The sequence below is a fragment of the Bactrocera dorsalis genome, chromosome 1, assembly GCF_023373825.1.
Source record: "Bactrocera dorsalis isolate Fly_Bdor chromosome 1, ASM2337382v1, whole genome shotgun sequence".
Taxonomy (NCBI): Eukaryota; Metazoa; Arthropoda; class Insecta; order Diptera; family Tephritidae; genus Bactrocera; species Bactrocera dorsalis.
This window is the reverse complement of record NC_064303.1, coordinates 57,396,260-57,684,617: the sequence shown is the minus strand read 5'-3', so window position 1 is coordinate 57,684,617 and position 288,358 is coordinate 57,396,260. Positions and strand designations below refer to the sequence as shown.

Below are 288,358 nucleotides of genomic sequence, written 5' to 3'. Positions count from 1 at the left end.
AGAAAAGCTTTCAAAACGTCATTCAACATCAACACTTACCAGAAAAGTATCAGCTAGAACACGTGACCATTCAGATCAGCCAGACTCTCATACAGACGACAAACATGTAGGCGCGTCGCACATTGATTCTTCGAAAAACGATGGTGATGATGAATTTTCTCTTCCATCCTCTAAAACCAAACAAAATACACTAGTATTACAACACACTGCTTTAGCTGCCCAAAGATTTGGAGTAAGTGATAGAGCAGCGGCCTTGATTGTTTCATCGGCTTTTCTGGATGCCAAAAAAGCAGGTTTGATAACAGAGGATCAGGCTAGCTTTGTCACTGGCAAATGCAAGATTAGTCGGGCAAAAAAAAAGTGTTGGTGTTAAGCTCCAGAACACCGAAAGTATTGACTCCGTATATGGGCTGTATTTTGACGGCCGCAAAGACAATACACTTATACAAGTCAGCGAAGGTGAAAAGTACTACCGCGACACTGTCAAAGAGGAACATATTTCTCTTATAGCGGAACCTGGTTGTCATTACTTTGGCCACGTCACTTCTCCTTCCGGGTCAGCTGAGGATGAGACGCAAGCTATATGGCAACATTTACAAGACAATTCAGTTGATGTGGAACATCTAGAAGTTGTCGGTGCTGATGGCACCAACACGAACACAGGTTGGAAAGGTGGAATCATTCGGAAACTAGAAGAAAGAATACGTAGGCCATTACAGTGGGTTGTTTGTCTTCTACATTTCAACGAACTTCCATTCCGTGCTCTTTTCGAACACATAGATGGTGTCTCAAAGAGTCCAAATACATTCTCTGGCGACATAGGTAAACTGCTCCCTTATTGTGAGAAGTTGCCTGTTGTCAAATTTGAAAGTTTTCTATACTGCCAATTACCTTCTGAGGTTATTAATCCGACCCAACTTAGCACAGACCAAGCTTATCTCTATAAAATATCAGAAGCTGTTATTTACGGTCAATGTTCCTCAGATTTAGCGTCGATGCATCCAGGTAACATGTGCAAATCTCGCTGGCTCACCTGTGCAAATAGAATTCTGAGATTATACATTTCTACTGACAAACCAACAAAGGAAATAAAGATTTTGGTCAAGTACGTACTTACAGTTTACTCACCTTTGTGGTTCTCAATAAGATTCAACAGTTCAATCAAAGATGGCTCGCGCCATCTCTATGCTGCAATTCAAAGGTCGAGATACTTACCCGCTAAACTGCGCAAGGTTGTCGATTCATCCATTCAACAGAATGCTTTCTTTGCTCTTCCAGAAAACATTCTCCTTAGTATGATGACTGACGAACGGATAGAAGTCAGAAAGTTGGCCCTTGACCGTCTTCTGGCAGCCAGAGAAGCAGAGTTTGACACCATAAATGGAAGAGTTAGATGTAATAAAGTGCCAAAGCTGAATTTCAAAGCTAATACTTATTACGATATGATTAACTGGAAGACTATTACCTTGACTGTTCCACCAGTTCTTTGTTCAGTTTCTAACGAAGAACTCATAAAAGGGCTGTCGGGAGACACTGCAGAGGTATGGAAATTTAGTGAATTCCCCTCTCACACCGTGGCAGTCGAGAGAATCGTCAAACTGGTGACAGAGGCATCTTCTAAAGTTATTGGCCCCCAATCTCGTGATCTTTTTATACGCTCTACACTGAAATCTAGGCAACAAGTGCCAAAGTTTAGTACAAAATCTGATTTTATCAATAAATTTGACACAGATTCAGACTAAAACAAGCCTGACATATGGTTGGTTGGTTGGGTTGGGCTTGGGTGGAACCCGAAGAGCAGCTACCTCCACGCGGTGGGTTCTGGGTGACCAATACAGGTTAGCTGAGAGCTGCAACAATTTTGACCTTGCGCTGTGGCGCGCCGCCTTTTCGCTCGTATCTCGGGAACGGTTCGTCCTACGGCCATGATCACATATACCATTTCGGTAGCAAATGACGTGACAAATAACTTTTGTTTTATACATTTTGCCATGAGATGCGTATTTCAGGTGCTAGGTAGACAATTTCACGATTTTAGGCGAATTTCCGAAATTTCAAGGCCGAGGTTCGGGTTGAAGATGCAATCCTATCTCAAAACAAAAAGTTGCATTGGAATCAGGAAGAACTAAGGCAACTTTTCCGCACTATTAGAAATACCGAATCGAAAAAATTCCGGAATCGACCCACCCTAGTATGCACGTATGTATATATGTACGTATATATGAATATGCGTATTCGCAATATTCCTAACGTGAGATCCAAAGAAAGCGTATATGTATATATATTTTTTTTTAATATACTCGTATATGTTATAAATATGTACGTGTATATAAGTAAATGCAATTGGAAATATAATATATGGGCGCGATTTCGATTACTTTGGCGGAGGGGTAAAAAAACCGATTTTCCGTATAAATGGGGTATGTACGGATAGGGGAGCTTCTCCAGAGGAGGAATATCCAAAAATAATATAAAAATAACTAATATTTTTTAAAATATTCACGTTTAAAAATTCAAAAATTTTTTCAGCGTTTCACAGCGTTTTTATTGTTTCGAGTGATTCTTTTTTTTTATTAACTATAAAAAAACTATAAAGAAGATTTTTCAAGCCAAAATTGAATATGTGAACACTTTTCCATATACATATTATACATATATATATGAATATGTGATTTACATTTAATAAACACAGATAAGTAAAATTGTGTGATAATATTATAATATTACGAGCGAATACCCGGGGTGACTGAAGTATTTTCATGTAGTTCTCCTTTCTGCATTAAAAATAAAAAAAATATTGACTTTTTGTTATAAAGTGGTTAAAGTTTAATTTTATGTTATCATGCACTCATATTGAAACAAAATTTGAGTTTTCGTACTGTACTGTATACTTTTCACTTTATTACGTAACATTATTATACAATATTACTTATACATTTGTATATATGTACATATAATATTATTATATAACATTACTAATACAGGCATATAATATTACTTATTTGCTTAATAAATTTAAAAAAGAAAATATCCATATGCATGAATAGAAGAATTTTTGCGAAAAAGAGGAATTTCAGCGAATTGCCTTATCATCACATGGCAGCGCTCCATTTCGTCGTAATTTTTGGTAAACAAATGAGATTCAAACGAGTGTAAAATGTAATTTTTAAAATAAAGATTTTTTAGGTAAAAACCCTACTAAAAGTGTAAAATGTGGATTTATTTAAAAGATTATAGTGTAATTTTTCTTAATTTGGAGAAAAAAATGTGAATAAAGTGTGTTTATCGTGGTGAAATAGCTTCTTGAAATGTTCGAATTTTGCGAATTTTTGAATTTTAAGGTCGGATATCTCGTAAACTAAGCGTTTGCGGACCCTATAACTCTATACATTTTTTAATCAGGAAGACTTCCTCTTTCCAACGGTACCTTCAAATCGCGGTGCCAAAGAAATCGGAATTGTGCCAATATACTCGTTGTATTAAGGTGGGCTAAAAATAGTTTTTATTTTTTTTTTTCTTAGTTACCATGAAAATCTCATCCGACATGACTAAAAATAAGTTCTGGTAAGGCCTGAACTCTTAATATTAATAAAGGGTGATTTTTTAAGAGCTTGATAACTTTTTTAAAAAAAAAACGCATAAAATTTGCAAAATCTCATCGGTTCTTTATTTGAAACGTTAGATTGGTTCATGACATTTACTTTTTGAAGATAATTTCATTTAAATGTTGACCGCGGCTGCGTCTTAGGTGGTCCATTCGGAAAGTCCAATTTTGGGCAACTTTTTCGAGCATTTCGGCCGGAATAGCCCGAATTTCTTCGGAAATGTTGTCTTCCAAAGCTGGAATAGTTGCTGGCTTATTTCTGTAGACTTTAGACTTGACGTAGCCCCACAAAAAATAGTCTAAAGGCGTTAAATCGCATGATCTTGGTGGCCAACTTACGGGTCCATTTCTTGAGATGAATTGTTGTCCGAAGTTTTCCCTCAAAATGGCCATAGAATCGCGAGCTGTGTGGCATGTAGCGCCATCTTGTTGAAACCACATGTCAACCAAGTTCAGTTCTTCCATTTTTGGCAACAAAAAGTTTGTTAGCATCGAACGATAGCGATCGCCATTCACCGTAACGTTGCGTCCAACAGCATCTTTGAAAAAATACGGTCCAATGATTCCACCAGCGTACAAACCACACCAAACAGTGCATTTTTCGGGATGCATGGGCAGTTCTTGAACGGCTTCTGGTTGCTCTTCACCCCAAATGCGGCAATTTTGCTTATTTACGTAGCCATTCAACCAGAAATGAGCCTCATCGCTGAACAAAATTTGTCGATAAAACACATTTCGAACCGAACACTGATTTTGGTAATAAAATTCAATGATTTGCAAGCGTTGCTCGTTAGTAAGTCTATTCATGATGAAATGTCAAAGCATACTGAGCATCTTTCTCTTTGACACCATGTCTGAAATCCCACGTGATCTGTCAAATACTAATGCATGAAAATCCTAACCTCAAAAAATCACCCGTTATTAAGAGGTGCTTCATCGACATTTTCGAATTCCCATATAAATAACACAGGGAATTCTGTTTTTTTTTTTTGTTTGGATTTTTAATGTACAGAAACAAATAATTGGTAAGCGAGAATCAATACTTATTCTTATAGGAATTTTACCGATCTACAAGAAGGTCTACAAAATTTTTTGGCTGAGTCAACTCATTCAAAGTTATTCGTAGTTAAAGTCCAACAGAAAATTATAAAAAATTATTTCCACAATTTTTCATCTTATACTACAAATTGATGGCTAATAAACATAACAATTCATATTTTTCGTAAAATTTATCCACGATTGTAGTTCTATGGAAAATTTTTACAGGCCTTGGTCCACTTCTAATAGTTCAACTAAAAAAACATCCTAATATACATATGTATATAACATACTATCATAATATATTAAAAAAATTTAATATTGGCTTGTCAAAAAAGTCTTGCGGTATTTTTATTGAATTTTTTTTTTTATTGAAATTGAAATGAATTTTTGATGACTCATGCCCAGCTCTTGACCGATGCTACGGCTGCTACTATGCCGATCTCTTTCGACCAATTCAGCGATTTTATCGCAATTTTCGACGACAGGCCTTCCGGTGCGTGGCGCATCTTCGACCACCTCTACACCAGAACGAAAACGTTGAAACCATCGTTGTGCGGTGGAAATAGAAACTGTATCGGGTCCATAAACTGCACAAATTTTATTGGCGGCTTGAGATGCATTTTTGCCTTAATCGTAGTAGTGCTGTAAAATATGCCGTATTTTCTCTTTATTTTGCTCCATGTTTGCGACGCTATAACTCGCGAACGACATAAAACAAACGACAATCAATCAAACACGTGTTAGCGCGTGAAATGAGCTTTCCAAAAAGGTATACCCGATGCGACGAATAAAACTAGAACTACGCGCTTTTAGCGGCAACTAGCGAAAATACCCCAAGACTTTTTTGACAACCCAATATATTACAATAGGGAAAAACACACAACAACAATTTTTTCACTCATGAACGCAAGCGCACTTTCAACCGGCAAACTCGCTTCATTCATAAAAGCCGAGCATGCCTTTGCCTGCAAGCGTCTTTTCGTGACGATGGCAAAAGCTAAAAATCATAAATTGAACAATTTCTGATTTTTGTATAAGAAGGAAAAAGTGACAACCTCGCAAATATACAAGTATGTATTCAAATATATTAGAATAAAATTGGCAACATAGTTTAATTGTCGATATTCAGGTCAAGAAATGTATAAAAAAAAAATATTTAATATTCCTCTGATTTATGTGTACAGTGATTCCCGGTTAAGTAGTACGCCGCTTAAATGAAAATCATCCCTCTTAACTGCCTATATCTTGCTGCATCTCACGGTTTGTTTTTTGAAATACATAGAAATTATCGTTTTAAGTACCACTCGCTTAAGTATCCGCATTATATTATATTTTTATTTTTAACAAACCACAAAAAGCTGTATCTTTGATTGTGGCACATAACCGGGATTGACTGTATTTGTCAAGGAATGTAAAAAATATTTTTACGCGGCTTGCAAAAGTCTCCGTCGATATGTATGCAAGCTCATACATATGCATACATATTTATGCTGATTTGTTGGATAAGCTGTTAGAACGTCAAGGGAAGCGATGACAATCGGCGCTCGTTCGCTTCTTTTTTTGGCATAGCTCGAATTTTCTACCAACAACACAATGTTGTGACGCTTTGTCGCCGCGTCGGTCCGTCGACACATTGACTCTTTGACAAAACGTGAGCTTCGGCATTGGTTGTCCGTGTCAACAGAAATTACGCATGAAACATTGAGTGTATATATTTGCATACATACATATTTTGCATGCAGACAAATTTACAAACATTATGAGTATGATCTGTCATATTTGTTTACATGCAAACATAATTATACATATACATATATACATATGAGCACATGTGCGACCGCTAGATCTTTTAAGATGATATTAAAACTATTAATGACCAAAGCAAATATATACATACATATTTGTGTAAATAAATATACTATATGCCTTATCAAACCTATACAAATGCATATATAAATGTATGTAAATGTGCTGTATATATACTTATATGTAAAGATTTTATGGAATTCATCATAAAATAGGTCAATTTTAAGATATATGTACATATGTATACTCATCTATAAATTATATGCGAATCTGTAGGCGTAAATTTGTTTACATTGGAATTAGCATTATTTTTCTCATTTAACACTGAAAATGCTCAATTCTGCTATTTTCGTGGTGAAACATGCCTATAATTTTTCTGTGGTTACGATATTTGAAACGTGAACCCTCTCTATGATAAACGTTCTCTTATACAGGTACAGATAATGTTTATTATAGTCAGAGAACGTTTATCATAGAGAAGGTTCACGGCGCGGAAAACGTAAATATATTTGGGGCTAATTCGGTCGAGATGAGGGAGTTTCCCCACTGCCAGCTCGGCAGGAGAAATCGTAATAGTTGCGCTTGAACAGAGCTGAGCATGGAATAAAAATTATGCTCAGAACTATGTATACTCGTATTACTATTATAGACGTATGTTAGCTTCTTTGCTTATATTTTTATACGTTAATATGCGAACATATACATATACTCAAATGAATTCGTTTTGTGCATATTTCAACTTTTCAAAGCAATACATAATTATGTGTATACTTTAATATATATGTATATAACAAACAATCATAATATACTAAAAAACTTAATATATTACAATAGTGATAAATGTAAGTACATAAATCTTTTCATTTATTATCCAAAACTTTTATTCACATGTATCCTGACCATTTTGGCTTTCGCGAATAGTAATCAGATTATCACTTTTCAATTATAACATGTGCTGCTCATATGTGTTTTTTTTATAGCGAGATGTAAAGAAATCATGAAAAGACACTGTTGCCCTTACAACAATAGTGTGGGACTTTAACCCACTAAAAACAACATCTCAATAACGACACATAGCTTTGATGAATTGCCTTGCGGAACTACCGATTAAGTATTACATCGCAGAGCAAGCTAAGCCTATTGCCTATAACGCCTCAGGGATTTTCGAACTGGTTTTGGCTGTTTGCTTTGCTATATCGCAGTCGCTCTAGTCTTCGCTGCACCTGAATAACTCTAGCGGCTCAGTGCATAACATAGTTCCACACCTGCTTTGACCGCAGCATTATTCTTTCAGAAATTTCCGTTTTTAAAATCGTACTATCTTCCTCACATTTTGTGCAATGGAAAAAGATATGCTCGGCATTCTCTACCTCATCATGACTGTGACGTTATTTTATGCCCGTCCATATCCAAGATGACGACTTCCACCTTCTTCCTGCTAGATATGAGCACTTTTTTTTTCTTTATTTTTTGTGCAATATTGCTGCACAAGTCCTCGATTTGGTGCAGCTCTTTTGCCACGATTGTCATCGCTATGTCATCCGCATACCCTATTATTTCCACTTCCTTCGGTGTTGGAAGTCGAAGGATTCCACCATAGAGGATGTTCCATAGGAGAGGGCCTAGCACCAATCCTTGTGGTACTCCACCAGTAACTTCATACCGCTTTACCCCTTCATCCGTATCATACAGAAGTACTTGGTTCGAGAGGTAGCTCCTGATCCTATGATACGCAGAAGGAACGTTGGCTTTTTAAGAGTCTCTAGTGCTTTCATTATGTGAGCCCAACCAGCGGAGTTGAATGCATTTTTAATGTCCAGCGTGACAACGGCACAATATTTTTTGGAGCCGTACATCAACCTGGTTCCCTCGATGGCTTTGTCTGCAGTTTCGGTAACTTTTTTGATAGCGTCAATGGTCACACGTCTTCTTCGAAAGCCGTACTGCTTGTCAGATAAGCCCTTTACTTCTTCAAGGTGTTTTTCTAGCCGATCACTTATTATCCGTTCGAGGATTTTACCCATAGTATCGATCATACAGAGGGGCCTGTATGAACTTGGGTCTCCTGGCGGCTTTTTTGGTTTGGGTAGCAGAACCAAACGCTGTATTTTCCATTTATTCGGGAAAACTCCATCCCTCAGGCACTTATTAAAGAAGTCCGTAAAATATTTGGGTTTGAATTTGATGACAGTTTTTAAAGCCCTATTTCGAATGCCATCCAAACCAGGTGCTTTTGTGTTACCAAAACGTTCATTGTCATCCACTGGCAGAAAAACTAGAGGCTCTAAGCTATCTGGGTGTAGCTCTCCCGCTGTTCGCGTTTGTTGCTTTGGAAACAGAGTCTCTACTACCTTCCTTGTCCTTTGTCATCTCTAATTTTTGTCATTACCGCTTTATACGCTCCGCCCCATGGATTTTCTTCCGCTTTATCGCAGAGTTCTTTAAAGCACGCAGGTTTGCTTTTCTTAATTGCTGCTCTAAGTTCTTTCCGTCTTGCTTTAAACGTTTCGCGTAGTCGATCAAATTCCAAGGTTCCTCTACTTATTTGGGATTTCCGTCGGATTTTGTTGCAGTTACTTCTTAAAACAGCAATTTCGCCATTGAACATTTTTCTTTACCATAGCAGCATCGCAAGTTCTGCTAAAATGGTCAGTCAATAATTTTTCTTGTTTATTCGCGTCATTTGAACTGCTTAATTTTTCGTCCATCATTATTTTAAATAAGTCTTCATCTATTGATTCGTCTTTTCATCCTTTATTTTGAGCTTTTTTAGCCACCCAGTTTTCTTTTGGCATTTATTATTAGTGCAAGTATCTATTATTATCGCTTGGTGGTCACTATGTGTGTATATATCACATATTTGCCACTTCGTCTTTTCTGCTAGGGATCTACTCACAAACGTAATGTCGATTATGGAACCATACCCATTTTTTTTTTTCGAATGTATTCTTGGTTCCCGTGTTTAGCAGCACCACAAGAAGCACCGAGAATGCTTTAAGCAAGGCATTCCCACGTTGATTTGTTTTGCTGCTTCCCCATTCCAAGACCCAGGCGTTGAAATCTCCTGCAATTAAGCTCGTCAAGAATTTTTTCGTACGCTTCTAGCAATAAACTTGGTGGCAAGCAGATGTGGGTACCACAAACTTTTGCTCTGGGATAGAAAGATCGGGCAGTCGGTGTTCTTTTTTGCACCGCCTTACCCATATTGCCACTTTATCTGTCCTATCTGAGACCCATGTTCCTGCATTTAGACATTTGTATTGCTCGCATATTATGCAACATCTATTTTCTTTTCATACACTGTTTGTTTTAGCAGTTTCTGCGCTGCTTCGCAGTGGTTTAAATTCACTTGGAGGATTTTCATTTCTAATTGTTGCTTGCTGCTAGGTAAACTGGGCATCTTTTACTGCCGATTTGATGATTTGTATTCGACCTTCCATTGATTTTGCATGAAAATTGTTCCTTCACACATGCTTTAGCGGTGGGACTTCAAATTGCAGTGGGTATAGTCACCATCGCTGAGCTTTAAGCGACCGGGGGGGTCGGCAGGTCGCGGATAGCCGGACGGCCTGTAGTAGCAGGTTAGTTGCGAAATAAGTTTAAACGAATAAGCAATCCCCGACGAGAAGCGGCGGGAGTGGAGGTTGCGGTATAAAAGCCAGCAAGACCGTTGAAACTCCTGCGACAGTGGGCGAATCGACACCGCCCCTTGAAGTATGTGTCCCCCACAACATGCAAGGGCATGTTGTGTAATAAAAAAAAAATCCAGGCGCGACGGACCCATAATGGGTGGCTTCCTGGTCAGCGTCTGTTCACCATGTTAGGTGCGGCTGATATTACAACGTGACCGGTACACAGCGCGGCGCACTGGGAGTCCCTGGATAACTTAGCAGCGATGTCTCCGCTGTTAGGATAAAAAGGGTGATGTGAGCTTGCTTTGCCGAGGTGTTAGCTGCGTGGTGTATCAGTAAACAGCCACTTCGGCCCCTGGTCAGGGAGTGTGCATTGGGTGCAGGAGTAGTAGCCTGCGTTGCCCCGGGCGAGCGCCGGTCCGTCCGTGTTTTCCGGGACTGGTAAAGCGAAGGACAGGCCTCAGGGAACTGGGGTAGGAGCATAGTCTCCGAGGGTACACCCGTTCCTGTCTATTTCGGCCCGCCCCCCCACACACGATGCGCTGTAAAAACAAACCAATGGAGAATAATTTGAGAAAAAACACCAAAACCAATAGCAGCAGTGTACTTGACTGCATGATGAGCAACGGCACTCAAAGCCCTGCCAGCATGTCCTCAACCGGAACCAACGCAACCGAAAGTGACACTATGTCGGAACTAGGAGAAATGATCAAAAGGCTAACAGAAACAATGAAACAGCCTCAAAGATCGATTAATAACTAGATCCGTGATCTACTTACTTCAGTCACAAAACTCTACGCACGCGCCCAAAGCGAGTACAACAGAGTCAAGGAAAGCAGACGAAATGCCCCCCTAAGGCTTACCGAAAAGACCCCGCGAGGATGAGCAGCCGACGCGAAAGACCCCGCCCAAAAAAATAGCCAGCCAAGAGGAAGTCCAAAAGAGGAGCACCGCGTGTAAGAAGAATGAAGAAATCATTCCTATAAAAGAACGGAAGGAAGAGGAAAAGGGCGATGAATGGAAACAAGTGAAACGAAAAACACAAAGCCCGATTAAAAAGGCAGTTTTTGCTCCACGTCCGAGGCCCGATGCAATTATCATTGCGCGCACGGAAAACATGTCGTACAACGATATGCTTAGAGCCGTCAAAAAGGAAGCTGCTCTGAAAAAGCTTGGCGAGAACGTTTCGCGGATTCGGAAAACGACAAAAGGGGAAATACTGCTTGAAATGAAGAAGGCCCAGATGAAAAACACGGGAGCATATGAAAGGGGGATATGCAAAGTCCTAGGCGACCAGGCGAAAATAAGAACCCTAACCCACGAGGTATCAGTGGAGATCAGAGACCTGGACGAAATCACCACCAAAGAGGACATAGCGGTGGAAATACGCTCACAAATTAAAGAGCTGAGTTCCATTAATGTAAATGCCATCAAAACCATCAGACAGGCATACGCGGGCACACAGACGGCAGTCATCAGCCTTCCCGCGGCGGACTCAAAACGGCTGCTTGACGCTCATAAGCTCAAGATTGGATGGGTGGTCTGCATAATAAGGGAAAAGCCGAACCTCAGAAAGTGTTTCAGGTGCCTGGAATACGGTCATCTGGCGAGGGCATGTAAGAGTGAGGAAGATCGAAGCACATGTTGTGCCAAATGTGGTGAAAAGGGACATTTCGCAAAGGAATGTGACAAAAGCCCATCGTGTGCAGCATGCAAAAGCAGCGGGAAAAAAGAGACCGGACACCGGATCGGAAGCTGGAAATGTCCACTATATCAAGCGGCGTGTAAAAAGACAAAATGAGAGTTGTCCAAATCAACCTAAACCACTGCGAAGCGGCTCAAGAGCTGCTGTAGCAAACTATATTCGAAAAAAAGATAGATGTGGCGATAGTGTGTGAGCAATATAAAAACATAAATGCTGGCACGTGGATCTCCGACAAGGAAAAGAAAGTTGCCATATGGGCCTGTGGGGGCAACACCTTCCAAGATAAGCCGCTTCTGGGAAGATCTTACTATACACGAGCGAAAATAGGTGGCATCTATTTCTAAAGCTGCTATGTTCCCCCTAGTGTGCTGCAAGGAGACTATGAAAGAATTCTCGATGAGCTAGTACAGACGCCCTCACTACCACGCCAAACGTGATAGCAGGCGATTTCAACGCATGGGCAATTGAATGGGGTAGCAGCCTCACAAACAGACGGGGTAATGCTCTACTCAAAGCGTTTTCTGTGTTAGACGCCGTGCTGCTCAATACCGGCAGTAGAAATACTTTCGAAAAGAATGGACGGGGATCGATAATAGACATCACATTCGCCAGCAGCACGCTGGTTCGATCTGCAAATTGGAAGGTGTGCGACTTCTACACGCATAGCGATCACCTGGCCATCTTGCTGGAAATTCGCAAACAAACTCAAACTCGATCCAGCGTAAAAAAATTGCGGAAAAAAGGATGGAAGGTGGAAACGTACGATGAGGAAATTTTCAAACTTATGTTGGATGGGAACATAGATGGTGCTATCAACGTTGACCGACAGGCTGAAAAACTGGTGAAGCACATAAGCAAAGCCTGTGATGCTGCTATGTGTAGGAAAAGGCACAACATAACCCAACGGCCCGCATACTGGTGGAACGAGGAGATCAGCACATTGAGAAGCGAATGCCATAAAGCAAGACGCCTCTGCCAAAGGAGCCAAGGTACGCCACACCATTCAAGATTGAGAGAAAGCTTTAAAAGAAAACGTAAAGAACTCAAGAAGGCAATCAAAAGAAATAAGTCTTCGTGTTTTAAAGAGCTATGTGAAAAGGTGGACGAGAATCCGTGGGGTGATGCGTATAAAATAGTGATGGCGAAAATCAGAGGGGGAAACAGTCAAGCACCAACCTGTCCGATCCTCCTATAAAAGGTGGTGAAAACGCTCTTCCCAACGCAAGAACCGCAATCGAGTAGAATGATACCAACCATGATGGAATCTGCAATTGTAAGCGAGAAGGAGGTAATGGAAGCGTCAGAGAGATTTGGCAACGCAAAGGCTCCAGGACTTGATGGCATCCCGAACAAGGCACTGAAAATTGCCATCAGCCATAAAAAGAGGGCATTCGCCGAATATGGAAGAAACAGCGCCTGGTTCTTCTACAAAAGCCGAACAAACCGGCTGGAGAGCCGAGTGCGTATCGCCCACTCTGCATGATCGACACGATGGCAAAAATACTAGAAAGATTGATCTGCGCACGACTAGAACGCCACCTAGAAGAAGAGTCTCCTGGGTTATCTGAAAACCAATTTGGATTCAGAAGGCATCGGCCCACTTTAGACGCAGTTGGAAAAGTGACGGACATTGCGGCCAGAGCCATAGAGGGCACCAGATGGATGTTTGGTGATAAAAAATACTGCGCAGTTGTTACGCTGGACGTGAAAAACGCTTTTAACTCGGCATACTGGCCACATATACTGAGAGCATTAGAGGCAAGAAACACCCCGGGGTATCTTTTGAGGACAATTAACAGCTATCTGTCTGACAGACTACTGTTGTACGATACAGATGCAGGTCTAAAAACATACAAGGTGACAGGTGGAATACCACAAGGCTCCGTACTAGGTCCATTACTTTGGAATGTGCTGTACGACGGGGTGTTACGATTACCGCTGCCAAAAGAAGCACAGATAATTGGCTATGCGGACGATATTGCTGTAACGATAGTAGCTAAAGAACTCTTGCAAATACAGAACATATGCAATGAGACCCTGTCGAAAATCAAAGACTGGCTTACAAGTAATAAGCTGCAGCTTGCGGGTGAAATAACAGAGGCAGTGCTCATCACGAGCAGAAAAAGGCTAGAAACGGTCACATTGAACATTGATGGGTATAACGTTGTAACGCAAAATTCTTTGAGGTACCTTGGCGTTATGATCGATACGAGGCTCAATTTCAAGGCGCATATTGAAAAGGCCTGTGGTAAGGCGGCTAAAGTGACTGCGGCTCTGTCGATGATCATGGCAAACATTGGTGGCCCAAGCCAAAAAAGGAGAGCTCTGTTGGTCAAAGTTAGGCAGTCAATGCTTATGTACGCAGCTCCCATATGGGGCGTCATAAAACCTGTGTAAATATGGCAAAGGCTGCGTCCAGGTTATGCGCCCTGAGAGTTGCCTGTGCGTTTAGAACGGTGTCGAACGAGGCGAGTGCTATCATATGTGGTCTTATGCCACCGGATATAATGGCCTCTGAGTTAAGCAGAGTCTACCGCAAAACAAAAGCAATGAATAGGCGCCTAACGGTCGACGAGCGTAAAAAAGAGAGGAAGTCAAGTCTCGATGAGTGGCAAAAGCAATGGGATGCGGCAGATAAAGGAAGATGGACCCATAGATTAATTACAAATGTATCAGCCTGGATTGACAGACAACACGGGTATACAGATTTCTACTTAACGCAGTTCTTATCGGGCCATGGCTGTTTCAGGGAATACCTACACAAATTTGGCCACGATGACGAAACAAAATGTTCCTTCTGCGGAAATGCCGCAGAAAACGCAGAGCACGTCTTTTTCACCTGCTCCAGGTATGTAGCAGAGAGAGAGACCATAAAAAAGCTGACAAATGAAAGCATAACGCCCGATAACATAGTGAGTCACATGCTGCGATCACAGCTGGTGTGGGTTAAAATAAAAGAGTGGGCCGCAATAGCGCTCCTAGAACTTAGAACAAAAGAGAGGCAGCGAAGAAGCGTAAGACCACATGAATAACCCGAGCGGTAGGTCGTGAAGGGGCAGTTATCGCCCAGCTTGGCCCTGCGAAGTAGAGCCTAACGGCGGTCCCGCAGGTCCGACTACAAGCTACAGCAGCCGGAGTTAAGGGCTTAGTACGTAGGCATATCGTGCATGCCACCAGTCCCAAAAAAAAAAAAAAACATGCTTTAGCAAAATGTTCGTTTTCTCCACACTTCATGCGGCATTTGTTTCTGTCTTCTGAGTTTGTGCAAGTTAACACACCATAGTAGCCAACAACAAAAGAACAGCAACAACACGCTTCCGGACAACATTTCAATTCCGCCGAAATCGCTGACGATGCGTCTGGAGCTGAGCGTGCGAAACAACGATATTGCTGACGACGCGCTCAACGAGTTGCGCGTGACAACAACAAACACCTATCGCTGCTACTGCGCTGGCAAGTCACGCGGCAGAGCATGTGCAGTTTATTCAGGCAGGTATTTAGGCGTAGTCGCCGCTGCAATAGTTTTAAGAAGTTCAGTTGTAATTACTCGCTCAACCTTTACGGCTGCCCTTGCTCCAAAGCAAGAGAAATAAAGAATATTACAAATATCATAAACAACCGGTGTTGTAATTGGCGCCCAACGTGGGGCCGCAACAAAATCCTTGTAAAGGATAATTTCGTGGCCGCGGTGCTCGGATGCACGCCAAGCCGAGGCGTAGCCATCGAGGGACTAAACTAACAACCATCGAGGGACTAAACTAACAACCATCAAGGGACTAAACTACATATTACTATTACTACAATATGAAAGAATCTAAGTAAGTAGAGTGCTCGAGATATTGACATATTCGTTGAATTAAATGTTTGATTTGAAAATAAAAAAATTTTAAAGTGAATAAAGAATAAAAGGAATGTCAAGGAACATGGACGAAAATATTCTTCGCGCCGTGCTGGGTGCCGCTGTGCGGACAGCAACGGAGCAGACGAGACGAGACTTCCAAACGACTATTGACGAACTTACCGCTGGGTTAACACTAATCGAAAGACCGGTTCAGGTAGAGGAGTATAGGGAGATTGCAAGTGACCCCACTGTTAGGTGCGATGAGTCGCTGGATGTTGTAAAGTCGTTGCCGGAGTTCAATGGTGACCATTCACGATACGTGTCGTGGCGCCAGGCGGCTCATACCGCGTATAAAATTTTTGAAAACGCGCAGGGCAGCTCGAAACATTACCAGGCAGTGGCTATTATTAGGAACAAAGTAGTTGGATTTGCGGATGCGACACTATCGTCGTTTAATACAATTCTCAATTTCAAAGCCATAATAGCAAGGCTCGATTTTACTTACTCGGACAAAAAACCCGTCTATATATTGGAACAAGAAATGTCCACCCTCCGGCAGGGAAGACTATCATGCTTAATACCAAGTATCGTCAGGACGCATTAAGGGTGTTCATATCGGGTCTTAACCACCCGTTGCGCGATATTCTATTTTCGTCAAGGCCAGCTGACATGGCATCGGCCTTGGCACTCGCACAAGAACTGGAATCCAACCAGACGCGCTCATTATTTGCTCAGAGGTTTTCAGACACTAAACTCCCAGCCAATGGCATGCAATCACGCAATTTCACCGGAATGTCGTTAATAAGCCCTCACTTCTTTAGGCAGTCAGGCGGGCAACCGCAACAGAGACGTATTTCCAGGCCCACCCCAATGGATGTGGATCCAAGCCTCTCTAAACTCAGATATCCAACGCAGAATATAGGTTCCAATTTTAAAGCACCACCACAAGTGGTACAACCATCAACTTCCTCTCCTATCGCAAGGAATTTCCCTTCAGGAAGAACAGCCTTCGGGAACCAATACCCGAGAAATATTATAACTTCTGATACTCAACAGGCACAGAAAAGACAACGCGATAGTGACCGTGCTAACCTAAATAAGATACAACGCTTGAACCATTTAGGACAAAGTACCGTGACGGACGATATTAATGGGGATCCCAACTGTTATTACCAACCCGAATATTTTGATGACTATGCATACAACGAGAACTCTTATACTGACTGTCCACCCCAAGAAGAAGCTACAGACGAGATAAATTTTTTAGGGGTAGATCCCTGCTACCATACGTTAGCAGGACATTCGGAGGAAAGCAATTAAAATTATTGATAGATACAGGTACGTCCAAAAACTACATTAAAGAATTCAACTGGAAGGGTATCAAACATGTAGCATCACCCTTCTTTGTTACGTCAATTCATGGCAAGAACGAAGTCACCAAGAAATGCACCATAAATAATTACAATACAAATACCTCATTTTTTATTTTACCGACCCTGCATACTTTCGACGGTATAATCGGCTATGACCTTCTACGGGCATTATTAATTATAGAGGCTGTTCAGAAAAACTAATGTACTTCTATTGTAAGGATGTCAACAGCATCATTGCCAATGAAGACATCGAGCAATTGAAATTAAAACACGCTGCTGTTTTTTCCGACCCAAATGAGTCCTTGCCATACAACACAAATATCATAGCCACCGTACGCACGGGAGATAACGAACCAGTTTACGCCAAGTCGTACCCATACCCAATGGCAGCTTCCGCGTTCGTGAACGAAGAAGTGAGTAATCTGTTGCGCGGTGGCATTATAAGGCCATCACGATCGCCTTATAATAGCCCAGTGTGGGTGGTGTACAAAAAAGGAACAAACGAGGCAGGGGAAAGGAAGATGCGTATGGTAATAGATTTCAAAAAACTAAATGCGAAAACCATCAGCGATAGATACCCCATTCCCGATACTTCGGTCATTCTGGCGACCTGGAAAAATCATCACTTTTCACCACTATAGATTTAAAATCCGGTTTCCACGCTGGCGGAGAAGGATACAAAAAAAAACCGCATTCTCCGTAAACAACGGAAAATACGAGTTTTGCAGGTTACCATTTGGTCTGAAAAACGGCCCCAGCATTTTCCAGCGCGCCATCGATGACGTCCTCAGAGACGAAATCGGTAGAAGCTGTCACGTCTATATAGACGACATAATTATATTCTCCGGTGACTACGAAACACACCTGCAAGATGTGAGCCGGATTCTTGAAAAATTGTACTCGGCCAATATGAGGGTATCCTTGGAAAAAACTCAGTTCTTTAAAACTGAGGTTGAATTTCTTGGATTTGTTGTTTCCAAAGATGGCATTCGAATATCAAAAGAGAAAGTGCAGGACATTGTGAACTACGAAGTTCCGAAAACGCTGCGCGCTTTGCGCTCATTCCTAGGGTTGTCCGGTTATTATCGGCGCTTCATTAAAGACTACGCGCAAATTGCCAAACCCCTAACAAAATATTTAGGGGGTGAAAATGGAACAATTGGCGCAAATGTTTCTAAAAAAATAGAAATTGTATTTGATGATGAAGCCCATAAAGCTTTCCAGAGAATTAAAAATATTTTGTCCTCAGAGGATATCCTTCTTCTCTACCCAGACTACGATAAACCCTTTGATTTAACCACAGATGCGTCCTCTCATGCCTTAGGCGCGGTGCTTTCACAGGGAGGCAGACCTATTACTAGGATATCGCGAACCTTATCTCAGGCAGAGAAACATTATGCAACCAATGAGCGAGAACTCCTCGCAATTGTTTGGGCTCTTCAGAAACTTAGAAATTACCTATATGGTGCGAATAACATTAACATTTATACTGATCATCAACCCCTCACCTTCTCTATTTCGGACAAGAATCCGAACGCTAAGCTAATGCGATGGAGGGCTTTCGTGGAGGAATTCTCACCTAAATTCCACTATAAGCCAGGTAAGGAAAACGTTGTGGCGGACGCATTATCGAGACAACATATAAATACCTTAGACCCTAAAGCAGATCCCCCCTCAGATGACGAGACGGCTCATAGCGAGGAATCGTCAACGGACGTTATCACCACGTCTCCGAATCCCATCAATTCCTTTAAAAATCAGATAATCCTTGAAGAAGGGCCCACAAGCTCAAAAACCACGAAGATTTTGTTCAAGTCACAAATCAGGCACCATATAACCTTTCAAAACATAGATGCAATCTTTGAATAGATAAAGGACTGCATTAACCCCAATACTACTAACGGATTACTTTGCGAGCTTTCTGTCCTTGGGAAAATCCAAAACAAGATCAAAAATGATTATCCAGCCGTGAAGTTCGTCCACACAAAGTTTTTGGTCACGGACATCTTTAATGAAGACGACCAAAAGGAAATTCTTCATACAGAGCACAGCAGAGCGCATCGCTCCCTTAAGGAAAACGTGCTGCAAGTCTTGAGAGATTACTATTTTCCGCATATGCGCAAAATGCTGAAGGAAATAATCGTAAACTGTAAAATTTGCTAGGAAGCAAAGTTCCAACGCCATCCATCAAACCCCGAAATAGGACGCACACCGATTCCTAGCAAACCTGGTGAGATACTCCATATAGACATTTTTTCGACGGACGGCAAACACTACTTGACCTGCATAGACAAATTTTCGACATTTGCCTTAGTCCAATCAATTGCTTCTTGATCAATAGCAGATATAAAGGAACCTATAATTCGTATCATAAATTTTTTCAAAAATACCAAAAGTTTTGTTTGCGACAATGAGAAATCTCTAAACTCAAATACTGTAAAATCCCTACTGGAAGATCATTTCAATATTTCGATTTTTACAACACCGCCTCACCATAGTACAACGAGTGGACAGATAGAGCGGTTTCACGGCACACTTTCAGAAATTAGCAGATGCATTAAGTTGGGCCAGGGTTAAAACGACACGAACGACCTTATACTGTCCGAGCGGTTTCACGGCACACTTTCAGAAATTAGCAGATGCATTAAGTTGGGCCAGGGTTAAAACGACACGAACGACCTTATACTGCTCGCCGCATATAAATACAATAGAACGATTCATTCAGTGACAAGACAACGGCCCATTGACATTATTCATTCTGACACACAGATATTTTTAGATGAAGTCAAAGACAGCTTGATCAAAGCACAAAATTCTGACCTTAACTACCACAACCGAAAAAGGGTAACAAAAATTTTTAAGCCAGGTGAGAAGGCCTTTATAAAGGCCAACAGGAGACTTGGTAACAAACTTAGCAAATTATACACGGAAAAAGTAGTTCAAAAAGATCTGGGAACAACCGTTCTTATCGACGGAAAACAAATTCACAAAGGTAATCTGAGATAATTTTGTTTCATCATTAGGCTCCTGATTTTGATGGCGGCTGCGTTATCGCGGTCAGAAATTCTGAATTTCACTGAGTCCGTCTACATTCCTATTTCGGACGGGGAGGTTGCAATTTACCGCCAGTACAAACACATCATTCACCACCTGAATTTGACCATTTACGAGAACATAGCCGAAGAAACGCATAATTTTCTTGAGAATTTCCCGCAGTCTCACATTAGGAAAACCGTTCAACTGGACATAGACCGCATATTACGATTAATAGATTGATTAAGAATTCATCACCGACAATCCCGTAGCAAAAACTTTCTTGGCACCGCTCTCAAATACGTAGCTGGAACTCCCGATTTCGATGACTTTAACCAACTTCAAACACGGGCAGAATCCCTGATTGAAGCAAACGAGCAACAGATTTACATTAATAGCCAGCTCCAAGTTAAAATTAACCAGTTAACCGACACCGTAAACAAATTGATTAGCTCGACCAAACAGCATGAGATTGACACTGGACATCTTTTTGACTTGATATCAGCAAGAAACAGAGCGTTAATAGACGAAATAGAATCAGCTCTTTATTCCGTCACTTTGGGTAAGATACAATTAATTAACCCAATATTGTTAAATAGTGATGAGGTTAAAAATTTACTAACTAACGAGCACTCTACATATATTATAATAAGCGATTTACTAACAGTCTCAAAATTAAAAATTTTGCAAAATTATAATAACATATATTTCGTAATTAAATACCCAATGGTAGAACAAAATTGTAAGAAAATTAGGATTAAACCAGTTGTAAAAAATTTTAAGTCAATTATGATAGAGACCAGTGTAGTATCCAAATGCAACAATACATATCAACAACTAGCGAATTGTAAAAATTCTTTATCAACAATATTTTGTCAAATGTCAAACATAAATAGCTCTTGCGTGTTGAATTTGTTAAGCCAGCGCCTAGCGTCCTGCCAGACTATTACAGCTGATCATATCGAAGCGGTGGAAGAAGAGCGGTAATTTTGAATGGGACATTCATGATAAAGTTCACAGAGAATGCTACCATCAATGGCACTACGTACACCAACTGGAGGAAGATTGTGCGCGCGCACCCCGAGGCCGCACCCGCACAATTTGTGAACCTGACAAATCATACCACACTCTTGTCACTTCCTTACCTGCACAACATTAACCAAAAAAATTTGCGACACATTGCATCGTTGAGGGGGCTTGTCGAAGCACAGTCGTCTCAGTGGTTTATAGCCTACACCTTAACAATAGTATTTTTTATTGTTTGCATATCAGCCTACATAATCTACAAAGTACGGAAGCGCAGTGCTAATATTACAATATTGAGCAGCGTTCTTAAGGGATCCGTGGACGTCCCCTCTTCTAGCGGGGGAGTAGTTAACACACCATAGTAGCCAACAACAAAAGAGCAGCAACAACACGCTTCCGGACAACATTTCAATTCCACCGAAATCGCTGACGATGCGTCTGGAGCTGAGCGTGCGAAAAAACGATATTGCTGACGACGCGCTCAACGAGTTGCGCGTGATAACAACAAACACCTATCGCTGCTACTGCGCTGGCAAGTCACGCGGCAGAGCATGTGCAGTTTATTCAGGCAGGTATTTAGGCGTAGTCGCCGCTGCAATAGTTTTAAGAAGTTCAGTTGTAATTACTCGCTCAACCTTTACGGCTGCCCTTGCTCCAAAGCAAGAGAAATAAAGAATATTACAAATATCATAAACAACCGGTCTTGTAATTTGCACTTGCTTGTTATGTGGCCATATTCGGGGCATCTATAGCATTTTTTAAGGTTCGCAGTTTCCCGTATTCTGCACACAACCCAGCAAATCTTGATTTTTTCTGCGTCTAGTAGACGTCTTGCCTCTTTCTCTGGAAAGCTTAAAACTGCTAGTTGTGTTCCTGCATACGCTATTCTAATGTTTCTAATTGAACTCTTCTCTACATTGAGTTCTTTTAGCTGCGATCGAATTGTTTGAACTACATCGTCCTTTGTAGTAACATCGTCTAAGTCTCGAATTTCTATTATTTTCTCATGAGTTAAAACTCTTATTTCCACCTTGTTGCCTAGAACTTTACAAATGTCTTCCTTGTATCCACTGCTGGTTCCTCTTTGATCTCTCGCTAGCTCCAGCAGAATCTTTTCTTTGGATGTTTTCTTGATACGCTGCACATATGTACTTACATAAATATGTGCGTATGGCATTGACACATAAATTATGCATACGCAAACCTACATACACATCAGAGTCCTGCACGAGTAATTAAAAAAGTAACATGTTAGCAAGCGGCGATGCCGATGCGGCGAGTACACGCTACGTAACGGTACTTTGGCATCGTGGGCATCGGCATCGAGGGTATCGGCATCGCGGGCATCGCCGATTACTAACATGTTACCAGTGGTCGGCATTTCTTAGAACAATTGTGGAAACTAACTTCACACGTACGCTTACGCTCTATCGCAGAGCCGTAACGTAATCGTACGATGCCTACCTTAATCGTGCAGGCCTCTGATACACATATGGTGTAGTGTTGAGTGAAGTGGACGCGTTTTTTTACGCTCTTGGATTATTCGCTGAATAATCCTAGTTTTTCACAGTGAAAACACTAGTTTTTGTGCTAAGACTTACCGGAATTCCGGACGATCCAAGTGGATACTAAACCCAAAGAAATAGATAAGTACAATTTAACTTAAACAAAATTTATTTGCAAATACCTGCCCCTTTTCGCGGCAAATTTCCAAATTTTTCAGTAATAACTTTTTATTTCCCCTAATAACAGCGAATCAAACGTGCGCTTATTTTTAATTTGCCGTTTTTGCTTTGATCGATCAGCTGTTCTCCGTTTTCTCTTTTCCGCTTTTTTCTCCCTTTCGTTTTGCTTTTGGTTTAGGCATTGCCAACCATTTATAATAAAAGTTAGGTTCTAGCGGCAGGGACTGAACGTACTCTCTTACAGGTGTACCCAAACTATTTTCTCACTGAGGTATGGTATCCGAGAATAGTATGGGGCGTACACCTGAAAATCCTTTTCGGAGGAATTCGAAAATTTTGAGAACGCCCCCCAAAGGCAAAAATGAAGAATGCACCGCTGATGGATCAACATTTAGTGACGAAACTGCTGACTGTACAAGCAAAAGTGATGAGAAATCACTAAATAGTGAATCGTCCAACTACTTTAAAAAGCTGGGTTGCAAAATAAAAGAGTTGGAAAATATGATGGCTGGTCAAAGACACGTAAACCAGGCAATGCGCGATCTACTTAGTAGCATAACGTGCTTACATAATAAAGCCGAGAAACCGGTGGAAAAAACTATGGTTGAGAAAGCAACACAGCTTTCTCATATTTCCAAAGAGACGAATACCCCAAAGCGGCTGCGAGAAGTTTCGGTAGAACTACCCCCCACAAAAAAGCCAAGAAAGGCTATTGAAAGGGTGCAACAAATGACCAGCGAGTCCACGAAAGTGATAGAAGTTACGGGTCAACACAACTCATGTGAAAAATGGGTGGATGTTGTTAAAAAGAGAAAGGCGATTCAGAAGAAAATAAGAACGAAACCGGACGCCATCATTATAACGAAAAAGGAAGGATCGTCGTATGCAGATATTCTCCGGAAGATTAAAAACGACAGCGGTCTTGAAGAGTTAGGATCAAAAGTGACCTACATTAGAAAAACTATGAAAGGAGACCTACTGATTGAGTTAAAAGATTAGGCGGACAAGAGAGCCGAATCATGCCAAAGCGTCTTAGAAGGAGCGGTGGGTGAAATGGCGCTGATACAGCCAAAAACCCATAGCGTCACAATTGTGTGTAAGGATTTAGATGAAATTACTACACCTGAAGAAATTTGTGAGGCGCTAAAAAAAGAGTGTGGGATCCAAAACCTGGAGAAATCAAGCGTTAAAAGTATGAGAAAAGCCCGTAGTGGCACACAGGTAGCTCTAGTATGCCTACGAGCTCAGGATGCCAAAGCTGCACTAAAATTGGGCAAAGTTAAGATAGGATGGTCGATCTGTCGCCTTCGAGAATACTCGCCTATTCCTAGATGCTATAAATGTTTCCACCTGGGACACATGGCGCGCAACTGCTGCAGTTTGACAGACAGATCTTCTCAATGCACACGTTGCGGAACCGCGGGACATTTAGCAAAGGCATGCACCAACATTCCGAGCTGCATGCTCTGCAAAGGGGAACACTCAGTTTTGAGCCTGACTTGCCCCAAGTACCAGGAGATGATGAAGACTCTAAGAAAATGAGGATAATACAGTTAAACTTAAATCATTGCGCAGCAGCAAAGGATTTGCCAGACCAGACAATCACAGAAGAGAAGATTGATGTCGCCATACTAAGTGAACAATATTCCCGGCTTCCGGAAAGCACATGGATTGCAGACAAAACCGGCAAGGCAGCAATATGGTCCTGCAAAGGACAACCTTTCAAGACCAGCTCCAGAGAAGCCCATAACTGTTTCACATGGGCGAATATACAAGGGATATATTTTGTAAGTTGCTATGCTCGTCCCAGCGCAGCTATTACAGAATTTGAAGACTTCCTCTTACGGCTCTCTTTAGAAACCAGAAGCAAAACTCCAATTGTAATAGCGGGGGATTTGAACATATGGTCGACTGCATGGGGCAGCAGATATACAAACCATCGCGGGCGCCTAGTCCAAGAATTCCTAAGTCAAACGAACCTAACAATAATAAAAAGTGGAATGCGAAACTCGTACCAAAAAGGAAACAAAGGATCCATAATTGACATTATGTTCGCAAATGATTCACTCAGCAGGCATATAAATTGGACAGTGTCAAATACATACACATACAGTGATCATATGGCGATTATAGCACAAATTTCGTACTCTCGAGAGCAGGAGCTTCTTAGCAGAAACCCCTCCCGAAAGCGAAGTTGGAAACAACAAGAGTTCGACCCAGACCTGTTTGACCTAGTCTGGAGTGCATCAAAGGCATCTGGTGACAGCGCCGCCCACTTGGTATCAGCAGTTCGAAAAGAACTGGTGGCAGCATGCGATGCAACAATGCGTAGAACGTCACATCACCACAAGCGGCGGCCTGTATGTTGGTGGAATGAAGAAATTTCCATGCTGAGAAAGCTTTGTCACTCAGCTAGACGGCGTCTACAGCGTAAATGGGGCGAAACGAACGAAAATCGCCTTAGGGAGGAATTTAAAAGCCACAAGAAGCTCCTGAAGTCGGCAATTACACGAAGCAAAAAATCATGTTTTGTATCAATATGTATGTCCAAATTTAAAAACAAACGGCAGCAACCTAAAGATGCCTCTTTTATGGAAAGGTCGTCGAAACATTATTCCCGAAACACGACCGGATTTCATATGCCAAGCGACGAAACGAAGCTGTAGAGTCACCCCCGTTAGTCACGGAAGACGAACTATTGGTAATAGCAAGGAAAATCAAAAACACCAAAGCGCCTGGATTGGATGGCATATCAAACAAAGCTCTGAAGGAAGCCACAAACTTAAAACCCCGAGTTTTCGCTAAAATGTACAACGCTTGTTTAAAGGAAGAGGTATTCCCCGACTCGTGGAAAGTACAACGTTTGGTACTGCTCCCAAAACCAAAGAAACCACCTGAAGAACCTTCATCGTACCGACATTTGTGTATGCTCGACACAATGGGTAAAGTGTACGAAAGTATAATAATAAGAAGGCAGCAACCAAAAGATGTGAAACTAATAGCATATGCTGACGATCTCATGGTGGTAGCAGTGGCAAAACAATTAGTCGACCTAAGAAGCAAATGCAATGAGTGCGTAAATGATCTACGGCACTGGTTCTCTTCTGTGAATCTGGAGCTGGCAGAGCAAAAAACTGAAGTTTTTTCTGCAATTCGAGTAATAAGTGCTTTCCGGACTACGTCAACTGACGCTGCTGAAGTATTAGCCAGCATGCCGCCCATTGACATTCAGGGTGATGAACTCGAGCGTTTATATCATCTATCGGCGCCTAAAACAGTATCGGCAAAGACCGAGGAGAGGAACAAGAGCGTTAAAATGTGGCAGGAGCGGTGAAATTCCTCAAAGCGCGTTGGACTCACCGACTTATACCCGACATCCACTCGTGGATAGACAGACGACATGGGAACCTAGACTTTAATCTGACCCAAATACTTAGTGGACATGGGTGTTTTAGAAGCTACCTCTTCTGTCAGCGAAGCGTCAGCATCCATAATGACAAAACTGAGACTTTTTGAACAAATTAGGCGTCCGTCAGTCCGCACGATAGAGGAGACTTAAATGTCCTGTCCTTTCCACGAAGTAATACTTAATCGGTGGTCCCGTGGGAGAGTCTTGAGTTGGGAGTAGGTTAGGTTTAGCGGATTAAATTTCCCCACTCCGGCCTTCGATGCTTCCCCCTACTATGAAAAAAAAATAACACATATGCGTACACATGTAAATATGTCGCCCACAAAAACTAAAAACATTGTTCTTCTACAAACACATCAATTGTCTCAAAAAGCATATGAAGCGTCACAATTCAATATGGAAGCCAAATAGTCGATGCCCAAATTTTTAGTAAAATACACAAAAACAATACACATATATATAATGTTATATATTATAATATAATATTTTCATTCATGAACGCAAACGCACTTTCAACAAGCAAATTCGCTTCATTCATAAAAGCAGCCACCGTAACATCTCCCCGAGCATGCTTTTGTCCACAAGCGGCTGTTCGCGACGATGGAAAACGCTAAAAATCATGTTTCTGATGTTTCTTCACAGAAAGAAGTACAAAAGTGGCAACATAGCTGTTGTCGATTTATAATATTTGTCAATTCTAAAATATTTTTCCGTGGTTCGCTAAAATGTGCAGCGATATGTATGCACGCTCATACATACTCATACAAGTTTGTTGGTAACGCTGTTAGAGCGGCAAGAGAATCGATGAAAATCGATGATTATTCGTTTATTTTTTCGGCACAGCTCGGATTTTCTACCAACAACACAATGTTGTGACGCTTTGACGTCGCGTCAGTCCTTCGACAAATTGACACTTTGACAAAACTTGAGCTTCGGCAATTGATTTCCCGTGTCATAGATTTCACATAAAGCATTGAGTGTACATAGTTACATACATACGTATGTTGCATGTAGACAAATTTACAAACATTATGCGTATGGTCTGTCATATTTATTTACTTCCCCACATAACTATCTATGAGCACATGAGCGACCGCTTCGTCTTTTAAAATGATATCGAAACCTTTAATAACCCAAGCAAATATATAATTTTGTATATAAATATATGACCTATCAAACCCATATAAAATGTATATTCAGGTAGTAATATGTATATATATGGAGGATGGAGTCACGTGTAGAAGTTCACGTAAGTGAGGAAAGTTCTCTGATTGCCATTTACTTGGGAGTGGCCAGAAACGATTCTTTTACATGTGACTCAAGCAGCTCACAACTTGTGCGCTGGGTTTGGGACCCGCCCCTTAAAAAAAACACCCCCAGTGAAAAGTTATAACCAGCCTCGGATGAGAGACCCCCCTTTTGATCACGACCATGGCAAACGAATTAAGGACTACGATTTGAGGGCATGCACCTGGAATGTCCGGTCCCTTAACTGGGAAGGTGCCACTGCCCAGCTGGTTGATGCCCTCGTGAAAACAAAGGCTGACATCACCGCCGTCCAAGAAATGCGATGGACGGGACAAGGACAGAGACGAGTAGGTCCTTGTGACATTTACTACAGTGGCCATATAAAGGAGCGCAAGTTTGGTGTGGGATTCGTGGTGGGAGAGAGACTCCGTCGCCGAGTACTATCATTAACTCCGGTGAATGAACGTCTAGCCACAATCCGCATCAAAGCGAGGTTCTTCAACATATCGCTGATTTGCGCCCACGCCCCGACGGAAGAGAAGGACGATGTGACCAAAGATGCCTTTTATGAGTGCTTGGACCGCACTTATGTGAGATGCCCCCGCCACGATGTAAAAATCGTGCTTGGCGACTTCAACGCCAGGGTGGGCAAAGAAGGTATTTTTGGCACTACGGTCGGTAAACTCAGCCTCCACGAGGAAACATCCCCAAATGGGTTGAGGCTGATCGACTTCGCCGGGGCCCGAAATATGGTTATCTGTAGTACTAGATTCCAGCATCAAGCTACCTTGCTGTCTCCGGATCGAAAAACTACCAACCAGATCGATCATGTTGTGATAGACGGAAGACACGTCTTCAGTGTTTTAGATGTGCGTGCACTCCGAGGTCCTAACATCGTGGCAACGTTACGATCGACCACAACACGTGCGGGATGGCATAGATACCGAGAGTTGAAGAGGGAAGCGAGACGCCTTTGCAGACAGAAGAAGAAAGAGGCCGAAATGCGTGAGTACAAACAGCTTGATAAGCTGGCCGACAGGGGTAATGCTCGAAAATTCTACGAAAAGATGCGGCGGCTTACAGAAGGTTTCAAAACCGGAGCATACTCCTGTAGAACCCCGAAAGGTGATCTAGCCACCGATGCCCAGAGCATACTTAAATTATGGAGGTAACACTTCTCCAGCCTGCTGAATGGCAGTGAACGCATAACACCAGGAGAAGGCGAACCTGATTCCCCAATCGATGACGATGGAGCAGACGTTCCATTACCCGGCCATGAAGAAGTTCGATTAGCAATTGCCCGCCTGAAGAACAACAAAGCGGCAGGGGCCGATGGATTGCCGGCCGAGCTATTCAAACACGGCGGCGAAGAACTGATAAGGAGCATGCATCAGGTTCTTTGTAAAATATGGTCGGACGAAAGCATGCCCAACGATTGGAATCAAAGTGTGCTCTGCCCAATCCATAAAAAAGGAGACCCGACAATCTGCGCCAACTACCGCGGGATTAGCCTCCTCAACAACGCATATAAGGTTCTATCGAGCGTATTGTGTGAAAGATTAAAGCCCACCGTCAACAAACTGATTGGATCGTATCAGTGTGGCTTTAGACCTGGAAAATCAGCAACCGACCAGATATTCACCATTCGCCAAAGTTGGAAAAGACCCGTGAAAGGAGAATCGACACACCCCACCTCTTCGGCGATTTCAAAGCTGCTTTCGACAGTACAAAAAGGAGCTGCCTTTATGCCGCGATGTCTGAATTTGGTATCCCCGCAAAACTAATACGGCTGTGTAAACTGACGTTGAGCAACACGAAAAGCTCCGTCAGAATCGGGAAGGACCTCTCCGAGCCGTTCGATACCAAACAAGGTTTCAGACAAGGCGATTCCCTATCGTGCGACTTTTTCAACCTGCTTCTGGAGAAAATAGTTCGAGCTGCAGAACTCAACGGAGAAGGTACTATCTTCTATAAGAGTGTACAACTGCTGGCGTATGCCGATGAAATTGATATCATCGGCCTCAACACTCGCGCCGTTAGTTCTGCTTTCTCCAGACTGGACAAGGAAGCAAAAGAAATGGGTATGGTAGTGAACGAGGGCAAGACGAAATATCTCCTGTCATCAAACAAACAGTCGTCGCACTCGCGACTTGGCACTCACGTCTCTGTTGAGAGTCATAACTTTGAAGTTGTAGATAATTTCGTCTATCTTGAAACCAGCGTAAACACTACCAACAATGTCAGCCTAGAAACCCAACGCAGGATTACTCTTGCCAACAGGTGCTACTTCGGACTGAGTAGGCAATTGAAAAGTAAAGTCCTCTCCCGACAAACAAAAACCAAACTCTATAAGTCACTCATAATTCCCGTCCTGCTATATGGTGCAGAGGCTTGGACGATGTCAACAACGGATGAGTCGACGTTGCGAGTTTTCGAGAGAAAAGTTCTGCGAAAGATTCCCGCCGCGGGAAGCAGAGGAAGAGGAAGACCTCCACTCCGTTGGAAGGACCAAGTGGAGAAGGACCTGGCTTTGCTTGGAATATCCAATTGGCGCCACGTAGCGAAGAGAAGAAACGACTGGCGCGCTGTTATTGACTCGGCTATAATCGCGTAAGCAGTGTCTACGCCAATTAAGAAGAAGAATACAAATCTTACTCTATTGTATACTTGCAAAAACTTTATGGAATACGTCATAAAATAGGTAACTTTTAAAATACTTGCTTATGTGCTTTCATAACAAATATATGTATGTATCAGAGTCCTGCACGAGTAATTAAAAAAGTAACATGTTAGCAAGCGGCGATGCCGATGCGGCGAGTACACGCTACGTAATGGTACTTTGGCATCGTGGGCATCGGCATCGAGGGTATCGGCATCGCGGGCATCGCCGATTACTAACATGTTACCAGTGGTCGGCATTTCTTAGAACAATTGTGGAAACTAACTTCACACGTACGCTTACGCTCTATCGCAGAGCCGCTCAAAATTTTTCATGCCTATACTCGGAGTATAGGCAAGCAAATGCAGTCGAAGCATGTACGCTATGACGCTAATTCTGCCAGCGTCAAAAATACACTCGAAATACAGGAATTCAGTTTCGAATAAGCATATAGAGGACTTAATGAGAATCAAAACTTACGATCTTGAAGTCGATATGGAAAAAATCATGGAAAGTTAAAAAAATTAACTTAAAATTATTGTTGTTCTTAATTGCTTTTTTAATCAAAAACCATAATTTTTTATTTTTTTCTAAATTTTTAATAACAAAATAACCAAATAGCACGATTTCACTCAGTGTACTAAGCATGCGCGCGCACACAATCATACGCTAGCAGATATCAAATGTGTGATTGTATGCGTTGGTAAATAAATTGCGCATTATTTTGAGCGGCTCTGCTCTATCGTTCAGTCGTTGTCGAGCCAGCAACGAATTAACATCATGTAAGACTATAGCGTTTCATTTGCCATTGACGATACCAGATAGTAATCGTACGATGCCACGATGCCGCGATGCCGATGCGCAATGTTACCTTCGCATCGTGGTAATCGTCAGAAGTGTTACTTAGTAACGTAATCGTACGATGCCTACCTTAATCGTGCAGGCCTCTGATACACATATGGTGTAGTGTTGAGTGAAGTGGACGCGTTTTTTTACGCTCTTGGATTATTCGCTGAATAATCCTAGTTTTTCACAGTGAAAACACTAGTTTTTGTGCTAAGACTTACCGGAATTCCGGACGATCCAAGTGGATACTAAACCCAAAGAAATAGATAAGTACAATTTAACTTAAACAAAATTTATTTGCAAATACCTGCCCCTTTTCGCGGCAAATTTCCAAATTTTTCAGTAATAACTTTTTATTTCCCCTAATAACAGCGAATCAAACGTGCGCTTATTTTTAATTTGCCGTTTTTGCTTTGATCGATCAGCTGTTCTCCGTTTTCTCTTTTCCGCTTTTTTCTCCCTTTCGTTTTGCTTTTGGTTTAGGCATTGCCAACCATTTATAATAAAAGTTAGGTTCTAGCGGCAGGGACTGAACGTACTCGTGGTCGCATCGTGGTAATCGTCAGAAGTGTTACTTAGTAACGTAATCGTACGATGCCTACCTTAATCGTGCAGGCCTCTGGTATGTATGTATACCGATTAGTAAATTATAAGCAGAGTCGTTTATGCATAGTAAATAAGCGAATCTGAAAGCTTCATTCCTTAACATTGAAATTATCATTATTTTTCTCATTTAATATTGAAAATGCCAAACTCTGGTGGAACACGCTTATAATTTGTCGGTGGTGAAACTCCCTCATCTCTGCCGAGTACCCCTGCGAAAAGTTACGATATCTAATTCGTGAACCTTCTCTATGATAAACGTTCACTGGACACCGCTTACGCGATTATAGCCGAGTTAACAACAGCGCAACAGTCGTTTCTTTTTTCACTACGTTGCGCCAATTGGAGATTTCAAGCGAAGCCAAGTCCTTCTCCACCTGGAGGTCTTCGTGTTTCTGGGCGGGAACTGCGTCGAAAACTTTCAGAACTGGAGTGTTTTCGTCCATTTGGACAATATGACCTAGCCAGCGTAGCCGCCGTCTTTTAATTCGCTGAACTTTTTCATTGTCATCGTACAACTCATACGAGTTCAGTTCATCGTTTCATCGTGGCCAACGCGAAAATTACCACACATCTTGCGCAGAATCTTTCTCTCGAAAACTCGCAACGTCGACTCTTTAGTCATAATTATATATGGGCAAATGTGTGACAACTTGGTCTTTTAACATGATTTCGAAACTTTTAATGACCAAAGCAAACCTCTATTAAATGTATTATGCATTTGCAAAGCTTTGAATTCCATCATAAAATAGGTAAATTTTAAAATATATACTTATGTGCTTTCATAACAAATATATACCGATTTATGGATTATATGCGGAGTCAGCTCTGATTTGCTTTCATTTGGATTATGACAGTTGCAGCTTTCAATCATGCCATGCATTTTCGTATGCATTTCGATAGTTTTCTTTATTAATTCATAAATATTTTGAGTAATTAGTGTGTTATTCTGCTTGTATTACTTATTGGTGTAGATACTTATTACCCTTCTTGCGGCGATTTAATAACTTCTATGTACCTTTACACATTACACCTTTCAATGTTAAACAAGTACTCGTAGCGCAATTCGGAATGATTTGGACACTGTCCGCTCCAAACCTTTTTAATACAATGAATGATGCAGAAAATCTTTGTGAGGACTCGTTAACACCTCTTGTATTACGTTGATACACTTACAACTGTGTTAAAATACACGTCACCTGCACAGCCTACTAGCACAATTGCGATTGTTGTGACAACCTTTTGATGTACCTCTCTTATTTGTAAGGGACACCTACGATAATACATATCTGCAACATTGCTGACATTGTTCATGTTGATTTGATGAACATTGAATGTCTTCCATTTTTTTGATGGTTCTTCCTTTAATCCTAATTAAAGGACATATAGTCAAGCATATTTTTTATGTCTTTTACTTCATTTGTTGCCAAACTTGTTGCTTGTTAACTTCTTTAATCAGTTTAATAAACTTAACCATTTTAAAAATATATTTGACAATTCTACTTCTAACACCAATTGTAAATGTTTTTCTAAGTTAATCACCTATGTTGAATCTAAATAAACCTCCTAATTTTAACGCTAAAAGATTGCCTTTACTTTAAATTTAAATATTTTTTACACTTTACTGCTCTATATTCGCAACTTTTTACTTATAATTTTATACAATATTTACCATGTAACCTTCAATAATTATAATCAAAACTTTGTTTCCTGCCACTCCGGCAGCTCTTATATAAATAAAAATATGTAAGAATTTCGCTGTCTGGTTGATTCTGCAAACTTAAGTCGATTCTGTTTTTTCTGACATTGGCGTTTACTTCAACATAATTTATTTTTCTATTACCAATCTTTGGCTACTAAATTTAGTAGAAAATTTCTAATGTTAGATTCTTAAGAAGTGCTGTTTAAAATAATTCGTAGTATTGCTCAAACTTCTTCGAGAATTCATAAAATGACACAGAAGAAAAAAATTTAATATATAAAATTTCCAAGTCACAATGTTAGTTACCGTACTCCTCCGAAACGGCTTTACCGATTTTACCAAATTTTATATGAGTATTCTGTAGGTCTGAGAATCGGCTACTATCTATTTGCCATACCCCGAAGCTATTAAATATTTTCTTAATTTTTGTACGAAATTTTTTGTTGTTATTTATCATAATGTGGCATTAAAAAATACATACTTAAAGTTTTACTTTTTTTTATGACGAACCCCTATTTTTTATAGCCATTTTAGTAATTTAATCATTTCTCATCCTGCTCGATAACTGATCAATTATAGTGTTTTTAACTGCACTTCGATTAAAAATCTAAAATTTTTTTTAAGAAAATAAACATTTATTCTTTAGTTTGATATATGCTTAGCATTACCAATCTTGGATTCTTAAAATTTGCCGCGCCTTTATTAGTGAGTGAAATGCCACACTATACAATTGACTGAAGCCGGTCTCCTGTTTCACTCACACAATAAGACTTCTTTCACTCCCCACATAGTTTTCGGACATCATTATTGCTTATGTATTAAGTGTAGTAGTAACGTTTACAATTATCATATTGCTATCTCAGTTTAACTCTCATATTAACTATTAATTATTACTATTTTATTCACAATAATGAAATTATTAATTTTAAGTGTATTTGGCACGATTAGTTCAGTTAATAAAGTTTTAGTTAAACAAGTGATTTACATAACCTTAAAAGTAGTCAACACGTGTCACGAGCTCAATCAACAACGACTTTTGTGCTGTAAGTATACTTTTTTTTATATAATCATTTGAAATTTTTACAACTATGGTTTCAAATTTTTTTCAGGATTTTTTTTTTATAAAACTAATATTTTCGCTATAATCCTGGCCGTAATTATAACTAAAACGTTTTCCATCATTAAGTTATTTCATTAATTCGTTTTTTATGTGTTTTGTACAGTGAGCAATGCCAAGGAAACGCAAAGGGACTGACTTGAGCCGTAATACAAGTAGGTCCAGAACGCAGAACAAATGACCAACAACGCCAACAGGCACATCGTGTATTTACATCTGATTCACTTTTGCATCTAAAATTCCAGCATGAGCACGATATTGAATATTATGCTCATTCAAAAGTGGTAATTGGTGCTATGGATAAGAAATGTCCTCACTGTCATGCTCTCAAGTTCAAAAAATGAGCCACCTGGGATGTGTCGCGCGTCAAGAAAATTGCAACTACCTGAAATTGAAACACCACCTGAACCATTAAACAGTTTACTTATCGTATTCCTGAAGTCAATTCGAACATTCAATTCATGCTTGTAAATGACATTGGAGCAACAGAAATAGTTCGAAATACTAATGCTAATAAAATTCTACATTCAAAATCAGAAGCAAAGTTTATCATAAAATGGTCTTATTGATGCCAATGCCAAACGAATCACATAAATATTTACAAATCTACTTCATGGGAGGCGCACTTGCCAATCGCGTGAATACACGTTGTGACTATAATAACCTTGATTAATTTTTTGCCAGGCGCATCGTCAGCGACTTGGACGCTCTATTGAACAAGTACAATGAATTGTCGAAAATATTCAAATCACACATACACAAATTACAAAGCGATAATCACGTTATTGTCATTAATCCTGATTAAACACCTGCTGGCGAACATATTCGTGGATTCAATGCACCTGTTGTTGAAGACGTTGCTGGAATCATGGTTGGCGATCATACAGGTACACGAAAAATTGTGATTCGTAGTAGAAAAAATAATCTTCAGTTCGTTGCGGAACGAACGACTACGATACTTACGATATAATCAACTCAAGCTGCGTGAAGCAGAGCACATTCACTTACGAGACGCTATTAACATCAACGCCGACGTTGCCGAAATTGGTAACTCTGTCATTTTACCATCATCACACTATAGCTTACGTGCGCGAATGGGGACGACCGTGTTTACTTATCACGTTCACATGTAATCCAAAATGGCCAAAGATTACAACTTTGCTACTGCCTGGCCAAAATGTAATACATCGTCATGACATTACAGCACGTGTATTCTGACGAACATTGAAGTCTCAAATACATTTCATTACTACATTACATGTATTCGGTCCCACACGTTGCTAGCTGTATTCAGTTGCGTGCCAAAATCAAGGATTACCTCATGCGCACATTTTGGTTTGGTTAATCGACAAAATCGAAGGTATAATTTCTGCGGAAATTCCATATCCGTCACCGACCAAGTGATGTTTGATATTGTTACAGCATATATGATCCATAGTCCATGCAGTACTCTTCATCGTTCATCGCCTTGCATGGCAGATAGAAAATGTACTAAAAATTTCTCTAAAGATTTCACTAATGATACGATAACAAATACCGACGGATGTCCAATATATTGTCGAGAAAGTACTGAGAATGGCGGACAATCGGTCATTTAAACTATCAGTAACGCAGTCATCGACATTGACATTCATTGGGTGGTACCATATTATTCATACGTAGGCTGCTACATAAGTTAGCACCCCATACATTCAAAAAGTATCATATGATGCATTAATATCATATGATACAAGGTAATATAATATGACACCACTAAATCGCTGAGAGCGCGACACGTGTAGTGGCAACCTGTGGGAAGCGCAACGTCAGCGAAGGGCCAACCTGTGGGAAGCACAGCGTCAGCAAAACTCCGTACCCGTTGCAGCGGCAAACATAGGTCTAGAGTTAAGTATAATTAATTGTAAAAGTTAGTTCTTTAGTGGACTTCAATAAAGGAGCCTAGCTCCCAGAATATATTTTTTTAATAAAAATAACAAAACGTTTTTTAACTGGCGCCCGAGCAGGGACCAGCGTGCGAAGTAGTGAAAGCCTGAAAATCAAAAAGTAAGGCTACGCGAGTAATAGAAAAAAAGCCTGAAAAAAATAAAAAGTAAGGCTACGTTAAAAGTGAAAAAAAAAAAAACAAATAATAATACTGTGCTACTACGCCCAACGGAGGATTTTAAAAAGCGTCGAGGGACCCCAGTACCAGTAGGAAAAAAGACAACGCCGGAACGCATAAGGATACCCCATGAGAAGCTGAAAACCTTTAATGTAAGCTTTATAAAAAATACTAAGATTATTATAAAGAATATTGTCACTGTAAAGAGTACAGAATTAAACTATTAAATTGTTCAACCCAAATAGAGAGAGATTCAAAATAAAAAAAGAGAGGTCTTAAACTTAAAGAAAATAAATTTAATTTAAAGGAATTTAATTACTCGAAGAAAAAAAAGAGGGGGAAAACAGTCCTCAATTAAACTAAGCTTTTACAAAAAATTCTAAAATTGTTAGGGAAAGTGCTAGTGCAAAGAAAGGAAATTTAATTATAATTTAATTGTTCGACATAGAAATAAAAAGATTTCAATGCCAGACACAGCTGAAGAACTAATTGAGCAGCCAAATCAAATGAGGCTAGATTATGGGCAAACAACCCATCCTCCAAATCCTTCCACCCATCCTTTAAACCCTCCCACCCCTAACCCAACTCTTATAACAACAATAGTTCGAGAAGTACTCGAACGAATGAGTACGCAAACTGTAACAGACTTTACAGAACCCGACCATAGCGTGACACAAAACGCGAACAATATAAATGAACTAGATAAGATTCCGGACATGGTGAAATGCCTTAGGGAATTCTCAGGACGACCAGGAGAATTTAACTCCTGGAGGAAGAGAGCATTTTTAAAGCCTACGAGGGAGTCAAGAATACCCCTAAATATTTTGCGATAGTTCATACGATCAGGCATAAAGTATTTGGTGATGCCGACACCGCATTAGAATCATATAATACTCCACTTGATTGGAGCCAAATTAGAAAATGCCTTAGATGCATTATTCAGATAAAAGGGACATAGGTACCCTCGAATATCAGATGACCACTCTGGTCCAACGCTATGACGACATTCCGACCTTCTATCAAAGAATTTATCAACACCTTTCACTTATATTAAATAAAATTTCATGTCTCGAGTTAAGTGACGAGTCCATTTATTAGAGGACTAAATGGCGATTTACCTCGTCTTCTCAGCATGAGAGAACCGACAACCTTGCCCCAAGCATTACATTTATGTCAAAAACTTGACAACATGACATATAGAATAAACCACGCGAACAATACACACAAACCCAATATTCAACCACCACCGCGACCTCCCCGAAATAACAATTTTAATAATTTCAATAACAACTTTAATAATTTCAATAACAACAGACCTTTTTACCCCGAATTAACGTATTCCCATTCCCCCAGACAAAATTTCGACCAACAGGCATTCGGTCGTCAATCAAACCGATATCCCCACCACTCTCGCAACTATATGCAAAATAACCAAGGATTCATGCCAAGATTCAACAATTACTCGAACAACCCCCATATTACCAGAGAAAATACCTCCTTTAATAACAGACCGAATTTACCACCTAAGCCACCGACCCCAATGGAAGTAGACCAATCAATACGTTCAAGACAAATCAATTATTAGAATAGGCCCAATACATTCCAGGACAATCGACCACCGAAACGTCCGATATCCGCACAGCTGACTCACCCTCCAAGCAAAATACAACGAAATTTTTTTACTAACGCAGTAGAATCAGACCCCAGCGGGATATACGACGACAATTCCTACGATAGCAATTACGACAATGTAGGAAAACATGAGCCTGATACTATTAAATTTTTATTTTAGCGCCGTCTTCGCTGCCTTATTACGAATTTAGAACAAGGCGCGGAGACACAATAGATTTTCTTATCGATACTGGATCCAATAAGAATTACATCCAATCCACTAGAATTAGGAATCCAATTCTGAACGAAAAGCCCTTTACGGTAAAATCAGTTGCCGGAACAATTAAAATTACTCACCATACCTTCGTCGACATTTTCGGACCAACAGTAGGGAAAATAAAATTTTTTATATTACCAACTCTAGGGTCGTTCCACGGCATAATAGGCAACGACACACTTAAAGAATTAAAAGCAATTATTCACACCGACAAAAATTTAATGACAATTTGTCAAAGTATAAATATAACGTTAAAGCAACGAATATCCCACGAGGTAAATAATGTGGCAATCAATACTCCACATCTCTCATTACAACAACAAAACAGAATTAATAATATTATCGATAAATGTCCAAACCTTTTTTCCGATCCTGATCAAAAACTTACCTACACCACCCTCGTTAAAGGTTAAATCCGGACAACAACCGAAACCCCCGTCTATTCCAAGCCATACCCGTATCCCATGGCATTAAAATACGAAATCGAACGCCAAATTGAAGAACTCTTAGATAACGGAATAATAAGGAGATCGAAATCTCCGTATAACTCCCCAATTTGGATAGTTAACAAAAAGTCAGATGCCTCTGGCGAAAAAAAATTCCGAATGGTCGTAGATTATCGTAAACTCAATTCAGTTACGATTCCCGATAAATATCCCATACCAGAAATTAACGATGTCCTTGCAAATCTGGGAAACAATAAACTATTTACTGTTATTGATTTAAAAAGTGGGTTCCATCAGATTCCACTTCGCGAGTCAGACATTGAAAAAACAGCATTTTCCGTAAACAACGGAAAATATGAATTCCTCCGCTTACCTTTCGGTTTAAAAAATGATCCGGCCACATTCCAAAGAGCACTAGACGATATCCTTCGTCAACAAATAGGAGTAAGATGCTATGTTTACATCGATGATGTAATAATATTTGGCAAAAACGAAGAAGAACATTTTAAAAGCATAGAATTAGTATTTCAAACCCTTGAAAATGCTAACATGAAAATCCAATTAGATAAATGTACATTTGCTAAAGAAGAGGTAGAATTTTTAGGATATGCAATCAGTTCAAATGGGATAAAAACCAACCCTGAAAAAGTAGAAGCAGTAGCCAAATTTCCAGTTCCACAAACTCTCAAAGAATTAAGATCCTTAATAGGTATGTCAGGTTATTACCGACGATTTATCCAGGATTACGCAAAAGTAGCTAAACCATTAACAGCACTGTTAAGAGGAGAAGCTGGTCATGTCTCCAAACGGAACTCGAAAAAGATAGAAATAGAATTAGACAACGAGGCTTTAGAAGCATTTAATAAAATAAAAAATAATTTAGTATCCAAGGATATAGTTTTAGCGCATCCAAATTGCGATAAAGATTTTGAACTAACGACCGATGCCTCAGATTTCGCATTAGGTGCCGTCCTATCGCAAGACGGTAGACCAATTACTTTCATATCGAGAACTCTAAGTAAGGCCGAAGAACATTATGCCACCATTGAGAAGGAAATGCTTGGTATAATATGGTCACTTAATTCACTTAGAAATTACCTCTACGGTTCAAAAAAAGTTAAAATTATCACCGATCATCAACCTCTTACCTATGTCTTAAGCCATAAGAATACTAATAGTAAAATGAAGCGATGGAAAGCCATTTTCGAAGAATATTACTATGAACTAACTTACAAACCTGGTAAAACAAATTTAGTTGCAGACGCCCTTTCAAGGATACCAATACAAATAAATTCACTCACACCTACAATTCATAGCAATGAAAGCTCAAGCCATAATTTAATCCCTTGTACAGAAGTTCCAATCAATATCTTCAAAAATCAAATTTTTTTCAAGATTGACGAAATATCTTCATATCAATTTAAAATAATTTTTCCAACAGTGCATAGACATATAATTACAGAGCCAGAGTACAACGAACAGTCATTGATTTCATACATGAAACGATACCTTAACCCATCCGTTATAAATGGAATTCATACTGAAGAAAGGATAATGGGTATGATGCAAAATATCTATCATATTTATTTTAGTAGCATTAAAAGCCGATATACCCAAAAACTAGTTGAAGATATTAGTGACGAACAAGAGCAGGAGAACGTCATATTAAAAGAACATTTAAGAGCACATAGGAATAATAAAGAAAATAAAACACAAATAAAACACAAATTCTCGAAACAAAATATTTTCCCGGTATGTTAAATAAAATAAAACGAATAATAGCCAACTGCACCGTTTGTAAAAAAAATAAGTACGAGAGACATCCCAATCAACCGAAAATTGCAGAAACTCCATTACCAACATATCCAGGACACACAGTTCATATCGATATATTTTTAACAGAAGGAAAAATAGTAATGACACCTTTAGATAAATTTACAAAATACGCAGTAACAAAAAGCCTAAATAACAGAGCAATAAAAGACGTCAGAAAACCTTTAAGAGATATTATATTTTTCTTGGGAGTACCAAAGTTAATAGTTATCGACAATGAGCCATCTCTAAATTCAGCCTCTTTAAAATTCATGATGAAAGACGAGTTAGGAATAGAAGTTTACACTATACCTCCATACAAAAGCCAAGCTAACGGACAAGTGGAAAGGTTCCACTCTACATTAATTGAAATAATGCGCTGCATAAAAGAAAACGGTGGACACAGAAATTTTGAAGAACTTTTAGAAAGAGCAGTATCCGAGTATAATCATTCAGTTCATTCCACTACACTTAAAAGACCAGTAGACCTATTTTTTCATGGGAATGTTACATTTACCCCCGAAGACATAGAAAGAACTAGACAAAGCAACTTAGAAAAATTAGCTCAGAAACAAAGAAAGGAGATCGAATACCATAGCAAAAATAAGAAGGAAATAAAATCATATCTACCAGGACAAATAATATTTGTTAAGACAAATAGGAGATTAGGAACTAAGTTAAGTAAACCCTACAGTAAGGAAATAGTTAAGGAAGATAGAAATAGTACCGTGTTAACTGAAAAAGGACAAATAATTCACAAAGGTAGAATACGTAACTAAATATGTACTGACATTTTTTTTCCAGAATATTACTACCGCTGTGCCTGGCGGAAGTACAGATCCTCGACTACTCAAACTCCCAATTAATAACAATAGAAAAGGGAACGGCTAGACTACAAACAGGAACATTTAGGATAATACATGAAATTGACATAGAAAAATATAAGGACACACTAGACCACATAGAAACGACTATTAAAATTGAAACTATCCGCAAAAACCCTAATTACCCCTTCATATCCCACTTAATAACACAGATAAGAGCCCAACTTAACAATCTAAAAGTAGAGCAAAAAATTAAAAGATCAATAAATTTCCTGGGTAGCGCATGGAAATGGATTGCAGGAAGTCCAGACCATGAAGACTACGAAATAATTTCAAGTAAGATAAATAATGTTTTACAAAATAACAATAATCAGGTATTAATTAACAAACTTACAATAGGCAAAATTAGCGAGATAACAAATATTACAAATAATATAATTAAAACCATGCAAAATGAAAAGAGTTTAGAAATTGAAGCATGTTTACAGCTAAAATACAAATTAGAAATAATTAAGGAAGAAATTTTAAATATTGCATACGCAATACATTGGGCAAAAGCCAATATAATAAATTCTTTTATCTTATCAAATGAAGAAATAAATATTGTGAAAAAAGTAATAGACAATGACAATATTCCATATGTTAATTTAGATGAAGCACTCGAATTTTCCGAAATAAAAATTGCAACTAATGACAAAATTATAATTTATATTGTTAGCCTCCCAACTGTAGATAACCAAAATTGTAAAACTTTAGATATTAGAGCAGTAAAAAATAACGGGAGAATCAATAAAATCAATTTCAACACAATTTTAAACTGTGAAAAGGGAATCTATGGAATAGAAAATTATTGTAAAAAATACAATTCCCTACAAATATGCTTAAGCAATAATGTAATAGATTTAAGTAATGATACTTGTATAAATAATCTTTTAAAAAAGTCGTTTGCCAAACTGCACGGAGGTCAACAACCAATATATTCAAACCATAGAGGAAATGGGACCAGGAATAATATTTCTAAATAAATACAACGGAGAAATTTCAATAAACAACGAACCTACATTTTTAAACGGGACCTTCATAATTTTGTATACCAACGTAACAATTGTTATCAATGGAAAAAAGTTCTATAACGAAGAAAGAACAGCAAGTAAACCACTACCAGCCATCCTTCAACCGTCATCCGCACCACTCAATATAGAAGAATTCCTCTCGCTGGAGATGCTGAAACAGCTTAACTTCAACAATACAAGTAAGTCTGTTAGAAGCAGCAAACAGAGTAAAAAACGGAACCAGCATCACGCTAATCATCCCTTTAATATTCATCGCCTTAATTTTCGGGAAGAAACTTCTGACCAAACAAAAAGAAGATGAACCCAACAAACTCTCACAACCGGCAATAGAAGGACTCAACCAAATTTTCAATACACCTAAAAATTCAAACGAGGACGTTTGAATTTCAAGGGGGGACTAGATAGCACCCCATACATTCAAAAAGTATAATATGATGCATTAATATCATATGATACAAAGTAATATAATATGACACCACTAAATCGCTGAGAGCGCGACACGTGTAGTGGTAACCTGTGGGAAGCGCAGCGTCAGCAAAACTCCGTACCCGTTGCAGCGGCAAACATAGGTCTAGAGTTAAGTATAATTAATTGTAAAAGTCAGTTCTTTAGTGGAATAAAGGAGCCTAGCTCCCAGAATATATTTTTTTAATAAAAACAACAAAACGTTTTTTAACTTATATATCTCTGACGTAGGCAACACTAAGTGTTGCCAGGTTCAATCTGACATTTCCATTGGAAAGTTTGACATTTTTTAGCATAACATCACTCTGAAGTTTTTGTCATTTAATCGTGAATTGTTTTATTTACAGGGAATTAAAAAATTCATCTCGGCCAAAAAATGGAATTAACTCGTGAACATTTTCGTGCGATCATTTTTCACAACTTTCGACGTGGATTATCACGACAAGAGTGCATCGATGAACTAAAATCTTTGTATGGCTATGAAGCACCATCCTATAGCACTGTGAAAAACTGGTACAACGAATTCAATCGTGACCGACGCTCGCTCAAAGACGAATTCCGTGAAGGTCGTCCAAAAACAGCCGTTGTGCCAGAAAACAACGATGCCGTACGTGAACTGATAATGCAAGACCGTCATGTAACATACCTTCAGATAGAGGCATGCCTATGCATTTTTCCCACCAGCATACATTCGATGTTGCATGAACACCTGGCCATAAAAAAGGTTTGTTCTCGTTGGATCCCGGCCAATTTGACAATCGCTCAAAAAAGGGCTCGTGTGGAGTGGTGTAAAGAAATGCTGAAAAATAGGACCGCGGTGCTTCAAAAGACGTTTATAAGATCGTCACAGGTGACGAATCATGGATCTATGCGCATGAGCCCGAAACAAAACAGCAATCGACCGTGTGGGTCTTCCAATACGAGCCAAATCCAACGAAAAAAAAAAAAAAACATTTTCGTTGATAAATATGCCTATTTTCATTATTAGGCCAGAAATATATATAGCAGCCCTCGTATTAATGTTGAGTCATGCAGTTCAGTGAAGAGTATCAAATACATTTACAAATATTTTAATAAAGGAAGTGATATGACTGTATTTAGATTTGAAACTACTAATGTAAATGCTCCGTCGTTGAATGAAAATCAAGAAATTACGAATTACCAAATAGGCCGGACTTCAAATGAAGCTGTCTGGCGTATTTTCGGTTTCCCAATTCATGAACGAGATCCAGCAGTTATCGATTTAGGTAGCTGAGTGTATTGACTGTTGTGATGGCAGTTTCGACAGGACAAGGAGGATTCATTTTTTGGATGCACCAGGTGGAACTGGAAAACATTCTTTATTACGCTACTTCTTGTCGAGATAAGCTCAAAAAACGGCATCGCATTGGCCGTTGCCTTTTCTTAAAGCTCATTCAGCATTTAAGCTACCGTTGAACATTCAAAATAATCCAAATGCAGAGTGCAACATAAAAAAACAATTGTCTATGGTCACAGTTCTGAAACAATGAGAAATTATTATCTGAGATGAATGCGGTATGCATACTTGGTCGGCATTAGTAGGGCACTAAAGGATATAAAAAACAACGATCAATTATTTAGCGGCCCTTTGTTACTCCTTTCAGATGATTTCAGACAAACACTTCCCGTTATTCCACGTTCAACGTACGCTGATGAAATCAACCGTTGCTTAAAATTATTGCGTCTATGGCGTAATGTTGAAAAAGTACAACTGATGGTCAACATGCGTGTTCAAATGCTTCAGGATCCACCCACTTAAACTTTCTCTAAACAATTATTTGATATTGGCGATGGAAAAGTTGCTGTACATGAAAATACTGGATGCATAAAATTACAGGCGGACTTCTGCACAATCATCGGTTCGCAAAATATCTATATCGATCAAACATGTATTTGCCGACGTACACACACAATATGCAAATCTTAAGTGGCTGGCAAAAGGAGCGGTTTTGGCAAGTAAAAATGTGGACATCAATGAGCTAAATTTAAAGATACGACAGTTGTTGCCTGGGAACTTGGTATCATATAAATTTATCGATGCAATTTGTGATACCAACGAGACTGGGAATTATCCAATGAGTTTTTAAATTCGTTGGATTTGCCAGGCATGCCACCACATCATTTACAATTGAAGGTTGGATCTCCGATTATTCTGCTTCGTAACTTAAACCCACAACGGCCAATGGCACATGATTAGTCTCTAAAAAATTAATGAAACACGTTATTGAAGCCATCAACTTGAATGGCATGTTTCAAGGTGAAAATGTATGTGTTGCCTTCACGAATCCCTATGATTCTGACACATCTGCCACTTGAATTCAAACGCACAAAATTCAAATAAGTCACAAGGGCCAGACATGGTCTCTATGAGCTTTGATTTGGAAATATTTTGCTTTTCCGACGGACAACTGCATATATGTGGCATGTTCTCGAGTGGAAAAACCGCCCAGTTTGTTTGTGTTGGCTAAAGATAGATTTACAAAGAATATTGTATACTCTGTTGAGCTAAGAGATTAATTTCTTTTTTTCAACTGCCATAATTGATAGTAAAAATATAAATAATTATTATTGATGTATATATAGATAGCTATCAAGAATTGTAACCGTACATAAAGCATTCTTTTATTGTTTATAACTCTTTGGATTATAAATACATCCCCGAGCTCTTATAGTGCATAGTTATTTTTATTGAGCTAATAAAATGTTTCCTAGAAAAAAAACATACTAGTTTGATTTATAAATAAAAAGATAGGTACTTTTCTTGAAATAATTTTGTGCACATGTAAATTTTTAACTAATAAAAATTTGAATATAATGTTTTGTTTCATTTTAGTTCTTTTGATTATAATAGCCAAGAAAAAATATTAATTATTTGACTGGGGTATGTACCTAATAAAACAAATAACAAAGTACATTAAACAACCATTACGAACTAATAAATACCGCTTACTTACCACAATTTTTCTTGAAATTATTCTTTTAAAATGTAATATATAGACCCCCTATTTTTTTTAAACATCTTCTCCTTCTTTGCAGGCGTAGACTCCGCTTACGCCAATATAGCTATGTGGCGCCAATTGGAGATTCCAAGCGAAACCAGGTCCTTCTCCACCTGGTCCTTCCAACTGATTGGAGGTTTTCGTCTTCTTCTGCTTCCCCTGGCGGGTACTACGTCGAATACTTTCAGAGCTGTGTTTTCGTCCATTCAGACAACATGACTTAGCCAGCGTATCCGCTGTCTTTTAATACGCTTAACTATGTCAATGTCGTCGTATATCGAATCTGTTATTCGTCGTGGTCAACGCGCAAAGGACCGTTTATCTTTAGCAGAACCTTTCTCTCGAAAACTAGTAAACTCAGATAGATGAAATTATCTACGACTTCCAAGTTATGACTGTCAACAGTGACGTGGGCACCAGACTAATTTGCTTAGCTTCCTTATGCATTCTGGAGAAAGCAATACTACCGTCGCAGTCTATGTCTAAGTATTTTTTGAAATAAAGAACTGAAAGTCTATCTATGGAATCCAGCCAGTGTAACCTGACCTAACCTACATATTTACATGAATCCAGAGTTGCGAATTTTGCAATTCAAAAATTTTGCATTAGAAACTACATTTTTATCTTTTAGTCCCAATGTTAACGGATGAGATTAATTTTTGGTTTCCTTTTTAAATTTTTTTCGATTCAGTACTTGGTATTAATTATACCCTGAACATGGTATATTAAGTTTTTCACGAAGTTTTTGACACCCAGAAGGAAGCTTCGGAGACCCTATAAAGTACATATATAAATGATCAGTATGTGGAGCTGAGTCGATTTAGCCATGTCCGTCTGTCTGTCTGTCTGTCCGTCTTTTTACAACTTTAAACTTTTACATTTCACAACGTATGCTCACAAAAGTTGGCACAGGTTATTTTCTAAGGCGACATTGTTGCCTCCGATCTCCGAGTTCAGATCGGTTAACTATAGCATATAGCTGTCATACAAACTGAATGATCGGAATCAAGTTCTTGTATGGGAAACTTTTGCATTTGACAAGATATGTTCACGAAATTTGGTAAAGATTATTCTCTAATGCAACAAGGTAATATCCGAAGAAATTGTTCAGATCGGTCAACTATAGCATATAGCTGCCATACAAACTGAGTGATCGGAATTAAATGCTTGCATGGGAAACTTCCTCATTTGGCGATATATCTTCACACAAACTTAACACATAGTTACTAACGGAAATGCACCTGTGAAGGGTATTTAGCTTCAGTGCAACCGAAGTAAACGTTTTTCTTGTTTTTTATTATTTCTTTTCTGAGTCGCATATTTAATTCAAATGTAAATTCAATTATTTTTTATTGCATTTTTTGCAACACTGCATGTGTTTTTAAACCATTAGTTTTAATTTTAATATACATACATACTGTGTGAACACTGAATATAGAACAAAAAAAAATTGACGATAAATTGCAAGAATTAACTAAATAGCGAAATTCGTAGTTGCCATAATGTTCTAGTGGCAATATTTTGGCTACAATCTGCTATATATTTGCCGGATTGTGCAGCAGACAGTTCCAGCAAAGAACATGTGTCATAGAGAAGATTGACGGTACGGCCATTATCAAATATTTATTTTTTTTTGAGTGAGTATGTTTCACCACAGTTAAAATAAGCGGACACGAAAATAACAGAAGTGAGCATTTTCATTGTTACGAGTAGATGAGAAAAATAATATTCATTCCAATGTAAGATTACGTATTCATTTATTTACAATAAGAAAACCGCGGAAATATATATAACAATTGTAAAAAACTTACAATCAACATGAGCTGAGTTGCTACTTTTGTCAATTTTGCGAAATAGTATGCCTACGTACTAATCCCTTAACTCCGGCTGCATTAGCTGGTATTTGGACCTGCGGCACCGCCGCTAAGCATAACTGCGCAGGACCAGGCTGGGTGAGAATGCCTCTTCACAAATTTACTGCGGGATTATTCAGCTAGTCTTATGCTTCCCGGTTGGCGGTCTTTTATCCTGAGTGCATGGATCGCTTTTGCGGCCACTCTTTCATTTTCGCCAATGCCAACTTTGATTGTAGCATGTGACTTACTATAATGTTGTCAAGCGCCATCCTTTGGTTTGTTATTCGTTCCATGGTAGTTCTCTACACTACACATCTCGATTAAGAGCATCATATGTGTTTTCCTTGGCACTGCTGCAGAAAGAGGTGGATGTAATGTGGGGTAATCCATGAAAAAGCCATGGTCCTTGACAGAAAAGTCCGTGTCTTCTAGGCTCGCCTGTCTCTCCTTTTTTTTTGCTCATTAACGTTAGACGCCTATTCATAGCCTTAAATTTTTGATAGACTCTACTTAGTTCTAAGGCCATTAAATCCGGCGGCATAAAACCAGATACGACACAGGCCAATATAAAGGTGACATTTGTTTTTGTATAAGAGGCGGGTACAACAGTGTTGACTTTGGCTTGTAGGGCTCTCCTACTATTTTGGCTAGGGCCACCAGTATTAGACATTATCTATCACTGTGTTTTCTACATGCGATTTAGAATGGATCCTTTAATCAATCATAACGCCAAGGTACCTTAGAGAGTTTGCCTCTTCCTCCTTTTTTTACGGCCAGCTGCAACTTAGTTTCCGTGCGCCAATCCAGAGGCTTTGAATTTGAGAAAGTTCTTTCAGCATAACTCCCTATCATATAATACATTCTATAGTAATGGACCCTATATGGAGAACTTGCGGTACTCCAACTGTTACCAAGCAGCTTTTTGGACCTGTGCCGGTATCGTACAGTCGCAATCTGACAGACAGGTAGCTACTAATTATCCTCAGCAGATATCCCGGTTTGCTTCTTGCCTCTAAAGCCCTCATGATATGCAGGCAGGATGCAAAAGTAAAAGTATATTTCACATCAAGTGTGATATTTTGCATCGGCATGCAGCCATCTGGTTCCCTTTTTGGCTTTAGTCGCAATGTCCGTTAATTTTCTGACTGCGTATATGGTGGATCGTTGGTTTCTGAAACCAAATTGGTTTTCAACCTGGGCAGCTCTCCTCCTGGGTTACGTTCCAGATGTGTGCAAATCAGCTTCTCCAATGTTTTAGTCATCGATCATACAAAGTGGCTCACCCGCCAGTTTGATTTCTGAAGGAGGACCAGGTGTTGTTTCTTCCATACCCTTGGGAAAACGCCTTTATTTAGGCACCGAGAAAAAGTTCCAGGCCCTCTTTCTGTGCTTAACTGCGATCTTAAGTGCCTTGTTCGGGATGCCAACAAGTCCACACGCTTTTGCATTGCAGAATCTCTCCGCCACTTCTACTACCTTGTCGATTGACAAAGCTTCCCCACTGATGGTATTCTTCTGGTCGTTGTCTGGTATCGCGTTTAGAAAGTTATTTTCACCACTTTTTAGCAGGGTAGCACTGATTGGTGCCTGGTTTCTTTGAAACTTAAGGTCTTACTTCCTTTAATAGCCTTCTTGAACTCATAACGTTTTCTTTTAAAGCATTACGCATTATTGTGTGTTCTGAAGTACCTAAGCTTCGGATCGGGACAGGATCTGCAGGATGCGTTTTGTCTTTTTTTGCACATGGCAATGTCGCAAGGTCTACTTACATGTTTTACTAGCATTTCAGCTTGTAAACTTTCATTCAGCTTGAGGTCGAAGATGTACTCATCTAACGTTTTCCCCTTCTACCTTTTTTTCCGGCCCTCGAAATAGATTACGCTTGTCTTGGAAGGCATTTTCCTACAGGCCCATATGACAGCTTTGCATCGAGAACAACAATAACAAGGAAGGACTAAGTTCGGGTACAACCGAACATTATACTCTGTTGCAACTTACAAGAATCCAAGTAAAACCAATCATAAGGAGTAAAGTTAGTCGGATGTTCGAAAATCTTGATATTAGTTATAAGGAGGCTAGGCCAAGTTTTTGCTCAAACTTATAAATTTTAGGCACAAGGACACACTGTTATGAATAAAACATAAAACATATTAAGTATAGGTCCGATTCCACCCATTTTTGACATACAAACATACCATTATAAGAGAAGGATTATCCCTTAATTTCAGTTATAACATCATACATTGACCGACATTTTCAATTAAAAGTCAACTATAGGTACTGGGATCCTAAAATTCGATACCTAGAGCCTTGAACAGTTTTTATTGAATTTATTCCGTTTTATTAATTTCTTCTTGATTTGCGGTCCGAATACGCCCATCTACGAACTCGAAAATTTTTTTCTACTAAGGGACCTACATACCAAGTTATCAAGATATCTCCATTTTTACTGAAGTTACAGCTTGCACGGACAGGCAGACAGTCCACCGGATTTCAACTTTTCTCATCATCCTGATCATTTATATAGTGACGTATTCTGCCATACACCCACGGTTTACAAAATTTGTTTACAGTATTTTGATCTTAATGCTATAAGTGCTCTGAGCACGGTTGTGACAAAACTGCTTTGTTTGCAGTTTTGGTAGCAAAATTCAAGTGCTCTGAGTGTGACTATGGCAAAACTGCTTTGTTTTCAGTTTTGGTTTATATTTCAACGGAAAGAATTTAGATACATTCCTGCGGATGATAAAATGTAAATTTAGTCTTAAGTCACCATCTAAGAAATAAAGACGCACTCAAATTTTAAACAATTTTGAGATTTTGTTTTTATTGAAGTTATACTTCTTATACGACGCCGGAAAAGGTTGCGATAGATTCTGGTTGCGCAACCTTCCATATAAAAGTAACGCAAAGTTGCGCAACCTCGCTCCATCCATATGAATGTAACGCAACCTTGTCTGCGAAGATGTGCGAGCAGTAAGCGAAGCGGTGACAATCGGCGATCGTTGTTCGTTTCTTTCGGCACAGCTCGGCCGACACAACAACACAACACAATGTTCCATGCTTATGCTGTTGTTGTTTTTGTAGAACAATGTTTCAATTTTTGGTTGGTGACATATTCACATGTGTGCGCATATGTATGTTTGTATGCTTGTGCATTATTGAAGTTATACTTCTTTTTCTTTCGTTTGTCTTTCATTTCTGCGAATTCTCAACTATTTTACGTATGTTTTGGTTGAAATACTCTGCGTTGGCCTTTCAGAATCACACAGAATCATTTCTGTGGTTTTTGAAACTGACCCACGAGGACGAGGTATATGGTTTTATCTGGGAGCGTGAGATTTAAGAAAATCGCTCGCTTACAAGGGATAAAATGACTTCTGATTGGCGATTTTAATGAATAAATTCACAGAATCATTTCTGTGCTTTTGGAAATCTATACTAATAAATATTTTTTTCTTATTTTTTTTCTTTGCGAAAGCAAATGTTCTACAAAGTATGAATATTTCTATACTTAAACAAAATTATTAGAACCCATCGTATGTTTCTTGCATGAATAACCAAATCATACTTAAGTCAGCGCAACCTAATTGTCAATGGTGGTGTTGGTGGTAAGCGCTTGGAAGGTCAAGATGCTAACACAGGTCCCAGGTTCGAATCCCGACAGAATAAATTTTTAATTTTTTGCTTTTAACATCGTATACTATACTAATTAATATTTTTCTTACTAATAGAAATTAAATTTATCACAGCAATATTATGTATATGTATATTGCTGTGATAAATTTATTGCGAAAGCAAATGTTCTACAAAGTATGTATATTTCTATACTTAAACAAAATTATTAGAACCATTGTATGTTTCTTGCATGAATAACCAAATCATACTTAAGTCAGCGCAACCTAATTGTCAGTGGTGGTGTTGGTGGTAAGCGGCTAGAATGTCACGATGTGAACACTGGTTCGAATCTCAACAGAATTTATTTTTAAATTTTTGCTTTTTAACATCGTATACTATACTAATAAATATTTTTTTCTTACTAATAGAAAATAAATTTATCACAGCAATATACATATACATAACATTGCTGTGATAAATTTAGTTTCTATTAGTAAGCAAAAAATTAAAAATAAATTTGTTAAGACTATACTTCTCAGGGCATCATAACAATGTTATGTATATGTATATACATTAGGGTGATTCAAAAAAAAAATTTTTTGTTTTTTTTTATTGGTACTCGGAAAAATGGGTTCCTAGACACCTCTAAGAAATCCTCTCCAAATATGAGTTTTTAATTGTAACGGGAAGGTCCTCCGCCTAACGGTTTTCTATTTTTTCTTATTATCAGATAGAAAAATTTATATCTCGCTTCCAACTACTTAAAAAAATATCTTGTTAATTAGGTTTTGTAGGAAATTGAATGCTCTAAAATATGGTCTCTTATGATTTTTTCGTAAACCCAACCGTTTAAAAGATATTAACGGTTGAAATTTGACTATTTTTGGAAAAATTCTTTATTTCTTATTAATTTTATAACTCAATGAAAAAAAATTATTATGAATGATGAAACACATAGTTTTGTAGGAAATTTACTGCTCTATAAAAATGGTCTATTATGATTTTTCGATTAAGTTAAGCGTTTACGAGATATTCATCGTCAAACATCAATGCATATTAGGGTGGATCAAAAAAAAAAATTATTTTTTTTCGTTTGGTTCTGTGAAAAACAGGTTCCTAGACACCTCTAAGAAATCCTCTCCAAAAACCTATTCATAATAATTTTTTTTCATTGAGTTATAAAATTAATAAGAAATAAAAAATTTTACCAAAAATAATCAAAGTTCAACTGTTAATATCTTTTAAACGGTTGGGTTTACGAAAAAATCTTAAGAGACCATATTTTAGAGCATTCAATTTCCTACAAAACCTAATTAACAAGATATTTTTTTAAGTAGTTGGAAGCGAGATATAAATTTTTCTATCTGATAATAAGAAAAAATAGAAAACCGTTAGGCGGAGGACCTTCCCGTTACAATTAAAAACTCATATTTGGAGAGGATTTCCTAGAGGTGTCTAGGAACCCATTTTTCCGAGTACCAATAAAAAAAAACAAAAAAATTTTTTTTGAATCACCCTAATGTATATTGCCCTGCATTGGCTCTCTTATTTACATTTACATGTTAATTCCCATACACTCTAAAAACCCCTCAATCGTTGTTAAATGTGGTGAAACTCGCTCATAATTTGTCTGTGGTGAGACTCTTCCATCTCTGCCGAGTTAGCCAAAAATATTTTTACGTTATTCGCGCCGTGAACCTTCTCTATATTAAACGTTCTCTGGCATTATTAAACGGTCAGAAATTAAAAGCATTTATTGATACGGGAGCTCAGTGTAGCATGATTCGGAAGTCGTTATGTGAGAAACTGAATTGCAAATACATAAAGTGTGATATACAAATCAAAGGACTATGTGGTGGTAGTCGACATGCAAGAAAATCAGTGAAAACAATTTTAACAATCGATGGTTTTACTATAGCAGTTACCTTGTATTTGGTGGACGATTTATAAATAATTTGCGGTTAAATATTCAAAACGGAAAAATAAAAATAGAACGCGAACACGAACAAGATATTAAAGTTGAAGAAATAAAACGTTACGTTAATGAAAATGAAATTATATGTGAAATAAACGATAAATGCGTAAAAACAACGTTAATGAAAATTATAAACGATAATAGAAATGTTTTTGCAAACAACTTAAATGAACTCGGAAAAACTAGTTTGGTGAAAATGAAAATTGATTTAAATTCAAATGAAATTGTGTCTCAATCTCCATATCGTGTACCAGAACCAAAAAAAAACAAATTGTCTCTGAAATGATAAACGATTTATTAAAAAACGACATAATACAACGTTCAGAATCACAATATGCAAGTCCAGTTGTGATTGTAAAAAAGAAAAACGGAAATGATAGATTGTGTATTGATTATCGACGTTTAAACAAATTAATTATCAAGGAAATATTTCCACTTCCAAATATTGAAGAGTGTCTTCAGGAAGCAGCACGTTATAAATACTTCACAACGCTTGATTTGAATAGTGGGTACTATCAAACTGAAATCGAACCAGAAAGCCGTCTTTTGTTACTACCGACGCACAGTGGGGTAAATGGTGCTCAAAATGGAGATTAATTCCCACAAGTCTTCTAGTTATGAAAAAGTTATTTTTTTTTAGTTAATTAATCATAAAGAAGTAAGAAAATAATGCAATTCGAGTTTTTTTATTGTTTTTTTTTTATATCTTAAAAAACAAAAATATGCTGAACATCGGTTTTCTAAATTTTTAATTTTTTTAAGCTTCAAATTTTATTTAAAATATATAAACTGTTTCTTCATCACTATAATCATATTCATGATCATTGTCGTCTTCGCTTGAATTTTTATCATCGCCTTCATCATCATCATCATTATCAACTTCATTATTATTGCCACTCTCTATCACGATCAACTCTAATGCTTCTTCGGGTAAATCCTGCACTTTTTTTTTGGTAATTTTCTTGTGGTTGATATAACGGGGTCAGAACTGATTAAAAGTCTGTTAAATATGTCTTCATTTGCTTTTTTTCTGCTGCATTTGCGAGAAAAATTTTCTCTAAAATTCTTAAAAACTTTGTTTCGAGCTTCCTGAGCTTCTTCTGATAATTGCCCGATTGGCAACATAGCGTGAGATATTATCTCTAGTCCATGGATAAAATATTTGTGAAGTGTTGGAGGCATGTTATACCAAGGATAACATTCAACGAAATATCGTGCCCACTAGAAACAACTACGAGTATTGTATGCATCTTTTTAATCAAACTTATGTCAACTTTAGTAATTGCTGCTGACATCTCGGGATTTTGAAGAAACGCCTAGCTGTATTGCCATCGTTAGAATTCCCAAAGCCAGGTTTCGGTTGGTCTACAATCAGACCAATTTTATCTTTAAATCCTTTTTGAATCCTTTCTTTATTTTCCGAAACTAATAGTTTCTCACTTTCTGTTCGAGCTTGCCACTTTTTTATAGACAATTTATATGATAAGTGGAGAAGACATTCAAAGAACCTAATCCACCCATGAAGTATTGAAAGCCCAAATTGTAAATTTTCTGTTTTTACAACTTTCTTCACCATTTCATCAATTTTATTAAAATCTTTCGAGCTAGCTCCACATAAATAACATTTTTGTGTAGATGTTGTTTCTGTTAATGCGTTGCATACTTTTCCATCAACCATAGATAAAATTAAATTGTGTTTAACTTCCAAATACTTATTTCCATAAAGTATAACCGAATTAACAAGATTTCGTATTTCTATACCAACTCTTTCGTTTTCAGTTCTAGAAACAGCTGTGGACTCTTTTACAAATTCAATTTTTAAAGGCCTGCATAGATTTTGCCACATAATTTTGCTTCCACAAATCAACCTGATTGGAACAATACAGGTGATGAAAACTGATGAATCATTTGCACCCGGATTATGGTACGCTTGCTTATATGAGCTGTGTCCAGAGCTTCTATCGAATCCCCACTTAGTGTACAAGCATAAATTCGTCATTTCCTCATCGTTCAATGTTTTAATTACGTTATTTTGGGCTAAATTTATACGCTCAGTGGTATGGTCTAAAAGGGCTTGCAAGCTTACTTGTGCTGAAATCTCGCAAAAATGCATGATCTCATGTCTAGGATAACAATCCGTTTTTGCTGATTGGACATATGAATAGCAAGGAAACCTATCTGGAGCAGATTGCCTTATAACATTGTACTGTTGTCGAGATAACTTTGCTTCCACCAAAACAAATAAACATCTTCTTTGGACATTTGCTGTGATAGTGATGATTTGGCAATACTTTTATGAAATTTTTCCGCTCTCGATGGTGAACTTGCAACCTCTTTCACTATCTTTGACGCTTCCACTTGCCCTGAAGCTCTAAAACTCATTTGTGCAGCATAAGCTAATAAAGGCAAAGGCACACTATCTCTTAAAAATTTACTTTCTTTTTGCTTCGTTGTCAAAATTTTATTTCAAAAATTTATGTGATTATGTTTATTATTATACATATGTAAGTAAAACGCGAATTTTAGACTATTCCGGAATATGTTCTTATGCATTTAAACTGCCACTTATCGTAACGTAGGGTGTGAACAAAGCAAACAGGCATCCACTGAACAACAATAACAAACCTTTTTTTGCAATTGCTGTATTTGTTCTCCTTCTGCCTTGAGAAATTCGTGTATATTTGACCAGACTGTTCGCATAAAGAAATGCATATACTGAGAAAGTGCGCAGTATTGGCGCAACTTTTTTTTTACAAAAAGAAACTACAGCAGCCATAGATTACAGGAATGAAACACGTTTTGCTTTACCCCGCTTAACTCACAACTATATGTCTGCATATAAGGTCGAAATCCCAATATCTTAAGGCTTTCGCCAAAAAAAAAATTAAAATACTTAGAGACACGTAAAAACGTAAATGAAATCTTTTTGTATTTACTAAATTACCTGAACAAGAAGGCTCTATTACAATTTTCTCAAGATTTGTCCAGTTAAAGAAAATAAAAAACTTCGAAAAATGAAAAAAATCACGTATATCACTGTGCGCATACAAAAAGAAATAAACTTGCAATTTTCAGAGAATATTACAAGAAAACTGTAAATTTTTTGCCAAATATTTGTTCAGTTAGTGATGTAGAATTTTATCTACTTTTGTTTGATACCAAAAATTTACTTGTACCTTGAATTTTGATTTTTGAATTAATCTCCAAAATCGGCACATTTTACCCCAATGTGCGACGGTTTATACGAATTTAAAAGAATGCCATTTGGACTGAAAAACGCTCCAATAGTATTTCAACGTTTAATGTCTAAAATCCAAGAAAAAGCAACGAAAGATAATATGATTCATGAAACTTACGACAGTCTTAAAAATTTTAAAAGAAGCTAATTTGAGATTGAATATTTCAAAATGTGAGTTGTTGAAAACCACAATAAATTGGACATCAAATATCACCGAACGGATTAACTCCAGGCCAAGCTAAAACGAACGCAATACAGAATTATGAACGACCAACAAATGTTACAGAAGTTAGAAGATTTCTAGGGTTGAGTGGATATTTTCGAAAATTCATTCCAGGTTTCGCAATAATATCCGAACCTGTTCGAAAACTGTTACGTAAAAATGAAATCTTTAATTGGAATTACGACCAAGACAAAGCCTTTAACGAATTAAAGCAAAAACTGACGTCAAAACCTCTACTAGTTGCATATCGAGTAGATGGAAACCACGAAGTTCATACAGACGCTAGTTCAGCTGGTTTAGCGGGTGTATTGTTACAGAACGAATGCGATGGATTAAAACCAGTCGCGTATTATAGTAGATCGACGAGCGATACTGAAAGAAGTTTCCACAGTTACGAACTTGAAACTTTAGCTATAGTTGAAACCCTAGAACGATTCCGATACTACATCGACGGTAAAGCAGTAAAAATTGTAACCGATTGTAGCGCTGTTAAAACTGCTATGAGTAAGAGAGAGCTTATTCCACGAATTGCTCGATGGTGATTAAGGATACAAGAATTTGATATCGATATTGTACATCGTCAGGGTAGACGCATGGAACATGTCGATGCATTAACTCGCTGTCCAAACGAAAGTGCTAAAGAAACAGATGTAGCAACTCTACGAGTAGATAAGGTATCGATTACATCAGACGATTGGTTGTTTAGTATGCAGTTAGAAGACGACAATATAAAACAGATCGTCGAAAAGATTAAAAACAAAGATAAACAAATTTTGAAAGAATTTTGTATTTAGAATTGAAAAAGAAAAGAAATTATGGGTTGTTCCGAAAGCGTGAGGACATAAAATGTTAGAAGAATATCACGATAAAAATGGTCACTTGGGTTTCGAAAAAACCATTGACAAAATGAAAACGTACATATCTTTAACTTCGTTAAATCATATTTAAAAGCATGTGTTGAATGCGCATATAACAAACGTCAAGGTGGTAAAATTGAAGGACAGTACCATTTCGATAACATCGAACCAACACCATTTAAAACCGTTCATATGGATCATTTAGGACCATTTATCAAGATTTCGAAAACAAACGAACACATATTGGTCATAGTTGACGCTTTTACGAAGTATACGATCATTAAAGCAGTAAAGAGTACAGCAACGAAGCACGTATTAGAAACGTTACGAGAAGTTACCAGTTATTTTGAAGTTCCTGAAAGAATCATCACTGATAGGGGTACAGCCTTTACCTCTAAAGATTTTAAAAGCTACTGTGTTAACAACGATATAAAACATATACTAAATGCAGTACGAACACCGAAGGCGAATGGTCATGCCGAACGAGTTAATCGTACACTTTTGTCAATGTTACTCCCAACGACAAACATAGACAAAAAGTGGGACGAGAATTTATTCAACATCCAGTGGTCAATGAACACGATGAAAAACAAAACTACTGGTAAAAGTCCATATGAACTTTTATTTAGTTTTTCACCAAGAGATATCCTCCAAAATAAAGTTTTGTTAGCATTGCACGACAATAATCTAACAAGCGAAGAAGATATAAAGGGTGATTTTTTAAGAGCTTGATAACTTTTTAAAAAAAAAAAACGCATAAAATTTGCAAAATCTCATCGGTTCTTTATTTGAAACGTTAGATTGGTTCATGACATTTACTTTTTGAAGATAATTTCATTTAAATGTTGACCGCGGCTGCGTCTTAGGTGGTCCATTCGGAAAGTCCAATTTTGGGCAACTTTTTCGAGCATTTCGGCCGGAATAGCCCGAATTTCTTCGGAAATGTTGTCTTCCAAAGCTGGAATAGTTGCTGGCTTATTTCTGTAGACTTTAGACTTGACGTAGCCCCACAAAAAATAGTCTAAAGGCGTTAAATCGCATGATCTTGGTGGCCAACTTACGGGTCCATTTCTTGAGATGAATTGTTGTCCGAAGTTTTCCCTCAAAATGGCCATAGAATCGCGAGCTGTGTGGCATGTAGCGCCATCTTGTTGAAACCACATGTCAACCAAGTTCAGTTCTTCGATTTTTGGCAACAAAAAGTTTGTTAGCATCGAACGATAGCGATCGCCATTCACCGTAACGTTGCGTCCAACAGCATCTTTGAAAAAATACGGTCCAATGATTCCACCAGCGTACAAACCACACCAAACAGTGCATTTTTCGGGATGCATGGGCAGTTCTTGAACGGCTTCTGGTTGCTCTTCACCCCAAATGCGGCAATTTTGCTTATTTACGTAGCCATTCAACCAGAAATGAGCCTCATCGCTGAACAAAACACGCGCGCGAAACACATTTCGAACCGAACACTGATTTTGGTAATAAAATTCAATGATTTGCAAGCGTTGCTCGTTAGTAAGTCTATTCATGATGAAATGTCAAAGCATACTGAGCATCTTTCTCTTTGACACCATGTCTGAAATCCCACGTGATCTGTCAAATACTAATGCATGAAAATCCTAACCTCAAAAAAATCACCCGTTACAAAAACTACGAGAAGCAACTTCTGAAGCAGTAAACCAGAAACGACAACAAGCTAAGAAGCGATACGATGATCATCATTCAAAACCAACAGAATTCCATGTTAATGACTTAGTGCTAGTCGAAAATGAACCTTCTAGTACTGGGACGTCGAGAAAGCTGGAGCCATGTTACAAAGGCCCCTTTATAATAAAGCAAGTGCTTGGTAAAGATCGTTATTTACTTGAAGACTTGCCAGGAGCAGACCGAACGTCACGTCACTATACTTCAATCTACGCATCCGATAAGATGAAGTCATGGTGTCAACTTCCTCCCAATTTTGAAGACAACAGCGATGAAGCCGATGATGAAAGCGACGAGCATAGCGAGGGCGCTATACATTGCCAGGATAGGCGACTGTAAGGTAACCCTATGCGAAATATTACTTCCTATCTGAGTGGCATCACCGGCACATCAAAAGCAACACTCGATATTCAACCGCCAAAGTGAACGCAGCCTCTCGTGCTAATATTATCTCTTTTTATAAATAAACTTTGTGAATTAATTATTCATTTTATATATAAATAAAACGATCATCCTGTGAACAATGAAAAAGTGTCCGATTATCATAAAATTTACCTTTTCACTTGGTACGGGTTGCCCCCAAATATTCTACTACTAAATCGTTCAAATGCCTCAAATCTGCTATAGGGTGTTGCCGTGTTAGGTTTTAAAATTTATAACTTTAACAATATTTTTATAAAATATTCAAATATTTTTCGATTATTTAAATTCCTAAATATTAAATTTAATCAGTTTTGTCCAAAATATTAATTATTGTATCAATATATTATTAAATGTTTCCAATTTTATAAAAAAATATCTATATAACTTTTCAAAGTTTACCAAGGCCTACCAATTCTACCTCATTTCAAAATATACAAATCGAGGTAAATGTGGACGTAGATGAAATCAGCTTTCTACATAAAAATGCTTTTGTGTATTTTTGCGGTTATTTGTACTATAAATATTTTAAACAACATAATTGTTTAATGCGCTTGCCAAGATTTGGTGGTGGTATTACTGAAGAAGATTTTTTCTTCACTTCAGAAAAGCAATATAGTAATTGCCAAATAGTAAAACCACCCCTTGAATTTATAGATTTTCTATCAAAAATCGAGGATATTTATACACAACATTTTGATTCTTCTTGCCACAAGATCGGGTTTTCCCAATTATTATTTGAAAAAATGGTTAACGTAGAACCGTACTATTGTTGTGAAAATTGTAATTCTGATATTATAAAATGTCTATTCATTAGAATAAGAACATATTTCCTAATAAACGGTTTTAATAAGAAAGTAAAACAAAGTGATTTAAAAAACATAAAGTTCTTGTGTGTTATACATAAATTGTAATCATGTCCGTTTGACTGTCTGTATGAGTCGGAATTTATATGTATATATGTCTGTCAGTCTGAATTATTTTATATTTGTCAAAAAGTTTCTCTGTCGAAGGCAGCATTTCCATAGTTATTTTGATCTGTGATTTTGAAATGAGAATTTTAGCGATTAGGTTTGTACGCTTATTATCAATATTTTTTCTTTGCTTTTTAAGTGTTTTCGTGTACCAGGTATAGGACCCTTCTTTCCACCACTATTCCTTTGATAGGGGTTTTAATAAGTATTTCGCTGTGAGTGATTTAGAATATTTTGTAAATATTATTTATTACTTAGTAGATTGTTTTAAATATTATTGTTGTTGTTCCTGAATTGTACCTGACTTTATATATTTATTTTTGTCTAGTCATATTTTTTATAATAAGTTGATTGATTTAAAACTGTATATATAAAAAGGGTGAAAATAGACCTCCTAGGGACCGAACATCCAAAAAAGATCGGTAGCGCGCCTACATTGCAACCTCAGAGGTGGTGAGGAAAAAATATTCTTGAAAGTTTTCATTAATGTTTTCCGTTACAAATACTTTTTCACAAAAAAGTTTGTCTACTACATTTCTTTTAATTACATCTCTGTGCCTAAAAAAGGCAGATTTCGATCAGATGATCTCAGCTGTGAAAAATTCTTGGAAAACAGCTGATTCTTTTGTTACTTGTAGGGTTATACAATGCTCTGTACAAAGAACTAAAATTTTTAAATAATGTAAAAACAAAATGCGCACGTCTTAATGAAAGGCCAACTGAAAACAATTGCGCTGGAAGTATTCGCAATATTTTTGTGAATACTAGCATGGAGTAAGTACCACCCACATAATAATTATTATTTATTAAGTAAGTACTTAATAAAGTCTTTACAGAAATCAAAACGAAAGCAAAAATATTGTCTTTGATAAAATACAGCGGACTTTGCAGTATATTGCCAATAAAAATTTTAAAAATTCTCCCAAAACACCGGCAGAAGTGAGGAAGTTTTCCAAGACGCAGCAGTTTTTGATAAATTCGGTTATTCCAAATTAAATGGCAATAAACAATGGCAGTTTTTCAACATATGCTACTAAGAAAAAGACTTTGCATATTGCGTTTTTTGTTTCGAAAGAACTGTTGAACTGATGAAAGAATGCATTCCTGTTAATTCGAAAAGAAACATTTTAATTGATGGTAGTTTTTCTGTACTTCCTCTAGGAAGCTTTAAACAACTTTTAATCCTTCTCACCGCAGAAGAGCTGTCAACAGTACTAGCCGAAGTGGAAGCCATTCTCAACTCGCGTCCAGTAGCACCGTTGAGCCAAGACCCCAACGATGGAGAAGCTCTAACGCCAGCACACCTGCTGATCGGTTGCCCTCTACGAGCACTGCCACCAGCACAAGTGCCAACGGACATAATTCGTTGTTGCGAGAGATGGCAACTTGTTTGCTGTCTCAAGCAACAGTTTTGGCAGCAGTGGTCCAAAACGTATCTCACGAGCCTTCAAGAGCGGAACAAATGGTTACATCCGGAGCGGAATCTGCAGGCCGGGGACCTCGTCCTCGTACACGAAGACAACACACCACCGCAGCAGTGGGTACTAGGACGAGTCGCCGCAACCGTAGAAGGGCAAGACGGCAAGGTGCGAGTGGCAGACGTGGCAACGAAAGCAGGCACAATCAAGCGGCCCATTCATAAGATCGCCCTGCTACCCATCAACGTTGAAGGATCATGATCCTGTCAAGGCGGCCGGTCTTGCGTCAAGCGACATCCTTTAAACATAAATACTATTTTTAAACATAATACTAAACGAATGTTTATGAATTAATTTTATATTAAATATTTAAATTAAAATGTTAAAGTTTATTTTATATTATATTATACTCACCCTAATAATACTGTTTATATACTCACCATAATTTTCTACCATAATGTAACGAATTGAATTCTACTTACCCCTTTTTTATAAATACATATTTACGCGTCCCGTTAGTTTAAGCCGTTAGGTTAAGGTAAGAATTTAATTGTGTAAGAAGAACATTCGCGAGCGGTCGCTATTTCATTTTCTCGGCACAGGCAATTTTGTATATTCGGTTCACGCATTCCCAATTAATCAGTTTTCTCAAAAAAGCTTGAGATTTTTCAATTTCATTATTACAGATCGGTCCACATAACTTTTCAGTTTTCGATTCTGAAATCCGCACTACGTCTGCAATAGAAGCTTACAATAGCGTCATAGGAAAAATCATTCCAAAGAAGGCTACTTTTTTCAAATTTGTAGCATTTTTACAGATGCAGGAATTTGAAAAAGTAAGAAAATTTGAACTATTGATAAATACCAATGGTAGTGTGGGAAAAAAGCGTATTAAAAAGATCTGTGTTTTGAAAGCAGATATGATTTCGAAATTCAAGAATGATCTCTTACAAGGTACTATAACTCCTTCTAAATTCCTTGACCAACTGGTTTTATCAAAAAATAATTTAATGGTACAAATGGAGCCTGATGAAGATCTTTTTGAAGAATTATCATATTTGGAAGAGGACATTGAAGACGAGTCGTTAAACCATATTGAAACCAACCAGAATACAATTAATAATAATATGTGCGTGGTTTGTTTTATAAAGCAGCCAAATATCTTATTTTTTCCTTCTAAGCACTTGAAAATTTGCAGTGAATGCAGTCTTACAATGCAAACTCACAAAATTGATCAAACCAGAAACTAGTATGTCCATTCTGTCGTGCAGAAGTTCATGAAACCCTTCAAATATTTATCTGATAAATAAATGATATTTTTGTGGAGGGGTGCGATAGAGCCATGAAATATAAGGCCATTATGGCTTTATTTCTAATTTTTTTCTTATGCAAAAAGTTATATGTTGGACATTTCGTAAAAGGGACAACCATAAGTTTTTGTCCTTATTTCTCATGGCTCTCCTTTTTTTGTTATTAATTACTTTATACTTACTATAATAAAAAAACTTTAAAGAAGTGTGTACAAATAGGTACCGCACTTAACTACTGGAAAAACAACATTAAAAAAAATTGTTGACGTAATTACGTATGTATGTGTTTTATTATTTTTTTAGTAGGAAATTAGAATTCGTGTTCTATGTTTTCTAATATCACTATTACAAAATACAACTAATCCCAATGCCACGTTAAAACTATAATACCGTCTACCATGCACTGGATCTTCAAGCCATTTATAAAGGTCGATAATTTTAATCTGATGGTCCTTCCGAAACGGTTTTCATCTTAATAATAAGAACAACTGATCTGTACTTAATCCATTTACGAATCCAAACGTTGTTACTAGTAGGCGTTCTCTATACGTTCCTTGACCGAAAAAAAAATTAATAATAAATTTTGGAAATCTATCAAAATTCGTAATATTCATTCCATTAAGAAGCCTTCTGCAAGCTTGCATACGATTTTTCTTTATTATTCCTCTGCTTTGATTATTCATATTATTCGACGTGTGTTTTTTTCGAAGAGCCAAATACTTCTTATTTGAAATCGCATTAAACAGTGAAAAAGTGGGACTTATTTCATTTAAGAAATTTGTTATTCACAGCTTAGTTATTTCATTTTGAGTGGGAGTTATTTCATTTCAAGTAAATTTTTAAATCATTTCATTTTGGTGGGAGTTAATTCGTTTTCAAAAGTGGGACTTATTTCGTGGGAGTTATTTATTTTTTTAAGCAATTTTTGGTAGGACTTATTTCATTTTTAAAAGTGGGACTTATTTCGTGGGAGTTATTTTATAGACCCGATTGTATACACTGTGGTTTTAAGTGATCAGAAGGCTTACACCCCACTTCCTTACGTATTTTTTAACTCCTTAGCATGAATTTGAATTAATCGGACCAAATTACTGTATCTCAAAATGAGTTGGCTCATTTGGATATTGTTTTGCAAACTCTAGTCCTTTTTTCCTACACGAAATGGAAACATAGGTTATTTTTTTGCCATATAGTTCTTAAACCTTTATGTTTGTAGTTTTCTTTTCATTGTACTAATGGAAACATCCAAACCAAAACTTTCAATCAACTCCCGCGATAAAATTTCAGGGTTTTCAGGAGCTTTTCTCGTACAAGTCGCTCAGCGTGTATAGAAATTTTGGACTTTGGACCCCACCGTATTGAGTCTTGCATGGCTTTCTTTTCTTGGAGTATTCAAAAATTTTTCTACTTTCCTCTCTGATCGAAATGGAATATTTTTCATAAATTTTTTGATACCTTTCACCCTTATTCCCATCTTCTAGAATTAAGATCCGATTCTCCACAAATTTTTTATATTTTTTACTAAGAACAGAAAAAAATATTTTCACCATAACAGAAATTCCTTCAGTAAATACAAATTTATTAAATCTGTAGTAAAATTCAGTTTTATCTTGAAAAAAATGAAGCAAAACTAAAATTATACTTTCATTTGACGCGCACTCATAGGCTCGCCAGCGAAGACTCATCACTCTCGATGGAGTAAATATTTTTTGAGTCTTAATAATAAGTGTTTATTTACATAACGGTGCATCTACATGAAATGCTTTATGAATTTATTCTTAAGCAAAAATACATGAAGTAAATGAACGATCTGAGGTTGCCAATAAATATATCACATTTATACTTTCATTTGATGCCTAGTGCACATATATAAATGAAAATATTTTTTGAAATCTCGGTTTATCAAAAAGTCGTCGTTTTATTGATTTTTTTGAAACTCTTACATACAAAAGAGTCTTCTATTGAACATTTTATATACGAAACTTTTTAAACATCTACAAGTCTAGTTTTCACTAAGACGTTTTGATATTTTATACATTTTTTAAATGAGCTCAGACTCAAAGGACTCTGAACCAAGTCAGTTACTAAAAGTCCCAAAGATGATTTCTGACGAAAAAAGTCCATGTACACCTGAAGAAGCTACACGCTCGAAGCAAGGTGCTACGAAAAAGAAAATGGGGAAAGACATATCATGCTCTAAATTCATTCCTGAGAGTGACTGTCTAATAAAATATTGCAATCGATTTGCTTCTTCGCCGATTCAAGAAAATCGTGAATCGGCGCTAGAAATAAAAAACCAAAAAATTGAAAACAAAAAAATTATGGACGCAGATCAATTGAAACTAATTAAAGCAATTGCACCTGCTCCACTTCCGCGGATAGGGATGCCACAAGTACAAAGTCAAGAGGCAAGTTCAGGCATCCACCTCAAGGGGCCCGCATGTGACACAGAAATTTTTCATGGAGGTTATGAACAATGGCCGTCCTTCCGGGACATGTTTACAGCCGTTTAAATAAACCACCCAATATTATCTAAAACACAAAAATTGTATCACCTCCGATACAAAACGAAAGGTCAAGTTGGCGTCATAGTGAAACCGTTCTCATTAAATGACGACAATTTTAATATGGCTTGGGAAGCTTTAAAATCAAGATCCGAGAATGAACGAATAGTGGTCGATAAGCAGATAACAATTTTAATGAACTTGCCAAAAATTCCAGAGGAAACTAGTGAAGAATTTATCAAACTTCAATCCACTGTTTCCAATTTATATTTATTTTTATCGACCCAAAACATTCCCACAGACAACTGGGACCCTATACTGGTAAAGATATGCACAGCAGCATTACCAGAAAAGCCTTTATTATTGTGGGAGCAATCGCTCTCATCACGGAAAAAGTGTCCAACGTGGTAGCAAATGAAAGATTTTCTCACTACCCAGTACGAAATCGCAGAAAGGGTATACAAAAAAATAACTACAAATAAACCAAAAGGTATTCAGCAAGACTTCAATAGAAGCTTCCACAAGCCCCAAGCCAATAGCAAAAACAATTTGAATAGAAGCTTCTTCAAAAATCAAAAGCACAGGGGGGAATAAACTTAAATCTTGCGAGACATTTAAGAAAGTAAATATAGTTGACCGAAACAATTTCATAAAGTCAAAAAGACTTTGCACAAACTGCTTATTCAATGCACACATGCTTAAAGACTATGGAAGCAAATTTAATTGCGTTTATTGCCATAAACGACATCTTTCGATGTTACACATTACCAATTTTTCCAGCTTCCTACCCCCAAATAGCGCAAATATCAAAAAAGCCACGGGTTTAGTTGCAACAACAAATCCCGAAGTGCCAACTCCACAAAATTGCCAAGAAGCACCATGCTGCTCAAAGGCATTAATAATCCAGCAGTCGTCTCCATCGAACACCGAGGAGAACTGTTTAAGCCCAGAGCCCTAATAGACCAAGGATCACAACGATCTTTCATATCGTCTAGGGCACAAAACATGCTACAGTTGCCAACAAAACTGGCCAATTTTGAAATCACGGGAATGGGCGGGAGAGTTGTTCAAAACTCAAATAAAATCTGCCCTATTACCCTCTTTTCCCCCAAAGCGGATAAGCGCATACAAGCAGAAGCTATTGTCTTACCGCAATTAACGAATAAGTTACCCAGCTATCATATAAATCGCAAGCATTGACAAAAGGTTTCACACCTAAAGCTAGCAGACCCGAACTGCAACAGCACCGCTCAAATAGATCTTCTATTAGGCAGCGATCTTATACCACAGATAATACTTGAAGGTATTGAGAAAATTACAAAAGCACTTCTGGCGCAAAAAACCATTTTCGGATGGGTCCTAAGCGGACTAGTTACGGAACCAGTCACAACAATGACAACTCAAGTTTAGGAAATCTCAAACGAGTACCTCAGTTCACAATTGAAAAAAATTTGAGAATTGGAAGAACTCCCCCTCATATCACTCACAACTCCTGAAGATTAGTATTGTGAGAATTTTTGAAGCGAAACTTCTTTACGCGTGCTTGGCTTGGGGAGTAAGCTGACGAACGCGTTACGAAAAGTGTGATCAGGCGAGGCGAACGGTAATTGGTGGGGGATATAGGCAAGCGTCAGCAGTGCGCGCGCACATTTTTCTTTCTTTCTCTTACAGCTGGGAAATGAAATATGTGTATACTTCAGTCAGTAGTTCGTTTGCGAGTTTACTAGCGTTACGCGAACGGTGATAGTTTGGTTATTTTATTGTAATTTACTGTAATTTTATTGCGTTTTGAACAATTTTATGAATTAATATTGTTCAATACATTCAATATTTTACGATTAAAGTGAATAAAATTGTAAATTCATTTTAAAGTTTATGTTATGTGAATTTTCGGGTAAATAATAACAAATTATGGAGAAAAGTGACACAGACTCCGAGTATCAAAGCGGTGCTTTAGGACCACCAACTAAGAAGAAATTACGTACGGAAATTGTGCATAAAAAGTGTGTGACAACAGATTCAAGACAAGATTTTAAACCTAGTGAGACCCAATCAATTGATAATGAATCACGAAGCATCTCAAACCAGTTACTAGCGTCGTAGCATCATATGCATTGTTGCTTTGTCCTTGACTATTTTCTCCCTCTACTAATATGCGGCATTCTACTCTCGACATTGGGACGCGTTTGATTCTCTGTCCTTTTCTTGCCTCTCTTTCTCTTTTTCTCTCGCTTTTTCCTTGTTACTCTTCCGTATTTTAGCCTCACGTTTCTACAATTTACTTCAGCAAAGTTTTAAAATAGAATAACAAAAAATTTAACTAATCCGTAAATTATAAAATACTTATTAATTGTAGAGGTTTACCATTACAAATAATTGGTGACATCGTGATTGAACATGACAATAATCAAATGGAAGTTAATGATGGAAATCTCACTATAGATCATGTTCAAAAACCGAGACAAATGATTGAAGTTAGGTACATTAATTTCGAATTTACTTTTATGATCATTCATGACTCTAATAATAATTTACTACATTTACACAACTGAAATTATAGAATTATAGGTTAAATAAAGCGCCAAAAACTTCTGCAGAACGTGGTCGAGAATTCAGAGCACAAAAAGCACTGCTTATACAACAATGTAAGCAACAACAGGAACCAGATGCAATAGTTGAAATTGCTACAGATGATATTCAAAGGGCTGGTTCATCACAAAACAATCAAGTCCCTGAACCCTCTGAAATAACGACGGATGGACTCTACATAGTACCGAAAGACAATGATAATAGATTTTATCATGGGCGAAAAAATGATACATCGGTCATATCTTTACAAGATGAATTTCGCCGATTATCGTTGAACACATTGTCAACAATAGGTAGAACGATTCTCGATTTTATGAATGACAGAAAAAAGTTATCCATGGTTACTTTTAATTGCCAAAGTCACAGAAAACACGTATCGGACTTGAGCGATCCCGCAATTGATTCAAGCACTATCCTGTTTTTATCAGAAACCTGGTCAAATGACGATGAAAACATTGACATCCCGAATTTTGATTGTATTGCGAAATTCAAGCGTAAAAATGTTAGATCAGCAGAAGTGGCAATTTATCAGAAATCGAATGATACCTCGAATATAGTAACTTCGAACATAGACATTCTATTACGACATATTCGTGAAGTTGATATTGGTCAGTCATCAATTGGTGATATATGTGTTGCTCACTGTGTTTTGGACGATGGAACAAACATCATAATGGTAGTTGTTTACATTTCGCCCAATAACACAGTTAATAATATCATAAAGTTTATATACAGAAGACTTATGATTTATGGTCGAGTAGGTTCTGAAGAACTAGGAGAAAACTATCATACGTTGCCACTAATCTAAGCAGGAGATTTCAATATCAATTTCGCATCCGAAGATGGACAACTCTTGATAAACTTTCTACGAGATAAATTAGAATTACAAATGAATAATGACCGTAATGAGCCAACTACAAGACATGAAACAACAATCGATGCAGTTTTTTCTAGATTTCTGTCTAATTTTAATTCTAAAATATATGTATCGTATTTCTCGTATCATAAGCCTATTGTCTCGGTTTTACAATCAACCACAGTAATTACTGATGTACCCAATAATGAAAATAACGAATAAAACAATGAAAAAAATAAGAGATCTATGCAAAAATATTAATTTACTAATGAAAATAAATTCATATATATACATATAGATAGAGCGAAAGAAGTTTCACTTCAGTCGTGCGGTCATAAGCACACTCACTTTTTACAAAGCCACAACTACTACATCAGAAAATGGTCGGTACGTCGCACAGTGGGTAATAGGCGGCAAAAATATGTAATTTTTAACTATCTAATTTTAACAAAATTTCATTCCAGTAGTGTTTCTAGACAATGAATATAGTTTAATTTATCACGTATTTGCGAATTGCCATTTCACTGACATAACAACGTATTTTTAAAGTCAAATACAAAAAAAAAAATCTCTTGAAAATTGTGAAAAATATTGAGAAAAATATGAGAACAGACGTATGGGGTTTCGACGTTTTATGCAATAAGAAGTGACTTTAAAGTCTATCCTAATATATATTATAATATATTATAAAATAATTATTTTCAATTCATAGGCCTAATTCATGTCAATTTTGACAAAGTTTTAAAATAAAACCATTTTTTAAACACTTTTACATAAAAATTATAGTTTTGACTATTAGCTACATGTACCTACATAATCTAGTTAGTCCTAATATTTTATATACACTTTAAGGGATTTGATAACGAAAAAATTAACTGCGGATACGTTGCTTTGTTGTTATTTTCTGGAGTTGTCTCTCGTTATACAACAACAACAATGAAAAGAACACAGAAAATTATAAATCGCATGCATTCGTCAACATCGTCCACTCTCACGTATCTTCCCATTCGGATCAATGTTGTTAGTAATGTGCACCCCCTCGACACTCTGCGCGGCCACGACTTTACGGTAGGCGACTGAACGTGCGTATGCAAGTTTATGTTGAAACCTAAAAATGCTTTGATTTTAATAAGTATATACAAAGTTCTATACATTACCCGAGAATTCATTTTCTACGATTTTCAAGTGGAAGTAAGATACTTTTTCAAAGTAAATTGTACCCTATGTTTTAATCCTGGGTGTCAGTTAAATCCATACCAAACTTTATTAAAATCGCTTCAGCCGTTTAATCGTGAATATGGAACAATCGTATAACTCACAAACTTTCACTTTTATGATAGTAATGTGATAAATCACCCCTCCGCCAGTCGTTTCTTCTCTTCGCTACGTGGCGCCAATTGGATATTCCAAGCGAAGCCAGGTCCTTCTCCACTTGGTCCTTCCACCGGAGTGGAGGTCTTCCTCTTCCTCTGCTTCCCGCGGCGGGTACTGCGTCGAATACTTTCAGAGCTGGAGTGTTTTCATCCATCCGGACAACATGATCTAGCCAGCGTAGCCGCTGTCTTTTAATTCGCTGAACTATGTCAATGTCGACGAATATCTCGTACAGCTCATCGTTCCATCGAATGCGATATTCGCAGTGGCCAACGCGCAAAGGACCATAAATCTTTCGCAGAACTTTTCTCTCGAAAACTCGCAGCGTCGACTCATCGGTTGTTGTCATCGTCCAAGCCTCTGCACCATATAGCAGGACAGGAATTATGAGCGACTCAGTCCAAAGGAGCTCCTGTTGACAAGAGTAATCCTGCGTTGGATTTCCAGGCTGACATTGTTGGTGGTGTTAATGCTGGTTCCTAAATGGACGAAATTATCTACAACTTCAAAGTTATGACTGTCAACAGTGACGTGAGTGCCAAGTCGGGAGTGCGACGACTGTTTATTTGATGACAGGAGATATTCCGTCTTGCCCTCGTTCACTGCCACACCCATTTGCGTTGCTTCCTTCTTCAGTCTAGAGAAAGCAGAACTAACGGCGATAATATCAATATCATCGGCATACGCCAGCAGCTGTACACTCTTAAAAAAGATTGTACCTGCTCGATTCAGTTCTGCAGCTCTAATAATTTTCTCCAGAAGCAGGTTGAAAAAGTCGCAGGCTAAGGAGTCGTCTTGTCTGAAACCTCGTTTGGTATCGAACGGCTCGGAGAGGTCCTTCCCCATCCTGACGGAGCTTGTGGTATTGCTCAACGTCAGTTTACACAGCCGTATTAGTTTTGCGAGGATATCAAATTCAGACATCGCTGCATAAAGGCAGCCCCTTTTCGTGCTGTCGAAAGCAGCTTTGAAATCCACGAATAGGTGGTGAGTATCGATTCTCCTTTCACGGGTCTTTTCCAAGATTTGGCGCATGGTGAATATCTGGTCGGTTGTTGATTTGCCAGGTCTAAAGCCACACTGATAAAGTCCAATAAGTTTGTTGACGGTGGGCTTTGATCTTTCTCACAATTCGCTCGATATAACCTCATATGCGATGTTGAGGAGGCTTATCCCACGGTAGTTGGCGCAGATTGTGGGGTCACCTTTTTTATGCCGCTTTGTTGTTCTTCAGGCGGGCAACTGCTATTCGAACTTCTTCATGGTTGGGTAATGGAACGCCTGCTCCATCGTCATCGATTGGGGGATCGGGTTCGCCTTCTTGTAGTGTTATGTGTTCACTGCCATTCAGCAGGCTGGAGAAGTGTTCCCTCCATAATCTAAGTATGCTCTGGGCATGGGTGGCTAGGTCATCTTTGGGGGTTCTACAGGAATAAGCTCCGGTTTTGAAACCTTCTGTAAGCCTTTTTTCGTAGAATTTTCGAGCATTACCCCTGTCGGCCAGCTTATCGAGCTGTTCGTACTCACGCATTTCGGCCTCTTTCTTCTTCTGTCTGCAAATGCGTCTCGCTTCCCTCTTCAACTCTCGGTATCTATCCCATCCCGCACGTGTTGTGGTCGATCGTAACGTTGCGAGGTAAGCAGCCTGTTTTCTCTCCGCTGCGACACGGCACTCCTCGTCGTACCAGCTGTTCTTTTGCACTTTCCGAAAACCAATGGTTTCGGTTGCAGCTGTACGTAAGGAGTTTGAAATGCCGTCCCACAGTTCCCTTATACCGAGTTGTTGACGAGTGCTCTCAGAGAGCAGGAGTGCAAGCCGAGTGGAAAATCTTTCGGCTGTCTGTTGTGATTGCAGCTTCTCGACGTCGAACCTTCCTTGTGTTTGTTGGCGTGCGTTTTTTGCTGCACAGAAGCGAGTGCGAATTTTGGCTGCAACAATATAGTGGTCCGAGTCGATGTTAGGACCTCGGAGCGCACGCACATCTAAAACACTGGAGACGTGTCTTCCGTCTATCACAACATGATCGATCTGGTTGGTGGTTTTTCAATCCGGAGACAGCCAGGTGGCTTGATGTATCTTCTTATGCTGGAATCTAGTACTCCAGATAACCATATTTCGGGCCCCGGCGAAGGCGATCAGCCTCAACCCATTAGGGGATGTTTCCTCGTGGAGGCTGAATTTACCGACCGTAGTGCCAAAGATACCTTCTTTGCCCACCCTGGCGTTGAAGTCGCCAAGTACGATTTTGACATCGTGGCGGGGGCATCTCTCATAAGTGCGCTCCAAGCACTCATAAAAAGCATCTTTGGTCACATCGTCCTTCTCTTCCGTAGGGGCGTGGGCGCAAAGCAGCGATATGTTGAAGGACCTCGCTTTGATGCGGATTGTGGCTAGACGTTCATTCTCCGGAGTGAATGATAGTACTCGGCGACGGAGTCTCTCTCCCACCACGAATCCAACACCAAACTTGCGCTCCCTTATATGGCCACTGTAGTAAATGTCACAAGGACCTACACGTCTCTGTCCTTGTCCCGTCCATCGCATTTCTTGGACGGCGGTGATGTCAGCCTTTATCTCTACGAGGACATCTACCAGCTGGGCAGCGGCACTTTCCCAATTAAGGGACCGGACATTCCAGGTGCATGCTCTCAATTCGTAGTCCTTATTTCGTTTGCCATGGTCGTCATCAAAAGGGGGGTCTCTCGTCCGAGGCTGTTTTTTTTCTTTTCATTGGGGGTGTTTTTTAACGTGGCGGGTCTCAAACTCAGCGCACAACCCTATGCAGGGGATGTTTCGCCTTCTCACTTTAGCTCGCCTTCAAACGGATGTTCTTAGGCTACCCAGAGGATACTTGGTCAAAGACCGGAAGTCGTGAGCTGCTTGAGTCATATGTAAAAGAATCGTTTCTGGCCACTCCCTAGTGAATGGCTATCGGAGAACTTTCCTCACTTGCGTGAACTTCTACACATGACTCCATCCTGCACCTCCTATATCATTTTAGCTAGCACAGATTTTTTTGTTGTTGTTTATTGTGCAATTACTTTTCAATGTTGTAAGTTTTGCGCGTTTTTGCTCAACGGCTACAACAGACAATTTGGTTTGCATTTTGCAACTTCTTGAATAATGAATACTAAACCATTTGCCTTACAAAAAACGCTCAAAATAAAAGGTTCCATCCGTCGTCTGAAGCAGTGTGTAAACATACAATGGTCTGAAGTTAGATCTTATCTCACCACCTACGACTGTCTTTGATAAGGGTAATGTGGCGACACTAATGCCCGGTTTCACAGTCACACTTATGTTGTGCTTAAAGATTTAAACACAATGACCGCGACAAACTACAAACGACATGTCAAATATTAAAATACATACGTTCTTAAGGACACAGTTATTTTGACAGCTGCACGACTACACGACTGCAGGCCGACAGTTGTCGCTCTCGCTAACTTCATGTACAGAACACATTCAGCGCGACACGACATGACAGCACGACAGTGAACTAAAATGGCGTCGTAAATCCTCCTACATGAACATTTGTAAGAAGACAGCGATATAACAATGACCGGCATTTAAACAAAACAATACAGCGGTCCATTTTGCATGTTCACAATTTCGATGTGGCCATACTAATACCTTTCACTTCAATTAAATTTTAATATTTTGTTCAAGTGAAATTTTTTATGCAAAAAATAAGTAAATCAGGGATGTTGTGGAATCTGATATTTGTCGGAATCAGAATTGAAACCGATCAAAAAAAGCAGTTGGTGTCATGAATTCAGACATTATTGGTTTGATATTCGAAACAGAATTTGTATAGGTTTTGGGTGTCACGGAAACCAATTTTATCGGTTTTGCTGTCAGAAACAAAACAAGAAGATAGTCGCACACAAATTTGAAATGTAAGTTAAGAAATCAAGTTATTTTACTGTTACGAATTGATTTATCTTTATTTCTATAGGAGAAAACATGAGAATAAAATGAAACGAAATGTCTTAATTATTGAGTTTTGGAAAAAAATGCAGATATTTAAGGAGGGAGCCTGCTTAAGAGGCTTAAAATCGATTTTTTTGATATTTTTTTTTGAGGGAAAGAAATAATTGATTAAAGCGAAATTTCTAAGGTTTATAGTTATCACCAAAACAAATGTTACTTTATGTTGTTTAAACATATGTTCAAACTTAACTTTTCTTAGTTTGTTTAAGTGAAAATAGAAGATAATTTAATGCCAAAGATAATAAACTTTGCCACAATTCAATACGTTTAGTTTTTTACTTAAAAAAAAAGAATCGTAAAAATGAAAAACCGAGTCAAAGTTTTCGCTTTCTGCCCAAGCGCTCATATTTGTATCTGCCAGACGCTCGGTCACTATTTCCCTTCTCGCTTCGAGAATATTTTGAATTCCCATCTATAACTTTAGGGACATATTCTTATATATTTTTTAAAGAGATGAATTGTTTTTTTGAGTAATTTTTTGAAGCTTCTAAAGCAGGCTCCCTCTTAAAGAAGATTTACAAAATGTAATAAACGTAACTTAACACCCAAATGCCTCTTTATTCATTCGATAAATATCATCTCTTAAAATATTTCTTTAATTCGGAACTCATTAAAAATTTTAATAGGATTGCTTCCAAATGTATGCATTTGTAAGCTTTGTCACATTAGTAAACAGCTAGTTCGAATATTGGTTTTGCGTATGTTCGAAAAGACAAAAATCCAATCAGATTCTGTGACACCATTGATAATCAGAATTGGTTTGCAATTCTGACAGCTAAGCAATTCTGTCTTGGATTCCACCACACCCCTGAATAGGTAAATTTATTTGTTTTAAATTATCAATTGTTAATACAAATGATATAAAAGAGCTTTTTTATGCTATTATTTGTAAAATAGCGTCAAGTTTCTTAGAGCTTTGAATAATTTTACTCATTTGTGGCATCACTCTTCTCTACTGTCAACTTTACTGTCGCCGGCTGTGAAGTATATTTTGAAGTTAACCAGAACGACAACTGACGGCCTGCAGTCTTGCAGCTGTCTAAATAACTGTGTTCATAGGAACGTGTGTAAGTTATTTTTAATCTTCTTGTTATTACTCCTTTGGAATAGCGACGGTGTTGTCGACTATCCAGAGTTAAGTTATTCTTGAAGATGATATTCACACTAGTAATTTTTGATCTTCTTGTTATTACTCCTTTGGGATAGCGACGGTGTTGTCGACTATCCAGAGTTAAGTTATTTTTGAGAATGATACTAACACGTTGAGTTTCGTACTAAAACTGATGTATTTCATTATTTGTAAGCTTATTGCTAACCTCCTATCTTTGCCGTCGCTGCTGCCGTTTGCTCGACGTTATTGCTTGCATAGGCACTTCCCACGCTCATGTGCCATGCTCATGCATCGAGCTGATCGAATTACTACAGCTGACCAAACATTTTAATTTGATCGCGCATGAAGCGAACGATGCAGACTGCATACTTTGCAATTTTTGGCACCATGAGCGTTTCAGTGCGTTAACTACTGTTAACTACTCCCTCTTCCAAAACATGGTCGTCCTCGGCCATACCCAACCTTTCCAGCACTTGACGCACCGCCATAGAAGTTTCTCTTTGCCGCCTACGCCTTAGTAAGATGATTGATCCAGCAAGGGTTACAGCGATCGTGGCACAAATTCCTGCGGCTACTAATGGTGCAGCAATCGTTCGTATGCGTAATTCAGCGATGTGCCGCAAGTTAACTTCACTTAGCTTGTGGAGAAACGGTAGGCTTAGTAGGGTATGATGGGAGGTTATGTTGATCCGTGCTGAGGCAGACTGTTGTGGAAGTCTCTTCGGGTATCCATTGAGGGTAACGTATTTGGTGTCATTGATAAAAGCGGTGCGTTTGAATGTAACAAGATAAGTGCCATTAATAAATATTTCAGGGCCATTATCTATGCTAGCCTTAACTATTGCATCGTTTATCAAAACTATACCATCGTCGACGACGACAATGGGGGATAAGTCGCTGGGCTTGGTGGCACAGTGCGCTACTGCGCCAGAGTGTAGGCTTTGTGCGCAAGTTTCAGTTTCGGCTTCTTTACAGAACGTTACCATTGGTGCATCAATACAAGATATAACAGCGGTAATGTTGCCTCCGCAGTCAGCTATAATGTTGTCCGGTAAATGCAATATACGGCCAGCATGCGATACGGGAAAAATAGTAATCTTCTTACATAATAACTTAGGTCTAGGAAAACCGATAATAAAGGTTACAATTTCTTTGCTTGCTTAAACCTTAACTCTAGCTATGCTAAACAAATGGGTTATTGTAACTCCTGTGAAACTCTCCTTCATAACCGCCTCCAAGTCATCTGCATCAATAATAGCAGGGTTTATTACATTAAATTTAGCCAGTGTGATTGCAATTATTAAATTTTGAATCTCTAGTGTTAAAATTCTGTTTCTAGCCATCAGCGTTTCATAGAGGTGCGATGAATCTATTTCTTCCCTTTTTTTTACACTGAGAATTTTATTGACCGTATTCGTGAGGGCGTTAATCTGTTCCTGAGTTCTGGAATTAATGACGATCTGTCTATTGTTGGACTGTATTAGCTCTTGCTCCGTTAGTCTTGTTTGTAGTAAGTCATTGAAGTCAGGCGTGCCGGCTATTACCTTCAGGGCGGACCCCAAAAAGTTTAGGCTCCGAGCATGCCTATGGTGTACTCCTAGTGTCCCTAATAAAGTAAGTAAATGCCTGGTGTCTACTTCTAGGATCTTCCTCATGTGTGATTGTGGGAAGACGCTAATCAAGTCTGTGGTTTCTTGAATGTATTGTCCATATTCCGTTAAATTTGATATATGCCTTACGTACCTCGTCTCGTTCCAAATTATTGCAGTGCCGTCCAGGATCGGTATGTAGTCCGCGTGCGAGTAGTCCGTAAATTTGGAAGCCGTCAGCGCAGCCCAAGTCAAAAGTGCGAGGATGGGAGTATGCCTGAAATTCAAAATAAAAACAATGAAAAAAAAGGTATTATGTCAGGAGTTTCACTTGAGGTTGTCCTTGTGGACCACCCTCCCTTTAATAAGAACGGTTGTTCCTAGATCAGCGTCTATCCTTTCCTCGACGTACAGTGGAGTGACCTTGTCTCTTGTTGGACCTTACCACGACCTTTTCTCCAACTTCGAAGATTCTATTTTGGCGGTGGGTATTACTCCGCTCCAGTTGTTCTTGTTGGGCTTTCTCTAGTCTGGCAGCAATATCCGGGAAAATGCGTAAATTGGCATGGATAACCTCAATCGGCTTCATGCCCGTCACTGAATGGAACGTTCTATTATATTCCACGGCGGCCTGAAGAAAGAGTTCAACTACGTCTTGTGTCTGCCTTTGCAGTTTTAGACATCTGGCGATTTCCACGAGGGTGCTGTGGAATCTTTCCACTTGCCCGTTTGACGTACTGTGTAACGGTGGCGCATTTACCATATTGATGTCGTATTGGCTTTTCAGCAATGATCGAATTGTATCTGAATTGAATGAAGGTTCGTTGTCACAGTACACAGTTTCTATTTTCGGGAAAATGTTAATGATTTGCAAAATGCCCGCTTTTACGTCTGCGATAGTGCGTGACGCCACTGGCTGAACTAAGGCAAACTTGGAGAATTTGTCTATGGCAGTTAAAAAGTGTTTTCCTGCAGTTGAAAAGATGTCAATATGGATCAATTCTCCTACACGGGAAGGTATAGGCGTAACACCCATTTCTTGCTTCTTTGGGTGCCTATCATACTTCGCCTTTCCACACACTTTGCAGTTTACAACAATTTCTGACGCAATTTTTCCCATTTTCGGGAAATAGTAATCGAGTAGGATCTGCTTTATATTCTCCTGGGCGGCTCTATGTGCCCTATTATGCTCCATCGTTACTATCTCCTTTTGCTCGTCTTTGTTAACAACATCTGTTACCATGTTCTTGCAGTGCCAGAATTTGGTGGCAGGGAAAACTCTGACCAAGTCATCCTGAATGCGTGCCAAAACGTGCAGGTCGCAGTGTAAAGCATTTACTACGTCCGGCTTTACGACTTCTTTCACTTCTGCTAGCAATTTAAGCCAGTCGTTAAAGATGATCTGATGACGAGTCTTTGTGCCAAACAAGATAAATGTCCGTTTTGGGGGGGTAGAAGACTCTTCTATAACTATCTGATTCCTGAAGCAATTCAGGGGCTTATCGATAGTCTCAATCACATGAGTTAAAGATACTTCACTGTGTGCTGTCGCTGCATCGGACTGTACTGATTCCTGTAAAACGTTAATACTTTGACGCGATAATGCGTCTGCAACGTAGTTTTCTTTCCCAGGTTTGTAAAATACCTTTGCGCCACTCTCTTCAATTCGCGTTTTCCAACGTTTTATCTTGGAATTTGGGTTCCTATCCGAGACCGCGAAAACTAGAGGCTGATGATCTGTATAAATTCGTATGTCACTCTTACCGTAGAGGTAGTGCCGGAGGCTGTCCAAGGCCCAAACGATAGCTAATAGTTCCCTTTCGTTTGTCGCGTAGTTTATCTCCCTATCCTTCAGCGTCCTCGAAATAATTGTTATGGGTCTATTTCCCTGAGATAGTACTGCACCTATGCCACTTGAGGAGGCATCAGTAGTCAAATCGAATGGTTTTGAAAAATCTGGGTAATGAAGAATAACATCTTCGGAAGCAAGAATATTTCTAAGCTTATCAAACGCAGTCGTCTGGATTTCATCAAAGGATACCGGGATGTTTTTTGAACGGAACTTGCTAACTCTTCCGCTCTCACCTTTTAATAAGCTTGTTAAGGGCCTTGCTATTGCTGCAAAGTCCTTTATAAAGCACCTATAGTAACTCGCCAGACCAATAAAGAATCTCAGCTCGAACAAGTTGCTTGGTTGCTTAAAGTCTCTGATTGCTCTGACCTTGTCTGGGCTGGTTTTTGTCCCCTCTTTCGTAACAATAAATCCCAGAAACTCTACACTTTCTTTAAAAAACTGTGATTTCTCCTTTGAGACCCTCACATTGGCATCATAAAGGCTCTTTAGAACTTGTCCAACATGGTGTATGTGGTCCTCTTCGTTTTCGGAAAACACAATAACGTCATCGACGTAAACATAGCAGGTTTTACCAATCCTATCACGCAGAACATCATCTATGGCCCTCTGGAAAATGCTAGAAGCATTTTTTAGCCCATAGGGCAAACGGCAGAATTCATACTTTCCTCCATTTACTGAAAAGGAAGTCTTTTCCCTATCGTGTTCTGCTAACATAATTTAATGGTATCCAGATTTCAAGTCCAGGGTGGTGAAATACTTGGCCTTTCCCAGGTTTGAAAGTATCATACTGATACTCGGCATTGGGTACTTGTCCGCGATGGTTTTGGAGTTTAATTTTCGGAAATCTACCACCAACCGCTTAATAGGCGCTCCTGTGAGGTCTGTGCCCTTTTTTCCGACAACCCATATGAGGTTGTTATATGGAGACCTAGATGGTAGAATGATGCCATTTTTAAGTAGATCCTTGATTTCTTGGCTCACAAAGTCAGCAGCTCCCATGGGGAATGGGTACATTTTGGAGTAGACTGGCTCATTATCCTCCGTGCGAATGGTGGCAACAACATTGGTATTAAACGGGAGTAACTTGCTCGAGTCGGCAAATGCCTTCAAATGCTTTGTCGTCATTTGTATCTCAGAGTTTCAGATCCTCCCTTAAAGTGGATCAGTTCTGACGCGAGATCAATAGTTGCTTCCGCCTGTGTCAATAGGTCGAGTCCAATTATGCCGTCAAAAGTTGTGAGACCGGGTAAATGAAAAAAAGGGCTATTTATGCCAAACATCATAATGAAGCTTTTGCTCCCAATTCTGTTAAATCCGTGAATTGATTTAACCACAAACGGGGTCTGTACTGGGACAGAGGATAAAGGGCTTATGTTAGGTTTAATATAACTTTTTGACGCCCCGGTGTCAATTAAGAATTTTAACGATTTCCCTGCTACTGTTCGTTGGATAAACGGGAGCAGGGACTCTCCGCTAAAAAATTAAGCGCATCTTCTTCATACTCAGTTTCATTTTCAGCCTCTATTTCTGCCGCTGCATCATAAGCGGCTTGATCATATTGCTTTTCGTACGCTTCGTCTCTTTCTTCTGTCAAATGGTTAATCCTCTGGCGTCTGTAGTCCGACGTCCTTGGAGAATTCGCAGGTCTCTTGAACGCACCTTGTGGTTGACCGTTGCCAGAGGGATGTGCTATAGGTAAACTTGAGTTATGGGTAATTTGGTTGTTCTGGTTTGTAAAGTTAGTGCTCTGACGGAACCTCGAGGATGGGTCGACTTCCATTTTTTCAACTTGGTCGCGCTTTGGAGGGCGAGCTCCTTGCTCCCTGGTGAAATAAGGGTTTTTTCCAGTCCTGTACTGAATGTCGGGCTGCTTCTGATAAGATCGATTTTGATGTTGCCTGAGGTTTTTTTCCTCCAACGATCTTGCAAACTGGGCCGCAAATGCGTGTCTATCATGATTTCCTTCTATCTCCTGGGCCATTGCAAGAGCCGAGGGCAAATCTTTGGGCTGGGCTGCAAAAAGAACATCCGTGAGGTTTCTCCTTAACCCAGAGACGAATACGCGCATCGCATCGGTCCTATGCTTGTCGTTCATATACCGTGCCTGGTCAGTATCAAAGGTCATTGTAGTTTTATTTGTGAGAAGTGTGAGTTTTTTCTCAACCTCCTCATAAAATTGAATAATAGTCAACTGTCCTTGCCTTAGCGTTGCTAGCTCTTGTTCGAGCAGATGCAATGGTCGCTTGTCTGAGTATGTAAAATCTAAACGGCTAATGATAGCGTCGAAATTAAGGACCGTGTTGAATGATGCTAAAACTGCATCAGCCGATCCCCTAATTCTGTTGCGATTATGAGGACAGCTTGGTAGTGTTTTGAACTACCCACATAGGTTTTAAATATGTCATACGCGGCCATAGCTGCCTGCCGCCAGGAGACATATTGCTCCTGTGAGCCATCGAACTCTGGAAGTGATTTAACTGCATCCAGACCCTCATGACATTCTACCCCGTCTATGATCTTTATTGGTTCATATGTCTTAATGTCAGCAGCTGCCACAGTTGTGGCCTGAAACCGGTTTGTAAGCTGCTCTAGCTTGGTTTCAAAGTCTTTCCTTTGAACTTATAGTGCGGCGCTAACGGCCGCATTGATAATGCCCTGCAGTTGTTGTTCGTTCATGTCTTGTTCGCGCCTGAAACGTTTACTTGTCAAGAGTTGTTTGTCAAGTCTATCCAACAGTTCACTAGTGTCAAGCTTGCTCATGCAAGGTAGTTAAGATGGCACGAACGGGTAGCGGACGTAAGTGCACAAAAAAAACAAAAATGGGGAACAAAGTGCAATCCTGTTTATTGCAAATATCTAGTACGTATCTTAACTGGCAGTTTATGCAGTTGCTTGATATAAATTTTGTCGCCCGTTCACTTATTTTTCCAGACAGATTGTTTATTGCAATCACACTAACCACACTTAATTGTCAAATTTTCACTGATATGATTATGTAAACAGAAGGCGGAGGGAAAAAAAGTTTCACTTACATTATTTGTCGGTTGGTGTCTCAATTCCTCTAGAAGGTGTCTTGATTCCTCTGCCTCCAGGTGGTGTTCCTTCCGGCGTGGGTTTTATTCTGGTTGGGCGCCAGTTATTTTTAATCTTTTTGTTATTACTCCTTTGGGATAGCGACGGTGTTGTCGACTATCCAGAGTTAAGTTATTCTTGAAGATGATATTCACACTAGTTATTTTTGATCTTCTTGTTATTACTCCTTTGGGATAGCGACGGTGTTGTCGACTATCCAGAGTTAAGTTATTTTTGAGAATGATACTAACACGTTGAGTTTCGTACTAAAACTGATTTATTTCATTATTTGTAAGCTTATTGCTAACCTCCTATCTTTGCCGTCGCTGCTGCCGTTTGCTCGACGTTATTGCTTGCATAGGCACTTCCCACGCTCATGTGCCATGCTCATGCATCGAGCTGATCGAATTACTACAGCTGACCAAACATTTTAATTTGATCGCGCATGAAGCGAACGATGCAGACTGCATACTTTGCAATTTTTGGCACCATGAGCGTTTCAGTGCGTTAACTACTGTTAACTTGTATTTTAATATTTGACAGATGGCTTGCAGTTTTTTTTTTTTGGATTTTGGAGGGGGAATCTTCGAAAGATACCGTCATTTTTCCGGACGGTATGCACGATTCGTATTGGGCGCTAATGCAGAGACCAAGACGCCTACGTACTAAACCCTTAACTCCATTGTCTTTGCTTGTTTATTTGCCCCACGGAACTCCCGTTAAGCATTACATCGTGGGGCCAAGCTTAGCCATTCGGCTCGTCAGTCACGTCATTCAGACCTACTCCTCATTCATCCTTCTGATTTCACTGCGTTACCACTCTTTCATTCTTAGTTCTTTCAGAACTATAGCACACCATGCTCTCACACTATCCCACACTTGTTTTGACTCAATCATAAACCGCACTATATTATCCGGTGTCACTTGTTCCGTTGTCAGTTTCTGTAGATCGGCTCTTTCCTTTTCATATCGTCGGCAGAAGAAGAAGATGTGCAGCGCGTTTTCACCGCTGCTGTCGCAGAAGGAACAATTCGTCCCGTCGTCGTGTCCATATTTATAGAGATACTCTCTAAAACACCCGTGTCCCGTCAAAAGTTGCGTCAGGTAAAAATCTGTGTGTTTCCTTTCTACCCATGCTTGTACATTTCTAATTAGCATGTGGGTCCATCTCCCCGTCGTAGCTGCATCCCACCGTCCTTGCCACTCATTGAGGCTTGTTTGCCTCTCTTCATTCCGCTCTTTAGCTGTTAGTTGCCTACCCAGTCTTGTAGACCTGTCATATACTCTTTTGAGCTCCATGGCCATTATCTCTGGCGGCATGATGTCTGCTAAAACCCCAACCGCTTCGTGGGATACGGTACGAAATGCACACGTGACCCTTATGGCACTGAGCCGCATTGAAAATTTCGCTTTCTTTGCATACGTCTTTTGCTGTAGTGCTGGTCCCCATATGGGCGCCGCGTACATCAGAACTGATTGGCTCACCTTGGCCAATAGCGCTCGCCTCTTTTGGCTTGGTCCACCAATGTTGGCCATTATTCTTGATAGGGCGGCCGTTACACGTGCTGCTTTCTCACATACCTTTTCGATGTGCGTCTTGTAGCTACGTCTATTGTCAATAAGCACTCCTAGGTACTTTAGTGCCTTCTGGGTCATTATACTGTGGCCGTCAATATTCAATCTTATGTCTTCGAGCTTTTTCCTGCTTGTGATCAGGACAGCTTCAGTTTTTTGTCCAAGGAGTTGAAGTTTTGTTGCCGTGAGCCACTCTTTGATCGTTAACGTCGCTCGATTGCAGAGGTACTCAAGTTGCCCCAGTTTTTTTGCTACCACTGTTATGGCAATATCATCCGCGTAACCGATTATCTGTACCTGCTTCGGGAGAGGGAGACGCAGCACCCCGTCGTACAAAACGTTACACAACAATGGGCCAAGCACGGAACCTTGTGGAACTCCGCCCGTTATCCTATATGTTTTTTGTCCGTCATCCGTATCGTACAATAACAACCGGTCAGACAAGTAGCTGGATATGATCCTAACTAAGTAAGCCGGGGTTTTGTTACGTTCTAGTGCACTTATAAAATGTGGCCAGTATACCGAGTTGAACGCGTTTTTAACGTCAAACGTGACTACTGCGCAGTATTCCTTAGTACCATACAGCCATCTTTTACCCTCTATTGCCTTCGTAGCTATGTCGGTAAGCTTTTTAATCGCGTCAGTGGTGGATCTTTTTTTGCGGAATCCATATTGGTTGTCAGACAGACCTTTTTCTCCTTCCTTTTCTAGATGCAGCTCTAGTCGTGCTCAGATTATCCGCTCTAGTATCTTGCCGGTCGTATCCAGCATACAGAGCGGTCGATATGAATTAGGCTCCCCTGCTGGTTTATTTGGCTTCTGCAATAATACCAGTCTTTGCTTTTTCCAGATTTTCGGGAAGACACCTTTTTGTAAGCACCGCGTAAACAATTCAGCAAAGGGTTTCGCATTGTGCTTAATAGCAATCTCTAAAGCCTTATTTGGGATACCATCCACACCTGGTGCCTTGGCATTGCCAAATCTCTCTGCCTTTTCTATTAGCTCCACATCAGTGACTATTGTCCATTCCGTATCAGCAGGTTCTTGCACTCGCGCCGTTCGATTCTCCAGAGGCTGTGTGGCAGTGGCGGATTAACGTATAAGCCCTACAAGCACGTGCTCGGGGCCTCCATCCTCTGCTGGCGTTTCATTTTATACTTACATTTTATCGAGATTCATCCATAATAAATATGTCCGAAATCACAAGGCGCGAGTAGTCTGGGAGTGACCCTTCATACACCCCCGCAGGGCCCTGCGCCCTGCGCGCCTTGCCCGCAAGTCGCGTCGCGTCGCTGCGAGACCGAGTGAGTGAGTTGTCTTTGCATTGCAAATGATAACGCCCTTACCAGAGAACTGCAAAAATCACTATTTTGTTGATTTACTCATACGCGAACTTTTTCATTCAACTCAACTCACTGAAAAAAACACAGTGATGAGTAAAAATGAACTCATTTTGCCGTACATATCATTCCGAGCATCTTGAGTCTTTGGTTCAAAATTTCTCACTCAATTCGACTCACTGAATAAAAGTCAGCGTTCAATAAAATGAGCATGTGTTGACGAAAGCATCATTCCGTTCAATTTGAGTTGATCGTGTATGAGTAAACTTTTAGCGACAAGACGACACGATGTGAGCGTTACGACTGCATGTACAGTAACAATTTCTGTGCAAGCCCCTTGCGTTCCACGAACTGCAGCTTGTTGTTGTAGCTTATTTTTGTTTTCGTTTTTCTCACATTTCATCTGTGCAGAAAAAGTGCCGCTTGCTGCGCTCATGAGTAAAATCATACGAGTTGATTTTTGCGAGTTGAGTCTTGTTCTTGTTCAAAACAATGATTGTTGAACCATACGCATTACTGCACGTACTTCCCTACTTTATTTACGGAGTGGCTTTGATTGAAACTACGTCATTTACATAATTTTTTCAAAGAGAAATTATTGTTTTAGATAATATTTTCTATCGATTGGCCTAGGTTTCGATTGACCTGTACACCAAAAAAAAAATACATTTCATGTATTTCCAAGTTAAGATATGTTCATACAAAAAGGTTCGATGATTTGATCCATTTTTGGCAAGCCGTATTGCAAGATATGGAAATAAAGGGAAAGGAAACCCATCATATCTATCGAAAACAGTATGCGACGAACTTATCGATTTAATGAGTGATAAAAATCACAAAGTGATTGTCGAAGAAATACAATCAGCTGGGTACTTCAGCCTCTCAGTGGACTCGACGCCTGACCTATCACATACGGATCAACTAAGTATTATTTTGAGATACCTATCGCCGTCTGATGGTATACCCGTGGAACGATTTCTGACATTTTTAAATTTAAAAAGTCATACCGGAGAAGAGATGGCAAATATAGTACTCAGTTATCTAGAGGGTTGCAAAATAGATATTGCAAAGTGCAGAGGACAATCATATGACAATGCTGCTAATATGTCAGGACGATACAAAGGGATGCAGCAAAAAATTTTAGAGCATAATAAATATGCTGTATTTATACTATGCGCTGCACATACTCTGAACTTGATTGGTCGTAGTGCTGTTGATTGTTGTACGACCGCAGTGAATTTTTTTTTCAATTGTGCAGTTGTTATACAATTTTTTTCGGCTTCTACTCATCGTTGGACAGTTTTAAAAGAACTAATAGGCAACGATAGCGTTCTGAAGTCGCTGTCGGACACTCGTTGGGAAGCTCACGCTGTAGCTACAAGTGCAATATTACAATCCTATCCGAAAATTTTGGATGCTTTAGATGAAATTGCTGAGGACACAAGGTGAGATCAGGTTAGAATCACAAAATATTTCAAACAAAATGCAAGATTTTGAGTTTGTATTTATGCTCATTTTGTGGAATGATATTCTACAAGTTTTTCATCGCACCAGTAAAGGACTCCAAGAAGAAGGATTAGATCTTAAAACGTGTTCCAATTTGTATCATTCTTTATCGGGTCGTCTCGTTGAAATGAGGAATCAATTTGAAAAATTTTAAGGCGAGACAGGAAGAATTTTTCCTAATGGGGAATACAAGGAAACTCGAAGACGAATTAGGAAGAAACAAGTAAATGATGGAAATGCAGAGGAACTTGATTTGAATCCTAGAGAAAAATTCCGCATTGAGACTTTCAATGTAATAATTGACATACTTAATGCTCAAATGCAAAGAAGAGGTGATGTATACCACGAAGTTTCACAAAAGTTTTCATTTCTTGCGGCTCTAAATAAGTCATGTTCAGAATATGAAAAAGATATCCAATTGCTCTTAGAATCTTACTCAGAAGACTTCAATGAAAACTTCCTCGGCGAATTTAATCATTTTCACAAATATGTTCGAATAAAATATGAATTTTCAGAAACAAAGGTCACCCATTCCGATCTTTATGAAATGATTATTAAAGATAAAGTAAAGTGCGTTTTCCCAAATATAGAAGTGGCGTTTACAATCTTTCATAGCTTAATGATTACTAACTGCTTTGCTGAACGATCCTTCTCACAACTAAAAAGATTAAAAAACCCGCAAAGAACAAAAATCCGTCCAGACAAGCTTAATTCTTTAGCATTAATGTGTATTGAGGCAGACATACTTCGTCAGATAAATTTCGACGATGTAATTTTGGAGTTTGCTCTGATTAAGGCAAGGAAAAAAATGTTTTAAGTTTTAAATTATACCTACTACACTTTCTATTTTGATGAACTTTCACTTTATACTTTCTACCTGTTCTTTACACTTAGTTTCACTTTGTATATGTGGGGGTATACTTACATATGTTGAATTATGTATCCCTTTTTTTGATTTAAATTAAAAGGTTTTCTTTGATGGAAAATTAAAATTTTATGTATGTATATATTTTTCTTCCTTTTTGCAAATTTCAATATTTTTGGCATGTAGGCATCCCCCCATGGGTTTTCGTCGATTTTTCCGCAAAGTTCTTTAAAGCAGTAGGATTTACTTTTTTTGATTGCTTTTTTGAGATCGCTACGTTTTCTCTTAAAGTATTCGCGTAATTGCGTAATCTCTGCAAGTCCGCGACTCCTTTGACACCTCCTCCTCGCTTTGTGGCATTCCTTCCTTAATGTGTTGATCTGCTCATTCCACCAGTAAACAGGTTTTCTATGGGCGCCATTTTTCTTCCTACTCATAGAAGCGTCGCATGCTTTAATGACGTGCCGCACGTATCTTCCTCAAATGTTATATGACCATCTAACGTGAGTTTGAAGAGTTCAACGCCCATGGTTTCCATTTTCCATCCTTTTCTCTGTACTTTCTTAGTGGACATATTCCTTCGATTGTGCACCGAGTGTTCGATTTCGAACATAATAGCATTATGGTCACTGTGTGTATATATATCACACACCTGCCACCTTGTTGTCCGTGCTAGAGAACTGCTAGCGAAGGTAATGTCAATAACCGATCCCCGACCGTTCTTCTCGAACATATTTTTATTTCCGGTATTTAGTAACACCATGTCTAACGACGAGAAGGCCTTTAGCAGCGCATCTCCACGCCTGTTTGTGCAGATGCTACCCCACTCCACCGCCCATGCATTAAAATCACCTGCTATCACGTTTCTTTTAGTAGACAGAATTTCTCTGACTAGTTCGTCCAGGATTTTCTCAAAATCAATTTGCGATATGCTTGGCGGTATGTAGCAGCTATAAAAATTGATCCCACAGATTTCCGCTCGTGTGTAAAAAGATTTCCCTCATAGCGGTTTGTCCTGAAACATTTCCCCTCCACATGCCCATATGGCAGCTTTGTTTGTGTTGTCAGAGATCCATGTCGCTCCGCTTATATTTTTGTACTGTTCGCAAAGTATAGCTACATCGACCTTTTCCTCGTAAGCCGTCTGCTTAAGAAGCTCTTGTGCAGCCTCACAGTGGTTTAGATTGAGTTGCATGACTCTCATTTTTTGATGTTCTTACACGCCTCTTGATAGAGAGGACACTTTTTGCTTCCTATTTGGTGGTCGATGTTTTCCCTGCCCTTATTCCTACATGCACTGCATGACGGGTTTTTATTACATGACTTCGCAAAATGTCCAGTTTCTCCACACTTGACACAGCACTCGCTCCTGTCATCTGGATTGTTGCATGCTTTCGCCAGATGTCCGTATTCATGGCATCTGAAACACCTCCTGAGGTTTTGCTTCACCCTTATTCTGCACACTACCCAGCCTATTTTTAACTTGTGTGCATCAAGAAGTACTTTTGCTTCCAACGCGGGTAGACTTACCACGGCAGTTTGGGTCCATAGGTATGCCGTTCTGATGCTCTTAATAGAGCTTATATCAAAATGGCTCAACTCGTTTACTTGTAGGCGTATTGCCTCAGTAATGTCTTCTTTCGTTGTGATTTCATCAAGATCACGTATTTCTACCAGAACCTCGTGAGTTAGAGCTTTTATTTGCGCATTTTCTCCCAATAATTTACTTATTTCGGTCTTAAAGACCTCCGTGCTCTTCATCTAGGCCTCTTTCAGCTCTAACAGAATCTGGCATTTTGCCGTCTTTCTTATCTTGGTCACATTTTCCCCAAGTTTTTGCAACGTATCAACGTATTCCTGACAGTCCTGAGGATTTCGCTATATGACATATCCCCGGTTTTTTCTATTACTATTGCATCGGGTCGGGGTGGCGGCTTATGTGGTCTCTTCCTTGGTTGTTTATGTTTAACCGTGATCCAGCCATCTTGTTTTGCCATTACTGTCTCCTTGCTTCCGACTGGGTTGTCGTATTTTGCTTCCTTGCTCAGGGGAACTTCCATTTTGTTCGTCCATTCCTTATGGAAAGTTTTATTTTTCTTAGGCGGTGTTCTTCTCTTTGGCTGTATATCGTCTCGAGGCCTCTTGGGTGTATTCTCTGTGGTGGTTGTCTTTACTAGAAAACTACAACGTGCTTCCTTATTTGCCATGTGCTCCTCCTGAGCACTTGCGTGCAGCTTAGCTATCACACTGAGAAGATCTCTCATGGTGTGATTGATAGACCGCTGGGGTGGGTGCATTGTTGCAATCAGCTTCTTGATCGCATTCCCTATCTCAGCCATACAGTCTCCAGGAGGTTGTATCGCCTTTGCCAAGGGAGTGGTGTCACCCAACGCTGGTGGTGATGACCTCGCTCTTAAAGGTTTGTCAACACCAAGGTTTTTAATCGGGGACTCCCAGTGCGCCGCGGTGTGTACCGGTCATTTTTAATGACAGCCGCACCTAACATGGTGAGCAGACGCTGACCAGGAAGCCGCCCATTGTGGGTCCGTCGCGCCTGGATTTTTGTTGTTCATCATGCACATGAGTGATGATGAGGGGGACACGTATTTCTTTGAGGCGGTGTCGATTCGCCACAGTCACAGGAGCTTCAGCGGATCTGCAAGCTTTTATGCCGCATCCTCCACTCCTGCCGCTCATCGTCGGGGATTGCTTATTCGTTTTAACTTATTTCGCAACTGACCTGCTACTACAGGCCGTTCGGCTATCCGCGATCTGCCGATCCCCCCGGTAGCTTAGAGCCCAGCTAGAGAGCCCAAATTCGATAGAATAGAACACTCCGTCCGACTGCCGCTTGCAGTCTGTCGCGCTCTATGTGTTCAGCACTTCAATATATTCTTTTATTTGCCAAAGGCAGTAGGACTACAGTAGAGTTGAAGGTTGAGAGATGAGGTAGAGTGGTGATGCCACTAATATGTAAAATGCAAAACTATTCACAGCTCCAACAAACTTGACATTATTTTACAAATAAAAGCATATAATAGCTCTATTATATCATTTGTATGTAAAACAAAAATATTTACCTATTTACTTATTTTTTGCATAAAAAATGTCACTTTGAACAAAATATTAAAATTTCATTGAAGTGAAAGGTATTAGTATGGCCACAACGAAATTGTGTACATACAAAATGGACAACTGCGTTTTGTGTACATGCCGGCCATTGTTATATCGCTGTCTTCTTACAAATGTTCATGTAGTAGGATTCACAACGCCATTTTCAGTTTATTGTCGTGCTGCTGCAGTCTGTCGCGGTCATTGTGTTCAGCACATAAGATAAAACAAGAAAATAGTGTTTTAAAGTTTATACTTAAGTTATGCTTAAATACTGAAAATGGGAGACTAAAGCAGGGGTTGGGTTTAGTATCGCGCCGGTTAATTTTGGCTCACTGTACATAAACGAGAGAACCAAATTGAAAATTTTAAACACGCATGTATACTTAAATTATTGAACTTTATTTTAAAACATATTTTATAAAAATCGGTTCACAAATTTTTCCAAAACTTCACTTTAAAAAATGCTATTTTTTGCAAATTTCTCAATATATGCTAGTGTATTTTCATCTGTTGTGCATTGTACCAAACCAACTATGGATACATTTTCACGCACATATATTACTTATGAATTATAAAAACCACTAGTAATGTTTTTAATTACTTTTGATTGTTAATTTCTTTGTAAATCTTTAAATAAAATATACCTTTTTCTGCATTGAGTTCAATAATGCGAAAAACCAAAATGACTGCCTAATTTGAATTGTCAAATTGTCGAGAAAGCACGAACAAAAGGGTATAAATTAAACCCAGTTAGCAATAAATGAATGAAGTGAACGCGAAAAGGTGTTCAGTGCTAAAATACTGTGTATGGCGTAGCCGGTGTTGTACCGGCCAGGGTTATTTTTTTAAAGCGCGGCCGAGGGCAGCCCACGCAAAAAGGAGTTCTATGCGAAAAAATTGATACACCCCGGTGTTGGACCAATCAGTTATTATTTTAAAGCGCGGCCGAAGGCCGCCAATGCAAAAAGGAGTTCTATACAAAAAAAATTGATACACCCCGGTGTTGGACCAATCAGAGTTATTTTTTTAAAGCGCGGCCGAAAGCCGCCTATGCAAAAAGGAGTTCTATGCAAAAAAAATCTGATACATACCGGTGTTGGACCGACCAGGGTTATTTTTTTTGATGTTAAAATTTCATTGAAGTGCAAGGTATTAGTATCGCCAAAACGAAATTGTGTACATGCTAAATGGACAACTGCGTTGTACGCAAAAAGCAGTTCTATGCGAAAAAAAATTTATATGCTGTTTACAATGCTTACGACACGACACGACAGAACGACAGTGGACTGAAAATGGCGTTGTGCATCTTACTACATGAACATTCGTAAGAATGCAACAACATAACAATGGCCGGCATGTACACAAGACAACGCAGTTGTCCATTTAGCATGTACACAATTTCGTTTTGGCCATACTAATACCTTGCACTTCAATGAAATTTTAATATTTTGTTCAAAGTGACATTTTTATGCAAAACATAAATAATAGGTAAATTTGTTTGTTTTAAATTATCAATTGTTATTACAAATGGTAAAATAGAGCTATAATAGAGCTATTTTATGCTTTTATTTGTAAAATAACGTCAAGTTTGTAAGAGCTGTGAATAATTTTACATTTTACATATTAGTGGCATTACCACTCTTCCTCATCTCTCTATCTTCCATTCTACTGTCGTCCTACTGTCGTTGGCAAATATAAGAGAATATTGAAGTTTGCGAGAACGACAACCGTCGGCCTAGTCGTGTCGTCGTCAAAATAACAGTGTCCATAAGAACGTGTGTATTTTAATATTTGACAGAAGTCGTTTGTCGTCTGTTGTCGTATTGTGTTCAGCACTTGATACACCCCGGTGTTGGACCGACCGGGGTTATTTTTTTTGAAGCGCGGCCGAAGGCCGCCAACGCTGAAAGGAGTACTACACGAAAGTACTTCGGTCACCCCGGATCCCTTTGTATCATTAATAGATGCAATTAAATATGTATATACATTGCACGGAAACATTTTGGTTTTCTTTATTTTGATTTCTTGTCTATACAAAAATCTTGGCTGGGATGCATTGGTTTCAGTTTGTATGGAAAAATGAGCAAAAACACTGATTTTTGGTCATTTTCAAAGGCCTCCCTATAGGGGGGTTTATTAAAAAGTTCGATCCTTCCTCTTTCCAATAAGGGGGCGTGAGGGGTAACAACTTAAGTACTTTTTGGGCACGTGACATTATAACAACTTGCTACATATACATATACTAATATTATTATGCCTACTTCCAATTTTAATAAAATATACTTACTTAGTTTAAATGCGTGATAATATTGAAATTGAAACTTTATTAAAAGATTTTTCCATAGATATAATTTATGACGTATAATTTAACGAAAATGTTTTAAAATAGAAATTACATATACGAATAATTACTGAATCGAGCACATAGCTTACTCGCAAATTTAATTGTCTTTGTTATATTCTGATTATACGAATAAATGTAATATAAAAAATTATGCTGAGTTTTCAGTTGATTCCATCCATCCTTCACTATCATCATCAGAATCTGATTCCTCCGATTCGGAAAGTTCAATGGCAACCCGTCTAGCCAAAATAGAAGCTACATCATGTAAAGCCGTGTTCCTTTCGATTTCCTTTTGCTCACACTTCTCAACTTTTCTAAGAGTAATGCCTAAATCAAAAATATCAATTAATAATAACAAATACCTAAAGATATATGCATTTTACCATCCCGAATCGCTTTCATGAGATCTGTCCGGGAATCATATGAAGGGGGCAAGTGCTTTTTCTTGTCAATTGTTTCTTCAGAAATTCTTTTAATAATGCCTCCATTTATAGTAGAAGTTAAGTCCACTATAGAGCCTTGAGATATATATTCATTTTGTGATAGTGGTGGTGGCGGTGGAGGTGGCGGTGGTGCAACATTAGCCAACTTTTGTTTAGAATGCTGGAAAATTCAAATAATATATTAATAATGGAAACTGTACTATATAAAATTATAATGAATAATATATTAAATACGTTTTGACAGGTGTGGAAACAACTACATATGAAACTACAAATTGTGCACTGAGCTTGACTAATAATTGTATTAAAATAATTTCTTTCAAAGGCAAACACGCGTGACTTTTTGAATTGCAAATTTGTCGATTAAATCTTCACAATCTAAACATTGAAGTACATCTGATTCGATGCATACATATCGGCATGGAATTTTCTCTTTCTTTTTCTAGAAACTGTCGTTTTATATTCTTTTATCTCTGAAATATTTAAATCAGTTTTTTCATAGATTTAGAATTCATTTCTCGTATCAGCAACAACTTTGATCAAACCACCGATAATCGTCGATCACGTCAGCAATGCTAAAATCAACTTTCTGCAACCTTTGACTAACAGCATTGAATGGTGAGAGTAAAAAATGCCAAAGTACATATCTGCATAAATGCTGTTTCAAGTCGCTCCAATTGAATTCATAAACTTTTAGCTTCTTGTCTTGTAATTGCATTTTCTTCCATATTTTCTTCAATAATAATAAATTCAAAGTCTCGACTATTTTGTCGAAATGTTGATTAAGTACATGAACAGCTTCATAACGAGCTGACCATCTGGTTGCAGATAAAGATTGTAACGCAATTCTTTTTCCAGTATAAAATTGTAAAACTTCCCTTGCAGTAGAGAAGTTAGAATAAAGTTTGTACCTACAGTATTAAAGAAAGAAGCAGCTTCTGGCGCGCATTCTACTGCGTGAACTCCAGCTAAATTCATAGAATGATCAGCACAAGGAGCATGTTCTGCAGGATCATTAATTTCATGAATTATTGCCTGTAAACCTGAATAAATTCCTGATACATTGTTAGCGTTATCATATGACTGACTTCGACAATCGGTGAGATCAAGATCAAAAAACTCAAGAATCGATAATACAGCAATTAGCAAATCTTCACCAGGCGTTCCATCTTTTTGCACGTATCTGATAACAAACGAAAGTTGGTCGACATGAGATGTATCAGGTGTGGAATATAAAATAATCGCATAATATTTCGCTGATTTGACTTCTTGAACTATGATAGAACATAATTTTTCTGATAAAAGCTGTATAAATAAAAATTCTTCGTAGATAGATTTTGATAAGTAACTCGTACTGCCAGATCATTTATTGCCGAATTTTCGAATATGCTCTTCTAGGAATGGGTCAAAAGAAGGAAGAAATTCAATGTATATGTAGGTGTAGTCCAAGTCTATTGAAATAACGACAAACAGACGTAGCACTATTAGGAATGATTGTGTTCGAATTTCAATTGTGTGTGTGTGGTGCTATTTTAGGTAATCGAAAAAGTCGTTTTTTCTATTCAAACATCAATTTTTTTTTTTTTTTATTTATAATGAACTTTTGTATATTTCACATCGAAATTTCCAGAACAGAAGCGAGCGAACCATTGCTGTGCTTCACAAACTGATACAGCATCGTCTCCGTAAACTTCACAAATTTCATTGGTGGCCTGCGCGGCATTCTTCTTTTTATACAAAAATTTCAACATTTATTATATTTATTATTTTTGGTTAATTTAAGCTAAAAGTCTCACCTTTCCAACAATATATGCTACGACATAATGTGATTGGCAGCACTGGAGAATACAACTGCAACGACATTTATTGACAAAATACGAAAATACTTTTTCGACTACAATATAGTAGGTTGAAAAGTCATTTATATTCACGGGGTTTCACATTTTCTTTATCTGAGGACTTCAACAGTTATGTTCGATTTTGATAATATTTAGACTCGAAATGGAATGCCTTAAACGTACTATTGGTGCAAAGTTTTATCCCGATATATTCATTGGTGCTTGATTTTTATAATGGAAGTGAAAAAATCAGATTGAATTTAAAATGGTGAAATATGGGAGGTAGGCGTGGTTGTAGTATAAAGTCGGCCGTTTTTGCATTGTTTCCTATTGAATTTGGTTGAAATTATGCGAGCAGATCAGGAGATACGCGATTTCACCTAAAGGTGCGCGGTGCCACGCCTACCAATTCCTATAAAACCTCCTTGCAGATCCCGGAGTTAGCGCTCAACTTCACAAATTTTTATAACGTTGACTTGTCTTATTTAATAGTTTAACTATATGTTTTAATTCAAATCGTTTGCCTTCACTTCTTTTAAAAGCCTCAGACGGTTTTGTGTACTTGTACAGACGGCACGCACATTTTCTTCTCGAATTTCGTCCCAAATTCAGTGCAAACGACGCTTAAGGAGTCAGTAGGGTAATCTTTTATCAAATTTTTGAATGTTCTGTTCCCTTATACTCTTAGAATTAATGTAGAAACCCACTTTACCATTGGAAGGTTTCGAAAAAGGCTCAAAAATAATAATACACACGAGTTGCTTAATTTTTTATTTAATGTTCACAAAACGTCTGGCTAAGGTCCCTATATTTTTTTTTTTAATTTATTGACAATGTTATGACAAAATTTATGTACAGAAACATGTGGAAAAATTAAAAAAAAACGTTAAGAGGCACACCTAGTGTGACAGCGCAAAAAAAGGCATTTTTTGGGAACAAAAAAAACTACCCAATCGTTTTAAAATTTGATATATTTATGCATGTTTTAAGAGTACACAAAAAAATTTTTTAAAGAAAATATTAAATATTTTTGAAATGACAAGCGATCTCGGGCGGCGCTAAAAAAAAGGTGTTCCACTGCTGCCATGATTGCAGCTTTCTCTGTTGATACAACTTAAAAAAAAAAAAGTTCTCGTTAAACTAAAACATATTGTCTGTACGATGACCCTCGGGCTAATAAAAAAATCAAAAATTTACAACATGGCGGCATGTTGAAAAAAAAGTTAAATTCCACCCAAAATTATGGTCGTTTTTGGCCTGCCAAAATTCGATTTTTGATTAGATCAAACTGGAGGGTCATCTTATGGAAAACTATACAGAGAAGATGCAAAAAAAATTTGATAGGATCAGCAAATTCGAAAAATGCGATTCGATTGTTTTACTACTACTACTACTACTACTGCCCTTTTAAATGGCTGTAACTCAAAAACTGTTTCAGATATCGATTTGAAATTTTGTACGTTATTTTATCGAAATATGAAAAAAAAAGAAAATCTATTTTTTGAAAATTTCACACTAGGTGTGCCCCTTAATTTCTTTTACATTTTTCAACATTTTTTCATGATTCTAGTAGGGACGATAACTCGTATAATATAAGCCTTGAATTCTATAATAAAACTTTTTATTATTGTATTAAAAACTGCGTTGTGGTAAACACTTTAATATTGATAGAATTGCTGTTTACTTATTTTTGACGCTCACAGTAGATTCAAAGAGCATTTTGATAACAACAACGTCGGGCGACGTTTGAAGCTCAAAGGTGAACTTGATCACTGGCAGTGCCATTAGGGGCAGAAGCAAAAGTCAAAAGATAACGAGATACTGACTACGTTGAAGAACTCTGATGGAGATCGATACCTCATAAATTATGATTTTCTTTGCATATTATATACACTTCTCTGTGACGAATGTGAGCTCTGAAGCTCTTTTTCGACACTTCGCCGTATGAAAACGGGGCTGAGGACGAACATGCTTCAAGATATGCAGATTGAACGGTCTGGCATTGCTGAATACGCATCATGAGATTGAAGTCAGAGTGCAGAAGAAGTTCTCGAAAGATTCTCAAAACTTGACCCCCATCGTTCTGTTTTGTGAAATTTTTCTATTTAATAAACGAATATTATACATTGTAATGAAGTATGTCACCCGCACATCTACGATTTATAATGTGTTTTTCAGTTTAATAGGATTTCATATTACAAGGTCGATTTGAAATATTTCCACTATGATATTAAATTGTATAAAGACTACTGTATTTAATATAATAATTTTCATGTTTCAAGTAAATGTTTATTTCTCCCCATAAAAACTATTTTTGGATCTGCCCTTGCTGTATCTATCTCGATTAGTTTTAGGTAAACAAAACTATTATACTTTATAGCAACATTTTGTATAATAATAAAAAAATATCAAATCGATTGATTTCATTTTGGCAAAAAAACGAAAGTAAATTGAAAAATGTTTGGTAGAGAAAACATATGAAAATTTTAAAATTTTGTGGGTCCCACTTTAGTTTTAATTATTGCTTGCAAACGGCGATGCATTCTTTTTTACTAGCATATTGATGTCATACTTTACAATTTCGGACCATTCACTTAAAGAGCCATAAACGTGTCCTTGGACGAAATATTGTGTTTTATATTATATGTCGAGTGATTGTGATGCTATTTGGAGTTGCTTGCAGTTATATGGAAACTATTCGCGAAATAGATACGATGTATGTTATAAACGACAAATTATCAACGTGATATGCAGCCATGCACCCGCAAACCAGGCTGTTTTCCCATCCATGTTTGACAGTAGGTATAAGGTTATTTTCTTACACTTTTGTATTGGCACGCCTCTACACTTAAGTGCCCTGGAGATGATCAAATAATTGCGTCAAACAGTGCATATGTGTTAGTGATGTTCAATTGTGTGTTGCCCGCAAACGTTCAAATTAACACGTCAAACATGAGTTTAGTTTTGAGCTCGTAACGAACGGTCATCATATCCGTTCGGATGATCGTCGGATGATGATCATCTATTATTGGCATGTGCTGCAATTCTTATGAAAAAAAAAATGAAAAAGAAAAAGGCGGAGTGGACGAAAAATTGATTTTACTTTATTAATTTTATTTTATTTTACTTTATTTTATTTATTTAATTTTACTTTATTTTATTTTATTTATATTATTTTATTTTATTATTCAATTTCAATTCACTTCACTTTTTTGCGTCCGTATATGTACATATGCTCTCAGCTTGAAATCTTCACTGCAAATGAGCTCATGCTTGTCAAACATGAGTGGAGACGATCAAATTATCGTCCGTCAAATAGAAATATCAAAAATTTTTGATTTTCATCAAACAGAGCCGACAACAGGTCGGTGTAGTGTACGTGCAGCCGACGACACCAACACACTTAAAGTGTTTGACGCAATCGATCGTCTCCAGGGCACTTTAGGTGAGCGAAAGACCAAAATGAAACCAGTTTATCAATATATTCTTTAGCAAATTTAAACCATTTTTTTCTTATTTGCATTGGTAGTGTTGCGTTCACGTACAATGAAAAATTGTTTGTTGTTGCGCGCTGTTCGTACGAGAACCAATCTCGTCAAGCTGTTGTGAAGAGAAAATGTGAAACTTGGCGTGTTCATGTGACGCAAGACAAAAAAAAACCAAAAACATACATAATTACATGTTTATTGGAGCAACTTATTACATTCAACTCTTAGTATTTTCTTGCTTATGTAGTTCTTTGCCCAGCTTAAACCAATTATTGAATAAAAATTATTCAAACGTAGCAAAACCAAATTCAGCATTACCCGCCTAATGAAGAGTAACTCCTATTTTGACCACTTTTTTACTGTATGTTTGTATATCATATCATTCAATTTACTTTAAAGTTTTTTAATATTAAAATTTGATACCAAAAATTAGAGTAATGAATGCTGTTTAATATTTGACTTTTCCTTTAATATTATTTTGCAAACTATCCCAAATATTTCACATATTTTATTTCTTTAAAATTACGAAAATGTATAATGTTCGCTGGTATGTAGTTGAAATAACACATATTAAAGTGTTTCCAAATGTAGTATTATAAAGTTTGAAGACGTTTTGCATTAACATATTTAAATTCGAAGATTTTATCTAAAGAATAAAAAATTGCTTCATGACAATGAACAAAGCTTTGCTGGATTTTGGACCAAACCAATTAATATCGATAGATTGAATCAGAAATTTTAATGTAAATATGCATGTATGAATTAACCATGATTGAGCATACTAACCTGGTGTTCTGCCTGTGGTGATAAACCCAAATCTTGATAAATAGGAGGTCGTGACATATTAGTCAGATTTGAATTAGTGAAGTTGTTGTTATCTAGGTGCAATAAAATACTTGATTTGTTCTTCGGCAATTGAAGAGAAATTCCTGTTGAAGTATTTCCGTTCCCAACCGAGTGTGTTCTAGGTGGGGTTATATTAATAACACCTTCGGGGATTGGTGGTGGTGGTGGCAATATATCTCTGTTATTCGGCAAATTCCGGATACGTGTTGGGGTATTAGCATTAGAAGATACAGGCGTCTCATTTCTGCTACCGTTTGATGGTGGAGCTGGTGGAGGTTGAGAAGGCCGAGTTTTCATCCGTGAATTTATTCCTGATGTGCCGATTCCCTCAGAAATGAAAAAACCAGACTGTTCACAAAAGTTTTGATTTTCGCTAAATATTTCATCATCACACACATGTTCCGCGTGCAAGGAGTGTTCAGCGCGCTGCATTGAATGCATTGATACAATACCATTTTCATTTTCACCCGGGGAGACTGTTTTTTGATTAACAGCATTAGTTACCATGGCCGAAATATTAGAAGTAGTAGTTTGTGCATGAGAGCTATAATAATCACCACTTGATAGTTCAGAATTGGAGATGTTACGAAGGTCAATTGAATTTGGACGCTGTTGCCGTGACTCGAAAACACCAACACCTAAAAAAATAAAACAAATATGATTAATATACAGTACCCCGCCAACCCATTAGAAACATGATATATATATGTACAAATTTACGAATAACGTTCTGGGAAAATTTGTTAGGCGAATAATTTGAATTTTTTCCAGTGCCTAAGCATTAAGTGGGCAGTGCACTGCACTATATGTTACTACGTGTCAAATTGTTCCGTTGCAATTAGCGGGAAATACGAAATCATATTGACATGTTGACTTCACTTGGAGTTAGCATTTGTGACTTCTAACTCATCAGAGATAAATTGAGTGGCGTAGTGGAAGAAATCGAAAGATAAAAAGTTATGAAAGTTCCCCATTCAAAGTTACCCTACTAATTAACATGATTTTCTCCTTACAAAGATTATCTTCACTGGCGAATTCCTACAAGAAGCAGTAACAGAAGCCAATCAATTTGTGCGACGAAGACCGTGTGAACGTTATGCGGAGAACTGCATCCAAAAAATGGTAAAACATCCCACCAGTGTAATGATTTGAAGCTGCATATCGGATGAAGGTCCTGAACCAATTCATTTTGTTGAGGGAACGATGAATAGTGAGCAGTACATCAATGTACTTCTACATGTTTTTGTACCATACTTGGCAACACTGAACCCTCCAACAACCCAATACATGATGGGACGCCCTACCACACCTCCCGACCAAAGACTGATTTCCTTAACACTCGACTTAAAATCCATCGAAAACTACTAAAGAGTATAATAGTTTTGTTCACCTAACAGTTATGTATGTATATATATAAATGGTAAGGATGGCGAGGCGAGTAGAAATTCGTATATCTGCCTGGCCGTCCATCAGACTGTCCCCGCTACAACTTGCGTAAAAATGGACAGGGTCGTAATCGGGTCCCTACCATGCTCACAAACATACCATCGAAATCTGTGAAGTGCCATAACTAAGCGCTAAATAATGCTATGGAACTGTAAATTGGCAAAAGTAGTAAAAGGCAACTGAAAGCTAAAAAAATAAACATTTAAAAGAGGGGGTAGCCCAGTCCTCCTAAGATATTTAATGTACCTATTTCCTAATCAATGCAAGCTATTATAACCAAATTCGCTCAGGCTAATAGAAATCGGAAGATAACCCCAACCACTCCCCGTATAATGTTACTGTTAAAAAGTACTTAAAGTGTGATAAATCAATATCTAAATATGACAGAGATATAGAGCTTTTTCGGTAAATCAAACTACGCGGTAGGCTTAATGCAAACTGTTGGAAAAAGGAATCAGGGGTGTTGTGGAATCTGATAGTTGCGGAATTAGAATTGAAACCGATCAAAAAAAGTAGGAAGTGTCATGAATTCAGATATCATTGGTTTGATATTCGAAACAGAATTTGTATGGGTTTTGGGTGTAAATGAAACCAATTTTATCGGATTTGCTATCAGAAACAAAGCAAGAAGAAACCTTTCTTTAATTCGGAACTCATTAAAAACTTTAATAGGATTGCTTCCAAATGCATCACATATTGTCATATTAGTAAACAGCTGATTCGAATATTGGTTTTGCGTATGTATGTATGTATATGACGAAAATCCAAACAGATTCTGTGACACCATTGAAAATCAGAATTGGTTTGCAATTCTGACAGCTAAGCAATTCAGTCTTGGATTCCACAACATCCTGAATATCTGTCATCTGCAGCAAAATCGAAAGTTCGAAAAAACCGCTTTATCACAGCTATTGCGCAAAAACGCGTGAAACTCGCATCAAAGAAATATTATTTGCAGTTTATTTTGGCTAAAATTCAATTGAATCGGTTCGGTTTTTTAAATTTAATTGGGTTTAATAAATATACATTTTGGGTAAATTTTAACTGTTTATTTAATTCAATTCGGGTTTGATTAGTATAATATAATTATAATCTAAAAGATCCCGGATCCTAAGTAGTGATTTTTGGTTATATATTTGGGCTTTGTATTTAATATAAATTGTTTTGCTAGTGAGAGTCCGGCTTGACATGAAAGAAGGGAGAAAAAAAGTAATTTCTGTGGGGCCAAGTTGCAGAAAAGTTCAGCCGGACTTTAATCAAACAAGGGAACAAATTTCCCGAAAGTTTCTGAATTTATTGATCACCTATAACCGCATCAAACAGTGGAATAACCAAACCGGCTGTAACGCTACTATATGGATATTTTTTAACGAAATTGCTGCAGTACCTTGCGTACGCCATTCAATCAATCCACTACTAAATATTCCGCAATCGTCGATCCGAAAATACCTTTTGATATGTGAAAGCGAGCGGTCGAATAAGCATCATGCAACAGCATCGAAACAGCTCCAAAAATATTACACCAGTGATGGTAAGAGGGGGCTTTATAGAAACCGGGGTAAAAATTGGACGATGGGCGTGGCACCACCCACGTTTTGATGATTTCACATATATGCGACTTTCTTCTGATATTCCTATATTACAATACGAAAATTAAAATTAATGTAATATATGTATTTGTCCAAATCCCAATAAACCAAATATTTGCACCCCAGTCGATTTCATAGGCCAAAAATAAAAGTTTGAAATTTACCACTTTTTGTATCAAAGCTATTTCTTAAAACACCAATAAAACTAACGTTAAATGCATTTCTGCTCTATCCCATCCGCAAGGGCTACGAAAAGCGAGAAAATTGAGACAATAGAAACACGCGGACAGTGCAGTGAAAATAGTTTAAAAATTATTATTATTAATTTAGAATCGTGTTTCACCCCCATACATTGAAATGAGTATTGATACTAAAGGTATATGTTATATAACAAAGTGGTTTTTATATAATAATATGTTGTTTTATTATTTTAAAATAATTGTTTTATAAGGGCCATTTTGAGTGGTATGTTTTTCTTTATACATCGGCTTCTGGTATACAAAAAATTATGATCCCTGTCTCGCCCTCAATAAATCAAGTTTGTTTATATATTATTAGTTAATGTTTTCTAAGTCTATGCTTTTGATTTCAGCTGCAACTCTCTTTGTTATTCATGTTATTCTACCAGACATGCGATTTTTTGTGGGTTGTTTTTTATAATTTTTTGTATTTACGTGTATGTATATTCGTGTATATTTTACTGTTTTTTGCATCATACATATATATACATATTTGAGCTTTGGTTTTCATTTTATCATTTTCTCACTTTTATCAAATGTTTGTTTTATATGTACTTTTATTTAGGCACATCATATTGGTGTAAACTTTCACGCCTATATAAAATATTATATTTTTGAATTTTGGTGTTTAGAAAATGTATGAAGTAATATCTCTTATCACCGAAGCAAATTTAACCAAGCTTCAGTATCAACTTATTAGAAGCTGCGTTAACAAAAAACTTGATATCAACTTTTTACCCTGCTATGATAATATTTTAAAGGAAAAACAGTTTTGCAGGATAAAGATCTCACAATCTGATGTTGAAGTTGAGATAAAAAAATTATTGGACCACATTGCGTCACAAATATAATTAATGAACGGAATGAATCCTCTAATTACCTATTATCTATAGGAATATGTGGCTTTGGAGGCAGAGGGAATATAAGCAGAAATTTGAAAATAATAATTTAGAAGACAATAATTTATTTGTCACGACATATGTTCTTGTATAACTAATAATAAAATCGCAAAATGATGGAACCAATTTGGAAAAACTGCAGACCTTCGTCCACCCGCTATTGCCGTCCTGTTCGAATTCAAATTCAAAAGGAATCAGTTTAATAAACCCTAAATGCACTAGATTTGCGCTAGATCCTGCAAAGGAATTAACTTCGAAATATTCCTGGTATTATCTTCCTTCGTCCGTCCATTAAATTTTAATACACTCTTCCGATGTTATTCAATATGCATCAGTTTCAATTGGAGAGCTCTCATAAGAATCTGCTGAGTCAAGCAATAAGGACGTTAAAATGAATTGACTTCATCATACACATAAGAACTAACGGGTCGCTACAAAACAGGACTTGCTAAACCGATTACTTTTGAGCTTAGATTCTTTCACCGCCAGTCAAAGAAAACTATCATGCAAAATTAAATCAATTTTATTAAAATCAGTTTTCGATTTAGTTAAATAATATTCAAAAAATTCCTTTTTTCGTTTATCAACTTTTTCAATTTAATATAATTAATTAAAATTCGTTACCATCGGGTGGTGGCGGAGTGGCAAACGGGAGAGGAAAAAAAGCTTTGGCAAAAGTTTAACTTTTATATAGGCAGTGAAAGTATTTTTGGCCGCTGATTCCATACAATACCGATCACTGTGCCCAGTACCTATAGTTGACTTTTTGTTGTTTTATTTATAACAGTTTATCATTGTGCATAAAATGGATAACACCAGGATTTTCAAGGACGCGGCTGTCTTTGCTCCAAATGTTAGTGAAGGTATGTGGAGTACCATTTTATTAGTATGTGGTATTGGCAAAAATAGATAAAAAATGGGGCGGATACTAGCCCGAACTCCAATGTACTTCATATGGTTTTTGTTTTTCTAACAAACTTTATGAAGAATTAGTCGGTCACTGCGTGAGTTGTTTATTCAGAGCATTCCTTGAAAATTTTCAAGTATACCTGAGCCATGTTCAAAGCCACAAACGGACAACGTTATTCCTCGTCATTGGGAATTGTTGAGAAGAAAATTGTACATTTATAATCTTACGAAACACCCTGTATATTATTAGACTTACAGATGTCATTACGAATAGAAGCTAAGTTCATTATTTAATACACTTCCTTCTTCTGTTTTATACTGTCGCCAAGTCAACACGCGTTTTACTCTCCTAACAGAAGGAGAAAAAGGTTCTGTGTTTTATTAAATATATTGATTTTTGATTTGGAATATATTTTTCAATTTAAAAAATGTCGAACGTGTTTTCGGTACCCGTCGAACGACTTCGCGGTCGTGAAAATTTTGATGTCCGGAAATGCCAGGCAAAATCATATTTGGCCATAAAGGGCCACTGAAAAATGGTCCAGAATGGTTTGCCTGTCACTACAACTGCGGCTGATCGTGATGCTAATGAACAAGCACTAGCTGAAATCACGGTGTTGGTGGAGCCAAATAAATTCGGTCACTTTGCAGATAAAACATCAGCTAAAGACGCGTGGGAAGCACTCATGGAAGCCTATGAAGATAAAGGTTTGACGCGCAAGGTGGAACTGTTGAAGCAATTGGTACAACTCAAGCTGTCAGACTGCGAGACTATGCAAGGGAATGTAAACTCAATGATAATGACTGCATTTAAAGTGAGAAACGCAGGTCTAAAAATTGATGATGAACTAACCGCATCACTGGGTTGCCCAATGAGTTTCAAGCGCTAGTGCTCGCTGTCGAAAACTCCATGAAAACGCTCACTGTAGACGCTGTGAAAAATCTACTTTTACAAGATGCGAAATTTGATACAAAGCGAAGTGCCGAAACTGCTCTTTATACAAAGGCAAAAACATTTTCAAAAGTTCGCTGTCATTCGTGCAAGCAACTAGGGCACATAAGCTAAAACGGTCGTAAGGAAATAGTGAAAGACGACAAGCAAAAACAAAAAAGTCAGGTTCTTTTTGCTTCATCGCTTTATGCTAATATGCACAACAATGAAGACTGGTATGTCGATTCCGGCTGTTCTCAACATATGGTAAAAAGCAACGAATGCATGACAAATAGAAAACGCGTGATAAACAAGAGAGTAATTGTCGTTGACAATAACAAAATTGATGTTGAATGCACTGGCGATGTGCAACTCTCTTTAGCTATTAAACATAAGAATGTTAAAGCAACTATCAAAAATGCTGAGTACGTTCCTAGTTTGTGTGCGAATTTACTTTCGGTGAGCCAAATGACAGACAATGGGAAAGAACTACATTTTAAAGACAATTGGTGCAAAATATTAAACGAGGACAAGCAACTAATTGGAACTGCGAGCAAAATAAATGGTCTTTATCGTCTGAACTGTGTGCAACGAGATAATGCAGCGATGGGCGTCGCAAGCTATAACTTATGGCATAGGCGCTTAGGTCATGTCTGTCGCGAAAGTGTCACAGCCATCCAAAATACTTCGGAAGGTGTTAAAATTACAACCAGTGGTAACGAAAAATGTGTGGTTTGCATAAAAGGCAAGCAGATCAGAGCGTCACACAGTGAAAAAGGGCAGCGTGCTCAACAACCTTTGGAACTAATACATAGTGATGTAATGGGTCCATTAAATGTTAGCTCATTTTCTGGTGCGCGCTATTTGTTAACGTTTCTGGATGACTATTCCAGAAAAGTATTTGTTATCCCAATTAAATCAAAAGCAGCTGTCTTCGATGAATTTGTAAAATTCAAAGCACTGGTGGAGAATCAATCTTCGAAATATATAAAAATTCTCCGAACGGACAATGGTCGCGAATATATAAATGAAGTGTTCAACGAATATCTTTCGAAATATGGCATTATTCATCAGAAAACGACACCCTACACCCCCGAACAGAATGGCGTTGCAGAGAGGCTAAATCGGACACTAACGGAAAAAATCAGATGCATGCTGCTAGATGCAAATTTGGAGGATAGATTCTGGGTTGAGGTTGCTGTAACTGCGGCATATCTACTGAATCGTACACCATGCAGAGGTAACAATCTGAGTCCGGAAGAGTTGTGGTCAGGAAAAAGACCAAACGTGAAACACCTCAAAGTCTTTGGCTGTAAGGCAATGGTTCACGTAGCCAAAGAAAAACGCCGTAAGTTAAAACCTAAATCTCGAGAATGTGTTCTCGTAGGCTACAGTACTGAATCAAAGGCATACAGATTGTATGATCCTGTAGCGAGAAATATTATTGTTAGCTGTGATGTAGTTTTTATTGAAAATTAAATTAATCAAAATCCTCCGACTATAGATACAAAGACAGATACGGTTAATTTATGGTTACCAGAGCCAACTTCCGTTGCCAATTCAGAGGGCGAATATATGGAAGAATTACCAACAGAAGATGGCAGTGGTGAAACTTAAGGTAGCAGCCATTCGCATACAGAAAGGAATCACGAATCAACAATGGAGCGCGAAGAAATAACAGATTTGGATCATGAAGGAGTCCGTCGCTCTGAGCGATTGCAGAATATGTTACGACCAAATTATAATCTCTGCGTAACTGAATATGTATCATCAGATCCAAACACTGTGGAGGAAGCGATGGCAAGCGAACACCATAAACTTTGGCAATCTGCAATGAATGAAGAAATTGAATCTCATGATATCAACGGGACTTGGGAACTATCAGCCCTGCCTATGAGAAAGAAAGCCATTCCGTCAAAATGGGTTTTTAAAAGAAAGGTAAATGCAGACGAAGATCCTGTACGTTATAAAGCCAGGCTTGTGGTGAAAGGATTCAAACAGAAGCAGCACATCGATTATGACGAGACATTCGCACCAGTTGTGCGATATACATCAATTCGTTTTTTGCTTGCTCTTGCGGTGAAATATAATCTTACTGTTTACCAAATGGATGCTGTAAGTGCTTTTTTACATGGCGAGCTTAAAGAAGAGATCTATATGACTCAGCCAAGTGGCTTTGACGATGGATCCGGTCGCGTCTGCAAGCTGCGAAAATCGTTATATGGTCTGAAGCAATCTAGTCGTGTCTGGAACATAAAGCTCAATTCAACGCTAGTTACTTTCGGCTTGCAACGCAGCAACGTCGACCAGTGCGTATATTTTCTTGTCGCTGACAAAAAAAGCTATTCGTCGCTGTTTACGTGGATGATGTCATCCTTTCCAATGATACAAAGCTGCTGAACAAACTAAAAAATAAGCTCTCTGAAACTTTCAAAATGAAAGATCTAGGTGCAGCATCATCGGTTTTAGGTATGCGTATAGCTCAAAATCTCAAAGAAGGTACACTGAAAATCGACCAATCTTCCTACATTGCCGATGTAATTCGACGTTTCGGCATGGAGGAATGCAATCCTGTAGGCACACCCCTCGACGTTAACCAAAAGCTGCCCGCGGAGATGTGCCCAACTAATGATGAAGAAAAAAGGGAAACGGCTACTATTCCCTATAAGCAAGCTATTGGATGTCTGCTGTATGCCGCTCAGGTCACGCGCCCTGATATATGTTTTGCTGTCAACTTGTTAAGCCGATACAGCACGAATCCAGGGAAGGCACATTGGACTACAGTAAAGTGGGTCATGTGCTATCTCAAGGGAACTCTTGACAAGGGCTTAGTGTACAAGAGGAGCCCTGATAAAATCGTTGGTTTTTGCGACGCTGACTGGGCAAAAGATGAAGCCGAGTTAATGTCTATGGAGTCAATCTGGCTTAAGTGATTTGAAAAAGAGTTAGTGCCCAAAGTTTCAAAATCTATGATTTTATTCTGCGATAACAAGAGCGCTATACACATAGCTGAAAATAACTCATACTCAAGTAGAACGAAGCATGTAGACATCAAATCAAAATTCATCAAGGAAAAGATTGAAGATGGCCAAATTAAGTTATATCATATTGGCACCGATAAAATGATGGCCGATATTTTTACGAATTATTTTTTTTGGAATTGTCAAATTGAATTTGACTTAAAGTAATTTATTCTCATCTAATTTTTAATAAAATATTTTTCTCTTACTGATAACTGAATTGTATTACTGTTTCAAATTCATTTCTGATTGTATAACGAACTATCATTTCTATATCCTTTTTGTTATGAACATAAGTATTCAATTTAGGGAAGGTGTTGAGAAGAAAATTGTACATTTATAATCTTACGAAACACCGTATATATTATTAGACTTACAGATGTCATTACGAATAGAAGCTAAGTTCATTATTTAATAAACTTCCTTCTTCTGTTTTATACTGTCGCCAAGTCAACACGCGTTTTACTCTCCTAACACGAATTCGAATACAGTTGGAAATTGAGCGCGTTTAAACTCAGCTGCCACATGTGTAAAATCCGTGGTCGTGACAATTTGAAGCAATCGTTATTTCCATAGCATAAGTTAAGAGTGAAAAAACGGGAAGTGTCTGTCTGAATATATCCGAAAGGAGAATGGTGCCAAAGTGTGTTGTTATTTTTTATATCCTTCAACCGAATATTTGTGCCATGATATATTCATCCCAAATAATAATTTCATCCTGTTTCAGCACGGTGACCACGAGTAATTGTTGTATGTTGCACACTGCAGCTGCCATTAAAGCTTAAATGCTGAATGAACTGATCTGCCTCTATCTATTGATCTACTGCAATTTTGTGATTGTACCTCCCCTAGAATCAGCAGATATTTTCCCAGTTCTACGCATATATACATATCTATCTCTTCAATAGCAATCAATGCTTCATTTTACATTGCGTCACTGAATGTTATCCTTACATCGTTGCACCTTATACGATGTCGATAAATTCGAGTCTTTATGAGTACCCCACAACATGTATGATCGGACCCTCCCGCTTTTTTAAAATATTTAGCCCACATTTGTCTCTCACATCTGCGATCCTCTCTATTATATAATAATTTCGTATTTTAATTTGCGGCTTAGTTATGGCATTTTACAGATTTTCGATTAATGGCGCTTTGTGGCCGTGACCGTGAATATGGTATATTTTGCTTCGCTTCGACAGAAATTATACTTAAATGAGCAATATGTGATATAAGCTGAACCAAAGAGGACACATTTAATATATTGAGTTTATATTGAAAACGTCACCCAGAGGATCATATATTAGGAATACTAGATTTAGACAAATTTCAGTGGTAAACCACCTAATTTTCAAGGAAACTAGCCCATTTATTTAAAATGTTATACATTTCAACTAACCTGTACGGTTTAAAGTCAAATGGGAAGTGGAAAATCATTATATACGCTGTATTGGAGCTTAGAAAGGGACGAGCTGATTGTATTAATTTTGACAATGCTCAGGTATTCTTCACCACATATTTTCAAGCAGTTTCATAAATATACTAGCATAAAATTCCATTTAGCATCCCACTTGGGAGAAGAAGAATTATTAATTATAATTAATATCAGTTATTATATACAATACTTAGTCCTGTCGTAAATTCTGTTACAAGTAAAGATCGTTATTTTAAACGGAGTTCATCTCATTTATTAATGTATATACTATGAAATAAGTGATGTACAAAATTTTATACGAAATAGTTAGCCATGCTTTAACACAAACCCTCAAACCATTTTCATGTACAGATCATCTCGCTTAAGTCTTGATATTGATTTCACTTAGGCCCCTTTCGAAATAGGCCCCTTCTGCGTCGATGCAGCGCTGCCAGTGCGACTTCCAAGCATTGAAGACGTCACGGAAAGCACTCTCTGAATGGCGATCAGAGCCGAGGTGCATGCTGCTTGGATCCCTTCTGTCATCTAAAACTGCTTGCCTTTCATCGGGATCACACTCAAAGATCCATGACTCGTCTCCTGTGATTACGTTATTCAAAAAGTAGGGGTTACTTTCGCACATTTTCGTGGCGCATTTCCACTCACCGCAATTTCTGGTCGTCAGTGAGTCAGAATTTCGAGCGTAAATGGGAAAATGCGCTCGGCTCGGCTTCAAGCGTTCACTCTGCAGGCACCCTTACAGAAACACGACGATAGAACTTGTTTGTCCTGATTCTCCAGGTGCTCGCAGACAACTGAACAGCCGCTTGTTTCGTTAGCTAGGAACGCCTTCTATCGAATCGGTGTGCGCACGCTCCGGAGTACAGCCGCGGCGGAACAAAAACAGTCCTATTACATTCCGGACAAACCCTGTATATACATTTCTCTTGACATAAATTTCTGTTTTCTAAGGGCATTTCTGTGAATGCGATCGCGAAGAAATTTTATGGGTAAATTGGTTCGAACCATGCGAAGACGTCCTCTTCTCTTTCTGTCATCGACTGTAGATTTTTAAGAAAAACGATCAATAGTGTAGTACCAAAATACGATTTTCTTTAGCTCTCCACTTCACTGTTAATAAGCAAACATTGAACAAATTATTATACGAGGGTTGTCTTTTATATTTCGGGATTAGAGAACAAAAACAAATATTAATCATCGAAAACTGCTTTAATTTTTTCAAAATATTCTTCATTAGGATCTATACACTTTTGCCACTCTGATTGAAGTATCCGAGATCCGGGAATAAAAAGAAGTCATTCGGTGCCAAGTCAAAACAACATAGAGGATGACTCATTAAATGGGTTTTTTGAGTGATCTAAAATGTAATTGTTTCAGCAGATATTTGAGAGCTCGCGTCTGGTAGCGAAGAGTAACCCGTCATCGGTGGCCAGTTTTCCTATTTACTTTAAAGGCAAAGAAATGTTTGTATACCTAACCATTTGTTTGGAAGTGCTTTGTGCTCGCACAACTTTTATTTCATTCGACTCATTTTGAACCCCCTATACTCGACTGCTGCTTACCTTCGAGCTCACACGTAATCATCTGCCTCATTATCGTAGACGTGTTTCGAAGCACCGTATTCTTTCAACGTTTCTCGACAAACCTTTTTTTATCAATTGACAAATTGTGTGAGTTCCAACAAGAAAAAAATTGTCTCTACAATGAAATGTTTATTTAATGTTGAATGCATGCTAGTTCCACTAATATCTGTATTTATCCAAATCTCACGATAGCTTACATGACGATATTAAATTGTCTCTTTACTTCCAGCATCAACAACTGCTTTTGAACGACCTTAACGTGTATATATAACATCAAAAATGTCAAACTTTACGATACAGGTGTGAGTTGCCAGATTCCAACAATAGGTTGTCAAATCCCGAAATATTAAAGACAATATGCGAATATAAGTAAAAGTGTTTTTAACAGAATTTATGGCAAGGCAAGAATTTTATCGGCGAAGTTCAATAAGCAAATCGCGGTCGTATGAGTGAAGGAGCATAGACCAGGGATGGGCACATTTTTAGCCCGCAAAGTTAGCAAAGTGCACACGAGGGCTAGATGAGGGGAATATCAGTTTACGGAGGGAAGGGCATAAAAAGTGGCGAACAAAATCAATTACATTCCATAATGCCGTTCAAGATCGCTAAGTTGGGCATCCCATTATCCCTGGCAGACTAGTTGCGGCAATACTGACATTGTTCACAAATGAAAGAGCGGAAGTTTACTTCATGTCGGTATTGTACAGTTGTGTGAACAAAAAGAGGTAAACATAATTTGCAGGTTTTAGAGTTCGCATTAATATTTGTTTTTATTTACCTTTGCATGGTGGGAAATTCTAATCACTGTTAGGAAAAAATTATATAAGTTATACTTGTATCTAAAAACAATTATATTTAATAAGAAAAAGGCACATTTTAAAACTTCACAACACCTTATGGTTGTTCCTATTTTGTTCACACCACTGTACATGTGTGGTGATGCCAGTTGTAAAATTTCATTTTAGCTACAATTGGGAAAACTTTTCTTAAGTTGTGGGCTTTTATACGTACATATGCAAGGCAGTTTTATATATCTGCATATATAAAAAAGAAAATATACTTGTGACCATAATATATATTTTGTTTAAACATATTGCAGTTCCATTTATTTAAAATGCTTATATAAATATATGATTTGTGATATTTTCAGTTTTGTTGTTTTACCAAAATGTTCAAAGAATTGAGGTTTTTTTCTATAAGTCTTTTGTTAAATTTTAAAAATCTAAGTTGCCTCTAGAAATGTATTAAAATAATAATTCGCGCTATAGAAAGGGAACACATATTTTCAAAAATATATGAAATATCAAATACAAATATATTTGCGCGGTATGGCATTATTGATTGAAAGTGGCTAAGCACACAAATAGAATACAAACGCTATGACATAACTCTGCGGAACCCCTTTTTTCTCTTCCAAACAGTACGGATGATTGACGACCGCTTAGGTAATTTATGGTCCACCTCTTTATTCCTGGAGGGAGTGTAGTTTGTTCATTGTCCTGCAGTAGCTCTGTTCTCTCCCAGGGTGGTTTCTGGTTAAGGTCACGAACTATCTACGCGTTTATGACGCTAAGTGCTGTGGTGGACTTTGCACTATTCGCAATCCATGCTGGTGGTTTGCTAGAGTCAGGAGGTGAGTGAAAGTGGGGAGTAGCAAGGCCTCAATTGTCTTCACTACTGGGGAGAGGAGAGTTATCGGACGATAGGTGTAGAGCTGGTTTACCAATCGCCGAATCTCCAAATTGAGACCCCTTATTCGGATATCCACGGTATCGGCATGGCGTAAGGTGTCGCGCTCATTAGCTAAAACGGCTGCATCGGCTGGAAAATTTGGGCGGAGTTCCGTAATTCTTCCAGCCGTGATGAAGCGAAGTAGCTACTGCGATCACCTTGAGGAATCGACGTTCGCTAACGAATACGTCCGTAGGAATGGGCGGAGCGTTGAAGGTGCTCTCAGTAAATTCTGTGAAGCCGACCTAGTTAGCTTTGTTAAAGTTAACGAATGTGCGGTTGTTCACACCTGTTGTCGTCAGGTTATGGTATTTATCAGACCACCACTAGCAATGTTAATATCGGGCGAGCTATAACAGGTGCCCATAACTCTGTTGGGGGCTTCGTCATTCATTGTGCAAAAAGTCGGATAGTCAATTTTTTCCGCCAGCTCCAACCCCCTACGATCGTTTGTTAGACAGGAATGCCAATGTGTTAAAGACGCCTCGTACCAAACGGTTTTCACCACGAAGTAGTGCACCTATATTCGTGTGATATCCTGTAGGGCTACATGTAACTGTCGATGTCTCCATCGATTAGAGTTTATTATCACTACTATATCGCTCGCGATCTTTACGTAAAACGTTGAAACCGGCACAACTCAGAAGATCTGAGCGGCAGTTTAGTGTGGTTTCTTGGACCTCAGCTATCGACACACGTTCCCTGTTCATAAATGAATTGTGATATGCGGTTTTGACGCGGGTGTCTGTGAGTGTCTTGTAGGTGGTGTTTGTTGCAGCTGTAGAACCCGCAGGGGCGGTTGTTGCACTGTGGTGTTCGTTGGGTGTCAAACCGCAATGTGTCATGTTGCCTGTTGGAAGCTCCAATGGACTGTGAAAGTCCTCCGTTGGCCAGGTGGAGTGGCGGCGCAGTGCCCGAACTAGGTGCAGGTTGCACAGCCGCAGAGGCTAAAGTCGCAGTTGTGAGTTGACAACATGGGACCACGTAACTTGTGGTCCACTTCCTGTGTGTCTCAAGGCCTGAGCAGGTGGAGTTTGGATGAAGGCTTTTAGCGCAAACGCAAAGGAATAAATCCCGCAGGTCCCGGTTGGACTCAATGCCAGCACGAGTCAGGAGGATACGGAGCAACCCTGCTGCAAGGCGTTGCTCCAGTGACGACTAACTTAAACTAAAACTTACTGATCTAAACGGGGTTAGATCACCGTAACAACAGCCGTTGGCCGAATAAAATCCGGGTCAATTCCTGTGCGTAGAAGCGGCTGTTGTGGGAATTAGATGCCCACCGAATACGCTATTGCTACTGTGGATCGGAGAATCGAAGAAGACTCGATTGAGTGCATCCATTCGCTGCAGCGCCACGGTCCAAAATAATTTTTAAGATAAACTAAAACTTTTGTTATTATAATTAAGCTAAATTCTTGGCGCTAACATTAAAATACAATAACGTTTTATTTTTGCTTGCAAACCACATGTCTAAAAAAAACACCCTTTAGCGCATTGACGTTATTGTTGTCTATCTTCACAAAGCCTTTTGCCTCTTTATGAGCTTCTTTAATCGAATAATAACCCGACGGAAGTTCGTGTGTAATAGAACATTATATACTTTGCCACTTTTTAGAATATTGGATTTGGGGGTAGTAATGACCCGATTTTATCTATTTTTGTCAGTAAAACATACAATTAAAATGCCACATACTCAAAAAAGTTCGAAAAACTTTATATTAGGTATATAGGGGTCACAGAAGTATTAACCAAATTCAAGCCTTTTTAGTACACAGAGATAATATTATCAGGCGATGATTTTCTCTGAATTTTCACCGATAATTTTTATTATTTTTTTTTAGGATTTTATATTGAGTGAATTTGGCTGTTGCAACTTTAATAGTAGTGTTAGAGAGTTGAGTCACACCAATATTTTAAAAATTTTTAGCTCTCAGCTCTACTGCCAAAGCGTGTGCCATAATAGTCTTTTATATCTTAATTTAGTGCCGCCATGGCATTTTATAAGTTGTTGGTTAATGGCGCTTTGTGGGCGTGACAGTGGTCCGATTACATCTACGGAATCGTCATTACGTTTTTATCAAGATATCTTTATTTTTACTAAAGTTACAGATACAGGTATACATATATCTATCTTACTTATTCTTAAGTGATACATACAATCGTTAGGTGAACAAAACTATTACACTCTGTAGTAACATGTTGCAAGAGTTCAATAATTGCATTCTACCCTGCGTTCTTATGTTTTCCCCTTTAATAACATAATAATTTACATTTTTTTCTGCATAGTTTTACCACTCAAATTTACAATTCACATTCACACAATTAATTTTGAGTCAATAACAACCGAATATATTCATGTGAATTTATTTTTCGGCACATATTTTTTTTTTTACAAAAATCTAAAAATTAAATAGTGAATACAGAACAGCGAATGTCGGATTGAAAGTGGATTTGCTTAAAATTTACTCGGAAATGAATTACAGAACCTACCGGTATATCTCTCAGCTTGGCCGATTGCTTAAAATGAACAGTCACCAATAGGCGTTGGGTTCACACATTCAATTTCGAAAAAGTTTAGACGTGAGATAGCATACCCTTCCATTACTTGTTTCATACTTTTGATGCACTTAAAGAGGAAGAATCAGACAGAATCAGAGTGGTTTCACCGCATTGGCTTGTCTGCACAGATAAATCTGACACATTGACGTTTTGGTAAAGAATATTCGGTTCGGTATTAATATTCGGTTCCAATAAAGTCATCAATAAAAAACCTTTATTTATTCCTTATCACTTACGTAATTAAAGGAATATGCTTTTCACTTTAAAACTGATTAACTTTAATATAACTAAAACAATAATATTATTTTATAATTAAAATAAAAGACGAAAACATCAATATACTATAGGGCCTCTGGGACACATACCAGGTTGTTCAATAACTCTTGTCGTTCGATGTCGTTGCTACTAGCCCAAATCTTTTTTCCAAAAAGCGTATCAACACCAGAAATCATAGCCAAAATACAGGATATGGTTGTGGAAGATCGTCAATTGACTGGGAGAGATCTAGTAGAAGCACTTTCTCATTAGGCAGTGTAAGCCATATTTTAAGTGAAATTTTGGGTTTTAGACAGCTGTGGGCACAATGGGTGTCGCATTCGCTAACAATGGAACAAAAACACATTCGATTGCGACTTTCTTAGCAACATTTGGAGCGTTTTAAAAAGAATAAAGTGGATTTTGTGCGTCAATTCATCACTATGGATGAGACTTTGTCTATCACCATGAACGGTGTGAACCTGGTTGTGGATTACTTGCAAACTGCTAAAAACAATTAATTCTGAATATTACTGCAACCTTTTGGACCAGTTGAAGCAAAAAATTCTTGAAAAAAAAACCGGCTTGAAGAATAAAAAAAAAAATTTTTTTTTAATGGCTAAAATCAATAAAGTTCGAATTGTTGGAGCATTAACCGTATTCACCAGATTTGGCCCTCAGCGAATTCCATTTGTTTCCAGAACTCAAAAAATGTATGCGTGGCGTTTTTCATCAAATGAAGAGGTCGGCTGTTGAGGTGTATTTTGCAGATCTTCCGGATTTTCACTTCAGGGATGGGATCCACAGATTGGAGGGTTGTTAGAGCAAGTGTATTAATTTTAAGGGGATTATACTGAATAATAAAGTGTATTTTGAATCCTAAAATTGTGTTACAAAACGATGTAGCTGTGTTGTCACAAGGCAAGAAACCTATAGCATTCATTTCATGTACATTAACGCGAACTGAACAAAATTACTCAACAAACAAAAAAAAAAATGTTAGCAATCGTTTGGGCACTCAAGAAACTTAGGAATTATCTGTAATGGTCTCACTAGTAATACTACTATTTACACCGATCATCAATCCCTAATTTTTTCAATATCAAATTCAAAATTACAACGATGGAAAAATTTTATAGAAGAATACGGAGCAAAAATGAAATATATTAAAGGAGATTTAAATGTAGTATCCGACGCACTCAGCCGTCAATATCACGCGACCGCATTTCACACTACACCAGAAACCTGGTATGAAATTCGTGATATTATAAACTCTTCATTTAATATGGAGAAAAGATCTATTAAAAGACAATACGAGTGAAGAAGATAGAGAAAATATAATTAAACATATGCATGAAAGAGCACATAGAAACGCAAAAAATAATACATTAGAGATCCTAGAAACTTGCTATTGGCCAAATATAAAAAATGATGTAATCCGACTAACAAGAAAGTGTAGTATTTGTAAAGAGAACAAATACGAACTCCACCCGACAGAACAAGTTTATGCAAAACCACCCATACTCGAAGGTATAGGCACACAAATACGAATGGACATATTTGAAATCGATGGATCTCTCGTATAGATACTCAAAACACGCATATATGAGAAAATTAAACGACAAAAGAGAATTCTACAAAATACTAGAGGAAGTACTCACACAAATATTCCCATTTTGTAATAAACTAATGACAGATAACGAGACTATATTTAATAGCATAGCAGCGAAACGGCTATATATTGAACATTCAATGACCGCAGCAAACCATTCAACATCTAAGGCTCAAGTTGAACGGCTGCATTCAACCATTCTTCGAATTAAACAAAATAAATCAAGCGCGACTGAAGAACTATTCAACGCAATCAAGAAATACAATAGGACAACACATTCCGCCACAAAAAGGAAACTTATCTAATTATTTTTTGAAAGGAGTAAGACTGAAGGAATAAAAGAAGTAATCGAAAATAAGCAGGAGTATATGCTATCATACCACAATAAAAAACGAACACAAAATGAATATAAAACAGGACAAACAGTTTATGTGAAACAAAACCGACGAAATAAAACAAATCCACGCTGTTTGAAGAAAACAGTACAAGATAATCGTGAGGACACAATTTTAACAACGGAGGGGAAGGACAACCTCAGAAACAATGATGAAGATAACCGACTTACACGATTGAAAGTACGTGCTAACCCAGACTAACCCATCATTTTTGTATCAAGAACATGAATACCTATTCCATATAACGAACTTAAGCAAAATACTGAAACCATACTACGAGATCGCCCTACATAAAGGATAGATGCCTAGTGAAGACGCAACAGAAATAGCATTGTTCAACAGAATAGAAATCCTCAAAAAACAACTACTGCCCATTTAGGACATGGTAATGTCGTATTACAAGGAAAACATATTTTAAACGAAAAATCAATTGAAGGATTGAATTTAATCCAAATAAAACAATTATTATTGACTCAGAAGTATTCCACAACCAGGAACAAGAAATTAAAGATTATATTTTAGATAATGGAAACGAAAGAATTAACATTCTTGAAGTAATGGAATCAGAAAACGATTATCAGTTTGACAACATTAAAAATTAGGAAAATTTTAATACCATTTGGAGAACACACAATCAAGAATATGTTCATAACTATAAGAGTTCTTGTAGTCCTAGGATTAAGTATATTTGTAATATTCAAACTATATATAATTTATCAAAAAATTGTATATCTGAGAAACTACAACGCTACCATAGATCGTGTAGGAATGACTCATCTACTCAAGACTCAAGTATAGATCAGGAGATCTATTTTTCACAAGCACAGAGGGGAGAGTTAATACTTTAACATTTAACCACAACCTTATGTTTCAGTAAACATTAAAGGAAATTCATCAAAACAACTTTATCTTAGAACAATAGAAGAGCACTATCAGTACCACAAACAATAACAACCCAAATAGTTATTTGCTAGTAAACAACCAGCATCTCAATAGTATGAGCAGTGATAAGTATAGCCTATATAAACAACTGGAACAATAGCCTCGAGGTCACTTTATCATTATCGACTGCCAAGTAACAAGTTACCACTTGTAACATTTGTACAGTTTAAGTGTAATATATTCAATATTGAAGTACATGTGAATAAGGTGAAATACTATACAAATAAAGGATCAGTCAGAACCAATATCATTGGCTGACTTAAAATTATATATTTATTTGATTGGAAAACCTGGAAAATGGTCGCTGATGAATTAGCAAATTAAAACGATGATCATTGTCTTTCTTGACATCAAAAGCTTCGTCCACTATGAATTTGTTCCATCTGGTCAAACCGTCAACGCCAGTCCTGAAGAATCTCAAACGAAAGGTCGATCGGGTCCGATAAGACATTGGAAATTGTACCACAACAACGCTTCGACTCACACCGCCTTTCTTGTGAACAGCTACCTATTCAAGGCCGGCACACCAGCGCTTCCGCAGCCGCCCTACAGCCCAAATTTGGCCCCCGGATTTTTTTGTTTCCTTGCCAGAAAATGCCGATGAAAGTCAAGCAATGGATCTGGTAGTAACCGAGTGAAAAATGAATTATCTCCTGTCATCAAACAAATAGTTGTCGCACTCGCGATTTGGCTCCCATGTCACTGTTGACAGTCATAACTTCGAAGCCGCAGATAACAGTGAAAAGGAAGAACAACTTGTGCACTGTTGTAAACTTGGCTATAACTGCGTAAGCGGTGTTTACGCCAATAAAGAATAAGATATGTATCAGTAAAATATGAATTAGTTAATAGTATGCCAAAAAAATTAATAATATAATCATGGTCTTTTTTGAGGTTAGGATTTTCATGCATTAGTATTTGACAGATCACGTGGGATTTCAGACATGGTGTCAAAGAGAAAGATGCTCAGTATGCTTTGACATTTCATCATGAATAGACTTACTAACGAGCAACGCTTGCAAATCATTGAATTTTATTACCAAAATCAGTGTTCGGTTCGAAATGTGTTTTATCGACAAATTTTGTTCAGCGATGAGGCTCATTTCTGGTTGAATGGCTACGTAAATAAGCAAAATTGCCGCATTTGGGGTGAAGAGCAACCAGAAGCCGTTCAAGAACTGCCCATGCATCCCGAAAAATGCACTGTTTGGTGTGGTTTGTACGCTGGTGGAATCATTGGACCGTATTTTTTCAAAGATGCTGTTGGACGCAACGTTACGGTGAATGGCGATCGCTATCGTTCGATGCTAACAAACTTTTTGTTGCCAAAAATGGAAGAACTGAACTTGGTTGACATGTGGTTTCAACAAGATGGCGCTACATGCCACACAGCTCGCGATTCTATGGCCATTTTGAGGGAAAACTTCGGACAACAATTCATCTCAAGAAATGGACCCGTAAGTTGGCCACCAAGATCATGCGATTTAACGCCTTTAGACAATTTTTTGTGGGGCTACGTCAAGTCTAAAGTCTACAGAAATAAGCCAGCAACTATTCCAGCTTTGGAAGACAACATTTCCGAAGAAATTCGGGCTATTCCGGCCGAAATGCTCGAAAAAGTTGCCCAAAATTGGACTTTCCGAATGGACCACCTAAGACGCAGCCGCGGTCAACATTTAAATGAAATTATCTTCAAAAAGTAAATGTCATGAACCAATCTAACGTTTCAAATAAAGAACCGATGAGATTTTGCAATTTTATGCGTAATTAGTTAATAGTATGCCAAAAAAATTAATAATATAATCATGGTCTTCATTCGATTCAAAATGGATATATACCGAAAAATTAGGAATATTTGTAAACTATTTACACTCATTTCAGATGATCACCAACTTTGTCCAACTTCTCGGTACATAGGGGATTGAAAAGTTTTGGGTGGATTTGGACAATTTTTGGTTTATGGCTTCTTCATTTGTATTCTGTAAATAGAAGGAATCAAATGGAATTTAAAATTAAGTTATATGGGTAGTAGTAGTTCAATTTTCCCATTTTTGCACTAAAACGTAGACTGTCACAAAATAAATTTGGTTGAAATCGGTCGGGCGGGTTCCGAGATATGTGATTTTACTTAAAAAGTAGCTGGTGCCTCGCCAATTATCCGAATTTTTTACCCCAGCTCCCATAAGGCTCTCATACCATCACGATTGTAAAATTAAATATCTCTGGCGTATTTAGTTCTTGATTTACCACACTTTTAATAGTTTTTTACAGACTATTATATGGGAAGTGGACGGGGTTTGTTTTCTGGTTTCATCAGTTTTTAGTGTTGGTAAGGATGCTTAAGTGATTTTTCCTGGGCGAATTTGGTTTTTGTGGGAGGTATTTACATTAAACCAATTAGAGGGCAGGGCCGCTCCCAGTATTTTGTTATTGCGATGTCTTGTGCCAAATTACAGTTCTATATTTTAAAGAAATGCTTAGTTATGGCACTTTATATGTTTTTGCTTTATGGGGTTTTATATGCGTAACAATGGCACAATTTTGCCCACAGACGGACGAATCGACAGACAGCCATACGCATTTCAACTCGTTTCGTCACAATCCTTTATACATATTTAACCCTGTATCTATCTACAAGCAGTTAAGTGAACAAAACTGTTACTATTATTTTGAAACATGTTGCAATAAAAACGTTCTGTGAATGAATAAGTTGAAACTATTAAACTATGGCGAAGACACAATTAAAATCTATTAATGATGCAAATGGCATATTAAGATATTAAGAGGGTCATCCAATATTGGTGCAGTTACATATTTGCTTGCTCGAGTATCCCTAATGTTGTGTAAAATTTTCACGAAGAACAATGGCAAAAAATACCCACTGGTCACAAAAGATGTATTATAATGAAACCAATTATGAACATTTATGAGTTGTCAACATTTGTCAGTGTTCTGTAACACCCGAACTTAGCCCTTCCTTACTTGTTTTTCTATATATTTCTTTTCAATTGAATCAGCTGATATTTTTTTAGTTTCATTTTACACTCGCTGCGAGCCGGACACGAATTTCACAATTTAAATTAGAATGGCAATGATGGCTCTAAGTCGAAACCATGATGACCACATGCTCAAATGCATAGTTTACGATTCTATAGATGACATACACACATTCATTTTATATACATACATATATATAGTAGATACTAGAAGATACGGCTACGTTGCTGTGGCTATGGTAGACAGAGTACAGGTGAATGGAAGAAAGATCGGGGCCCGGAATTTTCAGAGGATGCCAGTGCTTTGTAACAATTTCTTCTCTCCAAATTTAACAATTATGATTTACTCGATTTATACATATGCACCGTAGCATATGTAACAAAAAAAATTAAACGTATGGAAAAAATAAATTAATTTTTTCTGAAACTAATAAAATATATTTCCCGAGCCGCGGTTTTCTCTCTTCGGCCCTGCGTATACATTAAAAATAAATTTTATAACTTATTTTTTTATGTATGTAGTCTGGTGGGCTAAAGGTAATGTGCGATGCCTAATATATGAAAATACGAGGTGTGTTCAAAAAGTATCGCGAATCGTAACTGACAGTTTTCGTCGATTGGAGGGGCGTGGTGCATCATGAGTTCTTGCCACAGGGAAGAACGGTCAATAAGGAATATTACCTGAAAGTTATGCGCAATTTGCGCGAAGCAATCCGACTGAAACGCCCGGATTCGTGGAAGAACAAAAATTGGCTTGACCACGATAACGCCCCTGCTCACACATCGTTGCTTGTGCGCGACTTTTTGGCCAAAAACAACACACTAATGATGCCGCAGCCACCGTATTCCCCAGATCTGGCCCCCTGTGACTTTTTCTTGTTCCCTAAACTGAAGAGGCCCATGAAAGGACGACGTTACGCTTCTCTTGACGAGATAAAAACGGCATCGAAGGAGGAGCTGAAGAAGATAAACAAAAATGATTTTTTGAAGTGCTTCGAAGATTGGAAAAACCATTGGCACAAGTGTATAATATCTCACGGTGATTACTTTGAAGGGGACAAAATAGATATTCATGAATAAATAAATAATTTTTGAAAAAACACAAAATTCGCGATACTTTTTGAACACACCTCGTATTATCACAAGTAAAGACGGAAGCTTTAGTTCCGGTATAAAACTGCAAAGTATTGAACTCGAAGCTTTACCAATACCCTCAAATACCGCTTTGTTCATTAGGAATAGTTAATATAATCTATATACAAACATACGAATAAATGTGAAAACGCAATTGCCGCTATAAGAATACTAGGATTGTACTTGTGATTCATATTGATATTTATCAGTGGTATTTTACTGAAAATTTAATTTTACTTTTAAATTTTGAAAATATATTCATGCTTAGTACATTTTTTTATGAATTCTTTTAGTTTTCATATAAATGAGATATACACACAGCGTGCTAAAATTAACTAAAATCGGTTCAGCAGTTTAGGAGATACCCCCGGAGATAACGTAAGACGTAAGTTTCATATACATACATAGATACAATATATGTATATATTAAAATCAATTTAACTAAAGAAAATCTTTATACTCATCATCTAAGTGGTTTGGGGAAGGCACACAGCAATATCCAGGCGGTTTATAACCTCATATACTGAGGTATATGAGATCTAAACTTATCCAAAGGGACGAAATTACAAATGTTGGGTGTATAATAGGGTGAGTCGATTCCGGACTTTTATCGATTCGGGATTTCTAATAGTGCGGAAAAGTTGCCTTAGTAATTCCTGATTCCAATGCCACTTTTTGTTTTGAGATCGGATTGCATCTTCAACCCCAACTCCGGCCTTGAAATTTCGGAAATTCGCCTAAAATCATGAAATTGTCTACCTAGCTCCTGAAATACACATCTCATGGCAAAATGTATAAAACAAAAGTTATTTGCCACGTCATTTGCTACCGAAGTGGTATATGTGATCATGGCCGTAGGACGAACCGTTCCCGAAATACGAGCAAACAGGCGGCGCGCCACAGCGCAAGGTGAAAATTGTTGCAGCTCTCAGCTAACCTGTATTGGTCACCCAGAACCCACCGCGTGGACGTGGCTGCTCTTCGGGTTCCTCCCAAGCCCAACCCAACCAACCAACCATATGTCAGGCTTGTTTTAGTCTGAATCTGTGTCAAATTTATTGATAAAATCAGATTTTGTACTAAACTTTGGCACTTGTTGCCTAGATTTCAGTGTAGAGCGTATAAAAATGTCACGAGATTGGGGGCCTCTTTAGAAGATGCCTCTGTCACCAGTTTGACGGTTCTCTCAACTGCCACGGTGTGAGAGGGGAATTCACTAAAATTTCCATACCTCTGCAGTGTCTCCCGACAGCCCTTCTATGAGTTCTTCGGTAGAAACTGAACAAAGAACTGGTGGAACTGTCAAGGTAATAATCTTCCAGTTAATCATATCGTAATAATTATTAGCTTTGAAATTCAGCTTTGGCACTTTATTACATCTAACCCTTCCATTTACAGTGTCAGACTCTGCTTCTCTGGCTGCCAGAAGACGGTCAAGGGCCAACTTTCTGACTTCCATCCGTTCGTCAGTCATCATACTAAGAAGAATGTTTTCTGCAAGAGCAAAGAAAGCATTCTGTTGAATGGATGAATCGACAACCTTGCGCAGTTTAGCAGGTAAGTATCTCGACCTTTGAATTGCAGCATAGAGATGGCGCGAGCCATCTTTGATTGAACTGTTGAATCTTATTGAGAGCCACAAAGGTGAGTAAACTGTAAGTATGTACTTGACCAAAATCTTTATTTCCTTTGTTGGTTTGTCAGTAGAAGTGTATAATCTCAGAATTCTATTTGCACAGGTGAGCCAGCGAGATTTGCACATGTTACCTGGATGCATCGACGCTAAATCTGAGGCACATTGATCGGAAATAACAGCTTCTGATATTTTATAGAGATAAGCTGGGTCTGTGCTAATTTGGGTCGGATTAATAACCGCAGAAGGTAATTGGCAGGATGGAAAACTTTCAAATTTGACAACAGGCAACTTCTCACAATCAGGGAGCAGTTTACCTATGTCGCCAGAGAATGTATTTAGACTCTTTGAGACACCATCTATGTGTTCGAAAAGAGCACGAAATGGAAGTTCGTTGAAATGTAGAAGACAAACAACCCACTGTAATGGCCTACCTATTCTTTCTTCTAGTTTCCGAATGATTCCACCTTTCCAACCTGTGTTCGTGTTGGTGCCATCAGCACCGACAACTTCTAGATGTTCCACATCAACTGAATTGTCTTGTAAATGTGGCCATATAGCTTGCGTCTCATCCTCAGCTGACCCGGAAGGAGAGGTGACGTGGCCAAAGTAATGACAACCAGGTTCCGCTATAAGAGAACTATGTTCCTCTTTCACAGTGTCGCGGTAGTACTTTTCACCTTCGCTGACTTGTGTAAGTGTATTGTCTTTGCGGCCGTCAAAATGCAGCCCATATACAGAGTAAATACTTTCGGTGTTTTGGAGCTTAACTCCAACACTTTTTTTTGCCAGACTAATCTTGCATTTGTCAGTGACAAAGCTAGCCTGATCCTCTGTTATCAAACCTGTTTTTTGGGCATCCAGAAAAGCAGATGAAACAATCAAGGCCGCTGTTCTATCACTTACTCCAAATCTTTGGGCAGCTACTAGTGTGAAAATTCATCATCAGCATCGTTTTTGGAAGAATCCATGTGCGACACACTTACATTGTTGTCGTCTGTATGAGAGTCTGGCTGATCTGAATGGTCACGTGTTCTAGCTGATACTTTTCTGGCAAGTGTTGATGTTGAATGACGTTTTGAAAGCTTTTCTTTACGTTCATTTTTCTTTGTAATCTTTTTTGTTTCAGGTAGATCAACACTTCCAATGTGACCAATTCTTCTGGTTCTCTGGTCCAAGAGAAATGGTTGTTCTTTGATAGGAACTTTCCTTTCCTTTGGACAAGTGCAAGAAGAAAAATAAATGCATTTACAAGCAGCGATGTCAAATAATTTTCCGGCACAAGAGACAAAGTCGTCTCTTTTAGAGCTCAAACCTATTGGGTTCCTTAAAAACATTTGTTTAAGAGTCAGAAATTTCTTATGGTATGTGGTGAGCATTTGTACAACTCTGGTGTGTGAAACTATCGGAATAGATGACTTTTTGAAAGTATTTTCAACCTTTTTTGCAACTATTTCTGTAACCTCTTTACTCCTAGCTTCTTAGTTGTCGCCTCGGAGTCGCCCTATACGAAATCTTTCAAACTGATAACACAAAAGAACATCCTGGTAAGTAGGTAACTGGGACTCAGATTGTACGGATATATGCCAAACACAGGATATTTCTGTCTAAATTTAAATTTAGATACAGACATTTTGAGTTCTGTGTTCTGTTGAGAGAATATAAGTGATAGCACTCGGCGAAATCAACGACAAGAGTGAAGGAACTCGATGAAAAAATATTTATCCGAACGTGTCCTTTGTCGTAGGTGAATGAATGTGAGTGATAGCACTCGGCGAAATCAACGTCAAGAAGTGTGGCCGTAAGCCGATTTTCACCTTGCGCTGTGGCGCGCCGCATTTTCGCTCGTATCTCGGGAACGGTTCGTCCTACGGCCTTGATCACATATACCATTTCGGTAGCAAATGACGTGACAAAAAACTTTTGTTTTATACATTTTGCCATGAGATGCGTATTTCAGGCGCTAGGTAGACAATTTCACGATTTTAGGCGAATTTTCGAAATTTCAAGGCCGGAGTTGGGGTTGAAGATGCAATCCGATCTCAAAACAAAAAGTGGCATTGGAATCAGGAAGTACTAAGGCAACTTTTCCGCACTATTAGAAATCCCGAATCGAAAAAAGTCCGGAATCGACCCACCCTAGTGTATAAGAGAATAGCAATTATATACCTTTATGTTATGGGTGGGTTTGGGTGTAGATCGAATGAATTCATATTCAGCTGGTGGTTAAAATAACACTTAATTAAGAACTTTTATGTTAAGAACAATCTATCTGAATTCTTAACTTCAATTTTTAAGCGTAATAATTTCGTCATCCATTAGATGAACATGTAGCGAAAGTGTAAAATTCGTTAGTATTATTTTTTGTTTCACGCAAGTGAAATCTGTGGGGACACTCACATTTAAAAATTATTATATTTAAAACCAGCATTCAAAATTTAATATTAATTTAATATATAATACAACTTAGAATAAAGTTAACGTCTATAGACTTCGTCCTGCCGTAAAGTCGGGTACAAAGTTCACAATGCATACAGCGAGGACTCGCAGAGAAAACTTCCATTATTTTAAAGTATAATGTATACAAGGTGCGTTCCAAAGTAAACAGGACTTTTCGAATCTAGCGCCTTCTGGTGGCGCCATTTATGTCGACTGGTGCGTTAGACTCTGCTATCTTTATTGATTGTGCAGTGAGAACTTCATCACATTTCATCGATTGGAAGTGAGATTATTACGTTTTAAGTGTCAGTATGTTTGTGTTATCGGTGCGAAAATGAGCGTCGAAGAAAGAGCCAAGATTAAAATTTGTAAAACTTTTGCCAGAACGTTTCAATTGATGAAAGCACCTTGTAAAGGGTGATTTTTTAAGAGCTTGATAACTTTTTTTTTAAAAAAAACGCATAAAATTTGCAAAATCTCATCGGTTCTTTATTTGAAACGTTAGATTGGTTCATGACATTTACTTTTTGAAGATAATTTCATTTAAATGTTGACCGCGGCTGCGTCTTAGGTGGTCCATTCGGAAAGTCCAATTTTGGGCAACTTTTTCGAGCATTTCGGCCGGAATAGCCCGAATTTCTTCGGAAATGTTGTCTTCCAAAGCTGGAATAGTTGCTGGCTTATTTCTGTAGACTTTAGACTTGACGTAGCCCCACAAAAAATAGTCTAAAGGCGTTAAATCGCATGATCTTGGTGGCCAACTTACGGGTCCATTTCTTGAGATGAATTGTTGTCCGAAGTTTTCCCTCAAAATGGCCATAGAATCGCGAGCTGTGTGGCATGTAGCGCCATCTTGTTGAAACCACATGTCAACCAAGTTCAGTTCTTCCATTTTTGGCAACAAAAAGTTTGTTAGCATCGAGCGATAGCGATCGCCATTCACCGTAACGTTGCGTCCAACAGCATCTTTGAAAAAATACGGTCCAATGATTCCACCAGCGTACAAACCACACCAAACAGTGCATTTTTCGGGATGCATGGGCAGTTCTTGAACGGCTTCTGGTTGCTCTTCACCCCAAATGCGGCAATTTTGCTTATTTACGTAGCCATTCAACCAGAAATGAGCCTCATCGCTGAACAAAATTTGTCGATAAAAAAAAAGAACCGAACACTGATTTTGGTAATAAAATTCAATGATTTGCAAGCGTTGCTCGTTAGTAAGTCTATTCATGATGAAATGTCAAAGCATACTGAGCATCTTTCTCTTTGACACCATGTCTGAAATCCCACGTGATCTGTCAAATACTAATGCATGAAAATCCTAACCTCAAAAAAATCACCCGTTATATAGTGTCTACTAATATAACAATCAGTTTAGTGTTTGCTTCCGCTTCTTAACAATGGAGTGGAGAGCTAAGAAAAATCGTATTGCGGTGATTACTTTCCATAAATGTGGAATAATCCTAACTGAAATTTATGAGCTTCCCAAAAAACTTAATATTTCGAGAATGTTTGTTTTTCACACTATTGATCGTTTTTAAAGGTTCCTGTCAGGAAGAGTAGACGTCCTCGCGTGATTTGAACCAATTGAGCGAACAGATCCGCAGAAATCCCCTTAGAAGACAAAATAATGTTCAAAGAAATGGATATACCGACAAGCTCAACTTAATCGAGGTGATCTCCACATGAAAGCCTACCATGGGTCAACTGATAATTTTCTCCTAACGCGCGAGTTAAGGATTCATTTCACAAAAAAACCAAAATATTATGTCGAACCACGCATAAACAAATAGTGATAAGCAATTCCAATATATGGTGTGAAATAGAAATGGTATCACACATAAGGAGTGTTATCTCCTTCACGCTATTCTCTCGTGCCTGTTTGTAACGACAAACAATGGACTGTAGATAGTGTGTCTATCTTCAAATAATATAGCAGACAGCAAATAGAAACTAGTACCATAAAGTAGTATAAATAGCACTAAATTATCAAAATGTACTTAGTCTTAGTTTTGTATTAATAAAAGAACTTGCCCTGACGATGCAAAGTTCATAATAAAGTGAATCAATTGTGATTAACTGGGGGTTCAACCGGGATATCAAATTTTTACTTGCTATCAAAAAAGGCCAGGAGACATCCTTGAAAAAACAGGAACTCCGCGATCCTAAAGAAGAATAAATTAATTATTATTATTAAAATACCACGGGAAGTAGGATTTCCAATACAAAGTGCTTAAAAAAGTAACATACGATTCAAAGCAGATCCTGAAAAAGCGGACAGCGCCGAATCCAACAAAAACGAAACAACAGTAATCTAAGAAAGAAGATTACATGTTTACATCTCAATCAAACAGCAAGAAAGCAGCCTTTGACGACAACAAAAATATATTCCAACTAGAAGCAAAAGCTATTAAGATGACTGAAGCAGCAGCACTCAAAGCACACATTGATGTTCTTACGACTCAACTCAATTCGTTAAAAACCGACTTCGATGCATTAGGGACACAGTCAGTTTTCGATGACCACGGTACCAACCATGCCTGCTCTAAAACCACAAAACGCACAAGCAAGCCAAATAAGTACAGAAATTTTTAAATGCCTACCAACATTTGACGGAGCAGAGGGCGAATATAACCCTTGGCGCACTCAGGTGTGGACACAGATGGAGAATATAAAAGAATTTATATACAGCCCTGAGTATTACAATTGCGTATGCATAATCAGCGCAAAAATAACAGGAGCTGCTTCTAAAGTTCTATCAGTTAATGGAACTCAACTTAATTTCTATTATAATCAACCGCTTGGATTATACCTATTCGGATAAACGACCACTACATGTCCTGAAAGAAATAATGATGAAGAAAAAGCAAGGAAGTAAAACATTCACTGAATTCCACGACGAAATACACCAAGCCTTAACATTGATTCAACAAAAAGTAGAAACAATGGAAAAAAATATGCGAGCTGGAAAATTATCAGACGTGAGGGATGACGCCATCCGCACATTTATTATGGGACCCCAGAGCAACTACACCAGAGGTATACTTTATTCAAATAAACCAAAGAGCCTTGGTGAAGCATATGCGATTGCTTGCACCATTTACCATGATAATCAGGATCTACACTTTGAGAGCACTGTTCTCCGTCGACATGATTCGAGACATGAAGATCAGACCACCTTTTATCACCAAAGGAATAATCATCAACTGAGACCAGCATATCGCGTTAATCCTCAACAGCAACCAACGTATGAAGAGAGAAGGAAAGATAATTCTGGTAGCTACATCCAGCGAAATGGCCAACAACAATCAAAACCTATACCAATGGAAGTGGACTTTTCACACCAATACGTGAAGCAAACGCATCAAAACTCACCAAGAAATCTGCCTCACCAACAAAATCCATTTAAAATGGAGAGAAACGTATCATCCCAAAACTTTAACCACAATAAAGTACAGCGTATCAACCAAACCGAACAAGCTGACATAGAATCTGTGAACATCTCTAACTACGACGAAAATTTTGACTCTGGCAGTACTTTTTTAGGCGAATAAACAAGTTGGCATGCATCCAGACGAAATGCGGACTAACAGGCACACCCGTCACTTTACTAGTGGTCAGTATCAATAAAACCATTTACGAGGGCTGTCTGATAAATAACCGACCTCAACGTGAAGCTAGCGGCACATCTGAAAAAAAAGTTTCTACTTCAAATTGTGCATATTACAATAGCTACTCGCCAAAATTTCAGAAATTTTTCTTGCGCAATTATCTGTTGACAGTCGTTTTTGTGAGTCTATTTCGGTGATTTCCTCAAAATGGAAAAAATTGAATATCGAGCTGTAATTAAATTTTTATTTTTGAAAGGCAATACGCCTTCACAAATCAAAGATGAGTTGGACTCTGTGTATGGTGACTCTGCACCATCGTTTACCACCGTAAAATTTTGGGCAGCTGAATTTAAACGTGGTCGCAGGAGCTTGGAAGATGATGAACGTCCTGGGCGTCCAAAAACTGTCACCACTAACGATAACATCGCTAAAGTTCATCAATTGGTACTAGACGACCGCCGGATTAAAGTTAGGGAAATAGCTGAGATTATGAAGATGTCAAAAGAAACCGTTTGTCACATATTAAACCAAGATTTGGGCATGAGAAAGCTGTCCGCGCGTTGGGTGCCGCGTTTGCTTACGCTAGACCACAAACGTGCGCGCATGAACATTTCCAGCGCTCTGTTGGCTCAGTTTAGCGATAACATCGCTAAAGTTCATCAATTGGTACTAGACGACCGCCGGATTAAAGTTAGGGAAATAGCTGAGATTATGAAGATGTCAAAAGAAACCGTTTGTCACATATTAAACCAAGATTTGGGCATGAGAAAGCTGTCCGCGCGTTGGGTGCCGCGTTTGCTTACGCTAGACCACAAACGTGCGCGCATGTCCATTTCCAGCGCTCTGTTGGCTCAGTTTAGAGGCAATAAGACCGAGTTTTGGCGCCGATTGATAACTGTAGACGATACTTGGATTCATCATTATACGCTCGAAACAAAAATCCAATCTAAACAGTGGATTGAAAAGGGGGGAACCAGCCCCAAAAAAACCTAAAGCTGTGTATTCGGCTGGGAAAGTGATGGCGAGTGTTTTTTGGGACAGCCATGGAATTATTTTTATCGACTATCTTGAAAAAGGAAAAACTATAACAGGAGCATACTAAGCATCATTATTGGACAAGCTAAAGGAAGAAATTTCGAAAAATCGGCCACATTTGCAAAAAAAGAAAGTCTTGTTCCACCAAGACAACGCACCATCTCACACCTCAACAGTCGCCATGGCGAAAATCCACGAATTGCGGTTCGAACTGCTTGACCATCCACCTTATTCACCGGATCTAGCACCAAGCGACTTTTTTTTGTTTCCTCAACTTAAAACTGCGCTCGGCGGCCAGAGATTTTCGTCAAATGAGGAGGCAATCTCTTTCGTGAACTCGTATTTTGCAGACAAAGACGCCAAGTACTATTTGGAAGGGTTGCAGAGATGGGAGCATTGCTGGGAGAAGTGTGTGGAGTTACAAGGAGACTATGTAGAAAAAAAAAAAAAAATTTTGAAAAAGTCGCGTGCATCATGGTTAGGTCGGTTATTTATCGGACAGCCCTCGTAGAGCAAAAACTCTACATGGCTATTCGGTTATACATTCAAAAAAGTGCTCACAATGTACGGGATTCACTTAGTATTCTTTGAAATAAGCGAATTAAAAGAATTCGACATAATCTTAGGTGAACAAGGTCTCAGATTAATTAAGGGAGAGATTAACCTCTTTGATTATAGTTTAAAGTACCAGAAGAAAGTAGCACGAAAAAACGAACCTTTCATTAATTATTCTTGTAGATAATGCCAAGTATGAGGAGGAAATTAAGGAAATAATGAAAGCAAATGAAAATATTAGTGACACCCTACCCTTCTCAACTACTATCCAAGCTACAATTAGGACGCAAACAGAAGATCCTATTTGGACAAAGCAATACCCTTACTCCGTGGCAGACCATGACTTCGTCAATAAAGAAATAGATAGGCTTTTAGAAAATGGAATAATTCAGCCGAGTAAAAATCCGTACAACTCTCCTATTTGGACTGTTCCAAAGAAAGAATTAAACGAAAATGATAGACCTAAACGGAGAATGGTGGCCGACTACTAAAAACTTTACTCGCATACTATAAACGACCGCTACTCTATACCTGATGTAAATATGACAGTTCAAAATCTAGGTAAAGCTAAAGTTTTCTCGACCATCGATTTAGAATCAGGATTCCATCAAATTTTAATAAAGGAATCCGATCGCGAAAAAACCGCATTTGCAGTGAATGGCGCAAAGTATGAGTTTGTTAGGATGCCGTTTGGACTTAAGAACGCACCCTCAATCTTTCAACGATGCATAGACGACATTTTGCGGCAATATATCGGTAAATTTGCTTACGTTTATATAGACGATGTTTTAGTATTTTCTTCTACGCCTGAAGAACACATAGAACATATTCGAACTATAGTCAAATGGCTGCATGAAGCTAATATGAAAATTTCGGACGAAAAGTCGCATTTTTTCCAGGACTCTGTTGAGTACCTTGGCCACATAATTAAACATAACAGAGTAACGGTTGATCCAAGAAAGATTCAAGCTATAAAAGAGTATCCAATGCCAAAAACCTTAAAAGATCATTTTTAGGTTTGGCTAGCTACTATAGGAAATTTGTAAAAAACTTCGCACAAATCACTAAACCACTAACTATACACCTACAAGGTGACTCAGGAATGATTTCAAAAAATCAAAGTGCGCGAGTAGAAGTAAAGCTCGATGAAGCGGCAATTACTGCCATAGAAAAAATAAAAGATGCTTTGCAAGAACAGGTAGAACTTTATCTGCCTGACTTTACCAAACCATTTGAACTAACTACCGATGCCAGTAACCAAGTAATTGGAGCAGTTTTCTTCAAATTTCGCCAATCTATTGCTTTTATTTCTCGAACGTTAACCGACACTGAAAAAAATTACAGCACAAATGAAAAAGAACTTCTTACAATTGTGTGGGCGCTACAGAAGCTCCGCAATTTTTTATACAGCATCACTGATTTAACCATTTATACTGACCACCAATCACTCATTCATTCTATTTCGGAAAAAAACCCGAATACCAAATTAAAAAGTTGGAAGAATTTTATTGAGGAATCCCAAACTTGTCTACAAACCTGGTCACCAAAATGTAGTAGCTGACGCACTCTCCCGTCACACATTTTATTACAAAAATAAGCAACATTTTTTAACAAAACTACAACAAGTAACTAAACCCAATGTAACTAACCTACTAAGAGTAGATGAAGAGTTAATATTCCACTTTAAGGATGATATTCTTTCCCACTTTCCCAATTGTACCTTTGTGATAGCACCAAACTTGCTAACCATTTCTAACCAAAACGAATTAGAATTAGCAGAAAAACACACAGACGTGCACACCGAAATTATAAAAACAATGTGCAAGAAATATTGCTTAACTACTTTTGGCCTAACATCAGTGAAATGTGCAAGAAAGAAGCGATAGACTGTCAAATTGGTTTGACAAACAAATACGAACGACAACCAAACAGACAACCTATTGGAAAAACACCAATACCAACAAAAACTGGAGAATATATATAGATGGACATATTTCACATGAATAGTTGTATGTATATAAGCTCTATCGACAAATATTCGAAGTATTGCTATCTCCGAAAAATTCATACTAAAGCAAACTGTCACGAACATATTGAAGAAATACTTACACAAGTGTATCCAAATGCAAAACATCTAATGACTGATAACGAAAATGTATTTATCAGCAACATGGCAAAGGCCGTTTATACTCGACCACACATACAACATACTGCCACACCATTAAATCACTCGACAACTAACGCTCAAGTAGAACGGTTGCACAGTACGTTGACTGAAATCAGTACGAATTTAGCTAGTGAAAATAATACGACTCCAGGTGAAGAACTTTTTAACGCCATCCGACAATATAATTCTACAATTCACTCGTCTACAGGACTCAAACCTGAAGTAGTTTTCTTTAATCGCGAAAAGTATCCCGAGATTAAAGAAATCCTTCAGAACAATCAGGAGAAGCTATTGCTATACCACAACAAAGGGCGAAGAAACATCACGTATAAACCAGGGGATATCACATATTCCAAAACAGATCGTAGGAATAAAATTGCTAAATTATATAATCAGCACAAAGTTAAAGAAGATCGCGGGGACACGATCCTAACAACGAAAGGGATAATTATTCATAAAGACAACATCCGCAAACAAGCCACACAATGCGATCCGAGACGGTATTAATTAATCCATTTTTATTATTTGTTGTATCCCATTCTGATCTAATCACAGATCTTAAATTCAAGAAGTATGTTTAAGAGAGACCGGTCCAGTGTACCTATTTGAAAATACGTCTTATCTGTACCACGTAGCAAACTTGTCAATTATCCTAGGTCCATACGAAAATATCATGAAATCCAAATACGTTGCAGAAAAAAACAAAGAGGAAATAATTCTTATTAATAAAATAGAGGCACTTAAGACACAGCTTATACCTTCTAATCGTAGACTCAAACGCTCGTTAAACTTTTTAGGTTCTATTCTCAAGTTTGTCACCGGTACTCCTGACCATGACGACCTTATAGAGATCAAGACAGGACTCAATCAGTTGATAGAAAACAATAATCAACAACGGAAGATTAACAGTTAATTTGAAAAAATACTAGAAACAGTAGACCTAAAGTCAATTACTGAAGAATTAATTATTACAGAAGTTTACAAGGAATTAGAAACAATCACGAATACCATTAATTTTGCTAAAACTTTTATTCTGATACTCTAAACCTCAAAGACATTCAAGAAATTGCCTCCATAGAAGATTTTAACATACCCATAATTAATATTTTAGAATATTCTGATATTCATGTATGCATGTACAATGATGCTATAATTACAATATACAAATATCCCGTAATAAATAACCACTGTAAATTATATAACTTAATACGTTTAGCATACAAACACGGTAAAGTCCGATTGAACTCTCAAGTTGCAAAATGTAAAGCGAATTTCAAAAGAACTTCCAAATGTAAAAATTATCTGGGATTAAATATTTGTAAACAGGAGTCTCCCGACAACTGTACCATCCCATTGCTTGAAAATAATAAGACAAAATGTAATGTTATTCAAGAAAATAATAGACCACTTATTGCGTTAGATCACGGAAATATAATTATTGATGGAGAACATCTGTGGAACGGGCAACGTGTTATCCGTCCAAACCTGTTACAATTTAATCACAGTACTAAATAATAGATAATAAGGTATATTTCAATCACGATCACGAAATTAAAGATGTGACTCATGCCCACCAAGATGAACAATTAGAAGTTGTAAAAATATTAACCTCCAATTCAGATTATACATTTTCAAATATTCAAAAAATGTATAAATACATGATTCCTATTGAAGAACAACCAGAAAAGTTCATATTGTACCTAATACTTTTTGTTATACATTTAGCTTTTTAATCTATGCTGCTGTAAAATTATGCGAATGCTATCGAGTACATTTAGAAGATAAAAAGGAACGATTATTCCGCCAAACATACGAGATCGAACTTCGTCGACTCCAAGCCCAGATGACTTGAAATGAGGACATTTCATTTTAACACAAGGTAGAGTTAAGGAACGTTTCATTTCACAAAAAAACCAAAACATCTCTTGTTTATGTCGAACCACGCATAAACAAATATTGATAAGCAATTTCAATATATGGTGTGAAATAGAAATGGTATCACACATAACGAGTGTTATCTCATACACGCTATTCTCTCGGGACTGTTTGTAACGACAAACAATCGACTGTAGATAGTGTGTCTCTTCAAATAATATAGCAGACAGCAAATAGAAACTACAAATAACATAGCAGACAGCAAATAGAAACTAGTACCATAAAGTAGTATAAATAGCACTAAATTATGAAAATGTACTTAGTGTTAGGTCTCAAAAAATCTTTGGTCCAAGCATAAACATCTCTCATTTATATCGATATTCTGCTTGTCACGATTGTCTCATGTTTCCAATTGTCACAATCGTAATTAATTAACTATTTCGCCAGCAAGGATAAAGCTTATAAGAGAACACTCTGATGGAGCATTTAAATTGTTTTTTGGTTGATTCGGGATATCCATTGGAGCCACGGCTTCTTACACCGGTGACAAATCCTAAATTACGATTGTGACTCCAAATCGAAGAAAACAATCGTGACAAGCAGAATACCGACCACTGTATGTATGCGTTATAAATGAAATTAACTCTATTAAAAAATGTATTATTGGTTAAGGCTAAGATTTATGGGAGACCTAAGTAAATAAATAAGATATAGGTATATGCAGTGAAAACACCCACAACAGGACATTGTAGGTTTTACAATTTTTTCCGCCTATGGGGGTGTTCACTTATTGGAGTGGAAGAATAAAAATTTGACTAAAAACTAGCTTCTTATTGGTTTAGGACTTTAGAATATGATTAACAATTTCTTCAGTGACAATGTTAATGTCAATATTACTGTCTTCTTACTAACAATTTTTGGCATTGAAATACATTCTACTCTAGTCAAAATAATAACAATAATAATCTGTATTGAATCACCCTAGACCCCCAATACCCTTGTTCCAAGTTTTTTCCCAATCTTCGAAACAGTTGTTAAAGTCAATTTCCAGAATATCCTTCATTGCGTGCCAACTACAGTCAGTTGACTCCAAACGGTTTTCCCGGAGCTGTCGTTTGAGTTTGCTGAAAGCCAGAAGTCACACCAAGTTAAATAAGGTGAACACCGTGGTTGCGGCACGATTTTTACGAAAAATACACAAAGAATAAATGAGCTTTCGGTCCAAATGACGCATAACAATCTATAAGTATTCCTTGTTAACAGTTTGACCGGTCGGACAAAAATTAGAGTGCATCACGCCTCGATAACTGAAGAAAACTATCAACATACCTTGACTTTTGACCAGCTTTGACGTGATTTTTTCAGCTTCGGCTCACCTTTACCACGATATTCAGCCGATTGATTGCCAATTCCGGTCCGTAAACATAGATCCAAGGCACATCACTAGTAATAACACGTATCATGATATAATGGTAGTCGGAAAGCATTGTTTCACATACGTTAACGCGACGATGTTTTTCTAAAAAAATTAGTGGTTGTGGTACCAATCCTGCTTATGCTATTGGTACCGCTCTCACTTTGACAGAAGCCGTAGCAGAACCTGAGCAGAACAACGAAAAAATATGTGCTCTGCCGTGCTCAGAGTTTTGTCATGTCAAAAAGTACAGCGGTAGCACTTGCCAAAAATGAAATGCAGTGCTCTGCTTAGCCTTTGACCACAAATCGCAATTAATCAAAAACATATAAAGTGCCATAACCTAAGCACTAAATTAAGGTAAAGCTGTAATTTAGTACAGAGGATCGCAGAAGCAAGGAGCACCTGTGGGCAAAATTATTTGAAAAAGTGGGCGTGGTCCCGCCCTCTAAAAAGTTTAATGTACATATTTTCTAAACCACTCAAGCTAAAACAATAAGGACTTCTACTGACAGTGCGAAAATGGATGAAATCGGAGGATAACGCCACTCACTCCCCATATAACGATATTATTAAAAACTACTTAAAGCACGACAAATCCATAACTAAATATGCCAGAGGCATTAAATTTTACCACCGAGATGGTACAAGAGAGCTTTATTGGAGCCGTTGTGTAAATTGGACGATGGGCGTGGCCTCGCCCACTTTTTGGTGAAATCACTTATCTCGGGACCCGACTGACCGATTTCGACTAAATTTAGTACCATTCTTCTTACATTGTTATGTCATATTGTGAAAAGGGACGCAATCGGACAACAATATAGCACAATTTTAAATTCCAATTGATTCGTTCAGTTTCCAGTAAACAAATCAAGACACAATAATATAATGGGATACCGAATATTTTGACCGCGGTACCTATGTTGACTTTTGATCGAAAATGTCTGTCAATGTGTGATATTGTAGCTGAAATTAAAGGATAATCATTCCCTTATAATGGTTTGTTTCCATGTCAAAAAAGGGTTATATCGATGGGACCCATATACTTAATTTAAAGATTTTCGAACTTCCGGGTGACTTTGTACCGCATATATCTACCAATATTTCAGTTATCCCAATAAAAATAAGAGAGCGTGCTTTTTTCATAACCGTATCTGTGAGCCTAAAATAGATAAATTTGGGCGAAAACTTGGTCCTTTTCTTCTTTACTGGCGTAGACACCGCCTACGCGATTATAGCCAAGTTAACAACAGCACGCCAGTCGTTTCTTCTTTTCGCTACGTGCCACCAATTGGAGATTCCAAGCGAAACCAGGTCCTTCTCCACCTGGTCCTTGCAATTAATTAGAGATCTTCGTCTTTCTCTGCCTCCCCCGGCTGGTACTGCGTCGAATACTTTCAGAGCTGTATTTTCGTCCATTCGGACAACATGACGCTTAACTACGTCAATGTCGTCGCATATTTCATACAGCTATCGTTCCATCGATTGCGATCTTTGCCGTGGCCAACGCGCAAATTATAATAAATCTTTCGCAGAACCTTTCTCGCGAAAACTCGTAACGTCGTCTCATCAAATATTGTCATCGTCCATGCCTCTGCACAATATAGCATAATGGGAATAATGAGTGATTTATAGTTGGGTTTTTGTTCATCGAGAGAGGACTGTACTTCTCAATTTCCTACTCAGTCCGAAGTAGCACCTGTTCTGCGTTGAATTTCCAGGCTGACATTGTTGGTGGTGTTGATACTGGTTCTAAGATAGACGAAATTATCTACGACTTCAAAGTTATAACTGTCAAAAGTGACATGAGAGCCTAGTCGCGAGTGCGACGACTGTTTATTTGATATCAGGGAATATTTCATCTTGCCATCGTTCACTACCAGACCCATTTGCTTTGCTTCCTTGTCCAGTCTGGAGAAAGCAGAACTAAAAGCGCGGGTGTGAGGCCAATGATATTAATATCATCGGCATACATCAGCAGCTGTGCACTCTTATATAAGATTGTACGTGCTAGGTTAATTATTTTCTCCAGAAGCTGATTGAAGAAGTCGCTCGATAGGGAGACGCCTTGTCTGAAACCTCATTTGGTATAGAACGGCTTGGAGAGGTTCTTCCCGATCCTAACGAAGCTTTTGGTGTTGCTCAACGTCAGTTTACACAGCGATTGGGGTTCGCCTTCTCCATTCAGTAGGCTGGATAAGTGTTCCATCCATAATTTAAGTATGCTCTGAGCATCGGTGACTAGATCAGCTTTGAGGGTTCTACAAGAGAATGCTCCGGTCTTGAAACCTTCTATAAGCCGCCGAATTTTTTCGTAGAATTTTCGAGCATTACCTCTGTCGGCCAGCTTGTCAAGCTCTTCATGCTAACGAATTTCGGCCTCTTTCTTTTTCTGTCTGTAAAGGCGTCTCGCTTCCCTCTTCAACTCTCGGTATCTATCCCATCCCACACTGGTTGTGGTCGATCGTAATGTTGCGGGGTAGCCAGTCTGTTTTCTCTCCGCTGCGACACGACATTTCTCGTCGAACCAGCTGTTCTTTAGCATTTTCGGAAAATCAATGGGTACGGTTGCGGCTGTACGTATGGAGCTTGAAATGCCATCCCGCAGTTCCCTTATGAAAACACTTAGCCTAGCCCCTATATGACTAATATCAGAATTTTAGAACATACAGCTGACTTTACTCTATATGATTGGTGTTATACCTTGAAGTATTTCCCTTGCTTTGATTCTTGCAAGTTGAAAGAGTGTAAAATGTTCGGTTGCACCCGAACTTAGCCCTTCCACTATTTTTTGTATTGTGTTCTTGTCAATTTTGTGCCTATTCTATTGCGTGGAACTAAATAACGTTGTTATTTTATCGAACTCGGGTTAGTAGGAAACCTCTATAAGCGAGAATGAGATTGTGCTCCCTTGAACTCTCGCTTATCCAGGTTTGACTGTATACATATACAAGAAAAAATAATAAAAATGTAAAGCGTTAAAAAATACTTTCATTATAATTAAAATACAACAAATAGATTAATAAGTTTAATAAATTAAGATACCATAGCCTATATTGTATACTTACTTCCAAAAGCGGTTTCCATGTTGACAATTGAATTTGGGGTTTGGTAATTAATATTGTTTGGCATTAAAGTTTCTCCATGACCAATAGCAATCAACCGCTGCTTTTCTCTAGTATTATGTGGTTTTCTCACTCGTTTTTTATTCCCTGCAGAGTTAACACAACTATTGCCACCGTCTTGACGCGGACGATTCATTTTTTTTCCTTTATCATGCATTACTCTTTCTGTATCCTTCAACATCTCTTGTCGCCACAACTCAAAAAAGTAATTGGGATCGGTATAAAATTTAAGTCCGTCCTTACCGTCATCCCGATAGTTATTTAATTTGTTTAATGGAGGTGGTTTGTCACACATGGTGTAAGTCTCTAGCATAGGTGCTGGCATGGTTGAATGAGAAAATATTTTTTGGTCAAATACTTTAGTAGATCGGAATCCCTTTTTTCTTGTTATGTCTGTGAGTGGAACATCTTCCATTGAGCTATCCAACTGTGTAACTTTAATAGACAAATGATCTATTCGTGCTTGTAGTGAGTTCGCTCGATTACTAATGTTTCCTACGTCTCGGGCCAGTTCACCAAATATATCTTCTGCATGTTTGGATAAGGAGGATAATTGGCGTATTATATTTGTAAGAGCTGTATTAGTTATTGTTTCTAATTCAACGAGTTGCAGTTCATCTTGTTGATAAACGGATCGTGAAACATGAACTGGCTCTATTGAACGTTTTGGTAGTGGCATTTTATATAATTTACGAAAACTTCGTTCAAATATGCAAATTGTTCGTCAACCTAAATAATGATAAAAATGCATTAATATACAACGAAAGCTATACATTTTTTTATTGCCATATTTTTTTGATGTTAAAATAAATTTTCGTAATGGTTAATGATTATTAATCAGAAGAATGTTTCTTATAATTTTTAAAAACTTTCCTTTTTTACTTGTTATATCATTTTGTTTGATTAGCTTATGAAAATTAAAAAAAGATGTATGCTATTATATTATACCCTTCTAGAAATTTGCAAGAAATAAAGGAGTAATAGGTATTTAAAGTGACCTACAAATGTTTTGTTATCAATTCAAATTCTGCTAAAATTAGCACTTCAAACGTTATCTTTAAGAATTTCCGCCAGCCTTCTGTTTTAGTTTCTATAACGGAATCCGATGAGGACAACCTTCTCACCTCTAGTCAGGAAACGGAAAAGAGTACTACCTCTTGTGGCAGCCAAAGTACCCAAAACTTCAATATAGAACCATCCACCTTCAAGGTGGCCATGGGCACAAAGGTGAAGTACAGCGCAAAAAGCGAAAAAAAACCTAAAAATCATTTGAGAAAAAGGCGGCACCAGTTTTCGTACTCTGGAAAATAGCCCAAGATGCTGCCGGCACCTCGGTTGATGTCGAAGAGATAAAGCGCCTAACGTAAATAGTGAAGGAATACGAAAGTTTCCAGAAACGGAAGCCATAAAGAGAAAAGCTCACAGATTAGGAACCCCCTTTCCATAACGAGTCACTGGAAACACTGCCAAAAAAGTTAAAGCAGGGGGAGCCGAGCTGAAGGTAACAGCAAGACATTGCAGCGATATAGCAGGGACACCCTTCAAGTGTCCATCATAGACGAGTCCTTATCCTCGCCGACCATCATTCAAGAGATATAGGTGGAGATCGACGTCAATTTTGAGTAATTTGGATTAGAAGGTTTGTTATTTCGCCGGTATCATCCTTTGTTGTACACAGAGGAGAAAGCCATTAGCTGTTTTGTAGACTTGTTTGGCGCTACAAAAAACTACTTATTGTACCTTAGCCTGAAAGTATACTGAAAGCTTATATCTGTAATTATTCACAAGGCAACAGAGTTATAGGGTTGCCTGGTATTGTTTATTTTGTATTTATAATTTTAAATGTTTATATGCAATTGTCTATATAATTATACGTAAATTTTAAAAATAATGCAAATTATTAAGACACCACTTCTAGAAGGGGGTAAATTAAACAAAACTGCCAAAAAAAGATGTTACAATCGAAAAATTAATCAAAAAGCTAGAGGAAATGGAACAAATGTGTACAAAGCTCTCATTAGAAGTAAATACTTTAAAAGCCGAAAACCTGAAGTTTAAGTCCATCGATGGAAACAAAATTCCGAAGATTCAATTCTCAACGGATGAAGAAGTTAGAAAAATTGAATATGTACATTCTAAAAAAAATACTAATTAAAAAACGAAAAACGGAGTATTCTCCTGATCTCCGGAAAAGGCAGATGAAGCCACATTAAAGCCGCTTACTCCAAATAGTTCAATAGTTCGCTCCACCAATTATGGTGTTTGAAGATGCCAACGGCAGTAATTACCAGCAACTATATGCAATTGCAAAATCGGAAACAAAAAAAGTTTTACCATTAAACTTTTAAATAATGGAATACACAAAGCAATAATTTCTCAATAGGGGACTACAGATGCATATCAAAAGCACTTTCGAGTAGTATAATACCTTGGTATGGCTTTGAGGATAAGCAAACGCGGCCAATTACTGTTGAGTGTACCGGTAAGCATAAGACATCTGAATATTCGAAACCATAGAAAAAGCAGCCTAAATGCTGTAACTGTGGCGTAGCACGTCCACTTATCATCATACTGGCCATCAGATAACCAAAAGAGTTCAGACCTGATAGATTTCTTCATTGTCGGCAAAATATCCCGGAACTATTTATCGATAAATCAGTTTTGTGACCTTAATTCAGATCATTCTCCAATATATTTAACCTATAGTGAAACCGTCATCTTTAAAAACAAAACAGCGGCCTTTGGGAGTATTTTAGAAAGATCATGGAATGTTATGAGTTATGACTCTATATTAACACATTGACGGACAGTAGGAACAAGTAAAGTTCGAAAATTGACACTATGCCGCAGTGTCTGTAAACGACCGTTTCGTTTTAGACGGCTGTCGCCGTCATGCCACATAGTGAACTTCGCTTTGACGGCTATAGACGCAAGTGTCCGTCAACGTGTTAAATACAGAACCTGAAATTTTACACTTTACAACAAGTATGCAACACGCAGCTTGGGTAAGTATCAAACTTGTTGCCCAGCTGATAAATCTATTTTAAATAAAGTTTCTAAAGGTCTTAACCGGAAAATTAAGAGGTTTAAAAATTAAAAAAATTCCTAACAAATGCAAAATAAATTCTTTTGGAGAAACTGTAAAAGACTACAAACCTCAGAGAACCAACCATGTCCCATCAAAATAAGTCCTGATTGGCCAGAGAATATTCAAAAACAGCGGAAGTGCTTTCAGATTATTTAGCCCAAATATTCTCCCCATATGAAACAATTTAGCGATCAAGGTGTACGGACGTGTTTTGTAGTTCGCTCCGTATATTCCGATTTTGCAGTAAACAATAAGATAAAAACATTCGAATAAAAATCAGTGCATACAAATTGTTAATAATAACACTGTGATAGCTTTTTTCAAAAAAAAAAAAGACAAGACCAAATTCGACGGTTTCCCCCTATTTCGGGTCCTATGAATCGAACTGCATCATTACTTTTTTGAGTTACAATCATGGTTTCATGCAAAAATTTTTGTTGAAGTTTTTCATCAAAGTGGCCCATTGTAAGAGAAAGGCACATTTTTCTTCGGTCTCTAACTTTTTTAATGTTGATTTTTTTGGTAAACTTTTTTTGGCAAAGCTTCTCAGAATAAGTCCGTCTTTAAGTTCTTAGATGACTGTAAACCCCAAAATCAATGTTTTTTGTGTCCTTATACCCAATATGTCGAAAAAACTGAAATGTAATCCATTTTTTAATGTTTTTTCCCTCACGTTTCGTCAATATTTTAATTTACCCTTTGATACTTATACATTAAGTGACATCTTGTAATAGTAAGAAACTTAAGCAAAGACAACGTTCTGAGCAAACTAACCATTAGAAAAAAAACTTAACAAAATTTGTATTTTTTAAAAAGGCTACACAACTATGTTTGTGTGCTGTTTTATTTTTTTTTTGTATCTTATAAGTGTTATCAATAAGTATCATAAATTTGTACACAATATTTAAATTAAATTTAACAAGACTCATCTATCAATATCCAACACAAATCAGCAAGCAACGAGTCAAGCTTTTTGCCGCTGTACCAATGCTCAAGGGGGGCGGCGACTTGGTGAAATCTTTCTCCATGCTCATCGGATTCAGTCGGAACTTGGTGCTCAAAATGGTCCATTGATGCTGCTGATACTGAACTCCGTCCAAATTAATTTCATTGCTTCGTATGTTTCCTTTGTGTTGGAGCTTATGGCGATTGGAACCAGTTTTTTTGTGTTATCCACATACACCAATACTGCTTTTAAACTATTTTTCGACGAGTCAATAAACAAGCGCCATTGCTCTGGTTTGTACTCACAGTTCATGTATTGTATAAGACCAGGAATATTTTTACAATATGAAAAAGTATTGTCGCTATTAACCTCAAAGAAATCTAAAAGCTCCTCCTGTCTTTTGCGGTATCCATACACCTTCACATCTTTAGACAATATATTTACCGATCGAAGATGATGTGCTAGGCAAATCGCTTGTCTTTGCGATAATTTCAGCTGTCGTACCATCGTATTCAAACGGGCTTGGGAAATCTCCAAGTGACGACATGGGCTTTCAACTTCGGTTGGGTTATACATTGTGAGTAGATCTGTAGGCTCGGTGGAAAATGTTGGCGAAATATATCTGTCAGTTGGACTTGGACATCTTGGTATCGGAACATTTTCTGAGTGAGATACTGGTATCTGTGCAGATTGAACACTTTTGTAAACTGTGTTTTTTTTGTTGAGTCTTGCAAATTTGTTCTTGCACGCGTAGCAGTTACCAGTATGATGCCCTTGTGGATCTATCCAAATCATTGGGATGCCGAACCCCATTTTTAGGCACAGTCTTTTTGACCAGTTATGCAGGTTGTTGTTGCATTGCGTGCAAATGGTATTTGGCACCCAATCTACGTCTCTTATAACGGGCAAATCGAAATATTCCTCGTAGATGCCGGCAGTTTCCGAAGATATTTTGCGTCTACTCCGAGGGCTTGTAAATTTTCCACATACGTATCAGAACAACGATAGGCCAATTGGACACTTATTCATTTTAATTTATTTTCTTAATATACAAGGCACTAAAACAATGTTCTTTCCGCGAAGTCAAAGTCAAATTAACTACTGCAATCTATGCTTAAATTTTGACTCTTAGGCAAGCATTTAACGTTTCTTCCAAACGTTACTTGTTGTTATTTATTATCAGTACAGTGGTTAAAAGCTTGACTCGTTGCTTGCTGATTTGTGTTGGATATTGATAGATGAGTCTTGTTAAATTTAATTTAAATATTGTGTACAAATTTATGATACTTATTGATAACACTTATAAGATACAAAAAAAAAAATAAAACAGCACACAAACATAGTTGTGTAGCCTTTTTAAAAAATACAAATTTTGTTAAGTTTTTTTTCTAATGGTTAGTTTGCTCAGAACGTTGTCTTTGCTTAAGTTTCTTACTATTACAAGATGTCACTTAATGTATAAGTATCAAAGGGTAAATTAAAATATTGACGAAACGTGAGGGAAAAAACATTAAAAAATGGATTACATTTCAGTTTTTTCGACATATTGGGTATAAGGACACAAAAAACATTGATTTTGGGGTTTACAGTCATCTAAGAACTTAAAGACGGACTTATTCTGAGAAGCTTTGCCAAAAAAAGTTTACCAAAAAAATCAACATTAAAAAAGTTAGAGACCGAAGAAAAATGTGCCTTTCTCTTACAATGGGCCACTTTGATAAAAAACTTCAACAAAAATTTTTGTATGAAACCATGATTGTAACTCAAAAAAGTAATGATGCAGTTCGATTCGTAGGACCCGAAATAGGGGGAAACCGTCGAATTTGGTCTTAGTCTTTTTTTTTTGACTATCACAGTGTAATCAACTCTACCACGCAATCCATCGCAAGATACCAAATTGCTATCATATAATATAATTCGAACCATTCCGAACATAAGTTCAAAATTCGTAGAGTGGCAGTTAACGGATCCATATTTTGTTCGTAAATTCAACTTGAATATAAACGCAGTTTTATTTATTAGAATTTAAATTTTTTGTTTTATCCAGCTTTTTTCGAAATTTCAAAATTCAAAATTAGTTCTAATAACAAAAGCTTCGAATGCACATGGATTCATTGAAAGCAAATTATGCTTATTCGTAGCGGACATTTGTATTCCTAGCTTTGCTTATAATATAAACAAATAGTGCACGAAGCAAATAGATAATAATCAAAAACAATAATGAGTGCTTCGCAGCCTCACCAGCAAAACCGTAGGCTTTCCTTAAATGCCTACTTTAGCTTCGTCGAGCCAACAAAAGCAACGCCTGGCAAAAACAAATGTAACGGCGATGATGATTAATAGGTCAGTCTGTAGCCCATCTCTCTTATCTGATATTAATTTTAACGTCCCCGCTCGCTCTACCAGGCAGTTTAGAACCTTACTTTTAAAATTTTCTAGAACAAATTTTTAGTTAAACGAACCATTCCGCCGTATATGTCATGATTTCAATTTTTATTCCAGCACATTTGATTTAACAGACTCACTTTTTACAATTAAAAAAATTATTTTATCTACTCTTAACAAGTAAAATTATAAACTTTAATTTAATACTTAATTTTGGCTGTTAAAATTTTTGTTTCTGAAGCTGAGCAGCTTAAGATCGCAACGCTTAAAACTCTCTTGCCTTTTATGACTCGTGCGTCGGTTGGGCGGGAGGAGGGCAACCGTTGGGTATTATTATTATGAGTCATTTCAGCGATCAGCTGAAATGGAAATTAAACAAAGTACGCAGTCAGCAGAAGCAGCAAGAAAAACAAAACACTAGGTGGGAATGTACCAAGCAAAGAAGGACCATCTGTTCAGACTGGTATTGATCGCTACATATATGTAAAAGGTCAAGTCCTATTAAATCAGCAGTCAATATCAAAGAATTTCAACCACGCACGCCAAATGGTAAAAAGCCAGATATTCTTAATGGCAACATATTGTCTTACTGAGCAAAAAGCAAACGAATTAAGGAATGATTTGAGGGCATGCACCTGGAATGTCCGGTCCCTTAATTGGGAAGGTGCCGCTGCCCAGCTGGTTGATGTCCTCGTGAAAATAAAGGCTGACATCACCGCCGTCCAAGAAATGCGATGGACGGGACAAGGACAGAGTAGGTCATTGTGGCATTTACTACAGTGGCCATATAAAGGAGCGCAAGTTTGGTGTTGGATCCGCCACGATGTCAAAATCGTGCTTGGCGACTTTAACGCCAGGGTGGGCAAAGAAGGTATCTTTATCACTACGGTCGGTAAATTCAGCCTCCACCTTGCAGCCTTGATGCAGCCAAAAAACGCACGTCAACAAACACATGGAAGGTTCGGCGTCGAGAAGCTGCAATCACAACAGATAGCCGAACGATTTTCTACTCGGCTTGCACTCTTGCTCTCTGAGAGCACTCGTCAACAACTCAGTATAAGGGAACTGTGGGACGGCATTTCAAACTCCTTACGTACAGCTGCAACCGAAACCATTGGTTTTCGGAAAGTGCAAAAGAACAGCTGGTACGACGAGGAGTGCCGTGTCGCAGCGGAGAGAAAACAGGCTGCCTACCTCGCAACGTCACGATCGACCAAAACACGTGCTTAGATGTTGCCGTATATATAAAAAATATTTTTTCAGATAAAAGAAACGTTATAAAGACATCAAAAAAGTATGTCGTTAAACTTCAAGTTACTCATCACTATCACCATAATAAACCCTTTTCTTTGATACGGCGCGCTTTGATTTTTGCCCAATTGGATTATGGTAGTTTGTACGTGGTGATGTTTCATTTACAAGCCGTTTGGTTTTTTTCGGCTCTTCACGAAGTTCTTTAAATGATACATTTTCTTGGGATTTCATGCGTTTCATAAATTTATCAATGATTTCGTCACATGACAAATTCGCTTCCGGTTCCCAAGTGTCCGCCTTCGGTCCAAAACCCTTCCAACGTATGCGAAATATGCGTTCCTTCGAGCCGGGTTAAGCGCCTCTTAAAATAAACCCACCCAATTCAACATCATTTGGAAAATCAGGATTTTGGATCATCAGGATTTGCACATTTTAACCCACCCAACCAACCACCTTCGGATCTTCAGGACTTTACCCACCCAATCAACTACTCAACTACAGCAAACACATAAGTGGAAAAAATTGTAAGTACCCAAACCCAAATTTATTCAAAATATAATAATATAAATTAGTGCAAATCGGAATAAAACGGCAAAGTGAAACAAAAACAAAATTAATATTCTATTCCAAAGTAAATCTTTTGCTTAACCGGAATTAAGCACAAAGTATTTGCTAACTTTGTTATTGCCATCTTCCGCTTTGCACCTTACCCGTTGACATACATACATACGCATATAAATTTTGAGAGCCAAATAGCGTTGCTTTGGCACCCACCCGTACCTACGCGTACATATGTTTTATTGTTTTACCCGCTCAACTAACAACGAACTAACGTTGACTGCAAGTGCAGTGTGAGCAAGCAATAAAACGAATCACCAGAGCGGACGGACATTCAGGCGCCAAAAGCAGCAGCAATATCAGCAGCAATAACAACCACAGCAGTAAAACCAGCAGCAGCAGTATCAGCAGCAACAACAGAATAAAAGATCTCAACGCGGGAGTCAAAAACCATATCAGGTTACACTTAAATATTGTTACAAAAAGTAGTATTAAGTTGTATTTGTATTGCTATATGCATCCCTTATTATGAACAATAGTTGTAGGTATATGGAATAGCATTTGTCTTGTTGTAGACATCTGGCGCCGCGGCTGTCTGCTTGAGAAACAATAGACATCTGGCGCCGCACTGTCTGCTTGTCGAAACAATAGGCATCTGGCGCCACAGCCGTCTGCTTGAACAATTACAGAGTCTGGCGCCGCGGCTGTCTGCTTGCGTCTGGCGCCCTATAGCATTATGTTCTGGTAATTTCCAGACGCAATATTCTGAAAGGACACGTCGGCATCAGCGAGAAGTGCGTGGCTATATAAGCCGTGGCAGCGCCAACGTAATCATTCAGTGCTAAGAGTAAACTGCTATAGTGTAGACGAGTTGTGAAATAAAGAATTGTTGAATTAAATTAAACCGTGTTGATTTTATTTGTCAATCCAGAGATACGAACCTAACAAAGTAAACTAGCAAGCAGTAAATTCGTAACAATTGGTGTCAGAAGTGGGATTGTCAAATAATCCAAATTCAAGATGGTTAAATTCGGAGAATTGAGAATTCAGCAATTAAAAAAGGAACTGGAGGAGCGTAATTTGCCGATAAGCGGGCAAAAGGCGGATCTGCAGGCACGATTACGTGAAGCAATGGAAGCGGATGGAATTAATGTGGACGAGTTCGAATTTGTTGGGCCAGAAACTTCTACAAAGGTAGAAGAGAAAGTAGAAGAACAACGAACTTCATCAAGTGCAGACACGAACATGCTGTTAGTGGCTATTAAGCAAATAATAGCTGAAAATACATCACAAATAGCAGAAAATGCAGTGCAAACAGAAAATCGTCTGGTACAGCAAATAGCAGAAAATGCAGTGCAAACAGAAAATCGTCTGGCACAGCAAATAGCTGAAAATATATCACGAATAACAGAAAATGTAGTGCAAACAGAAAATCGTCTGGCACAGCAAATGACTCAAATAGCTGAAAATACATCACAGTTAGAGTCTCGCCTTACACAACAGATTACAGAGAATAATACACAAGTGCAAGAGAAATTTTCAAAATTTGAAGACGAATTAAGCACTTTAAAAAATGACGAAGAAAATTTAAAAGCAGAAGTTCTTCAATTAAGTAATCGTGTGCGAGAACTGCAACTGCATGGCCCTGCACCATCAACAAATAATCAAAGATTGAAGGCACCCACATTCGATGGAAGTATTCCATTTCAAATTTTCAAACTTCAGTTTGAAAAGACAGCAATGGCCAATAACTGGAATGCAGCGGACAAAGTAGCGTCCTTGTTTGTATCATTGAAAGGACCTGCGGCAGAAATCCTTCAGACTATTCCAGACTGTGAACGGGACAACTATGAGGCATTGATGAGTGCGATAGAAAGACGATATGGTAGTGAGCACCGGAAACAAATATACCAGATCGAACTGCAAAATAGGGGTCAGAAGATGAACGAGTCATTGCAAGAGTTTGCAACTGAAATAGAACGACTGGCTCATTTGGCAAATGCAGATGCACCTGTGGATTACATTGAGAGGGTAAAAATTCAATGTTTCATAAATGGAATTCGTGATGTGGACACCAAACGCGCCACATATGCATTGCCAAAAAGAACGTTTGCTGAAACGGTTTCGCACGCCCTCACACAGGAAACAGCTTCCCTACTAAGTAAACCAGCACACAAAGTACAAAGGGTTGAAATGGAACAACCGGCGCTGATGGAAGAAATATTGAAGACTCTGAAGACAATTGCTGCACCGCGAGTAAATACAACAGGAAGATGTTTCAACTGTGGAAAAGCGGGTCACTTTGCCCGAAATTGCAATATAAAAGTAAACCTATCAAAACGGAAACAACCAACAGATAACGAGGACGGAGCATCCACATCTCACAAGTCGTTAAACTAAAACGGAACAGTTCAAAGGGGCGTGAGCTGGTTCCCACAACTATTTGCCCCGCCATCTCGATATCACAAATAGGTCGCCATGACAACAATCTTACTATCAACGGCATCGTAAATGGACGACTGTCAACGCTTACTTTGGATACTGGTGCCACACATTCAATCATCCGACCGGATGTGGTAAGAGGAACGGTTGAACCATTAGTCGGTTGCAAGCTTCGAACGGCCACCGTGGAGGAAGCAGCTGTCGCGGGAAAAGTGTTTTGCGAAGTGATGATTGGTACCCTGGAAGTTAATCACACCTTCATCGTAGCAGAAATCACGGATGAAATTATAATTGGAGTAGATTTCATGATTGATCACGGGGTTACTTTGGATTTAAACAAGCAAATGCTGTTTTGCCAGAACATGGAGATGCCTATAAACACCGGATATGTGACCAACGTTGAAAGTAAGAGGGTGATTGTTGATGATAATCAGAGTATTCCACCAAAATCTGAAGCGATTGTTTGGGCTAAAGTGAATGGAGGAGGTAGGACTGAAGAATTGTGGATTGTGGAACCAACAAAAATAGATACACCCATATTGGTAGGAAGAACGCTTGTGAAAACTAGAGAAGACGCCACCATTCCGGTCAGAGTAGTGAATGAATTCAACACGCCTATAAGTCTGAAGAAAGGAGCAGTAATTGGACAGTGCCAGAATATAAGTGCAATAGCACGATGCGAACGGTCACAACAGAAACCTACTATTGAGCCACAGCAGATAAGTCCTACACTCCTAAACAATTTGCTGAACGAACTGCATGGAAATGAAAAATTAAAAGCAGAAAAACTATTAGAAAAATACGCATCCATATTTGCAAACGAAGGAAACACAGGAAGAACCGGCATTGTCAAACATCGCTTAAATACTGGAGACGCTAAACCAATCCGACAAGCTCCGCGTAGGGTTCCACTAGCAAAACGTGAGGATGCTAACAAAATTATTGAAGACATGCACAAAAACGGTGTAATCGAACCTTCAATAAGTCCATAGAGCTTACCTATCGTCTTAGTCAAAAAGAAAGATGGTAGCACCCGTTTCTGCGTAGATTATAGGAAGTTGAATGATGTCACAAAGAAAGACAGTTATCCTCTACCAAGAATCGACGATACATTAGACACCTTGTCTGGAGCGAAATGGTTTTCTACATTAGATCTACAAAGTGGATATTGGCAAGTCGAGATCGATGAATGTGACCGTGAAAAGACCGCTTTCAGTATGAGCGACGGGCTATGGGAATTCTCTGTGATGCCATTTGGGTTGTGTAATGCGCCTGCAACGTTCGAGCGACTGATGGAACATGTGTTAAAAGGACTCAACTGGAAGACATGTTTGGTGTATCTTGATGACATTATCTTCATGGGAAAAAGTTTTGATGATCATCTGAAAAATCTAGAGGAAGTCTTTCAGCGAATAGCATCAGCCGGATTACGCTTGAATCCCAAAAAGTGTTCATTATGGAAGAAGCAGGTCACATATCTCGGACATAAAGTGTCAACTGAGGGGATTCACACCGAGGAGGGAAAAATAAAAGCAGTTAAAGATTGGCCTCAACCCACCAACATACATGAACTCCGCAGCTTCCTCGGCTTATGCACGTATTACCCCTTTTTTGTACCTGGATTTGCGAACGTGGCTAGAAGTTTACATGATTTAACAAAGAAGAATCGCCCGTTTGTATGGCAGTTGGAACAAGAAAAAGCGTTTGAGCAGCTGAAAGAACTACTTTGTACGGCACCGATGTTAGCTTATCCAATACCTGGAAAGAAATTCATCCTGGATACAGATGCGAGCGCTTATGGAATTGGAGGTGTCCTGTCTCAGCTCATCGACGGACAAGAAAGAGTAATTGGGTATTACAGCAGAGTGCTCGGGAAACCAGAGAAAAACTACTGTGTGACGCGAAAAGAACTACTAGCTGTGGTGGAATGTGTAAAACATTTCCACAAGTATTTGTATGGACAACGGTTCTTGCTGAGGACTGATCATGCAGCATTAAAATGGTTATTACAGTTTAAGAATCCGGAAGGCCAAATTGCACGATGGATCGAAAGATTACAGAATTACGACTTCGAAACGGAACATCGAAAGGGGATTCACCACAAAAATGCGGATGCATTATCACGTCGCCCTTGTCCACTGGAATGTAAACATTGCTCCAAATCAGAAGGAAAAGAAGGTATAATCGACGTGCGATTACTGAGTATAGAACCAGAAGATGATTGGACTCCTCACCGCATCAGAATAAATCAGCTGGAGGACGCTGATCTTGCAAAGCTGGTAATGGCCAAAGAAAATGGGGTACGACCACCAAAGGAACAAATAAGTAGCGAGAGTCCAACTGCAAAAGCATATTGGGCCCAATGGAACAGCATAAACCTCGTTAATGGATACCTTCATCGTACCTGGGAAAGCGAAGATGGCAAACAGTCTCGTCTGCTGATCATAGTACCGAAGTCCATGATCCCGAAAGTATTGAAAGAATATCACAATGGACCTAGTGGAGGGCACCTTGGAATTACAAAAACTATAGAGAAGACTAAACAACGGTTCTACTGGATCGGTTGTCGAGATTCCATAGCAGAATGGATAAGTAATTGCGTAGAGTGCATGGCAGCTAAAGGTCCTAAAGCCAAAAGTCGCGGTAGGCTACAACAGTACAACGTGGGATCACCATTTGAACGAGTCGCAATGGATGTTGCAGGTCCGTTCCCAACCAGTACGGCCGGAAACAAATATCTACTGGTTGTCATGGATTATTTCAGTAAATGGCCAGAAGTATATGCCTTACCAAACCAAGAAGCGAAGACAGTAGCCGAAGCGTTTGTAGAAAATTGGATAACAAGGTTCGGAGTGCCCATCGAATTACACTCAGATCAAGGCAGGAATTTCGAATCTTCCATTTTCCAAGAAGTCTGTACATTATTGGGCATCCACAAGACACGGACAACAGCGTTACATCCACAATCAGATGGAATGGTGGAGAGATTCAACCGAACGCTCGAAGAACATATGCGGAAAATCGTTGATAAAGATCAACGGAATTGGGACAAGTGCATCCAGATGTTCCTGCTGGCGTATCGTTCAGCGAAGCACGAGACAACTGGTTACACGCCAGCAAATATTATTTTCGGATCTGATCTGCGACTCCCTGCTGATCTTAAGTTTGGAACGAATCCAACAGCTGTAAGAAATGATGGAGATTACTGTTCTGCCTTAAAGGAAGAAATGAATGAATTGCATCTAATGGTAAGACAGCATACGCATCTGATGAGCAATAAGATGAAGGACCGGTTCAATCACGCGGCAAATTCAAAAGGTTTTGAAGAAGGTGATCTGGTCCTGTTGTACAATCCACTTCGAAAGAAAGGCTTGTCCCCGAAACTGCAGACAGCCTGGGAAGGACCCTATATGGTGATGAAACGACTTAATGACGTGGTATACCGCATACAAAGAAATGGGAAAGCACGATGTAAAATGAAAGTAGTACATTTGGAGAGGCTCGCCCCATTTGGTTCAAGAGGATTTGTGCCTAATCGGGACGATTAGGCTTTAGTGGAGGGCAGTGTTACAAAAAGTAGTATTAAGTTGTATTTGTATTGCTATATGCATCCCTTATTATGAACAATAGTTGTAGGTATATGGAATAGCATTTGTCTTGTTGTAGACATCTGGCGCCGCGGCTGTCTGCTTGAGAAACAATAGACATCTGGCGCCGCACTGTCTGCTTGTCGAAACAATAGACATCTGGCGCCACAGCCGTCTGCTTGAACAATTACAGAGTCTGGCGCCGCGGCTGTCTGCTTGCGTCTGGCGCCGTATAGCATTATGTTCTGGTAATTTCCAGACGCAATATTCTGGAAGGACACGTCGGCATCAGCGAGAAGTGCGTGGCTATATAAGCCGTGGCAGCGCCAACGTAATCATTCAGTGCTAAGAGTAAACTGCTATAGTGTAGACGAGTTGTGAAATAAAGAATTGTTGAATTAAATTAAACAGTGTTGATTTTATTTGTCAATCCAGAGATACGAACCTAACAAAGTAAACTAGCAAGCAGTAAATTCGTAACAATATAATTAAATTTATACTAATTGTAATTATATTCATAAGACCACACATAATTATACCCACCCACATATAATCACACAATACACATATCGTGTATTTATTCAAATACACAAATTGAATTATTACCCGATTTCTAATCAGTTTTTATTTTATTTGGCACACCGGCAAACACACGTCGATCACCCCGACATCAGCACCAAGAACAGAATAAAAGATCTCAACGCGGGAGTCAAAAACCATATCAGGTTACATTTAAATATAATTAAATTTATACTAATTGTAATTATATTCATAAGACCACACATAATTATACCCACCCACATATAATCACACACTTGTATAGATCACCTCATACACACACATATTTTATATTTATTCAAATACACAAATTGAATTATTACCCGATTTCTAATCAGTTTTTATTTTATTTGGCACACCGGCAAACACACGTCGATCACCCCGACATTTGACCGACCGGTCAATTCCCACGACAGCCGGTTCTACGCACCGGAATTGACTCGGATTTTATCCGACCAAGGGCTGTTCTTTCGGCGATCTAACCCCGTTTGGATCGGTGAGTGTTAATCTGTGTGTGTCGTCCTTAGAGCAACGCCTTGCAGCAGGGTTGCTCCGTATCCTCCTGACTCGTGCTGGCATTGAGTCCAACCCGGGCCCGGAGGAATTTTTCTGCTGCGTCTGCGCTAAAAGGCTCCATCCAAACTCCACCTCGGTCAGGTGCAATACATGCAATGGATGGAGCCATCTTAAGACCTGCTCAGGCCTTAAGACCCACAGGGAGTGGACCACGCGTTACGTGGCTCCGTGTTGTCTGCGCAACAATGCGATACAAGCCTCTACGGCTGTGCAATCTGCACAATGTTCGCGCGCCGCGCCGCCACTCAATCAGAGTGGCCAACAAAGGACCTCCACGGTCAGGAGCTCAAACAGGCAACACAGCTCCCACTCTGACTTGTCCCCCCCTCCAATCAGCAACTCTTGGTTCCTCGCACAGTCTGTTCCGTGTGTCAGACCGTCATACGTCGGAACGTCGCATCAGTTAAGTGCAATTCCTGCACTGGCTGGTGCCACTTCCCGACGTGTTCCGGCCTGCGCACCACACGTGAGTGGAGTGTCACCTACGTTGCCCCATGCTGCAGGAGTCTGCCCCCGCATCTCACAACAGTGGCGTCGCCAACCAACACCCCAGTGCGACAACCGCCCCCGCGGGTTCTGCAGCTGCAACAACCACCACAAACACGTCACTCCCTCACCCCCAGGATCATTCACGGACACCCGCGACAAACGAAACTACTTCAATTCAACTGCAACGGACTCCAGAGCAAGATCGAGGAGATAGTTGCACTCATGTATCGGGAACGTATATCGATAGCTGCGGTCCAAGAAACCAAGCTCAACAGCCGCTCAGACCTTCTGAGTTGTGCAGGTTTCAACGTCATTCGTAAAGATCGCGAGCGAGATAATGGTGGTGGCCTAGCCTTCATATTGCACAACACCGTGCAGTATCGTCAAATCGATGAAGACATCGACCCCAGGGATACTACCCTAGAATGTCAGGGCATAGCTATCCGGTCAGGCGATGTCGAGCTCGAAATATTTAATATATACATTCCCCAGTTACATGTTGCCCTACAGGATATCACCCGAATATAGGCGCGCTACTTCATGGTGAAAACCGTTTGGTACTAGGCGACTTTAACGCGCACCACGATCTTTGGCATTCCTGCCTGTCAAACGATCGTAGGGGAATGGAGCTGGCGGAACAGATTGACGATTCGACATTCTGCACAATGAATGACGAAGCCCCCACCAGAGTTATGGGCACCTGTAATAGCTCGCCGGATATTACCATTGCTAGCGGTGGCCTGATAAACAGCATAACCTGGCGACCTATGCTAACTCTTGCATCAGACCATCTGCCCATAATTATCTCGATCGAGAAGCCTCCCGATTTCGTTTCTGTGGACAACCGTACCTTCATTAACTTCAAAAAAGCTAATTGGGTCGGCTTCACAGAATTCACTGAGAGCACCTTCAACGCTCTACCCATTCCTACGGACGTATGCGTTGGCGAACGTCAATTCCGCAAGGTGATCGCAGCAGCTACTGCTCGCTTCATCCCGGCTGGAAGAATAGCGGAAATCCGCCCCAATTTCCCAGCCGAAGCAGCTGTCTTAGCTAATGAGCGCGACACCTTACGCCATGCCGATCCCGGGGATCCCCGAATAAGGGATCTCAATTTGGAGATTCGGCGAATGGTGAATCAACATAAGCGGACGAAATGGATAGAGCATCTGAAGTCCTGCAACCTCTCCACCGGTGTGAGTAAGCTTTGGGCTACTGTCAAAGCTTTGTCTAATCCGAAGAGATACGACGACCGAGTTGAAGTTCAATTCAATGCGTCATAAAACGCCCAATGCGTCATAAACGCCCAGACAGTTCGTGGCCTCAACCAGAAACCACCCTGCGAAAGAACGATCCTCGTAGCGTTGGACCTGTCAAAAGCTTTTGACACGGTCAACCACACAACGCTACTGCAGGACATTGAAAAAACCACTCTCCCTCCAGGGCTTAAGAGGTGGACCATGAACTATCTGAACGGTCGTCAGTCATCCGTACTATTTCGAGGTGAAACATCCAAACTTAGAAGAATTAAACAGGGGGTTACGCAGGGTGGTGTCCTCTCCCCGCTACTGTTTAATTTCTATATCTCGAAACTCCCACAACCACCAGAGGGGGTTTCCATAACCTCGTACGCTGATGACTGCACGATATTGACGTCGGGCAATGGAATCGATGGCATGTGTTTGAAAGTGAACAGCTACCTCTCCGACCTTTCTCGTTTCCTCACTGCACGGAATCTCCAACTTTCCCCCACCAAATCCACAGCGACCATATTCACAAACTGGACGAAGGAGTATAGACTTGAACTCGATATTGCAGTCGATGGCGTCAAAATTCCGACTGTCAATAACCCTAAAATTTTAAGCGTAACCCTTGATAGCCTATGCTCCTTCTCTCCCCATACGACCGCGATTATCGCCAAAGTACAGAGCCGCAACAAGATCCTCAAGTCGCTAGCCGGCAGCACATGGGGAAAAGACAAAGAAACGTTGTTGGCAACTTACAAGGCAATCGGCCGGCCGGTCCTCAACTACGCAGCACCGATATGGTCGCCTGGATGCAGTGGCACGCAGATGAGGAAACTACAGACCTGCCAGAACACAGCACTCCGGACTACGATGGGATGTCTCCCATCGAACACCTCCATAGTGAGACGCGCATGCTTCCTGTAAAGGAGCATAATGAACTCCTCTCCAGGCAGTTCCTGCTGGGGTGTTTCTGTAGGAATCACCCTTGCAGCCATCTGCTTGGAGCGGAGCCGCCTCCTGGGAGCATCAAGAGGTCATTCCTCGACTACGTCGACGACATCGTACAGTACGCCGACCGCACTTCGGACGCTACAGACTTCAGACAGGCACTGACCGCCATTCACAGTGGAGCCATTAACACCTTCACCGACTCCCTTCCCGTGAATGGCGTTCTTGGAGTCAAAGCACCACCTATTGCAGATGAAGAGCTCCAGTTGCCGCGAGAAACGCGAGTGACCCTAGCGCAACTTCGTTCTGGGTACTGTAGCAGGTTAAACTCCTACTTATCCAGAATCGACCCCGACATATCCAATATATGTCCTGCGTGCAACGAGTCCCCGCATGACACTGGCCACCTCTTTGCATGCCCCACAAACCCAACCCATCTAACACCTTCCTCCCTTTGGTCCGCCCCCTCGAAACAGCGCGTTTCCTGGGCCTACCGTTAGATGACCTCGACGACAACACAGATAGCCCTTACCATCCTAACGGGGATTAGCATATCCGTTAAAACAACAACAACAACCACAACACGTGCGGGATGGGATAGTACCGAGAGTTGAAGAGGGAAGCGAGACGTATTTGTAGACAGTAAAAGAAAGAGGCCGAAATGCGTGAGTACGAAGGGCTTGATAAGCTGGCCGACAGGGGTAATGCTCGAAAATTCTACGAAACAAGTAAGGAAGGGCTAAGTTCGGGTGTCACCGAACATTTTATACTCTCACATGATAAAGTGATAATCGAGATTTCATTATCCGTCATTTACATATTTTTTTATTTTGCTGTAAAATTAATTAGATTAGTAGTTGAGATATGGTTTTTGGTTCATAAGTGGGCGACGCCACGCCCTTTTTCAAGTTTTAAGAAAAGCCTGGGTGCAGCTTCCTTCTGCCATTTCTTCCGTAAAATTTAGTGTTTCTGACGTTTTTTGTTAGTCGGTTGATGCACTTTTAGTGATTTTCAACATAACCTTTGTATGGGAGGTAGGCATGGTTATTATCCGATTTCTTCCATTTTTGACTTGTATATGGAAAAGCCTGAAGGAAACGACTCTATAGAGTTTGGTTGACATCGCTATAGTAGTTTCCGAGATATGTATATAAAACTTAGTAGGGGGTGGGGCTACGCCTACTTTTCCAAAAAAATTACTTCCAAATATACCCCTCCCTAATGCGATCCTTTGTGCCAAATTTCACAATTTCAATATCTTTATTTAAATTATGGAGGGAACACTTCTCCAGCCTGCTGAATGGCAGTGAACGAACAACGCCAGGAGAAGGCGAACCCGATTCCCCAATCGATGACGATGGAGCAGACGTTCCATTGCCCGACTATGAAGAAGTTCGAATAGCAATTACCCGTCTGAAAACAACAAAGCGACGGGGGCCGATGGATTGCCGGCTGAGCTATTCAAACACGGCGGCGAAGAACTGATAAGGACCATGCATCAGCTTCTTTGCAAAATATGGTCGGACGAAAGCATGCCCAACAATTGGAATTTAAGTGTGCTATGCTCAATCCATAAAAAAGGAGACCCCACAATCTGCCCCAACTACCGTGGGATAAGCCTCCTTGTACATCGCGTACAAGGTTCTATCGAGCGTATTGTGTGAAAGATTAAAGCCCACCGTAAACAAACTGATTGGACCTTATCAGTGTGGCTTTAGACCTGGAAAATCAACAACCGACCAGATATTCACCATGCGCCAAATTTTGGAAAAGACCCGTGAAAGGAGAATCGACACGCACCACCTATTCGTCGATTTCAAAGCTGCTTTCGACAGCACGAAAAGGAGCTGCCTTTATGCCGTGATGTCTGAATTTGGTATCCCCGCAAAACTAATACGGCTGTGAAAGCTGACGTTGTGCAATATCACAAGCTCCGTCAGGTGATGGTGATAATGACTTTGAGTCCGCTGAAGAAGAGCAAGCAAACGATATTCCTTTAAAAAGGGGTCCTGGCAGGCCACGATTGGTTCGTAGTGGGGGACCAGGCAGACCCACAAAGCAATATACGTATTTAAATTTAATAGACGCTGATGATGTAAAGGTTCCTGAGTCTGTAGAGCAGGCATTTTCAAGTGAATATGCTACTAAATGGTACGACGCTATGCAAGATGAATATAATTCTCTTATGAAAAATGAAACATGGCAGCTTGCAGAAATCCCCAAAGGGCAAAAAGCCGTATGATGTAAATGGGTGTATGCCATTAAAAGAGATAAAGAGGGTAAGGTGAATCGCTTTAAAGCTAGGTTAGTCGCAAAAGGGTGTTCACAGGTTTATGGCGTTAACTATGATGAAACCTTTTCACCCGTTGTAAGGTATAGCACTATCCGAATGATATTTGCGCTCACAGCGGTGTACGGGTTACATCTTCATCAGATGGATGTATCCACCGCATATTTAAATAGCGAGTTGAGCGAAGATATATACATGCGTCAGCCAGAAATGTTTATTGACAAACGATTTCCTAACCATTGTTTGAAGCTGAACAAAGCCTTGTATGGACTTAAGCAGTCCGGGCGCCAGTGGAACTTAAGGTTAGATGAAGTTTTAAAGAAGATTGGTTTTCAACCATGTATAAGCGAACCTTGTGTGTACATAAACAAACAAAATGGGCAAATTAATATTATTGCGGTATACGTTGATGATTTGCTCATAGCCCGCTCTGACTTGAAACACATGCACGATATTAAAGCCAGTATTGCAAGAGAATTAGAAGTGGTCGACAAAGGACCGGTGCAGCATTTTTTAAGCATGGAGGTGAATCGTGATGGTGAAACAGGCCCTATATCTATTGGACAAAAGGCATATATTAGAAAGCTATTAAACGATTTTGGCATGAATGACACTCGACCGATTGCTGTTCCTTTGGATGCAGGACATCAAATTAATTGCAATAACACAACATGTAAGAAATTCGATCAGGTACAGTACCAATCCTTGATAGGATCACTGATGAATTTAGCTGTGTGCACACGACCAGATATTTTGCACTCAGTATGCAAATTAGCGCAGAGAAATAATGATCCGCATACAGAGCATCTAGCAGCAGCTAAGAGAATTACTTGAATACGACGTAAGACAAGAAGTTAAAGTATCAGCAAACTGGTAAAGATATGGAAGGTTTTGTTGATGCTGATTGGGGCGGAGATAGTACCGACCGCAAATCTTATACCGGCTATGCGTTTGTACTTGCTGGATGCGTTTTTTCTTATGAATCGAAGAAACAATCGACGGTAGCACTCAGCAGCACTGAAGCCGAATACATGGCACTTACATCTGCAGTTAAAGAAGCAGTGTATTTACGAAAACTCTTGGGAGAAATGAACATCGAGTGCCCTAAGGCGATAGTAGTAAATGGAGATAACCTCAGTGCTATGAATCTTGTGAAGAACCCGGTGTATCATACAAGAAGTAAGCTCATCGACATAAAATACCACTACATACGGGATATCTATCAAGGAGGCGACATTGAGCTCAAATATTGTTGCAGCAGTGACATGGTTGCTGACATCTTGACAAAGAATTGGGGAAACTTTAGTATACGATCCCACGATTTCAGGGTTAAAAGTGGTATGGTTGGATAGAGCTGATGCTCCAGATTAAGAAAATATATAATTGTTGCCGCCGCAAACTTATAGTTTTCGAGATATTTGCATTTAAAGATGAAAACTTTGCAAATTTTATCTTGCAATTTCTCGATTTCTAGTAATTATTTAATTCATATTATGCACTTTTTATGCACTTATACTTTATTACATTGTTTCTACATATTTATTTTTTAGTAATTATTTAGTTATTTGCTTAAAATAAGCATTTTATATTTTACACAATTTTCATTCCATGCACAATAACAAAAGTATTCCGTGTTTACAGATATTAAGTGTTGCCATAATTACACATTTATCAAATGAATAAGAATGGACATAAAAACTCAAACGCAGAAAACAAATACCATCTGAAATAAATTTTCCATTGTAATAAAAAAAGTTTTAAGGCTTATAAGTATGTTTAATCTAATAATTTAATAAAAGGATCATAATGATTATTTGCAATACAACAAAGGTAAAACAGGGTAAACATTAGTCCATTCGCGTCCCACTTCTTTCTGCATTGGCGGCCTTCGGCCGCGCTTCAAAAAAATAACCCTGGCCGATCCAACACCGGGGTGTATCAGGTTTTTTTTTAATTAAAACTCCTTTTCGCGTTGGCGGCCTTTGGCCGCGCTTCAAAAAAATAACCCTGGCCGATCCAACACCGGGTTGTATCAGGTTTTTTTAAGTAAAACTCCTTTCGCGTTAGCGGCCTTCGGCCGCGCTTCAAAAAAATTACCCTGGCCGATCCAACACCGGGGTGTATCAAGTTTTTTCTAATTAAAACTCCTTTTCGCGTTGGCGGCCTTCGGCCGCGCTTCAAAAAAATAACCCTGGTCGATCCAACACCGGGGTGTATCAAAAATCTTGATATATCAAGAAAAAGGGCAATGATTTATGTATTTGGGGTATAGTCCTATTTTTTATTAATTTTTATTCGTTTGATAAATGTGTACTTATGGCAACACTTATTATCTGTCAACACGGAATACTTTTGTTATTGTGCATGAAATGAAAATTGTGTTAAATATAAAATGCTTATTTTAAGCAAATAACTAAATAAATACTGGAAAAAATATGTAGAAACAATGTAATGAAGTATAAGTGTATAAAAAGTGCATAATATGAATTAAATAATTACTAGCAATCGAGAAATTGCAAGGTAAAATTTGCAAAATTTTCAACTTTAAATGCAAATATCTCGAAAACTATAGGGTGATTTTTTAAGAGCTTGATAACTTTTTTAAAAAAAAAAACGCATAAAATTTGCAAAATCTCATCGGTTCTTTATTTGAAACGTTAGATTGGTTCATGACATTTACTTTTTGAAGATAATTTCATTTAAATGTTGACCGCGGCTGCGTCTTAGGTGGTCCATTCGGAAAGTCCAATTTTGGGCAACTTTTTCGAGCATTTCGGCCGGAATAGCCCGAATTTCTTCGGAAATGTTGTCTTCCAAAGCTGGAATAGTTGCTGGCTTATTTCTGTAGACTTTAGACTTGACGTAGCCCCACAAAAAATAGTCTAAAGGCGTTAAATCGCATGATCTTGGTGGCCAACTTACGGGTCCATTTCTTGAGATGAATTGTTGTCCGAAGTTTTCCCTCAAAATGGCCATAGAATCGCGAGCTGTGTGGCATGTAGCGCCATCTTGTTGAAACCACATGTCAACCAAGTTCAGTTCTTCCATTTTTGGCAACAAAAAGTTTGTTAGCATCGAACGATAGCGATCGCCATTCACCGTAACGTTGCGTCCAACAGCATCTTTGAAAAAATACGGTCCAATGATTCCACCAGCGTACAAACCACACCAAACAGTGCATTTTTCGGGATGCATGGGCAGTTCTTGAACGGCTTCTGGTTGCTCTTCACCCCAAATGCGGCAATTTTGCTTATTTACGTAGCCATTCAACCAGAAATGAGCCTCATCGCTGAACGGAATAAATCGGACGTAAAGCGCGAAACACATTTCGAACCGAACACTGATTTTGGTAATAAAATTCAATGATTTGCAAGCGTTGCTCGTTAGTAAGTCTATTCATGATGAAATGTCAAAGCATACTGAGCATCTTTCTCTTTGACACCATGTCTGAAATCCCACGTGATCTGTCAAATACTAATGCATGAAAATCCTAACCTCAAAAAAATCACCCGTTATAAGGGGGAATGTTTAGTTTAGTATCTCATTTTGAAGAGGTTTTGCGCAAAGGGGGAGGGGGCGGGGGGCTTGCTACCCCCCTCATTTGAAAGGTAATGAATGGAACTTTTGAATAATACCACCCTTCCCCCCCTAGGACCCCGGGCGGCTCTAGGGCAGCCTCCTGAAAATGGCGTAAAATCGTAGTTTTTCCATACAATTTTCACTAATTATTATAAAATTTGTGTATTTTTACGCATAGAGTGACTCTATGTTTATTATTTTTATTATTTCAAAGAATTAAAATGGAAATCCACTTTATTTAAATAATAAAAACACTGAAAATTAAAAATTGTATATGCATCGGTAATAATGCATACAAGTAACGGGTGATTTTTTTGAGGTTAGGATTTTCATGCATTAGTATTTGACAGATCACGTGGGATTTCAGACATGGTGTCAAAGAGAAAGATGCTCAGTATGCTTTGACATTTCATCATGAATAGACTTACTAACGAGCAACGCTTGCAAATCATTGAATTTTATTACCAAAATCAGTGTTCGGTTCGAAATTTTTTATCGACAAATTTTGTTCAGCGATGAGGCTCATTTCTGGTTGAATGGCTACGTAAATAAGCAAAATTGCCGCATTTGGGGTGAAGAGCAACCAGAAGCCGTTCAAGAACTGCCCATGCATCCCGAAAAATGCACTGTTTGGTGTGGTTTGTACGCTGGTGGAATCATTGGACCGTATTTTTTCAAAGATGCTGTTGGACGCAACGTTACGGTGAATGGCGATCGCTATCGTTCGATGCTAACAAACTTTTTGTTGCCAAAAATGGAAGAACTGAACTTGGTTGACATGTGGTTTCAACAAGATGGCGCTACATGCCACACAGCTCGCGATTCTATGGCCATTTTGAGGGAAAACTTCGGACAACAATTCATCTCAAGAAATGGACCCGTAAGTTGGCCACCAAGATCATGCGATTTAACGCCTTTAGACTATTTTTTGTGGGGCTACGTCAAGTCTAAAGTCTACAGAAATAAGCCAGCAACTATTCCAGCTTTGGAAGACAACATTTCCGAAGAAATTCGGGCTATTCCGGCCGAAATGCTCGAAAAAGTTGCCCAAAATTGGACTTTCCGAATGGACCACCTAAGACGCAGCCGCGGTCAACATTTAAATGAAATTATCTTCAAAAAGTAAATGTCATGAACCAATCTAACGTTTCAAATAAAGAACCGATGAGATTTTGCAAATTTTATGCGTTTTTTTTTTTTTAAAAAAGTTATCAAGCTCTTAAAAAATCACCCTTTAGTTGAAGTACCGAGATAACCCAACCAACCATTTATACAAGACCTCCTAAATAATAAAATTGGGTTTTCATCGCGCGATCTTTTTTTTTTTCAAATTTTAAATATATTTTCAGCATAATATACTACATTGAAACAAGCGCCGCAGGCGAAAATTTGGAATAAAAAATCGCGCGATTTTTTATTCCAAATTTTCGTTATATTTTCAGTATAATATATTACATTGAAACAACCGCCGCAGTATATAAGGCCTACCATTTTGATTCGTTGGGTTATTACTATCTTCCTTTTGTGCTTATTTTCTTCGTCGTTTGACAGTTCATATTCAGTAATTTTGCTTTCATTTCAAGGAACAATATAACACGTAATTGAAAGCTGTTTTATTTATTAAATTGTACATAAAATTGCAACTTAAAATCCATAATTTATCATTAATTCAATTAAATATATTTCAAAGAATGTGTGTGTGTAAAATTGGTTAAATTTTTTGCAAGCAGTGCAACAAAAACTTCAAAAGAAGAGAGCCATTGTTTGAGCAAATGTGAAAATGTGCGTTTTTTGCGTACTTATATCTAAAAAACAAATTAACATTTAACAATAAATTTACATTTAAACAAAAGTTTAATTCATTGGCTATCCGTGCTATATAAATTTAAAAAAATCCGTGCACGCATTTAAGAGGAATAAGCAGTGAAAATGAGATACTAAACTAAACCCAACCCACTATAAGTTTGCGGCGGCAACAATTATATACTTTCTTAATCTGGAGCATCAGCTCTATCCAACCATACCACTTTTAACCCTGAAATCGTGGGATCGTATACTAAAGCCGACCCAAAGAATTTGCCGAAACCTAGCCACGAGAAGTTAACAAAGATGTTAGGCTTAAATTAAATAAATGAATGTTTTTATTTTTAATAAACATGTATATGAACGTTGAGGCGTGATGAAATGCATTCCTGTGTACAACGTACATATCCATGGAACCCTATTTCTTGTCTTCATAACTTTGTATGTATACTACTTCTTAATATTGTAATTGTAGCTTCTCTTGCTTTTGAACTACAATAAGAAAAGGCACGATTCCGATTACTTTGGAGGAGGGATAAAAAAATCGAATTTCCGTATAAATGGGGTATATACGGATAGGGGAGCTCCTTCAGTGAAGGAATCTCCAAAAATTATATAAAAATAACTTTTATTTTTTAAAATATTCACGATTAAAAGTTCAAAAATTTGATTTGCACTAATAACACATGGTACTTCTTTACGTTTTATTAAATTTTTTCACGTTTTTCACTCTGTATATTTAAATATACACTCTAAACATTGAAATAAGTCCACATTTCACTCTTATTTTGCTGTTTTACCTAAATTTATTAATTTAAAAATCACTTATCACACTCATCGTTGAAAAGGTTAGATTTTTTACAATTATGAGGAAAACGAGCGTTGCCACATCTTAAACAGCAAATATGTAAGATTTTAAACGATTTTTCTTTGTTTCTTCTTTCGCGTGATTCTTTTTTCTATATTAACTATAATAAGAAATAGTTTTTACATATGTATATGTAAAAAAATAACCCTGGCCGGTCCAACACCGGCTACGCCATCCACAGTATTTTAGCACTGAACACCTTTTCGCGTTCACTTCACACATTTCTTGCTAACTGGGTTTAATTTATTCCCTTTTGTTCGTGCTTTCTCGGCAATTTGACAGTTCAAATTAGGCAGTCATTTTGGTTTTTCGCATTATTGAACTTAATGCAGAAAAAGGTGTATTTTATTTAAAGATTTACAAAGAAATTAACAATCAAAAGCAATTAAAAACATTACTAGTGGTTTTTATAATTCATAAGTAATATATGTGCGTGAAAATGTATCCATAATTGGTTTGGTACAATGCACAACAGATGAAAATACACTAGCATATATTGAGAAATTTGCAAAAAATAACATTTTTTAAAGTGAAGTTTTGGAAAAATTTGTGAATCGATTTTTATAAAATATGTTTTAAAATAAAGTTCAATAATTTAAGTATACATGCGTGTTTAAAATTTTCAATTTGGTTCTCTCGTTTAGGTACAGTGAGCCAAAATTGGTAAATGTTCAGGAGAGCGGCTTTTCCGAAAACGTGCACCAATTTTCACGGGAAATGTCTTAAAAAATTCGTTTTTAATTCCGATTCACGAATATGTATGGCGCGTTATCTAATTTTATGTATTTTTGCAATAAAAACAATAAAAAATATTTCGATTTTGCACAATATTTACGCTATAAATGGCATCACTGTTCGAAATTCAATTGAGAACTAGTGATACAAGCAGTGATCGGGTTCGAAATATCGATACTCTCGATATTCTAAACTAAACAAGAATTGATAAAAATGAGAGATATATAATAGAAAAATATTATTAATTGGAAAAATAAAAATAAATTAAAATATGGATATTCTAAATATTCGAGTTTGAAAGAAAATTGGTAAAAATGAGAAATACGCAATAGAAAAATAATAATAATTGGGAAAATATAAATAAATTAAAATATCGATATTCTCAAAATTTTAGGCTGATCGAGAATTGGTAAAAATGAGAAATACATAATAGGAAAATTTATTATTCATTATTATTGCAGAAAGAAGAAGAATTTGGACACAGAAGAATTCTGTGAAATTCTTCTTCTTTCTGCAATAATAATGAATTATAAATTTTCCTATTATGTATTTCTCATTTTCACTAATTCTCGATCAGCCTCAAATTTTGAGAGTATCGATAATTCGAAAACGATCATGAATCAATAGTGGCCATTCGAATTTACAACAGCTGTGCCATAATTTCGAACATACCTTGCCATTTTCGTTGAAGTGAAGTGATTGTAAAGTTCTTCATATTTTTATAAAAATAACAAAAAAACCTATTTATCTTATTGATTAACGAAAGAACATCAATAATTACGTGAATATAACTTATAGAAAGCATAATTTCAACATCCAAAGACGTGTAAAGTGCAAAAGTGAATTTTTGATTTCGGGAAATACGATGTTTTTTGATAAAAACAAAGAAAATACTGATTTTAAAGGCACGCGCCTAACATATTTGTAAATTAGGGCTAAAAACGAGTATTTTAAGACCTTTCCCGTAAAAATTGGTGTACGTTTTCGGAAAAGCCGCTCTCCTGAACATTTACCAAATTAATATACAGAAACGTTATAGTGAAGTGTTAGTAAGTGAAAAAGTTATCCACAATATACAAATAATACATATAAAAGTTGTCAATTTTTCAACTATAAATGCGTATATCTTTAAAACTATAAGTCAGCGGCAACTATATATATATATTTTCGTGATCAGGAACGTCACCTTTCCAGTGATACCCATTTTATTTCCGAAATCCGGGGATGCTATTTTAAATCCCAGCCCTATTTTGTTTGCGTTTGAATACAAATATCTTGAAAACTATAAGTCTGAGGAAGTACATATATGTTTGTATACGTATACAATTTTTAATCTAAAGGACTTCCCCTTTCCGTTTATACCCTCAAAACGCGATTACGATGTTATTCCTCTTTACACATGAATAAAAAAAATTTATTAGTCATTGAACGCTAATACACGGGCGTATGTTCTTATTATTTTGACCCTGTGTGTATATGTATATTCACATATCTATTTGCTTAATCTCCCCTTCTGAATCTAGATATTCTATTCTAAATCTTAGCCCATATTTAAATTGTTTAAACGAAAGTTAAAGAAATAAAAACTACTTATTCAATCTTATACATAGGCAACCTAAATAAACATGAGCACCTAGATTTCTACATACGTACATACTTATGTATATTTAACTTTATACACCTTGATTGAAAAAAAAATTTTTATTTAAATCAGCATACATACCGTCGATAGCTAGTCAAGCATCGCAAAACACATGATTACGAAAATATAACGCTTTATACTTCAGATATAGCGCTGTCGAAAACATTACCAACCCAGAAACAACAACACTACACCAAACAAATTTCTAAAATATTGGAATTTTCATCAACATTAATAACACATTAAATCGATAAAGAAAGGGAGGAGCAAAACAAGAAACTTAACAGGGCATCTCGACAGGAAATAATTTATGGCATACTAACTGTCAGATCTATTGCTAGTGCCATTGCCAAATCTACATGTAGACATTTGTTATGATAACGTCATCATTTGCGAAAAGGCGTCGGATAGGTAGGTTCGAGTTAATGTAGCGCATGTTTTGAAATCTTGAAAAATTTACTTTATCAATTGCGAAAAGCCGTCGGGTAAGTAGGGACGAGCTGATGTAGCGGCACGATTCCGATTACTTTGGCGGAGGGGTACAAAAACCGAATTTCCGTACAAATAGGGTATGTGCGGATAGAAGAGTTTCTCCAGAGGAGGAATATCCAAAAATAACCACAATTCCTATATATTCCGAAATATATAGGGTTATAGGGTCCGCAAGCGCTTAGTTTACGAGATATTCGACTTCAAAGTTCAAAAATTTCCAAAATTCGAACATTTCAACAAGCTATTTCCCCACATTAAACACACTTTTCGGACATTTTTTACTTCAAATTAATTAAATTGAACTATAAACATTTAAATACTTCCACATTTTTCACCTCTTGCAGGTTTTTTACCTAAGAAGTCTTTATTTTAAAAATTACTTTTTACACTCGTAGTGAGTATCATTTATGTGCTAACTAATTATGAGGAAATGGAGCGCTGCCATATGATAATAAGCAAATATGAGCAATTCGATGAATTTCTCTATTTTGATATAATTCCTCTTTCTTTATTTAGCAATCTTAGTTCTAATAAAAACAAGTGGGTATATAAATTATATTTCAAATTAAAATGAGTATAAACAATCTTTCCATGCATATGGATTTTTTCTTATTCAAATTTAATAAACAACTAGGTAATATTATATAATAATATTACGTATTAAAATAATAAAATGCTTAGGTTACCCCGGGTATTGGCTCGATCAGGATTATCTTTTTAAAGGAGTACTACGCGAAAGTACTTCAGTCACCCTGGGTATGGGCTCGGCCAGGGTAATTTTTTAGAGCGCGGCCAAAGGTCGCCAACGCAGAAAGGAGTATTACACGAAAGTACTTCTGTCAACCCGGGTATTCACTCGAGTATTACACGAAAGTACTTCTGTCAACCCGGGTATTCACTCGACCAGGGTTATTTTTTTAGAGCGCCGCCGAAGGCCGCCCACACAAAAAGGAGAATTACAGGAAAGTACTTCGGTCAACCCGGGTATTCGCTCGTCCAGGGGTTATTTTTTTAAAGCGCGGCCGAAGGCCGCCAACGCAGAAAGAAGTACTACACGAAAGTACTTCGGTCACCCCTATTATTCGCTCGGCTACTTTTTTTTTTTGAAAGCGCGGCCGAAGGCCGCCAACTCAGAAAGGAGTACTACACGAAAGTACTTCAGTCACCGCGATATGATATAAATTTTACAATATTATCATAGATTTTTACTTATTTGCTTTATTGAACATAGATCGCATATTATGCATATACATATTGTTACAAAAGTAGTATTAAGTTTGGTATTTGCATTGCTGTATGCATCCCTTATTATAAACAGTGGGCGCCGCGTTTGTGTAGTTAAACAATAGTTTCATTTGGCGCCGCAGCTGTCTGCTTGTCTACTTAAAGAATAGCTGCATTTGGCGCCGCGGCTGTCTGCTTGTCTAAACAGTAGTTGCATTTGTGCCGCGGCTGTCTGCTTGCCTAACAATAGCTGCATTTGGTGCCGCGGCTATCTGCTTGTCTAAACAATAGCTGCATTTGGCGCCGTATAGCATTATGTTCTTATAATTGCCAGACGCAATATTCTAGAAGGACACTTCGGCATCAGCGAGAAGTGCGTGGCTATATAAGCCGTGGCAGCACCAACGTAACCATCCAGTGCTAAGAGTATACTGTTATAGTGAAGACAAATTGCGAAATAAGGAGTTGTTGAATTGAATTAAACAGTTTTTGGTTTTATTTGTCAATCCAGAGATACGAACCTAGCAAAGTAAACTAGCAAGCAGTAAAATCACAACAATATGTATATGGTAAAAGTATTCACAACTCCATATTATAACTTGAAAAATGTTGGAAAGTATTTTTTATTATAATTAATGTAGAAAAAAGAATCACGCAAAGAAACAAACAAAGAAATATCGTTAAGAATCCTACAAATTTGATGTTTAAGATGTGGCAACGCTTGTTTTTCTCATAATTGTAAACAATCTAACCTTTGCAACATAACCAAACATACATATGTATAGGTATAATATGCGATTTATATTCAATAAAGACAAATAAGTAAAAATCTATAATAATATTGTAAAATTTATATCATATCGGGGTGACTGAAGTACTTTCGTGTAATACTCCTTTTTGCGTTGGAGGCCTTCGGCAGCGCTTTAAAAAAATAACCCCTGGTCGAGTGAATACCCGGGTTGATCGAAGTACTTTCGCATAGTACTCCTTCAAAAAGATAATCCTGATCGAGCCAACACCCGGAGTAACCTAAGCATTTTATCATTTTAATACATAATATTATTGCCTAGTTGTTTATTAAATTTGAATAAGAAAAAATCTATATGCATGGAAAGATTGTTTATACTCATTTTAATTTGAAATATAATGTATAGACACACTTGTTTTTATTAGAACTAATATAGAAAGAGGAACTATATCAAAATAGAGAAATTCAGCGAATTGCTCATATTTGCTTATTATTATATGGCAGATGTAACTGTATAATCGAGCGAAGATGGCGGCTTGAAGCGGGGACCCTTACAGAATGAACAAAGAAAACAACGAAAACAACACGCCAGTACAAAACCAAAAAGGACACATGGACGACGACTTGAATGCCTTCCGAAGACAAAGCAGAATTTTGCGCTCGCCGCCACAGATGGGAAATGAGAGGGCAATCCAAACGGTTTGCGCGGAGGAAACCGTCTCCCCTATGCCTGGATCAGCGGAAGCAAACAGGAAAATGAGTAATAGGACTCCGGCTATCGACCGAGGCCTACGAAACGGACACAACTCTCCAAGGCAGAAATTCATTCGGAAGATGAGAGCAGAAGAGGATGAAGCCCTTTTAAAATGTAGCGCTACCCTGAAAAAGATGAAGCTGGCAATGCTAAGACAGAAAAATATAAGTACCGATGTAAAAAATAGGATATCCGAGCTAGACGAACTCTTCGATATTATCGGTAGCCTGGGCCGAAACTGGAAAAAGGCAGAAAGGGACACGAGACGCATGCACCCAACTAGTTCCTTGGATGCATGCAACGAACAAGCCAATGTTTCGACGCCAGTGACAACTCTTTCCAAACGAACGACACCAAGTCCAATAGAACAGGAGTCAGAGAAAAGGGGGAAAAGACCCGAAATACTGTGTGGCACGTAGTAAAAGGCAAAAGGAAACAGCATCCAAAACGACATCAAAGTGAAGAGCACACTCAAAGACAAAAAGATGACAAGCTCCAGAAGCAGAAACGGGCACCCAGAACAAGAGTTCGACCAGAAGCAGTGGTAATCAAACCGGCAGAAGGCCGGAGCTACGCGGAGGTGCTTCAAAACATACGACAACACGTCATGACAGACCAAGACAAAGTGGAAGTCCGAGCAATACGGAAAACAAAATCAGGCGCCCTGGTCTTAGAACTGAAGAAAGGAGAAAAATCGAAACCAGAGCTTCAAAATGCTCTCACGAGAAATCTACGTGGTATAGCTTCTGTAAGTGAGCTAAAGCAGAAAGCCACAATTGAAATCCGAGACCTCGACTCCTTACCCACCGCAGCAGAAGTCACGACCTCCGTAAGACGTAAGAAATCACACTGACGACAAGCGCTCCAAACACTCGCGAATTACATCCCAGGGTCTCGGTCATGCGAGTCGTATAGAGAAAAAACAAGGACATGAAGATCTTACAGTGCAACATGCACAGAAGCAAAACGGCTGACCATCTCTCTCCATCCTCCTGCCGCAACTCATGCTGGAACTCGGAACAGAGGTAGTAATCGTTAGCGAGCAATACAAAATAGCGCAAGATGGAGCATGGCTGGAAGACATCACCGCAACAGCGGCAATATGGCAAACGGAAGGGGGTACTTTCAAAAAAACAAACAGCGGGAGAGGAAACGGGTTTGTCTGTATAGAAAACGAAAGCATTACGGTAATAAGTTGCTACCTGACACCGAGCGACCTTATCACAGACTTCCAAGCAAAGCTCGATGCTATAGAGGATGCTGCACGACAAAGAAACCGTCACTTAATCATAGCCGGAGACTTCAACGCCAAGGCCACGGAATGTGGCACACCAACTACAAACTCAAGGGGCCGGAAAATTCACGACATGGCGGCTAGATTAGGCCTTATCGTCGCAAATAGGGGATCCCAAATTACCTTCAGAAGACCAGGGTGCAACGGCATAACCCCCGATATCACGCTGGTGTCCGAAGGATTCGCAAGCCAGCTGCACGAGTGGAAAGATTTAGAAGACTATACTGGTAGCGACCACTAATACATATCCTACTTCATAGGCCCAGATAACTTACTTGATGAAAATGATACGAAGCTATCTTCAAGATAGGAAACTACTGTACGATACGAGTGACGACCCACAAAGTAAGGAAATAACCTCTGGAGCAGCGCAGGGATCAATACTTGGACCAGATCTATGGAATGCCAGCTACGATAGAATTTTAAACGTTGAAATGCCTGACGATTGCTACCTCGTTGGCTACGCAGACGATATCGCCGCCGTCATAACCGCGCGTAATACCGACATGGCCAGGCGTCGACTGACACAAGTTATGATAGATATGGTTGGACTCACACGGCCTCAGCCTAGCTGCTGAAAAAACAGAACTGATCCTGCTTCGCTAGGAAACATATCCCGCTGGAGGTAAACATGCAAGTTCATTCAGAAACTATTAAAACGATGAAAACCCTAAAATACTTAGGAATAAGAATGGACAACAAATTGACGTACTGGGCTCAAATCCAACATGCTGGAAAAAAACAGCCAATATAACCATGGCGCTATCAAGACTCATGGCAAACACCGGAGGCCCACTTGAAAGTAGAAGGAAATTGCTTATGGACACAACACAGTCAGTGCTACTATACGGTAGCGAAATATGGGCCGATACATTAAATGCAGAACATAGACGAAAAGTGCTTGCTAAAGTGCAGAGAACAGCAGCTCTGAGAGTCGCCTCGGCGTACCGCACTGTATCCGAATCCGCAGTGCTAGTGATAAGCGGCGTCATCCCAATAGACCTTCTCGCAAAGGAGAGAAGACAACTATGACTATGGAAGAAAGACGGAATAGAAAACACGGCGAGGTAAATTACTATAAAACACAGATGCTGTCTGGTCACGGGTATTACCGAAAATACCCATACATGGGAAAAGCAGAAAGCCCAGCATGTATTTCTGGAGACGAACCACTAGACGATGCAAACCATACCATTTTCAAGTGCCACCGGTGGAAAGAAGCCCGAAGGACTGTACAAAACCAACTCGGAGAACTAAGTGCGGATCTCTTAGAAAAAATGATATCTAGCAGCGAAAACTGGAAAATAATTGCCTCGTACGTGGAACATGTTCTACGCACTAAAAAAAGAGACATGGACGCGGACTCGCAATAGAAGACGAGCCAAATAGCTTGATGCTGGCTACAAAATCGTAGGCATCCCCGGACGCAGGGAGAGTAGAAATTGACCTGTAATGGGTCCATCTTGGAAACCTTGCCCTGAAGTAATGCGAAAGCGGTCCCGGGGTAGGGGAAAAAATTCCATGATAGAAGAGGGGAGTGTTTGAGTGGGTACACCACTCACGTAGGATGACGATCCCTATATGGTGCGAAGGCATTTTAAACCCTCCTTCTTCTTTACTGGCGTAGACACCGCTTACGCTATTATAGCCGAGTCAACAACGGCGCGCCAGTCGTTTCTTTTCTTCGCTGGCGCCAATTGGATATTCCAAGCGAAGCGAGGTCCTTCTCCACTTGGTCCTTCCAACGGAGTGGAGGTCTTCCTCTTCCTCTGCTTCCCGCGGCGGGTACTGCGTCGAGTACTTTCAGAGCTGAAGTGTTTTCATCCATCCGGACAACATGACCTAGCCAGCGTAGCCGCTGTCTTTTAATTCGCTGAACTATGTCAATGTCGTCGTATATCTCGTACAGCTCATCGTTCCATCGAATGCGATATTCGCCGTGGCCAACGCGCAAAGGACCATAAATCTTTCGCAGAACTTTTCTTTCGAAAACTCGCAACGTCCTCCTTACGGCCTTAAAAAAAAAAAAACAAAAAAAAAAAAACTTGCAAGGCCAAGAGAGCACCCATAGCAGAATCTAGTGATATATGATGACATGAAAAATAACAGCCAAAAAAACTCTCAACTGAGTTGAGAGAAAAAATTTGAGAGACTTCTTGTGAGGCATATTTTGTGAAGCTATTCTTGCTCAAACCTCTTAAGTAAACAGCTTAAAAAAGTCACCACGTGTCCGAAAGGACAACTCAGGAGCAACTGCAACATTATGTAATATTTTGCAAGCAGCATCCTGAGTTGCAAGGGGGGAATCTAACTCCGACCAACCCTCAAGGGCTGCAAATACTTTGGTCGGAGTTAGCAGATACCTTAAATGCCTTAAGAGGTCCGACTCGGTCGGCAACCAAGTGGAGGCTGTATGTTTCACATTATTAAAATATGTTTCCATAGTCCTTAATGCATTGGAAACATCAGTTGCGATCGCGAGCGAATTAATAACACTTGGGTTATTTTAGTCAAAAAAATATTTTAGTTCTGCCCGGACAGCAGAACGTTCTTTATTTCGTAATCTTCAAAATACAAAAGACGAAGCGTGTATGGTTATGCTTCTAGTTTACTAGTTGATAGTTTCTGTAGATACAGATTCTATTATTTGTTTAGGTTTGTATACATATATGTACATTGTCTGTTGTATTGATAGTCCATTTACAATATTTGCTTACTTGCTAATGAGATAGTTTGGCGCAGTTTACATTTTCGCACATTCATTTTGTTTGTTACATTTATGATGCTAGGCGAGACTATTGTTATTGTTTGTTTAGGTTACCAGTTGATAATTTGTGTTTTCGATACAAAAATGTGATTAAGTAACACATGTTCCTTAACTCTCCCCTCCTTTAAAAAAGAGTAAAGGCTCCTGCCTTTTTATACGGTTGTAGTGGTGTTCTTCTTGGTTAGGTATTCCATTTCTTGTTTTCGTAGTATTTCCTCGTAACGTTTTTGTGTCATTCGTTGTGTTTTCAATGTTTTATATCTAAGTACTGCATAATATAACTTAAATGATAAATATGTTAAAATTATTAAAATAGCGGTTATACTTATTGTTATAAGAGTTGTTTTAATAGGGTGTTCCTCAAAAGGGATTATGAATGTATGTAATTTTTGGATGTTGCTAAATTTATAGTTAGATTCTCCATTCAAGATTTCTAATAGTTTAATTTTATCATTAGAGTGTGTTTTTATATATTCGTTAATTTATTCTTTTTGGTTATGATATTCTTTACCATCAATTTTTATGGTATCAATAAATTGTATTAAATTAGTTCCATTAATTGTTTCATTATTAATTTTGTGTTCTCCTTCGAGGAGAATGTTTCCCTGGTTTATCTGTAATAGGGGGATATTATTTTCTTCTATTGTATTACAAAGGCTTCTTGGTATTCTAATATTGGTATAGTACAATTGTCTCGTTTGTTTTGCTTACAAATATATTTACTCATATTATTTTTACATTTAGTGATTGTTATGAGTTTATTATTACATTGTGCTATCAATGGGTCTAATATAAGTTTCCCATGATGATATTTTAGAGCAGTTATGTCGTAGGTATTACATTGCTTTGATATGATTGGGTATTTATATGTAGTAATGAAGGCGTTATCTACCCTGACTATATGTATTTCTGCGTATTCTAATATATCTATAGCTGGAAGGGTTATTTTTCCTGTATTCAGGATCTTTTCCATTTCTTCTATATTTATTGCACCTGAATAAAAATTTTTATTTTTTGCAAAATTTATTGTTATTGTTAAGTCTAACAGTTCCCTGCGTATTTCCTGCAATACCATTCTTTGTTTAATGGCTTTAAGGTTAATTGTGTCTAATAATTTTTCGAAGTGTGAGTTTATTATTTGTTGTTTATTATTATTTTTTATGATATTATTTATTTTTTTTTTATTTTTATGACATCGTCATGGCCTGGAACTCCAGTTATGAAGCTGAATATACTGCCTAGGAAATTTAATGCTCGTTTGTGTCTCCTTGTTAATAACTGATCCTTTAGTGCTTCTATTCTTTGTATGAGCATCGTATCTGGTATTTGCTCATTGTTGTGGTGTCCGTTTCTGGATGTTGTTATGGTTTCATAATAGTCTAAGATTGTCGTTAAATTTACTATGTGGAATAAATAATCTTCTTCGACGTTTGTTATGTCGTATGTTTGTAGCTGTTTATGTAGTAGTAGTATTGTTATCAGCAATATCCATATTTGTTGTGTTGACATTGCGTATGTTATCCTGTGTCCTCACGGTTTTTTTTTACTATATGTTTTGTATAACGATGACTGGATTTATCTCTTCTGTCTGTTTTTTCGTAGATTATTTGTCCTTCTTGGAATTCTCTGTGTTTTCTTTTCTTGTTGTGGTATTCAAGCATATAATTTCGTTTCTTTTTTATTTTTTCTGTTATGTCAGGATGTAGGTTCCTGTTAAAGAATACATCTACTGGTCTTGCTTTGGTTACTGAATGTAGTGTCCTGTTGTATTCTTTTACTGCCTGAAATATTTCTTCATCTGCTGTACTTTCCTTATCTGCTGCTAATGTCCTAGCTATTTCTAGTATCGTCGAATGTAACCGCTCGACTTGTGCGTTTGATGTTGAATGATGCACTGCTGTGAGTATATGTTTAATCTGTAGTTTTTTCATTAGTGCTGTTGTGCCGACGCCGCTGAATATATTTTCGTTATCTGTCATTAGTTCGGTACAGTTGGGGAATATTTGTGTGATGACTTCTTCTATTATCTCGTGGAATTGTCGCTTCGTGTCGAGTTTACGTAAGTATGTGTATTTAGAGTAGCGACAAATGCTAGATAAGTATCTCGTGCCGCGTATTTGGAATATGTCCATTTGTATAAATGTGCCAGCTAAATTGGGTGTTGGCGTTGTTCTGATTATGTGTTTAATTGGTTTTCTTTCATATTTGTTCTTTGTACAGTTTGTACAGTGTCTGACTATTTTTCTGTGTCTTTTCTTAGTGTTGTTATTGGCCAAGTTTCTGTAATTTCTTGATAATTATTATTATTATTTTTAGCGTTTCTGTGCGCTCTGGTATATGTGTATTGTAATATATTTTCTCTATCTGTTGGGTCTGTTATGTCTTTTAGTTTGTGTTAGGTTTCATTAATTTTTTTAATGTTTCTATTAAGTATTCTTTTGTTTGAAATTTAATCGTAAACCGTTCGTATTCGGGAAATGGCGTGTTCGCTTCTAAGTTATTTTCTTTATCGTGAATTATTTCAATTTGTGTTTTAAAGGAATTAAATGGTGCTTTCACTTGTGTTATGTGTCTTAATTCAGACGATTCTGCAGAGTGCATAGACGTATCTGATGTGGTATTAATTTGACGCGATAGTGCATCGGCTACGACATTTTCTTGTCCCGGTTTATATTTTAATTTCGCACCATATTCTTCTATTAGATTTTTCCATCTTTTCAATTTGGTGTTTGGGTTTTTTTCCGATATTGAAAAAATTAATGATTGATGGTCGGTGTAAATCGTTAAATCTGCTATACCGTACAAGTAGTTTCTTAGTTTCTGTAATGACCAAACTATTGCTAACATCTCCTTTTCATTCGTGGAGTAATTTTGTTCTGTTTTTGTTAGAGTTCGTGATATGAATGCTACCGAGTTTTTTCCTTGGCTTAAAACTGCTCCTATAGCGTAATTGCTAGCGTCTGTGGTTAGGTCGAATCCTTTTTTGAAGTTTGGTTGGTATAATTCGATTTTTTCTTTTAATAGTTTCTTTATTGTATTTATAGCATCTAGTGCATTTTTATCTAGTTTTATTTTTACATTGGAACTTTTATTCTTTGAAATGTTGCCGTTTTCTCCTCTCAAATATATTGTCAGTGGTTTGCATATGTGTGCGAAGTTTTGCACGAATTTCCTATAATAGGAAGCTAGGCCTAAGAATGAGCGTAGTTCCTTTAAACTTTCAGGGGTTTTATACCTATCTATTACCTCTATTTTTTCAGGGTCTACTGTTATTCTACCGTTTTTTATTACGTGTCCTAAGAATTCGGTTTGTGTTTGGAAAAACTTTGACTTTTCTTCAGAGATTTTCATATTAGCGTTGTGTAATGTTTGTACAATTTCGGTGATGTGCTTCATATGTTCTTCGGGGGATGTTGAATATATTAGGACATCATCGATGTATACGTACGCGCATTTATCAATGTATGGTCTGAGAATGTCATCCACGCATCTTTGAAATGTAGATGGTGCATTTTTTAAGCCGAACGGGAGTCGTAAAAATTCATATTTAGCTCCGTTGATGGAGAAGGCTGTTTTTTCCCTATCCTCTTCCCTAATTAGAATTTGGTGGAACCCTGACTCTAAGTCTAGCGTCGTGAAGTATCTTGCTTCTCCTAAGTTTTGTAGAGTCATATTGATATCTGGTATCGGGTACCTGTCTGCGACAGTAATTTTGTTTAACTTTTGGAAATCTATAACCATTCTCTTTTTTGGTTTTCCTTCCTCATCTAATCCTTTTTTAGAGACTGTCCATATCAGGGCATTGTATGGGCTTTTGCTCTCTTTTATTATTCCGTTTGCTAATAATTTATTTATTTCCTTTTTTACGAAATTTTGATCCGCGTATGGATATGGATATTGCCTAACCCATACAGCATCATTAGTTTCTGTTCTAATTTCAGCTTTTATTGTAGTTGTATACGGTAAGTTTTCGTTTCTATAATTATTTTTCATTAAATCTTTTATGCAATTTTCGAACTGTTTCTCGCCTACTGTATAGTTTACCTTTGCACTTTTTGAGTGATGTGACACTTTAGTAAACGTTATTGAATACTTGAAAAGATCTATCTTTGCCTTCATTTTCCTTAATGAATTTTCTCCTAACAGTATATCAAAGTCTTTTAATTCATTTATTTCTAGAAATTCTAAGTCGAATCCTACTAGATTAATTTTTCTTTTATGTGTTATTTTTGAACTACCATGAAGTGTAGTTGTATTAATTATTTTTCCTAATGGTATACTTTGCGTATTTATAATTTTTGCTTACGTAACTACTGGTTGCACCTGAATCGATCAGTATGTGCACGGACTTACCATCTGGTGCGGTTCTCTTGAGTGTTGGTAGACCGTGGTATCTTATAAAAAATGTTCTTCTTCAGTGTAGTTGCTGTTTGGTTCGTTGTAGAGTGACTGGATTTCGCTTCTTTCATTGTTGAGTTGGTTCACTCGCTGTGCTTTGTTGTGGGCGTTAGTGACTGTTTCGTCTCTACACCTTTTGAATTGGTTGCCAACTGTTTGGATTGCTTGTCTGAAGGGATTGAAGGTTGGTTGTTGTCTTGGTTGGACTGGTGAGTTGTTTGGTAGTTGTAAGTTTCTTTGATGTGTAGGTCGTCGGAATCGTGTTGAAGAATCTGTTTCCATAGGTTGTACTCTGGGCTGTTGGATCCTTTGAGGAAATGTGTTCCTGTTGATTACTGTATAATTGTGTTGCGGATGTGGTCGCATCCTGGGTATATATTCTAGGTGTTGATAGTCGACATCATGTTGCATAGTTCTGGCTATATCGTGAGCTTCTGTGAGTGATGCACTGTATCTGGAGTATAATGCGTTTTTGATTGAGGAACTTCTAATGCCGGAGATGTATGTTCTCGTGGCTTTTAATTGTGCTTCTTTATTATGTGATGCTAGGAATGCTTCCTTTTTATAAGTCATTTCTAACTTTGACAGGATCAGGTTTAACGCTTGATTCACTTGATCGTAGTATTCATGTAGTGATAAATTTCCTTGTTGTAACCTTCCCATTTCATCTTCCAGGACATACAGTGGTCGTTGGTCGGCATAGGTTATGTCAAGCCGATCGATGATTGCATTAAAATTAGTTCTGGTGTTATTGTTAACCAGGACCTGTGATGCACTGCCGGTTATTTTCCCTAAAATTATGAGCACTGCTTGAGCAAATAAGTTTGTTCCTCTGAATTGCATAATGTTATTCATGTGAGTGGTCACTATTTTTCTCCATGGTCGATATTCTTTAGGATCGCCGCTGAATGTTCCTATTAGTTTGAACATGTTTAAGTCTATCTCATGTGCATTATTGTATACACATACGTCGTCCTCTTCCTCCGCTTGAGGAGTTATTGTTGGATTAGCTAGTTCCATTGAAGCTATTTTTCGCTGTAGTTCGGTGACTATAGTATGGAGTGCTTGAATTTCGCCGTTCATTTTTTAGGTTTTAACTTGTTATTAAATTTTCACTTTTTATTTATTTTATTTGCGTTGATTTGAAGGATAAAGGTTATCCTTTTACTTTTTATCAGGAGCCACACGCGTAAGGATTTTATTCACTGAATCCTTTTTTGATGTGTGCCCCACGTTGGGCGCCAATTAATAACACTTGGGTTACCTATTCCAGTGTGAGAGCGCCTCAAAATAATCGTTTTTAATAAAATTTTCCATTGTGGCCAGATTGAACAAAATAAGAATTATAAGCATTTAAATTAAAACACCCAACATTTATTACGATTGCAAATTACTATATATTGGATTTTTAATATAAGGCTAAACTACTTAAATCCTTTTATATGATTTTATGGTATTTTGAAACAACTGACTTTCGATCTTTCAATACTTAATAATGCGAATTAAGCCTGTTAGTTCTAAACTATTAAATGGTTTTAATCATTTGCAATTGAAAATTAATTCTACTAATCATCAAATTGCAAAACGTATAATGAAATATATTTAAATGTCGCAACACTTGAAGTTGTAGTTGATACACAAACAGTGAACGTAAATTATACAAAAGGTCCAACTACGGACAAGCGTGTGAACTGTCAAAAGCTAACAAAATGCGATGAGCGTGTTTCACCACAGCTAGCTAAGAAGGAGAAATTTTGACAGTGGCACGTGAACAAAGGTGAGTATTCAATGAAAATTGTGCTCAGAAGCGTATTTTTGCGATGATGGTAAAAGCTAAAAATTATAAATTGAACAATTTCTGATGTTTCTTCTGTAAGGGAAATGTGTCAATCCCGCAAACTCGCAAATCACAGAAGTAAGTGACAAAACTAGCAAACATTGTTTTTGTCGATTTAAAATATTTTACAAATCTAAAATATTTTTCCGCGGCTCGCGTCGACATTTATGCCAGCTCATACATTAGCATACATAGTATATATTTAGGCTGGCTTGTAGGTGAAGCTGTTACAGCGGCAAGGGAAATTGTGACAATCGGCGTTCGTTTATTTGTGTTTTTCGGCACAGATCGGATTTTCTACAAACAGCACAACGCTTTGACGCTTTGTTGTCGCGTCAATCCTTCGACACATTGACTTTTTGACAAAGCGTGGGTTTCGGCCATTGGTTGTCCGCGACAATGGAGATTTCGCATGAAACAATAAGTGTATACGAGTACGAGTGTAGTATAAAGTTATGTGTGGACAAATTTACAAACATTATGTGTATGGCTTTTTGTTTTGTTCGCATGCACACATAATTCTTCTTCTTTACTGGCGTAAACACCGCTTACGCGATTACAGCCGAGTCAACAACAGCGCGCCAGTCGTTTCTTCTCTTCGCTACGTGGCGTCAATTGGATATTCCAAGCGAGGCCAGGTCCTTCTCCACTTGGTCCTTCCAACGGAGTGGAGGTCTTCCTCTTCCTCTGCTTCCCGCGGCGGGTACTGCGTCGAATACTTTCAGAGCTGGAGTGTTTTCATCCATCCGGACAACATGACCTAGCCAGCGTAGCCGCTGTCTTTTAATTCGCTGAACTATGTCAATGTCGTCGTATATCTCGTACAGCTCATCGTTCCATCGAACGCGATATTCGCCGTGGCCAACGCGCAAAGAACCATAAATCTTTCGCAGAACTTTTCTCTCGAAAACTCGCAACGTCGACTTATCGAGAGAGGACTTTACTTTTCAATTGCCTACTCAGTCCTAAGTAGCACCTGTTGGCAAGAGTAATCCTGCGTTGGATTTCCAGGCTGATTAAAATGTATATTGGATGTATTGTAGAACACTCACCACTACGTTCAATTAAATAAAAATGTCCGTTTTATTTTGTAAACATTCCGATCTTCAACAAGTTTATTTAAATTTATTGATTTTATTATACATATGTACAAACTCATTAAAATTTATATCGACGGGCTAGGCGGCGATACTCCAATTCCGGGAACGGTTTGTCACTATTTGCCATCAAGTGGACACGGATCGTGATTGAATTTGGTAATTGCACGAGATTAGCGTTAGGTGTCGACCCGGCGGGCTGTATATGCCAAAATTGATGTTGGAGAAAGCTGAGGCGCGGATTGTAAGTGGATATGCGACGAGTGTCTGACGAATTGTGTCCGCTATCCTTTTTCCCATCCTTTTTGTTGAGTGGGTTAATTGATGTCGAAGTGTGGTGAGTTGTGTTGAGTGGTATTGTATTATTAGTGTGGTGGCCACTTGCTGGGTGATGTTCTCAATTGTGGTGTGATATAGAGTCATCAGCTGTGGTAAATTAAGCTGTCTTATTAGTGTGCGCCAGTTTTTTCGGGTAAAAGGGGTGGATGCTTAACTCATTTAAACATCCTGGGCCCCCTAGGCGAATATTTTGCCTAGTATAACACGTTGTTGCATGTATTTCGGCGTACTGCTTGTGGAGTTGCCGAGGGCTCAGAATACATGCTGTAAATTCTGAAAATGCCTTTGGTTTTAAACATAGTTTTTTGTATTTATTTACCTTAGGTGTGTATGGCAAGGAACTATATTTTGCGGGTTTATCCGACTTATTATTATAGTGAACATGTGTATGCGTTGTTTGCTCTTATTAACTTTCTTTGCGATTATTTACAATTTCTTATTTGATTGATTTGGTATATCATTTATTTTTATTTTTATGAAATATAGCGTCGCCACGCCTGACTCAGATATGGCCAGAGTGCGTGCTCTTCAGCCTTGAGTTTTGAGCTGTGGAATTAGAGGGTTCTTGCGAGAGAGTGGCCGGTTATTGCGAACGGCTTCATTAGAATAATAATTTTTTAAGTGGTATGTTTAAGTTGTACAACAGATTCTCACCAACTACCCTTGTGAGAAGCGCTAATGTATGTGCGATAAGAGCTACCTTTGCTTTTGTTAAGTCTAGGTGTGTCACTGTATCGCATTGGGAGTATGGTGATCGCTTGACTTCCTGTTGATATTGTATGTATTTTGAAAATGTCGATTTTTCGACTTTTTGATACTATTGTGTATATTTTTTTTTTTTTTGGACGCACTAATTTGGCGTTTAGTAGGCCGCCACCGCTCTAGGATTTGTTCAGAATTATTTTTTCATTTTTGGCGAAAGCCATCCTGCGGGGTCGAAAGGTTACGAACATATTTTTGTGTATTTATATGTGGTTGTCAGAGGGAATCTGACCTTGCTTTTTCTACCTTTATGTGGGGCATTGCAAAATTGTGGCTCTAGTGGTAGTCGTACGGCGTACCGGCCATTATTTGATCGAGTATTTGAGGCTTTAGAGAAGTGCTCACAATACTGATCTTGTATAGTTTTGTTTGTTAATGGAAGTTTCCTTAACTTTTGTAATTTCCTTAATTGTGGATTAAGGTATTTGTCCCCAACTTGAGTTGGTATGGTGGTAACTAGTTCTGTAACTAGTCCACTTTGTGTTTCGCTGTGCAGCGTTTGAACTTTATGTGCCTTTGAGCAACATGGTGTCTCTTGGCTATTTTTAAAATTTTGGTTTTCGGGATTTGTGTTTGCAATTAATCCCGTGGTTCTTGATTTATTAGCGCTTTTATAGGGTGAGATGGGATAGTTATTTAAGTGCAACATAGAATGATGCCTTTTGTGGCAATAGATTCAATTAAATTTGCTTTTGCAATTTTTATATGTGTGCGCATGTGAGAGGCAATTTGTGCAAAGTCTTTTTGACCTGACAAAATTATTTCGTTCGTTAACTTTTAAGTCTTTAAACTTTTCGCAAGATATAAGCCTATGCCCTCTTTTACATAGTTCGCATGACGTTTGTTTTTTCAGTTCGGATGTGAACGATTGCGTTTTGTAAAAGGTTTTGTTTGGATTGTTTTTGTTCCTAACTTGGGGTCTATTTAAGCTTCCATTTTGGTCGTGTTTGTTCTTAGTTTTGATTATTTTTTCTTCTAACCTTTCCGCAATTTCATATTGGGTGGTGAGAAAATCTTTCATTTGTTGCCACGTTGGGCACTTTTTTCGTGATGAGAGCGATTGCTCCCATAGAAGTAACGACTTTTCTGGCAATGCGGCGGTGCAAATGTTTACCAGAATTGGGTCCCAGCTGTCTGTGGGAATAGTTAGTGTTGATAGAATCGACAAGCAATTTGAAACAGTGGATTCTAGTTTGATGAATTCTACACTTGTTCCTTTCTTAACTTTTGGCAAGTTTAGTAGTGTCGTTACTTGTTTATTGACCAGTATTCTTTCATTTTCGTATCTCGCTTTTAGAGCTTCCCAAGCCAAATTGAAATTATCGTCATTTAATGCGAACTGTTTAACTAATTCGCCTGCTTGACCTTTTGTTTTGTATCGGAGGTGATACAGTATTTGTGCCTTTGATAGTTGAGGATGGTTGATGTAAACAGCTGTAAACATGTCCCGGAAGGACGGCCATTCTTCATAACCTCCATAGAATGTTTCTGTGTCACATGGCGGCAGCTCGAGGTGGATGCCGGAACTTGCCTTTTGACTATCTATTTGTGGCAGCTCTACTCTACTGTGGGGAGTAGGTGCAGTTGCTTTAATGAGCTTTATTTGATCGGAGATCATAGCTTTTGTTTCTTCGAACTGGTCTAAGCAGTTTTCGTATATGGCGTAAGCAGATAATTTAAAATTTTGTGGCAGATCTGAATCATCAGAATCTACAATGGCGTCATGAGCCGTTTGGAGGCGAGTCCAAAAATGTTTAAGATTTTGACCTTTTACTTCTAATAACGATTCCGAGTGTTCGTGAATCGGTGAAGAGGCAAATCTAGTGCAGTATCTTGTTAAACTGTCACTTTCTGAAATGAATTTAATAGCCTGTTTTGAGCGTATAGCTGCTGCAGGTGTATTATGATTTTTTCCGTTATTAACCATTTTTGCGAAATAATATTATTTATTTATTTTATTTTAGCTTTAAGTTTGAAAATATCCGCACTTTTACTTTATTACCACCTTTTACGTCCTTATGTTAGTATTTAGGTGCACCCTAATACTTGGACTTGTGTGTATGTAAGTATGTATGTGCTTATGAAGGTACTTAGTATGTTTTGTGCAATTGAGAGCTCGCTGAGGAGATCAATGCGCTATGTATATAGGTATACGAATTGTTAGTGTGCTAATGATTATGGTTTTGTTCTTAGGCAATTGAGAGCTCGTTAGAGAGATCAATTCGCTTTGTGCCTAAGTATGCACGAATTGTTTGTTATGCTTTGTTCGTAAGCAATTGAGAGCTCGCTAGAGAGATCAATTAGCTTTTTGTCCACAATCCTGCTTGCTTTTGTTTGCCAAAGAACAAGAGGTATTGCTGGATAATTGCAAATGTGGACTTTGAAGTTTTGGTTTTTTTGCGATTTTGTGTTTTTCGTCACAGGCAGATTTTGTCGTATGTTTGTATGTAAGTTATGATATATATATATATATATTTTTTTTTTTGAAAAAGTGAGAGCGAGATTTAAAATGGAATGTAAATAGTTACAAATATATGTATGTATGTATATTAAAATTTAGTATAGAAAGGTAAGAAGATTTGCATATGTGTATACGAGTATATTGTATTTTTGTTGATAATAAATCAATCTTTGTGCTTTTTGTAATTTATATTTATTACACATATGTTTATAGCATATATGTTATGAATATATGTATGTATGTATGGATGTTTGAGTTTTTTTTTTTTTTTTTGTTTTGTTTTCTATGCTATTTAATACTAATTTTGCCTTTGCCCGTATATATGTAATTCTGGTTACTGCTTTGTTAACCAGAAGGGGTTTGAGGGAAATTTTCGCAAGTAACTGCTTGATTTCCTTAATTTTTGTGTTTTGTTTTTGTTTTTTTTTGTTAGTAAATGTGTTTGAATACGCGAAGGTAAATTATTACATGGGCAATAAATTAATATTATTTCTTTAGCATATGTACATGTATATATTGATGTATACGTTATACCAAACTGTGGTCGGTTTTTCCCGCAAAGTAAACTCAAAAGAGCAGTTTGGTAACCGTTTTTCCGCTGTTAAAACGGATTTTATAAGAGCATATAAATCGTATTTTCACATCCATATATATGTGCTTTAAAATAGATTTAATGAAATGAAATAAATACGCTCACTTGGTTACATCAAGGGCTTTGTAGTTGTATATATGTATGTGCTCCTCTCCGAACCGTTTCCAGCTGATTTGTCTGTTCGCCTTGTTGCGATTCCTGTGCTCCAGCTGGATACCTCCTCGTGCTGTCGTTTTGTTGTATGTATGTATTATTTGTATATTTGTTTTAATGTTCGCGCCCGTTTCTTTCGTTTTTGTTTGTTTTTATTTACATATCTTTTGCTATAAATTTTCGCGCCGATTGTCTTTGTCTTTGGTGGTTTTTATTGTTTTTTGTTTGTTGAAATTGTTTATATTGTTATTGTTTTGTTTTCTTGTAATATATATATGTATATATTTTTGTAAATATGTTTGTATTTTTAGGTATATTTTTTTTTGTTTGGCACACTACACTTTTTCTTTTCAAGCTTTCTTCTTTTTTTTTTGTTCGCCACTGCTCTTTTTGTTTTTCAATCTTAGCGCTTTTTTGTTTGTTTGTCTATTTGTTGTACATGTTACAAATGTATGTAAAGTTATTAGTTATTTTTTATTGTCACTTCACCGCACTTTATTTATTTAAATCTTTTAGCAAACGTCTAATGTCTATATGTTTTCTGTTCGCAGACCTCTTTTGATTGTTCAGTATTGTTTTTATTAGGGTCACTGCACTTGTGCGTATTTTTTTTTTCTTCACTGCACCTTGTTCAGGTTGTTTTTTTTTTTTTTGTTTTTGTTCGCCACTGCACTGATTTTTTTACTTTGTGTCACCACAATAGTTTTAACACACAATTAAATATTGTTATTCTTAATAATTTTAGAATCCGAAGGTGCCTATCGGTAAGGCTCGAAGGACCATGATTAAAATGTATATTGGATGTATTGTAGAACACTCACCACTACGTTCAATTAAATAAAAATGTCCGTTTTATTTTGTAAACATTCCGATCTTCAACAAGTTTATTTAAATTTATTGATTTTATTATACATATGTACAAACTCATTAAAATTTATATCGACGGGCTAGGCGGCGATACTCCAATTCCGGGAACGGTTTGTCACTATTTGCCATCAAGTGGACACGGATCGTGATTGAATTTGGTAATTGCACGAGATTAGCGTTAGGTGTCGACTCGGCGGGCTGTATATGCCAAAATTGATGTTGGAGAAAGCTGAGGCGCGGATTGTAAGTGGATATGCGACGAGTGTCTGACGAATTGTGTCCGCTATCCTTTTTCCCATCCTTTTTGTTGAGTGGGTTAATTGATGTCGAAGTGTGGTGAGTTGTGTTGAGTGGTATTGTATTATTAGTGTGGTGGCCACTTGCTGGGTGATGTTCTCAATTGTGGTGTGATATAGAGTCATCAGCTGTGGTAAATTAAGCTGTCTTATTAGTGTGCGCCAGTTTCTTCGGGTAAAAGGGGTGGATGCTTAACTCATTTAAACACAGGCTGACATTGTTGGTGGTGTTAATGCTGGTTCCTAAATGGACGAAATTATCTACAACTTCAAAGTTATGACTGTCAACAGTGACGTGGGAGCCAAGTCGCGAGTGCGTCGACTGTTTGTTTGATGACAGAAGATATTTCGTCTTGCCCTCGTTCACTGCCAGACCCATTTGCGTTGCTTCCTTGTTCAGTCTGGAGAAAGCAGAAATAACGGCGCGGATGTTGTGGCCGATGATATCAATATCATCGGCAAACGCCAGCAGCTGTACACTCTTATAAAAGATTGTACCTGCTCGATTAAGTTATGCAGCTCGAATAATTTTCTCCAGCAGCAGATTGAAAAAGTCGCACGATAGAGAGTCTCCTTGTCTGAAACCTCGTTTGGTATCGAACGGCTCGGAGAGGTCCTTCCCGATCCTGATGGAGCTTTTCGTGTTGCTCAAAGTCAGTTTACACAGCCGTATTAGTTTTGCGGGGATACCAAATTCAGACATCGCGGCATAAAGGCAGCTCCTTTTCGTGCTGTCGAAAGCAGCTTTGAAATCGACGAATAGGTGGTGAGTGTCGATTCTCCTTTCAAGGGTCTTTTCCAAGATTTGGTGCATGGTGAATATCTGGTCGGTTTTCATTTACCAGGTCTGAAGTCACACTAATAAGGTCCAATCAGTTTGTTGACGGTGGGCTTTAATCTTTCACACAATACGCTCGATAGAACCTTGTACGCGATGTTGAGGAGGCTTGTCCCACGGTAGTTGGCGTAGATTGTAGGGTCTCCTTTTTTATGGATTGGGCATAGCACACTTAAATTCCAATCCTTGGGCATGCTTTCATCCGACCATATTTTGCAAAGAAGCTGATGCATGCTCCTTATCAGTTCTTCGCCGCCGTGTTTGAATAGCTCGGCCGGCAATCCGTCGGCCTCTGCCGCTTTGTTGTTCTTCAGGCGGGCAATTGCTATTCGAACTTCTTCATGGCCGGGTAATGGAACGCCTGCTCCATCGTCATCGATTGGGGGATCGGGTTCGCCTTCTTGTAGTGTTATGTGTTCACTGCCATTCAGCAGGCTGGAGAAGTGTTCCCTCCATAATCTATGTATGCTCTGGGCATCGGTGGCTAGAGCACCTTTGGGGGTTCTACAGGCGTATGCTCCGGTCTTGAAACCTTCTGTAAGCCGCCGCATTTTTTCGTAGAATTTTCGAGCATTACCCCTGTCGGCCAGCTTATCAAGCTGTTCGTACTCACGTATTTCGGCCTCTTTCTTTTACTGTCTGCAAATGCGTCTGCTTCCCTCTTCAACTCTCGGTATCTATCTCATCACGCACGTGTTGTGGTCGATCGTAACGTTGCGAGGTAGGCAGCCTGTTTTCTCTCCACTGCGACACGGCACTCCTCGTCGTACCAGCTGTTCCTTTGCACTTTCCGAAAACCAATGGTTTCGGTTGCAGCTGTAAGTAAGGAGTTTGAGTTGTTGACGAGTGCTCTCAGAGAGCAGGAGTGCAAGCCGAGTGGAAAATCTTTCTGCTGTCTGTTGTGATTGCAGCTTCTCGACGTCGAACCTTCCTTGTGTTTGTTGGCGTGCGTTTTTTGCTGCACAGAGGCGAGTGCGAATTTGGGCTGCAACAATATAGTGGTCCGAGTTGATGTTAGGACCTCGGAGCGCACGCACATCTAAAACACTGGAGACGTGTCTTCCGTCTATCACAACATGATCGATCTGGTTGGTGGTTTTTCGATCCGGAGACAGCCAGGTAGCTTGATGTATCTTCTTATGCTGGAATCTAGTACTACAGATAACCATAATTCGGCCCCGGCGAAGTCGATCAACCTCAACCCATTTGGGGATGTTTCCTCGTGGAGGCTGAATTTACCGACCGTAGTGCCAAAGATACCTTCTTTGCCCACCCTGGCGTTAAAGTCGCCAAGCACTATTTTGACATCGTGGCGGGGGCATCTCTCATAAGTGCGCTCCAAGCACTCATGAAAAGCATCTTTGGTCACATTGTCCTTCTCTTCCGTCGGGGCGTGGGCGCAAATCAGCGATTTGTTGAAGAACCTCACTTTGATGCGGATTGTGGCTAGACGTTCATTCTCCGGAGTGAATGATAGTACTCGGCGGCGGAGTCTCTCTCCCACCACGAATCCAACACCAAACTTGCGCTCCTTTATATGGCCACTGTAGTAAATGTCACAAGGACCTACTCGTCTCTGTCCTTGTCCCGTCCATCGCATTTCTTGGACGGCGGTGATGTCAGCCTTTATCTTTACGAGGACATCTACCAGCTGGGCAGCGGCACCTTCTCAATTAAGGGACCGGACATTCCAGGTGCATGCCCTCAAATCATAGTCCTTATTTCGTTTGCCATGGTCGTCATCAAAAGGGGGGTCTCTCATCCGAGGCTGTGTTTGCTTTTTCATTGGGGGTGTTTTTTTACGTGGCGGGTCCCAAACCCAGCGCACAACCCTATGCAGGGGATATTTCGCCTTCTCACTTTAGCTCGCCTTCAAACGGATGTTCTTAGGCTACCCAGAGGATACTTGGTCAAGGACCGGAAGTCGTAAGCTGCTTGAGTGATATGTAAAATAATCGTTTCTGGCCACTCCCAAGTGAATGGCGATCAGAGAACTTCCCTCACTTGCGTGAACTTCTACACATGACTCCATCCTCCATAATTGTATACGTGAATATGTGCGACCGCTTGGTCTTTTAACATGTTATCAAAACTTTTAAAGGCCTGCAAATAATACATAAGGTAACAACATAAACATGAATTTATTATATATTTCAATGCCAGCTACTTGATTTGGCATAGGCGAAACAGGATGGCTAGACATCGATAAACCGTTAAATTTCCTGAATTTACAAAATATATATTAATTGAAATAATAAATTATATAATTTAACAAGTAACAAGTTACAGATAATTACTCCACCTTTTTCTGAAACATATGACGAATATTTAAATGCTGAGGGTAGAAATTTAAAAAGTAGCGAAGTTGAGGTTAGTTGAAAATGTATGAAAAAATTTAAAACTGTCCCGACGTAAAATATGCTGAGTGAAACTTAGCTCAATTCAAACCCACAGAGGCATCAAAAGCTTAATGACAGGCGTTGCACAAAGCTAGACTTTCGCTGAGATACGTTTACCTACTTATTGTGCTGAACAAAACGTTTCATCTTCAACAATAGATCCCCTGATAACCAAAAGTTTTGACGATTTCAATGTTGTGAAGAATGTAGCCGGCCGAACTAAAACAACATCATGTCGTGGGCAAATCTCAATTTAAATTCATTTCACAACTAATGATATGTTTCACCATAATGAGAGTACAGACTGCTTCACGACAAAAATTTTGAGTCTGGAGACTACGGGAAAATGATAATTTTTTTTTTTGGAATGTATGGATATAGTTAATGGTGAAGTGAAACAGAGGGAACAGAGAAATTTTATTTTTTTTTTAACGAACGCCAATTAATAAACAGAATTTTTGCTTGGATTCAGTGCGGATGGTGCAAGCGTGGTAATTGGCATAAAAAAAATCAAGAATAACCCAAAAAGAATCGTGTTATTTGAAAAAATCTAAAATATATTTGATCTATAACCACGTTAGTTTTAGAGGCTGTAGTTCTACGTGTTTTAAAAATTATATGTAGAAAAAATTTATTCAATCAAGCGCATAAATGAAAGTTTAAAAAGCTGTATTAAAATAGTTTTTGAAATTTCATTTGAGGGCTACAAGTTCGGTAAATATGCTTTCAGAGCGAATCGCCACAAATTCACGTTTTAAATGAAGAACAGTACAACAAAACCCAGACTTTTATTAATTATTTAATTATTTCGGTTTTTCTTACCAAGTTGTCGCTATAAGCTCTTTAAATCTATAAATTGATGCAGGTTATATCAAACTTATTGATGAAATCTATTTCGGGGCGGAAGTTCTCGAAGAAGATGGAATTAAAAACAAAATTGCGACAAGGCTTACATTCAAAAATAACTGCTTAGGATTCTATATACATAACTGGCAAAAATCCGATATCTTTGTCGCAGCGATTAGAAGGAACCATTGGAAGGAGGAAATCCTCCTGATTAAAAAATAAATACGCTTAGTTTACGAGACATTCGACCTCAAAGTTGAAAAATTCCAAAATTTGCAACTTTTCAACAAGCTATTCACTACATTTAACACACTTTATCCCCATTTTTCATTTCAAATTAATTAAACTAAAATGTAAATATTTAAACAAATTCACATTTTACACTTTTTGCAGGTTTGTTAAGTAAGGAATATAAAGTTTACTTTTTACACTCGTAGTTGTCATCCTTTATGTGCTAACAGTTATGAGGAAATAGGCACTGCCATACGATAATAAGCAAATATGAACAATTCGCTGAAATACCTCTGTTTCGATAAAATTCACTTTTCTTTATTTACCAATCTTAGTTCTAATAAAAAAATGCTTACAGATTATTTTTCAAAATAAAAGGAGTATAAACACTCCTTCCTTAATAAAATAATAAATGTTCTGTTAGTATGTTTTTGTAGAGCGCGGTCGAAGGCCGCCAACGCAGAAAGTAGTACTGCGCGAAAGTACTTCAGTGACCTCGAGTGTTGGCTTGACCAGAGTTATTTTTGTAGAGCGCGCCCGAAGGCCGCCAACGCTGAAAGGAGCACGTCACATATTCAATTGTATAGAATACGAGTATATACTTATGTCTATTTATAGTTAAGGAGTTAGGTGGGTTTCAGAGGCTGAAAATAAGTGTATTTTCATAATTTTTTTTTTATATATATAATAATATATTTCATTCAAACAATTCAGCATATCGGAGGTACATTTCGTGAAATTTTCATGTAAAAATTCTGAAAACTCAGCCGTTGACAACTCATCTCCCGTGACGTCTCAAAAAAAAGTGATCTTGCCGTGGACGTCATAACTCATAATTGGATTATCTAAAAAGACCAAAAATATTTCGTTAGTACATGCATAAATCTCCTTACTGAACGAAGAAAAAGTAATAATATTGAAATATTAACCCCTTAATAAATAAAAAAGAATCACGCAAAAATACAAACAAAGAAAAGGCTGTCGTTGAAAAATATTCATATTTGGTTGTTAAGAGGTGGCAACGTTCGTTTTCCTCATAATTGTAAACAATCTAACCTTTTCAACGATGGGTGTGCTAAGTGAATTTTCAATTATTAAATTTAGCTAAAAGAAAACAAAATTAAAGTGAAAAGTGAAATCAATGCAATGTCTCAATACACAAAGTGAAAAATGTAGTTAAATTTTGCGAAATATCATGTGTTATTTATACAATTTTTAAAATTTTTAAACGCGAATATTTTAAAACATATAATTGTAAGGAACATTATTTTTTTATATTCCTCCTCTGGAGAAGCTCCCCTATCAGCACATATCCCATATATGTATACCGAAATTCGTTTTCAGTCAGCGACACCCAAAGTAATCGGCATCGTGCCACATAACTTTATCTACAGAAATATTACAAAGATTTTGTAATATATCTTGTGCCGGAATCTAGTTCAAGTAACAGCCATATTTAAAGCTGCGGTAAGGTCGATCAGTTCATAATGAGATGAGTTGTTTCCAATTATTTTTTAAATGGAGTATGACTCGAATGGGATGTAGGGCAGGTCGCCTCTAAGTTGGTGCATCCTGGGTAACGCTAAATGAGCTGCGGCCTTCACGGTCTAACAACTCCCTGGACGACTTTGGCTTTGGACTGGTTTTTGAGAAACTTTTTATTGGATTTGGTAGAACCCTGGGCTGGTGGTGGCGGCATTCTGACACCTGAGTACGATGAGGTGACACTCATCAGAAATGGCTGACAGGCTAATGTCGCAACTGCCCCCGTCCCGTTAAAACCCTGGCAGGCCTCAGAGTACGTTCCCCCCCCCCGTCGCCGTTAAGTTGGCGTGGTAGGTGTATGTTGAGATGACTCCTTCTTTGCGCTGGTCGGCTCTGAACGTATTGCCTCATAAGGGCGTACGTCAACCCTCGTTATCGAGACAACCTTGGGACCATAAAAGGCGAATACCTTCCGGGGGACGGACAGCGGCTCTGAGTGGAGACCCGTTTTGCATGGAAAATTTCAAAAATTTAAAAAATGACAAAACTGACGGAAGAACGACAAGGGGAGGTGAAGGGCTGTCGAAATCGGCACCTAGATCCAACCCAGGAGGGGATGCTGCGCCTATGGCGACGAAACCGTCGCCGAGTATTGGCAGCATTACGACAAAGGCTCCAGTAGGTGTCTCCTCAGGTAGCAGGCTGGGGGTAACCGGCGCTAAACCGCCGGCAACAGAAGTAGCGAAGGGTGGATCCATCATACGCGGCGGAATCGCCAGCACTAGCAGGGGAACCTCAGCTAAAGTTGTGAAGGGATCCACAGGGGGAAAAAGCAAAGCAGCTTTAGCTAGAAAGCTAAAGTCTGACCGTCGGTTGGCGGCCAAAATCGTGGAACGCTACGGTGACAAGCATGTTGGTCAGGTTTCTGAGCAACATGCTAGTACACTTGAGTGGGCCAAGAAAGTGCTGAGCAAGGACGTTAGGGTAGGACTGGAAACTAACAGGACAGAACCGGCGGTCAAGCGACAGAGGTCGCACGAGGGAGAAACCTCCCTTGTTAAGAAACAGCGAACAGGAAAGGCGCCAACCTTTAGCGAAATCGCTAAGGGCGCTAGGACCAAAGTACTGGGGGTGGTCGACAGTAGTAGGGAGGACGGAGCCATCTCCCATGATGAATGGAAGAGGGTAGCGGCGGCTATCTCATCGTTGTTCCTAAGGGTGGTCAAGGAAAACCCGGGGCCACCCCCGAAGTGTGTGAGTGCCGGTTGGCACCAGGGGCTGCACAAGCTCACAAGTTGTGCTGACGAGAGATCGGCCTCCTTATACAAGAAGGCAGTCTCTCAGGTGGGGGAGGTCTGGAAGGGAACCAGACTGGAGGCCGCGGCCAAAGAGGATCTTCCTCTTCGTCCTAGGGCTCGCGTTTGGCTGCCGGCCGAACCTTCCAATCCAAGTGAGATTGAGGAAATCCTCAGATATTGTAATCCCTCACTTCCGACGCAGGACTGGAGAGTTTTAAGGCTGGAGAGGACTGATGAGCCGTATCGGCAAGTGCTGATAATGCTAAACGCGGAATCCATCGGTCCTCTCAGCAAAACAAAGGGAGCCATAAGCTATGGTTTTGAGATGGTAGTGCTGAAAGTACTTCCATCTGATGCCAGGGCTGATGGCCCCCAAGCTGCTGTGGCTGCGACGGATGAAACAAGGGGTACTGACGGTCAAACGACCGTGGAAATTGATGCGTCAGGGGGCGCCGACGGCCAAATGGCCGTGGAAGTGGTCGATCCGAGTCTCTCGGATGTGGCGAGAGTTGGGGGCGGTTCGTCGATTGGCGACTCCGTCTTCAGCCTCGAACAACTGTTTGAGGAAGTTCGGGTCGATCACGACTTGGGCGCTGAAATGGCGCTCCTGGAGGAAAGTCTGAAAGATGAAATTCCTCCAAATTAACTTCCAGCATGCGAAGGCGGCTTCCGCCAATCTATTGCTCCGTCTGGAACAGGACGAAGCTGATGTCGTCCTGATATAGGAACCGTGGCTGATTGGTAACGGGATCTCTGTATTGAGGACAAAGAGCCATAGGCTCCTGACGGCCAATGAAGCAGGTAGGAACAGAGCCTGTATGCTGGTAAGGAATGAATTAACGGTATTTCTTTTACCTAATTTCAGCAGCGCTGACATAGTGACAGCGAAATTGGAGTGCCACACCGGAGATTTCTGGCTTATCTCCGCATACATGCCACACGATGATATGGTGGAGCCCCCTCCCTTACTGCTGAGGAGGACCTTAGCCGAAGCATCTAAAACTGGCACTGACGTCATCATCGGTTCCGACGCTAACTCGCGGCACCAGATCTGGGGAAGCTCAGACACTAAAAGTAGAGATGAGTCGCTTTTTGATTTCATTATTGGCGAAAAACTTCGCATTTGTAATAGAGGAAACTCTCCTACTTTTGTGACCGCAGGCAGGGAGTAGGCTCTCGATCTCACCCTAACTTCACAAGCGATTGCCCCGCTGATATCGAACTGGAGGGTCCTCGACGATCACTCCTTTTCGGATCACAGGTACATCGAGTTTAGTCTAGCCGGAGAAGGTCCGCCTAGGAAATCTTTTAGGAACCCTAGGAACACAGACTGGGAGGGTTATCACAGGAGGCTTCGACAAACTGTCCCACGCGCACCGGGGGTGGACTCGTTGGCCACTACCGATGTGGTGGAGGAGTGGGTTGAAGTTTTCAGCTCGGCTTTCAAGGCTGGAGAGGTCTTGTCCACTGAGATCGCCCAAGGGCAAAGAGAAACCTCTATGGTGGACCAAGGAGCTCTCAGATATCAGGGCGTCATGTAGACGGCTTTTCAACAAGACCCGCAGAAGTGGGTTGTCTGAGGACTGGGCTTTATATAAAGCAGGACTTTCAATATATAAGTCCGAGTTAAGGAAGGCCAATAGGACCTCGTGGAATTACTTCTGTGAAAAAGTGGAAGGCTGTCACGAGTCCTCGAGATTCAGGCGTATTCTCGCAAAAACCCCAGCGTCCCTGGGGTATCTCAAGGACGCAAATGGGAAGTGGGCCCTCAGTAGCGAAGAAACACTTCAAATGCTTCTCGACGCTCACTTCCCGAGCAACATGTCCTCTGTGAGGGGATCTCTCGGGGTGCCGCTTGACGATTGCGCGGCCTTTGTCGGCATCCTGGATGAGCGGCACTTGGCGTGGGCGATTAACTCGTTCAAACCATTAAAGTCCCCGGGACCAGACGGCATCATACCAGCGCAGCTGCAACAGGCTGTTAAGGTGTCATGCAGCTGGTTGGCACCTATCTATGCGAACTGCATCAGATTAGGTTACATCCCGGGGGCCTGGAGACGAGTCAGGGTTACGTTTATCCCGAAGGCTGGCAGGGGCTCCCATGTCACGGCCAAGGATTTCAGGCCAATCAGCTTCTCCTCCTCCTTGTTAAAGACTCTGGAGAGACTGATAGACTGGCATATAAGGAATAGCATTCCGAGAGACTATTTGTCAAAAGCACAACATGCCTATCGCAAAGGAAGGTCAGTGGACACTGTCTTGCATACTATCGTTTCATGGCTCGAAGAAGCCATTGAAGCCAAGGACTTCGCTGTTGGGACCTTCCTTGATATCGAGGGAGCTTTCAACAATGTCCTGCCTCAGGCAGTAGTAACTGCTCTTGACGGTCTTGGGGTTGAATCGAACCTCAAGTGCCTCATTCTCAGTCTTCTGTGTGACAGAGTGATCGAAACAGAATGGGGCAGCGCGCGCGCGAGGCGTAGTGTGAGTAGGGGAACACCACAAGGTGGGGTTCTCTCTCCTCTTCTATGGATCCTAGTCGTTGACGAATTGCTCAAAAAACTAGAGGATCACGGCTGTCGGGTGATTGCCTACGCAGACGATGTAGCACTTATGGTCAAAGGAAAGTTCCTTAGTACCGTGTACGAGTTGACGCAGGGATATCTCAGCGTTGTAACAAAGTGGGCGGTCGGAAGTGGACTCGCCATTAATCCAAACAAAACAGAAATGGTTTTATTCAGCAGAAAATATAAAATCCCGGCGGCACCGTTGCCGCAGATGGGAGGTATTCGCCTGCAACTGGCGGATACAGTGAAATATTTAGGGCTCATCCTGGATAAGAAGCTTTCATGGAAGCCGAATATCGAGGAGAGAGCAAAAAAGGCATATATTGCCTTATACTGCTGCAGAGGAGCTATTGGCAAAAGATGGGGTCTCTCACCGAAAGTGGTCCTCTGGCTCTATGACACCATAATAAAGCCCATCTTGTTCTATGGTGTCTTCACGTGGTGGAGGGCTTTAGGGAAGACCACACTGGCCAAGAAACTCGAAAGCGTTCAACGGGCTGCGCTAATTAGCATATGTGGTGCGTTAAGATCCACCCCAACCATGGCACTTAATGCAATTTTGAATATAACGCCGGTGGACATCGCCGGTAGATGCATAGCCGCGAAGGTGGCTATCAGACTCAGAGAATATGGTTTCTTAAAGGAACGTGCATCTGGTCATTCGGATATCCTTACAAACTTTGACTGCATACCATATCATCTGGATCATGGAGTCGCCAAACCGAACTCTGGCGGCTCCTTCTCTGCCCACATACCGACGAGGGAGATGTGGGTGGGAAGAAGCCGTTGGAGGAGGGGGGCACCAAGCTTTTTCACGGATGGGTCAAAGCTTGGGGGGAAGGTTGGTGGGGGGGTCTACTGTCGGGAGCTCTCCATCAACTCCTGTTTCAGACTTCCCGTCGCAGCCATCAAGGTAGCAGCTGATTTGCTGCTACGGAGTGCATCCACCTTCAGAGAAGTGACTATTCACTCAGATAGTAGAGCGGCTATATATGATCTCTTAGCCCTCAGTAAGGCTAACCTCTCATTGTTAGTGGGTCTTTTAACAGGCCACTGTCCTATTGGCCTACATGCGGTAAGAATGGGAATCCTACCGGATGCCGACTGCAGAAGCTGTTTGGAAGAAGATGCGGTAGAAACAAGCCAACACTTCCTGCTTGACTGTCCCGCTTTTGGGAGGTCAAGACTCAGACACTTGGGGACGCATACCTTTGGACATCCCACCGAACTGGCGGGTGTTGAAGTTAAGCGTCTGTGTAACTATGTATTGGCCACAAAGCGTTTCGCCAATATGTAAGTCCGAACACGGGAGTTCCTTTTTAATGGCATCACAAAGGACTAATTGTTAGTCTACGTGGGATCTTTGATCAGCCATCTTACCTAACCAAACCTATGACTCGAATCATCAAAAACAACACGTAAATTGGTTGTTGTACTTACGGTAGTTAAAATGTAGTGTGGTGCACTCGGGATCTTATTGTTCGTTGGACTCATGTTACCCAGTGCTCTGTATTTATTCATAAAGTCCATTTACATTACGAAGTTCTGGATTTTATATTGGAATTTGTAATTCCTACTATGCTTAACGTTTTGTGCTAGCGTCGAATCCGCAACTTTTGAGACAACTTGGCACTGCCAAGTCCTACGTCATAAACTTTACTTAGGAGCCTGAATCCAGCAACAATCTCACAGGCAGGTATTTTCCATAAGTGGTCTTTAGTTGAATAACTGCTGTGGCCAACATTCGGTGCGGAGGGGCACCTCATAATTCCCACAATGGTGACATGGATGAATAAACCCACGGTTTTATGCCCATCTCCTTTTGTGGAAGTATGAGGATACCCGCACCAACACCACCCTAAAACAAAGTGAGGTACCCGTGCCGACGGTTGAATGGTCAGCGTGCGGTAACGAATAGCTGATCGCTAACGGTAAGGGATGTTAGGGAAATACCGGCTTTGAAGACGAGTGACCAACCCTTTCCGGCCTACTCGTGGGAAAATAAACATGAACTAACAAACTAGAATAACAGCAACAACAACCAATTTGACGATAACCACTACAATTACTGGAACAGCTACGACATATCGGATGAGGTCGATCTACTCGCCTCCAGCCAGTATACGACTAAGAGCACTCTCGGACGTACCAGCCACATTTCACCGGTAGGGACAGTAGCAAAAACCAACAAATCAGAAGTGGGAGGGTCCAGCTCCAAAGCTACCATGAGCACCAACCAAAGTGCAATGGTAGCTAATCGGGACAACCAGCGAAAGGAATGCAATAAATCACAAAATAAATTAAGGAAAAACCGGTACCAAAGATAGAAAAAATTGCCAAAGATCAGGCAGCCGGCACTTTAAAGTTTAATAAATTTTCATATAAGATCAACTAATATGCTTACATAAAGGTGCGATCAACCGAATCTGCTCTTCACGATATGATAAACGTAATTGAAAAATCACTACATTACTACGTACTAAATGGTACAACACACTCTCTGTCCCCAACAGCTAAATACTTAAGGGGTAAAGATTGGCACCAAACTGACATTGAAAATAAATATAGAAAAAAGAATATAAAAGCCTATATGGCCTACTACACTTGCAAGAGTATCATTAGTAAAAAATTGGGGCCTTAAACCTAGTATGATCATGTGGAAGTACTATATACTGCTGTCATAAGACCTATACTTACATATGGAGCTTTGTGATGATGGCCAGTGCTAAACAAATAATAGAAAATTAGTACAATACAAAGAGCAGCATGTGCAGGTGTTACTGGTGGAATCAAGTCTTGTCCGACTGACGCGCTCAATATGGTCCTGCGACAACTACCCATGAATGAAATGAATGAATAATGATGAGGAATGCACTGCGACCTTTGGTCTATTGTGCCCTCTCCTTACTCACATTGACTCGCCTAGACCCAGCCCATTAATAAAGTCCAGTAGATTTCCAGGCGGTAGGCAATACGATCCCTATCCGGAAACAATACTCCAAGGGCCTTGGATCTGTGGTATTCTAAACCAGCTCAACGTTAATAAATCAGACTACATTCTCCCAATGCTGGATTTAAATAGACACTTCTAGGTGAGGATACCCTCTAAACGAGAATGGAGAAGGGGCTCAATAGGGAGGAAGATACCATCTCTGTCTATACCGACGGGTCCAAAATAGACGGCGGAGTAGGCACGAGAGTATTTTTCAATGATCTGGACGTTTCTCACTCTATCTGTCTACCGAAATCGGCTAGCATCTTCCATGCGGAAGTACTGGGCATAGAGAAGGCCTACGAAGCTCCAATGGAATACTACGAGAGGATACATAAAGCAACAATATACACGGATAGCCAGACGGCTCTCCTGGCCTTGTTGTCGCCCATGACTAGTTCCAGCATAGTCCTTAACTGCAAGAAGGCACTGAGCTCACTAGAAGACCAGCTCCACCGAGACTTGAACTGAGTCCCCGATAAGAGGAACATTTTCGTCAACGAAAAAGCAGACGAGCAACTATTACATACAATAACAGATGGAAAAGTATAATAAAATTCAATATATTTAAACAGATGAGCCCAAAATATGACAAGAAAAAAAAATAACGGCTTATTAAATAGCAGGAAAAGTGTCTACTTCTAACTTCTACCACAAAAGGGCATTATTTGGAGAACAAGCCCCAAAATGGGTATACAGTTTCTCTGTGAATGCCCAGCCCTATCGCAGATCCAACACAGAACACTTGGAATCCATTAAGCACCAACCCTTGAATGGATATCTACAAAAAGCATATCGAACATTAGTAGCTACGTGGAAACCACAAAATGGTTTGAACGAAAAGGTGATAGCAATAATAAAAAGGTTTATGACTACTGCATACACAGCCAGTGCTAATTGAGACCGAAATACAACAGGGCTGCACTCTAATCTACTTACCGAGGCAGAGTTCACCTTTGTCATAATTATATGTATAATAATGGCGTATCGCCCAGCGATAGCAATGAGTCCAAATGATTAAATCTTTCAACATCTGCAATATTTGGGTCTTTATAAAACAAGCTCTCAAACAGACCTATGAAATTTTTAAATTACAAATATCCTCCCTAGAATTTCGGCAGATTCATTTTAGTGAGCTTTGAGCTGTGAGGCGTTACGAAAGATGTTTCCGCAATTGATGTTCTATTTTTAGCTATAATATTTTTAATTATTGACTTTGTTTAAATAATTATATCCTATAACTCCATATCCTCTATATTACTCTCTTTAATATTATATTGACATTTCATTAACTTTTCACTATGTGAATTTAATATGTCTAGCCGACATTCCAATTCAATTCATCTTACGACATGGTTCTTTCCAGAAAGCCTGTCTTTATTCGCAAAATATTATTTTTCGCCACCGTCATTTCAGGCTTTAATGACTTTAAGTCTGTAAGTTTCTTTCTTGGAGACAGGTTGGAGGATAGTTTGCTTTGGCTTGCTCATTTAGACTTGGTAAGAGAATAAATTTAGATTTAGATTTTCGAAAAAACCCACCACGTTAAATAATTTGCACTCGTTACCTAGTGCATCGAATGTTTGCCGGCGTTTACGTCCCTTTGGAGCAGGATACAGCGAACTGACGGCAGCAGCGACTTGATACCAGCAACGGAGTTATAGCGCAGCAGTGGCTTAATACCAGCAGCGGAGTGATGACAGCAACGGATTGAAAAACGTTTTTATTTTTACCGTCACTTTAGTTTTTGCCGGTTCTTTAAACAGTTATTTTAAACGGTACTTTAGAAACTGTAAGTAAATTTTTTGGGTAGTGCAAACACGATTTGTGCTTTTATTTGGGAACACCACTGTACCACACTAATTATAAATCACTACTCACACTTGTACGTATGTAAATTATGTTGTGTTCTTTTAAAGTCAATAAGAAGTCAATGCTGTAACGGTGTAAAAAATATTATGGAACTGTAATTGAATTTAAACGCTGGGCGCATAAGGGTCTGCTGCTATAGCCCAGACAATAGCTAACAATTCTCGCTCATTCGTTGCGTAATGTGTCTCGCGTGCGTGAAACTTTGGAAATGGGTCGGCACAGGACTGTACCAATGCCATCTACGGTGGTGTAAGTTGTTAGATCAAAGGGCTGCTTGAAATCTGGGTACATAAATATTAGGGTGTCCGTTAGTCAGTTAGTGAATCTGTGTCAAATTTCACATCAAAAACTTTGAACTTTGACGTTGAATAACTTTGACGGAAGTGATTTCTTTGAAAAATTTCTGAGAAACTTTTTGTAGAACGTTCAATTTCCTACAAAAATAATTCGGTTCCGCAGCAATATATCAATTGGTTTCGCAAAAAAAAAAAAATTAATTGCAAAAAGTATGAAAACCCCATGTTCTTTATATGGGAAATATTGTAAATCGTCGTTGCGGCACGGGTTATTATCAATATTAAGAGCTTTTATGGGTTTCATAATTTTTTTAGGGCATTTACTAAAAATTTTGAGGGCGCTGCAGACTCAAAAATAAATTTGGGAAATAACGGACACCCTAATAAGTATGGCATCTTCTGATTACAAGATATTCCTCAATCTTTCGAATGCATTACGAGACCTTTTTGGACATATGCTTGCTCACCAAACTATTTTCTCCTTTGAGAATGTTGGTTAATGGCCTTGCTATTGCTGCGAAGTCCTTAATAAAACCCCTGTAGTAACTAGCTAAACCAAGAAACGACCCACCTTGTATTGCCCTGACCTTTTCAGGGTCAGTTTTTTTGGTTACTATAAAACCCAAGAATTCGACTCTCTCTTTAAAGAACTTAGTTTTTTTCTTGCGCTACTCTCATGTTTACATCGGCCAAGCATTTTAAGACCGTATCAATATGCTGCACATTGTCAGTTTCGTTTTTTGGAAAGATTATTACGTCGTCTACATAAACGTAAGGATGTCATCGATGGCTCTTTGAAAAATGCTACCGGCATTTTTCAAGCCAAAAGGCAAAATCCATATTTTCCGCCATTCACTGCGAATGACGTTTTTTCGTCTTATTCCGCTAGATAAATTTGGTGATAACCGGATTATAAATCTAGAGTCGTAAAAAATTTCGCCTTTCCTAGGTTCGCTAGGATCATTAGGATACTTGGCATTGGGTATCGGTAAAGTGAACTATCAACCGTTTTTTTCGGTTCGCATTGCTGTCAAGGCCTTTTCTGTCAACAACCCAGAGTGGGCTGTAGTATGGGGACTTTGATAGTCGAATGATACCATTTTTAAGTAACTGCTTGATTTCGTTATTTACAAAATCTGAAACTCCCATAGGGTAAAGGTATAGTTTGGAGTATATGAGCTCGGTGTCTATAGCGAACATCAAAGGTACACCGTCGTCCGATGTGAAAGAGAATAAAAGTGAGTGTGCTTATGACCGCACGACTGAAGTGAAACTTCTTTCACTGTATCTATATGTATATATATGAATTTATTTTATGTTTTCATTAGTAAATTAATATTTTTGCATAGATCTTTTATTTTTTTTCATTGTTTTATTCGTTATTTTCATTATTGGGTACATCAGTAATTACTGTGGTTGGTTGTAAAGCCGAGACAATAGGCTTATGATACGAAAAATACGATACATATATTTTAGAATTAAAATTAGACAGAAATCTAGAAAAAACTGCATCGATTGTTGTTCCATGTCTTGTAGTTGGCTCATTACGGTCATTATTCATTTGTAATTCTAATTTATCTCGTAGAAAGTTTATCAGGAGTTGTCCATCTTCGGATGCGAAATTGATATTGAAATCTCCTGCTAAGATTAGTCGCAACGTATGATAGTTTTCTCCTAGTTCTTCAGAACCTACTCGACCATAAATCATAAGTCTTCTGTATATACACTTTATGATGTTATTAACTGTGTTATTGGGCGAAATGTAAACAACTACCATTATGATGTTTGTTCCATCGTCCAAAACACAGTGAGCAGCACATATATCACCAACGAATATGTTGTAATAGAATGTCTATGTTCGAAGTTACTATATTCGAGGTATCATTCGATTTCTGATAAATTGCCACTCCTGCTGATCTAGCATTTTTACGCTTGAATTTCGCAAAACAATCAAAATTCGGGATGTCAACGTTTTCATCGTCATTTGATCAGGTTTCTGATAAAAACAGGATATTGCTTGAATCAATTGCGGGATCGCTCAAGTCCGATACGTGTTTTCTGAGACTTTGGCAATTAAAAGTAACCATGGACAACTTTTTTCTGTCATTCATAAAATCGAGAATCGTTCTACCTATTGTTGACAATGTGTTCAACGATAATCGGCGAAATTCATCTTGTAAAGATATGACCGATGTATCATTTTTTCGCCCATGATAAAATCTATTATCATTGTCTTTCGGTACTATGTAGAGTCCGTCCGTCGTTATTTCAGAGGGTTCAGGGACTTGATTGTTTTGTGATGAACCAGCCCTTTGAATATCATCTGTAGCAATTTCAACTATTGCTGGTTCCTGTTGTTGTTCATAAAATCGAGAATCGTTCTACCTATTGTTGACAATGTGTTCAAGGATAATTGGCGAAATTCATCTTGTAAAGATATGACCGATGTATCATTTTTTCGCCCATGATAAAATCTATTATCATTGTCTTTCGGTACTATGTAGAGTCCGTCCGTCGTTATTTCAGAGGGTTCAGGGACTTGATTGTTTTGTGATGAACCAGCCCTTTGAATATCATCTGTAGCAATTTCAACTATTGCATCTGGTTCCTGTTGTTGCTTACATTGTTGTTTAAGCAGTGCTTTTTGTGCTCTGAATTCTCGACCACGTTCTACAGAAGTTTTTGGCGCTTTATTTAACCTATAATTCTATAATTTCAGTTGTGTAAATGTAGTAAATTATTATTAGAGTCATGAATGATCATAAAAGTAAATTCGAAATTAATGTACCTAACTTCAATCATTTGTCTCGGTTTTTGAACATGATCTATAGTGAGATTTCCATCATTAACTTCCATTTGATTATTGTCATGTTCAATCACGATGTCATTTTTTCATTATTTGTAATGGTAAACCTCTACAATTAATAAGTATTTTATAATTTACGGATTAGTTAAATTTTTTGTTATTCTATTTTAAAACTTTGCTGAAGTAAATTGTAGAAACGTGAGGCTAAAATACGGAAGAGTAACAAGGAAAAAGCGAGAGAAAAAGAGAAAGAGAGGCAAGAAAAGGACAGAGAATCAAACGCGTCCCAATGCCGAGAGTAGAATGCCGCATATTAGTAGAGGGAGAAAATAGTCAAGGACAAAGCAACAATGCATATGACGCTACGACGCTAGTAAGAAGGTACCCCAATGTCCGGCGCCGAACGAGCGAGACGGTTTCGGGAACGTCGCAAAACTGCTGCCGCCGACCTCGAGAGTACTGCTCCCACTGGAAAACCTATACTTATGGATCTTCCACGGAACTGAGAGATGTCAATATCAGTAGAAGTGAAGCAATGCAAAATCATAAACGTTCAGCGGACAAACGCTTCAAAACGGTATTTAAAGCCAAACCGTTTGGTTTATCTTGCAGCGTTTGTGATCGACTTTGGTTTGAAAGAGACTTAAAGAAAGTGAAACATCGCAACATTTCTTTCCTTCAAGCAAAATTACCCGATGAAAATGTGACGGAATTTCGCTTATGCAGTACCTGTAGCAAATCGATAGATGCCAATAAAATCAAAACGCAGTCGTGCTCAAACGGTTTTCGTTATCCTCTAAAGCCGAGCGGACTGCCGCTGCTTGACCCAATCAGCATTCGATTGATTTCACCGCGGTTACCATTTTCATGTAAACAACATGGTGAAGCAATTACCGAGGCGGATAGACGACGATTTTGCTTTTAATATCAACATAAAAAAGAAACTTATTCATAAATCGAATTACTTGAGTGGTTTCGTACGTAGATCCGTTATCAAGGCCTGGCTGCGTTATTTGGTAAACCAACCGCTGTACAAACACTATGACATAAAGATCGACTCGAGTGTGTTTGACAAAGATATGGATGACTATATCAAGCTCAAATTTCAGATTGAGTCTGTCGATCCCAACTTTGCCCCAGAATCTAAAATCCTGTGTGTCCCGGCACAGCCCCACCCGATTTTTTATCGACCGGGAGAATGTTCAAAATTGAACATGTTCGTTGCTACCAAAGGACGGACAACAACATTATAGTTAAACCTTTTATATGTTTGACATATGGTAACACCGATTATTTGACAGTTTGTAGCTCTTTCGTTATTGTTAAGTAAATTGATTTGAACAATAAATCAAATATAGAATGAAAATGAACTATTTTTGCACTATAGAATGTAAAAAAAATGTCTACAAACTATTTCATGAAGTGTTTGTGAACATAAAAATTAATGATATAAATGTAAAACTAATTTTAAATCCTAAATATACGTAATTCAATTAGTGGTAATTTTCAACTTTAAACGCAAATATCTCAAAAACTATTCGTTTGCGACCATACCCATTTTATTTCCGAAATCCTGGGACGGTATTCTAAAACTTCAAGTAAACAATAATTAAAATATTTACAAAAATTATATTCATATCATTTTACTTACGAAGAAAAACACAATAACTTATCTTTTGCTTTTGCGAAAAAATCAAAATTTTTTTTTATTTTTTTTCCAGAAAACAATCAAAATTGACGCATTTGACATTTTAATTGGCTCACAATTTCCCATCAAGGGGTTCCATAATTGCTCACCAGGGTTGCCATTGATTGTGACAAATAAGCACAATATTGTTGGGGGCGCTGTATTGGCCAATAAATTGTCAAACTACACGATTGACTTATAATAGAGACCAATAATTGGTGTATTGAGACAATCGTGTATTAATACTTTTTGTATCAACTCGACTGCATTTGTCAGATATTTTTTGTAAGCGAAACGTTCTGTGTTATTTGACTAACGATTTTTACATTGCAATGTCCTACGAGAGTAATCGAGCGGTGCGACGCTGCATTACCAGTCATTGGTGAAATGACTAGTTCCAAAATCGTTTGTGAATAGCTAATACAGAATCGCCAGCGTTTTCATTAATTCAAAATGGCTAGTGATTTGACTGACTCCAAATCGTTAGTGATTTCGTTAATTCGAAATTACAGGTGGTTTGACTAATTCAAAATCGTTAGCGATTTCATTTATTCTAACTCGCTAGCGATTTTACTGGTTCAATTTTACGAAAATAAAAGAAATTTTTATGAAATTCAAAGCAATAGTAAGCAAAGTAATAAAAAAAAATCATTTAGTAAATAAAGAAAATAAATGATTAATAAATAACAATATAATGTAAGATAGTACATATTTTAAAACTACTAAGTAAGAAAATAAATTAAAAAATACATATGTACATATGTATATTTGAATTTATTTTCTTACTTAGTAGTTTTAAAATATGTACTATCTTACATTATATTGTTATTTATTAATCATTTATTTTCTTTATTTACTAAATGATTTTTTTTTATTACGCGTTTTTTTTGACGCTGAAGGGCTTGGCGCAGTTGATTCTCTGGCGATCCAGCATCTATCCCGGTAGGAATGGACTCTAAAATAATTAAAATATATTTGTTATTAACTGTTTTAATTGAAAAGCTTATCCTGTTCTTACCAATAAGGGCGTCGAAAAAATTTGTAAAGCTTTTGAGCGAATCTTTGCCCAACACTCCATCAATATTGTACTGCATGGCCAATTCGTCTGTTATAATATTCTTCAGGTTTTTCACCACTCCAGAACCCTGGAGAATTTGAGTCATACATTTGATCTGCAAGAAAGTAAAGGGTTGAAACGGTAAAAATAAAATAAAAATCGAAATTTACTGAAACGTATTTTAAATAAGGAAATCGAAAGAAAAAATATTACTTACGTAGTTCTTCTTTCCGCGAACTTCTATATTTTCATTAATTCGGCCCAAATCTGTTTTGTTTTTAATTGGAAATTCTCTCATTATCGATGAGTCGTCGGTGCGTTCTTTTAGAAGCTGCTGAATGAGGACTTTCTGCTGCGCTACTTCTTCTAGGAGCACTTGGTACTGTGCAGAAATTTCGCTCATTTGATTTGAATGAAAAGAGGAATATACTTGTTGGCAGCTTATACTTTACCTTCGAAGAAAGCCTTTAAAGCTTCCTTATCTTCGCATTTACATGCCTTTTCTGTATATACTTGATTGTAGCAAGTCTTTTTGATTCGTTTTGGGTTCGGACCATCCATATTGCCTTCTGTAATTTATTACTTTTTATTTCGCAATTTTTATATTTATTTATTTTTTATTTTTATTTTATTTGTTACTTATTACTATTACTGTTATTTTTTTAGTTTTATTATCACTAGATTTCATGTTAATGTATCGTTTTTTACTGCTTTATTTTATTGAAGATATTTATATATATTATAATATATTTAGTAATACGTATTTACAGGTAACAAAAATATTTTCGCATCTAATAAAAATGGAGCATTGGTATTACAATATGTTTGCCTTCAAAGGGAATTGCGAAAGCCTTACATTCTAATTCTGATAAAGCAAATTTTGCAATATCAGCTCCAGAATCTGCTAAATCTATAACATAGATCCCTAAGGAACTAGAAACAAACGGCGTATCATAGAAGCTGCTTGTTTTGACATATTTTCTACCTATTATTGAATCATCTGTTATTTCATAAATTATTACTGGTAAATTGCCTTCCATGTAACAAAAATTATCAGGTTGGGAACTACTGAGGACAGATCCCTTGAAAAAAACATTTATTACCTTCAACATAAGTGTCGAAATGGCCAGGCGATGTTGAAAAGGGTCATTCATAAATCTTTCGATGTAGCTGCTCTAAGATTTTTGAAGGCCTTTTTATCATTTTCTTTAGGTACTGCAAATAATTTTCAAAAGAGTAGCAAGATCCAGAAATCGGATCCCCTATATATTTTACGGTTTCCTTTAAATGCAGAAGACTGTGAACGTTATAAGAAACACTGTTTTCTCCAAACAAAATGGGGAAGTTTTCTACAAAGTCATTGAGCATGAATTGGGCAGTGTCTAAGTTTGAATCTCGTTGCTTAGAGCAACAAAGAAGCCTATATGCGCAGTGCAATAAAAGGAAGGTGTAATAAATATCTTCATGTACTTCACCTTTCAGTGCTATGATGCCAGTGTATAATAAAAACTGTCTAAATTCGATTGCCTTCCAATGCACCAAATCTTCTAGAGGTCTTGGTTTTCGAACAAACTCCTTTGGAATGTGGTAGCTAATAGAAACTAGTTTTTTAGAAATGTTGTTTTTATTTAGAAGGGAAAGTTTAAAGGAAACTTTATTGTTCAACAATCTGCATAAAAATTTGCGCATAATGCCTAAATCTATGAGATGCATACAATCCAATGGAATCTGGCTGACCATTGAAATGTTTAAATTTTCAAGTACGTTCTTTTGTGATACAAAATGTGAACTATGATGTTCAGGGTACTTTCTGTTCGAGAAATCCTCATCAGTTATTAAATCACTAGAGGTAGTGCTGTATGTCAAAACACCATCTATTTTTCGACCTACCTGTGTACATTTGGAGCAACCATACCGGGAGGTATGTGACGGAGTTCCACTAATATAAGCTCGAGCGGGAGCATCACAAACTATAGCCCTAATATCTATTTTAATAGTCTTGTTTTTCAATTGCAAGCCATGTTCAATTAAGTCGGTAATTTCGGAAAATAAGGAGTTTAAATATTCCTCACAGCTTTTAGGTTTTGACTTTCCAACAAAAACACCAACAGGGAAAACTGGCGTTCCCTGAATATTATTTATACGAATTAAAATTGGCCATAACTGAATTCTTGAACTTTGAAAAAGCGGTAAACCATCTATGTTAATATCAATGTTCAAGGTGTCGTCTAACTGAATCAATTTGTCTATATTATTTAATTGCCATTTTAATCCTACATGCAAGTATTCGCCACCAGCAATAGTTGAAATATTTGGCTTGGACCGACAATCGGACTTATAAAAGGAACTCACATTAACATTTATACCGCGAAGAATTTGTATCAAGTCTATTGCACATGCGCGTGAAACTCTATGTTTAATGTACCATTCTCTTAATTCTTCATTTAAATTGAAACTCTTTCCAGAATCTTCTTCAAAAACATTTAAATTTTCTTCTACTTCCATTTCCTGTAAATTATTAGCTATTTGCACATTGGGCACCGATTTTTCTGGCATAAAATCCTGCAAAGTAGCACTTCTAAACTTTTCAACGCACCTGTACCTCTCATTCCTTACTAGTCTACGCAGATGTCTCCTACCTACAATTTTCTTAGCTACCTTCATTTGTTTTTATTTTTTATTATTATAACTTCTTTATTATTATTATTTGTTTTATTTCACTTTTTTAACGTTAATATTATATTGATTGATTACAATTGATACATTAATACCTTATAAATTACTTTACTCTTCACTTTTTTATTTTTTTATTCGACTTTAACTTTTTTACTAACAACACTAAAATAAATTATTTTTATTTAAGGAATGTCTGTTCTTTATAAACCTTTTTCGACTGCTCTTCAACTACAATTGACACTCAATCTCTAAACAATTTAGTGTAAAAATGACAACGGCAGACTGAGCGATCGATCGAACTACAATTCCTGCGAATTTCTGCAGGAATAGTACGGGACTCTAAATTTCTGTTGAATTTTGATCTGCTCGCAAAAAAAATTACACACTTTTCGTTCAATCGCATTAATGTTGTTATTGCAATTTCATATACGCATTGAGTTTCGTTTTTTAGGGGTGGATTTTGTCAGATTCGATGCCTCGTTGCATTACAAATCATTAGCGAAAAGACTAACTAGCGGTAATGCATGAAATCGCTAGTAGAATTCGCGCTCGGGTAATCGCTTGACACCAGCCGAACTACAGAGATTGCACTTGGCCATTTGAGTAACTATTTTGTGGTGGTGTGTTCACAATTTTGACGCCATACCCGTTTTTCAACAGGGCCCTAATAGTTTCTGAATTAAAATAAGCTTCATTATCGCAGTAAATTGTCTTGGTCTGTGGGAATAAACTTAACAGCTGAATAATGAGAGGTTTTACATCCGTTATTGTGCGAGACGTCAGTAGCTGAATTTGTCAATGGAAATAAGAAAGATTTGGTCAGTTGAAAATATATCGACATTTCTCTAGCGTATGTTGGCATTGGATATTTTAGTCCATATTAGATATTTAGTCCATATCTTGCAATCTATTACTATTTCATTGGCCAACTTCGTCATTTTTGGAAAATAATAATCGCAAAGGATTTGTTAAGGCTCTGAGTGCGCCGTTATGTCCGGGGATCCGCTGTGGATCCTTGCAGCGTCTGACCAGAGATAAGGAGATGTTTAACTCCTCTCTCACTTCCAGTGAGAGAGCAATTGCTAAACGTCAAAACCTACTGAACTTTGACAGCTAATCGAGTTCAGTAGGTTTTGACGTTTAGCAATTGGAAACGAGCGATGGCCAGATTGAAATCTTACCAAAAAAATATGTAAACGGAGGGATTTGTTGCATCGTTCAAGACCACTTATAAAAAATGTTAAACAATGAAAATTAAATAAATTTGTGAAATTTAAAGGTATTTGATGAAACGTTTTGTAATTTGAAGCATCATAATATTATTTTCAATGGAAAATGATTAAAAACATTTAATGATTGAGAGCTGACAAGCTTAAATTCTTTTATTGGGTATTGAAATGTCAAAAGCCAGTTGTTCTAATATACTTTAAAAGGATTTAAATAGTTTAACCATATAATAAATAACCACTATATAGTAATTTTTATTCGTACTAAATGTTGGGCGTTGGGTTGATAAATGCCCAAAAATGATTATTTCGTTCAATCTGGTCTTCCATCGTTTGATTGAGATGGCAAAAGTAAGGGGCTGGTGATCGGTGGAAATATTTATTTCTCTCGCTTCATAGAGGCAATATTGCAATTTAAATTGCCTAGAGCAGAGACAATAGCTAACAATTCGTGGCGTGGTGTGTCTCACTTTTCTTTCGCATGCGTGAAACTATGGAAATAGATCGGGGCAGGACTGCACCAATGCCTTCTATGGAGGCGTAAGTTGTTAGATCAAAGGGCTGCTTGAAATCTGGGTACATAAGTATGGCATATCCTGATTACAGGATATTCTTCAATCTTTCGAAAGTATAACGTTGAGTTTCATCAAACTCAACCGAACTATTTTCTCCTTGGAGAATGTTTGTTAAGGGCCTCGCTATTTCTGCGAATTTCTTAATAAGCCTCCTATAGTAACAAACTAAACGCAGAAACGACCGCAGGCTCCTTAAGGTGCCATCTATAGCTGTTTGAAAAATATTTCCTGCATTTTTATTTTAAATTTTTATTTTTTAATTTATTATAATCAATTATCTATTTATATGAAATCTTTTAATTCTCAGAAATGTCTATATTGGAATTTTAAATTATCTAGATTCATCAAAACTAATATTAAAAGTAAAACTTTTTTATTTATTTAAATAGCTATAGCTTAATTATAGATGAAGTAAGAAAAATGCTTCCCGCGTTTTTAAAGCTAAAAGAAACACGGCAAAATGCATATTTCCCGCCTGTAAAAATATATAAAAAAACTCGCAGCACTCACCCGTTGACTCGGCAACAACTTCGACGATATAAAGAAAAACGAGAAAAAAAATTCCTCACAATAACCACCACAAAAAAAAATGATTTTTTTCCATGTAATTTATATGGAAAACAGAAAATTTGAAATAGGCACCTCTTAATATTAATATTAAGAGCTCATCTTTTGAGTGACTTTTTTTTACACATTTTCGAAAGTTTTGAGCCTGTTTTTCAGTTGAAAAAAAGGTTGCCTCCGAATGGCACACTCTAATGTATACATACTAGACATATGTTCAAATTGACAATACATACATATATACAAAATGCATACGGGTGCATATCTTCACATTACTCACTTCGCTTTTGCGCTCTCTTCCCCGTGCGACCTTATATAAGTATATTCATGTAATCATACGGCAAAAAATCTGCCTGCAATTTTATACCCTACACTGGGTACCAATGCTTAATTATTAAAATCTTACGTAAAAAACAGTAAGGCAAAGTAAAATTGACTTTTACAAAATAAATTTATTGAAACGAATGTAAAATTATAAATCTGATTAACGAAATATACATCAAATTATAAATTTGAACAAACATTCTAACATACGTACATATACAAATGTGCATTTAAACATACGAGGTGTGTTCAAAAAGTATCGATAATTTTGAGTTTTTTTCAAAAATTATTTATTTATTCATGAATATCTATTTTGCCCCCTTCAAAGTAATCCCCATCGTCGTCCTTTCTTGAGCCTCTTCAGTTTAGGGAACAAGAAAAAGTCACAGGGGGCCAGATCTGGGGAATACGGTGGCTGCGGCATCATTAGTGTGTTGTTTTTGGCCAAAAAGTCGCGCACAAGCAACGATGTGTGAGCAGAGGCGTTATCGTGGTGCAAAAGCCAATTTTTGTTCTTCCACAAATCCGGGCGTTTCTGGCGGATTGCTTCGCGCAAATTGCGCATAACTTGCAGGTAATATTCCTTATTGACCGTTCTTCCCTGTGGCAAGAACTCATGATGCACTACGTCCCTGCAATCGAAGAAAACTTTCAGTTACGATTCGCGATACTTTTTGAACACACCTCGTACACATCTTTTTAAAGTCCATATTAGCATCTATTCTGCAATACGACTTGTTCTTTGTCAAACAAAAACAAGCAGGATTGGAAGAAAAACAAAAAAAAAAAAAAAATACGGCATATTCTTTGCTTAGACCGGTTCGAAGAAACAAAAGCTATGATCTCCGATCAATTAAAGTTAATAAAAGCATTTGCACCTACTCCCCACAGTAGAGTAGAGCTGCCACAAATAGACAGTCAAAAGGCAAGTTCAGGCATCTACCTCGAGCTGCCCGCATGTGACACAGAAACCTTTTACGGAGGTTATGAAGATTGGCCGTCCTTTCGGGACATGTTCACAGCCGTGTACATAAACCATCCTCAAAAATTGTATCACCTCAGATACAAAACGAAAGGTCAAGTAGGCATAATAGTAAAACAGTTCGCACTTAATGACGATAATTTCAATTTGGCTTGGGAAGCTCTAAAAGCAAGATACGAAAATTAAAGAATACTGGTCGATAAACAAGTAACGACACTATTAAACTTGCCTAAAATCAAGAAAGAAACAAGTGAAGAATTTGGAAGACTACAATCCACTGCTTCTAATTGTTTGTCGATTCTGTCGACACAAAATATTCCCACAGGCAGCTGGGACCCAATTCTGGTAAACATTTGCACCGCCGCATTACCAGAAAAGTCGTTACTTCTATGGGAGTGTGGCAAATAAAACACCACAATTATTTAAAATCTAAAACTATTTATTGTAATAACACTTGTATTCTCGTTGGCGTCTTGACAAAGAGTGAAGCTTCTAAAAATTCAAAACTAAGAAATAGGAATTCAGTGGAAAGTGAAATTCCAAGAATGTAAAGAGAATGAATAACTGACAAAACAGAGTTGCCATATTTGAGTGCCCACAGTACTCCCCCCAAATAAAGACTTGCTGGACTTTTTGAGGTTGAGTTTCAATATCCGATCCTAGCGCGGGTGTAAATGTTTCAGGTACTTTGGTGCATGGGTAGGCTGGTTGATGTACGAGGCGAATTCGTTGGCTCGGTGAGAATACGTCTATGTGGCGTGCTGTGGAATACTTCATCATTGGCCAAATGAGCTGGTTTTAGGCGCTCGATGCTTACATTTATAACCTTGCCGCTAACCTCGATGGCAAAAACACGTTCATCAAGTCTTTTGATCACTTTGTGTGGGCCTGAATATGGCTGGTCAAGTGGTCGTTTAGTTGCGTCGATCCTCAGGAATACGTGTGTGCACGTTGACAGTTCTTTGAAACAGAACGTTTTCTGACGGCAATGGTGGGTTGAGGGAACTGGCCTGATTTTCCTCATATATGAGCGAAAACCTTCAAGGAAAAATTGGGAATCTCCCGGTGGATCTCCATCTGAGAAAAATTCGCCAGGAACCCGGAGTGTTGTGCCATATAGATATTCTGCTGGTGATGCCTTTAATTCTTCCTTGTAACAAGTTCTCAATCCCAATAATACTGTTGGTAGAACCTGAGTCCACTGAGAGATTTGATGACACATGATGGCGGCTTTGAGCGTGCGGTGCCACCTTTCTACCAGACCGTTGGCTGCTGGGAGGTATGCCGTGGTGCGAATACGTTTGCCGCCGACTAACCGTGCTAGGGCTGTAAAAAGCGCACTTTCGAATTGGGTACCTTGATCAGTAGTGAGTAGCTTGGGGCATCCGTAGCGGGCGATCCAATGGGAGTAGAACATGTTGGCAACCGTGCTTGCCGTAATGTCTTTAATGGGTACCGCTTCTGGCCATTTCGTAAATCGGTCGACCATAGTCATGCAGTACTTGAATCCGTGAGAGTCCGGTAAAGGTCCGACTAGATCCAAATGAACATGATCGAATCTTTCGTCTGGAATAGGGAATGTGGCGGGTGCTGCGTGTACATGGCGACCTATTTTGGAACGTTGACATGGGACACATTCTCGGGCCCATTGGATAACATCTTTGTTCATTGATGGCCATACGTATCTTTGAGCGATGAGTTTCACTGTCACTCTGCCGCTGGGATGTGCAAGGTTGTGTAAAGTTTGGAAAATTTTCTGACGTAGCGGTGCTGGCACAAATGGTCTGATGTTATTTGTTGAAACGTCACAATAAATAGTCTGCCCGTTGGGGTCAAAGGTAAGCGTTTGAAACCTTAATGATGTTTCGTTATTTGTAAGAAGTTGCTGTAGCTCTTCGTCCGAGGCCTGCGCTCGGGACAGCTCACTGTAGTCAATAACTGCGGGTAGATGCATTGTTTCAACGCGTGAAAAGGTGTCAGCGACGTTGTTGTCTGAACCGGATATATATTCAATGTTAGTCGTGAATTGGCTGATGAATCCCAGCTGTCTGATCTGGCGAGGTGAGGATTTATCCGATTGTTGATGGAACGCAAAAGTCAATGGCTTGTGATCTGTCCTGACCACAAATTCACGACCTTCAACCCAGTGTCTAAAGTACTTGATAGCTTCGAATACAGCTGTCAATTCTCTATCATATGTGCTGTAGTTAATCTGTGCGGGAGACAACTTTTTCGAGAAAAATCCAAGTGGCCTCCAAACGCTTTTATGTTTCTGCTCTAGCACCGCTCCCAGCGCAGTACAAGATGCGTCACACGTAATCCGAAGTTCGGCGGCTGGTGATGGATGAGCTAGAAGAGTTGCGGTTGCTAGTTGTTCCTTGATGTAGGTGAAAGCTTGTTCTGATTCTGCTGTCCAAGGTACTGGTCGGCGATCGTTTTTCTTCTTAGAGTCTTTTAAGAACTCGTTGAGAGGTGCCTGGACAGCGGCAGCGTTTCTGATGTGTCGTCGGTAGAAGTTTATTGCGCCGAGGAATCTTCTTAGCTCTAAAATTGTTTTAGGTTTTGGGAAACTCCGTAGCGCCTGGACTCGGCTTGGAAGTGGTGCGGAACCGAGTTTCGAAATTCTATATCCCAAGAAATCGACTTCAGAAGAACCCAAAACACATTTTTCCGCATTAATGCACAGGCCGTATTGGCTAAGTCGCTGAAATACTAACTGGAGGTGTTGTATGTGTTGTTGTTCACTGGATGATGCTATCAACAGGTCGTCGATGTAAGCATAAACGCAATCGAGGCCCGTGAGTGCTTCGTTGATAAAGCGCTGAAAGGACTGTGCCGCGTTTCGGAGCCCGAATGGCATGCTGATGAACTCGAATAGCCCGAACGGGGTTATTATGGCTGTTTTCGGTATGTCTTCCTCGGCCACCGGAATGTGATGAAACGCACGCCTGAGGTCGATTGTAGAAAATATGTTTTTTCCTGCTAATATTGTGGCATAATCATGAAGAAGCGAGATTGGGTACCGGTCAGGAATAGTTCTTTCGTTGAGTCTACGGTAGTCTCCGCATGGTCGCCAGTCTCCATTTTTCTTCTTGACCATGTGTAAGGGGCTAGCCCAGGGGCTATTTGATGGTCTGGCATGACCCAAATCGATTAGGAGCTCAAACTCCTTTTTGGCCACTTTGAGGCGTTCAGGACATAGCGGTCGAACACGTTGCGTGCACGGTGGTCCGGTGGTAGGGATGAAATGTTTGACCGAGTGTTTGGTTGCTGTGCGATTCGAAGGGTTTCCCAATAGTTCTGGAAAATCTTTGAGGATAGCCGTAAATTTATTGCTCTCGGTTAGGGCCGTGACCGCTGTAATGGGGGCGGTTGCATAATGGCCTGCACTGTGCGAGTTTGAATTAGGGTCAACCAAGCGACCACGTTTGAGGTCCACCACTAATCCAAATTTATGGATGAGATCTGCACCGATGATTGGATATGGTACGTTAGCTATACAGAATATCCAATGGATCGGATGCCGTAGCCCTATGTTGAGGGTGAGTGCCTGATCCCCGTAGGTTTCGATTTCGCTGCCATTTGCAGCTTGCAGTCGAAAAGGTGTTGGCTTTTTCTTGTTTTTATGAGAAAGTGGAGTTACCGAAATATCCGCGCCGGTGTCGACGAGGAATTTTGTACCCGATATGCGGTCGTAAACGAATAGTCGGCGATGTGTTATATTGCCACCAGCATACGCCGTGACTACTGGGGGCCGTTTGTGTTTCCCTGAAACGTACAGGGCCGTGTGCACTTTTTGGCACGTTGACCAAATTTTCGATGATAATAACATGGTGAGCTTGTAGCATTGTCCTGTGATTTACTTTGTGTATTTTTATTGCGATTGCTTTCGTTGAATGATGCTTTGTCGAGCCTCTGAGCCAGCTTTTCGACTTGCCATGCCAACTCGTCAAGTTGTTCTTTTACGTCACTACCAACAGCGATTTTGTGGGTCGCAGCCATTATACCGGGATCTTCATGTCCTCGCTGAACTTCCATGAGGCGATCTGCTGTTCGCGCGAGAATAGTGTTGTTTTCTTCACCAGTGGCAGCAAGTGTTAGTTGTATTTGTAAAGGAAGGCGGTCAAACCAAATGGTGCGCACAAATGCTGCGTCTAAGTGATTTCCTCCCAGGCGATGGATTTCTGCCAGCAGTTCAGACGGCCGTCGATCACGTAGTTCGACGCCGGATAGCAACATTTTGAATCGGCGTTCCTGAGGAATGGCATAATGGTTGAGCAATGCTTCCTTAAGTGTGATATACTTATCTGTTTCAGGTGGATTAGAAATAATGTTTTCAACCACGATGAGTGTTTCTTGATCCAGGCGAGCTATTACTGCGTAATATTTAGTTGCGTCCGTTGTTATTTTTCTGAGCTGGAACTGTGCTTCGACGGCAGCAAACCACAATTGAACCTGCTGGATCCAAAACGGCGGTAGTTCGATTCGTTCAAATCGGTCGATGTGCATAGCTTGTAGTGGTGGGAGCTGGGAAGGTGCGTCAGTTTCGAAAAATTCCTCGGTCAGGCCCTCGTCAAGCGAATCTGGGTGCCCATCGCCCGATTTTGTTTCACAATTTGGTTGTTGGTTCATCACGTCGGGGTCACCAATTATGTGGCAAATAAAACACCACAATTATTTAAAATCTAAAACTATTTATTGTAATAACACTTGTATTCTCGTTGGCGTCTTGACAAAGAGTGAAGCTTCTAAAAATTCAAAACTAAGAAATAGGAATTCAGTGGAAAGTGAAATTCCAAGAATGTAAAGAGAATGAATAACTGACAAAACAGAGTTGCCATATTTGAATGCCCACAGGAGCAATCGCTCTCATCCCGAAAAAAGTGCCCAACGTGGTAACAAATGAAAAATTTTCTCACCACCCATTATGAAATTGCGGAAAGGTTAGAATAAAATATAATCAAAACTAAGAACATTAAACACGACCAAAACCGAAGCTTCAATAAACCCCATGTTAGTAGCAAAAACAATTTAAACAAACGCAATCACATAATGCAATCGTTCATATCCGAACAAAAAAAGCAAACGCCATGCGAACTATGTAAGAGAGGGCATAAAGTTAAAACTTGCGAGAAGTTTAAAAATTTAATCATTAACGAAAGGAACAACTTTGTCAGATCAAAAAGACTCTGTACAAACTGCTTATCTTAAAAATTGCAAAAACAACTTTAACTGCTTATATTGTCATAAAAGACATCATACAATGCTTCATTAGAGCACATATCCCATCTCACCCTATAAAAGCGCTTATAATTCCGGAACCACGGGTTTAATTGCAAAAGAAAATACCGAAAACCAAAATTCTAAAAATAGCTAAGAGACACCATGTTGCTCAAAGGCACAAAAAGTTCAAACGCTACGCAGCGAAACACAAAGTGGATTAGTTACAAAACTAGTTACCACTATACCAACTCGAGTTGAGAAAAAATTAAATCTTTACTTTAATTCACAATTAAGAAAATTTCAATAGATAGGGAAACTTCCACGAATATTAAATAAAAGTCTTGATCAGTATTGTGAGCGCTACTCGAAAGCCGCAACTACTCGATCAAATAATGGCCGGTACGTCGCACGACCCCACTAGAGCCACAATTTTCCAATACCCCACATAAGGGTAGAACTTCGTTCGTAACTTTTCGACCCCGCAGCATGGCTTTCGCCAATAATGATACAAAAATCCGCTTAAAAAATCTGAAGCTATGTTGCGCGGTACCAAACGTCAAGTTAGTGCATACGCACTTAAACATAAAATATAACAAAAATGTCTCAGTAAGCCCAAAAACAAAATATCGACACTTTTCTTACAATATTGTCCCAAAGAGGCTTAAAGTTTCAAATAAATAAATTTTCAAAAGCAAGTTAAGGGATCATCACATTCCCAATGCGATACAGTGACGCCCTACACATACAAAAAGGTAAAGGTCGCTCTTATCGCATCTATCCAAGCGCTTCTCATAAGGGTGGGTTATGGGAATCAGCTATACAAAGCATAATTATAAAGAATTACCTACTCCAGATTCGAAGCCGTTCTCTATTCACGGCACCTCCCTCGCAAGATCCCTCTAATTTCATAGTCCTAAATGCAGGGTGGCTAAATGAGCTTCAGTCTCCTGCCCACACAACATACTTATAACCAACACCGAACATCTAACCACAGCTATAATCCCGCATCCAGAACACTCTACATCAGAGCCGCTCAAAATTTTTCATGCCTATACTCGGAGTATAGGCAAGCAAATGCAGTCGAAGCATGTACGCTATGACGCTAATTCTGCCAGCGTCAAAAATACACTCGAAATACAGGAATTCATTTTCGAATAAGCATATGGAGGACTTAATGAGAATCAAAACTTACGATCGTGAAGTCGATATGGAAAAAATTTTGGAAAGTTAAAAAAAATTAACTTAAAATTATTGTCGTTCTTAATTGCTTTTTTAATCAAAAACCATATTTTTTATTTTTTTCTAAATTTTTAATAACAAAATAACCAAATAGCACGATTTCAATCAGTGTACTAAGCAAGCGCGCGCACACAATCACACGCTAGCAGATATCAAATGTGTGATTGTATGCGTTGGTAAATAAATTGCGCATTATTTTGAGCGGCTCTGCTCTACATTCACCGCATTAAAATATACATACGTCACTAGCACGCTTCATTCATCACACTCATCTCTACACCACCTACAATCCACTTCACACATAACTACATTACCACTGCATTTTTCACCACAACCAAAAGCAATATTATGTATACATATGTATATGTGGGTTCGTATCCCAGTTTCTGTGGGTTCGACCCTTATTGAAACACGCAATTTTTCTTTTAAACGTTTATTTGAAATATAATTGCTCCAGTCACTTGAACATTTGTTGTAAAACTTAGAAACTATTTAGATAATTTCTATTTTTAAGTTTCCTTTTAGTAAGCGAAAAGTGTTTTCAATAGCACACGCTGTTGAATATTTAAATACGAAATTGCACACTTGGTAGTTACTTTAAAGTAAACGTCGATATTAAAAGGATATTCAAACGGAGATATTTAAAAAGATATTCAAACGGAGATATTTAAAAGGATACAACCGCACGCTGCTAAGCTCAAAATCAGAATGTGTCCTGTTAGTGTCCGCGGGTTGGCTACTTGGTTCGAGTCAGCGTTGTTTATTTTGTATTGCGTACGGTTGCTATATTTAGCACGGTCGCATTTTGTTCGTACGCGATCTTGTTGACCGTACGGTCGAGTCTACTGATCCCACATTCTTCCGTCCTGATGGTTCATTCGCCCCGAATGAATCGCACCATTTTTTCATGTATTCTGACACTGTGATTGTTTTGTGCGGTCCTTCATGGTCTTCAACTTTCCTTACCTCGTACCTGCCATGTTTAAGCGTAGCAGTCACCTTATAAGAACCCAAGAGTTTAGGTTTCAACTTTAACCCCGGTCCGAATTGAGTTCTCTTAATTGCGACTAGGTCATTTGTTTTATATTGAGTTTCAGGTCTTCTCTTAGAATTATAGTTTCTACAATTTTCTTGTTGCAGTTTTTGAATGTTATTCTGTGCTTCTTTTCTTAAACTATCTCTTTCTTTCTATCAATTTCTTCCACTGTCTCATTTCGTAACAATTCTCTTAATTCTAAATCTCAGTACTGCGCATATCTAACCCCGTCAAAATAGTAAACGGAGTGATTTTTGTACTTCTTGGGGGTGTGTTATTAATAATTTGCTGAACACGTCCTACAAACTTATACCATTGAGGCGGGTTTTCTTGTGATAATTTTGCTAGCATAGGAACTACAATCTTATGGATTCGTTCGACCTGTCCATTTCCTCTCGGTACATCTGTTGCTATAAGTATATAAGTGCTGAATGCTATTTCCTTTGCAATAATCTGCGAACGCTTCTGACGTGAACGCAGTTCCCCTGTCTGAAATTATTCTCCTCGGGTTACCAAATGTAATCGATAATTTTACCAAAAAATCAATATAAAGGGTGATTTTTTTGAGGTTAGGATTTTCATGCATTAGTATTTGACAGATCACGTGGTATGCGTTTTTTTTTTTAAAAAAGTTATCAAGCTCTTAAAAAATCACCCTATATATGTTTGTATTTTTTTTGTGGTTAATTCCATCGGTCCTACATGGTCAATGTGAAAAGTTGCTAAAGGAGTGTTTTCTCTATCTATTGGTGAAAGAAACCCTTATTTTTTACCCATTTTGCTTTCGTTGATAATACACTCAACACAATTTCTAACCACTCTCTCCACCTTGGAACGCAAATTTGGAATAAAAAATTCTTTTTCCAGACAATCTTGAGTTTTTTTTATGCCATAATGTCCCTTTCTATGAGCTAACCTAATAATTTCCTCCTCCATCCCTGTTGGTACTACTAGCAATTCTAATACTGGGTCTTTGTACAATAAATCATATTTCACGAAAAAATCCATATACTCTTCCTTCTCAAGTACTTTGCGGATCGCTTTTACCCACTCGTCACTTAATTGAGCTTCTTTTAACTGGTGTCTTATGGAGTCCTCTATCAGTAAACAAGAAATTCGACTCAAAGTATCTACGTGCCTCATTTTTGTTCCGGATCGGTGCTCGATAGTAAACGAAAAGTCTTGAAGAAAAATAGACCATCTCGAAACCCTTAGAGGAACTTCACTCTTTTTCATCGTTTGAGCGAACGCGTTACAATTTGTTATGATTTTAAAACGTATGCCCAATAGATATATACGCCACTTTTGTAAAGCCTCTATGATAGCTAAAACCTCTAGCTCGTATGAGTGATATTTTTCCTCCTGTGGAGTTGTCCGGCGACTCATGTATTGTACTGGATGATACTGTTGATCAGTTGAGTCTTTTTGCAACAATACCGCCCCATATCCATACATGCTCGCATCTGAATTTACTTCGGTCCCTGCCTGCGGTTCGTATAGTTTAAGTACTGGCGCACTTGTCAACGCTACCTTTAGTTGTTCGACTGCCAAAAGCTCTTCGTCACCCATTTTAAACCTAACGCTCTTCCGCAACAAGTCCGTAAGTGGCCTAACTTTCAACGCGTAATCCGCCACAAACCTTCGAAAATATGAAGTTAGTCCCAAAAAACGCTAAACCGACTTCACATTATTAGGGATTGGAAAGTTTGACACCGCTCGTATTTTCTCCTCTGAAGGCTTTATAGTTCCCTTTTCTACTATATACCCCAAGAAGGACACTTTTTTCTTTAAAAACTGGCATTTGTCCCAACGTATTCGTAAACCATATTCTGATGCGCGTTTCAACACAAGCTCAAGTTTCTGAATATTAGTCTCCTCATCTTTGGCGGGCACTATAATATCGTCCATATACACGATAATAGTACCATCCTGTATTAAATCTCTGAAAACTGAACTAACGAATCGACAAAAAACTGCAGGAGAATTCGAAATGCCAAACGGAACGTATAAAAACTCATATTGACCATGGTGGGTAACAAATGATGAAAATTTTTGAGACTCTCGTGAGACTGGCATATGGAAGAATCCATTAGCCAAATCTAAAGTTGTACAAATCTTTGCGCTCTGTAAACGTTCTAGGACATCGTCAATCAATACCATAGGAAAATTATCATTCACTATTTTCTGGTTTAACTTTCGGTAATCGCAACACATTCTTTTAGACCCATCTTTCTTCGGTACTAATACTATAGGAGAAGCATACTCTGAAGTGCTCTGCTGTATTATTCCTTCCTCTAACCATTGACTAACTTGATTTTCAATAAAACACTGATCTACATAAGGTACTCGTCTAGGGGGAGTGTACACTGGTACATCATCTGTAAGAATAATTTTCATAACAACGGGACTTTCTATTTTCTTCATAGGTGAATACGTATTAATCATTGATAATGAAACCGTAGATTGGTCTCTATTCAAATGAGTTAAGTCTGCTACCGGTTTATTTTTTCTTCTTCTTCTATAGAGAAACAAATACTTTTAAATTCTGTAAACAGATCTCTCTGATTTTGGGAGTGGTCGGAGTTGACAGATCTCTTAACAAAAATTGCGTCACCTTCCCTTACCAACATGTCAATTTTTCCCAATACACTATTACCTATTATAGCAGCATAACGCAAATCTTTTTCTTTAACTACATGGAAATTGATGTTCAGTCTAATATCGTCTATGTTCATATCCAAATCGAAACTTCCTAGTGTAAAAATAACACTATCTTTTAGTCCCACTAAACGTCTTTTGTCGTTGCTTAATTGAACATCCTGCTTAAGGCACATAAAAGTATCATAACGCATAATACAAAGATCACTTCCAGTGTCAACTAACGCAGAAAAAGTAAAACCATTTTGTTGAATGTTCTTAAATATTAATCTGCCCACATCCCTTATTACGTTTATATTTTTTTCTTGTTTAATTATGCTGTTCTGTAAATTATTACTTGTACATTCAAAAGAACGATGACCTATCTTATAACACTTGTAACAACGGTACTGCTTACCCGGACAATTTTTTGCAAAATGTGTCCCTTCACCACACTTGAAACATTTCTTGTTTTCCCCTGGATTACTATCTACTTTGACATCTGAACGCCTAAACTCAGATTGATTCTGAAAAACTTTAGGCTGATGTTGTTGCATCAACCGAATTTTTTCGTATATCTTGATTTGATTCTTAAGTTCACTAATCGTTCTGGCTTGATATAAAACAGCTTTGTTTATTTTGGAATCTGAAATACCATTCACGAAATATTCTATAATACTTTCATCATCGATTGCAATAGGTGCAATCTTCAACTTCAATTAAACTGTATAAATATTCAAGAAACGATTCTGATACTTTTTTACGACGATTCCTTAAACTATTGTGTATTTCCGCTGAAGACAGTTTCACCCAAACTCTTCAACAAGTATCCTTTTTAAAGACGACCACTTGCGTATACCACTTACGCCCCTAATAAACGACTTAGCTGCACCCTTTAAGAGTTGTTTTGCGTAAATAAACATTTGTAATTCATCGCACCCTACTGTGGCCGCATTATCTTCGAATTCAATTACCCACTGATTAACGTCTAGTGAGTCTGTACCAGTAAATGAAGATATACTATCTTCAATGTCTCTCAATGTAAAGTGTGAAATGTTCCTAACACGCGGACCTACGGTTTCTACGTCTTCGTACTGATTCATCGTCGCTGAACTCCGCATCACTCAAGCCAAAATGTCGGATCAGGCGGGTCTGTAGGTCTGATTTCTTTCCGTTCGTTGTCAGTCCCAGTTCTACGCATTTTTCTCTTAGCAACGCTAACGTCATAGCCTTAATGGTTTCAGTATTCATGTTGGGTTATGAACGTTTACAAATAATCTTATAATAAAAATCTTTTATAATATATAATATAATATAATTATAATTTTTTAATTTTATTTTAAATTTTATAGCAAATTGGATTTTTAACATTTAATGTTTTAAATTGTTGCATTAAAAAACGTATTTAATCGTATATGCTACGATACATTTACAATTTTTAGTCAGTGCTAATATGTATCGCCGTTACTGTAGCTTCTGAAAGCCGAATCATTAATTGGAAAAACTTGTTTAATCGTATATGCTACGATACATTTACAATTTTTTATCAGTGCTAATATGTATCGCCGTTACAGTAGCTTATAAGCCGAATCACTAATTGGAAATAAACAATATACTTTCTTATACTTTTCTAATTAGACACTTACTGGAATCTTCGCTAGTAGTCATGCCACTCTTCTTCTTTTTTACTCTCCTTGCTCGCCGCTTTGACTCATACCTATTCCTCTTCTGGAATCTTCGCTAGTAATCAAAATTACTCTTCTTTACCTTGCTTTTGCTTATTCTGCTACTTTTCGCTCTGCTCTCTCGCCGCTTTGACTCGTACCTATTCCTCTTCTGGAATCTTCGCTAGTAATCAAAATTACTCTTCTTTATCTTGCTTCTGAACACTGCTTATGCTGCACGGCTGTCTGCTGCTGATGTTCTCTTTCCATCTGCTTTTCTTTTTCTCTGCTGTTCACACTGCACTGCTGCTCTTGTTTGCTGACAATAGCAGCGCTGTTGCTGTTTCACACCTTCACTGCTTCTTTCGCTTCACACCAGAATTCCGTTGTTCAAATATTCCCACTACACAATGCCTTGTTTTGCCAAATATTTCCGTTACCAATTTTTCCGCTACACAGTCTTTTGCTTCACCAAACCTCCGTTATAAATATGCTTCACCACACAATGCTTTTTTGTACAGTTGATCTTATTTTATCACTATCACCACGGATTATTCCGGACTAAGTCCCCAAAATTGTGGGTTCGTAACCCAGTTTCTGTGGGTTCGACCCTTATTGAAACACGTACTTTTTCTTTTAAACGTTTATTTGAAATATAATTGCTCCAGTCACTTGAACATTTGTTGTATAACTTAGAAACTATTTAGATGATTTCTATTTTTAAGTTTCCTTTTAGTAAGCGAAAAGTGTTTTCAATAGCACACGCTGTTGAATATTTAAATACGAAATTACACACTTGGTAGTTACTTTCAAGTAAACGTGGATATTAAAAGGATATTCAAACGGAGATATCTAAAAAGATATTCAAACGGAGATATTTAAAAAGATACAACCGCACGCTGCTAAGCTCAAAATCACAATGTGTCCTGTCAGTGTCCGCGGGTTGGCTACTTGGTTCGAGTCAGCGTTGTTTATTTTGTATTGCGAACGGTTGCTATATTTAGCACGGTCGCATTTTGTTCGTACGCGATCTTGTTGACCGTACGGTCGAGTCTACTGATCCCACATATATTATGTATATTAATGTGATAAATTTAATTTCTATTAGTAAGAAAAATATTTATTTGTATAGTATACGATGTTAAAAGGCATACATCTTCTATCCTATCTTGTGTATCTGCACATGCTCATATGAGTGTATGTATACCAGTGAAGCGCTTTACCTAGCCCGCGGGCGGCCGACTTTATTGTTCTCTCACAGATTCGCTCACACGTATTAGTCAAGCGCTCTCTATACATTGTGGAAAATTAATGTGCATTTGAAAATCACTTGATTAACGACTTTTGACTGCTACGCATGTAATTTGTATGTGCGCGCTGATTAACAATTTTACTATGGTTAATATTGAGTGGGAAAACAAGTTTTTGTTTTCCGAAAACTTTTTCAGTAATGCTGAGTGTTTAGTTTGTAAACACATAAATAACGAAATAGGGAGTACTATGTTAAAAGGCATTATAGCGGAAACCATTCTATTTATGAATCGGATCGAATTCGTTTTCCACTTTGAAATTAATAAAATCAAATACTAGAAATAAAATTAGCGATCGGCACCTTGAAGACTTACTTCGTATAAAGTTTTGCGGCTCCGAACTAGATTTAAATAAGTTGGTTCAAAACCATGAAAATATAGATTTTCAGTTTTTTGATACAGCCGTTTAGGTGAAAACTTCAACATAAATTCAATATTTAAAATTTTTTGAATTTTAATTTCTTTTTGACACGTAATTGTCTTTATTTTTGTAATTTATAAAAAATTAATAAGGAATTTCATTAATTTCACAATTTTGTAAAAGTTGTTGAATCACTTTCAAATTTTTTTTTATATTAATTAATACTAAAGTATTGTATTTTTTTTTTGGGTGTAGCAGCAAGCTCTCTCATACTCCAACACAAGCACACAGTTTGGTAGTGTGCGTTTGGGTATCACTGATGTATACGCATGTGCGCGTTCAGAAATTGAAATCATATTTTCATCACTTATCAATATACTTATTACATGTGCGCGCATTGACTTGCATGTTCATACATTCATATATACTTATATGTACATATATTTGCATACATTGCCGAATAATGCACAAGCATACAAACATACATATGCGTACACATATGAATATGTCACCAACAAAAAATTGATCTTCACAAGTCAATATGGCAGCCAAATTGGCGAAGAACAAGTGTAGTAAATTTTAAAACAAAAACGATTTCATTCATGAACGCAGGCGCAAATTCCACCAGCGATCTCGCTTCATTCATAAAAACAGAGGCCGTAACATCTCCCCGAGCATGCCTTTTTGCCAACAAGTCGTCTTTTCGCGACGATAGCAAAAGCTAAAAATCATAAATTGCACAACTTTCTGGTGCTTCTCGCAAAAATTTGCGTCGATATGTATTCACGATCATACGTATACATTAGGGTGTGTCATTCTGAGGCAACCTTTTTTTTCAACTGAAAAACAGGCTCAAAACTTTCGAAAATGTGTAAAAAAAGTCACTCAAAAGATGAGCTCTTAATATTAATATTAAGAGGTGCCTATTTCAAATTTTCTGTTTTTTTACTTTACTTATGCCACAGAAATTTTATTGCTAGGAATATGGAAATGACAACGAAATAATGCAAATATGCATTTTTCTAAAGGTCATTAATTTTTTTATAGAAATGAAAGGAATGAGTGATCCTGAGAAGTATAGTCTTAACTTTTCAACGGCCAACGCAGAGTATTTCAACCTAAAGGAATTTATTCATTAAAATCACCACTCAGAAGTTATTTTATCCGTTGTAAGCAACGATTTTCGAAAAAACATCATTTCTAATATGCCACAAGGCAAAATTAGAAATGAATTTCTTAAACCTCACGCTGTCAGATAAAACGATATACCTCGTCATCGCGGGTCGATTTCCAAAAATGGAAATGAAGACATACAGAAATGATTCTGTAAAGTGTAGTATTAATTTTTCAACGGCCAACGCAGAGTATTTCAACCAAATGATTCGCAAAATAGTTGAGAATTCGCAGAAATGAAAGACAAACGAAAGAAAAAGAAGTATAACTTCAATAATGCACAAGCATACAAACATACATATGCGCACACATGTGAATATGTCACCAACCAAAAATTGAAACATTGTTCTACGAAAACAACAACAGCATAAGCATGGTAGAAAAGCCGAGTTGTGCCGAAAGAAACGAACAAACGATCGCCGATTGTCACCGCTTCGCTTGCTGCTCGAACATCTTCGCAGACAAGGTTGCGTTACATTCATATGGACCAAGGCTGCTTTAGATTCATATTGAGCAAAAAAAGCGAAAAATAAGTTTAAAAAAAATATATATTACATAAAAAGTAAGAAATCTAAATCAAACGAACGCGCCGCGTTTTAAAAATCTAATTAATCTAATACATAATTCGGGCGAGTTAACACCCAGTCATACACGTATGACTCATATTACCTACCACTACACATATATACAACATAGCAACAGTAGACCACGTGAACAAAGTACACAAACACATGGAGGGGCATCATTATACCAGCCACCACGTGACCAACAACAACAAGCCAATATTACATCACGCATATACAACGTGATCAACATACAGACACATGGAGGGGCATCATCTTACAAGATGCCACGCCACCGGAATTAGCCAATCAGAAGCTGACACCAGTTGACTGCACTGCTATAAAAGAGTGACGCGCATACAACACTTGTTCTCAGTTTAAATATAATCTTAGGCATAGCCGGTAGTATATTGTTCATGGTGTAAACTTATATACATATATTTAAAATAAAGAAAACTTGGAGGAATCCAAGGAAAATATATTTTTATAGAATAACTAAAAATTATTCTTAATTGGCGCCCGAGCAGGGACCGGTCAACAAAAGGATTCAATGAATAAAATCCTTCGCGACTTCAATAACGACGAATTCAAAATAAAATTCAAGTGTATCATAAGTGGTCCAACAGAAGAAATTTTCTAAAAATGGCACAGGCACAAGCGGAAATCCGGGCACTTCAAGCCATGGTTATGGACTTGCAGAGAAGATTCGCCGAAGCTCAAATAACCGCTGCACCAGTGGAAGAAGCACAGGACAAAGTCTGCACATACTCAGCCCAAAAGAAGTTGATTTAGGACTCTTCAAGTCAGCAATAAACAATTTCAGCGAAGACTATCATGAGTATAGAAACTGGAGAAAACTGGCCACAACTCTAATGGGAAACGTGAAACCATTCAGGGGACAGAATATATACACGGAAGCCTTACGGAAAGATTACAGGAAGAGCCGTACAAATTCTCATCAATAATAACACAAAATTAAACTTCGAGGAAATCATAGACCGCTTAGACGACTCATACGCCGATCAACGCCTACTCTATGTCCTGGAAGAAGGCATGATGAGGATAAGACAGGCAGGAAAACCTCTACATATATACTACGATCAGTTAAACCAAGTAGTATTATCCAAAATAGAGATGACACACAAGAATGAAAATATGATTAGCGCTCTATCCAAGGAGAACATTTATCGCAGGATTGAGTAGTTCAGCAACAAAGAATGCATTATACTCAAGATCATGCACCAATCTGATGGAAGCACATGGGATAGCTAGAACGATGCAGCATGATTCGCATTATCACCAACTGGAACACGTACCGAGGGTACAACGGCGAAGCCATCAACAGTGGCAAACACAACAGCAATTCCAGCAGAATTTTTATCACCAACAACCTCAAATGCAACAAGAAACAACGGAACCAATGAAGGTAGACCCCTCTTTAACAAGATTTAGACGACAACCATACAATCCACAACCGCCAATGAACACTCATCAGGAAGCAAGGCAAACACAGAATCCGTTTAGACAAGTCATCCAAAGAGTCGGCAACTAATTCAAGCACGACAGAGAAGACACGTCAAACTCGCAGCAGAGGAAAACACAACACCTTAACCAAGTGGGAGACACAAAAGAGGACGACAAGGAGTCACTTTACAATGAAGCACCTAGTGTAAGTTATAGAAATAATAATAGACAGAAACATTTTATAATAAGATTCCACGGTCTTCCGACGTTAAGACGCACTGCACCTAATGGCTATGTGAGTAAAAATTACCCATTTGCAGAAAGAATAAAATTAAATAAACCTATTAAGTTTAACACACTACACGGGAGTTCAACAGTTACTCACAAGAGAGAAATCAATCTAGTAGGATTTGACTTGGATTTTTTTGAAGCAGAGGAATTAAAAGAGTTTGATATAATACTAGGAGAGGACGCGTTAAGAAAAATGAAAGCAAAAATAGATTTATTTGAATAATCAGTAACATTTGAAAAAACTACTGAAGAAAGTAGGGAACGAATAAATTACTCTATAGGAGATAGAAAATATGAGAAAGAAATCAAGGAACTAAGGAAAAGGAGAATAATTACAATAATGAACTGTTACCTTTCACCACCACAATACAAGCAGAGATTAGGACTGAATCCAAAGGACCTGTTTGGGTGCGACAATACCCATATCCATATGCAGATCAGGAGTTTGTTGAAAAGGAAATACAAAAACTTTAAAAAAGCCCATATAATTCACTAATATGGACAGTGTCAAAAAAGGGTATAGATGAGGAAGGAAAACCAAAGAAAAGAATGGTTATAGACTTTCAAAAATTAAACAAGCAGACAATACCAGATAGATATCCCATACCGGATATAACAATGACATTGCAGAATTTAGGTAAGGCAAGATACTTTACAACATTAGATCTAGAGTCCGGATTTCCCCAAATAATGATTAAACCAGAAGATAGGGAAAAGACTGCATTTTCAGTCAATGGGGCAAAGTATGAATTCCTTCGCCTACCGTTCGGCCTAAAGAACGCTCCAGCCACATTTCAAAGATGTGTAGATGACATTCTGAGACCATACATTGGAAAATGCGCATATGTCTATATCGATGATGTCTTAATTTACTCTGCTGACCCAGAGCAACACATTAAGGATATCACAAATATTGTACAGACGCTACATACAGCTTATAGTAGAGGATCCGGCTTAAGAACAACACCCCTCATTCTTTTCCTTGATAAAATCATTTTTTTTAATAATAAAACTTATTGATTAATCAAATGAGAAATGATTGACAGTCTATATCTTAGCAAGACAATTTTTAATTAAAAATTAATTAATTTAATTTTTCGTCTTGATTACCCTCACTCTTTTCCTTTATAAATTTAGTCTCAATCAAAGAAAAAAAGTATGTAGAAAATGCTATACAATGTTTGACTACCTTTTTTTACGCAAGAATACTTGTCAACCAGGTGTAAACAGGTAAGCGGATGGAGTGATTTACCCTCATTCTTTTTCTTTAAAAATTAAATATGTAAATATTCTGAATTTTATTACGAATCCAACGATATATGATTGACTATCCAAATCTTGGCAAAGCTAATGATTGACACGATCTAAAGTTTCAATAATTTCATGTAAAAATAAAGTGTGACTGCAAGCGCTATGTACAATAACAGCTGCGCATAAGATTCTTACCAGAAAGAGAAAGGCGTGAGTTCAGTTGTGTGTGTATAAGATATTAGCTGCGTAAATTGTACTGAATTAGCAACAAAGTTAGGGGTCTCATTGTGCCAAAGTAAGTATGATGTAAGAAAATTTAAAAAGTAATTTAATATAAAGTAAAACTTGTTAATACACGTTAAACAAATTATGTTCTTTAATTGCAATAAATTTTAAAACATATTACAATATATTACAACTTTTTAAAGCTTATAATGCTATAACGTGGTAAGGTTCCAAAATAATTTTAAGTGGGGGTACACATATTCTCTTTCTGGCAAGAGTCTTATGCGCAGCTGTTATTGTACATAGCGCTTGCAGTCACACTTTATTTTTACATGAAATTATTGAAACTTTAGATCGTGTCAATCATTAGCTTTGCCAAGATTTGGATAGTCAATCATATATCGTTGGATTCGTAATAAAATTCAGAATATTTACATATTTAATTTTTAAAGAAAAAGAATGAGGGTAAATCACTCCATCCGCTTACCTGTTTACACCTGGTTGACAAGTATTCTTGCGTAAAAAAAGGTAGTCAAACATTGTATAGCATTTTCTACATACTTTTTTTCTTTGATTGAGACTAAATTTATAAAGGAAAAGAGTGAGGGTAATCAAGACGAAAAATTAAATTAATTAATTTTTAATTAAAAATAGTCTTGCTAAGATATAGACTGTCAATCATTTCTCATTTGATTAATCAATAAGTTTTATTATTAAAAAAAATTATTTTATCAAGGAAAAGAATGGGGGGTGTTGTTCTTAAGCCGGATCTTAGACTAATCTATACAAGCAGGCATATTTTATATTAACAGCAGCGACTTTCATCATGCATAGACAGACATACGAAATACGCATAGTATCGCAAGCTCGACAGTAAACGGCATTTCCACGAAATATTTGACTATGCCAAGTATTCCCGAACTGCACCGTAGGTATAGGCACAACAGCGATACTTAACGAACTACATATTAAGCATACAAAGACCGCGAACAATAATTCGACATCGAACGCACAAGTTGAACGTTTGCACTCCACAATTCTAGAAATTGCGAGAACTTTAGCTGAAGATAAAAAAACAACAACAGAGGAACAAATATTTCCTGCAATAAAAGAATATAATGAAACAATACATTCAGTGACCAAAAGGAAACCAATAGACTTATTGTTTAACAAGAATACAGATGAAACTGTGAAGGAAAACATCGAAGACAGTCAACAGCGAATGCTAGAATATCACAACAGGAAAAGGATATTAAAGGAATATACACCAGGACAAACAATTAACGAAAAAACAAGTCGACGCGAAAAATATAACAAAAGGTATATAAAACATATTGTGAAAGAAAATAAAGAAAATACAGTGATCACAACAAAAAATAAAGTCATACATAAAGATAATATTAGAAATGTACCGAATAATCATAATGACGCTCCTGTTAAAGGAAGCACTCGCGATACAAATAACTAACGTAAAGGACAAAAAATATTTATTAACAGAAACATATCCTACGTACACTTACAACAAATCAGACTATTTATTTCATATGGTAAATTTAACAGAAATATTAAAACATTACGGTGCATTATGCGATTCGGTTCAAGGAAACAAATGTAAAAAAACAGAATAGATGTATTAAAAAATCAGTTGTTAATCAGAAGGAAACCTAGGAGTATAAATTTTTTAGGCTCAATACTTAGCTTTGTTACCGGAGTACCAGACCATTATGATGTTATTGAAATTAAAGAAAAAATAAATGACATAATAGAAAACAATGATAAACAAAGATTGATTAATACTCACTTTGAGAAACTGTTGGAAGCCTTCGATTACAAAACTATTAATCAACATACAATGTTAGAAGAAATTCATAAAGAATTAGGAGATTTAACGTTAACTATAAACTTTGCAAAGAATAAAAATTTCTACTCTGCATCAATAAATTTAGAGGATATCGAAAAAATGATTAAAACCGAAGGATCAGATATACCCATAATAAATTTAATGGAATACTTAGATATTCATGTATGTAGAATTGGAGGCACCTTTATTGTTGTATATAAATATCCAATTATAACTAAAAGAAAAATGTGAAACTTATGAAATTACCCCAGTATCATATAAACATGGAAAATTAGTTTTAGACAATAAAATATCCAAATGTGCTAGTGGAATGAAACGAATTAATAAATGTAAAAATATTTTGTCGAAATACATATGCAAAGAAGAAAAACCAGATAATTGCACAATACCTATATTACTAAATTTGCAATCACAATGTAATGTTATAGAAGAAAATAATGAGGAAATAAAAGAAATTAGCGAGGGAAATATATTAATACATGGAAAAAATAATGTTAACAACAAAACATATGAAGGAACATATTTAGTTCAATTTGATAAAACATTGGAAATTGATAATAATAAATACCATAATCTAGATGAAGAAATAAAAAAGTATATTTTAGCGCACAAACAAGAAGATATAAAAATATTAAAAATTATGTAACAAATACGAAATATCAACTCAGTAACATACAAAAATTACATAAATTTTTAATCCCGTATGAAGAACATCATATACGAAATATTTGTATAACTATTATTGTAATAATCACACTATGTATTCTATTATATGTTAGTTTTAAATTGTATTATGCAATTATGAAACGTAAAATACTCAAACTGCAAGAAAGACAGCAGAAACAATACGAAGAAATATTAAAACAACAAGGTGTGGAACATCTCATCAAAAAGGATGCCACAACTAGCGTATAAAAAGATCAGGAGATCTTTTCACCGGAGGAGGGGGGAGTTAACACCCAGCCATACACGTATGATTCATATTACCTACCACTACACATATATACAACATAGCAACAGTAGACCACGTGAACAAAGCACACAAACACATGGAGAGGCATCATCTTACAAGAATGTACAGCCACCACATGACCAACAACAACAAGTAACTACGAAAGTGCATACGAGGGCATACGAATAAGTCCGCAACCTTAAACAAAAAAAAAGGATATATATGTATATATACATAAAAATAAAAATATATGTATATATACATATATATATACACACATATAAAATGTACAATATATTTATTATATTATTGCCTAAACATTTCTAAAATACTGCGTAACACGACATACGCGTATTTCAATAAAATAATCAGTTATTCGGAAATAAAAACTCTTATTTACGCAAAAGAGTTTTCGGGTTTTACATTCATCTGAATTTATACTATAAAATTCACTTTTATTAATTTATTGTTACTAAATGAGCACAGACTCTAAAGATTCTAAATCTACTCAATTTTTAAAAATTCCGAAAATGATTTCTGATGACAAAAGTCCAAGTACACCTGCAGAAGCTACACGCTCGAAACAAGGTGCTGCAAAGCAAAAAAGGGGAAAAGATATTTCTTACTCTGAATTCATTTCTGAGAGTGACAGCTTAATAAGATACTGCACTCGATTTTCATCTTCACCGATTCAAGATAACTCTGAATCGGTGCTAGAAATCAAAAATCAAAACATAGACAATTTCTGGACACGTCTCCAATCTGCTAATGACGCGATAGTAGAAACTGACGGTTAAGATCTACCCGAAAATTTCAAATCCTCGGCTTCCGCCAAATATGCAAATTGCCTTGACCAATATGAAGAGACAAAAGCCATGATATCAGATCAATTGAAATTAATTAAAGCAATTGCACCTACTCCACAACCGAGAGTAGAGCTGCCACAAATTCAAAGCCAAGAGGTGAGTTCAGGCATTCACCTTAAAGTGCCAGCATGCGATACAGAAACATTTCACGGAGGTTATGAGCAATGGCGAGTCATCGACTAGCTGAGAAAGCGATCGGACGTGTTGACTTCAGAAAACGCTCTCTCGCATCTCTAGTGTAAATCTCAATAAATTCGTGTCTACTCGTGTTACTTCTTTTTGTTATAAAAAAAACAGAAAACAAAACACAAAAAAGAAAAAAAAAATACTAACAAAAAAATGGCTCCTGGGCCCCCGGACAAATCTTCCAACAGATTTGCTTTGCTAACAGAGGATGTCAGTTCTCCAAAAAGATCACGGATTGACTTACAAGCCAAAAACTTTCCAAAATTACCAACTATAAACAAAACAGTGAAAAATTCCAAATATTTAGTGATCTCTCCAACCGATACCGACAAAAGACTTACTAAACTTAGCCCATTTGGAATCAAAAAAGGACTTGAATCTATTTCTAAAGAAATCGATTCCATTTCGAAACTTAAAGATGGAAGCATCTTAATCCTTGCAAACAATGCTAAATCGAGTGAAAAATCTTTAAAATCAAAAGACCTTTGTGGTATGTGTGCAATATCAACGAAATTACACGCCATTTTAAACTCAGTAAAAGGTGTCGTTTTCGACAAGAATCTTGCCGAAGTTAACGAAAAAGAACTTATTAATGAGCTAAGCTCTCAAGGAGTATACAAGTGTATACAAGTTCACCAAACTAGCCAAAGAAAAAACAATTAATTCTGGCCTCATTGTCTTAACTTTTGACAGATTTCAACTACCTAGTGAACTCGATGTAGCATGGTACAAATTAAAAATTAAACCTTACATACCCAACCCCATGAGATGTAAAAACTACCAAATACATACCCAAAAATGGTGTAAAAATAACCCATCTTGCCCCGTTTGTAATCTACCGCCCCATAGCGATACAATATGCAGCCGCATAACATGTGCAAATTGTTATGGCGAGCACACCTCATCTGACAAAACATGTCCAAAATACCAACAAATTAAAGAAATATTAACCATAAAAACATTAGAAAACATCAGTATGGGCGAGGCGCGCCGAAAATATAAAGAGCAACACCCTATGCAAGTGGTCACAACTGTACCCTTTTCGCAAATAATTAACCACTCTCATCACAAACAAACAAAACAAGCAGAAACCGAAGACATATCATCAATAAATATTCACAAACTTTCACAGTACAAAAAATGCATCGGCACTTACAGTGCATCACCATCCAACATCCAACAACTACAAATCACAAGCCAATAATGAACAAAACATCACTCAACACAAAGATGGTCATACAACACAAAATTCTAATAACAACAATATCACCAATCAAACTTCTCAAGAGCAATTGATCTCACTTCTTTCTCGTTACACATCTCATATCAACGATATCTCCGAAATACCAACAACTTCAACAATCACTGGTCATAGCTACGGAAACAACAACACAGACTTGTCAAACCAGTTCGAGGATGTCTCTGATAACATTTAGCAGCGGAATTAGTAAGAGTAATAATTATTCAATTTTGCACTCTGTACATAATGACTCTCAACTTACTACAATGAAATTGTAAAGGTTACTATAACAATTACACAGAAATAGAAATTTTGTTAAAATCCTATTCCCCACAAATTGTCTGCTTACAAGCAACCCATTTATCAAAGAGCGCCAAGCCTTATTGCCCAAAGCAATACGATGGATATTTTTTCAATTTACATCACAATGTAACTTCTAAGCAGGGTTGTGCTATATTAGTGCATAAGTCTATTCAACATAAGCATTTTAACATTACGTCAAATCTTATTGCTACAGCTGTACAAATTAACTTTCCCCATGTTATAACAATTTTTTGTGTTTATGTTCCCCTCCAACAACATACACTGACGGACAAAAGTTTTGGCACAGCTGATGTTGGTTCCTTCAGTGGTCTGTAGTTCCGTAAATTTAAAAGGTAGATTCAAATAATGTACTAGTAATATACTCACCTTTATGTTATCTATCAGGATACTTAATTTCATTTATGATATATCTGAGGTTGTTTTGTTACAATAATTTAAATAAAAAGCGAATATATTTCATTGGGCAAAAGTTTTGGCACATTTTGAGTATTTACTTAAAAATGAAAATAAATGCTAATTTAATAACGAGTATTCAAACCTTTCATTTTAATAACGTCATTTAAACGAGTTGGCATGGAGTGAACCAATTTTCTTGTCACCTCAGATCCAATGTTAGTCCATTCATACTGCAGTACCTCTTTTAATTGGCTTTTACTTGTTACGTTGTGCTTTTCAACCCTTCGTCCAAGTTCATCCCATAAGTGCTCAATCAGATTCAAGTCCGGTGATTGAGGAGGAGTTGCAAGAATATGGGGAACGTGATGAATGATCCACATACGAACATCATAAGCTGTATGTTTGGGATCATTATCTTGCTGAAAATAGAACTGATTCCCAAGATTCAGCTTTTCTACACTTCCTTGCAAGTTTTCTTTCAATATGTTCATATATAAAGTTTTGTCCATTACTCCATCAACAAATACTAAGTTACCAACGCCTGACGCCGCCATACATCTCCAAACCATGATTCCTCCAACTCCATGCTTTACAGTATTACTAACATTGCTTTTGTCAAATTCAGTATTTGTCTTTCTCCATAGCCGTATTCTACCGTCGCTTTGGAAAATGTTAAATTTACTTTCGTCTGTGAATATTACTTTGCCTCAGAAATCCATAGGTTTGTTTTTATACTCTTTAGCAAATTCCAAACGCTTCTTTTTGTTAGCCTTGCTGATAAGAGGTTTTTTTCGAGCTATTCTGGATTTGTACCCGTTACGAATAAGCACCCGCCGCACTGTTTTCGGATGCACATGTTTATTTAATTCTTCCTTGAGTTCAGCAGCAATCTTTGTTGAAGTCAGTTTGGGATTTTTTTTTTTACGTACCACATGTGCCTCCTCTCTGGAACTAAGTTTGCGCGGACGACCCGAACGTTCGCAACTCTGGAGACAACGAACATCTTTAAAACGCTTGATTATGCTCCGAATGGTAAAACGACTTAACTTCATTATCTCACCAATTTCTTCATAGCTTTTGTTGGCGGAATTAAGATTTAAAATAATTTTTCGCTCCTCTGCTGTCGTTTCTGCTCGCCTCCGACCCATTTTACTGAATTGTAGTAATTAATGCACGCTACGCAAGACTATATTTCACTTTAAAAGTTAACGGTTTCTATTATATGGTACAGCATCATACGGTTACTTGTTGTTGTCAGTTTCTTTCTTTTTTAAGCGAAATCAATGGAATTATTTCCAAGAATTCTAACTGTGCCAAAACTTTTGTCCACAGAAATATATTCGTTTTTTATTTAAATTATTGTAACAAAAGAGCCACAAGCATTACTTAAACGAAATTAAGCACAGTGATAGATAGTATAAAGATGAGTAAATGACTAGTACATTATTTCAACCTTCCTTTTATATTAACGGATCTATGAAGAACTCAAGAAACCAAAACCCACTGTGCCAAAACTTTTGTCCGTCAGTGTATAACCGTAGCTGACCTTCTTAGCTTAACCAACAACGTAAATACTCCGATAATAATGTTAGGCGATTTCAATGGTTGGAGCCCTTTGTAGGGCTCCAAATATTGTAACGCTAGAGGACAAATAATTGAGAATTACATATTAAGCTCAAATATAGTAATCCTTAACGATAATGTGCCAACTCACTTTTCAACACATGGTAGCTTCACCAATGTAGATCTATCACTATGCTCCCCACAATATCTTCCTCATGCCTGTTGGAATGTTATAGATGATCTTCACAATAGTGATCACTTTCCTATACAATGAACCTTCAATTTTCTGTCCCATTCGGAGAGGATACCTTCTTCAAATATTCAATTCAACTGTGACCGTGCAGATTGGCGAAAGTTTCAAAATATTGCATCACAAAATCATTATATAGTTTCACCCAATATTAACAAAGAACCCGCACAAATTCAAAAGACCATAAGAAAGCCTGCCAATGAATCTATTCCAAAAACCAAACATAGAAATACTAAACAATACCTTCCATGGTGGAATCCGAACCTAAATTCATTAAGGCAGGCAAAGCAAGACGCATGGAAAACTTATAGGCAAGTGAAAAGCATTGAAAGTCTTAAATATTACAAAAAGAAGAATGCCCACTTTATCCGACAAAAGAAAATATCCAAAACCAAAGCCTTTGAAGACCTCACAAAAACTATCAATCCATCCTCACCAACAAGCTACATTTGGAAAAAGATTCACCTTCTCTCCGGTACTTACAAGCCCTTTGGCATCAAATACATCTCGGTTAACAACAACAATGTGACAGTTCCTAAAGACATTGCCCTTGAATTCGCTCAATTTTATTCTTCGAATTCTGACTCATCAAACTTCCCTATTGAATTCCAACTAGAAAAAAAACAACTCTTAACACAGAAATTAATTTTTCTCCGAATAAGTACACAAAACAAATTTTACAATCGAGGAATTCGAAGCATGTTTAAGGAACTCCAGGGGCACAACTCCAGGCCACGATAAAATAACCTACAAAATGATTGCCAACTCCCCTATAGACATTAAAAATCGAATACTTACACTATATAATCGGTCATAAGAAAATAATATTATCCCACAGAATTTTAAAATAGCCACAGTCACACCCATACTTAAACCAAGCAAAAATGAGATCTCCATCCAAAATTATAGACCTATATCCCTATTACCATGCTTAGGAAATTTACAAAAAAAAAAAATTATAGCAAATAGACTAACGTGGTACTTAATTCCCCTAAATTAATTTCCCAACAACTAGTTGGCTTTAAAAAAGGATCCAGCACAATAGATGCTCTGCTATATATTGACCACCTAATATGTAAAAATCTATCAGTAAGAAACCATGTGTCAATATTAGCAATAGATTTCCAAAGCGCGTTCGATAATATAGGAGTTCACGTTGTACTAAAAAATCTAGTGGAATGGAAAACAGGGGAAAAAATGTACAACTATATAAAAAACTTTTTAACAAACAGGAAACTTCGTGTAAGGGTTAACAATGTCTTTTCTCCATTATTCCCTCTGTCAAATGGAATCCCTCAAGACTCCCCATTGTCAGTAGTCCTCTTTTTGATTCCTTTTGAAGATATCGTCACTATTCTAAAAGAACAAAAAAACAAAGATTTCTGTCTGTACGCGGATAACCTTTACATTATGTGCAACAAAAAAGATCCAAATGATATCCAATCCATCTTCCAACATACATTAAATAGCATCCACATCTGGTCAAAAAGATCTGGCGCCAAACTCTCTGTACAAAAATGTAAGCATTTTCATTCCTGCAGAATACATAATTGCAGGAGAATAAGTATTGATTTCAATAATATTACAATAGAAAATACCGATGATATGAAGACTTTAGGGTTGTATTTTGATAAAAGGAACACATTTAACAAATATTGTACATACATTAAGCAGGATCTCGCCTCCAGACTCAATATAATAAAATACCTTTCCTCAAACAAAAGCCATATCCATACTAACACACTCATAAATTTTACAAAACTTACCATCCTCGCAAAAATCGACTATGGATTGCAAATTTATGGCAAGACCTCGAAATCATCTTTTACGAAAATAATGGGCGCATATCACGCTGCTGCCCGATTCAGCCTCAGGGCCTTTCGGACAACTCCTGTCAAATATCTGCTAGCCGAAGGTGGTTTTCTTTCATTAGTAGATCGTGTCGCTTATATTAGAGCACGTTCTGTTAACATCATATGTTTTAACAATAACTCAATTTTGGATAAGGAAATAAAGCTACTTAAAACCCGAAAAAATACCATATCAATAAAATCAGGTCTTGTGGAGATGTTCTATATGATAAAGCAAACACAGAAATGGGTATTCAAAAACTCAGGGAAACATATCACTCCTCCTTGGTTGCTATGTTCCGAATCATTTATCGACACGCTTTCTGTATACCCAAAAGACTCAACTAGCCCTCTTATCTATCAACAAGCATTTCTAGAGGCGGCCGCTCCATTAAAAAACAACCACTGGAAATTTATATTTACGGATGGGTCAAAAAACAATAATGGAACATCTTTTGCAGTAGTCCATGAAAATGGTAATCTCATAGCAAACGGAGTTTTACAAGATCAAACGTCACCCTACGAGGCTGAAATACAAGCTGTCCTAAGCGCGTTGCAATTCGCCACCAAAAAAAGGACAGCACAGACAGCAAAGCAATACTGCATAGAGTTCATAACCTCAACAATCACTCAGAAGAAATATCTACTATTTGGACTTCCTTAATAAACTTAAAAAAAAGAATTAAGCTCATGTGGATCCCAGGTCATGTCGACATAACAGGAAATGAGTTAGCAGATAAAGCAGCCAAAGCGGCCTCAACATCTCCCCTTCAGCTATTTATACCATTTCCGAAAAAACGAATCAAATGTGAGATATTACAAGACCTTCACCAAAAATTTCAATACGAATGGAGCAAAGAAATTGGTCATTACAAAAACTTAAATCCAGACAAACACGCAATAAGACTTTCAACCAATACCACAGCTGTAATGAACAAACGTTTTATAAGACTATGCCTTGGGCACACCCGCCTTACACATCTTCACTGAAGAAGGAGTCACAGCCAACGTGCCATTTCTGCAACTCATCTCCTTTAACCATCACCCATAAGGAATGCCAATCCTTAAACCTCCACCGATCCACCGTATTTCATCAAGATCCCATATCCATACTAAACACCCCAAACGAAGACAATGTCAAAAATATTTTCAACTATTTAAAACTCTTAAATATACATAAATTTATATAAGTTATACATTATTTAACCAAAAGTAACCGATAGCCTTAGTTGCTAATGTTTTTTCACATTTATTGTAATTTCAATTATAATAAATAATAAATAAATAAATAAATGAAAAATGGCCGTCCTTCCGGGGCATGTTTACGGCCGTGTACATAAACCATCCTAAATTATCACAAGCGCATAAACTGTATCACCTTAGATACAAAACCAAAGGTCAAGCAGGCGTAATAGTCAAACAGTTCGCATTAAATGACTACAATTTCAATTTGGCTTGGGAAGCTCTAAAAGAACGTTACGAGAACGAAAGAATATTGGTCGACCAACAAGTCACCATATTAATGAACTTACCAAAAAATCAGAAAGAAACAAGTGAAGAGTTCATAAAACTTCAATCCACTGTTTCAAATTGTTTGTCGGTTCTATAGACACAGAATATTCCCACAGACAATTGGGACCCCATACTGGTAAACATATGCTTCGCGGCATTACCGGAAAAATCTTTGCTTCTGTGGGAGCAATCGCTCTCATCACGAACCCAATACGAAATTGCAGAAAGGGTAGATAAAAAGACGGTCAGAACCAAAAACGTTCAACACGACCTAAATCGAAGTTTCATTAGACCCCAAGCTAGTAACAACAACAGTTTAAACAGAAGCTTTTTGGGTGACCACATAATACCCAAAATCAAAATCCCCTTTTTCTGTGTGAAATACATTGAAATTAGGTTTAAAATCGCCGCGATTTATATATACTCAATATTATATCTAAATTGAAGTTCACTTGATATTTTATGTTTATGGTCATTTGGATCATGATTATGGGCAGTAGGAGCGCGTTGTTACATGATCGCCATTATTTTCTTTTGTCACAACAACACTTTTACACATTAGGGATTTTCTTTGCGCGCACAACCAGCGGAACTTTTTCTTCTTTTCATTTTTGGAATGAAAATGGCAATCAAAACTATCCAAAAATATATTATTACTTCCTTTGTTTGACATAGTAACGACGACTTCCATTTTCTTTAAATTTAAATATTATTTAACACGATATTTAATCAAAAATATAACTATACAATTTTAATCACAATTAATTACACGTAATGTGATAAATAATATGAAAAAATGCATATGGTAAAATAATTGTAGAAAAGGTAACGGTACTATTTGTATTTTAAGAATACATATATGTATGTATGTACATATATTGGTTAATGGGTGACAATGTTATATTATGCTCTGATTTTCTATATTCTTTTGTTTTCTACTCGATAACAATGCTGTTGAAAACCAAAGTTTTCTTGTCCTCTGCAGCTGTCATTGGGTTCAAATCCGGGTCTGGGCCGCTTTTTTAAATACTATTTTTTTTAGCTTTTTAGTCGCTAAATTGATGAAATAATTATTTTTTTCCTCTAAATCCGTCATGCGTTCTCGTCTATATCTATATATTGTCATATATGGGTGCATATATATGTAACCACGAATTAAAACTCGACTAAAGAGCGGTTTTACTATTTTTTATATGATCTCTAATAATATTTAATGAAAATAAAAAAATGGGGATTTTGTGACACTGCCTCAAAAAAAAGGTGGGGATTTCGTGTTAGGGGATTTTAATTTGGGGATTTTGATTTTGGGGATTGTGTGTTTGGGGATTTTTTTTCAGCTGGGGATTTTGTGTTTGCGGATTTTGTGGCACTCCCAAGCTTTTTTAAAAAACAATCGTTCGCATCTGAACAAAATAAATTAACACCATGCGAACTGTGTAAAGGAGAGCACAAGCTAAAATCTTGCGAAAAATTTAAAAAACTTAATATCAATGAAAGGAACAACTTTGTCAGATCAAAAAGACTCTGTACAAACTGTTTGTCCCACTCACACAATCTCAATAATTGCGAAAGCAAATTTAACTGCGTATATTGCCACAAAAGGCATCATTCTATGTTGCACTTAAATAACTTTCCCAACACACCTCAAAGTAGCGCTTTCTCAAAAAGAACCGCAACTCCCGAAACACAAAATCCCGAATTTTGCCAAGAAAGATTCAAAGTATGGTACTACTACCCACAGCAGTCATCTCCATCGAACACCGAGGAGAACTGTTTAAACTCAGGGCCTTAATAGACCAATGATCACAAAGGTCATTTATTGCGTCTAGGGCACAAAATAGGCTACAACTACCTACAAAATTAGCCTTTTTTGAAATTACGGGAATGGGCGGAAGAGTAGTTCAAAACTCCAACAAAATCTGCTCCATTACCCTGATTTCCCCCCAAGGGGATAAGCGAATTCAAGCAGATGCAATAGTCTTACCGCAACTCACGAACATGCTTCCAAGCTATCATATAAATAGCAAGCATTGGTAAAAGGTTATACACCTAAAGCTAGCAGATCCCAACTGCAACACCCCCGCTCAAATAGACCATCTATTAGGCAGCGACGTTATATCACAAATTATAATAGAAGGTGTTGAAAAAATTTAGAAAACACTTCTGGCGCAAAATACCATTTTCGGGTGGGTCCTAAGTGGACTAGTTGCGGAACCAGTCACAATAATGACAACTCAGGTTGAGGAAATCTCAAACGATTACCTCAATTCACAATTGAGAAATTTTGGGAGTTAGAAGAACTCCCCCCCATTTCAATTACAACACCAGAAGATCAGTATTGTGAAGACTTTTACAAACCCACAACTACTAGATCGGATAATGGTCGGTATGTCGTACGACTACCTCGAAAACAACAATTTCCAGACACACTCGCCTTAGGTCACTCTCGCACCTCTGCAATACAGCAGTTTTTAAGTATGGAAAAAATCTTATTAGAAAAGGTAAGTTTAAACAAGATTATGATGGTGTCTTACAAGAATACCTCCATTTAGACCACATGGAGAAAGTAAGCCCATGCGAAAAAATCATAAAAGGCAAATATTACTCATTCTACTTGCCACATCATGCAGTAGTAAAGCCTGACAAAAAAACCACAAAGGTAAGAGTTGTCTTTAATGCCCTCCAACCAGATTTAATGCTCCTCATATTAAATTGGCATATATACAAATACGTATTCAATGGGGATGTCGAAAAAATGTATCGACAAATAATTGTTCATAAAGATGATCAAGATTTTCAACGGATTATTTTCCGAAAATCTGCCAATAGTCCACTTCGCGACTTTAAATTAAAAACAGTTACCTTTGGCGTAAACTGTGCCCCATATCTAGCCATCCGTACACTCCACGAACTGGCAGAAGACACAAAGCCAGAATTTCCTCTGGCAACACAAGTCTTAAAAACACAAACGTATGTAGACGATATCTTCTCTGGGAGCCACAGCCTCTCACAAGCATACGAACCCTTATCACAAGTGATAAAGGCCCTCAACACCGCAGGGTTTCCCCTAAAAGAGATCACAGCTAATCAGCAAAATATGTTAAAAAATATACCAAACGACAATTTGTTGGATACTAATTTCCTTATATTCGAAAAGGAAAGTACAACAAAAACACTGGGCATCCAATGGAATGCGATATCGGACCAGTTTTCATACACGACAGAGTCCATATCAGCATTATCCGCGATAATAAAGAGACAAATTTTTTCCTCGGTGGCAAAACTTTTCGAACGTGCAGAATGGCTTTGGCCAATTATGATACAAGCGAAAAACCTGATCCAAGAATTATGGCTAGACGGAACTGACTGGGACGAACAAGTGAAACCTCTTCGCTTAGAAAAATGGTCCCAGTCCGCTAAAAATTTGACCGACATTTCGCACATACAAATTCCACCGTGGGTAAACTACTCCCCCGAATACAAAGTGGAATTACACGGCTTCTGCGACGCCTCTGAAAAGGCATATTGTGCCACTATATATGTGCGCACACAAAGTGATATTGCAACTACAAGCCACCTACTAGTGGCAAAAGCAAAAGTTGCGCCTCTAAAAACCATAAGTCTACCACGACTTGAACTCTGTGGCGCTCTGCTACTAGCAAAGCTAGTTTCCATGGTGCAGACCCACTTAAACATGGCAAAATATAAATTATACTTCTGGTCCGATTCCGAAATATGTAGTTCCAGCCTGGTTAGAAAAGCCACCACACGCGTGGAAAACCTACATTTCTAATCAAACGGCGCAAATACTTGACCTAGTAGGATCAGCCACTTGGCGACACGTAGCCAGTGCTGACAATCCTGCTGATCTAGGTACAAGAGGGTCCAAAACTCTGCATCTCGCCACCACCAACCTATGGTGGAATGGCCCCCGGTGGTTAACAGAATCTCCCGATTCTTGGCCACAATCACATATGGTACGCCAAGAGTACTATATTCCCCGTCTTAAGCCCCAAATCAAGAAGTGCATTTTCTTGTGCAAGGTCTGCACTATGCACAAGCAAAAAATGAGAACGCAGATTATGGCAGCACTTCCATCGGAACGCTGCAATTTCGCTTTGCCTTTCACCACAACAGGTGTCGACTTTGCTGGGCCTTTTGAAATAAAGGCGTCCATGCTAAGGTCTCCCACCATGATGAAAGGCTATGCGGCTGTTTTTGTCTGATTTACGACAAAAGCAGTACACCTTGAGCTATGTACCAATCTGACAAAGGAGGCTTTTCTCGCGGCATTTGCTCGCTTCGTCGGAAGACGTGGCTTTCCATCCAAAATCATGAGCGATAATGGCAAAAGATTCATTGGAGCTCAACGAGCCACAGAGAAACAGTATGTCGATTTCTTCAATCAAGTATCACCTGTCATCGTACAAAAGTACGCCTCCCAAGGTATCAATTGGCAATTTATACCCCCAAGCGCTCCTCATATGGGTGGTTTATGGGAGTCAGCTGTAAAGAGCTTCAAATCTCATTTCAAGAAGACAGCTGGCAGCTACAAATTTAATAATGAAGAATTCACTACATTATTAACTAAAATCGAAGCCGTTCTCAACTCACGGCTCCTCACGGTTCTCTCGCAAGATCCGTCCGATTTCACAGTCCTAACTCCAGGGCATTTTCTAAAAGGAGCACCCATTCTGACCACACCTGAGCCAGGCGTGGAGTCGCTATCCTTATTAAATAGATGGGAAAGAATTAAAATTCCCTATCATAATTTCAGTCTCCGATGGAAAAAAGACTATATCAAGGACCTCCACAAGAGGTACCGATGGAAAATTACAGAAAATGCGCCAAAGATTGGAGATTGTGTCCTGATACAGGACGAGTGTCTCCCCCCTACCGAATGGCGGCATGGCCGCATAGAGAAGCTTTACCAAGGCTCCGACGGTCATATTCGCGTAGTCGATCTCCGTACGTAATCAGGAAAGTTAACAAGACCGCTCGTTAAGCTATGCTTTTTACCAACCGTCGACCGAAACGTAAACGATAAAACCATCCAATAAACCCGATAAAATGAATATTATAAAATAACAAACAAAACAACCCAATGATCGATCAACTTGACGATCCACTTATGTCACAACATGGCAGCCTTACCCATATCCACTCTATGCAAAAAATTTACAATTAAAATAACACTTTTCCATACAGATCAACATGCATGTAGACATGCAACTCGCTCTGACGCCAATCATTCGCTCGACTATCCACGTGCCACGCCAAGTGGCAGCCCCAGTTGCGGCTGGCCCAGTCACGGCCACTGCCTCAATTGTCTGGCACCTGCACACACTACCCAGGATTGTACTTCGGAAAACCTGTGCCAGATATTTATGTGGCCTCACCACACCATGCTGCACCGAACCACCAGACACGATATCAGTCAACAATCTGGTAGCCACCACCGTGGTGCAGTACGACGACCGCCAATAAGCCGGGATTTGCGATCGCGTCGACAGCCAACCACATCATCCTCCCGTATCCGGCGACAACAGAATGGGACAACGTAACGACGCCAGCAACAAACGCCCCGTTCGCGCCGCACCTCAGGCCCCAGCACCGTTGTAGCAACGCTCCAGCAATTGCAACGACTTCTAGGCTGAAATATTCGCCCTGGGGGGCCGGGATGGCTAAATGAGCTTCAGTCTCCTGCCCACACAACATACTTATAACCAACACCGAACACCTAATCACAGCAATAATCCCGCATCCAGAACACTCTACACTCACCGCATTAAAATATACGTCCCTAGCACGCTTCGTTCACCACACTCATCTCTACATCACCTACAATCCACATCACACATAACTACATTACCACTGCATTTTTCACCACAACCAAAAGGGAAAAAAAGGGGCGGAGAAACAAGTTCGTGACTACTTCTTTTTCTTGCCATCCGAACGAAAGCCGTGCGATTCACCTCGAGCTCCAACGATAACCTTTTGCGTATATCCAGTTTTTAAAAGAAAAAATATTCTTATTAGAATTTTGTATAAAAGCTCTAAGCTCTAAAATTGTAATTTAAACTCCTGTGAAATAAACCGAAATTGTGAAATTCTTGCGGAATTGTTGTGTTCTCTCTTTTTGCTAACACTGAAAACGGTGAGTGCGAGGAAACTAATCGAAAAATACAAGGAGTACCAATTCTGGCCATATCTGAGCCAGGCGTGGAGTTACTATCCTTTATTAACCGATAATACAGAAAAGGCATATAATAAACTACCGGTATGCCAAACCAATAAATAATAAATTGTAAATAATAGCTAATGAAATGAATAAAAGCAAATAAGGTAAACCCAGTTTTGGGACTCATCCCGCCCGTTTTGCAATAACATCGTTTGAACAGCTGATTCGGTTGTTAAACCGCTTCGCACATCTATTTATTCGTAATGTTTTTATTATACTCGATCAGCTGGAGGGGAATCGGAATATTGGCGAAATTTAAATTGATATACTGACGTATTTGTAATTCGACTCACTTGGTCACACACATTCGATGAGATTATCAGCGCAAAATTCAACATTAAATTTTAAAACACTTATAACATTACATATTATACTTTAGTTAATTTTATTGTTAACATACAAATAAAACTATTTTTTCATTTAGGAGCGTATGCTCTAAAGAAATTTTGTATTTAAATTAAACACAGGGCTAAGGAATACCCATTCTGGCCATATCTCATACAGACGTGGAGTTGCTATCCTTCATAAGCCAAATAATAAATAATCCGCATAATAAACCGATGAGTCGTCAATAAAATCAAATAAATCCACAAAATAAAGTTGCTTCTCTTAAGCATATGTTTGCATTTTAAAATTCATATTCAAATATGTATGTACATGTGATATATTTTAAACCAAAAGCTGTTTTCCACATACACGAATATATATGAGAATATTACAACGCCATTATTCATCCATAAAATCCATGCTACTCCATCAGCAGTACGGCAAAATACGTGCAACAGCATATGCGTAGAATAGTAGGCAAAATATTCGCCTAGGGGCTCAGGATGTTTAAATGAGTTAAGCCTCCTCCCTCACTTAACCTGGGAAAAACTAACGCACTCTAAGGGAACACTGCGCAGTATATCACATCCGATGACACCATACTCAAACGTCACCGCATAACACAACACCAACACAACTCACCACACCTATACATCAACTTCATCAACAAAAAGGATGGACAAACTTACAGCATACACATTCGTTTTCCGACACCCATTCCGCGCGTCGCAATTTTCGCTAACAATTCGTCACACACTATCCGGTGACCCGATGCGACGAATAAAACTAGAACTACGCGCTTTCAGCGCCAACTAGCGAAAATACCGCAAAATTTTTTTGACAACCCAATATTACTCACCTTACTTACCTCAACGTAATCTTTTACAATAGTTAACGAAAGTTAAAAATGATTATACTTACCCCTTTCTCTGTAATACATATTAACATTACCACTAGTTTAAGCCGCAAATTTTTTTTTAAGCTAAGCAACTAGATGAAATGGAATAAAGAAGTAATTGTTATTAGACCGCCATAGAATTCGCACGCGTTTCTATTTTCTCGCCGTCGCAATTTTCGGAACACTTAAACATTCTACGTAGGTACAAGCAATTGGTGTATTTCCGCGAAGTGAAATATTTAAAACAATCACATAAACACGAATGCCAGAAAAAATTGTTATTCTCAAAAACGCTTGAGAAATTTCATGGCGCCCGAGCAGGGACTAAGTGCGTGAGTCAAAAATTTAATTTAAAAACGTTCATAGTCTATAAATAAGTGCACAAAATATTTGTCGTAACCAATTGCCAAAGGTACCCTTTTCGGTTTCGGATCTTCGGTGTTCACGGTTTAGTGAAAGTGCCAATATACAAAGGATAAAAAAAAAGAAGAAAAGGGAAGTATTGTGAAGTGTGTGCACACATATACATAACTAGCTAACCCCGCAGCCGTTTTCCTGCGTGAAATTATGTGTGTTTGAAATGAAAAAAGACAAAAATTCATATTGCGTTGATAATCATTTATTTGCGATTTTTCTACATTTTTTTCAAAGTAACGCAGCTGGATAAACAACAATTTTTGGTTTCTCTTCCAGTGCGTAAATGTAGAGAGATGATAGTTTTCCAACTCGTGAGCACGCCACGTATTTTTGGCCGTGTGAAAAACAGCAGTTCCAAATTTGTGCCACACATTTCTAGCAACTATCTTTTTGTCCTGATGATTGTCATCTCAAATGCAATTTTTACTGGAAACGGAATCCGTTTGAACTGAAATGGCAAATCGATAGAGCTCAAAGCAATTCGTAGAACCAAGCATTCTGCCCCCTTGTATTCGATAGGTGCGTCACAATCAGTCGGGTTCCTTTACACAGTTTCGATGCATGAAGATTGGGAAACATAATAATTATAGATCCAACTTTGAGACGCAAATGGTGCGGCGGTATATCAAGCTTGTCCACAGAATTTAGAAATTCCATTGGATAATTCACGGCGTCGTCTTCATTGTCAAGACGATCGATCGATTTGTATGAGGGCAACTCTCCCGGAATTTGACTTTGAATCTTCCAGTTTAAGTCTAAACAATTCGTGATGAGTTCATCTTTCGTGAATCGATAAACGGCAGATGGAATTGATATCAAACCAACGGAAGTATCAACTGGAATTTATCCACATTCAATTTTTAGATGTAAAATCTCTTCGGCAATGGCATTTTTGTTCGTATCCCATAATAGACGCGGATTTGGAGGCTGATATGTTGAAATGATTTTTGGATTCTCTTTTGTGCGGTCATTTGTTTACGTGATTCAGTTGGCACCGTTATTGCCTGGCGCGTGTGTGTAGCGGTTTCAGTGGAATTGTTTGTGCGATTTCCGGGTGCGTGGGTTATTAACCGCGAGTGTTTTCGTGCGGTTACAAATTTTTGTGCCTTTTTGTGCATTTTTGTGTACGGACAGCAAATAATATAGCGGTAAGTTATATTATTATTATTAAGTTGAATACGGACAACGTGGTCATCCACGTTGTTGTTACTAGCGGAAGCTTCGCACGGTTTCAGTGTAGCTCCGTGCTGTTGGCATTCTTGCCGACTGGACTGCCTGTCAGTGGTTCTGTGCTGAGCATCTGGCGTTTAGTCGGCTCAGTGGCAGGAGAGTCTGGACAGGATTGCGCAAAGGGTGCAAGCGTCTGTCTAGTGTTGGAGAGTGCGACTCTTGTGAGGACCAACGGTCATATCAGTGAACCGTTTAGCCCACGGTGCGATTCGGCTCAGCGCCACATCGGTCGACTACGGACCGTTTCGGGGACTTTGTCCGGCCGGCGGCAAATTGAGTGGCCTTAATCCGACCAAGGGTTGGGGTTGTGGGCTATGTCACTGCGGGCACGCTATAATCGACCGCTTGGGTGGTCGCTGATATTGAGCGGGCCTTTGCGTGGGTCGCACTTTTCAGCGCGTTCAGACGCTGACACCTGGAGAGCAGCTGCTCCAGTATTTTTTCTGTCCGTGAGCCTTCTGCGCTAGTGGTACGCCAGCGGATCAGTTCTACTGAGAGGTTAGTTTTGAAGTGAGATGCCTCCGGGACGGAAGAGGAGGACGAAGGCCCTCGCTGGAAGCGGAGAATCCGCCGCTTCGACAGTCGTGGATGATTCCACGTCGGGCGGCGAGGGTGAACCGCCGGACCGGTAAGATCTCCACCGAGGAGCAAGGCGCGGTTGGGGTCGCCGCGTAAAGATGACGGTAGCGAGGGAAGGAGCGGTAGTTGTGGCGGGAGTGCCAATGTGGCCTCCGCTGAGAAGGCGCTTACGCGTGCGGGGTCGCCGCGTAACGTTGGGGGAAATGTTGGAGGGAGCGGGAGTGCCAGTGTGGCCACCGCCGAGAAAGCGGTAGCGCGTACGGGGTCGTCGCGTAAAGACGAAGGAAGCGGTAGTGAGAGCTTGGTCCATCCGGCTAGTACGGTGGCCAAGGGAGTGGGCGTCGCGAAAGTGGGCGCTACTAAGACGGGCAATCGTGTCTCGGGTGCCAATAATGAGAGTTCGCGAGTTCCCTCAAGGGGTGCTGTGGTTGTAGGGGGCGGGGCAGTCAGCCATGTGGCGGCTGCCAAAAGAATAACAGGGGAGCTCAACGAGCTTGTCTTTGAAGCCAAGGGCTTTGACAGGGGGACTGCGAAGGGGCTGGTGGAGCTTGCCTCAAAGTATGAGGCGCTCTTGATGACGGTTATTACCGAGAATGCCCATCTTCGCGGTCAAGTAGAAGCCCTTAGGGGGAGTTGTGGGGGTTCCTTCTCTTCGGCGCCGAGCAGGTCAATGCCGGCTCCATCGGCACCGATGTCTGCGCCTCCAGCCCCTGTGCTGGAAGCTATTACACCGGTGACGCCGAAGCCTGTGGAGACTTGGTCGGTCGTCGTTAGGAGTAAGGTGCCTTCAACTTCCTCTAAGGAAATTATTCAAAAAGTGGTCAAGGAGGTGGGTCCCTCACTTGGTGTGAGGGAGACCAATAAAGGGTGGTGGGGCGGTTATTCGCACTCCCTCCGTCCTAGAGAGGGAGAGAGTGGCGAGTAACAAAAAATTCGGGGAGGTGGGGTTGGACGTCTCTGTCAACCGGAAGTTGGCTCGTCGGTTGGTAGTCAAGGAGGTCCATACGGAGATCCCCCATGGGGAATTCATGGATGAACTACTCCGGCTGAACCTCCAGGACTTCAGCCCGGCATCCCAGAGGAGCGCGCCCTCGCCAGACATTGATGGGTGGGATCATCCAGCTTAACTACTACTTGCGAGTAGTAGCCCATTTATCCTAGGGTTGGATGCGAATGCCTCGTCCTCGATGTGGTTTAGTAAGGCATCCCGGCATTCGTCTGGATACCAAAGCCACAGTCGAGGCGAGGCATTAAGTGAATGGGTGGTGGCTAATAGCCTCCACGTTTTGAATGAGCCGAGCGAATGGTATACGTTCGATGGGCCTGGGGGCGTGAGCGACATTGACGGGACGCTTATGAACGAGGCAGCAAGTAGGGCTTTTAGTGTTAGTTGGGCGGTTAGGGGAGGGTGGGGATTGAGTGACCATAATTTGCTTCAAATTGTGGTTACCCCTCGATCTCCTCCCTCACCTTATGAGAGTCCATTGTGGCGATGGCGTACCGCTGGTACTAACTGGAACCAATATGGACTCTCGGTTAGGGAAGCGGTACTTAGTATACCGCTTAGCGAGTTTGAGGAGTTGGGGGTCGACGAGCAAATTGCTCATCTCTATGAGGTTGTTTGGGGGGCAAATGATAGGGTCTTTGGTAGGTATGAGTGTTCCAAGATTAGTAAAATTAAATGGTGGACGTATGAGTTAACCTTAAAGAGGAGGACTGTCAGGCGATTGAGGCGAAGGTTTCAACGCGCCCGACGGTCCAATTCGGATAGGCTGTCCAAGCTTAGGCGGGAATTTAGTTGTGCGGATAGGGAATATAAGGAGATGTTGGTGAAAGTAAAGGAAGATGAGTGGAGGAGCTTCGTTAGGGAAAATAGGAACGACCCCTGGGGTCAGGTCTATAGGATCTGCAGGGGTCGTAGTAGGGAGGATATCACCTCTCTTCGCGTCGGTGACACTCTGTTATCGTCGTGGAGAGAGTGTGCGGGGGTTCTGTTAGGTGCGTTCTTTCCTAGGTCGGAGGTGCAGGTTCCTCACGCACAAGAGGTGCCTGTCCCTCCATTAGATGATGGGGAGTTGGAGTACGCCTTTGGCCTGGTTAGGTCTAAACGGTCCCCAGGTTTTGATGGTTTGAACGGAGAGATGTGTAAAAGCTTATGGAAGTTCATTCCGGAATATCTGGAGGCCATTTACAATAAGTGCGTCTGAGAGGGATACTTTCCACGTGAGTGGAAAAGTGCTAGGGTTGTTCCTCTCCTGAAGTCCCCTGATAAGGTCAGGAGCGATCCTCGATCTTATCGGGGCATCAGTCTCCTTCCAGTACTTGGAAAAGTGGTGGAAAGGGTCATGGTGGAACGGCTTCAGGAGCTAACGCGGGGTATGTGGTCGGATAGGCAGTTTGGGTTCAGGAAAGGACGCAGTATAGAGGTTGCATGGTTTTTTGTACAGAATGTTGTTAGGGAGAATGTCAACAAGTATGTCCTTGGCATATTTGTTGACTTCAAGGTGGCATTTGACTACCTAAGCTGGGATCGAGTGGTGCAACGGCTGGAGGAGCTTGGCTGTCCGGAAATTACTCTTTGGCGGAGTTATTTTTCGGACAGAAAGGCCTCTCTTGTCGGCATGAATGGGAGTGTGGAGATTGGAATTGTTCGAGGCTGCCCGCAGGGTTCCATCTGTGGTCCATATATTTGGAACCTCATGATGGACACTCTGCTTGGGCAGCTCGAGCCACTCTGTAAATGTTGTGCGTATGCGGACGACCTTCTTCTTATGGTTGAATGGGCTGGCTGGCTGGTTGATGGGCTGACCATAAGTGAAAGGATGTGTTTTACTCTACACTTTGCGAACGTGAAGGAGCGACTGCAGGCGACCGTAGGCAAAATACGACGTATTGTGAGGAGCGATTGGGGTCTCGGACGTCGTGCTGTCTGAGTCTGGGTTTTCTGCTTACGGGGCATGGGCCTCTGAATGCATTTTTGCATCAGAAACACCTATCGGATACGTCAAGGTGTTTTTGTGGGGCAGTTTCAGAAAACTGGTCGCATTTAATTGCGGAGTGCCCGATGTACTCGGACATTAGGGATCTGGGTGGTATGGGGATTAGCTGGACAGATGGACGGTTAGATGTTAGTGGTGTGATCTCCACTAGTCGGAATACCGAACAGTTAGGGTTGTTTGCGAGTGAATTATTTAAGTAAGGAGTACTCGGTCATGTGCCTTGGGCTGCTAATGTATGTTGATGCCAAAAAGAACGCCGACCGATATTAGCGCGACCTCTTCTTGGCACTACAAATTTCAATTTGCAATTGATCACTTTATGTGCAACATACATAACATTTTCACCGAATAATTTTCAAAAATTTTTGAAGCAAACGACAAGTTTGAACGATTCAAATAATTAAAAAACAAAACAAAAAAATTTGAAAAAAAAATTGTATGGAAAAAATTAACTTTTTGGAATAATCCAATTTTCCGACTTTTCCTCACGAAAAGCATACAGGTTTTTTTTCTAAACCTTCCCCGATTCACACAGAATATTCTCTTGAAAATTTCATCAATATTGGTTCAGCCGTTCTCTTAGTGTTACTAACGAACAAACATTCATTCGTTTGTATGAGAAAAAGTAAAGGGCTGTTTTTAGGGGTTTTCCGGCAATTATTCGAATTGTTTTCTCCGCAGAAACCATCCCTGAACCTCAACGAACATTTTAACCCTCATTTTGACGGATACTTGGATTGTCATATAGAGTACCAATGGGCCTGGCTGGACCTAAAAGCAAACCTAACATCATTTTGGAGAATCTTTAATTTTTTTATTTCAAATAACATTTTTAAAACTCAAATAAAGTATTATCGAAAAGCAAGTAAAAGATTGAAAATAGAATTAATTTTCCTTTATGCACTTAAAGCATTTGTAATATTTTTGACATACATTTTGAATGTTGTTAACATACAGCACCTGCGCACTCTTTGCAAAAGAACCTTGTTTTACGACGATGTTTGTCTTGAGCATGGCATAAGCTGCAGTTCCTTTTCTTTTCTAAAGGCTCACTTTTGGTGTCTGTTAGCGTATTTGCTTGTTTCTGTAAAATAAATTTTGTAACTTGTAAATGTGTTTGCCCTATATACATATATAACATTACTGAATACATACCTCAAATTTTCCCAAAATATCTTCAATTGCGGAACGGCAAACGGAATGCTTTATTATATGTATATTGTTACGTCTCGACTCGATTTGCGGATAAGCTAACATTTCGGACAAATCATATAAAAACTTTCTACGAGCGTCTGATTTAGTGTAATTGTTATTTTCTTTGCATATAATAAAACTGCATAATGCCATTACATCAACAATATTATAAAAAAATGCAAGAGTCCATCTCTTAGTTTTTCTTTTGGTAGTGTAATGCGTTAGCATTTTGTCCATGGCATCAACACCAACTTTATTTTTGTTGTAATGCATTATTGCTGCTGGTTTTCGCTCAAACTCAGACTCAGAGATGAAAGAACTGCCCTATTCTTGTTTTTCTTCAGTTCAAGTGGGATACATGCTTTATTGCTTCGAAGGGTTCCAACGAAAGACAGCCCCAAGCATATTTGCCGCTTACATAAATTTAAAGTGGAAAAAAAGTTGTCAGCTACTATTGTGCACCCAGAATTTGAATATTTTGAAACCAAACGTATAAGCTCATTTTCCCCTTGGTTCTTTGCTCTCCCTTCGTTGGGTTCTTTTCCGGTATAGATATTTCCACTCAAAGGATAATGAGTTTTTGCGTCACAAGCCCACCATATTGTTATACCGTACTTAGCCGGTTTTGAAGGTATGTACTGAGTAAATTTCGTTCTTCCTCGATACGGAAAAAGTTGTTCGTCAACAGTTACATCGCTATATAGACGAAAATTCTTCTGGAGATTTGCATTTAGAAAGTTCCAAATATCTCGTATAGGTGCCGCTTTATCTGTTTCTAAGCGGAAAGGTCTAGTGCGACCGTCATCAAATCGTATATAACGGGATATGGTCAAAAAGACATCATTTCTCTGAAAATTGGCAATTGGTTTGTTTTCCATAAAACTGACGCAGCCTGACTATTGTTATTGCTGACTCCTGCTGCTATAAGAATGCCTAGAATACCTCTGAGGTCCGTTTCTGTAAAGCTTTGCCATTCTTTCAATTTGTTGGGATTTTTAAACTTCCATTCATTGGTTTTTTCCGTACCGTAATTGTTGGTTTCGCTTACAATGATGTATGGCATGTTTGGTGTAAAAAACGCATCGATAACTTCAACAGGCGAACATGATGTGATTGTCGATCCACCGGATGAACGCAGTACATTATGGGAGCGAACACGACTTTTTTGAGGTGCTGCCTTACTCCAAACGGTCCCATCTTTGCCAATAAAGTTGTTACCTTCATCAGTATTAAAATCATCGTCGCTATCTGTGCTACTATATTCTTCAGCGACTTCAATTTCATGTTCAGCTTCAACATCTGAAGCTTCAAATTCCAACTAATTTTCTATTTCTGAGGCGCCGAAATCAAGATCATTATCATCATTTTCACTGTTGTTTTCAATCTCTTCTGCCAAAGCATTTGCAACCAAGTCATAAAAATTTGGATCACTACGCGGCATATTATCATATATGAAATCTATTTTACTCATTTTTATTCAATAAATACACACTTTCACAGAATACCACCGATTATTCCTTACTTGAATGTCAACATCACTTTTCACTTCTAACTTCAAATGGCAACATCTAACATGTGAAAACCAACAATGTTTTTGATAACGGAAATTTAAATTCAAATCAGCAAAACAAATCATGAATAGAATAACAAGATTCATACAAAAGTATGTTCCCGTTGCGTAATGAGCGCATGGGTCTGGCCAGACCCATTAGTACTCAATATGACTTTTCGGTTGAAAACTATAATTTAAAAACTATTTATCAATTTTTATAAATATATATATGAACAAAATCATACTAAAATATATCATCTAGGATATCATGAAGTATTGAAACATAAACGTGTGTGCTAGTATATGCAATAGTGATTTAAAGTTCAAAAAGGTCTGGCTGGACCCATCAGTACATCAGTAATTATCAAAATTGGTTCAATCGTATGAAAGTTATGGCGTACATACATTTTGGCGATTAATTTTTATATATTTAGATATAATCAGCAGATAACGAAAAAGAAAAATAATAATAATAAAAGAGTGCCGCAAAATTAAAATACCGGTAAGCGAAAAAAGCGTTACAATCACCCGCTGCTGCGATAATACTTTGCTTCCTTCAATCTGCCGCTGCCGTCAATCTGCTGCTGCCTTCAGTCGCTGCTGCTCTTTTATCTCCGCTGCTGCCAACACATCGCTGCTGCCGAAAATCTGCTGCTGCCATCCCGCCGTTGCTCTTATATCTCCGCTGCTGCCGTCACCTCGCTGCTGTTTAAGTCGTCGGAGGAATGAGCTGCCTCTGCATCCTGTGCCAAAGGGACGTGAACGCCGGCAAACAGCCGACGCAACAGGTAACGAGTACGAATTATTGAAAGTGGTGCAAACAAAAAAGAAAAGAAAAACAATACTAATAAAATTGCAAACGCACACTTTCAGTTTTTGGCTCTCAAGTATATCTTTTCTACATATATTATACTTGAGGACCCGCCCACAATTCACTGTGGCTGTTACATAGTTAGTACTACTAATACCGTCTATATGATTTCTATTAGTTAGATTATAAATATTAGTTAAGGAATAATCGCATTTTTGGTGAAGCAACTTGTGTTAGTGTACAAAAAAATGAATCAAAAAGAATTTCGTGCGTTAAGAAAGAATTGGTTTTTGGGGTAAAAATACTATTGAATTTGCGCTGTGCATCAGTGAAATCAATCGAGTCTAATCGATTGTCAGCCTAGTAGACTGCATATTAAGAAACGGTTCTCAAGCGTGGAAAGACAAAAAAATCGGCTGGCAAGGTTATAGCACCAGTCTTTTGGGATGCCCGTGGTATATTATTCATCGAATGATAAATAAGAAAGTTTTAATTCATTGCATTAAAATAGAACTGCAATCGAATAGTTCTATTCTACTATTCTCGATATTTAGCAATTTTATTATTTTTCAGGAAGGATCAGTTTGAAATTGTACGCATATATGTATTCATCGTTCCCGTTTAAATATTGCTACGAAAAGATTTCTGTATATCTCAAATTGTAATAGACCTTTTTATCAACACTTCAGTTATGCCGCTATTTTTTTATGCAAGACCTTTTGCAATTTTAAATTGCCTGTCAAGATACCCCTTCCAATAGTTAGCTGGTATGAAAAAAATGTTATAGCTACCCATAGACGTATTGAATCACCCAATTTATTACTTACGAACAACTCTGTCCACAAAATAAAAACTTGATCTACAGATGTCGCCTTTTACTTTGGCATCCTTTTGTTTAATGCACGTTTACGCCAATTTAAGGTTTGAATATTGGATACTGCGATGGTAGCGCCATCCATCGGTCAAACATTCCAAAATTAGCAAATAATTACAAATGAAAAATTAATTTAAAAAACATTTTCCAGTGGACCAAATTGTAAATCTAAAGCATTCTCGAATCTCCTTGAATATACACACAAAATTTCATCAAAATCGGTCCATACGTTTAGGAGCAGTTCAAATACAAACACACGGTCAGAAGATTTATATATATAAAGATATTATACGTATACATATCATATACATATTGAAGTGAATGTGAAGGGATTTTGGGATTGCGGATTTGCCTACATTAAGGTGCGACATTTTTTTAATCGAATAATTTTAAAATTTTGATTCGGTCAGTTTTTTCGCATATTATCTCGTGTTTTCGCAAATTTAATTATTGGACAATATTTTTTCGCGTTAAATTTTCGACTGTGCTAGTGCTCATTTTGCATAACTCATTGGTTTGGCTTTCGTTTACTTGGGAATCGATATTATTTTTTCTCGTTTTCGTAACCGATTCCAAATATATTTGTTGCCAACCTCTATTGCGATTGGTTTGGCTTTCGTATATTTGAGAATCGATATATATATACTTTTTCTTTTTCGTTATCGATTCTTAATATATCTGTTGCCAACCTTTGTAGTCTTTTTTTCGGAAATTTAATTTAAACACGCAAAATGAGCAAGCCAAAGCCAACTATCGCCAACCTCTCTCCAAGTAAAGAGTTAATCGATTTAAGTCATTGAAACGTCAAAGGATGGTGGCAAAAAATAGTATTTTGCGAATAAAGACGGGCCTTTAAAAGAAACCAAGTCGTTAGATCCAATTGAATTGGAATGTCGGCTCGACAAATTAAATTCACATAGCGAAAAGCTAATGAAATGCCAATCTAAAATTAAAGAGATAGATGAAGACGACATGGCCCGAGGAGAGTTAGAGGACATAATTGTTGAAACGAAATCAATAATTAAAAATATTTTAGCCAAAAATAGAACGTCAATTGCCGAAACATCTTTCGTAGCTTCTCACAGCTCAAGACTCCCTAAAATGAATTTGCCGAAATTCAAGGGAGAATATTCAGAATTTAAAAACTTTATGAGTTTGTTTGAGAGCTTGGTTCATAATGATCTAAATAAATTCAAGGGAGAATATTCAGAATTTAAAAACTTTATGAGTTTGCTTGAGAGCTTGGTTCATAATGATCCAAATATCCCAGATATGGAAAAACTTAACCATTTCGTAAATTGTCTATCTGGAGAGGCTCTGGGAACAGTTAAAGCGTTTCAGATGTCGGATGAAAATTATCCGAAAGCGTTGGCAAGTCTCAAAAAAGTTTACGATAATAAGTGCTTGATATTTTTCAATTCAATATTGGCAAAGCAGCCAACTTGTTAAAAATGCAAGTCAAAGGAACATCCTTTAATTGCCTGCCCCACTTTCAAGGCGCTTCCGGTACAACAGAGGTTGCTTGCGTAAGGGGCATACGGTATCCAAGTGCAGAGCGGATCGATGGCGTGTATGCAATCGATCGCATTGTTGCACCAGTACTCGGTTTCCTTCCCCGCTGCATCTCATCCGCAACCATCAACCACACATGCCATGCATACAGCGAGTATGCCGGATCGGGTAATGTTGGCGACAGCTGTTATTCAAAAGAGGACCAGTTATGGTGAATACCTGCCTGCGAGAGCGTTACTGGACTCAGGCTCCCAAGTCAACAACAACACAAAAGTTGCGGATTCGTCGCCAACACAAAACGTTAAACATAATAGGAATTGGAAATTCCAGCACGAAGGTGTAGTCGCGGGTAAATAATTACGAATTTTCGGCGGAATTCTGGATAATGCGTTGCATTTCGGCTAATCATCCAGACCATACCATAAATGTTAATGGCTGGAAAATTCCGCACAATATTAAATTGGCGGATCCAGAATTCCATAAATCAAAAAAGATTGATATCTTATTGGGTGCAGAAACCTTTTTCGATTTGTTAGCGGTTGGCCAAATTAAAAGTGGCCCTAATCAAACAAAGCTACAGAAAACCCTTCTAGGGTGGGTTGTGTCTGGCAAATATGCCAGCAATCTAAGTCCTCCTCCTTCTGCAACTAGCACATTATGCCAATCTGAAAATGATTTAACGTCAATTAATTCGGTGGTCCAAAAGTTCTGGGCTTTAGAAGAATTACCTTCAGAAACGAATGGCATCAAATTCACACAAGAGCAAAAAGAGTGTGAAAAATTTTTCGCGAAAACAACTCCTTGCCTTCAGGACGACTTTATGGCAGAATGCCATTTAAAGCTGACCGTAAGTTACTCGGTCACTCTTATGAAACCGCATTTCGGCGGTTTCAGGCCCTGGAGAGAAGAACGTTGAAAGATCCAGAACTTCGTAAAATGTATCTGAACTTTATGAATGAATACAGAGCGCTGGGTCACATGAGCCCAACAAACAATAACATCCCGAGTGAGCCTCACTATTTCATTCCGCATCAATGCGTTTTAAAACCCGAAAGCACAACAACCAAATTACGTGTTGTTTTTGACGCATCAAGTCGTACTTCATCTCAAATTTCATTGAATGAACTTTTGATGGTAGGTCCAACCATCCAAGAAGAATTGTACTCAACTCTTCTTTGTTTTCGTCTACACAAGTACGCTTTAACGGCAGATATTACTAAAATGTACCGCCAAATAATGGTGCACGAAGAAGACAGAAATTGTCAGCTTATTGTGTGGAGAGAGCATTGCATATTCAAATTTTTCGACTTAACACCGTCACTTACGGCACTGCGCCTGAACCATTTCTCGCAACACGATGTTTACAAATGCTCAGCGATGCTAATATAACTAAATACCCTCTCGGTTCATTGGCCATTAAAAGAGACTTTTATGTCGATGACTTATTGACAGGATCTGAAAATTTTGAGTCTCTAGATCTTATAAGAAGTGAAGTAATTAAAATATTAAACTCGGCAGGATTCACTTTAATAAAGTTGTTTTCGAACCACCCTAAATTTTTCGACAGTGATTGCACTGGAAAGTCATTAAGCTTCAATGACAAAAATTCAACTAAAACACTAGGAATCCCGCCGAAAGAAAATTTGTTTCGATTTGTTTTGGATGCCAACTTTAATGATCTGCGAGCCACTAAACGGAACATATTGTCAGTCTCAGCTCGCCTTTTCGATCCTCTTAGATTATTAGCCCCATTGGTTACCAAAGCAAAAATCTTATTGCAAGAGCTTTGTATTCAAAAACTAGATTGGGAGTAGTCGATTCTATTGCGCCTCGACACTAGCTGGCAGAATTTCAAAGCCAACCTACTGCAGCTCTCGTCAATTAGCATTCCTCGGTATGTAAACCTAGAGTCGACTGCTACATGCCAAATCCATGGCTTCTCCGACGCTGCAATAAGAGCGTACGGATGCTGCATATACATACGAAGCCAATCTGCTAGTGGTGTCAAATGTATGCTGCTTACTGCAAAGTCTAGAGTGGCTCCGCTGAAGACCAAGTCTCTTCCGCGTCTCGAGCTCTCGGCAGCACATCTTCTCGCCAAATTATGGTCACGAGTTGCACCAATCTTGAGTCGACAATTCGAGAAAATTTCATTTTGGACAGACTCTGAAATTGTATTGCACTGGGTAAAAACGCATCCATCTTCATTACAAACCTTTGTCGCAAATAGAGTGTCCGAAATCCAAGAATTGACTGACAATGTACAGTGGCGACATGTGCCAACGAAACAAAATCTTGCGGATCAAGTGTCTCGGGGTTGTAACGTGGACGAATTGAATAATTCTATATGGTTTGGCGGTCCACAGTTCCTCTTAGAAGACCCCGCTTTATGGCCAATTAACGCTCACTTCCCAGAAAACGAAGCCTTAGAGAAGAAGAAAAACGCTGTCACATTTTCTGCAAATGTGAAAGATAACACTATAATGGAGCTGATTGAAAAATTCTCTTCCCATCAAAAGTTGCTTCGCGTGGTCGCATATTTATTTCGGTGTATCAGACGTCCAAAAATGCCTACTGTGGGAAGAGCTCTGACGGCAGACGAATTAAACTTGGGTTTTTTGAAAATTGTCCAGGTGATTCAACATTCTGAGTTTGTGAGTGAAATCCAAGAACTGACTAAAGGCACGACGCTACCCGCAAACTTGCAAAAACTCAACCCGTTCTTGCATGAGTACTCGGATATGTCGCTTTCCTTTAAATTAATCCGAGTAGGAGGTCGCCTATTAAATGCACCTCTCCCATACGATGCCAAATTCCCATTATTACTGAATAAAAATTCGCATTTCGTTATCACTTATTTACGGTTCCTGCACTTTCGAAATCACCACGCTGGGGCAAAAGCTTTGGTTGCGCTTCTTCGAGAATGCATATGGCTAATTACCTAATCGTTGCCGGTCGTCGCTGTGAACGGACGTATTTTTTCTCTGCTCCGCGTTCTATTGTTTAATCTTTTTTAATGTCGTGTGTTTGCGGCCATAGAGTTGATCGTGCTCAGCCCAAGATCAGCTGCGGTAAATGCAATGAATTCTTCCACCTATCGTGTGTGAATTTATCACAAACTGATGCCGATTGAAGTCTAAAAACGCTTTTTATTGTAAAGTATGCGCCGTGGTTCGCAGAAATTTTATTCGGTCGCCGCCTGCGTCGCCATCTGTGCGCAATGCTCAATCAAAAAGTGAAGTGAACGAACCTTTGTTAGAGTCTAATGACCTTAATATGGTAAATGCGGTAATTAATTCTTTGGTTTCGGAAGTTAGCTCGTTGAGAAGTGAACAATCGAAGGCGCTCACATTATTACAACAACTCTGTGATGATCGAAATTCGTTAATCGTTAAGCTTAACGAACTTAAATCAGAGTTCTGCATTGTGCAAAAGAAATTGTCCGATATCGGCAAGTTCTCTGCACCAGCTTCGAATGCTCTCTCTGCTGCGGCTGCTGTTGATACAAATGCTTCTTCAATCGCTTCTCCGCCTAACGCTGCTGTTTCTGATGATAATGAGAGTGTGAACTATCTCGCTCCCACTACACCGAAAACACACTCTACAGCTTCAACTACTGCTAACTCCACTCGCTCTTCTACGTCTACTGTGGGTACAAATGCTCCGTCATCTAACGTTATTGTTTCTGCTCCTTCTGGTAATGTGAGTATGGATTATCTCGCTCCCGCTACATCGAAAGCAATCTCTGCCGCTCCGTCTGCTGCTTGCTCCACTCTCTCTACGACTGCTGATAATGGTACAAATACAGCTGCTCCCAATGCTATTAATTATGCAAGTACATATGCTGACGCTGTTACTATGAATAGCAACACTCATTCAAGTGCAACAGTTGCTGCTAAACCAGTTCGTCCCTCTGTCGCTGTCAATGCTGCTCAATCAGTTGCTGTCGATGGAAATGTGAAGTTAAAAGTGAGTACTAGGAGCAAAAAATCCCCAGCTGCTTCAACTGTTGTTGGTGTTAATGCCAATTGTGATCTCGATGTCGTCATACCGAAGAAATGGATTCATTTGTCGGCCTTTAAAAACTCAGTCACCGAAGAAGATATTATATCTTTTGTCGTTAAACATGCTAATGTTGATAGAGAGGATCTCTTATGTTATAAGTTAATTAAGAAAGATACTGATATTAATAATCTTAAGACAATTAACTTTAAGTTAGGTGTGTCCCCATCTTGTTTTAACGCCGTTTTCTCATCTTCAGTGTGGCCTTCTGGCATTAAGTTGCGTCCCTTTAAGTTTTTTCCAAAGGGAGGGGAAAACAGCGCTGCAGATTAGTGGATGTGCCTGTTAGTGGCGACTTTTTTCATCCGTTTTCTGCACCTTCTTCAACTGGCTCCTGTCTTAAGGTGTACTACCAAAATCTATCGGGTATTAGGTGTAAATCAAATATTATTCGCAACTTTTCTTTTCATTCGGATTTCGATATTATCGTTATTGTTGGGACTTGGCTTAATTCCAGTTACTTTGATAGTGAATATTTTGATTCAAATCTCTACTACGTCTTCCGTAAGGACAGAGATTATGAAAAAACTGGCAGTCTAAGAGGAGGTGGTGTTCTCCTAGCAGTTCATCGCAAATATCGTCCTCGTCTTATTATGCTTGATAATGATGATTCCATTCTTGACCAACTTTGTATTTGTTTCAATGACGCTCTGTTCATTGCAGTCTCACACATCCCTCCTAATAGTCCTCTAGAGTTGTATAAGTTGCACGCAAATAATGTTTCCTCGCTGGTACTAAATAAGGTGAAAGAGAATAATATTCGTGTACTAGGCGACTTCAATTTAAGCAATATCGCCTGGTCTGGTTGTTACTATAGTCCTGCTCCTATTCCTTCCAATTTTTCGTCTCCTCAGAAGTTATTTCTCATTGATAGCTTGCTTAGTCTCAATCTGATTCAAGTCAACTCATATTCAAATAACCTCGATCGTTTTCTTGATTTAATCTTTCTCAGCGATAACTTAAAATTCAGGTTTCTTGATGGATTATCTTCAACCACCATTCATCACCATTTATCACCATTCATCACTCTCCGCTAGCGTTTGAGGTGGATACTTATCTTTTCGCTCCTGTTAAACCTATTGATGGGCTTGGTTTTAAATTTGCATTTTGTGATTTTGAACGACTCAACAATCTGCTCTTCGAAATTAAATGGGATGATTTACTTTCGGGACTAGATACAGCTAATAGTTTCTCGTGTTTTAAGAAATCAATTCAGGAATTTTGTCATAATAATATCCCGCTCAAACATATGCAACCATATAAGTTGCCTTGGTACACTAGGGACCTCAGGCGGTTAAAAACCTTAGAAATAAATACTACAGAAAATTCTCCTCAACTAAATCTCATGTTTTCTTTGTTCAATATCAGCACTACACAAAACTGTTTAATGAACTGGATAAGTCTCTCTATAAAAGGTTTATTTTTAGTACAGAGTCTGCAATTAAGTCGAACCCAAAGTCCCAAAGCACTCCTGGCGAAATCTCCAACTTGTTTGCTGAATTTTTCAAATCGAATTATGTTCACGATGATTCCCTTCCATAAATTTTGGCTCACTGTGTCTTTCACAGGATGATATCGCCTTCCGCGTGTACTTATAAAAAATTGTACTACCTTGGTATATCCTCTCATGCTTATCTTTAATAAGTCTCTCTCCTCTGGGAATTTTATTTTTGACTGGAAATTGGCATGCATTACCCCTATTCTCAAAGGTGGTAACAAGGTTATAGTCTCCAATTACAGACCTATTTCTAAACTTTCTACTATTTCGAAAATTTTTTAGTGTTCTGTTAAAAATAAATTATTTTTTGTAGTAAAACCAATAATTAATGTCAATCAGCATGGGTTTGTCTCGGGACGCTCCACTGTATCAAACTTAGCGGTTTTCAGCGATTATTGTATGTCTGCATTCTCCGATGGATTTCAGGTAGATTGTGTCTACACAGATTTCTCTAAGGCCTTTGATAAAGTTTCACACAATATTCTAATTAAAAAATTATCATCTTTAGGGTTTCACTTGGTCTTCTTGCAGTGGATTAAATCATATTTACACAATAGACGATGCGTTGTCTGTGTCGATGGGGTGTCATCTGATTCATTCACTGCGTCTTCGGGAGTGCCACAAGGAAGCGTTTTGGGTCCACTTCTCTTTGTGCTATTTATCAACGACATCTTCTGTTGCTTCTCTTTCGCTATCTTCCTGTTAAATGCAGATGACTTAAAAATTTCCGCAATAATCAAAAACCCACAAGATGTACTCAAGTGTGCTATTGATACTTTTTACGATTGGTGCATGAAATCGAAGCTCCTTCTGAATCTAGATAAATGCTCTCAGATCTCTTATGGTAGGGGACGTAGCATCTTATCTTCAAGTTACAATATTTCTAATTACGTCCTAAAATGTGTTACTGAAATCAAAGATCTTGGGGTAATCTTTGACAACAGATTTTCTTTCAGTAATCACATCAACTACATCACTTCTGTCCGTCGAAATGCTTTAAATTTTTCCGACCCCTACACGTTAAAATTACTGTATACATGTTTTGTTCGGTCCATTTTGGAGTACGCAGTGTTCATTTGGAGACCATATTGCATTTAGTCAATTAATAGGATCGAGCGTGTTCAAAAGATTTTTCTTAAATTTGCTCTCCGCTCCTTAAAGTTCGTTGACCCAATACCATCGTCTACATCTCGCTTATTGCTTTTACATCTTAATTTGCTGGAAAACCGACCGTCCATTCTCTGCCTTTCATTTGTTTACAATGTAATTAATGGAGATATTGACTGTCCCTATTTACTAGGGAAAATTAACTTCAATATTGTCTCAGATCTGTTTCCCCATTTTATTATAAAAAGGAAAGTACTAATTTTGCTGGATATGCTCCTCTCAAGCGTGCTATGCGGGAGTTTAATTCGATTTCCGAGAAAGTTCTTCTAGATTTTTCTCACTCTAGGGTATCCTTCACTAATACCCTCAATTCTGTTTTTTAGTTTAAGTTATCTACCTATTTCTACCTATTTAACTGTAATTTAATTCTCCATTAGTCTGTAGGAATTAATGTTCATAGACTTAAATAAATAAATAAAATAATTAATGCCAGAGATGCTTGCAGTAGAACCGTAAGGAATTGCACACACTGCTTTCATTACAAGCCGAAGTTGCAAACACAAATAATGGGAAATTTGCCAGTTGAAAGACTTCGAGCGTTACGACCCTTTCTGATACGTGGCGTAGATTTTTGTGGTCCCATATATACAACGTTAAAAATACGTGGTCGACCACCCGTAAAAACTTTTATAGCAGTTTTCGCTTGCTTCACTTCAAAAGCAGTACATTTAGAACTAGTCTCGGACCTATCTACTAATTCCTTTATTTTCGCCCTTAAAGGTTCATTGGTCGCCGAGGGATGCCACAGAAAATATTCAGCGACAACGCAACCAACTTTGTCGGCGCTGACCGTGAGCTGCGCGAGCTGAAGGAGGCCTTTCTAGCGCAAGCTCCAGAGCTAATGGGATTCGCAGCCGAAGAAGGATTCAGCTACAGCTTTATACCACTCAGGGCGCCGCACTTCGCCGGATTATGGGAGGCGGCGTTGAAGTCCGCCAAGCATCTGGTCGTTCGCGCATCCGGCAACGCTCTACTAACGACGGAAGAGCTGTTAACGCTATTAGCCGAAGTGGAGGCCATCCTCAACTCTCGCCCCCTATAACCTCTGAGCCAAGATCCCAACGACGGCGAGGCGTTAACACCAGCGCATCACTTAATAGGATGCTCCCTGCGGGCATTACCCCAGAGAAGGTGCCAGTGGACCCAATTCGTTGTTGCGAGAGATGGCAACTTGTTTGCTGTCTCAAGCAACAGTTCTGGTGACAGTGGTCCAAAGTATACCTGACGGGCCTTCAGGAGCGCAACAAGTGGCTGCACCCCAAACTCAATATGCAGCTCAACGACCTCGTTCTCGTCTACGAAGACAACATGCCGCCGCAGCAGTGAGTACTAGGGCGCGTCGTTGCAACCGTCGAAGGGCAAGACGGCAAGGTGCGAGTCGCAAAAGTAGCAACCAATACGGGCACGATTAAGCGCCCTATCCACAAACTGGCCGTCCTTCCACTGGATATTGAAGGAATCTGATCCTGTCAGGGTGACCGGTGTTGCGTCAAGCGACAAAATATATATTTAAACCTAAAACTAAAATTAAGTAAATTGAATTAGCAAAATTATAAAATATTGAATTATATTATTGTATACTTACCTTAATTATCCATTTGTAATACTAATATATTACTCACCTTACTTACCTCAGCGTAATCTTTTACAATAGTTACCGAAAGTTAAAAATTTATTATACTTACCCCATTTTTCTGTAATACATATTAACATTACCTCTAGTTTAAGCCGTTAGTTTTAAGATTTAGGCTAAGCAACTAGATGAAATGGAATAAAGAAGTAATTGTTATTAGACCGCCATAGAATTCGCACGCGTTTCTATTTTCTCGCCGTCGCAATTTTCGGAACACCTAAACATGCTACGTAGGTACAGGCAATTGGTGTATTTCCGCGAAGTGAAATATTTAAAATAATCACATACACACGCATGCCAGAAAAAATTTTTATTCTCAAAAACGCTTGAGAAATTTCAGATACTGTCCTTCAATTTTACCACCATGACTTTTGTTATATTCCCATTCGACATATGCTTTTAAATATGATTTAACGAAATTACGCATTCATGGAAACCATATGTACGTTTTCATCTTGTTAATGGTCTTTTCGAAACCCAAGTGACCATTTTTATCGTGACATTCTTCTAACATTTTATGGCTTAACGCTTTCGGAACAACCCATAATTTATTTTCTTTCTCAATACAAAATTCTTTAAAAATTTGTTTATCTTTGTTTCTAATCTTTTCGGCGATCTGTTTTATATTGTCGTCCTGTAACTGCATACTAAACAACCAAGCGTCTGATGTAATCGATACTTTATCTACTCGTAGAGTTGCTAGATTTGTTTCTTTAGCACTTTCGTTTGGACACCGACTTAATGCATCGACGTATTCCATGCGTCTACCTTGACGATGTACAATTTCGATATCCAATTCTTGTATCTTTAACCACCATCGAGCAATTCGTGGAATAAGCTCTCTCTTACTCATAGCAGTTTTAAGAGCTCTACAATCGGTTACAACTTTTACTGTTTTATCGTCGATGTAGTACCGGAATCGCTCTAACGTTTCAACTACAGCTAAAGTTTCAAGTTCGTAACTGTGGAAACTTCTTTCAGTATCGCTCGTCGATCTACTGTAATACGCAACGCATTCCTTTTGTAACAATACACCCGCTAAACCAGCTGAACTAGCATCAGTATGAATTTCGTGATTTCCATCTACTCGATATGCAACTAGTAGTGGTTTTGACGTCAGTTTCTGCTGCAATTCGTTAAAGGCTTTGTCTTGGTAATAGTTCCAATTAAAGATTTCATTTTTACGCAACAGTTCTCGAATAGGTTCAGATATTATTGCGTAACCGGGATTGAATTTTCGAAAATATCCACTCAACCCTAGAAATATTCTAACTTCTGTAATATTTGTTGGTCGTTCATAATTCTGTATTGCGTTCGTTTTAGCTTGGCCTGGAGTTAATCCATTCGGTGATATTTGATGTCCAATTTATTGTCGTTTTCAAAAACTCTCATTTTGAAAAATTCAATGTAAATTAGCTTCTTTTAAAACTTCTAAAACTGTCGTAAGTTTTCGAAACATTTCTTCGTAGGTATTACTGCAGATAAGTATGTTGTCCATATAATGAATCATATTATCTTTCGTTGCTTTTTCTTGGATTTTAGACATTAAACGTTGAAATACTATTGGAGCGTTCTTCAGTCCAAATGGCATTCTATTTAATTCGTATAAACCGTCGGTAGTAACAAAAGATGTATACTTACGGCTTTCTTGTTCGATTTCAGTATGATAGTACGCACTATTCAAATCAAGCGTTGTGAAATATTTATAACGCGCTGCTTCCCGAAGACACTCTTCAATATTTGGAAATGGAAATATTTGTTTGACAATTAGTTTGTTTAAAGGTCGATAGTCAATACATAATCTATCGTTCCCGTTCTTCTTTTTTACAACCATAACTGGACTTGCATATTGTGATTTTGGACGATGTGTTTTTTAATAAATCGTTTATCATTTCGGAGACTATTTGTTTTTTTGGTTCTGGTACACGATATGGAGATTGAGACACAATTTCATTTGAAATTAATTCAATTTTCATTTTCACCAAATTAGTCTTTCCGAGTTCATTTATATTATCGTTTATAATTTTCATTAACGTTGTTTTTACAGATTTATCGTTTGTTTTACATATAATTTCATCTTCATTAACGTACCGTTTTATTTCTTCAAATTTAATTTCTTTTTCGTGTTCGTGTTCGCGTTCTATTTTTATTTTTCCGTTTTTAATATTTAACCGCACATTGTTAATAAAATGTCACGAGGAAATAATTGATCGTCTACCGTTACGTAATACAAGGTAACTGGTTTAGTAATGCCATCGATTGTTAAAATTGTTTTCACTGATTCTTTTGCACGTCGACTACCACCACATAGTGCTCTGATTTGTATATCACACTTTATGTGTTTGCAATTCAGTTTTTCACATAACGATTTCCGAATCATGCTACACTGAGCACCCGTATTAATAAATGTTTTTAATTTCTGACCATTTAATAATGCGTCAACTTTAAAAAGTTCATTGTTTACACAAAATGTATTTCGTATTTCAGTTTCGGATTTACACTGAGAATCATACCGTGAATGCACTTTATTACATTTTTCCCATCTTTGTTTACGTTGAGGTTTTTGACATTTTTTCGATATGTGTCCAAATTCATCGCAATTATAGCACTTTACACTTTTGCCTCCAAACTTCTTATTAGAACTTTCGTTTTTGTTTACATTCTTAATTTCATATTCTTTTATTTTGGCTTTTGTTACTCCTCGGTGTGAATTTATTGGCACGTTTCTTTTATATTCGTTTAAGGTTTCTCTTAGTTCCCTCATTGTATTTATTCATTGAGCCGCTATTGCCACTTGTACTTCACGATTTCGTAGTCCTTCTCTCGCGTATTTGACCCAAGCCCAAGCGCACAAACATGAAAACTGTAGTCGTCTTCTTTTTGCTGCTCCTTTCATTATACTATATACGGCAAGCAATAGACAGTTTTCATCCCATTTATACGCACGTATATCACTATTTATACGTTCAACGAACTGTTCTGATGACAACGAACTGTCATTTGTTGACTTATGTGTGATGCCTTCGTACCTGACGTTGAGCAATTTCGCTCTGATAACTGCCGCTTTAGTTGCACTACACTCAATTCATTCTCATTCTCTCTCATTTTTACAAATTATGTACTTTTCTACACGTTTAAATTGTAGGTTTAGTTATATGTATTGTTTAAATGAGTTCAGCCTGCCCCCCTCTATCCGGGACAACTGGCGCACACTAATAAAAGACAGCTCAATTCACCATCTGATGACACCAACACAACTCACCATACCTACACACTCACTTATCGAAAAGGCTGGACAAGGAGAAAGCAGACACAATCGTTCTCACTATCGGCACAGCAACTTTCGTTTTTGATCCATTCGTTCGACACACTGCGCACATCAATTCGACATTAACAATTCGCACGTCAACATTCGCTTATGCACTGCGCTGCGTTAGGACTTATTCGATACCGATCCCGCGCGCTGCACTAATTTGAAGAACCGAAGGAGAATCGGACAAATCGGTTCGTTACCCTCGAACCCGCTTATTTTTATACAACAATTTCAATTATAACTTTCATAACTTTGGGAGTAAGCTGACGAACGCGTAACGAAAAGTGTGATCAGGCGAGGCGAACGCAGAGAACGTATAATATAGAGAAGGCTCACCGCGTTGCCAAATTTACGACATTTCATTTAGCATATGTACATATTAAAAGACCAAGCGGTCGCGCATATTCACGTACATACGTATGTAATTATGTGTGCATGTAAACAAATTTGCAAGAACCAGAGAACTTAAAAGTATAGACAGAAAACATGAAATTTGTTACCATTGTATTTAAGGTCGGAATTCGCCTCGCAATTTTAACATTGTTTACAATTCTCTCACATATTCTAACCGAGAATATGAAAGGAAAGAAATATATGTATTTACGGCATATGATGACAAGGCATATACATATGCCGAAGAAGAGAATATGAAGAGACTCCCAACGAAGAATTTCGTTTTGCTTGTTTATATTTTGTTTCATTTTGACACCGAAAATGTGTACAAAATACATTATGTTCTCTGTCTCACATACGCAAGAATATGAAGAGACATAAATATATGTATGCATGAATATGTATATGAAGACATAAACACATGCATGCATGCTCCTTATGCAAGTTCATACATATGCATACATATTTACGCACGTTGGAAGGCGAAGCAAGGGAAGCGGTAACAATCGGCGATCGTTTGTTAGTTTCTTTCGCGTCTCGTCGCGTCAATGCTTCGACAGATTGATGTGCTGAACACATAGAACGCGACAGACTGCAAGCGCCATCTGAATCTGATATTGAAATACACACATTCTTAAGGACACAGTTATTTAGACAGCTGCACAACTACATAACTGTGTCAATAAGAACGTGTGTATTTTAATATTTGACAGATGTCGCTTGCAGCCTGCCCCGCTCTATGTGTTCCGGGCGTGACTCTTTGAATTTCGGCCATTGATTGTCCGTGACAACGGAGATGCGAAAGATGCGTGCGACACTTGTTATTATGAATGTATGTACATATGTATGTGGCTCGCATTTGTTTTCGTAACATACAGACAAATGTGCCAAAGAAATAATATACATATGTATGTATGTATATGCCATAGAAATTCTATTGGTACAAATATGGAAATGATAACGAAATCAATTTTCTTTGAAGAAATGAAGTTCATTTTGCACATCTTCACTTTGTAATAGTGGAAATAAATATAATTTATTTGAAATATTACTTTATTTAAATAAAAATAAAGAGAAATAAAATTAAAATAATTTTTCCCGTGTTTCGGACGATGGAACAAACATCATAATGGTAGTTGTTTACATGTCGCCCAATAACACAGTTAATAATATCATAAAGTTTATATACAGAAGACTTATGATTTATGGTCGAGTAGGTTCTGAAGAACTAGGAGAAAACTATCATACGTTCCCACTAAGCTTAGCAAGAGATTTCAATATCAATTTCGCATCCGAAGATGGACAACTCTTGAGAAACTTTCTACGAGATAAATTATAATTACAAATGAATAATGACCGTAATGAGCCAACTACAAGACATGGAACAACAATCGATGCAGTTTTTTCTAGAATTCTGTCTAATTTTAATTCTAAAATATATGTATCGTATTTCTCGTATCATAAGCCTATTGTCTCGGTTTTACAATCAACCACAGTAATTACGGATGTACCCAATAATGAAACTAACGAATAAAACAATGCAAAAAAATAAAAGATCTATGGAAAAATATTAATTTACTAATGAAAACATAAAATAAATTTAAATATTTGTAGGAAATAAATATATGTACATATATGTGCTTACATGTATATATTGCACACACACATTCATATATATACATATAGATATAGAGAAAGAAGTTTTACTTCAGTCGTGCGGTCATAAGCACACTCTCTTTTTTTTCTTATAAATTGTACTTAATCTGAGTGTGTTTTATCCATCTAATTGGTGCATGCAATTGTTCATGGTCCTAGTGACAGGCACTATGGATTTTTAAAGAAAATAAACTAAAACAAAATTAAGTGCAGTGCGGGGAAGTGCAGTGGCGAACAAAAACAAACAAAAGTGCAGTGCCCCAAACAAAAAAAAAAAACATACCAATACACCTACATATATAAATTAGGTGAAAACTGCGAAAAAGAAAAAAAAGTTTTTATACTTATATACAACAAAAAAAAACAAAAATAAAAAAAAGTGCAGTGGAACGAAGAAAAAACCAAAGCTGCAGTGACAAAACATAAACTTACAAAAACAAAATTTAGCAAACAGTTTCAACAGGCAAAACAAAAACAAAAAACATAGACAATCGGTAGCGAAACCCTTAAAACAAAACTTAAATAAAAACAAAGTTAAACAAATAAACGCGCGCGAAAACATAAATCACCTTCTAAGAAAACAAAAACAAATATTCGGGCTCGAAGCTAAAATATATTAAAACATCAAAAATAGAAGGTGTACCTGGAAACGGCTACAAAACTTAAGGAGAAAAGGAGTGGAGAAAAGAAGAGAACTAAAACGCAGAAGGCATTAGAGCAAGATATGTGCATACATATACCCTGCAAAACATAACATGCAAAGGAATACCAAGTGAGCGTATTACGTCCTTTATATATTTAACATATGCACATACATATGTATGTATGTGTATACCTAAAATTACAGTCGTACTTACATATGTATCATTTTACCTGTAATGAAAATCCGCTTCAACGGCTAATAAAATTTTACCAAACGGTAAAATACAATCAAAAAAGTTATACATACATATATGAAAGAAATTACTTGCGAAAATTTTTCCGGAAAACCCAAAATATATATTTATGTACTCACATATATATAATTATCTATAAAGCATATCAAACAGCCGTTCTTATAGAAACTATTTAGAAGCGCATATTTGCTTATATATGTATGAACATATATGTATGTATACAAGAGAAAATATCTTCTTTCTAATCCGTTTTCGCGTTCTTTCAAATGTGTCTATGCTATACCCTACATACATTGGGTCAATTAAATATTACAAAATTATTAAAAAAGTAATATTTGATTGTGAAATTAAATAAACGAATTGGGGAAATTAACAATACAACAAATTGTTAAAACAAATACATAATATCTTAAAATCTAACAAAAAATATAAACAAACACGCAGCTTTGCACAAAAAATAATTGAACATATATAGTACATATTCGTATACACATATTTACATATTCAAAGTCCACATTGGCAATTAACCGGCAATACCTCTTGTTCTTTGGCAAACAAAAACAAGCAGGATTGCGTACAAAAATGAATTGCTTAAGAATATAAGGAAAAGCATAATCATAAGCAGGCATGCAATTATTCAAGTATCTTTAAAATTTTGTTGAAGTTATACTTCTTATACGAGTTCGGAAAAGGTTGCGATAATTGATTAACGCTTCAGTAGAGAGGAGGAGGAGTTGGACAATTAACGCGAGAGAGAGAATGAGAGCAAAGCAGAGAACTTAAAGCACTTGCCATGCTTATGCTATTTGAGCAATTGTTGTTTTTGTAGAACAATGTTTTAATTTTTGGTTGGTGCCATATTTACATATGTACGCATACATATGTATGCTTGTATGCTTGTGCATTATTTGTTTTTCTTTCGTTTCAGTTTCATGTCTGCGAATTCTCAACTACTTTGTGTGACTTTTGGTTGAAATACTCTGCGTTGGCCGTGAAAAGTTGCGACTATACTTCACAGGATCATTTCTGTAGTCAGTTTTCCTTTACTAATTAATTCGTGTTCTATAAAATATTGACGTATTATTTGTAGTATTAGTACACAGAGAATAGTAATTTAAACAAACAGTAAAATGAGTGACAGTGATAATATGCATAACACAGCGGATTCCAGGTTATGTGATGGTACGTTTCTCTTGAATATTTCAATTGAATTTATGAAACTAATATCAATTGGATTGGAAAAAGTTTTAATGGTTTGATTTTAAATTGATTTTAGAGCGGAAAAAGACAGTGCAGCCCGTGTTTCAAGAGGAGGGAAAACAGCACAATATTATCGTGAGTGAGAAAAGGAGGAATTGGAAATGGTAGCTGGCAGTCAACCGAGAAAGAGAAAAACAGCTGCGGAATATCAGAGAGAGTATAGCGAACAACCAGTACTCATTGCGGGAGATTTCAATGTAAATTTCTCATTGTCAGAAGCTGAACCATTACTGACATTCCTCAGAGAAATTTTCATTAGAAATGATCAATGGAAGAAATGATCCTACGACAAAAGGAGGTACGGTTATTGATGCGGTGTTCGCAAGAAATATAGATAAAATAGCTTAATTCCCCTTGCCTAACCATTTCGAGGCCCTGCCTTAACAGTCGTAGCGAAGTTTTATCTGCGTATGAGCAGTGTTGTGAGACACTGGCACTGTCCTAGCTGCAGCCCTTACTTTACTTCGGATGATTGTTACCGCTTGGTAATGCGTGATGCTGCCGTTAAATGGTTTAAACAGCTCGTATGTGTCTACGGCCGATTGCCTCCATGCCACGTACTCTTCAGACCCCCCGCTAAACTCGGGAATTGACTTAATTATATCGGGAGGATTATTGCACCTTATTTCTGTATTTACTGAAATTCATTGATAAACTTCCACTTGTGGCGCTTGGACGCACAAATTTTTAACTTTTGCGCTCATATTATTAAGATATGTCTGGAATCTTTGTTCTTGCTGCGCCAATGCTTGGCTGACAGTGATCTGCACAAGCTCTTGCACTTGATTAATATTCATGTCGCTTTGTGTGTGGCTATCGCTAACTTCTACGTTCACCTGATAGTTGCTTTCCTATGTATCCCATTCTGTTTCATTGTCTAATTCTACTTTAATATTTTCAATTGCTTCCAACCAGCTCATATGCGCTATATTACACCGAATTTTTTATATTGTCGCGAAATATATATGAACCGCTTAAGTATGAAGCACATACCATATGTAAATATTTTATGTTATATTCTTTATATACATTTATTTAGAATAACTTTATATAAACATATCACGCAGCAGTTTAGTTACAATTTTGGTATGATTTGAAAGAGGTTGTAATGAACTTACATACTTATTAGGAGACATTCCTAATCTAAGAACGTAGATTCTCATTCGTTGGGCGCCAATTATGTTGTGCCCTCTGACGATTATGTTATTGTCCTTTCAGAGTCAAATAAGAAGGCAATGTTGTAATGGCGAGGCCGAAGCAAGTACGTTTATTAAAAATCAAATACAAAATACAAAACTGAACTTAATATTGAACTCTAAAAATATTATTGAACCTAAAATCATAAGTGTGCGTTACTATATCCGGCAAACCGAATTAGCATACGATAACACAGTCGCTTGCGACAAAGATGGGTGTCGGGTTCCAGCTGCTGGCCGCAATGGCAATGCAACGAAATGTATTTTATGACATAAAGAAAAAGGTCTATTCTTATGTTTTAACTACTTACCCCTCAAGCTCATGACCATCCTCGGTTATTTTGTTAGTGGCCTTCCGTACTTCATTCGATGTTTGTCTTCTTTGTATGATTTGCAAACGATTATAAAGCCAAACAAACCTTATGTGATCCGGCGGCCTCCAACTCGTCCTTGAGAAATTCAATGACAAGCAGATTGTGTTTGTTCATCCTCTGGAGTTGGGGTGTGCTTAGCATTAGCTAAGATGTTAAGTGGATGATGATGTTAAGTAGAGGCGACCGGGCTACTCCTGGTGGTCTGTTTAACATCTTGCGCCGATTTACATATTTTGTGCCGATGATTGTGGTAGAAGAGAGAAAAATTATGAGTTGTGTCCCGTTTGCAGTAATCTCCGAACAATCGTCTGTGCTAACTTTCGCAGTGCTCTCGATGATAAAAATAATGCCGTCATCGACTTGTGTTATACGCTGTGTAAGCTAACGATGGGAGTTTCGACAGGGTGTTCATTCATAATTGATTTCAAATCATCATGGTCAAAAATAGTGGGATTTATTATATCCACGCTAGCTTGTGTAATTGTGAGTATCGAGTTCGATATTTGATTTATTCATATTCTTTTTCTTACTAATAGTGTTTCATACAAATGCGGTGTGTCAACCATTTCATTTTTTTAGCTTTAATTATTTCGTTCATCGTGTCAGTAAGTTTATTACTTTGTTTTTGTGTATTAATAACTACATGCCTATTGTTTGCATCAGTTAAGTTTGATTCGGACCACCTTTTTCAAAATCAGAGCCATCAGGCATGCCTGCTATTACCTTGAGGGCTAAGCCCAAGAAGCCTAAACTTCTTGCCATTATGTGGTTCATTACGGACAATAATATGTTCTCTATTCACGTCTAGCAGTTTTCACATGTGCGACTGAAGGAATACTTTCCGGGATTACTGGGATATAGTTGGAGTGGGAGTAGCAGATAATCCAACCATGTACTGTGCCTAATACTAATAGGATTGCAAGATTAATCCTGTAAAAATAAAAGTGTTTAAATGAGTTAAGCCCCCCCAAACTACCCGGGATAAAATGGCGCACCCTAACAAAACTACTGTGTACACCACATGATCACCAATACACCGCATTTGGGAACAAATTGTAAACTACCATAGACGATAACACCACACTCATACACAACACAACTCACCACACTACATCAACCCACTCTGCATAAAGGATGGTCCCCTGAGCAGATAAAACACAATTCGTTCTAAACAATTCGAACAACACATTCGTCCAGACATCGCGCCGCGTAAGAACTCCCTCTTCGTTTACAACACCCATCTTGCGTGCTACAGTAAGCTTTTCGTCAACAGCGATCTAGCACGTTTATGTTGGTTATCCAAATAATTGAATAATTAATGTTAATAAAATAAACTTTGTAAAAATACATATGAAGACTCAATAAATAAATAATATTTTATATCATACTACTCAAGTGACCCGGTACTTTTATTCCCAATGTGCGTGATATCGTAAGTACTGGTTAAATGGTTAAACATGGTCTTTCAAGCCATTCCGAATGGCACTATTGGTTCCGTCCAATAAAAAGAAAAAATACTCTAAAATCGTGGTGACAAAATAAAAAAAAAGACGAGTCAAACCTCAACTAAAGTAGTGCAGTGGTGAACAAAAACAAATAAAAAAACATGTACATACTAGGGTGCCCGTTATTTACCAAGTTGGCTATTTCCACTTGGGTATCGTCAAAATCGTTTCTTTTTGACCTAAAAACCATTTTGGAAAAAAAGAAAAATTTTTTCGAATTTATTACATAACCTTGGAAGGGTCAAAATTTATTTGTATTGATTATTCTAATTATTATGCTTAAACTACTTCCTAATTAATTTTTATTCTGAATTTCATTTAAAGTTTCTACAGTGATTCGATGAAGGAATTATAGTTCAAATTTAAGTACGGTAATATGGTTATTACCAACACAAAATAAATAAAAGAACCAGATATATTGGACACGTGACCCTCTAGCGGATGGTCGTTAAAGTGAATAAAAAACAACAAATTAAATTTTTACTTATTGTCTTTTTTTGTTGTTGTGGTTCTTTTGACAGCAATATTCCATTTTTGGATAGTAAACGGTACAATTCTTAATTCACGTTATAATATTGAAATTTTAATTGTTAAGTTGATGTGACTAGTGCAATGAATAGAAAGTGTAAAAATTGATTTGGTATCCAGCTAAAAAATATCTTTCTAACATCGAGAGCTTCAATCTATTGAAAATTAAGAACTTTCATCATGAGTTTAGAAAAAAATTTACGAAAACCGATCTTTTTATTGGAGAATCTTACGGATGATATAAATGGTAATAACCTACCTACTAATAAACAAGTTTTAAGGTTACTATTTTATTATACTAAAAATATCAAAACCACAGTGTACGATGGATGTAAAATAACTATTGAAAAAGTTAAAAAATTTTGGATACTGGTATTTTTATATTAGATGACAAACGACGTATTCAAAAATTAGAAAAATTGCATGAAGAATACAGAAATGTGCATAAAAATGCAGGTGTGTTATCAAACCAACAAAAAGAGCACGAGTTTTCAACCAAATTAGAAAGTTTATTTGACATAGCTCACGGTAGAGTTTTTGAAATGGTCAGCAATGATATAATAAACTTTCTAATCAACGATCAGAAAGACAATTTCATCTGAATTTTTCGGGCAATCAACGAGGAAATATAATTGAATTATCTGGTAATATCAATAAAATATTATTATAAAATAAATATTAGTCAATTAATAAATGAAACGTTTATAAAATACTTGAATTTACTTTTTTATGTGACTTAATATTCAATATATATGGTATTTCAGAAAAACAGGATGATTATCGCCCTACTGAAGTATCAACTTCTGATAATCCACTTATTGTAAATGATAATCGGTCCTTAGAAGTGTTAACCTCTGAAAACATCGAAGGAGCATCGTGTAATGTAGAACACCAGTTAAATGATTCTGAATTATCAAGAGACAATTCAGGTATTAGACTTGAACTTAATCATTACGTTGATTTATCTATTGGGTGCATTAATCTATACTAATATTATAAAGCTGAAGAGTTTGTTTGTTTGAACGCGCTAATCTCCGAAACTACTGGTACGAATTGAATAATTATTTTTGTGTTGGATAGTCCATTTATCGAGGAAGGCTATAGGATATATAGCATTACGCTGCGACCAATAGGAGCGAAGAAACAGTGGGAAATGTGTAAAAAACGGGGGAAATTATTTATCTTTGAGGGCTTCCGTTCCTTGCGCTGCGAAAGCGGTTCAAGATACACAAAAGTTATGTATGAAAGAATTATTTCTCTTTTAGTGACCTAAAAAAAGTCCGTGAGTACCGTTTTTGTGATAACTAATTTGGTCGATATTATTTGTTAGAGTTGTATTAACAATCGATCAGTTGTTTTGATTGTTCTGCTTACTGCACTTAATATAAGTGCAATAGCACGATGCGAACGGTCACAACAGAAGCCTACTATTGAGCCACAGCAGATAAGTCCTACACTCCTAAATAATTTGCTGAACGAACTGCATGGAAATGAAAAATTGAAAGCAGAAAAACTATTAGAAAAATACGCATCCATATTTGCAAACGAAGGAAACACAGGAAGAACCGGCATTGTTAAACATCGCATAAATACTGGAGACGCTAAACCAATCCGACAAGCTCCGCGTAGGGTTCCACTAGCAAAACGTGAGGATGCTAACAAAATTATTGAAGACATGCACAAAAACGGTGTAATCGAACCTTCAATAAGTCCATGGAGCTCACCTATCGTCTTAGTTAAAAAGTTTCTGCGTAGATTATAGGAAGTTGAATGATGTCACAAAGAAAGACAGTTATCCTCTACCAAGAATCGACGATACATTAGACACCTTGTCTGGAGCGAAATGGTTTTCTACATTAGATCTACAAAGTGGATATTGGCAAGTCGAGATTGATGAATGTGACCGTGAAAAGACCGCTTTCAGTATGGGCGACGGGTTATGGGAATTCTCTGTGATGCCATTTGGGTTATGTAATGCGCCTGCAACGTTCGAGCGACTGATGGAACATGTGTTAAAAGGACTCAACTGGAAGACATGTTTAGTGTATCTTGATGACATTATCATCATGGGAAAAAGTTTTGACGATCATCTGAAAAATCTAGAGGAAGTCGTTCAGCGAATAGCATCAGCCGGATTACGCTTGAATCCCAAAAAGTGTTCATTATGGAAGAAGCAGGTCACATATCTCGGACATAAAGTGTCAACTGAGGGGATTCACACCGAGGAAGGAAAAATAAAAGCAGTCAAAGATTGGCCTCGACCCACCAACATACATGAACTCCGCAGCTTCCTTGGCTTATGCACGTATTACCGCCGTTTTGTACCTGGATTTGCGAACGTGGCTAGAAGTTCACATAATTTAACAAAGAAGAATCGCCCGTTTGTATGGCAGTTGGAACAAGAAAAAGCGTTTGAGCAGGGGAAAGAACTACTTTGTACGGCGCCGATGTTAGCTTATCCAATACCTGGAAAGAAATTCATCCTGGATACGGATGCGAGCGCTTATGGAATTGGAGGTGTCCTGTCTCAGCTCATCGACGGACAAGAAAGAGTAATTGGGTATTACAGCAGAGTGCTCGGGAAACCAGAGAAAAACTACTGTGTGACGCGAAAAGAACTACTAGCTGTGGTGGAATGTGTAAAACATTTCCACAAGTATTTGTATGGACAACGATTCTTGCTGAGGACTGATCATGCAGCATTAAAATGGTTATTACAGTTTAAGAATCCGGAAGGCCAAATTGCACGATGGATCGAAAGATTACAGAATTACGACTTCGAAACGGAACATCGAAAGGGGATTCACCACAAAAATGCGGATGCATTATCACGTCGCCTTTGTCCACTGGAATGTAAACATTGCTCCAAATCAGAAGGAAAAGAAGGTATAATCGACGTGCGATTACTGAATATAGAACCTGAAGATGATTGGACTCCTTACCGCATCAGAATCAATCAGCTGGAGGACCCTGATCTTGCAAAGCTGATAATTGCCAAAGAAAATGGGGTACGACCACCAAAGGAACAAATAAGTAGCGAGAGTCCAATGGCAAAAGCATATTGGGCCCAATGGAACAGCATAAACCTCGTTAATGGATACCTTCATCGTACCTGGGAAAGCGAAGATGGCAAACAGTCTCGTCTGCTGATCATAGTACCGAAGTCCATGATCCCGAAAGTATTGAAAGAATATCACAATGGACCTAGTGGAGGGCACCTTGGAATTACAAAAACTATAGAGAAGATTAAACAACGGTTCTACTGGATCGATTGTCGAGATTCCATAGCAGAATGGATAAGTAATTGCGTAGAGTGCATGGCAGCTAAAGGTCCTAAAGCCAAAAGTCGCGGTAGGCTACAACAGTACAACGTGGGATCACCATTTGAACGAGTCGCAATGGATGTTGCAGGTCCGTTCCCAACCAGTACGGCCGGAAACAAATATCTACTGGTTGTCATGGACTATTTCAGTAAATGGCCAGAAGTGTATGCCTTACCAAACCAAGAAGCGAAGACAATAGCCGAAGCGTTTGTAGGAAATTGGATAACAAGGTTCGGAGTGCCCGTCGAATTACACTCAGATCAAGGCAGGAATTTCGAATCTTCCATTTTCCAAGAAGT

General features: G+C 38.3%; 3 protein-coding genes, 2 long non-coding RNA genes and 2 pseudogenes across 5 annotated transcripts; 4 read left to right on the top strand and 3 right to left on the bottom strand.

The window, feature by feature from the left end:
• The first annotated feature begins 51,074 nt into the window (after positions 1 to 51,074).
• On the top strand, positions 51,075 to 51,204 carry LOC125775990 (small nucleolar RNA U3; annotated as a pseudogene).
• Positions 51,205 to 61,461: 10,257 nt separating this feature from the next.
• On the top strand, positions 61,462 to 62,907 carry LOC125775728 (uncharacterized). Its single transcript, XR_007421335.1, has 3 exons — positions 61,462 to 61,598; positions 61,661 to 61,961; positions 62,022 to 62,907. It is a non-coding gene; the product is annotated as an uncharacterized LOC125775728 (long non-coding RNA).
• A 21,893-nt stretch (positions 62,908 to 84,800) lies between these two features.
• LOC125777786 (uncharacterized) lies at positions 84,801 to 90,046 on the bottom strand. The gene is made up of 2 exons (XM_049453356.1): positions 89,693 to 90,046; positions 84,801 to 85,145 (listed from the first exon to the last, which is right to left on the bottom strand). The coding sequence occupies exons 1-2, from the start codon at positions 90,044 to 90,046 to the stop codon at positions 84,801 to 84,803; spliced, it is 699 nt and encodes a 232-aa protein (XP_049309313.1).
• A 3,137-nt stretch (positions 90,047 to 93,183) lies between these two features.
• LOC105225604 (wiskott-Aldrich syndrome protein family member 3) lies at positions 93,184 to 170,633 on the bottom strand. The gene is made up of 5 exons (XM_049462549.1): positions 170,464 to 170,633; positions 141,331 to 142,116; positions 99,796 to 100,493; positions 93,624 to 93,843; positions 93,184 to 93,567 (listed from the first exon to the last, which is right to left on the bottom strand). The coding sequence occupies exons 2-5, from the start codon at positions 142,064 to 142,066 to the stop codon at positions 93,389 to 93,391; spliced, it is 1,833 nt and encodes a 610-aa protein (XP_049318506.1). The 5' UTR covers positions 142,067 to 142,116; positions 170,464 to 170,633; the 3' UTR covers positions 93,184 to 93,388.
• LOC125775685 (uncharacterized) lies at positions 169,440 to 210,383 on the top strand. The gene is made up of 4 exons (XR_007421290.1): positions 169,440 to 169,789; positions 204,486 to 204,618; positions 204,691 to 204,911; positions 208,278 to 210,383. It is a non-coding gene; the product is annotated as an uncharacterized LOC125775685 (long non-coding RNA).
• On the top strand, positions 170,799 to 198,206 carry LOC125780356 (uncharacterized). The gene is made up of 2 exons (XM_049462630.1): positions 170,799 to 179,560; positions 179,644 to 198,206. The coding sequence occupies exon 2, from the start codon at positions 196,629 to 196,631 to the stop codon at positions 198,204 to 198,206; it is 1,578 nt and encodes a 525-aa protein (XP_049318587.1). The 5' UTR covers positions 170,799 to 179,560; positions 179,644 to 196,628.
• A 21,414-nt stretch (positions 210,384 to 231,797) lies between the features above and the next one.
• Positions 231,798 to 231,995, bottom strand: LOC125775883 (small nucleolar RNA U3; annotated as a pseudogene).
• Positions 231,996 to 288,358: the final 56,363 nt, after the last annotated feature.

Bases quoted from the DNA above. Each gene is read 5' to 3' on its own strand.
- LOC125780356 (XM_049462630.1), top strand. From the start codon at position 196,629: ATGACTCCTTCTTTGCGCTGGTCGGCTCTGAACGTATTGCCTCATAAG.
- LOC105225604 (XM_049462549.1), bottom strand. From the start codon at position 142,066: ATGCCACTACCAAAACGTTCAATAGAGCCAGTTCATGTTTCACGATCC. The intron at 93,844-99,795 runs GTTAGTATGCTC...TGAATTTTCCAG, and splicing joins CACCACAGGCAGAACACCAG to CATTCTAAACAAAAGTTGGC. The intron at 93,568-93,623 runs GTAAAATGCATA...TTTTTGATTTAG, and splicing joins CATGAAAGCGATTCGGGATG to GCATTACTCTTAGAAAAGTT.
- LOC125777786 (XM_049453356.1), bottom strand. From the start codon at position 90,046: ATGAGAGATCTTCTCAGTGTGATAGCTAAGCTGCACGCAAGTGCTCAG. The intron at 85,146-89,692 runs GTAATAGAAAAA...ACTGCCACACAG, and splicing joins CACCCCGACCCGATGCAATA to CCTCTGGAGAATCGAACGGC.